Source organism: Aedes aegypti, chromosome 2, assembly GCF_002204515.2.
Source record: "Aedes aegypti strain LVP_AGWG chromosome 2, AaegL5.0 Primary Assembly, whole genome shotgun sequence".
In the NCBI taxonomy this organism is placed as follows: Eukaryota; Metazoa; Arthropoda; class Insecta; order Diptera; family Culicidae; genus Aedes; species Aedes aegypti.
In genome coordinates, this window is record NC_035108.1 from 241814602 (window position 1) to 242068559 (window position 253958).

A 253958-nucleotide genomic window follows, 5' to 3' on the forward strand; every position below is an offset into this window, starting at 1 on the left:
ACTTTTTTTAATTAAAAAATCTGCTGATTTCGCCGAACGCCACATTAGACGGTACCTCATGGACAAAATAATCGTCAGACATAAAATGTAGTGTTCTTCCAAAATTAGCCCTTAGGCTCGTTGAATTCAGTTCTGTTGAACTCAAATGAAAAGTACGCATGCCTATTATCAGAAACCACACGAGTATTCCGGATTTGGTCACTGTGGTCACCGGGAACGTGCTACATCTGGAAAAAGTACCTCCAGAGACATACTTTTAGGACGTCAAATTTAAGACGACCTGTAATTTCGCAATCCATCAAGTAATGTGAACTATGCACTCCATGGCTCAATATTTCTGAATTGTCAAGCATGTGACTCATCTAATAAAATAATGAGTATAGAATCACTCAAATCTTTACTGGTCACCGAAATAACCCTGGGATGACCACCGGAATGATTTGTTTTTGGAAAAAAAATGAAAAGAAAACAAAGGGTTTTGAAGAACAGTTTACGGCGTATCAAAACAAATCACGCGACGGTATGATCTTCCTGGTATGTCGATTCATTGGTACTTCCAAAGTGATTCTAAAAAATATTAGATGGACGCTTCCCAGGACTCTATTAAATTATGAAAAGCCATAAACCTAGGATTACGAAGCAATTTCTTAAACGATGTTTGGATTTTTTTTTGCAATAATTCCTCTAAAGGTTTATTCTTCTTCTACTTCTTCTTGGAATTACTGGAACAGACCATACTTATCAGCTTAGTGTCCTTATGAACACTTCCACAATCATTAACTGAGAGCTTTCTTTGCCAAAGGTGCCATTTTCGTATTCGTATGTCGTGTAATAGATACGATTATACTTTATGCCCAGGGAAGGCAAGGAAATTTCCATTACGAAAAGACGACCGACCGGGAATCGAACCCAGACACCTTCAGCATGGCTTTGCTTTGTAGCCGCGGACTCTAACCACTTGGCTAAGGAAGATTTCTCTTAAGGGTTAGAAATACTCCTAAATTTTCCCCTAGAATTACATTGAGGATTTTCTCCAGAAAAGATTGGTTTCCTTTATACCCCCTGAAATTCTTCTATCATTTTTATTACAAACTTCTTTAGAAATAGATTTTAGATTTTTCAGGATGATTCAAAGGAAATTGCTCTGATTGTTTCTCCATAAATTTCCCAGTTATTTCTACAGAATGTTATTACCGATTATCTCTGTTATTTCAGAGTTATTTTTTTTTTTTTCAAAAATCTTGTGATATTTCTGTAGAGATGTCTCAGAAAAGAAACTCATTTCAATAAATTTTAGTTCTAAATTTCGTATACGTATATTAGTTTTGTTTTTAAATTTCGTATACATGGTAAAATGAATAATTGTACATATTTTAAACTTACAAAAACAAGAATATTTCCCATGGCTGAAAACGAACAGCCTTGTTATTTAACGGAAACGAACAGCCTTGCCTTAAAGGAAATGCTGTGCTGTACAAGAGTCAAAAAGTCACATACGGCAGTCGAAGACATTGAAAATTAAAAAGGTTCATTCGTCAGCAGAAAGCTTGAAAAATAAATGTAACCTTTTATCATCATTACCATTACGATTCGATCAAATTCCTACTAATATTTTATGGCATAATTCAGATTATGTCGAATTTTCGATAGATTGTTTATTTTTGCAGAATTGTTGAAGAAATTCTAGCAAAATATTTGATGGAGTTTCTACGCGATGAAACATTTTTCAAGCATCTTCAATTTGTCCTGAAAACTTTCGCGACTAGCCGGAGAGTGCTTTGCGATGGCCCAAGCTGTCCGATTCATTCGCAGGCTCGGAGTGATTTTTTTTTTCAGTTAGCTCTGCATTCGCGTGCCATCGGAGTTATTTTATATTCCTGCTTATATGTGTTGACGCTGAGATTGTAACTGTTCAGTCGAGGATGGATTACCAACTGGTAAGCACGTTTAATGCTTGTAATAACACATTTGTATCATAACATGTGTTTTTTATGAATTTGTTGAACATACTATGAATGGTCACTTTAAATCAGGCCTGCCCAACCTTTTTGAAGCGCGGGCCAAATCGCAGAAAAAATATTGTGTGGCGGACCAGGTTTCCAAATGCACAAATATTCGCATGAAATCTGAGAAAAATCAGTAAATGAAGCAAATTTCTTCTATGGAATCATGCAAAACACTTGTACATGATATTTTGAAGAGTTTACCCAAGAAATTTTGAACGCTTGGAAACTAATGTCCAGGACTTTAAAGGAATTTACTCAGAATCCTGCCAGAATTTCACCAAGTAGAGTGCAGAATCACTTGGGCACTTCCATGGTTCACTTTGGCATGCGAAGTTTTTCTCGGTCGAATTGTCTGAAACTTAGCAATAAGAAGCTGAAGCGCCAAATAAGAGCTGTAGCTTCCAAAAAACCGCATTGCTGAAGTGAATCTAAAGTGACAAGAATAGGATCCGGATCCCTATGATTCGGAATCCTGCATAAGATTTTGTGAGGCTCATGACCCGGAATGAGGAATTTTTGCGAAAATCTTGGTCAGAATCCTGTCCAGGATTTCACAAGAATCGTGCCTAAGATTTCTTGAGAATCTTGCCTGATATTCTTTTAGAAATCCTACCGTAAAATCTTCGAGAATGCTGTCGAAGAATTCATACTAACCTTAGCCAGGAATTTAAAAACTTACATATTAAATACGATGTAAATCTTGGCCGTGGAATCTTGTTGAAGATTCTGTGAGAAGCCTATGTTATTCGTAAAAATCGTGTCCAGAATTTATGACAAATCTTGTCTTACGTTTTCTAAAAGCTTGCCTTTTTTTTATAATCCTGCCAAGAATTCTCACTCCCATGAGTTGGTTAAACTTATTTTCAGAGTTCTGGAAGAATTTTTAGATTCAGAAAAGTTATGTTTGAAAATTAATCTTTTTGACAATAATTTTTGTGCTGGCTTAATTTCGATTATAGAAGAAAGTCACGATTAAAAAATGTTGTTGTATTTTTAACAAGATGAATCTAATAAACTTGATTTTTTATAAAGAATCTTAATTCGAACTTCTCAAGTTAGATTCATTTGCAGATTAAATTTTACCAGTTTTTTTTAAACTCCGACAATACCTAAAATTAAGCTGCAAAAGATTATAGTCACATATTTGGAATGGTTCCAAGGGATTCTGATGATAAGCAAATTTTAAAACAAAGTAAATAATTACTCAGCTAAATATTTGTTCCAAGCTAAATTAAAATCTAAAACGGTTAGCTTTAGTATGTCTAACTTCAAGTAGGTAAGGGCCGAAAATGAGAAGAATCTATAAAACTTCCGCGGGCCGCACAAAATGGATTCGCGGGCCGGATGCGGCCCGCGGGCCGTACGTTGGACAGGCCTGCTTTAAATGTTGACATAAGCGCTTATTCATGTTCTATAAAATTTCGAGATTCAAACCATTGAATAGTTCGATGTTTAAGATGTCGACGCATTGATAGATAACTTTTTAAACAGAGGTTACATGAATCGCATCACTTACCAAGGTAAAACATTTAGCTTTGAAGCCCTCCCGCTAACAAAACTCCTTCCCGTGGGAACCATGAAGATGCAGAGGTATACTCGGTCTTTAGTAACAATGGATGCCACACTAACATTTCTTCCCTTTCCCGATGACCGTAAGGACGTGGCCGGCGCCGTTATTGACATTAATTTCAGAGTCCTCGAAAACGTGCATTGAAGATGGTATGCTACTCCCAAGCTACATCTGTTAATTCCCTGTACAATTTCGATGATTCTTGTCAATCACGGAGTAGCAACTACGAATTATACGGTCATCAATGCTCACGCTCATGCTCAAAACTTTTGCGACTAGCCGGATCACTTCGGTGCAAAGAAAAAAAATCACAAATTCTCAAATTTATTGCTGTTCATCTATTTGTTGTCTAGAAATAGATGAGGAAATTAGAACAAGCTCACCGATTGTAAAGGCATGAAGTGTGGTTCATTTTTTCTCATTTTTTTTTTAATGAAACTGGACGCACCTCTGATTGATGTTGAATCAAATAAATAATAATCCATCAACCGAATAGCACAGAAGTGAACTACATACACAAAACTACCATTGAAAATAACTTTCCGGAATCGGGTTTGAATTTGAAGTATATCTATTCATATTCCACGTAAATATCTATTCAATCTTTTATGTATGGTTCATAATACTTGATTGGTTCCAAAATTACAGGTCGTCAAACTATGAGTCTCCAAAACGACCTTTTTCAAATGTATCAGGTGGCCGGTGGTCTAATTGACTTATTTCGGAATTCTCAGAGGGTTTCTGAAAATGGAAATGTGTGCCTTTCATTTAAGCTCAACAGAACTGAATTTGCGAGCTGCTTGAATTTTCGAACCTGAGTCCTAGTTCATGTCCAAATTTGTCACTTTTTATGGGATTTTGCAATATTTTTGCTTCCGCAAGTTTTCAACAACAAAAAATACAATGATTTGAATTTTAAAATGAATCGTAAAAGATCCAAAGTCCTTACTACGGTTAAAAGAAATGACTTGTCCTAATCCTGATAAGCATATTATTGTTTGTCTTCGTGCCTTCCTTTGCAAGTGGCATATTTTGGCAAAAACCTCTAGTAAGGTTAGTGTGAATGATTGTTTCGCGTTTATTGTAATTTAAAGCCTTGTCCAGCAGATCTACATCTAACGGAGCGTTCGAACCCGAATCTACCAAAACAAACGAACATAAATAAAAAAATGGTCATGTTTATTCGACTAAACTTATAAACTCATGCAATATCATACCATGATATTAGTAAGGAATTCCTATCGATCCACACACAGAACAAAAAATTTCGCTCCAAATCTACTGGGGTATACTTTATACGGTCTTGATTTGTGCTTTTTCATCATGAAATCTATCAAAAATTCCACTCTCTCATACACAAGACACTATCCTAAATTCGTACAATTGCCCATGCGCTCTCTGCTCTCGCGTACAATATCTTGCCCTATACTCTATTCACCTTTTGCCTGCCACTATCACTATTGTTAAACTTACACGTTAAGTTCATTGTATCTCAAATAGCGTTTCCTCCTTATAGGTTAAAACCTTATAAAATTCTCTAGCCGGTTTCTAGTACTGCACTTTCGATTCACTTTCGTTTGCAAAGTTCTAAAAGCTTGATTCGCATAGAAATGAACCAATCTCTTAGAGAAATAATACCTTCTTCTTTCAGAAAGAAAGCTTCCTACCGCTAAACCGCGTAGGATTTCCGTCCTCCGTTTTATTGATTGTTCCGAAACGAAATAATCGTCAAACTTAAAGCAACGTAACGAAAGCTTGTAACCTTGTCATCTCATCGGTGCGATAGTCGTCCTCACCGTCCCCTTGCAGGTCGTCTCACTGAAGCTCGCGCCGAAAGCTGTCTTCGTCCATCGGATCGATCATGGCACCAGTGTCGGAAAGCATCTGAAAGCTCTGAAAGTCCATCTGGCCCAGGCCCAGATCGGCTTCAAAGTCATCTGCGGGATGAAAAGAGTTGGAGAAGACGTTGTAAGTAGAATGTAAAATGGAAATTTGAAAAGTAAAATTTTAATGCAGAGATTCAATGTTATATTGTTACAATCGGATGATGATTAATAAATGATCATGACAGTTCTCAAAACTGATGTCTGCCGAATGAAGGTATGCCGTGCTGTCAGTAAGACTGGCAGCCTAATGAAATATTTAAAATTATAGTAAATTTTATAGCTCTTTCAAATTGAATTATTTCACACAACGTAGGGTTAAAAGACGATGTAGTAGAATAAAATTTAGTCAGTTAGAATCGAATCTTCGAGAAATAAAAGTTCGTTTGAGTTCAAAGCCAAATAAAGTGATTAAAAAGTCGATAAAGTGGTGATTCTTGTGGTGCCAAGTTCCTCCGATAGTGACCATCTCCGGTAGTGTCCAACCCTGTCCGTGTGTGAGCCCAATCCCAGCCGGAAACCACGATCCTGCCCCAACATCTTGGTGCCGTGACCAGGATCAGGTTTCTTCCCGCCATCATACTACGGACGCCGACGCTATCTACCGCCATCGTTCCGCACCATTGTGTGCCCCAGCGGCATTCATAAGATCGCCATCTTCCCCGGATCCTATTGTGCCCACCCGCCATCGAGAAGCTTCTCCTGAGTTCCCGATTGAATTCTTTAATACAAGGCCTAATTCAATTAGGCACTCGGTACGTATAATTCCGAAGTGCGCAGAAGTTTACCGCGGGTGCCTTGAGATTTTTTCCTGTTTTTCTCCTATTCGTTCCGGAGTTTTCGCCGAATCTTCTGGAACCGTTCAGCTGTCGCTGCTAGCAAGTAAGCTACGCCATTGCCATCCGTATACCGATTTTCATCCGAGGACCTACTACGCCGGATTTGCAAGCAGATTCGAATAAAATACAAGGCTTAAATCTAGCCTTGAGAAGGTTAGTACCGTTCCTACATCCCTACTCCGCTTGTCCGGCTCTACCGGGTCTTCCTCTGTATCTCCTATCCAGTGCAACCCGACTCCGCAATGGCGGAAGAACGTTCGAGACAACAGCTCATCAACCGCCGTACCACTCTCATCGCTGCGCTGGGACGAGCAGAACAGTTTGTCGAGAAATACGTGGCGGAACGGGACCGAGGCCAGGTGAAACTACGTCTCGAGAACCTCGATACCGTGTGGATGGGACTAGAAGAAGTTCAAACCCAACTCGAGGACATGGAATTAACCAATCAAGGTATGGCACAAAACCTCACTTTCCGTTCCCATAACGAAACCCGCTATTTCCAAATCAAAGCTGCTTTGCAATCATTTCTCCCCAATGTACCTCCTACAACGAACGCAATCCCCCAATCGTCTACTTCCGGGCTGTCCGGTATCAAATTGCCAACCATATCCCTACCGGAGTTTGACGGCGACTATAATCAGTGGCTACCATTCCATGATACATTCGTCGCCCTGATTCATTCCAATCCCGAAGTTCACGACATACAAAAATTCCACTATCTCCGCGCTGCTCTAAAAGGAGAAGCGGCCCAACTCATAGAATCGATCGGTATTAGCTCCGTCAACTACGCCATTGCATGGCAAACCCTCGTCTCTCGCTACGCTAACGACTACCTTCTTAAGAAACGCCACTTGCAAGCCCTCCTCGATTGCCCGCGAATGAAGAAAGAGTCCGCCGCTGCACTTCATTCAGTCGTCGACGAATATGAGCGTCACACTAAAACCCTCCGCCAACTTGGCGAACCAATCGATTCGTGGAGCACTATGTTGGAGCATCTCCTATGCCTCCGACTCGACGACAACACTCAAAAGGCTTGGGAAGATTTCGCTACGACAGCCACAAACCCCGACTACAGTTGCCTCATTGATTTTCTTCAGCGACGCATTCGCGTACTTGAATCCATGTCGGTGAATCACCAAGCGCAGCCAACATCCAATCAACAACCAACTATGTTTCGCCGCCCACCGTTTCATAAAACAGTTTCCCATGCTGTAACCGAAACCACTTCTCGAAAATGTTACTCTTGCGACCAACACCATCCACTCTTTCAATGTCCACGATTCGAGAAAATGTCCATCGCTGATCGTCTCAAAGTTATCAATGAACATCACCTTTGCCTCAATTGCTTTCGTCAAGACCACCTCGCTCGCAATTGCCAATCGAAATTCTCCTGTCGTCATTGCAAAAAACGACACCATTCAATGCTACACCCCGGTTACCACCCACTAAATGCCGATCAACCATCCACCACCTCGCACACAGCAGCATACACACCTAAGCCCATCGTCAAGCAAGATGCTATAATAAATAGCACCAAACGATCACCCACATCCACGAATGCTGTCACTGCCCAGACAACCCATTCCTCACAAACATCAAACGCGAATGTTTTGCTTTCGACCGTTGTGTTGATGGTGCTCGATTGCAATGGGCAAAAACACCCCGCACGAGCGTTATTGGATAATGGATCGCAATCCAATATCATCAGCGATCGTCTATGCCAACTTCTACGACTAAAGCGGAGAAAAATCAACATCCCTGTGTTCGGTGTCGGTGAGTCCTCCTCGAGCGTGAATCACTCCGTCAGTGCCACTATCCAATCGAGAAATTCAGACTTCGAACTCGGACTCGACTTCCTCGTTATGCCCCGCATTACGATTGACTTGCCTGTTGTGTCATCTCCTGCCGAAGGCTGGCATGTCCCAAATGATCTCCCTTTGGCTGACCCTACCTTTAACAAGACCGGTGCTATCGATATGCTCCTCGGAGCAGAGCACTTTTTCACCTATGTCAACCCTGGTACCCGTATCGAAGAAGGTGAAAATCCCGCCCTCATTCAAAGCGTGTTTGGTTGGATTGTCACCGGTAGGAATCAGAAACGCCTCAGATCGCCCCCCGTAGCATGTCACGTCTCACTTTCCGATCCACTCCATGAAGCACTGGAGCGCTTTTGGCGCATCGAAGAAGTCGAAAATCAGCCAAATTACTCCGTAGAAGAACAGCAATGCGAATCCCATTACTCTTCCCATGTTTCCCGCACTCCAGAGGGTAGATATATCGTCCGTCTGCCTCGCCGGGAGAATTTCGATCATATGCTCGGCGAATCGAAATCCGCAGCCCTTCGACGTTTTCATTTACTCGAAAAACGACTGGGCAGAGAACCACATCTGAAGGATGAATATCACTCTTTCTTGTCGGAGTACCTGTTACTCGGTCACATGCGGCTTGTCGCACCAAGCGAAATCGAACCACATCTGGTGCACTATTTACCCCACCATGCCGTCCTAAAAGAGGCCAGCACTACGACAAAAGTCCGTGTAGTGTTTGATGGATCGGCCAAAACGTCCACCGGATATTCCCTCAACGATGCCCTCCAAGTAGGCCCAATTGTTCAGGATGAACTTTTGACCCTCATTATTAGATTCCGAAAATATCCGGTAGCACTGGTCGCGGACATAGCAAAAATGTACCGCCAGGTGTTACTCCATCCTGACGATGCCCCATTGCAACGAATTTTCTGGAGATTTCATCCGAACGACCCAATTGAAACATATGAGTTGGCAACAGTTACCTACGGCCTGGCTCCATCCTCATTCTTGGCCACTCGAACGCTGCAGCAGCTAGCGGCAGACGAAGGAGACGCCTACCCACTCGGTGGCCCAGCACTAAAAAAGGGATTTTACGTGGACGACTATATAGGGGGAGCGAACACGGAAGAAGAGGCAATCCAAACCCGAGAGGAGCTGGACGAGCTGCTGGCCAAAGGGGGCTTCCAGCTACGAAAGTGGACATCGAACAATCCCAACGTTTTAGAAGGACTCGACCCATCACAAATTGGTACCCAGCCAACCCTGAAATTGGACAACAACGAATCCACGAAGGCACTTGGAGTGAGTTGGGAGCCAGGAACAGATCAACTACGTTTCGATTCCGCTCCCGAGCTAGGTAACGGCCCGCCAACAAAGAGGTCAATTTTGTCAGCAGTATCGAAGCATTTCGATCCGCTGGGACTCACAGCTCCGATAGTCATAAAAGCCAAAATGCTACTGCAGGAGCTCTGGCTGCAACCCTGCGGATGGGACGAGGAGATTTCTGACACCATGAGAACAAAATGGGACAGCTATCGCACCGAATTACCGAAAATCGTATCCTACCGAACTGACCGTTTTGCCTTCTTACCAAATGCTTCCGTCCAACTGCACACATTCGCGGATGCATCCCAGCAAGCCTACGGCGCTTGCATCTATGCGCGATCCACCAACTCCCATGGCAAAACTAAGATTCAGCTGATTGCTGCCAAATCTAAGGTGGCTCCCCTAAAAAGAATTTCTCTCCCCCGATTGGAATTGTCCGCTGCCGTCATCGCTGCACGGCTGCACCAAAAAGTGGTCGTAGCACTCGATATGACAATCTCCGCATCCTTCTTTTGGTCCGATTCGACAGTCACCCTGGAATGGCTACGCTCACCTCCGTACACCTGGAACACCTTTGTTGCCAACAGGGTCTCCGAAATTCAGAACACCACACAGGGATCTAGTTGGCATCAAGTTGCTGGCAAACACAATCCTGCTGATCTTATCACCAGAGGAATGAAGGTGGACGATTTTCTTAACAGCGATCTGTGGCATTGTGGACCATCGTGGCTGAAATATCCTGAAACAGCATGGCCAGTTACAATGGGACAGTTGAGTGCACCGGAAGACTTTCTGGAACGGCGAAAGATGGTGGCGGCGATCCAAAACCAACCCGTAGCGAATCCAATTTTCAACACGTCATCCTCCTACAATCGCCTAATTAGAGTGACAGCATACTGTCTTCGCTTTGTCAATGCTTGCCGACGCAAAGTGTCAATGTCGTCTCAACCCGAATTGGATTCAATACCAAAATCGATCACTGTGGGAGAAATGTCGATAGCCCGAATGCTACTAATCAAGTTAGCCCAAACTGATGCGTTTTCAGAAGAGATAAGGTACTTGGGGAAGGGGAAGCCGGTATCCAAACATTCAAGCTTGCGCCTTTTGAGTCCGTTCGTCGATCCGGATGGAATCCTCAGAGTCGGAGGTAGATTGCGTCTATCTGAGCAGCCCTATCTTACCAAACACCCCATCCTCCTTCCTAGTTCCCATCCACTTACACGGTTAGTTGCCAAACATTACCACCTAAGATTATTCCACGGTGGCGGCCGTGTTACACTAGCAGCCATCCGCCAAGAATATTGGCCCATACAAGGACGACGTGTAGTTAATACCGTCATGAGAAACTGCTACCGCTGTGCTCGTGCCTCGCCCGTTCCCGCCAAGCAGCAGACTGGACAGCTTCCAATGCAGAGGGTCACCCCGAGTCGTCCGTTCTCCATCACTGGCATAGACTACGCCGGACCAGTCTACATAAGAGCGATCCACAAGCGAGCATCACCGACAAAAGCTTACATCAGCGTCTTTGTCTGCTTCGTCACCAAAGCAGTACACCTTGAGCTCGTCAGCGATTTATCCACTCCAGCATTCATCACCGCACTCCGAAGGTTCATCGCTCGTAGAGGTTGTCCTGCGCATATCCATTCCGACAACGGAAAAAACTTCGAAGGTGCTCGAAATGAACTGCGAGAGTTATATCAACTGCTACAGGAGGAAGAATCGTCCGGGAATGTCGCCACCTACTGTGCTAACCAGGGCATCCAATGGCACATGACTCCACCGAAAGCCCCGCACTTCGGTGGGTTATGGGAGGCGGCAGTGAAGGTTGCCAAGAGACATTTGCACCGGCAGTTTGGCGATTCAAGACTTTCCTTCGAAGAAATGTCAACAGCACTAGCAGAGATCGAGTCTGCGATGAATTCACGTCCTTTGACACCGCTCACCGAAGATCCGAATGATTTGGCCGTCCTCACCCCGGCACACTTCCTTATCGGGACAACGCCGTCTGCTATCCCCGAAGATGACTGCAGCCAAATTCCCATCAATCGCTTGGATCATTACCGAGGTCTTCGTCATCGTGTCCAACAATTCTGGCACCAATGGCAAGCGGAATATTTACAAGAACTGCAAAAAGAGAGCAAACGAATCATCCCGAACACAGAGATACAACCCGGAAGAATGGTCGTCGTCGTCGATGAGTTTCTCGCTCCTGTGAAGTGGCCGTTAGCGAGAATCGTCAATGTCATCCCTGGACCAGATGGACTCATCCGAGTTGTGGACCTGCGAACCAGCAGAGGGATTATCCGTCGCCCAATCACCAAGATCTGCATGCTGCCATTTGAAGATGTTTATGAATCCTGAAAATGTTTAGCTTTGATATGTCAACAAAATGTTTGCTCATTGATATGTAGATGAATTGGTTTGTTATGATAGGAGTCAGGTAGTGAAATTCAGGAATTTCAGGTGGCGGCGATGACAGTTCTCAAAACTGATGTCTGCCGAATGAAGGTATGCCGTGCTGTCAGTAAGACTGGCAGCCTAATGAAATATTTAAAATTATAGTAAATTTTATAGCTCTTTCAAATTGAATTATTTCACACAACGTAGGGTTAAAAGACGATGTAGTAGAATAAAATTTAGTCAGTTAGAATCGAATCTTCGAGAAATAAAGTTCGTTTGAGTTCAAAGCCAAATAAAGTGATTAAAAAGTCGATAAAGTGGTGATTCTTGTGGTGCCAAGTTCCTCCGATAGTGACCATCTCCGGTAGTGTCCAACCCTGTCCGTGTGTGAGCCCAATCCCAGCCGGAAACCACGATCCTGCCCCAACAGATCATGATAAGTACAAAATCTTAAGTAACATGAAGATTTATAAACTTCTCGGCGGCGATTGGTCTCATACTTAATTATTATGAATTTTATAATCAAAGATAGATATCTAGTGATCATGCCTGCGACAACTGATCCTCTGAGACCAAGGCTCTTTGGGCACGTCAGGAGTTAATCATCAATTAACTTCCTTTTCCCAATCAGCCTAGATAGCCGTGTAGTGTCGGTAGCGGTGGTTTCAATTGGCTAAGAATTAATACTACGGAATGCCTGTTCCGGTGGTAAAAGTCCACCTCACAGATGACCCCTAATTTATGCGGCTTTATGGTGAAGATGAATCCACAGTGTAATCTGTCGGGGCATCAGGGATGAATGTCCAGGGGCTTAACGGACCCCTCCCCAAGGACCTATGTGAGTTGGTGAGTTGCCCAGGATGTAATGGAGTTCACAGTGGGCTTTGATGAACCTACATAAAAGCACAAAAATGCGAATGTAACTCTGTCAAAGCGACCGGTGCCGCTTAAAGTACCAAAGCACCCTAGCCCAAACTAACAGGAGTGCCAACCGGCACATCAGGATTGATACCAGTGAGATCCTGATTATGACATACTGGTCGCGATACAAACGGCCAAGGCAAGAAACTACGAGTAGAAGTGCTTCGAGCACATTGGGACCAACGCCAGTACGGCCCCAATTATGTATAATGGCAGCGCACGACTAAGGACAAGTAACGGTATATGTACTGGATAATATGCTTTGAGGCTGACAGTGGCGACATTCTACTCCCTTAGTAGGGTCAGGTGACACTGGCCCGAAACGGCGAGTGGGATAATGGCGCAGGCTGCCACCGTCCCGTAAAACCGTGGCGGGCCTTAGAGTACGGTCCCAATCCGTCGCCTGGTTGTCCCAACTGGGCGGGAGTAGGCTCAGATGCCATTACCTGACTTGCGCCGATCCGACTCTGAACATAGTACCCCATAAAGGACTATGTCAACCCTAGCATGGCCTACCTGCTTACATAGATAACCAAGAGATCATAAAGGCGACTATTCCAGCGGAGTTGGATAGCGGCTCTTAGGGGGACCCATAAGAGATGATTAACCAAAACAAACAACTAGCGGAATGTGAAGGAGAGGCGTCTGGACCTATCAGTAACCGGCTAAGATTTCCGCCAAGGAAGGAGGCGGCCAACATCAACTTAGGTGAGAACAGTGTGGGCAAAAGCCTAGACACTGTGACGACGGTAGGCACTGGCCAGTGCAACATGTGAGGTGACCGATGGCCCAGGACTAATCGGCCATGGATAGGGAGTAGCTCCCTGAAATGCACCTAGCTGCTGAGCAACTTGATGTCATCATCGATTTTGTTAAGAGCAAAAGCAATATTAGCAAAGACTTGAAAACAAGTCTACTGAAATTGCGACAATCAGTCCTAGTTGCAAAGCAGGACTACGAGAATGCCAAGGAACAACTTGGCAAGGAAGAAGGCAAAAGAGACACGACGTCAGACCGAAGTGTTTTCCTTCACAGGCAAGGCGAATATATCTGATGATATTATTCGATACGCGATGCGAAAGAGGAGACCTTCCGGGGATGAATACGTGGCGAAAAGACGTATGGTTGCTAAGGGAAAAGTGATCTACGCGGCCGTCTTCCAGAGCGGAAAAGCTGGCACGAGCCAAGCCCTGCGATCAAAAGGACATGGCAACAAAGGAGAGACCAACACCAAGCCTAAGGCTAAGAAAGCCAAGAAAAAGGAGCCACGGGATAACCCGAACCAGGCAGTGCATTCACAGGAACCACGGGCCCAAGGCAACAGCAACCCGTGGATACGAGTTGGAAATAAGAAAAAAACAGAGGAAACCGAAAGCGGAGCCCAAGGATAATGCTAAACAGAAAACAGCGAAACGTAGGAATTTAGGCGAAGCCCTCGTTATCAAAACGGAGGAAGCAAAATACGCCGAGGTTTTGAAGATGTGCGGAGCATAAGGCGGACTAGGCTTGGTGAAATGATCCTAGTCTTAAAGAAGGACGTCAAGTAAAAGGGTGCAGCTTATAAGCAACTAACACAAGAAGAACTTGGCGACGAGGTTGATGTGAGATCCCTGACTGCAGAAGTGATTCTCTATCGTAAAAATCTGGATAAGATCACCGATGTAGCGGAGGTCTCGAATGACCTCAAAGAGCAGTGTGACATCGACCTAGCCAGTAAGGCAATTTTAGAAATAGACCTTCCCGTTGCAGATACCAACAAAGCGAAGAACTTGGGCATACTCAAGGTAGGCTGGTCGGTTTGCCGGCTAAACTTATAACAGCCTCCTAAAGCATGCTTCAAGTGCATCGGGAAGGGCTATAAGTCGTGGAAATGTGTGTGCAGAAAATGCGGCACCATGGACCAATGCACGAGTTCATTAATTTGACGTTTGAGCGGTGCCAAGTTCACTGAATCCATGGTCACAAAAATAACACGTCACCGCTCAAACGTCAACGAGTGAAATCGTGCACGATACCCAACCCAAGAAGTAGCGTCTATCTCAAATGACGGTTTTGCGATAGCAAAAATCAACGGCGTGTTCTATTGCAGTTGGTACGCACCCCTAAAGGTGGTCGATTGATGAATTTTCCCACATGGTCGACAGGATGTTCACTGAACTAGCTAATCGGCAGCCAGTAGTGATAGCTGGTGACTTTAATGCGTGGGCAGTGGAGTTAGGTAGCCGCTGCACCAACTCAAGAGTTGGAATCCCTGGCCGCATTAAATGTAGAGCTGGCAAATGTAGGTACAGTGAGAGGCTTCCGCAGAAATGGTGCAGCATCGATTATCGACGTGACATTTTGTAGTCCTAACCTTTTCGGTACCATGAATTGGCGCGTTTATGACGGTTATACTCAGGGACCATTCAAATATTACGTAACGCAACAGGGGGAGGGAGCTGTTACGTGGGGGTAGGAGGGGGTCTAAAATTGACCAATTTTGCGTTACGTAATATTTGAATGAACCCTTATAGTGATCATCAATCGTTTCGCAGTAGTAATACCAGGCCGTCGTAAGGCAGCGCAATGTAACTCGACCCAAGCACGAGGTTGGAAAGCAGCGCGCTTCGACGGCGAAGTATTCACTGAAGCCCTGAGGCGCGAATGAAACACTCTTTACCTAAACGGTGAAGAGATAGTTGCTGTGATATCACGAGCTTGTGATGCTTCCATGCCGAGAAAGGCTCCTCTTAGAGAAAACAGGCCGCCGGTGTACTGGTGGTGCGAATCAATCGCAAATCTTCGAGCAATCTGCCTTCGAGCTAGACGAGGAATGCAACGCCCACGCACAGAAGCACAAAGAGAAGAACGCGGTTCAGCATTCAGAGCGACAAAGTTAGCTCTCAAAAGGGAAATCAAGAGTCAAAGCGGGCATGATAGTCTATGCCAGAGTGCCAACTCGAGTCCGTGGGGTAACGCCTACAAAATGGTAATGGATAAGACCAAATGCGCCATAGCGCCCCAAGAGAAGTCGCCTGAGTTGCTGCAATCGATAATCGATGTTCCCTTCCCGCATCATCCCACACGGGTAGAAATCAGAATCCAAAAACAAGATTATGACTCATGATATCATGATTCCAGCGTGTTTTCGTCTTATGAAAATACACCATGATTTGGACTCATGATATCATGAGTCAGATTGCCGTAACGCAACACACGCGTTAGGTTTTTGTAGCTGATTGCTCGGAATCATGATTCAAATGCCAGAAATGCTGAGTCGCGCATCCGTTTATGATCGACAAAATAAAAAAAAATAAAAAATAGCATACATTGAGATTCGAGCCAAGAACCTTCCGATTGCGAGCCACGTTCTCTACCACTCAACTGCTTCGTCATCTTGAATTAAGAGTGATCGATACGAATGAGATGAAGCAAAGTGCGCCGCTTAGTGTTTTCACATTGGATGTTACGCTTATGTGGAATCATGATTATGACTCCAGGAACCATGATTTGTGATCCTGATATTATGACCTAACCAATTTATGAATTTCATGATTTGTAAATCATGGTGTGGGGATCAGATTTTTATCCGTGCACAAGCCCTGGCCCCCAGCGCCGTTTGCAGCAGATGTGTGACGAACAAAGAGCTTGCAGAGGTAGTGAAATCATTCACGTTAAACAAGGCACCGGGACCCGATGGTATTCCGAATGTTGCCTTAAAAGCGGCAGTTAATGCGGATCTGGACATAATCAGAGCCACGATGCAATGTTACATAGATCAAGGAATCTTCCCGGATGTATGGAAGCAACGGAAATTGGTGCTACTACCAAAGGCGGGGAAACCACCAGGCGTATAGACCTATCTGTCTACGAGATACGACGGGCAAGTTATTGGAGAGATTGCTCCTCAACAGGCTAGTACCATATACGGAAGTTGCGGACGGCCTGTCCAACAAACAGTTTGGATTCAGGAAGTCAGCTGAAGTGGCAATCGAACATAAAAGGAGCGGCATCCGTTACTGCCCGATGACAAGCTCAGCTACGCGAGCGGTTGGAAAGCACGTATAGGATCATGTGCTCAAAAGTAGCAAGCGGTATCTAAAGAGGCCGTGTGGATCATAGCCGGGATGACGCCCATCGGGATCATCATCAAGGAAGATGTTCAATGCTTCAACCAAAGAGGTACCAAAGGAGTCCGTAACGCGTGTAAACAGGCAACACTCAGAGGTTGGCAGCAGGAATGGGATAACTTTACTAAAGATAGATGGGCCCATCGGCTGATACCAAATGTGACAGATTGGTATAAAAGAAACCATGGGGAAGTGAACTTCCACCTGACGCAGTTTCTGTCAGGACATGGTTGCTGAAGGCAGTACCTGCATAGATTCGGGCACTCAGAATCTCCTGCGTAACCCAATTGTGCTGGTGCGGAGCATGTCGTGTTCGATTGCCCTCTTTTCATTATTGTGAGAGATCGCATGCTCGCTACATGCGTAGGGGACGCGTCCCCAGACAATATAATAGATAGAATATCTGGACAAACATTTGAAAAGGGCCCAAGCGGTCTTGAGACTTTTTTTAGAAACGTTGCTGTTGAGCCCTTTCTAGCCCGCCCACGCAAACTAACACCACTATCCGAAAGATTGATGCTAGCTCTTCCTGATAGTAGTATTGGTGAGCGCGATCGAGTTGAATTGGGCTCAACAGCGTCTTACAAAGCCAATTTTTACCAATGTCGATGTCCCCTTTTTAAATGTTTGTCCAGATATGTGCGGATGCCGAGTGCTGGAATGCAGTAACTACAGCTGTCACTCACAGTATGTTGAGATTGCTGCGCCTATGACGCGCCGACCAAGAGTTGGTTGCAGAGTATTAGCTCTGCCGAGGCTGGTCCCTTGTTACATTGTTTAAGTCGGCTAGGAGAAAAGCAGTTTGCCTAGGCTACTTCTGCTACATGTGTTGTGCTATATGCACTGACCCCTCCCCAAAGAAATACCGTAAGGTGGCTCCGGGGAGATAAGGGTCTGAGGCCAAGGGTAATTTCGATGCACAGTACATTGCCCATACTCGCTTAACAGTCCCATATTATATGGGATTTCTTATATAAATGGGACTGTTATGCGAGTATGGGCAGTACACCACTTGAGCAATTCAACAAGAATTGTTCAAGAACAGTGCATGGGCTGGTTTTAGTGGGTTGTCGTTGGTGCGGCATCCCCACACTGCCTGAGTTACCTTCTCAGACATCTGTTTGCAGATTTCCTCCTTGTAAAAAAAGAAGCTTTTTGGCCAATTGACCCTGTTACATTTATATATCGTGTAGAAAGCACGATGGTTTTACTGAATAGCTGGGTGTTTACCCCTACGGCTATTAGAATTCTTCTATCATGCATCCTATTTAGAATAAGTAATATCGATTATTTTAGATAACATGTTCTCGAAAAAAGTTATTCTTGTCGCGAGTAATATGATCTATACAAATGCAAGGGTAAGAAAAACAGTGATTTTGAAATGATACCTAATTTCACTTCTCTAAAACTACATGACCAACAACTTACCTCGAGTTGAGAAATCTGAAAAAAGATGGAAAAAGTATTAGTCACACTACTAGTCGTTCATGAAGCAATGAAGCAATCGATTCGATTAGAGACGTTCTAAGGCACAAAGCAAACGAGAGCCACCTACCGGTAAACACAATTTCTGGTATCGTTGTGGGTGTTGTCTGAATCTGGGGAGCGGTCTGCAAACTAAGCAGCGGTTCGTTACTTCCGTTGTGATTGTGACTGTTGTACGCGTGGTTGCCCATTGGGCTCTGATGGTTGACACTGTTCTGCAGGGGCCCACAGCTACCAGAGCTAAGATGTGGCGATTGCTGCGGGGGCGGTACGTGAGTATGCTGCTGCTGTTGTTGTTGTTGTTGCTGTTGTTGCTGCTGTTGATGTTGCTGCTGCGGGTGTTGTTGGGTTTGCTGTTGCTGCTGTTGTTGGGGCGATTGCTGCTGATGCGTTGGATCCGGCCTTAGGTTGAGATCGTTATTAAGTGCCAGGTATGATTCTTCAAACTGTTGTTGGGGAAAATCAAAAGATAGGAGAGTTTTTAATGATCTTGAACGAAAACATCACGCGTAGATCAAATACCGTTGAGAATACAAGCTGACTTGTAGCAAAGTCCGGTGGTAACGAATTGTCTCCCTGTTCGTGGGAAGATAGGAATAAGGAGAGAAAGGTTAAATAAAACTACATATAGAAAATATACAAATTTAGAACTTGAAAAAATGCCACGAAGCTGATATATCTACTCTGACTATAAGCAATAAGAAGAACTACATAAAGCTACTGTGACAAAAAAATGACAATGAATGGTATGGCTTCTACTAATCAAATGCAACAAAGCGGATATTGAAGTTCAATAAATTGACGAGAATCAGAAAAGGTATTACGATTACAGACTTTATGAACAATAGGGTCTACTTCGTTTGGCATAATATCGCTTCTTCGACAGTCACAGTCGTTTCACATAAAAGTTACTTGCCATAGTGTTATGGCTCTGTGTGCTTAAATATTATGGTCCTGTATGTATGACCCTAATACAGCTTCTCAGCTATAGAACGGAGGGTTATATTCCATGGAAAAAGCGAAGCCGAAAGCGATTACAAAGCACGCATATGTGCTTAAGGGTAGCAAGCGCATATCGAACGGTTTCCAAAAAGAGCGGTTTGCGCCATAGCCATGATGACGCTCATCGGGCTAATCATCAAGTAAGATGTTCAATGCTTCAACCAAAGAGGTATCAAAGAAACGCGTGTAAGGAGGTTGATAGAAGTAATGGAATTACTCAACTAAAATAAGATGGACCCATCGGATAATACCAAATGTGTCAGATAGGTATAGAAGAACCCATGGGGAAATGAACCTGACTGATCAACCTGACGCAGTTCAGTTCCATTCCACAAAAAATCATTAATTCTGTCAAAACTTATACCGTGAACCCCCGCTTATTTGAATGATACCTCAAGCAAACATGCTTTCTGGCAGAATTCTGGGGAATCTAGAAGTAAAGTAAGAAATTTTGCAAGATTTTGAGGATAATTCTGAAGAAGATTCGGGAACTTATGGAGATTTTTCTTTATTTATTAGGAAGGTTTTAATTATACTGTAATTCATTCACCTCTACATTTTTTTTTCTATCTTTATTAACGAGTTTTTAGCCCTGGGCTAGTCCATCTCGGGACCAATGGCTTTACTTCCCTTCTGAAGGAAGTCGTCACTATAACTTTTACGTCATATGTTACTATCTCGGGAATGGGATTCGATCCCAGTTTCTCGGAACAAGAGGCGCGTGTTCTAACCACTATACCAGGTCCGTTCCCATTCACTTCTAAAGAAAAGATTATAAATCTTTCGTTAATCCGTTGTCCATCTGTTGTTTCAAAAATCTTTCTGTTGTACATTTTTTTATTTCATATTCCAAAACACAACACTTTAATGAATCTGAAGAAAAAAGGTAAATTATATACACTATTTTTCTGAATTTTGCCTAGCTAAATTTTTTGCAAATTCTGCTGATCATCAATAGAGATGGTCGGGTCTCGGGTTTTCAAACGCGAAACCCGACCCGAACCCGACGGGTGCAAGGTTATCATCTCTATTCAGAGTCCTAATGGAACAATGGACAAAATCGGGAATCACGCTATCGATCGTGAGCTAGGTATGCGTTACTGCTTTCCCATGTTTTGTGGAAGCTTGAAATTGAAATTATGAGCAGACGATTATGTTAAGTATTCTTGGTTTGGTAAATCCGCAGAAACCCCAACGGATTTATATTGAACTACCACGAGCTAAATGCGGAGTAGTGTAAATGCATGTGATACCAATACGTATAAATACGAAGCCGAAATAAAACAAAATGTTCAGTTCTTTACAGAAAATTCTAATTCTGATAATAAGAAACGTATCCAAATAATTATTAAAGTTCTTGTTCACAAAACAGAACAGATTATAATAATTTTTGCTTCATGGTAGAAGTTTTATCAAATGTGATGTTTTTTTTATTATACTACACGGCTAATATGTGAAACGACTGATAAGCTAAACGGTATCTTGACATAGAGATCCATTAGTATGGTCAGAAGTCCGTCATCATCCATAAGTACGTCACACAAATATTGACCATTCTAGACCCCCTAATAGCGAGACCTTATGAACGGTCCAATAGACTGTTGTTCCATTTCCATGTATGCCAAACGGAGTAAGCCCAGAACAGTAGATATCAATCACAGTCGATAAGTAATAGAAGCAATAGATTTTTTATCATATCAATATCAAGCCAATTGGAAAGCATTCTATATGCCTTCAAAAAGTAACGGAATTAGGTATACATATTTGAAATAAGTTTAAATGATGGCTGCAAAGTTGTTGTAAAATTTAATGGCACTTATTTTACATTGCAAAAGAATCTACCTTGCAGTTTGCCTAGCAACATTGATCATAATTGGTGTTGGGCGTATGTGCAGAACATTTTGAATATTTTAAATTAACAGTGCTCATTATTGGGACATAGCCAGCTTCTCAGCATAGTTAACAAATGAGCTTTTTCAATAGTTACTATTGCTCAACCTGAGGCAGGAGCAATGATACTTTATGCCCCGAAATTTCTAAAGCGAAAAGATTCTATGTCTTGCCGGTAATTGAACCCAGGCATTTTCAGCATGACTGTTCTTAATAGACATAGAAAGTTATTTAGAAGGCCAAATAATTATACGCATTTGATTTGTATTAAGCATGTTACGGGAATCTATTGTATAGGCATTTTGAAAAATTCAGGCAGTGGAGTTCAAAGTTTTTTTTCGCCAAATACAGCAATTGCTTTGCTGTACCACGCAACGCAACGTAAATACAGCAATTGCTTCGCAGAAATTTTACCTTTCTTAGTAGAATTTTGCATAATTTATCAGCAAAATCTGCCGATTGTAAGCATAGAATTACTGAATTTCAGTATTTTTAACCGATTTTCAGCAATTTGGTTTGCTGAACATTTCAGCTCGACAAATTTCAGCAAAATATTGCTGAATGGGTTAGCGTGATGAGACAAATGTATGCAACGGTAGATATTAATAAAACAATAAGTAATTTGAATAACTATTGGCATGAATACGATAGTGTCAAGATAAATCTACTACTGCGAAGAATACAAACTGCATGCTGCATTGAGTACGCTGAAATCAAATAGTCTACGAAACAGATGCGATGGTATCGAGAGAGCAAAGCAGGCAAATTCAATGGATGACACTTTTTGCAAGACCGTTCCGAATAGAGGAGAAAAACACAACTCATTCAAATGTGAAATAGAATATCAAACATTACGCCTTCAAAGAACAGAAACGATGACATGAAACAAAACGGAAACGGCATGGGCATTAGTGTAAGAAAAATAGAAAAGAGAAAAAGAGTTTCAAAAAAGAGAAATAGTACTTTTAGAAAGATATTGGTATCAACCTGAACTTGGGCGGTTAATGTACATCCCGACTCGACAAGACTTTGAACCAAAGTAGTCCAGTCCTTTGAAACAGGCACACACGGAATCAGTTTTGGCCGGAAGTGCACACATTTTACGGTTGTGTGCGTGATTCGGTAAGTTTTGGAGTTTTGGCAAGTTTGTGTGTGTGGTCGGTTTTTTTTTTGTGTTTTGGGCAATTCAATTCACGGCATACACGACGGATGATTAGTGATGAGCGAACGAACCAAGACGGTGATGGTTTTTTTGGTTGGTGATGGTAATAGTTTTAGTGGGTGGTCGGTTGGAAGGTGAATTGAATCATCATTAGTAAAATAGAAATTACATTATTGCTGGGAACATTGTATCATTTGTTATATTCAGTTTAGAAAAAAAGGAAAAATTGTTAACAACTCATATATACTGAAGAAAAAACAGGAAAATTTTAAATAATTTAGATAGACAGAACATAACAGATGATAGTTTCTAATAGAGTTGAGGTTTCGATTTTGATGAGGGAAATGGTATATTTTATATACAGAATTTCAAACTAAAGAACATAGCCGTGGTTACAGGGACAATGTTAATTTATCGAATATTTGGGTGGAGTAGTTTCTAATTGGATGTTCAAAGGGAAGCAGAACAGAAAATGTGTGTAAACGGAGCCCTTTCTCTGTGGGTAATTGTACTTACCAAAGTTATATGTTCCAGGTGTTGTGGCAGGGTGTTTTGAACATACACATCATTCGATGGATACTTTTCATAAGATTGTCTAGAATGTAAAAAATAAAGAGGGATAAGAACATAGTATTGAGGCTTTTCTGTATCTATTCAACTAGACAGTTGAAGTTGTTTAGATTGAGAATTCACAAGATTTTAGTAGCAATAGTTCAGTCAATACTTTGTTGATAAAATCGAGCTATTTAGTTTCAAATCAAGAATCACATTGTGCACAATACTCACCCATTATTACTCCCTATACTATGGGACACAGGACTGCAGGGTGCACTAGAGTTCGAGTCGAGGTTATTCGCGAGCACCAAACCAGGACTGGAACCAGGACTTGGCCGATTTCGGTAGTCTAGCATCATATGCTGAAATTAGAATAATACGTTACAATCGACTTTCTTCACATTACTGTCTCCACCATTGCGTACCGGTGAAATGTTCCCGTGAGATCCATAAATAATGTTTTCGGGTGAGTTCTGATGATTCGGCGACGACATTCCGTCGTTTAATTGACTAAAATTATCGTAACTAATCTGGTCTAGGGTTGGTATTCGCTGCTGCTGGGCCTGTTGCTGCTGCGGTTGAGGCGATTGGCTCGCATCGTAACTGTTGTTGGTACCCTAAGGTTCAGTTCAAAATCACATTAATAATTCAAGCTTACAAATCGGTCTATCCTAGTGGGAGGGAGCGCAAATGCAATGAGCATAGAAAGTAATCGTTCTAAGGATCTCCTTTCGGTTGTCTTTTACAGAAGACTTTTCTTCAGTGCCAACTCGCTAGAACGAATTACTTTCCATTATCAGCTGCACAAAACACACGGCTGCATTATTTATTATACTACACATCGATTCAATTGTTACAATAGAAAAAACATCAAAGTAAAAGTGCTTACTAGCGGCATACAAGATGCTTTATTTACAAGAATGCAATTTGCTCGAGTTTAATGATAGAATCAATCAAATAAAACAGACGCGTGTTGCAATGGGTAAAGTGGAGCTAGTGAGATACATGATATTCCGAACCAACGGGAAGGTCGGTTCGATGCTTAGAGTAATTAAAATAAAATAAAATAAAAAATAAAATTATATACCTTTGACATAAACGTAAATCTATTGCTATCTGGTACAGATAAAAAAGGCTGCAAAAAATTAATGATGAAGAATGTAAATAATCTAGCACATCAAATGAAACAAGCCTGCAAGCAAGAACTGAAATTAAAAACAAACTTTGGTGATAAAATAGCTAGGTAAAAGTAGGAACATCAAACATTCTTAGTGGTATAAACAACTATGGTCAACGAAGCGGGTTGAAGACTTGCATGAATTTTGGTTTGTTAGTGATTTAAAGGATATGCAATTGGGAGCAACAATTTCAGGGTGACGTATCATTTTCCGGTACACTTTACGTCCGGTACGGACGAAAGGTATACGGCAATTTTCTTCTTCAAAAACGTTTTTATGGCTCACGAGAGTGCAAAGTAGGTTAGTTTATGGTTTCGGCACCATTCGTCTATTATCATCAATCTAAATCAAAACGCCAAATTTACAGTGTTTTTCTATTAAAGCACACCAATGAAAATATTCAGATGATGTCTTGTACAGTCATGTCTCCCTTACTCGATATCGAAGGGACCATCGAGTTAACGAGGTATCGAGTTACAGAACACAAATCCAGTGCAACTGCGATCCAAGGGACCATCGAGTTAGCCATGAAAATCAACTTTTACTATGGTTCTCTAACTCGATATCGAGATACGGAATATCGAGTAGGGGAGAGTTAACTGTAGTATCAGCTTCTCCTTGACGTGATTTCCGAGACTGTACAAACAATTTTGACAGTCTTAAGTCTTAAATTGAAATAAATACCGTAAAACGGGGTAACTTTGATAATGCGGGTAACTTTGATAATGCGAGACTTTCAACATACTTAACGAAATAACAAAGTTCCTATTAATCTGTTAAGCAAAATGAATGCAAAAGTAAAGAGTATTAGTATGACACTTCATGTTAATGCTATTTCCGTTGGAATCAAGTACATTTGAGGATTTATATGTAAATATGGAAAATTTATAGGATTTTAGCAATTTTGAAATACTCTCAAACAATCTGTTCTACGATCACTATTTGATGAAGTCATAATGAATTCGTCACTTATACTTGACAGCCTAGTTATAGTAGAACTCAAATTCGGTCTCAAAACTCTTAGCGAATACTATTTTTACAAACTGGGGCCATTTTTGTAATCGAAGTTAGAAATTTCCATATAGCGTTAAACGTCTAAAGATATGCAACGCCCTACAAATGTTCTGTAATTCATTCAATTTTGTTCGAGTGATGCTCCATTATCAAAGTTACCCCAAAACAGATAACCGACTTTCGATTATACAGTATTGGACAAAACATTTGCAACTTTTTTGATTTTCCATACAAAATGACCAACTTTGGTAAGCTAGATCTCAGTTATTTATGGACCGATTCGAATGAAACTTTCACAGAACATCAGATATAACTTGGATTTTAACATATATTTTTGAATATTTTTTCCAATCACGAGTTTATAAGTAATAACGATTTGACTAAAGTGTAATTTTCGACGAAAAATTCAAATCTTTTTATCTCAAAATCTGATAGCCCTAAACAAAAACTGTCTTCAGCAAACTTATTCATCTCGTCAAAATCTACAACTTTGCAGAAGATACCATGAAGCTATTCCTTCAATATGTTTAATTATGTCAATTATAAAAAATCGTCAAAATATTCACTTTAGTCAAACCGTTACTGCTTTTCAACTTGTGATTGGAAAAATCACTCAAAAATATATGTTAAAATTCAAGTTATGTCAGATATTCTGTGAAAATTTCATTCAAATCGGCCCATAAATGACTGAGCTATAGTTTATCAAAGTTAGTCATTTTGTATGGAAAATCGAAAAAGTTGCAAATGTTTTGTCCAATACTGTATGAAAAATTATATATCCATTAAGAATAAATCTTTTGGAAATCTATCAACTGGAATCGATAGTTAGGATACCAGTACTTGTTTTAAAAATATGAATTAAATTTCTTTGAAAAAGCATGCATAAATATTCAAGTTTTCTTCGAAAAAACTATCAAAGTTACCCCGTTTTACGGTACGCCTCAAAATACGGCAGATTTGGAGTTGCCGAACAGGTTTACCAGCAGTTCTTATGGGGAAGGCTGCTGAAGAGAACGAGGCTTCCGACAATATTCACACTGACATGAGATGTTCGAAGGCTTGTAAAAACGTTTCCAAAATGATAATAAATGATCTGTTGGTGCGAATCGATAGGATTGAGCAGCACATAAATATAAACAAACAGACACGTAATTTGTAAGCGTATGTCCGGGAAAATTATAAAATAATAACGTAGTCTGCTTAAACTACCGAGAATATCTCTGAATTCCTCTAGTTATTAACGTTATAATTGGGTTTTAAATCAATTAAAAATGGGATTTGATACAACACCGTTTAATTCCAACTAGTATTTGTATCCTTTGAAAGATACGCATATTTCACCCTTAAATGTAAGGCCATCTCTAATGTCGTATTGTATATTGACACATATATAGAACTGTTTGGTAATCCAATCCGCATGTTTTTTTAATTAATTAACTCACTACGCGTGGTAAAGATGGGTAAATGATGAGTGAAATCATGAAAAAATACACGCGTTCAGGTAGGATTCAAAACCACGAGTCTTGCTGAGCTACTGAGCTACTTATTGACCCAATAACTCAGAAGGTTACAAGTTTCAAATTTAAATCCCAACAGTTCACGCAGACCCTTCTCATAACCGATGTCCATCCATCTTATTTATACTACAAACGCGCGCAGAGCGAGTGCGATTTATTTAGTGTTGAAACTGTTTGCCTATCAAATTCACATCGCTTCCACAACAACTATATTCTTCATTACGCCAAATACATAACCTTACTAAGTTTGACTATACTCAGGTCATTTTGACAGATTGTACCTTGGCACGAAAGAGATAGCTTTACTTCTTGTCTTTGTCTTGCTTGTGTATGATCTATCAAAATTCGTGGTGTAATGAAGAATTGTAGAAGTTTATAGATAAGGGAAGGCTGTTTGTATGGATTGCCACGGTGACGTACTCAATTAGGCCACAGGGTTTCTTGGGGAGAGAGTGCTTGACCAAGGATCACGATCTATCCAAGTTAATAGTAATTAATGGAGTAGGTAAATAACATTTAGAGTTGTAGTCAATAAAATATTGTTGAATTGCAAAATTTCATTTGGCATACAAAGTCGATTTTTGTATTTTTGTTCTTTTTTGTATATGGGTTTATGAAAGAATAATGAAGTTGCACTGATTTTGATCCTAACATCAAATCTACCTGTTCCACGAATAGAAATTCTTGACTTTATGCAACCAATTTACATCGATCAAGTGAAGATTTGCTAGAAAAGATGATTCCAGTCATTTACTACTTGCTTTATGATCTCAATTTGTCGAAAAAGGAATTTTTGGGTGCGTAGAACAAGTAAAAACTGAGGTTACGAGTCGCCTCTGATTTTGATGAATATCAACGGCATAAACTGCCCATACTCGCATAACAGTCCCATATTATATGGGATTTCCTATATAAATGGGACTGTTTTGCGAGTATGGGCAGTAAACACTAAAAAAATAATATACTTAACTTAAATATTAATAATCATCAGGCGTTTCAAATTGAGCATAAATTCAACCTCCACATCAATTAAACGTCCAGCCCATGGGCCCGCGTCTGATCATTTACTAATGTTCATGGTATGTCAAACTAATCTTCAAACCATTGAAATTAATCAAAATTAGTGTAGCTTTATCACCTTTCTATGATCCCATAAATGGGCATAGGTTAATTTTTTTTTCAATTTTTTGCAGATGAAAGATTTTCTTGATATTCGCAATTTTTCATTGATTATCAAGGCTAACTATAATAAAAAAAAGATCGGATGTTCATGCAAGTTCGATAATATGTGTGTTTTAGCACATCGTGCGGGATGGATGGTTCAAAAATTCGAAAAATAGTACCATGGAGTACAACCCTTGTGTAGTGCATAGACAAGTAATTATTTTGAAAATGGAGGTATCCAGTAGAATGCATTGCCAAAACATGCATATTTGTCCCATATGCATTTTCATAAGCATTGGGTTAAGATTAGAATTCCAATCTCATCATGAATGTTTATGACAGCAGGATTTTTCAACTGAAGAAGGCGTGATTACATTTCAGGCGTTGCGAAATTGTAATTGTAATTGCTCAATCCACACCCTGGCAGACAATTATCCGCCCATCTAGACACGGGCTGGGTGAGGACCTACCAAGCCTCCCCCGTTAACATGTCCTATACCGTTTAGCACACCGGGATCTTCCACAAGCAGGCGCCGGAATTAAAGCGGTCCCACAAGCTTCAGATACATTAAATAGATATAGTCCCTCTGGCACTAAACCGAATGGCGCCCTCCGCTTCACCACTAGTACTGCTTCCCCACACGCCAAGCACAATATCGAAAGTAGTGCGTTGTATAGCAAATACAGTACACCACCTCCGACACTATGCCAAATGTACAGGAAAAACAGCACCAGTAAGAAAGCGGAAGGCGCACCACTCGGTTCAGTGCCAGAAGGACTATAAGTATAACGAAGAAGAAACGAAAAGATAGTAGAGTTGGATCGGTTATTTGATTGCTGAAACGAAAAAAACAGAAAAAACAGAAACAGAAACAAAGTGTTAACATTAAAACGGGGTTTTATAATTGATAAATGTATCGATAGTTTCTCATCTGTTACGTTTCCTTATCGTAGCGCTGTCGATTTTTTCCATCTCCAGGGTGTTCGTCTCCGCTCGAGCAATGAGGACCATGATGAAATGAGAATATAAAAATGTGAGCATTAGTGTTGATCTAGTAATAGATTAATTTAAACTGCTTTTCATGTGCTAAGTAACTTGTAAACTCCTACTCAATTATGTTTTGTTGGCCTACACGTTTTATTTAGATACAATTTTTATTTAGAAAACTATTTGGATCCGAGATTTTAGGTGCAGATTGAGCATGTTTGATAAAACAAGCATCCTGTTTTCAGTTGAAGAATGTTCAAGAAGTTGATGATTCTGTTATTTATACTGGCTACATACAAGAATTCACTATTGATGTAATATATGGATATTGAAAGTTCCAACGCGCGATTATAATACTTCAGTTTTCGTGCTGTTGTATTGGTGTAAGTAGTGGGAAACCAATCAGTTTGGTGATTCTAACGGTAACAAATAGCAAGACGAAAGGAAAGTTGATAATCTATCATCATTATGATTTCAGTCCTAATTTCATGATCAGTTTAATAAATTCCGCGTATGATTCGGCAATTTTAACAATTTATACATGTGTATTCGAATAAAACAGACTACGGGCATTTATTACCTGTTGCAAGGTTCCTAAGTGATCAGATATTTATCATTTTCTACAGCCTAATTTAATAATACCTACATTGGGTTGTAACAAAAATTTGATCTTGGGATGTTGATTTGCCTCCTAATCATAGTTTCGACAATAGTCACATGCTTACTATCCCTTATGGCAGTGTTGTTGATTCTATTGTCTATCGCTCATCAGTTTCGCGCCACCCGGCAGGGACTTGGTCCTATGTACCCAATACTCTGCTGTGTCTTAACTTCACGCAATACATTCTGTAGATGTGTGATACAGTTTGCGGAATATTATGATTTATCACTTCGTTCAGATGGAAAATTCTGTTATGGTACCATATTCACATATCAGATAACTCCCACCTGGAACGATGTAATACATCGGAGACATGTAGATTCAGATGTATGTAGACGATCTATGCCTAGTTCGGCTCTGATCGACAGGCAATCAGTGTATTCAGTTTTTCAACTAGCTTGAAGCGATGAACGTATCAAGACAAGCTCTCCACTATATCTGCTAGCAATCACCGGTCGTCGATAGACATTTCGGTTCTTTTCTGCTAAAGAAAGACCCGATTGTATGCCAAAGACTATGGCTCATGCTTTTCAATACAGCTGGAAAAACAAGAACTACACCCAGCACCAAATAGTACGTAACTATGAGGCGGACCGGAAGGTTTGATAAGCAATCCCCACCAAGAAGGCGTGATTACATTTCAGGCGTTGCGAAATCAACATAAAAATATGTGCAGACGCTAAATAGAGTAAAGTGGCTCAGAAATTTCTCTTTGAGACTCCAAGCTCAATTCAATACAAATGTTATAAATGTTACGCTGGTTCAAATGCTATTCAGGTACCGTCAAACGGGGTGACTTGCAACGGCGGGGTGACTTGCAACACATTGTAACTTACAACTGAATTTCGCTATAAAATACAAATTTCAAAAGAAAATTCGTTTCAAATCCGTGCTTCAATACGTTTGACTTACAATTCAAGTAAGAGTCACGATTAAAGCTGTTATCATAAATATTTTTATACATTAAACATGATTCATTAAACTTACTTGAAACTGATGCTTGATGAAGGTTCGAAATCGTGACTTAAAAACATGGGATAGATTTAATATACAAAAGTAATACTCTACCTGGTGTTTCTATAACTAATAACTAATAATATGACGAATTTTATTTTACGAAATTGTAGCAACAAGTTTTTAATAACAGTATTTTTAATAAAAATGTACCTATGCGGGGTGACTTGCAACACTTTATTTCCAAGCAATTTGGAGTTTTATAAAAGTGAAAAACTTTTGTGTTAGGTCTACTTTATAATCAAAAGAGTAATAATTCATCAATCAGCAACAAACACTCATTAAAAATATTATTCAGTTAAGGTATTCGACCTTGATGATTTAACACATATTTTTCCCATACAAAAGTAGCTCAATTATTTTCTTACAAAAAGTTATTCAAAATGCTGTTGTACTGTTTCCAATGCTTTAAATACATGAATAACAATACTTAACAAGTGTGACAAATAAAAAATACCAACATTTTGTTGGCAAAAAGTAAATTAGCATTGAGTGTTGCAAGTCACCCCGCATAAGGACATTTAAAAAAATTCACCTTTTTGATGACTTTTGATATGGCAAAATAATTCGATTCAATCTTCTGTCATCCCATTCTGTAGGTGGGCCGGCCATTAAAAGTTCTAAAAGGAATTCATATTTTTATATGATGTTTAGATCATGGTTTTGGTTGATTGAAGTTGAAAAGTGTTGCAAGTCACCCCGTTTGACGGTATATAGGAAGAGCGGGGTTCGAAAAAGTTTTTTTTGTGTATGCTGGTCAAAAAATTTGTTTTTCTTCTCAGGACCCCTTATGTTTCTAGAAATAATTTCTGGCTATGCCACTGCATTAAATAAATCAAGTAACGAAAAAAACTTCTTTTATCGCAGATTTTAATTTTTCTTTTAGTGATTCGATTATCTGGAGGATTCGATTATCCGGAGTGAAAAAAATCGATACTCCGGATAATCGAGTCCGACCTGTAGTACGAAGACATGTTTAGTATCGTTTTAAAATCACACGAATTCTACCAACACAACAAACTTCATGCATGCTTTCAACGCTCGAAAACGGCTAATAAAATGATCGCATCGATCCGTAGCGTATTAGTCCCGGACTCTGCGAATCACTTCGTCAAACTAACCAATATGCAATTCTTAAGCAGCTACAGTAACTCACTTGCAGCAATAAATCAAACTTATAAAAGGCAGTGCATCGCCAACCACTTACCTGACTAGATTTCGGCTTCTTGTTGCTGTTCTTAACACTGTTATGGTTAGTAGTACTACTGCTGTTATTGGTAGCGTTATTAAGGTTAGTCGTACTGGTGTTGTTGTTGTTGCTGCTGGGACTGACGTTGCCACTGTTGGGATGACTGCTGGTAGGAATTGGATAGCTTCCGCCTCCCCCTCCTCCGCCTCCACCACCGTTGAAGTTGTTCGGCCGGGGATGGGGATGATGGTTAGGCATAGCCGATGTGGGTGATAACGACGATGGAGACGTTCCAAGGGGACTCTGCACATCGAGAAGAAGATCAGAATTAGCAAACTTCGCGATCACGTCCGGTGCGTGACTTGACTCCACGAATACTCACTGGACAATAACTACCGCTGTGCACATTATGGTCATACTCCTGATCCAACGGTGACGGGTACATGGGGTATCCGACTGACGTCAAATCCGGCAGCGAACCCGTATTACTTGGGATGGGGATTTGAATGGCGTCTGTGTGGTTTTGTGAGGGATAAATGCTGAAATACAAGAAGGTGTGACATGGGAATGAGAATTCTCTGTTTGAATGGGGGTCTTTGGGCCATACTTAATTCCTGGTAACCTCGCGACACACGTCGATGATCGAGACCGAATGTCGTGCACGGAGTTCTCGAGATGGTTTGATGATATATGATGGTGAACTTTGTTGATACTTTGAGCATTTGAAATCTTTCTTTGAACTGTTGGACTTAACGTTAAAGGTGAGTGTGTATTCAGGTGATTAGACTCTAGCTGCAATTTAAAAGAGAGCAACATTATATTATGGTTAGGAGTCTGAATTAACCGCAGCATTCGGTAGATAATTACCTGATTCTGTTGGCATAAGCTCTGGTGGATAGCAGAATCCGAGATAGACCTATGCCAATTGTTTTCCATGGGAGGAATCAGGTGCACCGAATTGTTACCGTAAGGCGATGTGTCATGGTTCCGACTGGACTGTCGATTTCGCATTGGACCCCCGGGTGTTCGACCTGAATAAACATAAAGGTTTTGTTAAGAAAGATTACTTTCCTAGTTCTGTAATATCGATACATACCTCTTGATTCCCTGCTGTGGTTTGGTGTGTTTGATTTGGGAGCCTCCTTTTTGTGTTTTACACTTTCCAGCTGCGTGTACGATTTGAGCTCTGTGAGTGTGGTTGTTTCGTCACCCTATTGGATAAGATAGAGAATAACAACGTTAGCTTTGGACTGATCATTTTTGTAACAATAGTACACAGTACGTAGTGATCTAATATCAATTTACAGCTACACATGCATACACGTACATTGACTTAACACTAACACGATAGTATCTAAATTGTGCTCGGGCGCGGTTCAACAATAGTCTAACATTCCATTATTGTCAATGTGCAAATATCTACAATCGCTGCTGTCACTACTTTTATACAGATTGAGGAAATAGGTGACGTTCATATTCTTTACAAAAATATGAACAATGCATTCCTAGGCTCTCCAAGGCGGCATTCATCTATTGAAATATTGCCTTGTTATAGGTTTGCTCTGTGGTATTATTACAAACTATGAAACAACTTAAGGCACAAGTAAAAATGGTGCAAAAGTCAAAATTGAAAAAGCAGTTGTCTTTTTTTAAACCAACAAAAGAGAAATAAAGTTAAAACACACAGCGGTTTTATTTGGCGAATAAAAGAGCTGTGTGTTATTGTTGTATTCGATTTGTTGGTTTAAAAGGAAAAAACTGTTTTCTCAGTTTTGACTTTTGCACTATTTTTACTTAGGCATTTTCATCACAAATATCACTGAACAATGCCTTGTAACGGTCGCCATGTCATATAAGTAGAAAATGTTTAATAATTTTTATTGAATAAATGTTAAACATATTCAACTTATTTGACATGGCGACCGTTACAAGGCATTGATCAGTAATATTTGTGATGAAAAAGTTATGTTTAGTTAACACGATGTGTTTCGTAGGAGATCCTCATTTCAGTTGTTGTTAAAACTAAAATGATCAATCTTTAGTTGTTTTCCTACACATATTTTGGTGCTTATTCTTCGCGGTGTGTGATTCGAGACGAGTCGCTCTCACATCGAGTGACGTGAGACGACTAATGTTAATCAAATGGGAGTGAGTCCTCAATTTTCATCACACTCGACTCGTCTCATCTCACACGCCACGAAAAATATTTGAAATTTGTTCTATAAATTGCCATTATTTGAGACAAACTTATTTTTTTAATTTCAGTGAACTTTCCATAGCACGATATTGAAATGGTCCATTCAAGTTAGGGAGGTATCGAGTTACAGAACACAAAACCAGTGCAATTACGATCCAAGGGACCATCGAGTTAGCCATGAAAAAAAACAAATTTTACTATGGTTCTCTAACTCGATATCGAGATACCAAAATACCGAATATCGAGTAAGGGAAAGTTGACTGTAATTCTTCGTTTTATAGACACCGTATAAAATACCCTAATTCAAAGCATGAGACAGAGATTAAATTAGAGCAGCTGAGTAAGCTCGGTTCGTTTACCAACACCGTCTTCAGCCATTTAGCTGCACAGACTGTAACTTAACACTAGACAACGGACAAGCATGCTCCAATGGTACAGCCGAGAAACATTCCTGACGAAAAGTTTCAATGGCTGCAGCGGGAATCGAACCCACACCCCATGACACGATACGCTCATTGCCTGACGACACTAACCGCACGGCCACGAAGCCCAAGTTTTAATCTCGTAAACACATTACCGAACTCTAAATCTAAATTAAGTTTGTAAGAAATGTTTGACATTTGTCCATATTGCCATCTGTATATCTGTAATGCATCACAGAATACCGTTAACTAAAATTTTAAATCTCTTATTAATTTCATTTGACAGCTTTGTGGATACTTAGAACCAAGCTTAAGGTGAAAGTTCATTGAGCACGTAAACATAATGTTGCCACCCACTCAAGCCACCCGCTAAAGCACCCCCTCGAGCCACCCAACAAGGCGGATCACAATGTTACGTGCGTCGGCCAAAAATAAATCATCATGTTCCATGTATACCTCCACCCACAGAATTATGTAGGCAGTATTACTAGCACACGTTTCATACAAACGTATTATTGTCGATATGAAATCATCAACAACTTCATAAAAGCTCAAAATCACAATTTATTTCATTTAGTAGTAAAAACATGTTTTTGACCAAAATTATAAGCATTTTTCACACCATGCGTGTGTTGTTTACTTTTTTGGCCGTTTTCTCCTCTCTTCTCTCGCTACTCACGGACGAAGAAAGTTGCTATCAGTATGCATTTGAATTCTACAGCAATTGTACTGTATAATATCTTATTTTCATTTTCATTTTTTTTTTAAATTGCATCGTACATTCTTTTTCTTACGCATAAAAATGTTTTACAACACTTGTGACATTGTACAGCTTTTGAGTATTATGAAAATGTAAAATACGTGGTTGTAGCAAGTGTATGAATATCCAAACAATTTAAATTTCAAACATAAAAACTGACATCACTTCCAATCAGTGAGAGCGGCGCATCCGATTCATAAACAATATTGGCTCAGTGAATTCGCGTTCCGGTGCTGTTTTCGAGCACAAATTGACGAATATGAAAGTTTTCCACTAATTGGAACATAGTTTTCCTGAGAAAATTTGCTTTCATTTTCATAAAAAAAACTTTGTTTCTTCGATGCTTCTTTCTTGAGTTATGATTTGCACATTTTTTACAAAATTGGCCATAACTCAAAAACGAAAAAAATACCATTTCAAAAATTTCAGCAATTAAAGTTTATAAAAATATCTTCTCAAAAATATTTTTTTGAAAATTTTCCACGAGGAAACTATGCTCCAAATGGTTTTTCCGGCTTTTCTTTACGAATTTACTCAACGATGGAACATTTTGTGGAAAACTTTTTCCAGTTAATTTTTTTTTATTCCTGAGAAAATTTGCTTTCATTTTCATAAAAAAAAACTTTGTTTCTACGATGCTTCGTTCTTGAGTTATGATTTTTCAAAGTAAGTAGTGTCAGGGGAAAACAAAAAATTTCCAACTGAGTTTTCCGGGAAAATAGGCGACCCTATTGATGAGCCCTGCCTGTGGAAAAAGTTTCATGAAAATCTGAGACCCAAACCCGTACGGAAATAAAAAAAAATCCCCAACAACGAGGATGACGATTAAGTCAGTACAGAAAACCAACCAATTTCCACAAAGAAGGATGTTGAGGATGCCATACAACAGTTTAAGAACAACTAGATCGCTGTGTGGGATGAAATCAAAGGTGAGCCCATCAAAATTAGGAATAGGTTTCTACGCAACACCTGTTTATTCATATCAAGGTGGTAAACAACAGTATTTAACGTGTAAAACATACACTAAAACAGCTTTCCTGGGGAGCTCACAATATTTATTTCTATGGTGTGAATTTATTGACAGAATTTTTTTAGGAATTCATCCAAGATTTTGTTCCTGAATTTCATCTTGATTCTGACAGGTAATTCTTGAGTAATTCCTAAAGATTTATCCAGAATTTGTTTCTCCTGCCATTTATCGAGAAAATTTCGTGAATCCTCCAAAATTGTCATAACTTCCTCTAAAACTTTCGGGATTTCTACAGAGTTTTCACCATGGTTACAACAAGGACTGCTTCTAAAGTTCCTTTTAAGTATTACTTCAGAAACTTCCTAGGCAAGTTCGCAAAAGTTGATCAAAAACATTTTATTTTCTTGGATTCTGGAGAAGTCTTGGAGGATTCTTTGAATTCTTTGAAAAAATCACCAAACGAAACTTTGCAAAACATTTTGTAAGATCAATCGGAATTTCCTAAAAATCCCTTAAGCAACTTGTTCAGAAATAATCTCGAGAGAAATATATGGACGAAATTCCTGAATTTATTAGAAAAATTTCTGTAGGAACATCTAGGACATCTCTTAGAGAAATCAATGTAATAATTACAGAACAAACCAGTAAAAAAAATCCTGTCGAATTGGCTGAAGAAGTTCTTTTATAAATTTTGATGATCGAATTTCGGAGAAAATATTTTTAACTGATCTCTATTTAAATAGGTACAGAGGTACGCAGACCTGAAGCAAAGTTTTCTAGATATCCAAGAAAAAATCTTAACGATTTTTGTCATTGATGAACATTTAATTGGTTTACCTAAAATAATTTCTGCTAGAATCTTTAGATGCTTTCCTAGGGTGACAACTGAAGAAGAATCTCTAAAGGAAATTCTGGAAGAATTTTAGGAGTGTTGGCGTTGAACTTTTGAGGAATTTCATGAAGGAACTATATTTAATGTCCCTTGAATAATGCCTGGAGGAAATTCCGAATGAATTCCTGGGAAAGTCGCTGCAGTTCTTCCTCAAGGAATTTGTGAACCAATTTTTAGAGAACATGTGGGGAATCTCTGGAGGAAACTCTAGAATATGTGCGATTTACATCAGTATTATTTGTGTGGATTATTCCACGAAATACATCTTCATTGCCCTAGATTTTTTTTTTCAAAGAAAAATTCATACTTAGAATTATTTTTAAATTTCCCGCAGCAATGTCTTTAAAGTTAGTTTAAGAAGTTTCTCAAAAGATGAACAAAGAAACTTAATTATTACTCTGGTAATTCATTGATAATATCTGAGATTTATCTTTAGATATGATTAGGAGTTGATTCTTCAAAAAATCAACTAACTGTTGCTTCGTGATTTACTTTGTAAAGGATTACTTCAGAAATGTTAACAGAAATTCTTCCGAGAACATTTATTCAGTAGTTAATAGTAAAATTTCTTTCAAAAATTTCCTTGGGGTTCTGCAATGGTGTTTCAGTAACCTTTATCTAATCTAAAAAAGTCCAAACTGCAGGGCGTCCATTGAAAATCGGTTTTGAAATTCCCGGATTATTCCCGGATGGTAAAAAGATTTAAAAAATGGATGACAAAATGATCCTGCAGCTTGATATTTTGGTTTTTGTTTTCATACATAATGGGCAAAGTTTGAGGACTTAATCTAACTTATTTATGAACTATTTTTAATTAAATTCATAAAATAGGGAGCCGGATCCTATTCTTAGTATTTTTGATTCACTTCGGCAGTGCACAGTGGTTTAAAACCCAAAAAACACGATCATCAGCTTTTTCAGTAACAAAGAGTGAAAATATTGCCATACTATATTCGGCAAAGTTTCTGCATATGTTAAGCAGCAACTTTTGCCATGCACAAATTTTAGATTAATTTACTCATGAGTGACATACAATTTTTATTTTCTTTGTTTGTCATTAAAATCAACTGGTATCTTGAACAAAGTTGTTGGAATTGTTAAATGAAGAAAAGTTGTCGAAGACATTTTAACTCTATCTATTAAAATAAAGGATTTATAGCGATTTTCATATAACAACCACTTCAAAAGTACAAATACTCACTTAACTTTTTTCGGAGCGATTTTAATGGCTTACAATGTTCTAGGACTATGTATATATTTTCAAAATACAAAACTTTGCTGAATATACCGAGACAATATCTTCATTTTTTCTATGAGTTATGAGCATTTTATTGTGGAAAATTCACCTTTTTTACACTAAAATATCTCGAAAAGTTGCAAAAAGTTGCAAACAAAATTACATGTATTAGAAAGACCAACATCTCTACTATGTTTTCCTGGTGGACTCATCCGTGTCTTCGCGTGTCTTTGCTACTTTTCTGCCACATGAAAAATTGAATATTTTAACTTATAAGTATTGATTATGCGTATTTGAGAACTATTTATAACCATTTATAACTACGCATAATTGAGATGATGTCAATACTGAAATACCAGAAATTTGAAGAAAAAGTTATCTACTATCTATTAATATTTTGTTACGATGTGGAACCATTTCCACTGTTTAGTTTCTATGGAGTAGTTCCACTAACATTCTTTTTCAATAAACAAGTCCACTTATTTGTCCTCCTACTTTTTAAAAAGGTTATAATTTAAAGCAAGCATTGAAGCGACACAATTAATATCCTTTTATCAGGATTTTGATATTACAAAATGACGTATTTCAGGGCCACTGAACTTTCCTTTAATGCTCATATAAGACATCAATCAGACGGTCAAAATTTAAAAGATAGTAAAGTATAGTAAAATCATCCACCTAAACTTCTCTGACTGAAACTTCTCTGAAATGCAAGAGTTTATCTTCTTAATCGCATGCTTGAGTCGTCGGATCTAGTGGTGACGAGCTTATGGAAAGTTACATTGAAGTTTTCTCAACTATTAGTATCGAATAAAGCGTACATGCAGAAACTTGATTATTCAGGTAAGGAGGGAACTGAGTGAATCAAATATGGATGTTTCTATTTAGTACATGTTTCTATTTAGATAAGAATAATTAATTGAATAAAATGAATTTGTTTCGCCCATTGTATAATACACATTAACACGTAAAAAATTTGTGCGGTAATAACTACCATTTTAGGGAGATCACTTGAGCGCTCGCAACGGCAATTTTCATCGGACCAGAAATGCGCTTCATTTTACCATGTCTGTAGTCGAAATCAGATTGATGAAATTATTTATGTCAAATATATCAGTTCACTATTGACGTAGTAAATTGTTCTGAAATACCATGGTAGTTTAAGGAATGGGCATAGTCAGCTATAATTGTAATATTTACCAAAGATTTTTTCCAGTGTACAAATGTAACAAATAAACTATTAAGATGAACAAAATAATAACTTTACGTTAGAAAACTTTAAACTTAAAGCTTTCAAAGATAGTTATCTCAATTGTGCGTGGTTATGAATAGTTATAAGTAGTTATAAATAGTGCTCAGATATGCATAATCAATACTTAGTAATCAATACTTAGTAAAAATATTCAATTTTTCAAGTGGCAGAAAAGTGCCAAAGACACGCGAAGACATGGATGAGTCCACCAGGAAAATATAGTAGAGATGTTGGTCGTTCTAATGCATGTAATTTTGTTTGCAACTTTTCGAGATATTTTAGTGTAAAAAAGGTGAATTTTCCACAATAAAATTCTTATAACTCATAGAAAAAATGAAGATATTGTCTTGGTATATCCAGCAAAGTTTTGTATTTTGAAAATATATACATAGTCCTAGAACATTGTAAGCCATTAAAATCGCTCCGAAAAAAGTTAAGTGAGTATTTGTACTTTTGAAGTGGTTTTTATATGAAAAGCGCTATAAATCCTTTATTTTAATAGATAGAGTTAAAATGTCTTCGACAACTTTTTTTCATTTAACAATTCCAACAACTTTGTTCAAAATACCAGTTGATTTTAATGACAAACAGAGAAAAAAAAAAATTTATATCACTTATAAGTAAATTAATCTAAAATTTGTGAATGTCAAAAGTTGCTACTTAACATATGCAGTAACTTTGCCGAATATAGTATGGCAATATTTTCACTTTTTGTTACTGAAAGAGCTGATGATCGTGTTTTTTGGGTTTTAAACCACTGTGCAGTGGGGTGTTTTGAAAGCTACTGAGCTCATATTTGGCCATAATGATAATATGAGTCGCATTGAATTGCTTCATATTGCAAAGTTTCAGACAATTCGGTCGAGAAAAACCCCCCATGCCAAAGGGAATCATGGAAGTGCCCAAGTATTTTTGCATCCTACTGTGAGCTCATAACGGTTTGAATTTCGAAAGATTTTTGGACAAAAAGATATAAACTAGGGGAAATGCTCTAATTTTTGACCCAGCACTAATTTTTGATTTTGGCCTGTTTTGTATGGAAATCCGGAAATTGGTACAGAATTATTGTAGGTCGAAAATCAATGCTTTACAACTATTTGTTGAAATATTCAATATATTGTCCACTCTCTATAATTTATAGGAAGTTAAGTTTGGAAGAGATTTGGCTGTGTGTATCTGAATTTAGTTTAGACCAGTGCTGTTAAATGTCAAAATTTTAGAAAATTTAAAAAGCTTTTAGCACCCTCCTATACGAAATATCGTATCGGCAAATATTGCCAACTGATAGTAATTCAGGAAAAGTCACCGGGAGAAACATTTCCCGATGACTTTTTCCACGGAGAAGGATGATATTAGCTATATTCAATTGTCAAAGTCACGTGATATTCATGACATTTAACAGCTTTAGTTTAGACTATATTTCCACAAAAGGGCAAATGCCTAATAATGTTTTTGAAGGTATGTGATAGAGCCAACATCACGTTGGTTCCAAGAACTTTTTAACAGGAACGATACCTTCAAAAACATTGTATTGTTCACTTATGAAGCTGGTTAAAATGTTTAACATTAATTCAAAATTGTATCTTCCAAGCAACCTATCAAATTGCTAAGAATCTCATCGGTAATTTAACAAAAATCGGCCCAAAATACCTAAAGGACCTCGCTATTTATTTATTCATCAAAGATTTTGTCATAAATTCATAAATAATCTCACAAGAAAATTTTCTGGCTGATTGGAATAATCCGCTGTAAATCTGCAAAAAATCCATACTAAACCGCATCAGGGGCCCCATAAGAACATTGTCATAGATAAAGGGCTAGCCAAACTAGTCCAGATAAAGCTTCAACAAGAATCAGTACATACCAACAATAACCTAAGAAATCCGCGAACGGAATTATTAATAAATCCAGGACTTCATTAGATTTCCGAAAATCCAATTTTTTTTTGGCTCAGATTGTTGCTAACCTTTAAGAATCTACTAAAAACATCTAGCAAAATCAGGCAAACATTTTTTCGAGAATCCACTATAAACCTTGTTAGTTATCTATCTACGCATAGACTTTTCAGTGATCCCTGAGAAAAAAAAAAACTTTCAAGTAACTGGTCAATTATCGGATCGATTCCCGTTAAGATCCCAGCAAAAGATTCAGTTAGAAATTTGGATTCAATGGATATCAATGAGTTGACAGACAGTCATGCACCTCCTGCAAAAATTTCTAATGTTGCCCTTGGAATTAAAACAAACCGGCATTCTTATGTTTAGAATACATATTTTCCCGGTGTGTGTCATTTGTATTTCCCTGATTTTTCTCGCTTTTTCCGGATAACCCGGATGGATCAACACTGTAATTGATAATTTGTATCGGTCAACCAACCAACTGTTACACTGAATATTTACGGGTTAGAATAATGCCTAAAAATACCGTTTTAAGTCAACTTCAAAAAATATTTTCGAGTTTCTGCTATCAGAAGACAATAACATCGAAAAGGATAATGTTGTGTGTTGTGGCGGCGATTCGAGATTCGAGAATAATGTGTAAACCTACAAACGAAATGAACACTTGCGAATTTAAGTTGGGGTTCGAAGTGTGATGACTTGCAACATTTACAAAACAAAAAATAGCATACTATACATATACAATTTCAAAAATTCCTACACCCAACCAGTTACTGCAAGATTATAACATAATTTGCATGAAAACCTTACAAATATTGTATAATATCGTTGCAAAAACAGAAATTTTAAGTTTTTATACAGTATTTGTTTTGAAATCTTACATTTTCTGTAAGAAAACTTTGCATTTACTGTATTAGCAACGATATTATATAAATTTTGTAATAGGCCTTGTGTTGGGTGTATCATCACTTCTGAAAACACTTCTGTCTATATTTTATTCCCAACTTTATATTTACAGCGAAGCTGATTTAACCCCTCTACTGGCAGCTCAATTTTTTTACGACAAAATAAATCAAATCGCAATTTGCTTGTTTCTCGAAAATTTTGCACTATTTTTTCACAAGTTCTCAAAAAACTCTTCTAGTTTAAAAATCCGTGTCGATATTGATCATTGATGATCTGGTTTTGAAGATATTTCAATGTTCCTGGGGGGACCAACATTCTCAATACAAAATGTCTGATGATATTTATTCGGGTTATGGCTACGCGTCGGTACCCTAAGAAATTTTTAAAAATATCTTCGGATCCAGATATTCTAAAACTAGAAGAGTTTTTTGGAAGCTTGTGAAAAATGGTGCAAATCTCTGGAAAAACAAAAAGTTATTCCATTTTGAATATTTTTTGTTGTTGTACAAATTGAAGCTGCTGGTAGAGGGGTTCAAGATGCGTAGCTTTCATATGTACAAGTTCCTGCTTCAAGCACACCAATATACAATGACGGACAGAGTAATAAGACCACTGATCAATTTCTATAAAAACATCATTTTATTCGCTTGTAATGAGCAATTCTCGCTGAAACCAGGCCGCCATCGGCACCCATCGTTAGAATTCCAATTTTATGTCACTGATCGCTAGCTTTCGATAAAACTTAAGGGTGGTCCTTTTTGTTTTCTCAAATTGGTGGACCCCTCGTACGTCAGCTAGCTAAACAGTTTGCAAAAAAAGCCCATTTTTTTATAAATCTTGGGTATTTCTTCACGTGATATGTCTCATATTTCCCTTGGAACACATACCAAACTTAATGGCATCGTATAGAGAAAGGATATAGCTTTCATTTGAAGTTAAAAAAAATCCGGCGGCCATTGTGAATTTGGCCGCCATCTTGAGTTTTGTTAGAAAAATCGTTTTTTTTACCATTAGCGCACCGCTCGTTTTGGAATTCTGAGATCACCATCAGAAAGCTGAGGAAAAATTGCGTAAGATAGGCTACAGAAACTAGGTGTGCAATGGTATTTACCCTATGAAATGAACGATTTTCTAAAACATGTTCCACGATTTTGACGTATATGGCGAGTGCAATCAATGCAAACATCATTTTTTGTACAACAAAGATACAAGTTTTCAATAGTTGGTGTATTTTTCGAGTCAGATGAAGAATAGGAGTATTATTTAGAGTGATAAAATCTGGCGGCCATCTTGGATTTTGACGCCATCTTGATTTTGACTAGTAGAATGAATTTTTCACCTTGATAGCACTCAGCATGTCGAATTTAGAGGTTACCAATAAAAACAAGGTTACGTATACTCTTCTTCTTCTTATTATTCTTCATTTTCCTGACGTTACGTCCCTAGTGGAACCGAGCCTGATACTCAGCTTTATTAGTTATAAATACAGGTTATTAAATAGGAATTTTCTTTTATAATACGATTTTAATAACAGAATATTTCTTCGACATATCTTTGAATTCAGTTATTATGAATAAATAAATTTAATGAATAAAAACCGTCCAAAAACATTGATTGAAATAAACTTTTTTTTTTTACCATATGCTTTTTTTGTCATCGAATGAAGTTTATAAATTGTGCGTTGGGACATTAGTAAGTTTTGTGGTAATATCTGTAGTTTTAACGTAAAACATTTCCAAAAGTGCATTAATTTAGAATGGAAATCTTAAATTTTAAAGCAAAAAAAATCCTTGACTTTCTGAATCATAAGGTATTGTTTTACTAACACCCAACATGCATGTGAAAAATAGCGAAATTGAAAGGTGAGAAGCAGGCTTTGTTCTAATGTGGACGTAATGCCGAAACTCAGGTGAATCATTTTGAATTTGGAAAATCTGGTGGCCATCTTGGATTTCGACGCCATTTTATTTTTTAGCAGTAGAATGATTTTTTACCATCTCAGCGCTCTTCATGTTTAATTAATTAAAGATCTCCGTTAAAAAACAAACAGATTCTTTATTTCTTATCTAATTTTAGCAGTTCAACAGATTGTTCATTTCTATCAATGGTTTTAGACCAAATAAATGAAAGAATTAATGCTATTTTTCAACTCGCAGATATGCAGAACAATCATTCAGGTGGCAAATAAGCGTTAAAAAATTCTACTTGTTAATTTATTTTTGAAGCTTAGGGGCTGGCTCTATTCCAGTAGGGACGTAACGTCAGGAAAAAGAAGAACAAGAAGAATAGTAAGTGTAACGGTGGCATTAAAATTCAACATGTTGAGTGTTATCAAGGTGAAAACTCATTCTACTACTTAAAACCAAGATGGCGTCAAAATCCAAGATGGCCGCCAGATTTTTTCACTCAAAATAATACTCCTATTCTTCATCTGACTCGAAAAATACACCAACTATTGAAAACTTGTATCTTTGTTGTACCAAAAATGATGTTTGCATTGATTGCACTCGCCATATACGTCAAATCGTGGAACATGTTTTAGAAAATCGTTCATTTATAGGGTAAATACCATTGCACACCTAGTTTCTGTAGCCTATCTTACGCAATTTTTCCTCAGCTTTCTGATGGTGATCTCAGAATTCAAAACGAGCGGTGCGCTAATGGTGAAAAAACGATTTTTCTAACAAAATTCAAGATGGCGGCCAAATTCAAAATGGCCGCCGGATTTTTTTTAACTTCAAATGGAAGCTATATCCTTTCTCTATACGATGCCATTAAGTTTGGTATGTGTTCCAAGGGAAATATGAGACATATCACGTGAAGAAATACCCAAGATTTATCAAAAAATGGGCTTTTTTGCAAACTGTTTAGCTAGCTGACGTACGAGGGGTCCACCAATTTGAGAAAACAAAAAGGACCACCCTTAAGTTTTATCGAAAGCTAGCGATCAGAGACATAAAATTGGAATTCTAACGATGGGTGCCGATGGCGGCCTGGTTTCAGCGAGAATTGCTCAATGTACTTCCAAACATTTTCTATGTTCCATTCCATAAGAAAATATATGTTTTTAAAAAAATGTCGAAGATACCTATTTGGTACTATAAAACATATACAATCGTTACAAATTTCGCATAATTTAGGTAAACGCCCTTAAGGCCATCGGTAACCAAGTGTGTAGCTTGTTGCTACTGAGTATACGAATGAATTTACACGTTATTTTACAATGCTACGATGAAGAGAAGATCCTCCTCTATCTCCCAGTGGTGATAGTTTCCATATTGGTCCATTCACTTGCTTAAAAACGACGAGCTACACCCTCGGTTACCAATGGCTTTTAGGGCGAGATTAAAAAGTTATGCGAGAAATGTATGTATTTGAAGTAAACATTAAATTGAGAAAACTTTATGTTCAGTCTGCAATTTTAGATTGAAGAACATCCAAAGTTACAGACTAAACCAAAGATCATTATGAGAAATAAAATAATAACGAACAAAAGGACATTGTTTCAATTAGCATAAGTAATAATACTTTTTATCATCTTGAAATTAGGTAATAATTATGTCACTTTATTCGTTACTATGTTTATTACTTCATTACTATACTGGAATACTTAAATTCAATATCAAACAACAATCAATAACTATCAGTGATATTGATGATGCACGATCAGTGAATGGTCAATGTTGTGTCCGTTATTGTATTATATAGCAAACAACATCGATCGCAGAAAGTGTTCAATGTAAACTCTACTTAAAACTAAATTTATAGTACACAACAACAATAACAACAATTATCAACCAAATCGAAATTTCCTAGTGAGAATTTCAGCTATATAAGAACCAAAAAATAAACATCGAAACATCAAACGCCACACAGGGCGAACCTTTTCCTGAAAGTTATCGTTATCGTTGTTGACATTGGGCAGCGAACCGCCTCGAAAAGCGCCCAGAGCTCCGAGCGTTGGGGCAAGATTGACGCTCCTCGAAACCTGGAAGCACCACAATAATAGCAAAGAAAAAAAAGGATGGTTCAATGATTAACAGCGGAAGATCATAAAATCGCACCGTTCGGAACGGATATGACGGAATGATGAGTGTGATGGAATGTTCGAAACAGGATGAACCGACCGAGTCGGAATGGAAACAAATATTTTATCAACTGATTCGATGAGAAATTTGAATTTGAATGCCGACCAATTGATAATAGCGCATATATGAATGATAACGCAGCCACCTCTTTGTACACACGCCTATATTTGACTGCCTCTTCCGCCGAGAGGAGAAGATATCGGATTCGCATTAGCATGGATGGTTAGTAAGTAATAATTAATATTCAAGGCAGATATAATGAGCTATAAAGACTATTCAACCAGTTTAATTATCACCGACAAGGGAGTGACTAATCAATTCTGACAGTACAGTATGGCCCATAAAAAAATGCGAAAATTATTTGAACGTGACTATAGCATCCACAGGCGTTTATTTTCATTGTTTTTGATAGTGAATGAAATTTTTGATTATTATAGTATATTCTGACACAACTTCGCTGTCCAGGACAATTTTTATCATATTTTTCTTACTGTTCTAAATGATGTAATAAAGCAAATAAGTTCAAAGGGTTTTTCCGCCCAAAGCTAGAAACAGCGTCTGATTGTCGTATACTCTGGTGATAAACTTTCCACCTTCAAAAATCACACTTTATTGTTGAAAATTTTAGTTTGTTTGGTATCAGAGGATGGAGGAGTTCTTAGAGAACGTGTTCTTCATGATTACAATAAAATATTTTGCCAGGGTCATAGTTTTGAGGGCATTTGCGTCTTATAGGTTTGATTTGCCTTTATTCTTTGTTAAAGTTGAATAAAAAATAAATACGGAGGCCTATAACAGATTTTTGAGGATAAAATTTGTTCCTTCGGTTAGAGACAACTTATATCAATACTAGCTCAGAGGTTTTGAGCAAAACGGAGCCGCTTATCACACTTATATGAAGGTTCAATCAAAGCTCTCCAAAATGAGCCGTTTTTTTCGAAAATATGTTTAAGTCTCCAATTACCCAGGTATAAACCGATTCTATCATTTGATGTGGGCGTATGCTGGAGACGAGGCCTGTGAAGAATCTCACGCCATCGTTGATCTTTTAGAAGCATTCATCACACAGATATTGAACTCGACGTCCGCATGATAAAATTTGATGGTATGCTTCCAATTCCTCTCTGCAAGGTGAAAGTAACAGATAAAAATCATGTCCAAAGCCAAAAACTGAGTCTAAATAGATTAAACAATAAAAGTAATGAATAATATTTATGTTTCATTCATATTTTCTATGTAAAAAATTACCATAAAACATGATATGACGATTTTCGCATTTTTTATGGGCCATACTGTATATATAAATGGTACGATACTGCTGGTAGCCTCTTTATCGATGAGAGAAACGTCCATAACGTCTATGAATATCAATCCATATTATCCCATATTATCGGAAAGATCACCTTACGTGCTGAATATGCTTTCAATCATGCAAATCAAGTGCTTCTTGTCTTAATTGTAGTTAGCTTTTTGCTCCTTTTTAAATCTTAATAGCCTTAAATTTGCCGTATGACTACAAAAAAATACTCATAAGGTCGAAATAACTCCACAATTTTTAAATTGGCAAATTAAATTGTTAATTTGTTTATGTTTTGGTCAGCATTTCCCAAACTATCGATCGCGATCTAGCGGTGGGTCGGGTCGCGAGTTGGTTTTGAGGTTGCAAAATATACGAAGCAATTCATAGTCAGTGGTTCGACTAAGTCAACCAAAACAGTTTATGCAACATGAATAAATTAGTGGTGATGTAGATCGCAAAATTTTGGATGTAAAAAATGTGGCAAGGACAAAAAGGTTAATGTAACATGTATAAAATAAATACGGTCACATATAAATATGGGCAGATGATAAAAAAACTTATTGTTTAGTGAAGTGAATTCACGATATTTCGGTAAAGTGGTAAAGCAACTAAAATAACGCGAAATTGTAATTAAACAATTTTAATGCAAGCTCCTGAAAAAAGGGAACGCGATAATGAATCATCATTGGCCTACCAATCCGTCGCCATTCAACGGTCAAGCACTCACATTCAAAACATCCAGTAAAATAATTTATCAACAACGAGTTCAATCTGACGCCGATTAGTAGTTACACGTATTGTTTACTCGGCAAAAATAGCAACAAGTTTTTTCTGCCGTTCCCACTTGGATTTGCTCTTCTATACACGTTCTGTTTTTAGAGTCGTTTGGCGCGCTTTCTTACGGTCAACTTGCAACTGAGACGAGGCAAGACCGACATCTACATGCACACGGGCAAAACAAACCCCCCGAGTACCAATCACGTTTAGTCCTAGGACGGGAACTGAACTACTGACTGACTGAATGACGGTGGTGGAAATCGTTCATCGCGCGGCACACACCCATAATATTCGCATTCGCGCCGGCGACCGCGGCGCACAGTGGTCCAGATTAGAAGAATCATCGCAAGAATTCCACGTTTTCAATACGGCTAACACTCCCTAACTCGATATTGAAGGGACCATAGAGTTGAGAAGCTTTCAAGATACATAACATAGAAATTAAAAATAATAAAATTTAATATAATCTTGTTCTATCTATCTAGTAAATTAGTAACAGATTAACAACATATTTTTGACATTGCATTCGTATGCATTACGGTATGGATACTGTAGGCATGAAGACCTGTAGCTAAAAATTGTGACATGCTGGAACATTTCTGAGATTGGCATCAGATTCAACAACGCAAAATCTAATCGACACGCATAATGTCATTTTTGTTAAGCTGTGTAATTGTAGTTAATCAAATAGAGTTAATGACAAATAAAAAAAATCATCCGGGAATGCTGAAATTAAGTAAAAATCAGTTACCGACAAAAATAATGCTAAAAATTTAATTTACCCGAGTTTTGAAAAATTTCGAATTTTAAATTTTGTTTTTAAATTTAAAATTCATCACAACTCGTGTAAATTAAATTAAATTAAGGCAGCATTGAAACATAAAGTTTTTTTTTAATTTCGTGTGTATTTTCAACTACAGTGAAACCTCCATGAGTCGATATTGAAAGGACCATTGACTCATGGAAATATCGAGTCATGGAACAGCAATCCTTTGGGAAGCTGCTTCTAGGGACCATCATAGTAACCATGAAATTTTGAGTCGATATCGAGTCATGGAACATCGACTCATGGAGGTATCACTGTAACTGATATTATAGATGAACGTTTGACTTTATTTTTCAACTAAAAACTATGTTTACAAATTGGGGTTTTGTCAGTTTTTTGAAAAACTGAACCTCTGTGCTGCGGTGGTTATCAGAACAGACTTCGGCTTTATCGTCAACCAATAATGGGGTTCGAGACGAGAGTAGCGGGTGCGAAGGCGAACCGCCGATAATACAGTAGCCACTACACTGGTGGTCTAAGCATCATTTATTACTTTGTTGGGCACAGCCGACACAAATGACACGCCGCTTAACGTGGTTCGCCGAAAACATGCGAGATGAAGTGATCTTCGAAATTAGCAGCATTATTGATTATCGGATACAGTAATCCCTCTTTCTACACGTTGCCACAGGCCACCCACAAAGCCGTGATTATTCAACAACATTGAAAAATATACCATTATAACACGGTCTAACCTTAGGGTAAATATTGCATGTTGGCAACTGGTTTGTATTTTGGTCTTTCAAGATGGTCTATTCAAAGTAATCAATAAGGCATATGGGGCATAGAAGTATTTATCAATTGATTAGCCATGTACTAGTACTATATCGTCGATTTGTAGTCTTTACGACAAAATGCCCGCCAGGTATGAATCAAACAATAATCACATCTTGATCCCTTGTCTTGTTAGCCCCATGTAATGGAAACATTCAACGGAATTTCTCATTTATCCTCAAAAATACGATTAAGACACGTGCGATCTGATTGATCGTTTGTATTTCTAAAACCACCTAAAATATAGCCATTTTCCTTCTTGAACATATAATCAAAACCGACCACTTATTATTCATTCAACCAGTTTATTTACCTGCGTGTGGCCTTTTTGCTCAACAATATATCGATGTAACCTACAAGCTCGTGACAGTGGCCTGGTAATATGCTATTAGTAAAGGTACTTGTGTCACGAGTGGTCAAACTAGTTCTCATTTCAGAATTTTACATTACTTCAGCGAGCAGCGGTGTTGTCTTTTCTATATAGCTTCCCATCCGATCCGAAAATATGTTATGTTGATTAATCTGCGAAACATAATTGACATAGCGCTTCCGCCTGACCATCGCAGTAAGTTACCACAAGTACAAAAATGTACAAGTGCAGATTTGCAAATAATGCAAATAATGAGTCTTTTGAAGATACGTACTCGTACTTCTATGTTTTTCCCGTGGCAAATGAAATGCGCAATAATACAACTGAGCTGAACAAACATATTTTCAATGATAATAAATCTTCGAGCTGTTTAGTAGAATACCTATAAGTAGATGAAAAAACCGAATTTAGTACTATACCATTTAATTCCACTAGAGTTTGTATCCTTTGACAGATACGCGTATTTCGACCTCAACTGTAAGGCCGTCTTCAGTGTCGTGTACTAGTACACGACACTGAAGACGGCCTTACAGTTGAGGTCGAAATACGCGTATCTGTCAAAGGATACAAACTCTAGTGGAATTAAATGGTATAGTACTAAATTCGGTTTTTTCATCTACTTATATTTTCAATGCCTACATTGATGTGTCAAGTTTTGTACAAAAAAACTACTTATACCGATGGAACATAACATAACTAATCGTCCATATGGTTCAGTTAATGACATGTTCTCAAATATTAATTTGGAATCCTAAGGAACGCACAATCATCCTTGTAGATCGTTTATAGGAGAGACTGGGTAGACTTGATCTCTGGGAGTTCTTTTCCAAGTAACTTCATGCAAAACTACGTCTACACGAAAGACAATGTCAAAGCTGGAAATAATTTGAGTACTTTTAACACCATTCAGAACTATTTCGTAATGTGAAATCTTGCGAAACATGTTTACTTGAGAGCCTGTGCAGAAATCCCGTTAAATTATGATTTCCCAAAGAACTACATTCGCATTAAGGAAAAATGATCAAGTGTCCCCAATTTCCTCTACTATAACAATATACAGCACCGAAAGAACATCTTCACGAGCGATCCAGAAGCAGAGACCGGTCCGACCGCTTAGAGTACCCATATTCTGGTCCTCTTATTCTGAGAGCCACTCATAACACACTAACACGCATCGCAAATCGATGACCCTTCTGAAAGTCCTCAACCACCGGCACTTGGCCTGAAGAAGATGGCCTTCGGCCGGATGATCGGTATTTTGACATTAATACTGGATTTGAACCACTCGAATTTGTGGAATGACGCAAATCCGCACGAAAACAGGTTCTCAAGACACTTCCAGTTTTGGGCGTCCAGCGTGTTACCGAATTCAAAAATCGTCACGGATTCCTATATTTACTGGCGGAATTTCCGCAACCCACGGGTCACGCTTAATGAGCGGATTGTGCTGATATAATTCGGAATATGCGTCGTTCGCAATCTTTTTTTTTAAGAATTTACCGCATACCTGAAGGATTACAATAGACGAAATAGTCTCGAGCACTCCAGAGATATTCTTCTTCTTGGCATTACGTCCCAACTGAACCCGCTCGTCAGCTATGTACTCTAATTATATTTCAACAGGTATTACTAAGAGCTTTCCTAGCCAAATATGCTATTGTATTTCAACCTGAATGACAACTTGTTACAGCATGTCTACCAATAAGTAATTGAAAATTTCCTTCTCAAAAATGAACCATGCAATGCTAGGAAATTGCTATTAGTGGGGCTCATAAATCTTCTGTAATGTAACATTTATGAGCATTTAAGTATCTTCTAACATTAAAGATCGTCGAATACTGAGTGCGTTCAATATTAAATTGACATGATCATAGACTACCAACATTGCTTCCTTGAAGAACTGCGATACATCCAAGAGATATCTGTAGTTTTTTTTTTCATGTGAGGGAAGAGCCATGATTGTGCTTGATAAACTTCAACGACAACCGTTTAAAATGAACCTTGCGACCATCTCAGCATGACAGTTTTTGACTCATAGGAATCTACTCTAAAAAAATAGAACTTTTCAGCGTCACATTCGAGCTTACTACCTCCTGATTGTAAATCGAAGATAATTGACGATCTACCCCAAGGTAGTGATCATTTGCCGATCAATGTTACAATCTTAAACGGAACATATCACCCTTTATTTATTGACTTCAGCAACAACCTAGAGAAGCATATAGAATGGGTAAAACACTTGGAGGCGGTTATTGATAGGATTTAATCGTCAAAATCCTCGCTTTCCTTTCTCTACGCTGAAAGAGTATCACTTTATGTCCGGATTGATGTTGAACAACGCAGTAATTATCAGAGATAATTACTGTCACCATTACTGTTTCTGTAGGTGAAAATACGTCACATGATGAACTATTCGCTACGAATATTTTCAAGAGAGTTTTCGTACATTGCGTATCAGAAGGCCTTCCGCTAATTATGGGCAGGGATGCTAATGCTCATCAAATCATCTGGGGCTGCTCAGGTATTACTCCAGTCTGATCAAACGCTAAAAAAGTATAGATCTTGATTCATTGATAGTATCGGCTAGAATAGAAGTGTTAAACATAATGCTTTGCCCGAACTTCATTAACATTGTACACTTGAATGTAACTTCGAAAACTTTGCGTTTTAGGAATCCGCGGTCAACAAACTGATTCTATTTTGAACTGATAACAACCAAATTTCATGGATATTCCCGTGTATCAACACTCAAAGTGTCGTGGATGATGCCGTTGATACTACAACGTCCGGCATTATGCAAGCTTTTGAAGCAGTTTAACTGCCGTGAATCGCAAGTCAGTCCCATCTGCATTTTCGTCAAAATTGAGTTGAGCTCAGTTTTCAACATATCTTCCAATGCTCTTTCAGCTGCACTAATGAGATAATATGATTTGTTCGGAAAAATTGAGAAAAAACTGCAGGTCAAATTGTCCCATATTGAAAAGTAACCGCATATCAATCCCACTATAGATTTTCGCACCCTGTAACATAAAAATGAACCGTGTTTTGATCATCTTTGTATTTTTCTCGGAAAGATATTGTAGAAAATTTCATTATGATTTGAACATGTTCCAATCCTCTGGAATTTTTTAAATATTCGTATGGAAAACGAATTTGGAAACTTTGCAGCCCATTTTCTCAATGCCTGCTTTTTACAGAAGGGACTTGCAATTCACGTAAGTTAACCTCTGTGAAGACTACAAGCGGGACCCCATGGCGGATTTCCGATCTGGTTACCCAGGAATCAATGTAGGAGTTGGACTGTGCAACTGAATTAAAGTTGTTTAAGTCGGCTCGCAAGTCTTTCTAGGAGGCTCTTCGATCAGCTGAACCTTAGTACAAATGTTTCCAGTTTGCGTAAAGTAATCCTGGGAATATCCTTGCATGATATTGCTGTACAAATGAGCTCAAAATGAGGAAGTGTGTCATATGCAGAAGCGAAGAGTCTTAACTTTCAGACTGACCTTTTCCTCTGAAATGTCTGGAATGTATTATCGATCATCACATCCGTAATATCTGTTTGAAAACATGCCTCTTTATGTGAATCAACATGCTTACCAATCTGGAAAGTCCACTGTGACTATTTTACACAAAATTGCATGCGATATCGAGAAAGCACACGCTCAGAAGCAATCTTGCTTGAATATTTTCTTGCAACGCTTGAACTTGAACGCTGCCTGAAATTATGGATGTACGTACAACAATTACCGATAGGATTTCTTTTTTTTTTTTCTTGATACTTTATGCCCAGGGAAGTCAAAAAATGTCCATTATGAAAAGATCCTGGACTGACCGGGAATCGAGCCCAGCCATTCCTTCCAGAAGAGAAGTGCTGACTATCAAAACATGATATTGATTTGATTGCCATAATAGATCTAAAAATAGAGTGAGGTGGGGCAAAAGTTCGACCTTAGTGGAATAATCGATACATCCAGGAAAACTATAACAGTTGTAAAGAAACAAGTATCACATAGTGAACCTTCAATATATTGGCACAATTTTGCTGAACAAACTTGTATCAAAATATTTACACATTTTTGATTATAATAGTTTTAAAATTTATTGTCTTACACCAGCTTTTGCGCTCTACAGTTGGAGCAAGAGTTCGAATAAAGTTCGCTTGCCGAAACACAAAATGTCGACACTTTTATGAAAGGCATACTTAATAAGAGGTATAAACTTATGTTTGCAGAAAAATACACACTAAATTTCATAAACAAAAGTTCCAAAACAGAGTTAATTGAAATATACTCAAAAATAAGCATTTTTCTCACAAAACTAAGTGAAAAAACACGAAATTTTGTTTTTTTTTCCGCACGATCAAGTATATTTCGCTAAAATTAGAGGTAACATGGGGACTTCATAGACAATTCGCACATTTTTCCGCGAGATTCGAACTTTTGCCCCACTATGGACCAAAAATGGTTTTCAAAACATACACCTCAAAGTATCCTTACGATAGATCTAGTACGCCCGTACATAATAAATTATATAAGATTTATTTACATTTTGTTCCATGCAATGAAAACACAGCGTAACAAAAATGACATTTCTGCGTGTCTCAAGGATCAAATTATGTGTCTCTAGTAGATTTGGAACTGCTGAATCTGATGCCATCCTCAGAAATGTTCCAGCACGTCACAATTTTTAGCTACAGGTCGCCAAAGTTGTATAAAACACTGGTTTTATTGATGTTGACATGAAGTTTAAAGTACAATTTATCTGACTTTTTTGTAATCTAATCCACCAAACATGCAAAATAGAACCTAAACTTTCATTTCAGATATATTGAAATTGATTGAAATTGCACGATTAAATTTTCATTAAACCGATTTTTTCAACATGCTTGCAGTCTCCATAGAAAATCCCTCGTTTCTCTTATATGGCATAATACAATAATATTCTAAACAATCAAAAAGAATTTTTTCCGCGTCGTGTTATACACATAAATTTTGAATTCTATGGCAATTTAAGCAAATAAACTTGTACGGCAAGCTGGCAAACTTGCATGCAAGCTGTCTGAAATAGTCAATTTTCACATTTTCAACAGCCAATATCTCAAAAACTAGACGTGCTATGATGTTTCTGAAAACGGCAATGGATTCAGCAAGCCTTAGTTAAGTGAATAGCGTAGTATTTTGGTGCTGGAGACAAAAACGTGTTCCGCAGTGAAATTCAACCAAAAATTACAATTTTCACGTCAAAAAACAATAAATAGCCATAACTTTTTCAAATCTTGATCGATTTCTATGAACCACCATAGCATGTATAACATTATTTTTTGATTGAGCTAGAAATCTTAAAAAGAAACTCTGGCAGCATCCATTTATTACGTAACGCTAAAATTGGAAATTTTTGACCCCCCTCGCCCCCCTTCGTAACGCTTTTTGTATGAAATTTTTTAAATTTTTGTATGAGTCGAAACGCTTGAGCCTACTCCTCCCCTCCCTCTAGAGCGTTACCTAATTTGTGGATGCCGCCTCTTGCCCCATTCGAACTTTTGCGCCACTATACTCTTATATCAAAATTTTATTCCTGGAACTTCTGAGCCATAGCAAAATTTGATGTTTGCAGATCTTGGGTAGATCTTACAAAAGCTAAATATGATATGCTAATGATATTACAGGAGTAAATTTTAGATACCTTTCATCTCTTATATCTATAAAGTCAATATCACTTTTAGATATCCATATCAAAATTTGCTATTAGTAAGCTTTTTTCGCATGCCCGGGTATGCAGCTAGAGAAGGTTCTACAGTAGTCTTAAGTGATAGGGTGGTGGACTAGACTAGACAGAACAATAAGCAATTGGTAATACTTGATAATACTTGGCCGTTCTGGATTAAACAGAAAGATGCCGAAGAAGGTGATACTCGAATGAGTTGCCAATCAAACAAATAAGGGTGATTATCAGATGGCCGGTTCGTTCACAATCCAGAAAAGTATGAAGCCATGACAATTAAGAGTTACGAATTTATAAGTTCGGGTAAATAGTCTATTTGGGGAACTGGCATTTGGAGAAGTGGCGTTCGGCTAAACAACATTAGGAGAAAAGTAACGCAATCCTTCTTGAAATTGCGTAAAGCTGTGATTTGGTTGTTCGAGTAAAACATTTATTATTCTTTTACGGAAATACGAAACTGCGACTTTTGCGTCTTTATGACTCTGAGATTAGTATAAAGTTCAACTCCAACGTACTTCAGTTGGAGTTAAACTGTGATTCCGCAATCTATGAAAATCAAAACGGAAAGTTTTATCCGACGTTTCGGAACTTTGCATTAGGCCTTTAAGTTTAAAAACGAAAAATGATAGACACTTTGTATTAGGTTTTAGGTTGGGCAAAACAAAACTTTCCGATTTCATTTGCCTAGACTGCGAAAGCCACAAAATCACAGTTAAAATCTTTCCAGTCGAGAATCTTAAATCAGTACGTTGGAATCATTCTAGATTTCAAACATTCCTGGAAACCTCATATTGAATTCAAAGTAATGAAAGCTTACATGGCCTTCAGTCAAATCCAGTAAATCTTTGGCAAAACTTTGTGTAGGTCCAAGTATATCAAATGGATTTACTAGCCTATAATTCATAACAAAGAGACGAAGTGTCAACATTCCAATCAAGATTGGATCATCTCCAAAGGATCAGATTTGAGCGTTCTTGTAACGCCTCCCATAGCTGCGCTTGAGGTTATGCCTGACGTTGCCCCACTACGCATAATTGCATTGCTCTTACCGTTTATGTGTACTGGGTTTACTGAAGAAAAATCCCGTGAATCGTAGATGTACACACACTTCATTGTTGCCATTTTGGTGAATTGGGACAAAATTCTCACAATAGGGTCCTAAAGTCCTGTCCCAATTTTAGTACCAAACGACAAAGTTTAGGCCCGAAACACATGTTAACTCATTTTTTTTAATGTTTTGCCAAATTTTACCAGTATTTCAGATTTTGTCACACCTCTTGGTTCGAACTAAAATTTTGAGTGTATTTTGTTTTCCGTGCCCCTTCCGAAAGCAGCATCACTTTTCGACGAATTCATCATAAAGCAAATAAATTCAATATTGTAAAATGTTATTTATGTTAAGGGCTCATTATAACAATCAGTCTACTTGTTGGTTCAATTGTGTGACAGTTGATAAACAATAAAATCACTATTGTTTTACAGCCAAAAACATTATTCATGATTTCAGTATATTTAGGCAAAATCTAACAACTTTTGCTCCAACACTTCCTATTTAAAGCATTTTTTATCATTCAAAACATTGATGATAGCCGTGGGCGGGAAGGGGTTAAATTTGGGCATTAGCCCTCTTTTTCCATGGTAGATCCAGAGCTCCATTTTCGACAAACTTGAGATAAACCGAATCAAATGAATGCTATGTATAGTTACGATAATATAATGTCATACTTATCAGATTCATTTAATACTCAACTAACTGGTTTAATGGTAAAACTACTGATTAAAAAATCAATTTACTATTAAAAAACTACTTTTTTAACCTGATTTCGAAAAATTTAAACAGTATTTTCTTACAACATTGTTTGTAGGGCTGTGCAAATATCGATATTATCGATAATATCCGATATCTCTCCACACGATATTTTCCGATATCGATAAAACTATTGTCTGTCCGATAATCAGGATAACATTAATTGTTTATGTTTAAACTAGTCAAACGGAATTTCAGATATCCGCTAAACATAACATACCATAACTTCAAAACTCAGATAATTGATTCCACAATGCAACAGTTGGTGTCAAATGAACCCGAAATTTTATTTTATCTTGTTCTCCTTCATAAATTTACTCCGATATTTGTTAGTGTACACTAATTTTGTATTGTAAAAATGGAAAGTATTGTTACCTCATTCACTTCTGTTGCTTCCTATCTCTATATTAGCTTTCATAAACCGCAAATTCTGTAACATGAATCAAGCTAGTGCAAATGTTGCACATTATTGTTGTTTCAACGGAGACTACATAAATAAAATTAAATTATTTTCTCAAGTGTTATAATTATCATAACTTATGCCGTTCTCAGATAGCACAATTATAGGTATCCTTTCTTGAACGGCTTCTCCTCTCTCATTAATCATCTCCATCACTCATCCGCAATTGCTAAGCTGCGCCATTTCGAGGCGCCAAAAAAACGGCACGCGAAACGCGAAATGCAATTAAATCCTTACGACAACTCACACACTCACCCGAGGGAAAACGATGGGAGACACCTCTCGCATTGTTCGCTCAAACTCTAGCTGCTGCATTTTCATCTTCTCCTCCTGAATTTTAATTTTATCACGATACTTCCGTGGGTTCGTCATCTTGTCGGAATCGAACACAAAGTTTTTGTTCAACGCAATTCACTTAATTATAATCTTCCGTCGCACAAAACGTGGCCTTCCCGCTTGTTGTTCAAACAGTATGTATGCACTGTATTCGTAAACAAATAAAAACGACTAATTTCGATTCGTCTATAAAAAATTAAACGCACTTTAGTTCACTGAAAACCTTTGACCTTTGCCAGCGGCGGCGACCGATTGACGATTTCAAGACTCCGCGAATAGAACCTCCGCCTGAAACACGAGAAAACGAAGCGTACAGTTAGCGAGCACAAATTCGACTGGCTAAGCAACGCACAGCAAAAAGAGTTGGAACGTTGAATGTCCAGCGAGAAGAACATAGCAAAAAAAATCTTCCAACAAATTGCTACAGGTTTACCACCTTTTTTTTGCCCATCTTCGACACCTGTAGATTCGTCTTAACAAACAACCTTAACACACATACCCAAAAATTATTCGCGATGCGATGGGATGGGATGATGCTACATCCAGTTCTTATGAGAACGTTCCATTCAACACACGCTCCATGTGCGCCTGCTAACTGGCCCCGCGGTCAATGTATTGATCATCTCCGTCTTGGATCGATGGGGAAGGCGAACCACTATGGGTCGGAAAACAAAATTTCGCGGCAAAAGCCCTTTATATAAAACGAATTATATAGTATTGGCCTGTATTGCACATAAAAATGCGAAAACCTTCATATTATGTTTTATGTGTTTTTTTTTACAAAATCAAAAATAATCATGATTTGTATTTAATAGTTTATTAGTTTAATTTGTCTAGATTCTTTTTATTTTGCTTTGGACATGATTTTAACTGTCCCCTTACAAGAGAATAGGGGACGGACCTGGTGTAGTGGTTAGAACACACGCCTCTCACGCCGAGGACCTGGGATCGAATCCCATCCCCGAGATAGTCACTAAAAAAATTCAGTGACGACTTCCTTCGGAAGGGAAGTAAAGCCGTTGGTCCCGAGATGAACTAGCCCAGGGTTAAAAATCTCGTTAATAAAGATAGAAATAAAAAAACCTTACAAGAGAATACTTGGAAATATTGTCATCATAATGTCATTGAGTTCAATATCTTTGTGATTCTTAGATTCTTAACATGCTTCGTCTTAAACATGTCAAATGATATAAGGGATTTGTATCAGGAGCAGGCATTGCAGAATTTGTACTTAATTGATTTTGAAGCACGATCAAAGAAAGCGAAGAAAAACATCCCATGTGTAGCGGTTCATGATCGGCAATGTATCGCAAGTTGTAACAAGCCTGATAAATATAAGCAACGAAAGCCCCAAAGAGAGAGCGATGATAAAATCCTGTCGCTTGTTTACCAATGTGGTTAGGTGTTTTATTTTACTGACACAATAAACAATCCCCGAACATCCGATAGCAACAGTTTTTGAAGCTTGTTTAGAGGAGGTTTATCATGCACTGCTATCTCCTCGATTTAATCAGATCTGTAGCAGTATACGATAAAAAGGCCCTCACGATGTTTTGCAAATTATGATTGTTACAGAGAGCGATAAGTCAGAGATTCTTTCAATTTTCTCAGGATTCAATCCCTGATCAGGAGCGCTGCAGACTTAAGGTGATTATAGAACGAAGCCATACCTTCAATTTTCAAGAGCACAAGACTTAAGAACCTAACAGCGCTCTGCGTTGAAAGTCTATCCCATTGATCACCACCAGCAAGCAAACATTTTGATTGGTTTTCAACGCGAACTGTTGTCAGACTCTCTCGTCTTGTGCACTTGAAAATTCAAAGTTTGGCTTCGTTTTATAATCACCTTAAATAAATTTTAAATTCATCTGATTATTCTGAAGAATCGTGATTGGGGTTTCATGAAAGTGTGATATGTGGCTCTGTCTGGCTGAGCCGGTGTTTATTTAAATTGTATCTAACCAAAAGAACAAATTTCCTCTTCATATACAGCCGTGAATCGCAAGTCAGTACCATTTGTAAAAAGTAGGCATTGAGAAAATGGGCAGTGAAGTTTTCAAACTCGATTTCCATACGAATATTCAAAAAATTCCAGAGGATTGTAACATGTTCCAATCTTAATGAAACTTTCACAACTTGCTTTTCACTACGATATCTCTCCGAGAAAAATATAAAGATGATCAAAACAAGTTACATTTTCGTGTTTCACGGTGCAAAAGTCTGTAGTACGACTGATATGCGATTACTTTTCATTATGGGTTAATTTGACTTGCTTTTTTTTTCTAATTTTGCCGAATAAATCATATTATTCCATGTGTGCAGTTGAAAGAGCATTGGAAGAGATGATGAAACCTGAACTCAACTCGATTTTGACGAAAATGCAGATGGCACTGACTTGCGATTCACGGCAGTATACTTCGTATAGATCGCTGTATTTACTGTCTATTAAACTTTGCCGAATAACGAAAGGCATACCAGACGCGTAAGGCGCAAATGTTCTCAAAATCATGACTCTGGCAAATCTGTAACCATGGTCGGTCACGGTCAACTGTTTTCTCTGATTCTTGAAGAAAAAAAACTTTCGAACCTTTGCTTTAGTTAGCAATTTTCGATAAAACTAAGCATTTTTTTTCTGTCGCTGTTTGCTAGAATATGTCAGATCCAGAGGTTGTGCAAATTTAAATTATGATTGATGAAGTTTGGTTAACTGGGCTGAGAAATGAAGATACGTTCTATGTCCATATGAACAATTTGCATATTGGGTGAATCCAGAATGTAGAGATCTGCAGTAATTTGGAAGATTTCTTTACAGCTTATGGATAAGACTTGATTGTCATAAATAGTCAAAAAGATTACGCACTGAAGATTTCACTTCTCATTTTTTGCCAGACGAATATTAGCTTGATATAGGATACTACTTTTTTATTTCTGATTCCAGTCAAAAAAAAACTCGTAGTTTATCAAACACATGAACTCCGGCAAACAAACTCGAAATAGAATTTTTAACGTAGTTCCTGTTCATGAGGAACTTTCCGGCAAAAATGCATAGAAGATTTTTAAGTAGAGATACAAAAAGAAAATGTAAAGTTCCTAAATAAAGGGCACTTATACGATTATTGATTTTACAAGGCCTGTTCATACAAATAGTGTACATAAAGCTTTTAAAAAAATCACCGAAGACGTTGAGGCGTAAAAAATGTGTATAATGTTTGCTACAATTACCATTACGGGGTATATGATGTAATAGCATTCTTATAATGTTATCGAAACCAATAATTAAAAATTAAATTTTAAATGTGGGTTCCGATTTTTGCACGGTCCCGTTTTTGGTAACTGAAAATTTCGAATTTGTTGCCAAAAACGGAATCCCACTGTATCAGCTTAATTATGACTATTAGATACATTTGAAGTCGCTGTTAGCCTAAAGTGTTCGGAATATGAGTCAAAACGGAAGCTAGTTTCTTCACTCACCAAATTACGCATATTTAAAGCTCTGAAAATGTTTCTTTGTTGAGATATTTGAACATAAAACGCTAGAGCTAGAAAATTAGTTTTGGTTGGACCACCCTATGTCACCATAGGAAAAAAGCTCTAAATCGGTCAATTTGAGAGATACAAGAAAACTTTGTTTTGCAAAGTTACTTGAAATTGAATGGCCTACAACTTTGCTGAAGCATGTATACTATAATTTCTACAAATAAGAAAGTTAGTTACATAATTTCTATGGAAATGTGGACCACCTTAATTTTCAATAACATTAAACAACGGGCCTAATTAATACAAACAACTTTGTAGACCGTTTTCGTCTAATGTTTCATTCTAAAACTCAAAATGCATCTTTCCGCGTAAAATTGCAAATTGCTTTCTGGACCATAGTTCAATGAAAGCAGTCATCATCAATAGAAGAAATATTTTGGGGTTGTAGATATATCAGGGTGTCCATCCAAAACCAATTTTCCAATTCCCGGATTTTTCCCGGTTGCACAAAATATTAACAAACTGATGGCACAATTATCTTTGGACTTGATATTTTAGTTTTTTTCTCATACAAATTTAGGAGGACTTTAAACTAACTTTTTATTTTTAATTATATTTGTAAAACGCTATAAGCTTCAAACTTTTCAAATTTCGAAAACGTACTGGACAGAAAGATATTAACTATTTGTTGAAATATCTAAAGACCGTCCATCAACAAGAACTCACAGACAGTTCAGAAAGAATTCGGAATTATATGGACAAATTTGTGTAATGTGTATCTAAATTAAGACTTTATTTCCACAAAAGGGCAAAGCTCAATAGTCGATAATCTGTCTATTGAGAATGTCTTCGGAGCTATGCGCAAGACATGGCCCTTCGTTGTGAAATTCTTGATCTGATGGAACTCATGTTGAATCCAAGGAAAGATAAACAGAAACGATATCTCCTAATACATTTTTTATCTCCTATGAAGTTGGCTAACACTTTTGACCTAAACCCAAAATTGCATCTTTCAAGAATCGCGTGTATAAAAAATCTGGCTAAGAATACCTAAAGACCTTGCTATTTATTTATCCATTAAAGAGTTTGTAATGAATTCATAAAAGCATAATTCAAGAATTTTTTTGGGGATTATAAGAAGAAGTCGCAGTAAATATGAAGAAATCCATACAAAATCTGATCAAGGATAATTCCAATTAGTGATCGAGATAAGGCTTCACCAAGCAGTGCTGTTAAATGTCAATTTTTTTTTTAAATTGCTTATAGCACCCTACCAAGCGAAATATCACATCAGCAAATATTGCCAACCGATAGTAGTTGGGAAAAAGTCACCGGGAAAAATATTTTCCGATTACTTTTTCCACGGGGAAGGATGATATTAGCAATATTCAATTGTCAAAGTCACGTGATATTCATGACATTTAACAGCTCTGTCAACAAGAATCAGTATCATCAATAATTTGGCAAGAAATTTGCCATTTTATTGTTTTTTGGTTCATATCAGTCTATTCTGATACTCACTAAAAACCATAAAAGCAATCTACTGATAACCTTTTCAGTGATCTCTCAGAAAGAACTTTCAAGAAATTGATCGATTATCGGTTCGATATCCGTAGGGATTCTAGCAAAGATCTCATTTAAAATTGGCTGTGAATCTAAATGGAAATCTAACAAAAATCTCGCCACAACCTTGCCAAGAATCCATTCTTGTAGTATTTAGAAGAGCTCACCACCACTCACCAAAAGTTAAACCTCGCGGAACATTACTAAAGGACCTATCTAACATTGAGAGGCTCTCTTTGTTTACTTTCTCTTTCATTAATAACTGAGTCACATTACCCTCTTCTGTTGCGTTTTTTGTATGAAACGCTAGTCAAGGAAATTGACTTTCGATCTATAGTGAAAAACTTCCCAAAATCTTCAGTATTCCACTGTTATAATCGAAAGAGAACGAGAGAGGAGAGAATCTCTCATTTGTACATAGGTCCTTTGGTAATGTTCCGCGAGAAACATGGTGCGAAGTTCGAGTGACAAGCAGTCGTACACTTTGTGGAAAAAGTTCTAGTTTCGCCCATAGTGCTTGAAATTGTAACGAACCGGTTTTTCCGGAATCTTACTGAAAATTCCTCTGAAGTGCTTCCAAAAATGTTTCTAAGATTTTTTTTTTGTTCGTGTACTTCCTTCTGAAATTCTTCCGAAAATATTCATGGGGCTTTTATGGAATTACTTCAGAGATTCTTCTGGATATCTTTCTAGGGCTTTTTCTCTGGAGCTCTTCCGAAAATACTGCTGTAAATCTTCAAGACGTCTTTCGAGGATTCTTCCAAAAATTCTGGAATTCTTCATGGAATCCTCCTAGGCAGGATCTGTAAAATCTTCCAAGATTTTTTCGGAAACGCATCTGTAATTCTTACGTAAATCTACTCGAATTCTCCCGCAAATCATGTTGAAATTCATCGGAATATCTTTCGAGGATTCTGGAATTAGTCCGGTAATCTCTTTAGGATTCTCCCTGAAATCTTGCTGGAATTCTTCAGGTTATTTTTCGATGATTCTTCCGGAAATCCTCCTGAGATTGTTCTACTACAAGGATTCTTCTGGAAATCTTTCTGAGATGCTTCCGGACAGCCCTCTTTAAATCTTTCATCTACTTTTCTTAAATTGTCCCAGAAACCCCTTCGAGATATGTCCATAAGTTTCGTTAAGATTCTCCCGGAAATTCATAAGGAATCGTATCGGAAATCCTCCTGAAATTCTTCCAGAAATCCCAATCCTCGAGGGTTTCCCGGTGTGTTCTCCTAATTCCCGGATATTTCCCGTATTTTTCCCGGTCATTTGTAATTCCCGGGTTTTTCCCGCTTTTCCCGGATTTCCCGGATGGATGGACACCCTGATTCTAGATGTGATTATAAATGTCTCAGCAGAAAACGCGTAGCTTCAATTTCCAGAAGGTATTTACAGTAAAATCTTCCTTACTCGATATTTTATACGTCGATATCGAGTTAGGGAACTATAGTAAAAACAGGTGTTCATAGCTACTTCGATAATCCCTTCGTTCGCATTCGCTCTGGTTTTGTTTTCTATAACTCGATGGTGCCTTCGAAGTTAAAGTAGTAGTTGAAATTTTCGGAAAGAAGTCCAGCCCTGCTAAAAAAAATAAGATTTGTTGAAGTTGAAACATCTGAATAATTTACCCACTAAGGAAATACGAAAAATTTGCAACTTTCATACAAAATCATCAATTTTGGCAGCCTACATTTTAGTTATTTATAGGCCGATTTGAAAGAAATTTCCATAGCACGTCAGACATTAATTGAAATTTAACATATATTCTTGAACGATTTTTCCAATCACGAGTTCAAAAGCAATAACGGTTTAAAATGTTGACGAAAATAAATAAACAAATTATCTGAAAATAGGAAAGTCCTATACGAAAACTATTTTTAATCAACTTATTCATCATGTCTGAATCTACAACTTTGCTGAAGATAGCATAAGGCTGTTCCTTCAACTTTTTAAGTTAAGAAAATTATCAAAATTTGTCGAAAAAATCACTTTAATCAAACCGTTATTGCTTTTGAACTCGTGATTGGACAAATGTCTCAAAATATATCAAGTTATGAATGACGTGTTGTGACAATTTTATTCAAATCGGTTCCTACATAACTGAGACCTAATGGGTGGCTTAGGCCTTTTGAACATTTTGTGTGGAAAATCGATAAAAATACATATCTATTGTCCAATACTGTAAATATAAATCTGCCTATTTTTATTTGTATGGTCCAGGTAGGGTATATTGATATTTTCTAATAGATTGTATACGAATCTCAAGTGATTGGATTTTTTCGCAAAATTCAGATTTCTGGCCCAGAGTGCGCAGGCGAGGAGAGCACACGACAGCTTATAACTGATTCTCGCAGTGTATTGGTCAAAGTTCTGATCGTTGAGCACATTCTTACGCTAACAATATTGATATTTTTTTCTAACGAAACAAACATCAATTCACCAACAACGAATTCGCCGTGTCTCGCTTTTGATGAATAACGAGGCGGCTTGGCAAATATGGTAACGGGTTCTGAAATGAATAAACATCATTCATATTGAAAAATACATGTTTTTTTAACTGAAATTTTGTTATCTACTGGCGCACCCGCGGTAACCAAACGAAAGTTTGAAACCCGTTTTGCTCCATTCTTCAAACTGAAGGCGTCGTCGCGCGGATAATTTTATCACGTACTGATGAGGCCAACACTTATTATTATAAGCCACGTTTAATCACGCGCCAATGAGAGTCGTCATTCTTGTTCTTAATCGGTTCGTGCAAACTTTGTTTAGTTCTTTTCTTTTTATTCAAAGCAATGTTAGAGTCACTGATGAGAATATGATATATTTTTAAAGGTAATTTGCGCGAAACACTTTCAATGTTTTGTTTGACTGTTCGATACTAAAGATTAGGGACTCAACATTCAAATGGTAACTAAATATGTTACAAACAAACTTTTGTATAAGTTGCCCAACTCTTAGAAATGACTTTTAGAGGATGCTCCGCTTTGATGAAATCCAATTTGCTACATATGTCTGTAATATCAATGATAATATAGAACTTGTAGGGATTATGGAGGGGAGCCATTTGAGATTTCTTACGTGGTTCAATTTTCATAAACACAGTTTAAAGAATATTTCGAGTATATTGTGTACTTAAATTTGCAAAATGGAAACACCGCGGAACACCGAGACCAAAATGAATCTAAAAAATATTAATCCAAATAAAAAAATGTTCGAAAATAAGAATCAGTTTGTCTTAAAAGCACCGATGGCTTTTTAGAATTTCTTTCATGGTCCATAGAATTCAGCACAAAATTGTTTTTTTTTTTCTTTTCGCATTTTTAAATCTGAGCTGGCTACATGATCAGTAAAATACCTTATTCGTAGCCGTAGCACGTTTTCGCGAGATATTACGTGAGCAAATTCTTAAAATTTTAAACATATTATTATCAAGCAAAACTTCAATTTCACCGCCACTTTGTCTACCTTTATTTCTATCTGCAACCATGTACTTCGTTTTGAGAGATATTTGGCACTTGTAGAAAATCTGATTCTAGCGTAATCTTGTATCGCAAATAAAATGTATACAACTCAGTTATAATCTGTGGAGAACATGCTGTGAAATAAATGAGTTAAATCAGCAAATCTCATGAATATCGTTTGTGTTAAACATTTGATTTGATTTACCGTAAACATTAAGTAAATCATCCAGCATTCAAAGCATTTTCATTCAAAAACTATTACTATTAGTTAATGGAATCTCTTTGGTAGTATGGTAACAACACCAATGCATTGTGCTGCTTATCAAATCAAATATTGTTAATAGCAAAACATCCGCTTCAATGCCACGAGGCCTACCTCTATCTCTACCTGCCACCATGTCCTTCGTTTTGAGATTTTTGGCACTTCTAAAAACTCTAAGTTTGGCGTAATTGTGTGTCACAAAAAAAATGTATGCAACTCAGTTATAACCTATGCATGACATGCTTTCAAATAAATGTGTTAAGTTTGCCAACTTCTGTGTTAAATATGTGATTCAAATTACCGTAAACAATAAGTCCATCATCCAAAGCATTCAAAACATTTTCACTCGAAAACTACTAGTCAATGAAATTTCTATGGTGGTATGGAGATAACAGCAATGCAACGTGCTGCTTATCAAATCAAATAGTGTTAATAGCACCATCTGCTGAGCAGTTTTCATAAGCAGTAAAATAAATAGAAACATAGGCAACTACATTCCAGTCGGTAATAAAGCATAGGAGGATTACCCAATTGTATCTGGTAAGTGCATTGTAACAGCTAGATCGATCCAGCAAAAACTACCAAAATGTAGTATCCAACTGTGATGCAACGCCACTAATGAATGCGACGTAGAATAATAAACTGATGAGTGGAAATCGAGAAAAAAAAAATAGTTCAAGGGATTATTCTTAGTTTCGTTTGTCCGTTTCGCTGTTCTGGCGTTTCGTTACTTCTTTGCCGAACATCGAAACAAAGTTGCTGTGGTAGAAGGCTCACCACGCGCTCAAAACAAGCCTCGGCTAGTTTTAGTTAGGTATACCGTTTTTATTGACCATTGGCTAGTCGTCGTACATTCGCAACAACCGCAAACCGCTTCGCCACCATCATAGTCTCGTTTTGAAGCTTCTTAGCAGCGGCTATGAAACGGGTTAAGGCGACGAAATAGACCCGACTAGCTGACTGACTGACTGACTGACTAACTGAGAAGCTAACCCAAATACAATCAAACACTTTCAAGTAACGCGTATTTAGCGTTACTTGCGAGGCCAAACACAGCTCGAATGTGTATGGGAAGAAATAGGACGCTGACCAAACCTCCACCGCCGTCACTCAACTAAGCATACACACACGGCCATTCAAAACAAACCCCAACAGCCAGCGGTTCCTCTCGGGCAGTTAAGTGAGTGTTAGTGGAGCACTGGCGTTGCTGGTTGCTGCCGGAAAGGGGGGCTGGCGTCAAAATTTGCAAAATTCAGAAGATCTTCAACATTATTCTTCTGTCACTTTATCATTCACAAAACGAGCATTCCAGTTAAAAATAAATAAATTTTATATAAATTTATTTACGAAACAAAATCAAATTACAATTTTATAAATAAAGCTAACGCCAGTCATAGTTACGGTTTTGAACATTGCATCACTCATTTCTCGCCTAATTTATGATCTCGTCCTAAAAGCCATTGATAGCCAAGTGTGTAGCTTGTTGTTACTAAGCGAATAAATAGAACGAATAAATTTACACGTTGTTTAACAATGCTACGACGAAGCGAAGATCCTACGAGATCATAAGTTATGCGAGATTTTTTGCAATTGTTAAGATGAGAACGCAAAATCAGAGGCAGACATATTACCAGAAATTTTCCGTGGGTAAATAGGCGGAATTGAAATTATGTGTACCCGCAGCAACATTGGCACATGAATTTTGTCAATTCGAACGGTTTTTAATTAACTTATTGATTAGCATAATTAACAATTTGTGTGCTCACAGCACGAGAGTACTGTTTGTTTTGTGTTTATTGTTTTTCAACAAGACGAAGACACATCATATCTCGCTTAGAGCAAACTCAACCAAAGTATTTGATTAAGTTATCAAGATTACTAGTGTAATATAATGTCAATAATTTATAGTAGCAAAAATAACTAGCCTATGTACATTACAGGCTAACTGGCCCAGATTTCACGGCACTTTATAAGTTTGGCTCACTACATGTATTTCGAAATTTATTAATTTTATTAGTTGAAAGTTATTTTCTGTTCTATTTGTTTCTAATAGCTAAAATAAGTTTATATTTTGAGTGACAAATGTTTCACAATTTTGGAATGCCAAAACATATAAACACCATTGGAAAATAAAAAAATTAAATGATTTTTATCTTTTTCACTGCAACGTAACGTAAATATGTTATTGTTTTTTAATTTTAAAAAATCCAGATTTTTAGCTTTGGACGTTTCAATACAATACGATTCCTTCAAATCTATTTTAGTTGCCTGATTTACGTTTTCGATAATATTGGCATTTGATTTTTGTCGGTCAAATTGGTTCTTCAAATAGTTTGTACTATTAGTAATGATTAAAATAATCGTAACAAGATATCAAACAAGCTTTGTTGAAAACTTTGCATGTGATGACCCGGATATCAATAATCGTAACATTAGCTATCAAATTCTAAAATTTCCGTGAAACAAAACATCAATTTTATTTCTTTTAGATTTTCGAAACCATTTCTAAAAGTATCTAATAGTTTTCACAAATGTATCTTTTTAATAACACTATAATGTGCTATGTGATTGCAAATATATAACGTAAATCTGAATATAATATCTTTTGAGAAAATTTCAGTTACAAATACATAATTCAAGTGAACACAAACGCATTCAAAACTATATGCATATCAAATATAGTTCGTCATTGACATTGTTTGTCCAATATATGTCTTTTGTGATTATAAAATGGAAGATGTACAATAAATAGAGGGAAACGTGTAATCAACTAGTCTTCAGTTCTATTAAATTAAGTGTCTTCTTCACTTTCGGAATCACTGTTTTAAAGCCAGACTATATTAAAAGTAACAGATTTCGAATACAGGTCGTTCCAATAAATCTGAAGACTATTCTACTGATTTTACTTTTCTAGATATAGAAAAAGTATTGGACAATGTTTGGATTCAAGGCTTGACTGTAAAATTAAAAAAAAAATTATTTTCCCAACATACATTGTAAGAATAATCCAAAGTTATCTGCGAATCGTACACTTCAGGTTAATTATCAGAACTCCAAGTGTGAAAGACTTCCTGTAAGAGCTGGTGTTCCTCAGGGCAGCATTTCGGGACCAATGCTATACAATAATTTCACGTCTGGTTTACCTCAGGGATGTCAAAAATCTTTGTTTCAGGGTGGTCACTAAATTTCCCTTTTTGAAATTCCCGTTTTTTCCGATATAATTTACTAAATTTTCCCGGTTTTCACCCTTTCTTTCACACGACTTCAATTGACTATTTCTATATCAGAAAATCGTTTCTATGAAAAGTGCTCGAACAAAGAATGTTTCAAAATCGGTTTCATACATTTTAGTTGTTTATTTTTCAATAGTATTTTGATTGTTTACTATTAAAACAATAAGTTGACTATTAGATTGATCTAATTTATATAGACTATTATTCTGAAAACTATCTTTGAAAATCAACGGAGTCCTAAAGCTACCTTTTAACTATACTAGTCATTCAGGATGGAAAAGAGAGGGTGAGTTGTGCTAATAAGACGAATCCTTTTTATGGCACGATTGATTCACTTCGACAGGGAATAAATTTATATGCTACTGAAACCATATTCACCAACAATATGTGCCTTAAGTGCATCTTATTGCTGAGTTTCAGACAGTTTGTCCTACAAAAGCTCCAGGGGCGTAAGGACGGTGTTGGTGGTCTAATGGCTACCGCTTCTGCTCCATAAGCAGAAGGTCATGGGTTCAATCCCAAGCCCGTCCCTTTCCTCGTACTTTGTAGTTATTGTTCACGCACAACGCGAACAGTGTGCAACATTTCAACCCTGATCAGTTCAGTCATCGTTTTCACCATCTTGTTGTTGATCCTGTCTATGTAATCCATTTCCCTCTATTCCCATTCATGTAAAACAACCACATAACTAACCTCGAGTCGCCGCGAGTATTTCGGCTACCACCACTAACAAACACCCTTTTCTACCTGAACCACACACACACACTACTTCACGCAACCCGACCGACTAGCTTGAGCTCTCCATCATCACACCACCCGGACTACCGATTGCAGCATCCAGTATGTAGTACATAAGACAGTGGAAATTTCCATCGCAACCCCACCGCTGCGCATGCAATGTTCTTGGCTACCTGCAACCTATATAAGGAGATTGCATGTGCAAGAAATTCATTCAGTTTTTAGCCGTTGTATGGCACGCGCAATAAACCGTCGTAGTTCGAAAACCGATACCAAAAGCGTTTCCCTCACCGAAAGCAGCCCAACCTAGTAGTCCTTTTCAGGACTGTTGTTGCGAAATCATATTCACAGTCTGAGCTATCGACACCCCAGGCATTCCTTCAGGAGAAGGAATTGGCCGATCATCCCTGGCATTCCGAAGAGGAATTGGCCACCGAAGCAGGGATCCTTCAACCGAAAGGATTGCCCTCGTCAACTACTGTCCGTGATCGGACATTTTGGTCCTTCGAGCCGGATCTGAGTGATCCGCATCCAGCGTGTTGCACCCGCAACCGTGGCTTGGCAATCAACCGATTGCCCATCGTTCCCGTTGTTCCCGTCGATGCTCAGCAGAGTTGTTAAGAAAAATATTCCTCGCTGCTTCGATGAGGGAAATTGCCTTCCGTAAGTGCGAAAGTAAGTCGCGAGTGAAAAACGTAAGTGCAAAAGTAAGTCGCGAGTGAGAAACATTTCGTGAAACGTGAGTGCAAAGACAGAGTGAAAAACTGTTCCGAGTGTGCGTGGAATCGTCGCCGCGGAAGTGAAAATCGATCCACCAGTGCGAAAAGTTGCCACTTGTGGAATTTGTTGAACGTGTTGGAACACGTTCGTACCTGTCGTCGTCGCGCGGAAGCGAAACGCACCATCGCCGTGTTCGATGCCGATCGAGCACACACCAACGAAAACCGACCAGAAGGAGAGGATGGCGGAGCTGAAATCGCTTGTTCACCTACGCGGACAGGTGAAAGCGAAAGTGACGCGCATCCGCAAAACCGTCGAAGAATCCGGAGCAGGAGCAGTACAGTTGGATTTGATCCAGCTGAAGCTGTACCAACGAAATTTGGAAACCCACTACAGGGAATATTGTGAGTTACATCGCCAAATTGTGACTCTGACGCCCGCTGAGAAGCTGATCGAGCAGGATGAAGCCTACATCGTGTTCGAAGCCCAGCACAACGAAACCTGCATGCTGGTCGAAACGCTAATCCAGTCCATGACCGACACCACCGATATGAGACTGCAACGAAGAAGTCAGCAAGAAGAAGCACCCCGCATCATCGTCCAGCAGCAACCGCTGAAAGCACCCATCCTCACGTTTGATGGGAAACCAGAGAACTGGCCACGCTTTAAGGCCATGTTTCTCGACGTGATGAGGACCTCCACCGATTCCGATGCCATCAAGCTCTACCATCTTGATCGAGCTTTGATCGGTAGTGCAGCGGGAATCATCGATGATTGCACCATGCAATCCAACAACTACGCCCACGCATGGAAGCTGCTGGAAGAACGATTCGAAGACAAGCGCCTCATCGTAGATACTCACATCTTGGGTATGCTACATCTGAAGAAAATGTCCCGACCCAGTGCCAAGGAGCTCCGTGAACTGATCGACGATGTAACCCGGCACATCGACGGTCTGACCCTGATGGAAGAACAAATGCTTGGAATGTCCGAGCGTTTCGTCGTGAACCTGGTTGCGACAGCGTTGGACAACAGAACCCGGATGGAGTGGGAATCCACGGTGCCCCACAAGCAAATACCCACCTACAACGAGACCATGAACTTCCTGAAAAAGCGTTGTTCAATCCTCGAGCGATGTGAAAAGGCAATCGAGAAGCCCACCGTGAAGCCAATTCCAGCGAAGAATTCCAGCCAACTGAAGACTTTTGCTGTCACTGAGAAAGCAGAACCGACCTGCCAAGTGTGTGGCAGCGGAAGCCACCCAATCTTCAAGTGCGACGCCCTCCGCAAGATGTCCGTTCCAGAACGAGAAGCCAAGGTAAGAGAGCTCAAGTCTTGCTTTAACTGTTTGCGAACGGGTCATAGGAGTAGTGCGTGTAAATCCCTCTTTAACTGTTGGAAATGTGAAGGTCGACACCACACCATTCTCCACCCTAACGAATCTGATGTGTCTCCGCCCAAATCCAGATCCGATGATTCGGATTCCGAAATCAAATCCCATTTAATACAGTCCACTTCTGCCGTCTATCCCGCCAAGAAAGTCCACCATATGTGCAACAGTCTCTTGATGACCGCAATGGTTAAAGTGTTCGATGCTAATGGTAAACTTCAGCCTTGTCGAGTCTTCCTCGATAGTGGTTCCCAAGCAAACATTGTTTCACGTAAACTTGTCCAATCCCTGAAACTCCCTCGGCTCGCAACAAAGGTTGATATTGTTGGAGCCAACAATCAAAAGTCATCCCTGTCAGAAGTAGCGAAGCTCAGAATCCAATCTCGTTATTCCGACTACAGTGCACAGTTAGAGTGTCTTGTTACTGATCAAGTCACTGGCCCAATACCGTCAGCTCCCATCGATATCAAATCATGGGACATTCCGCCCGGATTTGCCCTTGCCGATCCAAATTTCCACATTCCCGGTGAAATCGATCTCCTCATTGGCATTCAGCACTTCTTCAAGCTGATGATGCCAGGACAAATCAAACTCTCCGACGATCTTCCTATCCTCCAAGAAACCCGTCTTGGATGGGTGGTCGCTGGAGCTGTGAATTCTGCTCGTCCTAAGCCAGAAAAGTACACAGTTGGTGTACAGTCGTTAACCGGTCAAGCAAATCCCTCCTGTCAAAACTATCCGCCCCGTTGTACAGTGTATAGTCCCACAGATGATCTCTCCCTCGATCCACCTGATATTCCATCTTTCCCAAAACGATCAATCTCACGAAAAAGAAGCCCTGTATATCCGTTTGTTTCTCAAAACCTCGAAGATATCCAATTCATGAAACAGATTCGTCAATCAACAAACCCACAGAGTTGTCAGTTGCCAGTCCAAGTAAATGAGCCCCTGAAATCCAAACAGTCACAAAATCGTCCAACCACAACCGCTGAAAACCCGCTTTACGATCTTCTGCTAGAATCCCGACAGTCTTTAGTGAATTCTCGTTCTTGCCCCACTAACTCAAACCGCATGTCTAATTCATCCACACTACTCATTAACCAGAATCAAACCATTACAAACAAACCCACCGTAATCAATTCAAGTAAACTAAGTCCGCTTTCCGTTAACACCGTTAATGTAAGTGATTCCGCTAATCTGTCAGATACCCAGCCCGTAATGAATCCAAAAATCACTGTAGCACCACTGCCCTCAAATCCACCGGTTTCACACTTTTCGCTGGCGGGAGAATGTTCACGCACAACGCGAACAGTGTGCAACATTTCAACCCTGATCAGTTCAGTCATCGTTTTCACCATCTTGTTGTTGATCCTGTCTATGTAATCCATTTCCCTCTATTCCCATTCATGTAAAACAACCACATAACTAACCTCGAGTCGCCGCGAGTATTTCGGCTACCACCACTAACAAACACCCTTTTCTACCTGAACCACACACACACACTACTTCACGCAACCCGACCGACTAGCTTGAGCTCTCCATCATCACACCACCCGGACTACCGATTGCAGCATCCAGTATGTAGTACATAAGACAGTGGAAATTTCCATCGCAACCCCACCGCTGCGCATGCAATGTTCTTGGCTACCTGCAACCTATATAAGGAGATTGCATGTGCAAGAAATTCATTCAGTTTTTAGCCGTTGTATGGCACGCGCAATAAACCGTCGTAGTTCGAAAACCGATACCAAAAGCGTTTCCCTCACCGAAAGCAGCCCAACCTAGTAGTCCTTTTCAGGACTGTTGTTGCGAAATCATATTCACAGTCTGAGCTATCGACACCCCAGGCATTCCTTCAGGAGAAGGAATTGGCCGATCATCCCTGGCATTCCGAAGAGGAATTGGCCACCGAAGCAGGGATCCTTCAACCGAAAGGATTGCCCTCGTCAACTACTGTCCGTGATCGGACAGTTATATATCTCTTACTTGCTTCTATCTTCCATTCTTAATCTATCACACTCAAAACTATTAGTTCATAACAAACGCTAGAACCAGAAACGGACAAGAAACCGTTTCCCTAACGCTTCCTTTCTTCCACGCGCACGCCTTTCCTTACACCTGATACATAGGCAGTCTGCTAACCACAAAAGCAAACCTCTTTGTCATGCTTTTCCCCTCCCCTGCAGTCGGACTCCATGGTCTACAGTGGGCCAGTATAAGTGCAACATCATTTCCTCCTTCTTCCTCATTGGTCTGCATTCTGACGTGGCAGGCGCCATTGTTGCCTAGAGATAGGAGATCACTTTGTCGATGAGTTAACTAGTGACATATTAAAAGCTTTTATGAATAAAGGGTTGTGTTCAGGATTGGTTTGATATCAATATTCTGCAACTAAAGTAGAGTTCTAAAACAATCTGAAATAGGTAATTAAACTTTGATTCAAAACATTCAGTAAAAAAAGTCATAGAAAGGTTCGGAAAATAATAGCCCTGACAGTGCGAGTACGAAAATTAAAAAAAATATTTCGAAACATTGCTAAGAAAAGAGTGCATCATTTTAAGCAATAATGTATAGCACAGTAGAAATTTAATCATTGTAAAAAATTATGGATGCTCTATGACAATATCATTGAACATAACAGCTTTCTACAACTTATTTTGTAGGTTGGTTTGTAAATTACAGCTTGATGATGTTCATTCAAAATGATTTTCCCGGTGATCCTCTCAATTTCCCATCTTTTTCCCGGTGGATTCGAATTCCCGTCTTTTTCCCGTTTTTCCCGGTTCGGTGCCGGTTGTTTGCAGAAAACACCAGCCTCTCCACCAAGCCACGAAGCCTGCTTGTCATGCTTGTAGTAGATTGCACATATACATTTTCTCAAGGATGACACCAACTGAGGCTTCTGGTAAAAATACAATTGGTACAAGTAGGGTCACAATTTTTGATTTTATTTCTAGGGGGTTGTTCTGTAACATCCGAAAAAATGAAGACGGAGTCATTCTATTAAACATTACCTCTTCCTTCTTCTTGCGGAAAAATGTGTGAACTTTAAACTTTATTTTTTTGATTACAGTAACTATTTCATGGTGAAATTTTTAATAGTAATTTAACTTTACCTTTGTTTGCCTTTGTTGCCTTTGCCTTTGTTCACCACCATTTTCATTTTGACTTATTTTCACTTTGTTTCTAGTCGAAATATTGGCTTCCAGTACCAAATAATCAATCGAAAAGATTTTTCAATGAGTCACCAAAATCGGGAAAAAATGTTGCCAAAAAACGGGTGTTGGTAAAATCGGAGATAGACAAAATCGGGGTTTTCCTAAATCGGGAAGGCACTGTATCGCAAAATAAGTTTCTATTAACATATATATTTGTGAGATTATGAAATTATTAACCATTCATTTCAAAATCATATACAATCAAATGGATATATGTATTATCAGCAGTGTTGTGAAAAACTCAAAATCTCACAACTCACACTTGAGATTTTTCATGCGTGAGTTGTAAATCACGCAATTCAGCAGTTTTTCAGTTTTTGGCGGTTTTTATAACTGAATCATTTTTGACGACTTGAGTATGATTGAGTGATTTTGCATCAAAATCTCAAGCATAAGATTTACGAAGTTTGCTCTCATGGGAGAGCTCATTGATTGAGATTTGAGTGTGAGTCTACCAACACTGATTATCAGATAATCTAAGTAAGAAAGATACATTCCCACAGAAAACATTGGCGTCTGCTGATTAAATTACTTGTTATTTTTCCGCATTTGAAAGCTCAAGTTTTACAATTTAGGATATTTGTATGATAAATAATTTTCATTGCACCATTTTCAAAAGCCAATCGTAACCTTTTCTTCTTTAATTTTAACTAGTGGTCCCGGCAAACTTCGTCTTGCCATCAAGTAGGCTGATGGAAAACGTCGAGAAATCCCCTATACAAAATGTTACCTTAGTCTTCTCTCGGTTTTCCCATTGTTCCGGAGACTTTCCTGATTTTTTTTCCTCGCACGAACACGTCACAGTGAAAAACTTGCGTCAATCCGATGACCCGTTCTCGAGCCATTTCGTGACATACAAACACCATTCCGTTTTTATTTATATAGATTGACACTCATTTTGTTACAACGGTTTTGGATTTATCTATATCAAAAATATGTAATTTGAAACAAGATATTTTACAAGAAAGCACCAATGATTTCATAAGCCTAAACAAGAAAGCATTTCAATGGAAACATTTGTATGTATACTGAACTCTTACAATTCATAAATATAGTTTTTAGAAGAACTTTGGAAGTTGTTTTTGGAAATCTAAACCCAAACAACACTTCATTATGCTGACAAATTTTCATCTTGTCATCTTTATTCACAGAAGAGAGGATCGATGAAGAGAAATCGATCATGCGACCTACGCCCTTATACTAGCACACGCTTGAACTGTAAACTCAAATTAGTTGATTGACTATAGTGGCCACCTCGTGGACCACGGATATCCCCGAGCGATCCTGTTATTGGGGACTCCTGTATTCTAACACCAACACATACCGTGCGACGGCTTATTTTTTTAATGATTTCTCATGAATCGCGTAACTATGAACTCAAAGTAGATATTTTACTATGGTGGCAACTATTGAAACCACCGGATGTCCCAGAGGCAGAACCTGTCATTAGGGGCAATTGTATTTCAACGTTAAAACTTATCGAGCGACAGTTCATTCTTCATGTTTTGTCATCAATAGGATAACTATAGATGCATAGTGGATATTCGACTATAATGGCCACTTTGTGAAACACCCGAGATTCCCGAAGGAGCCAGTCATAATCAAAAGGAGGTTTGATTCTAAGCCTTTAATATTTAATCTACCAACAATCTAAAATTCACAAAATATGATGAAAACGAACAAAAACTCAAAATTAGACAATTTTACATAGGAAACAAATGGTTGCAATTGAGTAAAAATAAAAATATGCTCGGCTATATTAAGGTGAAGATGAATCGAAGCCAAACCTCAAAGTTTCAAGAGCACAAATCTGGAGAACCAAACATCGGTTTCAGCTGAAAACTTAATCGATTGATCCACTAGCTGGGGGTGACCAATCGATTACGTGTTTAGCTCAAACTGGTGTTTGGTTCTCCAGATTTGTGCTCATGAAAAATTTAAGTTTGGCTTCGTTTCATCTTTATCTCAAAAATGCATTCTAAGCAGTCGTCTACTGAAATTTACAGTAACATTCATAATATATATTACTTCGCAACTAACAAGAGATCAGACCCCCATCAGTTGAACATGCCAATGTCACAAGATCCACAAAAACGCGCCCTCGGTACGTCCTCGTGGCCATAAAAACATGTGATAGAAAGACACGAGTACCAACAACAACTTCATGATTTAACTCAAAAACCCAGGAACTAGCCTGAAAGTTGCTAGTCATTCTTGGAGAGATCCACAAAAAAGGGTGTTGATGACTGGGCACGACACATTCTGAGGAAAGTTAAAGTACAATACATTCGTTCATTTGCTCAAAATTGAATTCGCATTAATACGTACGTACATCGATATAGTGTAAAAACAACATCCCTTTCGATAAGGCCGGATATTTGAAATGGTGTGAAAAGCAAACAACAAACGCTCATGTTTACCCAAAAGGAACTACTCTCGCCTCGAACGACAGACGACACAGTCAACGTTTGTGTGTTGGATCAACTCATCTGCTAGCTAATACGAATGAATGTTGTTCCCGTCAATTCGAATTCGATCGAATCGCGCAAACACTCGAAACCGGGTGATAATATGATTAAACGGAGAAAAAAAATCCAGAAAATGAACCAGTACAGAAAAATATGCGCTATTATCAATTTTTATCAGCGGACCAGTACAACATTTAAATATAATACTATGCCCTGCCTCATATGTCAATAAATATTAAGTCACACACAGTTCCCGAGCAGTACTTCTACGCTAGATGAACGGCACACTCACACGCACACATACAAACACACGTACAGTTGCGCCGAAGCGATTGAAAAACACAAAACATGTTATATTTATAAATACACAACAGAAGCAAAACGACCGACCGACCAGACCAGAGCAAGCAGCAGGGAAAGAGAGACTCATACACCGGAGAACACAATATCTGGCCGTATTGCGACTATATTCCGCATCTTTACACGCTTTTCCCCGTAGTCTCTTATCGCGCAGATTCAAGGCAGATATGCACCAGGATCTAAGCCCGCCAGATTTGCTAATCAATCGCGAACGTTTCTTGATTCGGAAAGATAGATTAGGCTACCTGGAAACACGTAAATGTTAATCCTCGCACTGTTGTGAACCACATTGGTGGGAAAAGCTCGCTTACCATACACAGCATCAACGTGCTGGCTCCAAAAGCTGATGAAAAACTATGCCTTTGTTTTAATAATTTATTTGTAAAAAACTATCAAATATTGAAAATACATTCTACCAATTCACAATTGTTCATAAAACTGCCAACACTGCTTACAAAGAATACAGAAGTTAAAAATCAAAATTTTCAGCAAAGTAGGAATGATTTCCATGTAAAAATGCCATTTCTTCCGTGTAAAATTCCAATTTATAAGCCTAATATTCCAAATTTGCTGTAAGTTACTCAAATTGAATCATCAGAAAACTTCAATTTGTTTTACCGATTGCGTTCGGTAAATCGAAACATATGATAATCATTGCTATTTATTTTTATTTAAGTGGCTTTACGCCCCTGGTGAGTTTGCCACTAGGAAAGTGAAACATAACACTGAGGAACACGATTTTGTCTCAAGCACCAAAATACCGCTATTTACTTAATTAAGGGTTGCTGAATTCATTGCCATTTACAGATATATGATAGCACGTCTAGTTTTTGAGATATTGGCTGTTGAAAATGCTAAATTTGACTATTTCAGCCAACTTGCATGCAAGTTTTCCAGCTTGTATGGCAATTTATTTGCTTAATTTGCCTCAGAACTCAAACTTCATGTGTATAACAATACTTATCATCAATGTTCAAAATACTTCCGATGCTCAAAACTTATTTTTTGTTGGTTTAGAAAAGTATTGTATTTTGCCATACAAGAGAAACGAAGAATTTCGTATGGCAACTGCAAGTATGTTGAAACAATCGATTTAACCTCAATTTAATCGTAAAATTTCGATCAAATTATATCTGAAATGAAAGTTAAAGTCCTATTTTGCATGCTTGGTGGATTAGATCATATTATTTTTTGATAAATCATTATTTAAATTTTATGTAAACATCAATGAAACCAATGTTTTGTACAACTTTGGCGACCTGTAGCTAAAAATTGTGACGTGCTGGAACATTTCTGAGAACGGCATTAGATTCAGCAACCCCAAATCTACTAGAGACACATAATTTGATTCTTGAGACACGCAAAAATGTCATTTTTGTTACGCTGTGTAATTGTTAAAACTCACTGGTCGAACGGAATGAGTAAAGCTAATTATATACCTCTAATTATCAACATGATAGCAAAACGACAATTTTTCAGTGAATGTTGGTCAAAATCGTTATAACAAGGCTGGTAGCGGTCAGACAGTAAAATAGTGACAGTAGTGACCAAAATTATCAAAAAATGACTTCAAAACTACAGGTATTAGTCATAAAGATATGTAGATATATGTAATGTAGATAATTGCAGTAATTTGATATATTTCTTTACAGTCATCTGTATGGGATTAGACTTGATTGCCATAAATGGTCAACAAAATGGAGCCGGCCTTCTGATACCTGATACCAAGCTAATAGGTTACTATTTTAAATTTCTGATTTCAATAAACCTCTTAGTTTATCAAGTACATGATCTCCAAAAACAAACTCGTGATAGAATATTTAGTAAATTTCCTTTTAAAGATGAATTTACTAACAAAAATTTATCGAAGATTTTTAAGTAAAACGCTTTTTCTTAAAAATAAAACGAATTACTTGAGGCATTTTTTTTTTTGTTTTTGCAAATCTGTGGAATAATTCGAGGGAAAATTTTCGGCTGTAGACAACATCGTACGAATTAAAAAAAAATCATGGAAGAATTTCAGAACATTCCGAAAAAAGTCCTATCAGAATCCAAAATTCAAAACTAAGTAAAAAATAGACACGATTGGAAAGTTCAGCGCCCACCGGCTGACGAACGAGAACGGCCTACGACTGATAGATTTTGCCGCCTCCAAGCACATGGCCATTTGCAGCACCTACTTCCAGCACAGCAATACACCTGGAGATCACCACTACAGACGGAATCACAAATCGACCACGTTTTGATCGATTGACGGCACTTCTCCGATATTACCGACGTCAGAACCTATCGTGGCGCTAACATTGACTCTGATCACTATCTAGTAATGGTGAAACTGCGCCAAAACTATCCGTCATCAACAATGTACGGTATCGACGCCCGCCTCGGTACAACCTAGCGCGACTGGCCCAACCGAACGACTGGCCGTATACGCGCAGCATCTCAAGGTAGCGTTGCCGGAAGAGGGTGAGCTTGACGAAGCCCCTCTTGAGGACTGCTGGAGCAACATAAAAGCAGTCATCAACAACGCAACCGAGAGCATCGTCGGGTACGTGGAAAGGAGGACATGTAACGATTGGTTCGACGAAGAATGCAGGCAGGTTTTGAAGGAGAAGGATGCAGCGCGGGCTGCAATGCTGCAGCAGGGAACGCGACAAAACGTGGAGCGATATAAAAGAAAACGAAAGCAGCTAACCCGTCTATTCCGGGACAAAAAGCGCCGCCTGAAAGAAGCGGAATGTGAAGAAATGGAACAGCTGCATCGTTCACAAGAAACGCGAAAGTTCTACGACAAGCTTAACGCATCCCGAAAAGGCTTCGTGCCGCGAGCCGAAATGTGTAGGGATAAGGACGAAAGCATCTTGACGGACGGACGTGAGGTGATTGAAAAGAGGAAGCAGCACTACGATGAACACCTGAATGGCACGGATAACACAGGTGCCGAGGGTCACGACAGCGGAGGAAGTGACTGTCAGCATGGCGGATGAAGGAAACCAACCTGCCCCTACATTGAGGGAAGTTAAGGATGCCATCAACCAGCTCAAGAATAACAAGGCCGCTGGTAAGGATGGTATTGGAGCTGAACTCATCAAAATAGGCCCGAAGAGGTTGGCCGCCTGTCTGCACCGGCTGATTGTCAGAATCTGGGAAACGGAACAGCTGCCGGAGGAGTGGAAGCAAGGGGTCATATGCCTCATCTACAAGAAGGGCGACAAACTGAAATGTGGAAACTATCGTGCGATCACTATCCTGAATGCCGCCTACAAAGTGCTATCCCAGATTATCTTCCGTCGTCTATCACCAATAACAAATGAGTTTGTGGGAAGTTATCAAGCTGGTTTCATCAACGGCCGCTCGACAACGGACCAAATCTTCACTGTACGGAAAATCCTCCAGAAATGCCGTGAATACCAAGTCCCAACGCATCACCTGTTCATCGATTTCAAGCGGCTTATAATAGCATCGACCGCGAAGAGCTATGGAAAATCATGGAGAGCTGAAATTTTCAGGAAGTCTTCCTCTAATCCAAAGGAATAATCCTGAGGGATGCCACATGGAATAAAACAACTTTAGTTTTCTCCCATACTGAGCTGGGAATTGGAATTGGAATTGGAATGTTTCCAACTATGTTCCTTATGATCATGAACGACACCCAACTGGGACTGTACTTGCCTTTACCAACATGGCAATATTAAGTTCTGCATCTCTGTCCAAACATGTTTTATGCCGAATAAATATACATCGTTAAAGGACTGAACATGTCAACTAACGTTTTGATAGCGGCACAGCAGAAAAAAAATAATTGAAAAGATTTCGCGTAACAAAAACGACATATTTTACCATGTACTACTGCTTCAAAAAAATCCTGAGTGTCGCCGAAACTCCCTGAGAATTCCAGGTTTTTTCCAGATTGAAAAAAAAAATATCTAATAATTCCAGATTTTCCAGGTTTTTTTTCAGGTAGTAGACACCCTCAGGGTATTCCTGTGGCCCCTATTGGAGCTAGTAGCGTGGAATGCTCAAGGATTTCCTGGAGCATGTTTTGGAGGAATTGCTTTGAAACTCGCTAGAGAAATTTTTGGACCAATTTATGAAAAAAAGAGGAGAAAGAATTCATAAAGATATTTCTGGAGGAATCTCTGTAGGAGTCCTTGAAAGTTTTCCAAAAGAAAGCTGTGGAGAAATCACTACAAGAATTCCTGATGTTTTTTTTTCGAGGAATCTAAAAAGAAATTCCAGAAGAACCTATGGAATAGTCGTGTAAGAGTCTCAGAAGGTTTCTTTGGAGCGTCTAGAATTTTACATTTTTTATTTTTTTAGAGACCTTTATTTATAAACAGAAACTTTTTAGAGAGCTGCATTAACCGGCAGCTTCATTTTTAGAGCTAAAAATATATTCATATCGCGATAACTTTTTTGTTTCTAAATATTTTTGCACCATCTTTTACAAGATCTCAAAAATCTCTTCTAGTTTGAGAATTAGTTTCGGTATTAATCATTGGTGATCTAGTTGTAAAGATATTCCGATGTTCCTTGGGGGACCGACATTCTCTATATGAAATGTCTTTGGCGGTCATTTCCCAGCCAACAAATATATTCACATAACTGAGGCTTCAAGCGAATAAAGCGAACAATTATTCGGTAAAAACAGATTGTATAAAATGCACACATTCCCTCTATTCGCACAAATCTGGAGGCTATATACGTACATTCCAGAGAATTTATCATGGTCAATACAATTCCAGACAATTTGATGTGGCGTTCACTATAATTTCATGTATGATTGTGTATTGCAGTTTATATGACTTAATTTTTACAAACAAATAAAATAAAAACAAATAAAATATACAATACGAGCCTTGAATCACTAACCCGTAGAATACTAGCCTGATACTCTACCACTATACCGCGCAGTCGTTGTTACATAATTTGGTCTTTAAGCAAATATAAATGAAACACTGTAGAGCATCGTATGTGAGTGTTACCAATCTTAATTGTCATTTGGCAAATGACCAAACCAGTGCAACACTGAAGGTTTCATGTTAACGTTTGCAGTTGGAACGAAGTGTAGCAATTTGTTATAGACATCGTACGAAAATACTGATGCAAAGTGATTTTATCGTTTTTCTGTTGAACGGTGATGTTCATTTAATCGGTAATTTAAAAACTATGTAAATGAATTCCACCTTTTCTGTTTATGTTGGGTTCTTGCCTTGTATAACTTTATTTCTACATCAGATGAACTCATATGTAATCTCACATTGATGATTATAATAAAGTCATACCAAGTAAAATATAAATCATAATGGAATGGCAGTATGAAGTTATATATTTGGTCAGATTAAATTGGAATTCTATAAGATGCAAATTCAAGTCAGATGAAAATGATGGCTCCATTAACGATTTCAATCAATTAAATTTTGCATCATATCCAATTCCAACGAAAATTGTACATTTATACAATTTGAAATGAACATCTTTATATGATCTCTGGTTTGCTGGGTTTGTTTTTGGCCAGGTACCGAAGAAGGTAAAAATTCTGTAGCCTGAGATATTTACGTGGGTTATGGCTACGCGTCGGTCCCCCAAGGAATTTTGGAATATCTTCGGATCCATGTGACCAATGATCAATATCGACACATATTCTAAAACTAGAAGAGTTTTCTGAAAGCTTGTGAGAAAATGGTGCAAAAATATCGAGAAACAAAAAAGTTGTCGCGATTTGAATATTTTTTTAGTGATAAAAAATTAAGCTGCCGGTAGAGGGGTTAAAATAGTGACCAAGACCCTAAAAAAGATCTGCTACCAGCCCTGTATCAAATACCTTCAACCCAATTTCGAAGTAAGTTTATTTGAAACCATCCGGCTGCAATTGAAATCTTATGGATACTTGATATGAAGCTAACGATTACGGATCGACCAAGGTAAGCCCGGCCTTGCCTTTTTGTTAATGTTATCAATTCCTTAAAAGGATGATGTGTTTAAGGTTGTTGATACATTATCTTTTAAGAAAAACGATTGTGATGTGCGAAAACGATGTTTTTTTTTTTCAAGAGAACAAGCGTATGACGTTGCATACCATAATACCCCTCATGAGCTAACAAGCCACCAGCTGAAATACACCTCGTGCTTTGAGAACCGCTGACCCTCATTAGCAGATGAACATGTGGCCAGGTTCGAGCCGTGAACGGCAAAACTGGTGCATACCTCCCTCGAGTAACGTGGATTAGCTTAACGCTGCCAGCGCCGCGAGATTGAAATTTTGTTGCTCATTTTTCCTCCCATTCTACACACGCATATTTTTAGAGGACGGGACCCCGAACCGAATAATCCATCAAAAGGCGAAGCAACAAGAACAACTTTTTAATGATAATACTCTCACCCCCTCGCGCTACCTAACCCTCCCCCCGTTAGCTACCTCCCCTCACCCCTTCTCACGGTGTACGGTCGTTGTTCTACGAATTTGATTCGGTCGTTTGCTTCTTCTGGGTCTTTCGGAATCTTCCTCCTCCTCGGCAACTGAACTGGCCGTCCCGAGGTTGCCGAGCAGAGCAGAAAGAAAACTTCGAAAACGATTTAGAGCCACTTCCTTCGGCACGGTGCTCCCCAGTCTGTTTTTATCAGAAAAATTTCTCCGTCAAAACTGTGCTCTCCAGTCAATTTCTATAGCTTAAATACATGTTTGGACAAAATTTCTAAAAAAAATTTAGGTTTCTTTCCAAACTTACGTCTCTTACGTCTTTTTGATGGTATAAGTCCACAAATTTTAAGAGAAGAGATGGGTATTTACGAGGTTTTTCATTTGCCGTTATTATCAGAAGAAACGTACCATCAAACATTGGTTCAAAGTTTGTTTTTATAAGTATTCTTTACTTCTGGGAAGAATTTCTAGTTGATAGACCAACAATATTCTGCGTTACACCAGTTTCAAGCCGTAACTGACTAAACATCTATTTCAAATTTAAAAAGGCGCCAATAATAAGAAGAAAATTATGATGAAAAGAATTCTTCATCACAGCCGGTGTCAACTAAAAAATTAGTTGCGGTAGAATTTTTGGACTACCTAGATTTCTGCTGGATTTGTTGACAGCATGGTTATGTTATGCATATTCTGAATCTAAATAAATAAATAAAAATTGAACCAGAACACAAAATTTAAAAAAAATCGTGCCCTGCAACTATTTTTAGAACGCGTTTGAAGTTAGTATGGAAATCACTTTTCAATCACCCCTCGGCAAATTTTACTTCGGGACGAGCTTTAATTATGTAAATTGAAGTGTCATTGAGTCTACTAATAGATTTTTTAAGCGTAATAAAATTATGTTATACCTAGAAAATTGTTCTCTTTGTACATTTATTTATTTATTTATTTTATTAGAGAGGCTTTAAACCCTATGGTTCATTCACCTCTGATTCTTTGTACATTGGTCATCACTAAACAATCCAATTCACATTTTACATAATACATTTCGAAAAACTCATATTTTTACTTCTGTTTTCCAATTTAAACTTTGGATGGTTTGAAACTGAAAGTGTCGGCGTTCTTTTCATAGACTGATTATTTTGAATAATGTTCCATGAATCAAATCACTTATCAAATTGAATCTATATGATGTGAATCTCAAATCCTTTTTAGGGGTCATGCACAAATTATTTCACGTTCCAATAGGGGGTCAGGCATAACGTGACAAGCCTTACGAAAATTTTGAAGGATTCATAAAAAAAACGTGACCAAGAGAAAGGGGGTTAGGCAGATTAAATCCCAATTTAATGTGACATAATTTGTGGACTAACCCCTGCTAATAGAAGCGTTTCCTGTGATAACCAATGAGATGCAGATCTCTAATAATAATGAATATCACACAAACATTCCCTAATTGCTCAAGGACCGTAACATAAAAATAAAACAGACGTGCTCTATTGTGTATTTAAAAAAATCTTTTAATGGTTTGTCACCAGAGGTGTCGACATGCTTTATATCCAGTCTTCATAAATTTTGTTACATAAACCGCATCACTTACCAAGTTGAATCCAGATCGTGTAGCTTCTGAATCCTTCCCACTAACAAAAACTTCCTCTCGTAGCAAAAAATGCCACACCAACATTCCTTCCCTTCCCCGTTGAACGAAATAACGTGACGGGCGTCGTTGTTGACTTCATAATATTTGAAATTCTCAAAATTGTACACTGAAGGTAATTATATTTATTTATTATTTATTTTCCTAATTCATCTGACATAAGTCTCAATGAATGTTACTGTACTAATTTAAACAAATCTAGCTCTCATCGAATCTAAAATTTTTCGTCTGAACACTGTTGACGACATTCCAAAATCAAATAGGTACGCTACATCGTTGAATGCTCTCATTACGGAAGACAATGGTTCGTTGTACCCGAAAAGCGAACGGTGGAACTGTGGAGCAAGCATCCTTTCCAGACTCCTGCGTTGAATCCTGTTTGGAGCGTTCAGAGCTAGCTTTGCTAGGAGATTCGGACAGTCTATCTCTCCGTTCAATACCTTGGCGGCTGTAACAGCTTGTTGGGTGATTCGACGTTGTTCAAGGGTTTCCAACCCAAGCAAGCAACACCGGTCAGCGTATGGTGGAAGATTTGAACGGTCCCTCCACGGAAGCAACCGTAGAGCATAGCGCACGAACCGTTTTTGAATACGTTCAATCCTGTCAATCCAGTTCGCCTGATACGGACACCATACAATGGAAGAGGATTCCAAAATTGAACGAACAAGCGAGGTGTAGAGTGCTTTCAAACAATGGACATTAGTAAAATTTTTGGTCGTCCGCATAACAAACCCCAGCTGTCGATTTGCTCGATCAATGATTTCCGAACGATGATCGTTGAAGGTGAGTCTAGAGTCGAGTAATACACCCAAATCTCTTATGTGGCTAACACGCTGAATTGTTGTATCGCCAATTGTGTAGTCCATACGAAGTGGTACTGCGGAGCGGTGGAAGGTGATCACGGAACACTTATTGATGCTGAGCGTCATGCGATTTAGTTCACACCAACGGACGAAAGTGTTCAATAACGACTGCAGCCGTTCGCAGTCTGCTAGGCTTTCAACGACGACATATATTTTCAGGTCATCGGCATATATCAACTTACACCCGACACCCAGTAGAGCCGCAACATCGTTGAAGTAGAGTGCGAAGAGAAGCGGTCCAAGATTACTCCCTTGCGGTACGCCAGATAAGTTTTTAAACCAAGCGGAAGTATACGATCCAATCTTGACGCAGAGCTTCCTGTCGCAGAGGTACGATTCCAACCACTCTACCATAGCGGTCGACGCACCCATCCTAGCTAATTTGTGCAATAGGATACGATGATCGATTTTGTCAAAGGCGGCCTTCAAATCGGTGTAAACGGCATCTACTTGTTTCCCATCCTCTAGCTGGTTGATGCAACTTGAGGTAAAACGAAGAAGATTTGTTGTTACTGACCTGCCAGGGTAAAAACCATGCTGGTCGCTGGAGATGAACGCTTTTGTTTTGGCAAAAAGGTAATCATTGATGACTGTCTCAAACAGTTTGGAGCCAGCGCATAATGAAGTTATTCCTCGGTAGTTCCGAACATCGCTTTTGTCACCGGTTTTGTAGACTGGGAACATGAAGGATTTTTTCCACTTAGCAGGAAATTGCTTTTGCTGTAGCGAGAGGTTGAAGATGTAACACAACGGAACGGTTAGGACGTCGATGCATTTCTTGAAGACGATAACAGGAATCCCATCGGGCCCAGGAGTGATAGACGATTTCATTTTCTTCGCAGCTTTTCGTAGGACTTGATCAGTAACGAGTGGCAAACCAATGTCGCATACGCATAAGCTATTTTAAAGCTCCATTTATTCGTTCCTTATGCAATTTAGATTACTCTGGTCAATCACGGAGTAGCTACTACGAATTGTACGGTCATCAATACTCATGCTCAATTGGCTCAATTATGCCTCATAGTCAGAGCATGTAAGCCTTAAAAAAATCAGTTAATTAATATCAATCTTCAAAGCTTGTAATCACAGTTTGTCATTGAACACGTTCAATGGCGATTGACAGCATTCAAATGCTACTCAAAGTTAATATTTTTGGCGATTACGACGCCTTGAATAGGGCAAAAATCCCATTTGCAGGGGAACGTGCCACTTGAGCTGGCAAACTGATCCGTATTTTTAGTGTAGTGCAAGTCGTATTGTTCAATTACTATTGAGGGACAATACTTTTGACACAGCTTTTGCATGGTCTTTTCAGAATAATCTGAAGAAATCAATTTAATTACTAAGGTCGCACTATTTAGACATTTTTCGCCAACCATCAGATCGTTGATTCAGAGAGAATTCGATGCGAATATTGTTCACTACATTTTCCATTGTTATTTCTCTGTATTCAAATCATTCAATGTGATTTCTTACTCGTCGAGTGGCTTACTAAACTACACGTTCATAATCGATTTTATTCTATTGAAACTGTCAAAAAAATGAAAAAAAATATGAGCATTTAGGCTTATTTTCGATTTTCAAGCAGGCATTGGCCTTTTTATAGGTTAACTTAAATTTTGTTAGCGTGCCTTGGCCCAAGGCAAGGCCCTTTTGCTTTTCAGCGAATGAGCTAGAGACAATTATTGGCCTCTCACTATGACAGTTTGCGAAATTTTCTGATTGTGGGTTCTCTTGGTGGAAAGAGATCTGATCATTGGTCGTTTTAAGCAGGGAGCAATGAATGATTTAAAAAAAAATTGTTATTGGCCGTTATGAAAATCTGGTTTATAACAGTAAGTTTTATGATTGTGTTGCCAATGTTAAATGCATAAATTGTGGGTGTTGGGAGATGCTATCGAATGGTATCAAAACCCAATTAGTGTACAATTTGATTTTTGGCCCTTTTACAGCAAGATTTCACACAGAATTACCTCGAAGAAGACACACCCCTTATAATTGATTAATTTTCTGAGAGAAGCAAAACAACAATACTGATATTGGATCATGCATCGGAATCCAAGCGTCTACCTCGCACTGATGTTAAACTATCTCCAGTAAACTACGAATATTCTGAGGCTTATGTTTAACCACAAGAGCATTTGAATGAAGGAGTGTGTAGATCCCTAATCCATTTTAATTTATTGTATCAAGTTTAGCCTCGACTGGACTCCAAGTCTTTCAACGATCAACAAGATAATGTTAAGGTGATTATAGAACGAAGCCACATCTCAAATTTTCAAGAGCACAAGACTTGAGAACCAAACAGCGCTCTACGTTGAAAATCTATCCCATTGGTCACCACCAGCTAGCAAGCAATTTGATTGGTTTTCAACGCGAACTGTTGTCAGATACTTTCGTCTTGTGTCCAATATCTACACAGATTTAAAAACTAGAAGAGTTTTTTGAGAAATTTTTAAAAAATGGTGCACAGTTCGAACGAAACGTTTAAATTTCTGAGACTTATAATGCACATAATTGGAGCGTGGAATGTCATGGATATTTACATGATATGTCATGTAAACTTCAATTATATGTCATGTAATCCAGCAGGATTCTGTGTGATTACATGACATATAACACATTTTTACATGATTTCAGACATAAATTTACATGACGTCATGTTTACATCGCGTAAATGAAGTTTACATGACGTTTAATATTCATTATTTTTAACTGTGTGCAACAATATCGAAAACAACGAATTAATTTTATTTTGTGGTAAAAATATTATAATACAACGCATTGATGAGGCAACAGAATATTGCAACGATTTTTGTCTAAAACGGAGAACACTTTTATTCCAACATTGGATATTATATTTAACCTATCAGTACTATACCAGAGAGGAAGCTTCAGAATCACTTTCAAAATTTTAGTTTTAATATTATGCAGAGCTTTCTTCCTGGTATTACAACAGCTAGACCATATTGGTATAGCATACAACATTACCGGCCTGAACATTTGTTTGAAGATCGAAAGCTTGTCCTTAAGACAAAGTTTTGATTTTTTGTTAATAAGTAAGTGGATAAAGACATTTTATATATTTGTTACATTTCTCTTGAATGCCCTCAATGTGATTTCTGGAAGTTAATTTTTTAAAGCCCGAATGCGAAAATGACTTTGGCAAGGAAAGCTCTTTGTTAATAACTGTGGAAGTGCTCATAAGAACACTAAGCTGAAAAGCAGGCTCTGTCCTAGTAAGGACGTAATGCCAAGAAGAAGAAGAAGAAAGAGAAAAAGGGAATATTATAAGTTGAGATTTTGAAGCATTAGGAGAAATCTTCCATTTTGACAAGTATGGAGAAAAAATATCGATACTTTTTTGCAATTCACTACAGATGACATGCAGGCGGAGAGACCTGTGCCATTCGCAAACAAAGATTTTTACTTTCCAGAGGTAACTCAGGTAAGTCAGTTTTAAAAATATTGTATATAGGTCTCAAAATGCTCTTACGGGAAGTCTTATCCCGGACTTTGTGCAAATCTTGCGCAAGACTTTAGATTTTTTCTAGGATTTGGTCTCGAGAACAGGATTTTGTTCTCATAATCTTCTAATGGAAAATTCAAAAAAAATCCTATTCAGTATTCTGTCAGAAATTGGGTGTGGGAAACCCCTTAGGTTCATGTAAGATTTATGTCTCAAATTTAATGATATATTGGATAGGATTCTACGAGAATCCTTAACGTTTTGTAAAAATCCTTCCCAAGTTTTGTTTTTTGTAAACATTATGTTCAGAACTCTGTTGCATGTTTTACGCGATTCCTTCTCAGGACTCTACAAAAAAAATCCCAAAATTGTTTAAAATGTATGTCCATGATCCCATAACAATCAGAGGCGACTCGTAACCTCACTTTTTACCTGTTCTACGCATCTAAAAATGCTTTTTTCGACCAATTGAGATCATAAAGCAAATAGTAAATGACTGAAATCTTGCTTTCTAGCAAATCTTCACTTGAAAGATGCAAACTGGTTGCATAAAGCCAAGAATTTCTATTCGTGGAACAGGTAGATTTGAGGTTAGGGAATCGCCACTGATAACAATATAACCTATATTTCAGTGAGATTGATTTTAACCCAATTATGCTTCTGGTTGCAGCATATGTTCAAGCTTAAAAGAAATTCGTTTTTTAACAAATAGTCAAGTGTCTTGTCTTGGAGACGAACCAGCCACAGGCTGAAAGTCTCGATAATAAAGATAATAATAAATAAGTGTCTTGTCAATGTCGGATTCCGAACTGTTTTTGATTTTTTTTACAATAGTCCTCACTTTTTCGAACCAATTCACCAATAATCAGTGGGTATCGTACTTTCGTGCTGTGCGTACATACATTCTCTCCGCTCTTGGTAGTTTTTAAAACTACCTAAAGTAATAAAACAGTACTTCAGTATTGTTTTTCTACTATTGATCCCTTTACGATCCTTCTTGGACTAGTGCCTTAGATTTTTAGTTAGACCCGTTAGCGGAACTATAATTTTGTATGGGACGTTTCATGGCATTTTCAATAGCCTACTTGACGGCGAGACGAAGTTTGCCGGGCCCGTTACCACTAGTATGAAATAAATACAGAAAAGTGCTAAATATTTTAGCGATTACACCTCAACAAAGCATAACTACACATTCGGTTGATCTATTCTTTTCAAAATCAATGTAGTTGTAAAGAACACCTCACCTCACCTTGCAGTATCGGACATATAAAATGCACCAAAGCCGTTTTTCCATACAAAATGGTCAACTTATAATTATATCTCCGCCGTTTCTCAACCGATTCATTTCATTTTTTTCTGTGACGAAATACAAATTTCCTCAATTATCGAAATCTATTGTAAAAGTCGTGTGAAAACTAATGATTCAAATTGTTTAGTGTTCGCTAAATTGCTTTAAGATGATACGGAAACATTCCCAAAATTTGCTAAATCGTTCGCGCGTGATAAAACTTCATCAAAATTTATGTTGTCTCGATAAAAGTCAAGGTGTTCATTTTAGCACGACTTCCCGTAGGTGGCGAATTCAAGAACCGAAATTAAAAACGTGGCGAATGCTGGTGCAAGTGGTCCAGTATTCGCCACCCCCATTTTTAATACAAAAACAAAGTTTCTGGTTGGTTTTCATATTTTTCTTGCTGAGTATAAATTAAAAGCTTTCGTTTAATGTATTGACAGTAACCAAAGGTCTTTTGATATATGTATAAACAAAATTTTCTCTTAGGGTGGCCAAAACTGGTACCCCTCCCCTATCACTTTTCGTCTTGGTGCATTTTTTATGTCAAAATTCAACCTATTTGTAACTTTTGAACCAATAGTTTTCAAATCAAAATTTGAGGTAATTTGTAGTTCATCACAGAAAAAATGAGAAGAATCGGTTGAGTAACGGCGGAGATATAGCTCTTTGAAATTGATAATTTTGTATGGGAAAATGACTTTATATGTCCGATACTGTATATTTTTTTCTGATAGGTAATAACGGCAGATAAAAATCACTGGAAATATAAATCATTTTCATAGAATTTGTTGACTTATAATCATTAAAAGATCGTAAATTCAAAACGGACTTAAGGTGAAACATTTCGGAATCCAAAGATGGCCGTCACAATGGCCGACTTGTGCCCCTACTCACGTTTTCTAAGGCACAAAACTGGAGAAATACCCGGTCAACCAGTCAGTGATTTTCGATAACGATCGATATAGATTCGTTTTGAACCGTTAGCGATCACCATCGTTGGTTAAAGATCTATAAAGAATTATGAAGATTGGTTGGTCGGGTAGTGGGCAAACGTTTCTGATCTTCTTATTTTAAGCTTTTTGCTAGTGCACAAAGCCAAAATAAAAAGTGCACTGTTGTTGGATGCTTTCTTCGCGAGATTTGTCCCCTTGAAGTTTCAGTGCAATCTTAGTAGTTGATTCCAAACTGTGTCACCTTAACGTTTTTTATAAAATGTTTCCAGAAATGCAGTTAAATCACAAAAAAATCGACTGAAAAGCTCAAATTCGATGCGAAATTTGTATTCTTCTGATAATAACGGTCTGGGGAGGACCGTGAACTCTGGGTTCTTCAAGAAGCCACTGGCCAGACCGTAGACCAGCCGGTACAAGCAGGCAGGCGAACCAGAAGCAAACCCCGCGAAACTCGTGGAACAATTATTATTAATTTTCAAACCCTTGCACTCGGTTGGTACCACGGAGTACCGTTCGTTCGTTCGGTTCTCTGTCTCTCGCGCGCACACACAAATACACACACACGCGCTTACGACCCCGAGAGTCCCGGGAATGACCCCTGTTTCTGTATTAGATTTTCCTCTACGGTATTACGGTTGGGACATACCTTGGACGTGACATCCGAAACTTCCCGCATAATCCGCTCGAATTCGGCCGTCTCCTCCGCCTGCTTCTGGTTGTGAAGGGCGATCTTCTCGCTGAACTTCCTCGGATTGGCCATCGTGGATTCCTTGAATGGATGACTTTTCTTCTTTCAGACAGGAACTTCTTTCACTTGATGATCCCTAAGCGCTGTTCTCACTTATGCTTGGGGAAACTCTTAATCACTTTCCCAATTAGCAATGCGATTAATTCTTTTAATCACTTTCTAGCATACAAGAATCATTCCGCACTGAATCCGATGAATGACCCTTCCTTCTTTATTTTGATCCGGAATCGATGTCGAAACTTGTGTCCCCTTCTCCCGCCGCCCCTTCAATTCCACCACCGCCCGTGTGTTAGGTTTCTGTTTTTCCTTGGATTTTCCCCTTCTACGCAAAATCTTCACTGCCTAATAGAAAAAAGCCACTTTTCCTTCACCACAAAAAAAGACAAGACACATCTTTTCTTCCCATCAGCAAACCGAAAAATTATTGCTCCTCTCCTCATTTGAGGCCAGAAGATAAGTCGCTGCAAAAATCTGCACCACCGTCGTCGTCGTTTTTCCTCTTTTCTATTTTCCCCCAAAAAAGAAAAATCCTCCCACCGAACGAACGAATTGACCAGCGAATGGACAGGAGGAAAAAATAACTCCACAGAAAATTTTCTACACTGCCACCATCCGTCAGTTTTTCCGTCCGTCTTTCCTTGAGATTTGGGGTCCGTCTTTTCCGCTTCTTCTACTCCTTCAAGGAACGTTTCTAGGGCACTGTTACCGCAATCCGGAATATTCCTTCCGAAACGGAAAAATCGCGTGGAAATTTTCGCCAGAAAACTACTTTTTTTCTTTTCTTTTCTTCAATCGCCACTTTTTCCCTTCACGACGTTATTTACGTATCACTCGCTGATGTATGATTTTTTCTCCTTTGCTCGCTGCTGCTGACTGCTTCTACTTCTACTTGTGTGACCGAAAACTGAATCTCCGAGCTGAATCGCAGCAGGCGCCGTTGTTTCACCACTACCAACACGTGGTGGCACAGATAATGCGTGAAGACTTTTGACTGATGGATACACAATTGAGTTTTTCTGTTGGCTAGTTGGATGTCAAAGGTTGAGAAAACGACGATTTTCAAATTGATCAAATGCGAATGTTATGTAACGTACACTTTAAGTATCTCTCACATTACATTCAGATTTGCTTTATTTTAACGATTCGAAAAACCCATTAAGCAACATTATTTTATCAAAATTCCTATCTGTTCAGATCTGTGGTGTTTCGTTCGGTCACGAACACAAGCGTTCTGTCAAACACACGCAATGTAGCTTCCGCATGTGTACCGTAAGAGGAAAGAGTAACGAATGCATCAATAATGAAGATCGGCTCGTTATCTCTTTCTCTGTTACTCTAACGGTTCTCCACAAGGTGCAGTGGTGTTTGTGAGCAAAGCCGAAGAGTTTCGCGATGCGACAGCTGTCATAAATGTTGCGTACAAGCGAAATCATCGAGCATGCAACACTTGCACAAAAGCGAAAACCCGGACCCTACCGTGGTGAGCCGAATGCTGGACGACACATTTGAGTTCAATTCTCGAAAACTCAGGGGGTGGGAAACTCGGCTCACTGTGCCCGGCACAATTTTCTGCACCGTTCGGCAAATCTGGGCACCCTTCTCATCAGCATTTTTTTTTTCTTTTTTTTCTGATTGGATTTGACAATAATTGAAAGAACTGAAACTTCCCAAGTAACCACAAGGCACAAGCATTATAACATTGCACGTATTCTACTGCATATCAACACCATTGATGCAACATTGCTTTTATTCAACAAATTTCAACAGCTATCAAGCAATAAAGCATTAACCCTACATTACAAATGTATCAATGCACTAACATCAATTTATAAATTGTACTGCTGCATTAATATTACTTTATAAGTTGCTTCATTGCTTTATCGTCCTTTTTGCATTAATTTAACTGTAAAAGTGCCCTTTTCCACTTTTAAACTACTTTAATAGTAGGCTTACGGCAATGCAGCTGCATTATATATGCAATTGGGTTGTTTAGTGATGAAAAATTCACAGTTCTTTGTAGCTTGATCGAAAGAGCACATTTTTCTAAGTGTAACACGATTTTATTGCGCTTCAATATCTTAATTTTGATATAGTAAATTATTGAAAAAGATTTCATTACGTCGACTCAATGACATTTCAATTTACATAATGACAGCTCGTCCCGAAGTAAAATTTGCCGAGGGGTGATTCAAACGCGATTTCCATACTAAATTCAAACGTGTTTTAAAAATAGTTCCAGGGCACGGAAAATTATGAAACTTTGGATTCTGGCTCAGTTTGTAACGTAGAATCAGAATATGTCAAAAACAGGATACCCCTAAACAAGCCAATTATATAATGCTCCATGGTTACTTGGGTTTGTTGTTGTTATTCAGCAAATAAAAAAAAATAATGGTCGTGCGGCTCAACCAGCTTGTTTTATCCAGAATTTGATTTTGTTTGGTAAGTAATAAATGGAAAATGTATACGTTTTCGTTTGCGCACAGCTATTTATTAATTACTTTCCTTCCGGTACCAGCCCAGACAACCAGAAATCGCATGAAAGTTCACGTTACAACTCGTTTATTCATACTAATTAGGGCCTATTCACAAATTTCATAAGGGCCCATTCACAAATTTCATAACGCTGAAGGGGGTGGGTGGGTGTCCTAAAAATGTTACAGCTCATACAAAAATTTAAAAATATTCATACACAATGTGTCACAAGGGAATGGGTGGGTATCGAAAATTGCCATTTTTGGCGTTATGAAATTTGTGAACAAACCCATAGAATAATACGATCCGTGATGAAGATAGTAATTTTGATCACATAGTAGTAAAATTAACTGTTAGTTGTACTATTTTCTAGTTCATTTAACCATAGTAAATTGTGAACATGACTAGCCAGTAATTGTAATATTCAAGTAATTGTATACAATTTATACCCTGGGTATTTTCAACGACAACCATGCGATGTAAATTTAACTACTCAAACAACATTCGGCTTACAATGCAATTCATTTCAGTGCAGCTTTGCCTTGTGATTCCTCGGATAGGTATCAGATGTAGATTAAGGTTACGTTCTGGTGGGGATTCAAATTTCTGCTTTTTTCAGCCACTGGACTGAAAAATTGTATGAATGTGAATCGATGAATATATGATCGTTGAAAATGACTTACATACATATATGAATGCTATTGGTTGGAATGACCTGGTGAGGGTACTGGATATCACCAGCCAGGGAGTGATCGAGTCAGACGAAATGGTAGAGACCGTGACGTGTGGCTACTGATGCTTCTCAGCGGAGGTGATTTCTGGAGCTAAGCGTGGATTATTGTGGACACGATTATCAATTTGCATGCCAACTACTTGCTACAGCTGGCATGGTAATGGAGAAGTGGCTTGCTTTAAACATTCTATATTTGTATCCTTAAATTTACCATTGTGATTTTTGATTGTTTTAGGTACCTAAAAATAAATCTGTTGTTATACATACAATATGACTTTTACTAAGGATTTATTAACGAACTTTATTACGCTGAATATGGCCAATTTGGACAGCCACCCACCCACCTCCTCGTAACGTATAAATATTTAAAAAAAAAATGAACTGTAACATCAAGGACACCGACCAGCTCCCTTTAGGGTTATAAAGTTTGGGTATGGGCCCTAAAAACTTGAAAGCAAGATATATGTATTTAAGTCATTTTCAACGATCATAAATTCATCGATTCACATTCATACAATTTTTCAGTCCAGTGGCTGAAAAAAGCAGAAATTTGAATCCCCATCAGAATGTAACCTTAATCTACATCTGATATGTACCTATCCGAGGAATCACAAGGCAAAGCTGCACTTAAATGAATTGCATTGTAAGCCGAACGTTGTTTGAGTAGTTAAATTTACATCGCATGGTTGTCGTTGAAAATACCATAAAATCCAGGGGGTGGGAAACTCGGCTCATTGTGCCCGGCACATGGAGAAATCAGACTACCCAAAAAATAAGTTATTTTTACTCAAATTTGGGTAAACTGCATTTAGTTTTTACCCACGGTTGGGTTGTCTTGCCTCTCTCGCAACAGCAATGTTGTCAAAAACAGAGAGAGACGCACCGACCCAGCGTCGAAGTTCAATGGAATAAGCCAAATTTGGGTTCTTTAGAGTTAACCTAATGTTAAGTTATTTTAACCCATCACGGAGACTTCGAAAGCTAACGCTGGGTAGATTTTTTTGCACTGAGTTGTTTGTTTTGCCGCTGTTAAATGGAAACAAATTTATGATAGGTACAGTCAACTTTCGTTCGTTGCACTAAACCTGTAGCCCACTTAGTGAAAGACTTTCACTAATCGGGCTGAGTTTTGAGCTGTCAAATAACATAGAACAAAAGAAAAACAGAGCTACCAACATTGATAAATTGCATCTTATGTCAGAAATTGACGTTTGCCTTCGTTTTAGGTGGGTCCTAAAGCCCTGTCTCAATTTTATTACCAAACGCTTAAGTTTAGGGCAGAAACACATGTTTACTCAATTTTTAAATGATTTTCATTGGTTTAAGTACAAAAAACATTTGTTTTATGATTTTTGAGATTTTGTCACACCCAAGGTCACACCCCTTGGTTTAAACTCGAATTTTTGGTATATTTTGTTTTCCGTGTCCCTTCCGAAATGTCAGATAGGAACAACCCCAGTGATAAAACTATATGCCCTGTGGCATTTTTGTCGAAAAAGTGAATGTCAAACAAGATCACAAGTGTCAAGGTTGATATTTGGAACCATTTTTAAAATTGAAGTTAAAAAATGATATAGCCGTTATTTGAGCGGGAAAACTTGCTAAAGTAGTTGCAAGAACATGCTCTTTCGTATTATTGAATAAGAACGAGAATTCATTAAACATTTTAGGACCCAATTAAAACGTAGCTCACTTAAAGATAGTGCAACGTACGAAATTCGGTCTATGCATTTGTTTACATCGGGGGAGGACCAGTGCATAGGCCAGGGGAAGTGGTTCACCTAGAGTGAATTTCTGTCAGAGAAAAAGTAGATTTTGTATGAGATTTGACAGAAAAATGAATGACAAGTTCATCCACTTCTCCTGGCCTATGGACCGATGCACGAGTTCACTATTTGACGTTTGAGCGGTGCCGTGTTATTTACGTGACCATAGCAACGAGTGAATTCGGCACCGCTCAAACGTCAAATTAGTGAACTCGTGCATCGGTCCATGGATCTATGCACGAGTTCACTAATTTGACGTTTGAGCGGTGCCGAATTCACTCGTTGCCATGGTCACGTAAATAACACAGCACCGCTCAAACGTCAGATAGTGAACTCGTGCATCGGTCCATACACGAGGCTGTCATTTTCATAGAAGAACTGTCAAAGAGCTTCCCGATCAGCTGTTTTGGAACGTCATGTGAATGGACCGATGCACGAGTTCACTATTTGACGTTTTAGCGGTGTGTAGTATAGCGGTATCTTCGGATTGTTCACGGAATCTCGTAACTATTTACTCGCTTTGATAACGGCCCCGGTTTATTCGCGTGTCACTCCTCTTTTCTTCCATCTCACAACAACCCCTCTCTTCTCTTCCTTCCCATCCACCTCATCTCTTTCCTTAACCCTCCATGGCCCATTTTCTCCTCTAGCTAGATCCGTGCTCCCAGACCCTACAACCCCACCTTTACTTTCAGAACTTTAATATGGAACATAATCTTTGAATTTCGTTGGTTGTTGTCGCTCACGTTTGCGACCTGCAGGCTCTTCTTGCAGTTGGATGGTTTCCTGAGTTTCCTGCTCTTCGTCAGCCACGTTGTTTGATGTAGTTTGACCGGTTTCATTACTCTTTGCGCTTTCTCTTTCCTCGGGAACTTTCTTCAGGTGTGTTACATTTCGACGTAGCTCTTTCCCGGAAAGCCGGGAACGTACGAGTACATCCGCTCCAGTTTTGTTCACAACAAAGTACTCCTCTGGGGAATAATCTGCTTCCAACTTATGGTTTTTCTTCATCCGTTTAAGCAAAACTTTGTCACCTTCCCGTATTTCGCTATAAGCGGCCCGACGCTTCTTGTCGGAATAATTGGGTCCTAAAATTTGTAATGAAATCTTGTTTTTATTTAATAACACGAAAAAGCATGTTACTGTAATTATTTTAGCAATTTTTCCCGCTCAAATAATGGCTATATCATGTTTAAACTTTAATTTAAAAATTTGGTCCATAAATGAACCTTGACACTTTTGATCATGTTTGACGTTCGCTTAGTCGACAAAAACACCACAGGGGTTTTAGTTCGACCACTGGGGTTGTTCCTATCTGACATTTCGTAAGGGACACGGAAAACAAAATACACCCAAAATTTGAGTTTAAGCCAAAGGATGTGACAAAATCTAATAAAAATGTTTTTGGGCTTAAACCAACGGAAAAAAATAGAAAATTGAGTAAACATGTGTTTTTGGCCTAAACTTAAGTGTTTGGCACTAAAATTGGGACAGGGCTTTAGGACCCAATTCTTCCCCTTCTCTTTCTGGAGGCTATCGAAATCGCGTACTGCCTCGTCATCATATTGAGCCGGAACATAGGGAAGTCTTCCCCTAATTCGGCGTCCAAACATCAGTTTCGAAGGGGCTTCCCCGGTAGTTGCGTGATTCGTAGCGTGATATACGAGAAGGAACTCGTGCAACTCTTTACGCCAATCTTTACCGAGTTCTTGCGCAATACGAAGTCGCTTTAAAATTGAACGATTCTGCCGCTCAACTTGGCCGTTCATCTGTGGCCAATACGGGATTGTATTGACCAGCTGTATTCCGTATTCACTACAAAACATTCTGAACTCTGCACTGGCGAATTGAGGACCATTGTCTGCTTTAATCAGCGATGGTATACCGAACCTTCCAAACACTTGTCGTAAGCGGCTGATTGTCTCCGTTGAATCGATACAGCTCATTTCGCACACTTCAAGATACCTGCTGTAACAATCGACGATCACCAACAAGTTCTGACCCTCGGGAAGTGGTCCGAGATAATCAATAGCGATGTCTTCCCATGGTCCGGAAGGAAGTGTTCTACGAAGCATTGGCTCAGGGGCATCAGGTGCAGCAACCAAGATACATCCACGACAGCTTTTCACAAAGTTTTCTGTGTCAGCATCCAGTTTGGGCCACCAAACGACAGATCGAAGATACGATTTCATCATTCGCACCCCAGGGTGCCCGTCATGCGCTATGTTCAAAACTCGTTTCCTTAGTCCTGCGGGAACAACTATGCGGTCTCCACGCAGAAGGACTCCCCCTACATCACAGAGCTCTGAAGAAATAATACGATACACAGTTGGTAATTGTTCAATAGTATCCTCCTCAATACATTTCAAAATGTTCATGATTTCTGCGTCGTCTCGAGATTCATGAATTAATTCTTGCCAAGAGACTGCGACGGACTCTGCACTAACTGACGCTATATGCTGGACAACAAGCTCCTCAGCTGAGTCAAAAGGTTCAACGCTGGCACACGAAAGACGCGAAAGAGCGTCTGCAGCATTTTGGTCCCCTCGAATATGAACAATCGAGTAATTAAAGCATTGCAGTCTCAACACCCACCGTTCAATCCTCGAACATGGCCTTGATCGCGGAGTAAATAAGTATATAAGTGCCTTACAATCCGTAATCAAGTCAAATTTTCGACCCAAGAGATAAAATTGGAACTTTTCGACGGCCCATACTAGCCCCAACGCTTCTTTCTCTGTCTGACAGTATCTCTTTTCGGTCACTGTGAGTGATTTCGACGCAAAGCTAACCACTCTATCGACTCCTTGATTGTTCGTCTGTATCAGCATCGCCCCTAGTCCTGTAGGACTAGCATCAGAAATCACTGCTGTTCTGTCATGAGCATCGTAGAACCCGAGGATACGAACATCTGACATGGCCTGTTTGATAGCTTGAAAAGATGTTTCATGTTCTGGACCCCAAGAGAACTTAACTCCTTTCCTAGTCAACTCTCTCAAAGGTTCGTCCAGAGTGGCCAAATGGGGAATGTACCTATTAAGGTAGTTTGCCAAGCCCAAAAAACTACGGACTTCACTTTCATTTGTCGGTTGTCGAAAATCCATAATTGCCTTTACCTTTGTATCGGATGGAGCTATTCCAGACTCAGAAATCTTGTAGCCAAGAAATTCAAGTTCAGTCACTCTGAATCGGCATTTGTCCAAATTTAATTGTACTCCTCGCTCCTTGAGTTTAGCCATTACCTTCTCCAATCTAGCATCATGTTCCTCAAGCGTCTCTCCCTCTACAAAAATGTCATCGAGATACCAATGGGTACCTTCGCATCCGCAAAGTATTTCGTCGATAACCCTTTGAAAAATTTCCTGCGCCGTGATTAGGCCAAAGGGGAGTCTTTTGAACCTAAACAACCCCTTTTCTGTGATGAACGTTAGAATATCTCGAGACTCCACAGCAACCATGATTTGAAGAAAAGAATCCCTTATATCCAACTTACTCCAGACAACACCGTTCCCGATTCGTGCCAGTATGTGGTCTATGACCGGCATCGGGTGATGCTCCCGCAAGACGGATTGATTCACTCTACGAAGATCAACACACAACCGCAATCCTCCGTTTGCCTTAGCAACGACGACTAACGGGGAAACCCACGTAGTTGGGCCCGTTTTTAACTCGATAATATCCCTACTAAGCATTTCATCCAGCTTTCGATTAACTTCAGCTTCGAGAGGAATTGGCAACCTCCTTACAGGTTGAACGATGGGCTTAGCTTCTGGATCCATGTGAATGTGAATTTCTACATCCTTGATACAAGAGAACGGTTCGGACTTCTCTACACGGTTCAGGTTGGCACCAACTTGCAACACTTTCAACTGCTTTGCAGTAACATCTCCTAACAAGCATGTCTGTCCCTTTTCCACGACGTAGAATTGAGCGAGTGCTACCCGATCTTGGATTTTGATCTCTGCTGTGAACATTCCACGGACTGCAAGTGGACTAGTACTACCATACGAAAGAAAGGATCGATCAGATTCTTTAGTGGAATTAGTAACGCGTACACCAGCCAGTTTTAACGTCTCCCATGCTTCCAGTGTCACAAGGTTCGCATCCGCTCCTGAATCCACAAGCATCTCTAAAGACACGCCTCCTACATCGAATGTCAACATGTTGGTCAGATTACCGTTGAAGAAAGCATAGTAAACTTTTCCATCATCGGCATCATGTGTTTCATTTTGTTCCACCGCTCGAATCTTCTTACTCGGTGGTGAAGACGAAGTTCGTGTCTCAGAAGAGCGAGGCGATTTACAAGTAAAATCAAAGTGTCCCATTCGTCTACAGTTTCGACACTGTTTCCCCTTTGCTGGACAGATTTCAGACGACGCAATGTGACCCGATTTACCGCAATTGAAGCAAACAATGTTTACTGCTTGTCGTGTAGGCTGACGTCCTCGATAACGCCCCCTATCCGATCTGAAATTAGGCACCGGTGGACGTCTAAATCCCTGTGTTGAAAAATGCTTCACTTTATACACCTTGTCAGAAGCATAACCCTCAGTGGACTTCACTGCGAGATCTTGGATTTGAGAATCAACACCTTCCAAGCCAGAAGCAATCTCCTCGATCTCGTCTAATGTGCGATCTTTCAATAGCATTCGTCGCCGAAGTTCGATCGATTGGCAACCTTCTACAATAACATCGGTGATCATCATGTCAGTCAAAACCTGTCTCGTCACTTTAGGAAATTTGTCAAAACCGCAGAGGGCAGCTTGCTGTCTTAACCGAACCTAAGAGTTATAAATTGAATTTAATCATAATAACCAAACATGTTTGTTAAACTTCTGAGCTACCATATAGTGTGCAAACTTTTCTCCAGATTGTTGCTTCATTTGACGCAAACGATGTCTTTCCAGAATGTCCTGCTTCACAGGTTGGAAGTAATTGTCCAATGCCGCAACTGCCACGTCGTAATATCTCTTCTCAATAGCAACTAACGGGAATTTATTGCCATCGGGAAGGTTGGTGAATACTTTGTCCAATTGTGGTCCGCCCAGATATAGCAACTTAGCCCGCTTTTTGTACTGATCTGTGATATCGTGAGCATCAAAGTATCTTTCCAAACCACTTTTCCAATCATTCCATTCATGATGAAGCCTTGCCTTAGCGATATCCTCGCACCTAAACTGTGGCATGGGCCTTGTATCTTCCATCTGCAATTATCAATATAACAATACCAAACACCCATTGTTTAGATTTAACTGCCGAGCTCGAATTACATAGGAATTTGTTGTTAAAGTAGTTTTTATTTATATGTTTATAAATATGTATTTTTTTTTTCGGATAAAAATAAATAAATTTGAATATCAGTATATTGATCATCCCTCGTGATTCATATCGACCCACACGATACTTCCTAGTCATTTATCGTCCCTCACGATGTGACATTAGTTATCAATGTATTCACCCATCATTGGTAAGCAATCCTCATCGTCCCTCACGATGAAATATCGCCCCTCACGATATTATGTTATTGGTCGTCCCTCACGACATATTGTGTACTATCGACCCACACGATATTATTTTGACATCGCCCCTCACGATGGAATATTTATTTTCTATGTACACAATACCTCTAGAAATTCATCGCCCCTCACGATGAATCTCTGTAACCCGGTTAATCATCCTGAAAACAGAAACATATTGTCCCTCACAATATTTATAGTAATTCAATGTCCATCAACCATCGTAAACTACTTTCTTCTCCACTCCAGCCAGTCATTCACACAATGTAGCCACATTCGTCCCTCGCGAATGTTGATCAACCCTTTCGATCGCTACTTTTTATAATTTCAAATGTTTTTTTTTTTTAGTTTTCTCATTGTACATCTCGGTTGTTTTCCAGTTCAAACCCATCACTCCTTACACATTCTACAAAATATACATAAAAATTACATGATCCCGACCCTTGTTTATTTTTGTTTTATTCTTCTAGAAATCATCGACATCAATAGGTAACTTCACCCTATTAAGCAGATTTATAAACATGTCACTAACACTCGTACACATACAGACGTACGGCCGATAGCATACCAAGCAAATACAGAAACCACATGCTGTCTATGATTTTCGGACGACGCCATGTTTCCCACTTTGAAGCCAACCTCTGCACACTCTAAACATTTTTATTTTTCACTTTCCTAGGTCGATTTTCGATTAAAATACATACCCTGTGTTTTCCTTCGTCGCCAATTTGTAGTATAGCGGTATCTTCGGATTGTTCACGGAATCTCGTAACTATTTACTCGCTTTGATAACGGCCCCGGTTTATTCGCGTGTCACTCCTCTTTTCTTCCATCTCACAACAACCCCTCTCTTCTCTTCCTTCCCATCCACCTCATCTCTTTCCTTAACCCTCCATGGCCCATTTTCTCCTCTAGCTAGATCCGTGCTCCCAGACCCTACACGGTGCCGTGTTATTTATGTGACCATGGCAACAAGTGAATACGGCACCGCTCAAACGTCAAATTAGTGAACTCGCGCATCGGTCCATGGACCAATGCATGCGCTCACGATTTGACGTTTGAGCGGTGCCGTGTTATTTACGTGCCCATGGAAACAAGTGAATTCGGCACCGCTCAAAAGTCAAATAGTGAACTCGTGCATCGGTCCATAGGCCAGGGGAAGTGGTTCACCTAGAGTGAATTTATGTCAAAGAAAAAGTAGATTTTGTATGAGATTTGACAGAAAAATGAATGACAAGTTCTCCTGGCCTATTCGATCGCTCACTCTCGCACAGTCGGCATATGAACTAATTTACAATGACGTCACGCAGCTTCTTCCATCGGGAAGAACACCTTTTACTGCGGGCCGTGTTTACAAAATATGAACGATTTCGTTGTGCATTCATCCACTTCATGTTCATCCGGTGAACATTCGTCGTCCGGATGTTGGTCCGGATGTCATTTTATGTAAACACTGCCCGCATTTAGAGCAGAAAAGAGAAAGAAAGTCGAGGATAAAAGAAGACCGTGGATAAGTCCATTTCGGCACAATTTCAAGTGAGCCGAGTTCCCACCCCCTGCCGTGAGTGAATATTCCGCTTTGGCCAGACAACTTAGTGCACATCCTCATACCATGATCCCCTTCGGATTCACTCTGAAAATAATTTACACTAACTAGTTTAAAAGTCACACTAAATGACGTTTCGCCTGGTTGACCCCAAGTCTCGTTTAAGGGTCGGGTAATCGAGTCTAGTATAAGTTGAATATATAGGGAACCATGTCTAACTTAAATATATTTGTGTTTAGTTTAACAGATTTAGGGCTTCTGGATTTTTGACAACCTATCTAAAGTTGAAATAGGTAAGTAGCTTCCTATGAAAGACCAGTAAACGGACGGAACGGACACATTTATTTATTATGAAGAATCTACGTATCACAATGTTGAAAGAGTACATTCGCATATTTTAATCAATATCACTAAAATGTTCCGGTCAAGGTGCTTCAGGATCTCTTTCTGCCTTCCACTTCGCTCTTCTGCCGCTCAACATTTTGCACAATTGTCTCGGATTGTTGCCCGGAATATCTGCAACAATGATTCCTTGCCGTTCATCACTTCGGAAGTGTCTAGAACAAAAAACCAATCCATTGAAATCAAACAGATATGCTGGAATTTGTTCGGCCAAAACGCCTCTTACAAGTCGATGGCTTTAGAGCAACAAATATTGAGAATGACTTACCTTTTATTTTCCCATATCGTCTAGGAACAAATGATGTTTCAAATCCAACTTCTTGCGCGAGACACACACGTATTTTAGCCGCAAATAATTACAATTTCACCTCGACAAAATTGACACCAACAACGTGAAAAAAAAAACAATGATGGTGGTTAGCGGTGGGAGTTATACACTGGTCAAATTTCGCGGGTGCAAAACTTGCATAGTTTAACTTATTGGGTGATATGAATAAAAAACTTTGAACTTTACTACATGTAGCATCTACTCAACAACAAAATCCACAAAGTTTACTACACTTTTGGTATGAATAAAAAACTTTTCGAACATGTAGTGCTTACTACTTTCGAACATGAGCAGTGACTGAAGCTGCATGTTAAGAAATTTCCATTCAGAGTGCAGAGTGATTCTGCACGTAAAGAACAATCTATTCAGAGTGACGCCTAAGATTAATACAATCATGCATATGAAGAAAATGCATGGAATCTAATCGATTACGCGACAATTTGCACAAATCATGAAGGTGCTGTTATTTGACAAAATTTGTAGTGTAATTCTGGTATTCTCTTTATGTCTATGATTTTATGATGATGGTACATCAAAGCATTTTCTGGGTGGTTTTCGACCTTCGCCAACGCCAGTGATTGATGATTTTTTAAATACTAGCTTAACATCTATGAAGAGATCTTGAGATTACAGCTATCAAATTTGGAATTACATATTTTCTAGCACCAGTACTGAGATTCTGGTGAAATTGCGGTAGAATTTTGATGCTCCCCGTGTGTTTTCTTAACAGCATGTTGAATTCCGGAAGTTCTAAGTGTTTCTGCGATATTCTCGTTATTTTGGTGGGGTTTCTGATAGTGTCCTTGGAATGTCTAGAACTTAGAATGTCGAGATTTTTATGGGAATTGTAGTGATTCCATTGGTAGTCGTTAGAATTCAATGAAGATCTCCCCTAAAACACCAGGGTTTGAAATTATCAAAATTCTTGTCGATTTCACAAAAAATCCCATTGAAATCTATAAAATATTTACCGACATTCAAATCGTTTATATTAAAGCTTTGCTTTGAAATTCCAACGGAACTGGAGATCAACGGAATCTTATTAAAGGTTTTTACAATTATTACAAAGATTGATTTCCAGAATTACAAATATTCACACAATAATCCGCAGGAATCCAACCGCAATCTTATAGATTCTTACAGCAATACCGTCTCAAAGATACCCACAGAATTCCAAGAGATTAATATTCGGAATCCCATTCCCACCCCAATTCTAGAGTTTTTACCAGATACCTAATATTCCGCAATATTCCTAGAATGGTATTTAAACTTTCAGAATTACCATAAAAAATCCGACATCCCAATCGGAATCCCAAAGTTCCTACAGGAATTTCGGAATTCCAAAGGAAATCTGAGATGTCAGAATTTACACGAAAAATTCAGAATTACATTATAAATATGTGAATTCCTACCGACATCCTAAAATTCATAGAAAATAACATAATTATCGTAATGCCAGAATTCACACGGATATTACAAATTTCTACTGCCGGTAATCTTTTCGGAATCTCAGCATTGGCGGGGCGAATGTTTTCGTAACCTCAGAATTCCTAAACAAAACTCAAAATACCTTCCGAAATATCAAAACTCATATCGTTTTCTCATGATTTTTACTCAAAAGTAAATTATTCTATTCAATTCTGCAATTTCAAAGCATGTGTAGCAACCTCTGAAGCTAACTACCAGTAGCTTTGTAGTAAATGCTACCTTTATTCATAGCAATGCGTTGTTAGTAGTATGTTCGAAAGGTGTAGAAAGGAAAATGACACAAACATGTTCCACTCGTGTTCCACATATAGCGTTTACTACCGAGAATGTAGTAAACTCAACTTTACTACATTTTATTCATACGGCCCATTATGTGGGGAATGTATAACTTCAAAACTAGACTACGTGTGAACTTGAAGAATGGCAAAAAAGATTATCATTTAAACTATCGACGATTTGATCGGATTCTGAGTGTTCATTCGGTAGTTGGCCTGCCGGAAAATCATGCAGTGCAGCTCCCGCGTGTGATGATCATCATTGACTGATGATGACGAAATTCGAAACGTCAAAAAAGAAAAGCAACAAAAAAACGAGCAGCGCCTCTTCATCAGCCAGCAGTCGGAATTTCATGCTGATTCGTTTTTCTGGTTTTTCTCGCGAAAATTCAATCATTTTCCCATAATTCGTGCGTGAATGTCGTCGACAGACATCAGAAGTAGTGTGCCAAGTGTAAATTCAAGCTGAGCGGTGCATTTGTTGCAATTTTCACTTGATTGAAATGTAGTTCCTTCCTTTTGCCTACAACATTGTGGTGAAGATTGCGTGTGATTTTTGAACACTTTTTTTTATTGATCAGTACACTTTTGTCGAAATTTTCGTACTCATTTTACCGGAACATGGCCATGCGTAGGCCTCGCGTCAAGGTGGCCGCGAATCTTGCGATTCGGCGGCCAACGAAAGCGTCCGCAGCTGGTCCAAGTAAGGAATCGAAACCGGTGATCGCTCCGATCCAGCCCAAAGAAGACATCGAGGAACCGCAAGTGGCAAACGCAGAGGAAGATCTTCCACCATCGGAAATAGCGGAGATGAAACGACCTGCTTGTAAAGCAGAGCAAAAACCGGTCCCTGCTTCTTCCCCAGTAGCAGAGCAGTCAGCATTTAAATTTCCAAGTATGTTTATTACAGAGCTGGTAGCGAGAAGAGGCGCAAATATAGTACCATATAGTATTTAGGCATTACATTTAAAGTTCCCACCGAGATTTACATAGAAATTCGTTAAAGCATATCTAAGAATTTCTCCCGGATTCCTTCTACGACTCCTATCGAGAATTTCTTCAGCGATTTGTTCAATCTTCTTTTCTTCCCATGACCTTATGTAAAGTAAAACTAATAAATCCACGTATGATAAATGAATTACAATTTCAAAAATTTCTCCAAAGATTCGTTCATGAACACATCCAGGTTTCTAGCCGGTTGTCTTCTTCTTTTTGGCGCTACGTTCCAACTGGAACAGAATCTGCTTCTCAGGTTTGTGTTTTTATGTCTTAGGTTCTTATGAGCACATCCACAGTTATTAACTGAGAGCTTTCTTTGCCAATTGACCATTTTGCATGTGTATAACGTGTGGCAGGTACGAAGATACTCTATGCCCTGGTAGTTTGAGAAAAGTTCCTGGACTAAAAGATCCACGACCAGTAGAATTCGAACCCACCCCTCAGCTTAGTCTTGCTGTATAGCTGCGCGTTGTCCCGTAACGCGGGTAGAATACCTTTTCGAGGTGTGTTCGGGGTAAGATCTAACAAATTGTACTCTTGCTGTATCTGTTCTTGTGAATACTTATAAGTTACGGTCGGAAGAGTATAAGAGAGTAACAAGCCACTAAGACCCACCTATTTGTCCTAGATGATGAGGTGATGAGATGACGAAGTGGAAAAATGGCTCAATCAGCATCTGAGGTTGGTTCCAACGCATGAGACAATTGCTTACCAAGTTCAAGAGTTTATCTTTCGATATCTAGGAGGGAAACGATTCCGAATCAGTGGAGTAGCAGACCTCTTAACTTCTAAAATAAGCTTTTTGTTTCAAGGAATCTAAATGTCTCATGTGATGAAACATGTTCACAGTTTCAAAAAACGACTTTGAACCTTATAAGTAGAAGCAATAATTTGATACGCTAGAATACCGATGCATGGTCAAAATCAATATCATTCAACCAGCTTAGTGGCAGAACCTGATTAAGAGGCGCGCTATTGAGAGTTTAATGGTGACAAACTGTTTTCTCCAAAAGGTATAAATAGCGGTATCTTTTTCTAAAGAGGCTCTATGCAAAATGGTAAAGAATGATATTTGTATAAAAAACGACTACTTCATTATTTCTCAATAGTAATGGAGTAGAACGACATGCACTAAACAAAGGACACGGGTATACCACAAAAGATCAAAGAAAACTGGTCGCAGTGGTTCATCCCGAACAGAAACAGACATAGCTGCGCGTTTACTGCTACGGCTAGGCCCCAGCAGGCTTTAGATATTCTATAAATTCTATGATCGGCGAGAATTTCCAGGATTCAATCAAAATTTGTCCTGAGATTCTTTAGTCACTGTTTCTAGGAATTTCTCCAGAGATTCTTCCAAGATTTCACACAAATATTCCTCTACTAATACATGTGCAGAAGGGATTCCTTGAGAGTTCCTGGGAGAAATTGCTCGAATATTCGATCAGGAGAATCTTAAAAAATCCACCAAGAAGTTCAAGAATTTCTCTACAGTTTTCAATGTTTATTTTTCATGAACTTCTTCAAAAATATAACAAATACTTTTACTGAGTTAGTTAAAGACATTTCTCCGAGATGTTGAAAGGATTACACTATAAATTATTTTAGAAATTCCTCCTTAGATTTCTTCATCCAAGATTACTTCAGACGTTTTTCTTGATTCTTCCAGACATTTTTTCATGATTCTTCCAGCAGTCCCTTGCAATAAATCCATAATTTTATTACTTAAGAGATTCTTCCAGAGATTTTGCTAAAACTTTCTCGAAGAACTTTTCATGGAACAAGAATTCCGTCATGGGTTACCTACACTAAACGTTGCTCTGGAGAACACAAATTACCCTAAGAAATCGTTTAAGTATTCATCCTGGGATTCCTTTGGAAATCCTTGTAGTGATTATGCCAAGATACAGGCATTTCCATTGGAATTGGATATTCATACGAGAATTTCAGATTTTACTATTATTTTCTTCAATCATTCTATGTCTTCTATGTTGATTGGGAGATTCACAGATATTCTCTAGGAATTTTTACAACAGAAAATAGTTTATTGACTCTTCAAGGAATTTTCAGGGATGTTGAATGAAAGTTCTTCAGGGCTTCCTTCAAGAAATTGTTCAAGTATTCGCACAAAGATTTTTTTCTAGAAATACCGTCAGTTATTATTACAAAGGAAACCGCTTCAGGCATTTTCCATGATTTTTCACGGATTCACGCTCTTTGGGATTTTCTCTGAGTATTTCTTAGGGATTTTTTTTTAGAATTCCTACAGCAAATTTCTCAAAGATTGCATCAAGAATTTTGCTATTGTTATTATTATAGTGTTGTGGCAATATTTTTTATGGTGGTGATTCTGGAACCGTCTCACTGTACTACAGGTTCCAAGAATGTTTGGCCTTTTTTCGTTGGGAAACATCTTCTGGTCTTGGGACATCTGAAAATCCGTAGAAATCTTTGTCCTCATCGATTGACTCCCTCTTACGTTTTTTCATTGTGGTTGTTGGCAGTTGTACCACTGTCCGAATTCGTTTGGGTTCGTAAGCAGCCTTCAACTGTCGCCTGTGCGCATTCGTATTGTGCTTACCGACCAGAATCTGGAAAACTTTATCAGACATTCTTTTTATAAACACAGCTTCCAACCATCCTGGAAATTTGTTAACATTTTCGTAAATATCTTATCCCCTGTCACCAGCTTATTTAAATCATTCTGAGGACCATTAAAAACTGCTGAAGAAGAACCCGATACGTTCTTTAACACAGAACTTTCTGATTTTCGCTCGCCATCACTTAAAAAAACATTTGTAGGTTTTATGCGGATTGATCAAATCCAGCAACATTTTTGGTTTGTATGAGAGCATTTTTTCAGAAGGAAATATCCCTTCAAAATCAGAAATAAATTTAACTTGAAATCCATGTCTAAAGCTTTCGTTTTATTGTCAAGCAAAAACTTTTTCAATGCCTCTTTTGTATGCAATAACTTTAAAATTCCTTCTCTCAATGAGTAAGGAACTACTACAGTATGGCCCATAAAAAATGCGAAAATTGTTGGAACGTGAATATAGCATCTACAAGCGTTATTTTCATTGTTTTTGATAGTGAATGTTTTTTTTATTATTGTAGTATATTCTGACACCACTTCGCTATACAGGACAATTTTTGTAATATTTTTCTTACTGTCCTATATAATGTAATAAAGCAAATAAGTTCAAAGGTTTTGCCCGCCCAAAGCTAGAAACAGCGTTTGATTGTCGTATACTCTGGTGATAAACTTTCCACCTTCAAAAATCACACTTTATTGTTGAAAATTTTGGTTTGTTTGGTATCAGAGGATGGAGGAGTTCTTAGAGAACGTGTTTTTCATGATCACAATAAAATATATTGCTAGGGTCATAGTTTTGAGGGCATTTGCGTTTTATAGGTTTGATATGCCTTTATTTTTTTGTTAAAGTTGAATAAAAAATAAATACGGAGGCCTATAACAGATTTTTGAGGATAAAATTTGTTCCTTCGGTTAGAGACAACTTATATCAATACTAGAGCTAATAGGTTTCGAGCAAAACCGAGCCGCTTATCACACTTATATGAAGGTTCAATCAATGCTCTCCAAAATGAGTAGTTTTTTCGAAAATATGTTTAAGTTTTCAATTACCCAGGTATGAACCAATTCTATCGTTTGATATGGGCGTATGCTGGAGAAAAGGCCTGTGAAGAATCTCACGCCGTCGTTGATGTTTTAGAAGCTTTCATCACACAGATATTGAACTCGACGTCCGCATGATAAAATTTAAATGTATGCTTCCAATTTCTCTCTGGTAAAGCGAAAGTAACATATAAAAATCATGTCCAAAGCGAAAAATTGAGTCTAAATAGATTAAACAATACAAGTAATGAATAATATTAATGTTTCATTCACATTTTCTATGTAAAAACTATTATAAAACATGATATGAAGATTTTCGCATTTTTTATGGGCCATACTGTACCTTATCTTCAAGCTTCAACACGTTGTCAACCAATTCAAGTTTAAACATTTGGGCATGAAAATCTCTATATTGAGTAGGAACAACTTTAGGCCATCTAAAAGTAATGAAATTTATTATTTCAAACAAACACTTGTCTACTTGTGTTTCTTTTGAAAAATCATTTTAAAAAAATAGGCTTTTTATGTACCGTAACCTGCTCTAATTCCGTGTGTTGTCTAATACCGTGTATTTGGGAATTATGTGGATTTCTAGCATATTATATTATTTATTTTTCTAAATGGTTGTCACAAACGTTAGCACATTAAGTAGTATTTAGAAAGCCATGACAAACTTGAACTAAAGTTGCACACACAAACAAGCAAAAATAATGTTAGAATGTAATCACCTGGTGTCAATACACGGTATTAGGGCACGGTTGCTTATGTGTTCCAAATACCGTGTTTCAGTTATAATTCCAAAATGGCGAAGTGAAATATACATTTTATTTCCCGAATCAATCATGCAAACCTCAATACGTTCTTCGATACAAAAGTTTTATTTTTGATGCGCTTCGTTCGTTCAATTGAGAGATGTTTCAAAATGTGACTCAGCAGTCGGGATCAGATGCACGGTATTTGGAACACTGGTATGTTTAACAACATCAACTGTAACTATGGTTAAAATTTTCAAAATGGTTCAAATCATATTTTTTATGCAAAGTATATAAAACGGTCTACTATATAAAACATAAAAGACTTGAAAATAATCATACGTTATTTTTATCTGATCGATTGAAACTTGATTTTTTTTAACCTCACGGTAATAGAGCATGTCACGGTATTCCTGATCCAAACCTCCTGGTATTCTCTGATCCAGTGGAAATCTACTGCAAAAATCAGCATTCCCTAATTTACTTCCAGGGCGGTACTCAATTACAAAATCGTAAATAAAGAGTTCCATCACGTAACGTTGTAATCTAGTTACAAATATAGAATTTCGTCCATCCTTTCCAAAAATACCAATTAAAGATTTATGATCAGTAAATACTTTAAATTGCTGGCCAAACAGAAACTTATGGATTTTTTTATAACAAATACCAAAGCTAAAGCCTCTAAATATAATATTGGATACTTTTTTTTAGCGCCGTGGAAAGGAAAATGAGGTAAAACATATAGGACGTTCAACTCCATTTTCCGTTTGTGCTAATACTCCCTGTTGGCGAGCAGCCAACTCAGAATAAATACGATTTCCAAGTTTTTTAATAACGGCAAAGGTATATTAAAAACTTCCTATAAGTTATGAAATTCATTAGAGAAGTAGCATTATTATCTTGAATTTAACTTACGTTTAGTACTTTAATTCAGAACGAAAATTGTTGTTTCTACACTCTAGGCGAAACGAATGAAGGGATATCCTCTAAAGAGCCTTTAGGTTTTCTTAGCTATTCTTTTCAATGTGAATTCATTTGTCCTTACCGCTCTTTACAAGGTTCAAAGGCTAGAATGAGTTCTCCGGTAGCACATCAGCAAACGACGTACCCTGCATAACACACTGTATCGTATTGTTCAGGTATCAGAAGGCCGGCTCCAAAGGCACGTTCCCCACCAGTTGGGAGATTTGTGCCATCGTATTGTTACTTAATTGACAAAATTCTAACTAGTTAGTTTGTCTTACCGCAAATTGTAGATAAAACAATATAAATGAAGATTATAGCTTTCTAGATGCGACTTGTGATCTCATCTGAATATTTTTCTGTATTACAGGTTATCCTAAAAGAAATATGATTAGGACTCAAATTCGTGGCTGTTTATGACAAATTCACACAACCTTATTAAGTAAGCTGCTCCTAGTTTTGATACTAATAGCAAATAGCTAATATAAAAATAAGGATACACCGAGACTTTAAATTCTAAAGGACAGCAGCGAGGCATCAAATCACTCGATCTTTCTTCTATGGACCTATGCACAGGTTCACTATTTGACGTTTTAGCGGTGCCGTGTTATTCATGTGACCATGGTAACGAGTGAATTTGGTACCGCTCTAAAGTCAAATTAGTGAACTCGTGCATTGGTCCATGGTATGGGTGCCCTAGTGTAGATGTTGTTGTGAACCTTTTTTTTTCCTTCTAAGCAATGGGGGGATAATCTGCTCAACAGACTCCGGACCGAGGTCCGGGAGTGTGGGGTTGGGGACCATTTACTACGTACAAGCAGTAAACAGGACTACACCCCCGACCCACTAAACCATATCCATTGCCGCCAAACCCTTCGTCTCTCCGGGACCACCAAGAAGGCATTGCTTCGGAGAGGGGCTATTGCACATCGCATCCTCCAGGTTAGCTGCGTAGCCATGCAGCAACGAACATCGATGACACGCTTATGGGGGTCCACCAAGGTAGCATGCTGGCGCATTGCCAGCTTCCCGGGTGGTCCTCACCTCCCGTTGTCCGCTGAAGGCGGGCAGGGTCGACCACTAAGCCCGCGCCCAGCTGCACCGCAGGTATCAAGAACTGATACTGCGGGCTTCGCAATTTGACCTACTGAAGGCTCAGGCCCTATCAGCTAGCACCAGCTGGGATTGCTGACGAAGGGGCCTCCACCTGCCCCGAACAACCAGAGGCTCGTATCCACCCAGTAGGCCGGCGCCACGACAGCAGCGCTACCAGGATGTTCTCCCCGCGGCCACTTAATCGCTGTAAGGGTCGATTTCGACCGTAGGGCACCGGTATGACCTACGTAGCCGACTGCGAACCCTTGGACCACCTGTTGATTAGCGTCTGCACTAGTCACTCCTCGAGTCCACACGCCACCTCCTTTGGAGTTCCGAGACGATGTGGGTGATAGCCGATGAAACGGCATTCCAGCCAAACTCGTCTGCACACATCCTCTGGACCAAATTGTCCGGAGTCGTGTCCCGACCGCATGTGGCAAACATGCGGTCACGCATTGTGCGGAAACGCGGGCACACGAACAAAACGTGTTCCGCCGTTTCCTCTAAACCTGCACAAACTGGACGTTCGGGAGAACCCGCATGACCGAAACGGTGTAGATACTGTCTAAAGCATCCATGACCCGAAAGGACCTGTGTTAGGTGGAATGTTAGTTCCCCATGGCGCCTATTGACCCAGATATCTAACCTCGGAATCAACCTGTGAGTCCACACTCCCTTGGTGGAACTGTCCCACGCACGCTGCCATTTGACCATGGAGGCCAGTCTGGCAGTCCTGCGTATGCCTCTTGTGCCGCGCATTTCGAAGCACTCTATGTCTTCCATGATAAGGATACCAATAGGCATCATACCGGTGATGACACAAAGTGCATCGTGTGACACGGTACGGTACGCGCTCGCAACCCTCAGGCACATTAGCCTATAAGTACTCTCTAGCTTGCTACGGTAGCTATCGGTACTCAAAGCCGTGCCCCAAGCCGGGCCACCATACCTCAGTATGGACGAGGCGACACTGGCCAGAAGCTTACGCTTGCTGGCGTACACCGCAGAGCTATTGGACATCATCCGGGACAGTGCCACAATAGCTGTGGAGGCTCTCTTGCAGGCATAATCGACATGGCTACCGAAGGTAAGCTTGTCGTCGATCATCACCCCCAAGTGTTTGACGGAGCGCTTCGAAGTGATTGTGCAGTCGCCCACACTGATCACCGCTTGCTGCACCGACTTTCGGTTGTTGACAACAACAGCCTCAGTTTTGTGGTGAGCCAATTCCAGTTTCCTGGAGCTCATCCACTCCTCCACAATTGCGATCGAGTGGGCTGCAGTCAATTCCACTTCTTCGATCGATTCACCGTAGACCTCCAGCGTAATATCGTCGGCAAAGCCAACGATGACCACACCCGCCGGGAATTTTAATCTCAACACCTCGTCGTACATGACATTCCATAACACCGGACCCATGATGGAACCTTGCGGGAGTCCTGAGGTTATGTGAAAGCACTTCCGGCCCACCTCTGTGTCATAGACTAATACCCGATTCTGGAAGTAACTTCCGAGAATCTTGTACAGGTACTCGGGTATCCCCAGACGCAGGAGCGCATCAGCAATAGCCGCCCAACTGACACTATTAAATGCGTTCCTTACATCCAGGGTCACTACTGCGCAGTAGCGAATACCCCTCCTCTTACGCTGGAGTGCTATCTCAGCGGTTTTCTTAACCGTCAGAATAGCGTCTACGGTGGACCTCCCTTTCCGGAAGCCGAACTGGTTGCCTGAGAGACCAATTACACCCTCGGTGTACCTTGACAGTCTGTTGAGGATGATCTTCTCGAGCACTTTCCCCACCGTGTCAATCAAGCATATTGGTCTATACGCCGACGGGTCACCGGGTGGTTTCCCCGCCTTTGGCAATAGTACCAGACTCTGCCTCTTCCACGCATCTGGAAATACTCTCTCGTCCAGGCATATCTGCGTAGCAGATCTGAACATACCGAGAGCCTCCAAGATTGCGACTTTGAGGGCCAGGTTTGGAACTCCGTCCGGACCTGGTGCCTTCCCCGTGCTTAGGGATTTTGCAATCCCTACAAGTTCCTCATCGGTTACTCTATCCTCATCGCCAGACCCAATCCCCGGCTGTCCTACAAAAGGAGGCCATGGGCTAGGGTTGTGGCGCGGGAAGAGCCCTTCGATGATCCCCTCCAGCATCTGTGAAGATTGCTCCGTAGGAGCAATTGCACCTCTTGTCTTCGCTATAACGATCCTGTAGGCATCACCCCACGGGTTCGCGTTAGCACTCTGACAGAGTCCCTCGAAGCAGGCCTTTTTGCTTGCCCTTATCTCGGACTTCAGCGCGACTTTGGCAGCGGTGAACACCGCCCGTCGTTCTTCACGCTCCTGCTCGGTACGTGCTCGCTGCATCCGTCTCCTGGCCCGTAGGCAGGCACGGCGCAGGTTCGCAATAGCTTGAGTCCACCAGTACGTCGGTGGTATCCCATTCCTAGGGTGGACTTTTCTAGGCATGGTCGCATCGCATGCACGCGTAAGCACCGCTACCAGTTCGTCCCCGCTTAGGCCGAGTAGGTTACGCTCACGGCGGAGCCCTCCCTAAGTACTTCATCATTGAAGTACGATGTCTTCCACCTACCAGGGCTTTGCCTTTACCTAGCCGCTTCCTCAACCCGCTGTCTGCTGTTGTTGTAGTCGATACTGTAGCGAACCGCCAGGTGGTCGCTGTGAGTGTAGGCATCGTCTACCCTCCAGTTCGAACTACTCGTTAGGCCAGGACTACAAAAAGTAACGTCGATAATCGACTCCGCTCCATTACGGCTTAAGGTACTTTTGGTACCGACATTAGCCAGATCGACATCTAGCACGGCCAGTGCCTCTAGCAGGATTTGACCTCGCTGGTTCGTGTTACGGCTTCCCCATTCCACGGCCCAGGCATTGAAGTCACCCGCTATTACAACTGGCCTTCGCCCTGTCAGCGCGGTCGTCATACAGTCCAGCATCTGCGTGAACCGCTCGGTCGACCAACTCGGAGGCGCATAGCAGCTACAGAAGAGGACCCCGTTTACCTTGGCGATCACGAAGCCCTCGTAGGTAGTAGACACCAACTCCTGGACGGGGTATTTACCCGTCGTTCATATCGCCGCCATTTTTCCGGATCCATCCACGACCCAGTTGCCGTTGCCGACGGGTACTCGGTATGGGTCCGATATGATGGCGATATCCGTCCCCCACTTAGCAACTGCCTGATACAACAGTTGCTGAGTTGCGTCACAGTGGTTTAGGTTCAGCTGCGTTACCGGCACTGTGACTTTTCATTTATGGCTCTTCCCGGACTTCCCGGACTTCCCGGAACAAATCAAGCACTTGGGAGGGTTCTTGCAGCCTAGTGCCTTATGACCTTCCTCACCACAACGCCTACACAACTTGGTCCTATCAGGGCCTTTACAGCCCCAGGACTTGTGTCCTGGTTCCTTACACCTAAAGCAGATCATCGGTTGCTCATGTATGTTCAGTGAGCATACTGACCAACCAACCTTGATCTTACCTACCTTAGCGAACTTATTTGCGTCCGCCACAGGTAGGTGTACTAAGGCCACCTGAGTTCCTGCTGGACCTTTCCGTAGCTGAACGGCTCGAGGATCATTTCACCTGTACGAGTGCGTCTGACACTGCGTACGTCGGCTCCTAGATCTGCGAGCTTTGTGTCACTGCGCATCGCCTTCAGGACTTCCGAGTACTTGGACTCTTCCGTCTTAATGATGATCGCATCACCCTTTTCGCGCTTGGCACCTAACCTCCTACCTTTCTCTGGCCTGGTATCCCTGCGCTCCTGCACTTCCTACTTCTTTTTCTTCTTCTTTCGATCTACGGTTGTCCAGGTCTTTGAGTGGGCTACGTTTTAATTGGGCTCCCGTTAGTTGGGCTATAGCCCACCTAAAACGAAGGCAAGCGTCATTTTCTGACATAAGACGCAATTTATCAATGTTGGTAGCTCTGTTTTTCTTTTGTTCTATGTTATTTGACAGTTCGACACTCAGCCCGATTAGTGTAATGTCGTTTTTCTTTATTTGCACCGCCTGCACCGTTTTCCCACCGGTGTAGCAAAAGTTGCACCCAAACCGTTCTTTTATTCCGCAGGTAGCACACCGTTTCTACACCCGATTGCCACCGGTGCAGAAAATCCTACACCCTGATCGAGCTGGGTGTAGCAGGTAATGCACTCTTTTTACCAATACATATATGGTTCTTAACTGTCAGTGGCGTTCTTGTTTTGGTCCTTTTGGCAGATTTTGTTGATTTGTTTCGGAATTGTTTTTTTTTTATTCAGTAAAAGAAGAAATATTCTAAGCATTTATTAATGCTACAATAAATACAGGCTTATAAGAATAATAAAGGATACTGAGTATGTTTCATCAGCTTATATTAAAAAAGGAATTCTCTCAGATGTTTGGATTGCATGTATACCAGTAAGTACTATATTAAAAACACTTGAGTTCAGTCAAATTTTCCGAAATTTGCTCATGGATGCATATTTTTAAAAATATTGACGAGTGATCGATATTGCTTTTCCATTAGAATTCTATTCTAATGCAATGATTGATTTCCGTTGCCCTCTTCGCCTTATTACAAAAAAAAAAGATTCACCTTTTACATCGTGAGCTAGAAATATTGCGGAAGTATGAGTTTTGGCGAAATTATTAGCCCGAAAGATTGGATGAAATTAAACAAATTCTTAGTATTGAAATATGCAAATTCTGAATTTTAAACATATATTATTCAATTACGAAACATGATACCATGATATCAATTCTCAGGAAAAATAAATTAATGTACATATACCAAACATTTATTTAAACATTTTATATTCAGCCAGTGCTGTAAACACCATTAACAAACTATACAAAACACGAACGAATCTTCTAATGGTTCCGAATCCCTTACAGCAAATTAAGAATAACAGAAACAGCTGTTCTATCTGTTTGAAGAATGACATTTTGTTTTGATTGACGCCTTCACTAATACTATCATACGCTGTCAAAATATTGCACCGAAACCGTTCTATTTTCCGGTGTCAATTGTTACACTCGCGCGGTGCACCGTCGGGAATAATCGAAAACGACATAAGTCTTTCACTAAGTGGGCTACAGGCTTAGTGCAACGAACGAAAGTTGACTGTACTCGAAGTTTCAGTGTCGTGAGATGCGCCGACCGAGGGGTCGTAACTAGAGTTACATATTTCTCAGGAGCACATAAATGTACTGACGAGCCTCCAACCAAACCGTCTCTCAGCTCATCGGAATCGTAGTGTGCTGCGCTAGACGAAGGCTCACGAAAATTCTTAAAGCGCGCGCTAGGTGATGTGCTCTCGGGGAGACTCGTCTCATGCGCTGCTCGGCGCTACTGCTCACCATCGTAGAAAACTTTTGTAATGACTTCAATTATTGCGCTGAGTTTTAAACAGCACATATGACGGAGCGCATGAGACCGCAGTGAGACACATCTCAAGAAAAATGAGGCGCACCGAAAAAGGTCTCACAATGTGCAGAGCGCCCGTGCGCTTGCAAGCAATGAGGCTCCTGCACGTGCACAGTAACTCTAGTCGTAACACTCCCCCTAAACCATAGGTGCAAGCGTCTGTGACAACTATCAATGGTTTTTTTTATCATAGAAAGCGAGTAGATTAGCGTTCAATAAATTTTGTTTTGAAATGCCTTCAAAAGAGTCTTTTTAGTAATTGGCTTTGAAAAACTGACCAGATCACTGATGAATTAATTTGTAAATTTGCTTTTTCTAGAACCTGTCGAAGAACCACCTCGAATCACCACACCCGCTCCTCTGCCACACACTCCGCTGGAGATAAACACCGAAGAGCCACACTCACCAAAGAAATTGGATTCCAAATTTGCCTACATCAACGCACTGAACAGCCCCCGGAAGAGGATCCGTACGGAATCGATGACTTCCAACAAGTCCTATTCGGATGTCAGCTTGAAATCTCGCAAAACGATCAAACAGGAGGAATCGCAAAAGGCATCGGACGCCAAACGGGACCTTCGGAAGCGATTGAACAACATTCAGAACATCGACAAGCAATCGCTGACCATGTTCGACATGATCTACTACAATCCGGTCAAGAATCCGATGAAGAGTCCAGCGCTCAGTAAGAAGGGCTCGATGGAGAATATTCCCCGGTCGGTTGATCGGGAGCGACGGAGCGTAAGCAAGTCACGCTCTCCAACGCCAGCTCCAATAATGGCTCCGCCGGAACCTCCGAGTGCTCCTCCGCCATTGCAACTGACGCCGCAAATCAAGCTGGGACCCAACGGGGAGATGATCCTGGACGAGGCAAGTCTGGTGGTTGAAAACGAGCGGGAGAAGGCCATAAGGGATAGCCTGGCCAAGGCGGAGATTGTCTACATGGACGAATTCAGCGGAAGTACGTCAAAGAAATTGATGGATCGATTCTTGGGATATTCACTGAACTATGATTGCTTTTTTGTTCTAGATTCCGGCTACTACAGTCGCTACAAGAGGACGAGGGATTGGCCCCCGGAGGAGACAATCCGTTTCTACAGGTGCTTGCATACAATTGGGACTGACTTTTCCATGATGATCCAGCTGTTTCCGAATCGAACCCGGAGGGATTTGAAATTGAAGGTAAGTCGAACAATCTATTGATAAAGATAACTTCATTTTGTATTAGTTGTAGTAATATTTGCGTTGATCTAGTTCTAGTGCAATTCGTAGATATACATTTCTCAAGGTGAAGATAAAACGATGCCAAACACAACATCGATTTTTTAAGGGCACGAATCTAGAGAAGCATAAAGTGTTTAGCACTTCACCTTTAGCCACCAACTAGTGACCAATCGATTAAGTTTTCAGTGTGACTGAATGTCCGGTTCTCAAGATTTGTACTCCGTCTTCTTGTATCAACTGGGTCTGTGCTGAAGCTAACACCATTTTTGCGTGATTGCTGTCTGGCATTCTTGCTACGTGTCCTGCCCATCGTATTTTTCCAAATTATGACGTCACTGAGTTGATCGAGCTCATGAATCATCCTTCGAAGCCACCACCAAATACAATCCTATCCTGAGCAAACGACGTTCGTTAGTGGGTGTATTATAGTACGATGTCTACGGTCCGATGACGGAGACCCCGGGCGGCTGTAAGTACTATATGACCATGATCGACGACCATAGTAGGTACACTATGGTGTACTTTATCAAGGAAAAAATCGAAGGTAGAAAACAGGATCCGCAACTACGTCCGATTCACGCATATTCAACGTGTCTAGCAAAGTTGAGCTTGTCATCGATCATTACCCCAAGATGCCTAAGAGATCGCTTGGACTCTATGGTGCAATCACCTACCGAGATAAGCGCCCGTTGTTCGGACTTGCGGTTGTTGACCACCTCAGTCTTGTGACGGGCCAGTCCTAGTTTCCTAGATCTCATCCATTCTTCAATTATGGAAATAGAGTGCGCTGCTGTCAACTCTTCTTCCTCCATCGATTCGCCATAGACCACAAGGGTGATATCGTCGGCGAAGCCAACAATCTTAACACCCGGAAGGAGCAGCCTCAGTGCGTCATCGTACATCGCATTCTATAACAGCGGGCCCAGGAATGAACCTTGAGGTACTCCCGCGGTAGTTCGAACGCTTTTCTGCCCCTCCTCTGTGTCATACAGTAGAATCCTACCATCAAAACAGCTTTCTAGAAGCTTACACAACTGCACCGGTACCTTGAGGCGGTGAAGTGCGTGTGCTATTGCTTCCCAGCTTGCGCTGTTGAACGCATTCTTCACATCTAGAGTGACAACCGCACAGTAATGAGTGCCGCTCCTTTTATGCTCGATTGCCACCTCAGCTATCTGAACGACCTATTGGATGGCGTCCAGAAAAGATTTACCTTTCCAGAATCCAAACTGATTGTTGGATAGGCCGTCCGCACTCTCCGTATACGGTACTAGCCTGTTGAGAATCAACCTCTCCAATAACTTGCCTGTCGTACCTAGTAGACAGATAGGTCTATACGCCGACGGGTCACCTGGAGGTTTCCCCGCTTTTGGTAGTAGCACTAATTTCTGTCGCTTCCATACATCCGGGAAGATTCCTTGATCTATGCAGTGTTGCATTGTGGTTCTGAACACGTCCAAATCTCACTGCCGTTTTTAAGGCAACATTCGGGATACCATCGGGCCCCGGTGCCTTGTTTGGCGCGAATGATTTCACGACTTCTGCCAGCTCTTCGTTCGTCACTCTCGCCACTTCTTCTCTTTCATCTGAGTACATCGATTATCGATCGCAGCAACTCGAGCGACTTCTCTTGGGGCGCTATGGCACCTTTGGTCTTAGCCATTACCACTCTGTTGGCATCACCCCATGGACTAGAATTGGCACTCTCGCATAGACTATCAAAGCATGCCCGTTTTCGACTCTTGTTTTTTTTTCTTTTTGAGAGCCAACTTAGCCTCTCTGAATGCTGCACCGCACCGCTTTGTGCTTCTGTGAGTGCGCGTTACATTCTTCGTCTAGCGGCTAGACTCTAGCCCGAAGGCAGATTGCTCGAAGATTTGCGATTAATTCGCACCACCAGTACACCGGCGGCCTGTTCTCTCTACGAGGGGCTCTCGGCATGGAAGCATCGCACGCTCGTGATATCATAGCAACTAGTCCTTCACCGTTTAAGTCCAGAGTGTTCCGTTCGCGCCTCAGGGCTTCAGTGAATATTGTCGCACCGCCACCAAACCGGATCGCGCCAGTGAGACTCGCGACGCGCCTCAACTCGCCGCATTTTGAAATCAGTTTTTTAGTGTGGCGCTGCATTCTTACGATTTTTATGAACATAGCGCACTATTCACATATTAGCTGCGACGCACGGGGCCCGAGAAAACAAAAATTTTATATAAATGTTGGTCTTGATTTCTACCGGATACATAATACTTCGCCGTCGAAGCGCGCTGTTTTCCAACCTCGGGCTTGGGTCGAGTTACATCGCGCTGCCTTCCGCCCGCCTGGTATTATACTATAGCGAATCGATTGATGAGTGCTATGAGTGTAACCGTCATCTCACGCCAGGACTACAAAACGTCAGGTCGATAATCGATTCTGCACCATTTCTGCGGAAGGTACTGACTGTACCCGCATTTGCCAGCACTACATTTAATGCGGCCAGGGATTCCAACAATAGCTGCCCAAGTAACAATTTTAGTTTTACGAATTACTGCCAGGGTGATATAAATAAACGCCCCCTCCATCACAACCCCCAAAACCTCTTGTAGATTCTTCTTCTTCTTCTTCTGGGTTTGCTGATGGGACCGGTGACTGTAGACCATATGCCCAGTGGGTTTTTCGTTGCTTTATGTTTTTGATGCCAGCGCAGTCGGGCACCACGTACTTGGGCACAAACTCAAGCACTCGAGGAGTAGTTTATTTACAAGCAGGGATGCCAAGTCAATTTTTCCAAAATCTGGAAGATTTTGTAAATTTGTCTGGAAAAGTCTGGATCGATCCTGTCTTTTATGGAGAACCTTACAAATTATTTATAAAACTTTACAAATTCACTTCAAATTTTATCTGGATCTTCCAGATTTTTGTAAAATTGGGCCTCAAAAATCTGGAATATTCCAGAAAAATCTGGAAGGTTGGCAACGCTGTTTACAAGTCCAATTTCACTTTTCTCAGAAAGTGCACCACGTCTCGAAAAGTATTCACGTTGTTTGATTTGAAAAGATCCACAAGTGTTCAATATTTGCCATCGAAGTCGTACTCCGAACGGGTTATAGCGTACTTGTTACAGTGTAGAATTACATGGTCTGCCGTGTCTTCTGTTCTGATTTTCATCTTCGCTAACCAGGTGTTTGCGAAGCTATGCCCGGCCATCAGACGATTCAGGCTTCGCACCTCTTTATGGCTCATCGCTGTAATTCGGCTGTATAGAGAAAAAATGCTTTCCCTTCTCTTCTGCGTAGGTGGTGTACCAGTCGTTTGTACTACTTATTCGTTTTTGGTTGAAGATTTGGAATGCATCGCTAACTAATATTCCGTTTTCTAGGATTTGATCCGATTGTATACCGGCCTTTGCCAACTCGTCTGCTACTTCGTTGCCTTTAATTGCTATGTGGCTTGGAATCCACTTGATGGTAACATTCATTGCTGTTGCTCGTTCGATTATCTCTTGGATCACAGTGTTCGTCCTTGCTTCCGTCAGCTGATATTCAACTAACTGACATGATGATAAGGAATCTGTGAACAATACTGCTCCCATGATGCCACTATCGTGAAGGTGCCTCAACGCCACTAGGATGGCATATAATTCGGCAGTCATTATGCAGGTCTCCTTATTTAGCTTCAGGCTGATTCTTCTATTTGTGGATTCACAGAAGACTCCTATACCACAGGAGTTACCAACCTTCGATGCATCTGTGTAGATGTAGGGCCGGTGTTTGTATTTGGGGTTTTGCAGGAACAGGAAAGTTTGTTTGAGGACTCGGGGATTGCAGTTCTTTTTTGCTGGTGCTCCTTCCATTAACACAGTTTGAATGTCAAGCGGTTTATGTTGGTACACCGTGACATTCTGGATAATTGCATCGAAAATATGCAGGTGTTTCAGGTATGTTCGCTCCATTAGTGTAAGCATGTCTTCTGGGATATCTTGCCCTCTGAGTTGTAGCAGCTGTTCCGCGACTACGCTGCCGTTTTGAAAGTATTTCGATATTTCTTTGCAGGTTACTTGTTCCAATCGTAGATCTAACGGACTTTCTCCTGCCAAAGCTGAAGGAGTATTCCTTGGGATCTTTGAACATCCGGTGATTTTTCGCCAACATTGATTGATGATCACCTGCAGCTTTTCTTTATTAGTTTTACTAGCACTGCCATACGCTGTGCATTAGGGTTTTGGTACCGGGAGTACCGGTACCGAAAGTACCGGTAAAACCGACCATTTTTTGGTACCGAAATACCGGTACTGGAAAGCATTGAGTACCGGTATTTTCGGTACTGATGAAAATTTAATAATCGTTTGAATCAATACATTTCGTCACAGTAAATGGTACGTATATTTGGTAAACTTCGTTGATGGCGAATTTCTATGCACGATTACATAAAGGCTTATTCTAATTATCATCTCTTCATCACTAAGTATGGTTTATCTCTAAACATAAAAACGTTAGAAGCACGCTCATCGTTTACCATTCGTTACCGTTAACATTAAAAACACTGGCGTTGGGACATTAAAAAAACTGAGGGAGAAGTGATTGAACGGAAATGAGTTACTAACAGGATAAACGAATTATCGAATACAAATGAAGCTGCTAATGTTGAATTTCAAGCTTTCTAGAGAACAAGGCAAAATATAAAGAAAGGTTTTAGGATATTGAAGCAATTAAAGGTGCTTCAATTATGACATTGTTAACATTTCACGATACATGAGCAACAGTTCGAGCAATACCAGGGTGACCCCAGAATGAGCTTTTCCGGGTCTGAAAGTTTTGTTATAAAAATTTGCACACGTATGGCAGTTAAACATCGAACTTTGAATATGCCTTAAATCCTACTTTATGAATGAAAAGCAAGTTGAATGCGTGAAAAAAGTTAAAAAAAATATTTTGAACGATTTTGCTCCCCACATTTGAATATTGTCCATCACGTTAGCCAAAACATGAATTTCAACACATATTTTAATGTATTTCATGAGTTATAAAGTTAGAAAATAAGTAAACATTTTTATTTAAAAACCATATTTTGTTAGTGCTATTATTCACAAAAATTAAGAAAAAGCTTCAGTAAACTTTTGTTTACTGACGAGTTCGAAAAAGATGCCAATTTTGTGTGCAATACTGTATGATTCATATTTATTGCAAAAAAAATCTTCCAGTACCGGTATTTTACCGGTACTACCGGTACTGAGAGTGACAGTACCGTAGAACCGGTACTCGCCAAAAGGGGTCGGTACTAGGAACCCTACTGTGCATCCGTATTCGAGGACACTTCGTATGAGAGCCTTGTATAACTTACGCATGGTTTCTGGGTGTCCACCATGTTTTATCTTAGAGATGACCTTCAGCATGTTTATACGATCCTGTATTTTATGACAGAGTTCTCGTATGTGTGTTCCGAAGTTGGTTGACCGGTCTAGGTATATTCCCAAGTGTTTATAGCTGATTACTGTTTCGATAGGTTTCCCTCCGATCTTCAATCCTAGGTCCACCTTACATGCTTTGAAAAGCATAGACTTGGTTTTCTCAGGGTTTATTACCAGATTTAAATCCCGCGTTTTTTCCTCAAATTTGTCGACCGCTTCTTGAGCAGTTTTTTTGACATTCTCGAGATTGCTTCCATAGACGATCAGGGTGAAGTCATCTGCATACTGCACCAGTATTACCTTTTCGTTTGTTGTGTCGTGCAATTCCGCAGTATACAGATTGAACAGGGTGGGTGAGAGCACATCACCCTGTGGCAATCCATTACTGATGATTCTCGTGATTTCTTCTTCACCGCTCCTGATGGTGACTGTTCGATTTCGTAGAAACGTCGTTATCCAACAAATGTACTCCTGAGGTATCCTCAAACCTCCCATGATTTGCTCTAGTTTATCTGTGCGGACTGCATTAAAAGCGTTGCTCAGATCGAGAAAGACTCCAATAGTGGTTAATCCGTTTCGCCTGTTTGACTGGATGAGGTTCAGAAGATACGAAGTACATGTTGTGGTCGACTGTCCTTTACGAAAGCCGAAGGACAATTTGAGCAACAATCCTTGGCAATCGATATACTGGTTCAATTCTTCTAGTACAGCTGAGTTAACAGTTTTGGTCAAAGTAGGCAATAATGATATTGGTCTATGGACCAATGCACGAGTTCACTATTTGACGTTTGAGCGGCGCCGTGTTATTTATGTGAATATGGAACCGCTCAAACGTCAAATTAGTGAACTCGTGCATTGGTCCATTGCCAGTAGGAGTTGTGTTATCTTTACCAGGTTTTGGTACTGCTATTATGCGGATCTCTTTTAGGTGTTGTGGTAGACTACTTTGTCTCCAATAGTTGATCAGATCAATCAGGATAAGCTGTGATACCTGAGGTTTCAGGGATTTGAGCATATCATATGTGATTCGATCGCTTCCCGGAGCCGATGACCTTTTTCGGCGGAGTATGTTGTCCCATTTATTTTGGTCGATTATGTCGTAGTCGGCTACTTGCGAATAACTAGTTTCTGCATTCTGGTGGATATCGTTTGGCCCTAAATGGAGGTCCATGAATTCCTTCGCTAGTTCGGGGCTGTCTTGAATTATGTTGTTGCGTAAACCTGTATTCCTTCCAGTTAGGCGTCGTATTTTTGTCCATAGTTCACTTAAACTCGTCTGTGGATCTACTTCCTCTGCAAATTTGTTCAAGCTTTCTTTGATGTGCTGTTTCTTCTTTCTCTTAAAGATGGCCGAACATCGTTTCAGTTCAATTAGATTCTCCATTGTACTGTCTTTATTGAATGTGGCCAAGGCGTTTTGTTTGCCGTTCCAGGCCAACTCCACGTCGTCACTCCACCAATATTTGGGTTCGAATCGATTGAATATTTTATTCTTTTTCATCATTACTGCATACCGTATTCGTAGTGATCTTAGCTAGGTCAGTTTCGATCCTTTTCTGGTTGTAGACGTATTTATTCTTGACTGTTTGTCCGGATTTGTACCTTATCTCGATTAACAAATGGTGGCTTCCTTTAGCTTCCTCCAAAACGGTCCAGGAGCAATCCAGCACAAGGTTGCTAGAAGCTAGAGTAAGATCAATGGCGGTAGCTTTTTTGTTCAGCTGTTGTGGTCGAAATGTAGGACTTCCATCATTTAGTAGAATCAAATCGGATGAGTTGATCTCTTGTAGTAACGCCGCTCCTTTAGGCGACGATTTATCATTTCCCCATAGTGTATGGTGGGTATTGAGGTCCCCATCAAATATAACGTTAGGATATTTCGCTAACTCTACTAGAATCCGGTTGATGTCTTGTTGAAAATCCTGCGTAAATGTCGAGGGAGCAGAATATACCGCTACCAATACTAATTTTAGTTTGGGTATATAGATGGCCACGCACTGACTTCCATCGCTGGTTGCCGGCATGGAGACTGTCTGGAATCCATAGTCTTTATGCAGGTATATGGGTACTCCGCCATAGCCGTCATGCCTGGATTTAATTATTTTGTTGTATCCACTGATATTGTATTTTTTGGAGTTTTCGAAATCTTCTTTCGTCCATGTCTCCGACATTAGGGCCGCTGTATATGACCCTTTCACAAGTGTTCTTTGTAATTCTTCTTTATGTTTCGAAACACTTTGGATATTGCATTGTAATATTTTTATTTCTTTTTTATTATCCATTTTTGATTTTATTATGGTAGTTGCGGGTGGGTTGTAAAATGGTGAGTCGACAACCAGGAAGAAGCGTCCAACATAGCTCTGGTCCTCGCAAGTCCCTACCTCACGCTTCCTCGGGTCTAACGATGACAAAGACCGCCAGCTAAGGGTTGCGTACTTAGCTGGTAGTGCAACCTGGGCATTGTTGTCCTTCTGACATCAGCTAGAGTGAGGGGGTGCGTTCCCGTCTGTTCACCAGGAGGTGCGGCTCAAACAGCGTCTGTTCTGGTATCCAGCGGCTGAGTATGAAATGTTGTATCACGTCAACTAACCTAAGGTGGCAGCAGTGTTGACCAGACTCATTTCCCCGAAATTCGGATTGTGAAGCCATGAACTGTTATAACTGTGCGTTGTATTCCTGAGATGGAGGGGGAGGTGGTTGGGCTTGAGTATTGCACATCCGACAGTTTCGATCTCGGTGGGCCGCAATTCAAGTTTCGGTGAAATGATTCGCACTCACTCACTCACTCATTTCATTTCACCGAAACTTGAATTGTGGCTCTCTGGGATCAAAATTGATCGATTTTGTGTGCAGTACTCAAGCTTAACCATCTGCTTTTCTATCTTAGGAGGATAGAACATGGTTGTAGTAGTTCGTGGCTTCGTAGTTCGGAAAATGTTATTTTCAGGGAAATGAGTCTGAACAACACTGGGTGGCAGCCTCATCAACGTGATGTAGGTAGCGCAACCCCGGTAAGGTAGCATACCGAATTTCTCACCTACCACGAAAAATGGAGAAAGAAGAAATAACGAACGATATTTTCGGCAACCGACCTGGCAACGAAATAAGGACTATGAATGGAAACTTGGTACCTGGAATGTCAGGACGTTAAATGAACCCGAACGAGCGAGCCTTTTGGCTCGTGAACTGCAGAAGGTTGGAGTGGGCGTGGCTGCCATTCAAGAAGTGCGGTGGCCTAGATCTGGAGAACGTGAATTCCGGGCGGTTGATCCCATCGCCAACACTACGTTCAAATATAACATCTACCACAGCGGCGGCGATAAGGCAGAACATGGAGTCGGTTTCATAGTGATCGGGAAGCAGATGAAACGCGTTATGAAGTGGAAACCGATTAGCGAACGAATCTGTGTACTGAGGATACGGGGCAAATTCTTCAACTACAGCCTGATCAACATCTATGCACCGACGAACGACAAACCTGATGACGTGAAGGACGCGTTCTATGAAGGCCTTGATAAGGCCTATGGAGAGTGCCCAAAACACGACGTGAAAATCGTTATCGGAGATGCGAACGCGCAGGTCGGAAGAGAGGACTTTTTCCGTCAGATCATCGGTAAGGAGAGTCTTCACTCCGTTACCAATGACAACGGCCTACGACTAGTGACTTTCGCTGCTGCCAGGGGGATGGCCATCTGCAGCACCTACTTTGCACGCAAGGATATTCGGAAGCACACCTGGCGGCATCCAAATACTGATATTTGCATCCAGATAGACCATATTCTGGTGGATGGCCGACATTTCTCAGATGTCATCGATGTTAGGAGTTTCAGGGGTCCTAACATTGACTCGGATCACTACCTCGTTGTCAGTAAAATACGAGCGCGGTTATCAACTGTAGCGAATTCAAGACCACAGCGAACAATGCGATTCAATATCCAGCGCTTCTCAGCAGACGGTGTTACAGCTGAATACCACCAAAAGCTGGACGAGCGGATAAGTGAGGTCAATGTGAGCGAAAACCTCAACAATCTATGGGATGCAATCCATGGAGTGGTGAGTGAAACAGCGCGAGAAGTGATAGGTACTGCTCGAAGACGCCCCAGAAGCGGATGGTTCGACGAGGAGTGCCAGAGGGTGACGGATGAGAAGAACGTGGCCAGACGTCGGATGTTAGTGTCTGGTACCAGGCTGAACAGAGAGCAGTACAGGGAAGCAAGATCAGCCGAAAAGCGAATCCATCGCAGGAAGAAAAAAGAGTTTGATGAGAACGTGATAGCCGAGGCGCAAAACTGTATGGAACAGAACGATATGCGACGATTCTATGAAACTGTCAATGGCGTGCGGAGAAAGTCAGCGCCGTCTCCCGTCATGTACAACGACCGTGAAGGTAATTTGCTGACAGATAAAACGATGGTGGCTGCCAGGTGGAAAGAGCACTTCGAAACGTTACTGAATGGAGGTCAAGCTGTGGAGCCTCCATCTCTAGATGAGGTTAAGAAGGCGATTAAAGAGCTAAAGAACAACAAGGCTGCTGGGAAGGATGAGCTCCCGGCCGAACTTCTCAAGCACGGTAGTGAGCAGCTGCATAGAATAATTCACCATATACTACTAAAGATATGGGAGGAAGAAGAACTGCCTGCTAGCTGGATGGATGGCCTCATTTGCCCTCTCTTCAAAAAAGGGCATAGATTGGAGTGCGCCAATTACCGAGGAATAACACTCCTCAATTCGGCGTACAAAATAATGTCACGTATTCTGTTCAACAGATTGAGACCGCTTGAAGAGTCCTTCATCGGCGAATACCAAGCTGGTTTTCGTGAGGGCCGATCGACGTCGGATCAAATGTTTACCCTGCGACAGATCCTCGATAAATTCCGGGAGTACAACTTGCAGACTCATCATCTGTTCATTGATTTCAAGGCGGCGTAAGATTCAGTTAAAAGAAACGAGTTGTGGGAAATAATGATGGAACATGGCTTTCCGACGAAGCTGATTAGACTGATTCGTGCAACGTTGGAAGGATCGAAATCAAGTATACGTGTTGCGGATGAGATTTCCACATCCTTCGTAACCTTAGACGGATTGAAGCAGGGCGATGCACTTTCAAACCTATTGTTCAACATAGCGTTAGAAGGAGCAATAAGGAGAGCTTGCTTGCATAGGATTGGCACTATTATCACACGTTCGTATATGCTCCTTGGTTTTGCGGACGATATCGACATAATCGGGATTGATCACCGAGCCGTGGAAGAGGCATACGTGCCTTTTAAAAGGGAGACAACGCGAATTGGGCTCATTATCAATACCACGAAGACAAAGTACATGGTCGCTGGTAGACATCGTGGGCCCATAGGTGATGTTGGTAGTGAGGTGGTGATAGGTGGTGATATATTTGAAGAAGTTGAAGAATTTGTGTACCTTGGAACTCTAGTGTCTTGCGATAATGATGTTACCCGCGAGGTTAAAAGGCGTATTGCAGCTGCGAGTCGGGCTTTTTACGGACTTCGTAACCAGCTAAAGTCCCGCAGCTTACAGACGAAGACCAAACTCGCGTTGTACAAGACTCTAATTCTTCCGGTAGCTCTGTACGGCCACGAATCTTGAACGTTGAAAGAGGTCGACCGGAGAGCTTTTGGGGTCTTTGAACGTAAAGTGCTGCGAACAATACTCGGCGGTAAATTGGACAATGGCATCTGGCGGCGTCGCATGAATCACGAGTTATACCAAGTCTATAATGAAATGGATATTGTTAAGCGTATAAAACACGGCAGGTTGCGGTGGGCTGGGCATGTAGCTCGCATGTCGGAGGAACGTCAAGCTAAACAAATATTCAGCAGGGAACCAGGGAGAGGCCGTCGCCTCCGTGGAAGGCCGCGCACCAGATGGCTTTTTGCAGTTGAGGAGGATTTAAGGTCGCTTAACGTTCAGGGCGACTGGAAGCGATTGGCCCAGGACCGGGTCCAATGGAGAAGGCTTCTTCATTCGGCGTAGATTCAACGCAATAGCAAGGAATTGTTGCCCATCAAGTAAGTAAGTATGGTAGTTGCGTTCAATTTTTATGTATTATGTCAAAACTTAGATATCTTTTACTCGTTTCGATGAGATTCTCTCTTGCTTGTCCTGCAATAATTGCGCTGTAGTAGTGCTGTAGTGCTTCTTGAATAGCAAAGTTGATCGTCGTTTGCGACATTGTAGCTTGTTAGCTTCGTGCATCTTGGATTTTCCTTTGCCATTGTTCCTGCTCATTCACTTTGTAGGGGTTATTTAAGGCTGCTCCGGCGATCACATTCGAAGGCGTTTTCCTGATTCGCTTCCTCTCTTCTTCCTCGGAATCCGATTTAGTTGCTTCGGGTTTCTTCTTACGAACATCTCGAACAGGTCTTATGGGGAACTAGAAGGCTTCTTTTTTCAGCTGTGATGCATAGTCTTGACCTCTGAACTCATCAAGCTTCGGTTCATCAACGCGTTAAAGCTGTTTGAGGTGACAATTGGGAAAAGTTCTTTGGCCTCGAAGAAAGTGAGTGCTTTTCTCGCCATTACCGCCTTAATGTTGTTCTGGCGTTGACACTTTGTTCAGTTATCATCTGCAGTGATGTGATTTTTCTTGCAATACACACATCGATGTGCACACTCAATCACGATTTGCTTGTTCGGTATTTTTTTTATACTGGGTACGAATTGTAAATCATAAAAAATACCGAACTTTCAGCTTTTTGATTGAAAACTTCTGAGGTTCAGTAATAATTTTTACTTTTTACTGAACTACGGTTGCTGTCAGACCCAATTTTTTATTTTTTTTTTTTTTTGTCGGTAGCGATAGGGGTAGTACTGGCACTCTTAATCTGCCCTAAGCTCCTTCCCAGCATTTGCTTTTATAAGCCTCTATTGCGTTCATCACACAGACGTTCCTAAGCAATGTTGCTCAAATGGTCACTGTGTACGCTAGCAGCAATCAGCCCTTGCCGTAGTTTTGCAGTCTAGTAGTTCAGACTACTATCAAACTATGATAAGGCCTGAAATGCTACTAGAGTGGTTAAAGTGAAGAACGAAATAGTTTTATTAAAAGGTCCTCATTCCCCATTTCATTTCATCACTCACTATCGTCACTTTTATTTTCGACACTATCACGTATATCACCGATTATCACTCATCAACTTTCGTAATACACTTCAGATATACTTTCTATTATATCACTTTTCACATCACACCATTTTCATTCAAATCTGTTAGCATTACTAAGTAATTAAAAGATATTCAATTTAAATGTATCATTATTTTTGTTGCTGTAGACTCCTTACTATTCAAACTACGATTTAGCACTATGATCAAGAAAGTTACATTAAAAAAAATCACTTCGATCCATTCTTCTGCACTCGCTGTCATTACATATTAACACTTTTATCAAGCACGTTTGAAGAACTAGGCAATTATGTTTATATGCAGAAAAATGATTGCACAATGTATTATGGCCATTATTAAATTAGTAGAGTTCACATCATTATTATTATATTTTTAACAAAACTATCAGAATCACTTCCACCTTAATTTTCAAATTTTCATCACTATAGATTTAAAATAAAACCACTATTAGCACCTTCACAATCACTAAATTTAATAACGACGAGTGTAAAGCACAGTTCCACCAAACATCCATTCTTATGTTGCATTATAAAACGATTGATCACACGTTGGCTTCGAAACTTAACCACCATTGCTGATTAGTACAAAGGATGCTACAGCTCGTGTAAACGAATTGAAACATCAAACAACCAGCACTGATTTATAAGTAACTAATGAGCCCTGGCGGTCCCTCCGTTCGAAGAGGACCTGATAATATGCCGAAACATATTAACAGATCCTCCGCCTGAATGCAGCCGTTTCATGATAAATCATGAACCGTTGGAGGTGTGCCAAAGTATTGGGAAGGTGATATGTTTCACAGACGGGTATTATTATGGTGCATCTTCTACTTTGGCACCGTCAAACCCTGTGATCGTGGCCAGGGAATTTTTACTTTTTACTGAACTACGGTTGCTGTCAGACCAAATTTTCCAGCATTACCGAACAGGCCGAAAAGTCAGTAAAAACAATTACCGACTATTCAGTAGTTGATGTTTTTACTGACTTGTCGTCAAAATAAAATCAAAACAAACTTATGCGCATGCGGGGAAGTGTCAAATGAGAATCACCTGCTGTAAAATCGTCCGGCGCCGGGAGACAGGCTATGGCAACCAATCTTTTCCTGCACTTATTTTGCGCTTTCTTGTGGTAAGTAGTCGAAATTTAGTGAGAAACTCAACCATTTTAAGCAACCAAAAAGGCTCAGAACTGCTTACGTTGGTAAATTCGGTTGGTTTACATACAAGAGGTAAATTCATCTGTATCATTGAGTTTGCCTCTTGTATGCAAACCATCCAAATAATGATTTTGTCACACATTTTTCGGTTACTTCCACTACCGTAAATGTTTATTCGTACGAAAAATGCATGTCGATGTCCATGTTCATGTCGATTGGGTTTTAATTTGTATTGATTTCTGAAAAAAAAAAACAGTATCCGGAAAAGCAAAGCATGGAGCATGGGAAACTGGAAAGTCAGTAAAAACGCTCTACAATTTTACTGACTAAGTCAGTAATTTCCATCAATCAAAACATATTGTAATTTACTGGGTTTTTTCGGTAATCGTAAAAATTACCGAAAAAACCGTAGTTCCAAAACCCAGTAAAATTTTACTGGGGTCGGTAATCTGAATTGGCTGTGTGGTTTCGAGCAATCCTTGTACTCCTCGTCCGAATCGTGCCGCTCTCCACAGCCGTGACACCGCCGAGAACTGCGGCAGTTTACAGTCTTGTGGTTGTAGCGCAAAGAGTTGAGGCAGAGATGTGCTTTACTGTAGAATGGTTCAACTTTGATGGAGCAACTGTAAAGCTTAACCAGTTCGGGCAGCTTGTTTGCCCTGAAGGTGACGCTTACTCGAGTTGAGGGGATTTTGGCGTTGTTGACAAAGCGATGAAAACGATAGACGTTCATAGAGCTTAGTGACATTTGAACACACGTAGACTAGCATACGCTCGTCATACACAGTTTGTTTTTGTTTTCCTCAAAGAAACTTGCACACGCTTTCCAGACTCATCAAAATGCATATGGAAATATTACCCAATTTGAAAAATGTATACCCGGATTCTGGGTGTTTTTCGAGACAGAGTGCATATTGTTTTCCTCTAAGGTTCACAACTACATCTACACTAGGGCACCCATACCATTGGGCGTGATAACCACTATACCATTGTTCGTGATAACCACTATAGGCCTATTCACATGACGTTCCAAAACATCTGATCGGGAAGCTCTTTGACAGTTCTTCTATGAAAATGACAGCCTCGTGTATGCACCGGTCCTCCACCGATGTAAACAAATGCATAGACGGACCTGTCACATGAAAAGGCCTATTACCGGAACTAGGCAGTGCAAGTCTTGCATGATTTCCTCGTTGGATAGGTCAGTAGGTATTCCGGCTACTACGCCTGTTACCGATACCAGATGTTTTGCTATGTAGGCTTTGCATCCGTAGCTGTCTACCACGCTATTTTGGACCAGTCTGTTGGCCGCTGAAAAGGAGCTGACATATACTAATACCTTCTTCTTTCCTGCATTTTTGATTTCTGTAACGTTGTTCGTAACTCCGAAGATTTTACGATGCATTCTTCCGACTGAGATTTTGTTGATGGTCTTCTGATGGTCCGAGTCCTTTAATTCCACGTAAACGCGAAACGGTCCGTCATCTTTGTCGTTGTTGAGATAATCCTGTTTTGCTTTATCGTTTCGTTGTCCGTTTGGGGGTGGCCTGTTGTTCGTTGCATTTAGAGTTGATGTTTTCGGGATGGTACCGGTTTTTGTTGGTGTCTGTAACGGTGGCGGTATTGGTGGGGTTTTGTGTATGTCATCCGTCTCCATGATGACTCCTCTTTTCCTTCATTCCAAGATGGCAGACGGCGCGAGAAATTCCACTTAAAACCACTTTTACAAGTAGTTACACTTTTGTCTGTATCTCGTGATGATAGATAACAACTGTTTTCAACAATTAGGCAACTTGAACGCTATAAACTGTGAATTTTCACTGCGAAACACTGAATTTAACCAGGAGCGATAACCAAAAATTACTTATCTGTCCAATATGGTGCACTTGAATGCTCTTGTAGATTAGAACGTGACTAGTTGGCCCACTCTGAAAGAAGCTTTGAAGTGTATATTTATGTCAAACAAATAAAGCAAAATAGCATTAATAGTAGCTATTTTGAGGCCACCTGTTCTAGATGAATTCCGCTTCATCTCGAAAATGATTTTATCATAACATCGATCTTGCCGGATTTATTCTAACGTAAACAAAACAAAATACAAAACAAAATAAGATTGAAAACTCGTCTGAGATAATTTTTTGTTTCATGGTGCTTGTTAAATATTTGAAGTGGTTTTTTTTTATATAGTGCCTAAATGTTTTGTGCCAAGTGAGATGTATTGTGAAATGAAACGAAAAAGAAGTAAAATTGCGTGTGCCCCCTCTGAAAGTGGCATATTTCAAGTTATCTAGCATATTCTAAAATAAATCGTCAGATGAAGAATAAAACATAATCAACATTTCTTGGTTTGTTTGGGTAGTAATTGTGTTTCAAATTATATTTAGTCAGTTTAATCATCATACCATAGCGTCTTTTGAGCGAATTCGTGACCATAATATGATTTGGAAAAAGTGAAATTGTGTCAATCGGAGTGAAATTAACATGGCGGGACCATAATTGATAGATTGTCATCGACAAATGCTGTTTTGTCACCATAAATACACAAATAAGGGCATACTGTTATGATTCGGCATTTGTGGATGTGGATGTCAAAATCATCATAGGAGATCTAAACGCTCAGGATGGCCAAGAGGAGGATTTCAGACCGACTATTGGAAAGTTCAGCTCCCACCGGCTGACGAACGAAAACGGCCTACGACTAATTGATTTCGCCGCCTCCAAGAATATGACCATTCGTAGCACCTACTTCCAGCACAGCCTTCCATACCGATACACCTGGAGATCACCACAGCAGACAGAATCGCAAATCGACCACGTTCTGATTGATGGTCGGCACTAGTAATCCTTTATAAGATCTATAAGATCCTCTATAAAGGATCACTAGTGAGCTGTAGCCCAACTAACGGGAGCCCAATTAAAACGAAGCCCACCTAAAGATAGTGCAACGAACGAAATTCGACTGTATTGTATTATGGATCCGGCAGAAATAAGGACAAACATTTTTTTTTTAATTTATTTTTTCTCAATATCCAAACGTCGCGACTAATATTTGAATAGTGCGCTGTGTTCATAAACATCGTAAGAATGCAGCGCCTCACTTAAAAACTGATTTCAAAATGCGGCGAGTTGAGGCGCGTCGCGAGTCACACTGGCGCGCTCCGGTTTGGTGACAGCGCGACAATATAAGGGTTGATTATTTTCCAGCGCGATTCGTCATTCTCTCGGGTCAAATATTTCGATACCAGCTCTGACCTTAAATATTGACTTCGCAGCACCAATCTGGAGTTCGCCGGTTGGACTTCCGAAGCGAAGTTTTGAACGAACTAACTGTCATTGCTCTGCCGGCTCTGCTTTTATCTCGACTGTTTTAGAAAACTATCCAACATCACGTCGACGGAAGAAGTTTCACCACAACGGAGGATTTGTCAGTTCGAGCGCGCCAAAATCCTTCCGATTGAAAATGTTTTGGCGGTGCTTAAGGTGCAACTAGAAATCCTTTATAAGAGAGATTCGCGGAAGCTGACATTTCTGTCAAAGTGTGAGCCAATCGAGCAGCGAGAGCTGTCAAAGTGTGAGCCAAACGAACATGCGTTATGTTTGTTTTGAACTTTTCTTGAGGAGTAATGTAATCCGCTTGAAATTATTTCGGTAAAAGTAATTTTGCATGAAGCAAAAAAAATGAAATGTTTTACTTTTTTGAATTTTTGTTAATGCGATTTTTAGTTTTGGATTTTTTCGGCTGTTTATTAGTTTTGATATGTAGCTCAAAGATCTATAACGGAACAAAATACACTTTATAGCAATGAGGAAGTCATGTCCGTGTTACAATATTATTCTCGACGCCGAGCAAAATCAGCACTGCTGGTCTGTTGCCATATCATTCCATTTTACTTCCGCTTATCTCTCTATAAAGGATCACTAGGTGCAACTGTTTGCTATCCATAAATGATGATCAATTTTGTAGTTTTGGGGATGTGATATCGGTTCTACCGGACATAGATGAACTGAAAGTGTATCAACATGCCTGTTGTTAGCAAGCATATGATCCGGATAGATCACCGAATGATCGATATGATATAAAACAGAAATATTTTCTTTTCAACGATAGTTTGAACATAGATTGTTCATGGATGCCACGATAAGTCTATCGTGTGTTACCTTAAGTTCGTTGATAAAGAAGAGGAAATTGAGCGAAGTTCTTTTTCTGAATTTTATCGGGATGCACAATAGTGGCTACACAAAGCTGTCTAAAATACCTACAAAACTCAAAAACAAAAACACAAACTCATATAGCCTTGTCTTTAACCCTCATTTCAGTTCAAAAAAGAGGAGCGTCTCAATCTTAAATTGGTCAACAAAGCGTTACTCTATCCGAAAGAGTTCAACATAGAAGAGCTGAGACAGCAGTTCGAGGAAGAGGATGAGGAAATCGAACGACAACGAGAGCAGGAACGGCAAGTGAAAGCAGAACTGGAGGAGAAGTTAAGGCAACAAAAGATGTCGAAAAAGTAAGTCGTTCTGCAGTTTGTAAAAGTATGTTTTGAGACTAATTTATCTTATTTTTGAACAGGCTTCAGCTGAACCAAAGCAAAAACCGAAACCCCAAGAAACGAGTGAGTAAGGCCGCTCGTGTCATGCTGGACATGGACAAAATTGCCAACGCCGCATCGTTGGTGAAAGATACCAAGCCCAGGCGAAAGAGGCGAAAGGTGACTCGGAATGAATCGGCTGCGGATCCAGTAGTCGAACGTAAGAGAAGCTCAACCGCAGCCGTTTCTAAACCACTTTCCGAAGCGGAGGAAGTTGAAGATGACGTTTTCGACGGCAACAACGTTTCAGACAGCGAGCCAACTGGCGACACATCAAACAGGGAAGATCGGGTACCGCAGGTCGAGAGCATTCCATACATTCCGAACGGAGAGCTTGACGAGACGGGTGTGACTTCGGTTACGGAATCCTCACAGTCCATAACAAGTCAAGCGAACGCGGAAGTTGAATCCAGCGATTCACGACTGAACATCGAGGCCATGGATATTGAGGTGGTGGATGAAAACTCGAGGAGTCTTTTTGCAATAAAAGCTGAACCTGCGGTTTATCCCGTTCAGTTGTATGAAAGTGCCAGCAACACAAGTCTGGACGCAGGAAGTGTCGTTACCTTGCAGAACTTAGACGACAGTGAATCTACGGTAACGTACCGAAGGTCAAAAACGTCAGGCAGCGATCAATACCGAGGGCAGGAACTGAGCATTGACTCGGTCGAGTCCAAGTACTACGGAGGATGCGAAGTCGTTTACCTTCCGGAACAGTCCAGCACACATCCAGTGAAGACAGAATCAATGTATAGCAGCGGGTCGCAACTTCCCACTCCGGCGCAATCGCCTCCTCTCCAGTACGAATTACGAACCGTTCATGATCCGGATTTCGAGCCGGCTAAATTGGCGCGAGTGAAACCAGATGCACAGGAAAGCGAAACGTCACAGGAGTCGTCGTACCGCGAAGAGAACAATCCGTCCCCGGTTATGGTGCTTCCGGACGAGACAACTCCATCTTCCGATTCGCTTCAAATGAAGCCGGAGATGGAATCGACTGAATCGCCCACGGAGGATTCCACCGATTGGCAGGAGTCGGAATATTCTGGAGATCAAACGGAACAACCGGTGTACGATCAGGAAGCGGACGAGGAAGAACCACGCGGGCTGGGACCGCTTGAGGACATTGACATCAACTCGCTGGTGTTGGTAGAAAGCCAAGACACAAATGATCCCACGAAAACCATCTATGAAATCTACGTGACGGATCCGGAGACGGGCAAACTGAGTGAGAAGCCTTTGGACGTGCCGTATGATGTGATCGAGAACATCCGATCGATTCTCGAGGGTGGCGAGGAGTGAATCTTCTCTCTTTTTTTAATATTTTGGTAAGTTGTTATATTTTCGTTAAACTTTTCGGATTCGTCGCATGTCGTCACACAGCCGGGAACAGGGAAAGGGATGATTGAAGGGTTTCTCATTTTCTCGCAAATAAACACGTATTGCACGTTGTATAGTAGTACAGTAAGAATAAAAATCTATTTATCGTCAGATGTGACAAAACGAAATGAAAAATTTCAATTTGGAAGTGTTAATTCACAGTGTCCCTATCAGAAGTCTATTTTTGGGGGTGCAATTTTCCGGTTTGAGGCGTTTATGGGTCACGGAATAACCCAACTCTTCGGCCTGTAGCAAGCGGTCCTTATCGATTATGTCCATGCAGTAGAATCCTTGGTGTGATTTTTCGACGTTGGTCCGGCTGTTGTCCAAATCGTGTGTCTGATCGGCGCAATGTGCCAGACACAGATACTCCTTCAGCAAAAGCTCCGACTCCTGGAAGACGCGACTTCGCGGATAGCGAATCCGATCGAACTCGTACAATTTGCCGTAGCAACAGGGACAGCAAACAAACTTGGCCCGATGGGCGAAGCACTTTTCCAGTACGATGTCCGTGGCAACGCCACACGCATGCAACGAAACGCCAATGTCGAAAGGTGCCTTAAAGTAGTCCAGGTTGCACCGGAAGTAGACGACATTCTTCAGCCCAAGTCGCCTGACGCGATCCATTGCGAGTTGTTGGGATTCTTCCTTGTTCTCCAGCAGATAGATGGTGCACTTGGGAAGCAGGAACGCCAGCAGTATGCCGAGGTGGCCGGTTCCAGAACAAAAGTCGACTATGATGTGGCCGGGTTTGGCCAGGGCGATTACCTCGTTGGCCAGACATTCGAGCTGGTGCGTCTTGCGGTCGATGCGCTTCGTCGGGAGCTTACCACCTGTTGGAGAAAAATACAAATCAGTAGTTAATCTTGAATCTCTAGGTAACTAAACAACAAACTAAAAAGCTAAAAAGGTGAAATACTGAAGATATTTCTAATGAATTTCCATTAACAGCACTACGATGGTAATTGGAATGATTCTTAGAGCAAGGCAGCGGAATAAGTAACTACGTCGGAGTATTGGACAACAGCAACCAACCGGCTGATAAAATTTGAAAGACAACAGCTACACAGGACAGGAGTGGAAGTAAAGGGTAACGAATACATCCTATCAACAGAAAAGGGATGACAAGCTGGAATGTGAAAATTATCTAAATACCACATCAGATCATTTGTTTGTAACCAGTAGTAAATGAGTTCGTTGGAAATTATCAAGCCAATGCGCTCGACAACGGAGCAGATTTTACAGTACGACAAATTCTTCAATGACCTCAGGAGTATTAGTTCCCTATGTATTGTAACCGTTTGGTTACAAAATTGTTGATTTTTGTTTTTATTAATGTTGAATATCGGACCCTTCACGTTTCTTGTGCAAGAACAGTTGAATTACCACAGTAGCGATAGGATCATGTACCGCTATGAATGTTTCTCTTCACTACCAATGACAAGAGATGGCTGGAGAAATGAGCTAATAAGAGATATGGAGAGTTTACGTGAAACAAATTTGATCCGTTCCAACAAATCTGAAGGCTATTCTACTGGTCTGGCTCTTCTAGACATAGAAAAAGCATTCGACAGTGTTTGGCATGAAGGTTTGATCGTAAAATTAAAAAACTTTAATTTTCCAACATACATTGTTAGAATAATTCAAAGTTATCTGTCAAATCGTACACTTCAGGTTAATTATCAGAACTCCAGATTTGAAAGACTTCCTGTAAGAGCTGGTGTTCCTCAAGGCAGCATTTTGGGACCAATAGTATACAATATTTCCACATCTGACTCACCTGAGTTACCTCAGGGATGTCAAAAATCTTAACCTTCAAGTAGACATGTTGTCACGATGAGAGGGGTTTCAATAAATTGGTCAGATGAAGTAAAATATCTAGGGATCATGCTAGATAAGAATTTAACTTTCAAAAATCACATTGAGGGCATTCAAGCCAAATGTAATAAATATGTAAAATGTCTCTATCCCCTTATTAATAGAAAATCAAAACTTTGTCTTAAGAACAAGCTTTTGATATTCAAACAAATTTTCAGGCCAGCCATGTTGTATGCTGTTCCAATATGGACTAGCTGTTGTAATACCAGGAAAAAAGCTCTGCAGAGAATTCAAAATAAAATTTTGAAAATGATTCTGAGGCTCCCTCCCTGGTATAGTACCAATGAGTTACATAGAATATCCAATGTTGAAACATTGGAACAAATGTCAAATAAAACAATTCATAATTTAAGGCAAAAATCGTTGCAATCTTCTATTGCCACGATTAATGCGTTATATGTTCAGATTAAGTTAGGTTAAGTAAATTAAAAATGTTATTTTTTTTTCTCTTATAAGCAGGTGAAATCAACTCACCTGTAAAAATCTGAACTGCTACGGCAAATGAAATGTAATATGTTGTTAACAAAATGTTAATAAAATCTTGAATTTGTTTTACCAAATTAGGATGGTAGTGTTTTCTAATAACACAGAACACCTAGATATAAGAAATGAATGTAATGTTTGGAATGATACTAATAAACAAATTAAAAAAAAAAGAGATATGGAGAGAATGACGGAATGTGGGACAATTGGGAAAGAACGGCCATTGCGAATAATCGGCCTCTTTCAATATCAGACGTCCGTGTGCTACAGACGTAGGTTTTAACTAAGTGCAGTGGTTAAGTTATAGTGAGAATAAATCAAACACCCCCACCCATAGGAGCAGGAGCAGGAGCTAAGTGGGCGTAAGGGAAGAAACCTAGCTCAGAACCTCTAGTTCTTGCCATTGTTTTCACAGTCCAGCACACGGCTCGGCACGTGAAGCCGTCAGGCTTCCGCGCCTAATTGTCAAAGACCGCAATTCCTCTGAAAGGGTCAATATCTCATGCCGGAGGCCCTAAACGTAAAGAAGATTCCCCTCTCGGCTTTCCAAGGTGGCTATGCCACGGCCGGCCGATTATCGTCCATGAGGGAGGACGCCTGCAACCCCACCGTCCAGCAACGCCCGCTGGCCCGTCAACGGAGTTGTACAAGAAACGTTTAAGTTCCCTGGAGTTAGTTTTTGTATCGCGAAAGCCCTTGATTCCCCAATAGCTAGCCGACCCTGGGATTGCCGAAGAGTCTCTTGTATCCTGAGTTGGCCTGGCACTGTAGCATTTTACCGCTTAGTTTCAGTATCACTTGTTCATTGATTTTAAAGTGGAATATGACAGTATCGACCGTAAATATCTGATGAATAATGGACGAGAACAGCTTCGGCGTAAAGCTCACAAGACTAATTAATGCGACGACGAGTGACCACTTCAGTTCGTTACAGACGGGAGCTAAGACAAGGTTGTTCAACATTACGCTAGATGGTATAATGCGGAGAGCCTGATTGAGCAGCCTAGATGCGATTTTCTCAAGATCCACTCAATTTGTTTGCTTCATTGACGACATGTACATAATCGGAAGACAGGGTAACCACCAAATTTTCATTTTCAAATTCCCGCTTTTTTCCCGATATATGTTTCAAAATTTTTCCGATTTTTAGTTGTGCTAATAGGGAGATGGATCAAATTCTTGGAACTTTGACAGTGTTTTTTAGGTTACTGATCCCATACTTTGCAACATGTTTCTTACTTAACTGCATCTTACTCTTATTAATGTTCGAATCCTCTGAGCAGAATCTCAATAGACAAACTTAAAAGTAGATGGAGTACCGTGTACCTTTCAATTCCGCTCCTAAATGCTTATCTTTGACAGATACGCGTATTTCGACTACCACTTGCAGTCTTCTTCAGTGTCAGTTACTCGTATCCACCATCGTATCCATCCAGAGTGTAAAAAGTTTTTGAAGAAGTAGGCCTTGCTGAGCAAGCCATGAAATACTGACAAGCGCTAGTGGAGTTCATTACGAATCAAGCCTTCAAACTGTATAGACCATTCTCTCCTAATAAACGTTCTTTAGTTGTTTGAGATTGAGTCTTTCTCTTGGCCCATCCGCCCAGTCCTTAATTTTACAATAGGTTATGGGCCCAGCAAAGGAAGGAATCCCGCAGCTGACCGGACCGAATTACGAGAATTGGCGCTTCCGGGTCAAGCTTCACATGGATGCAGTGGAAGTATCGTCCGTGTTGTCGGAACCAGCTCCGGCTGTAGGCGATGCAGGTCGTGCAAAATGGGAGCAAACGGACAGGAAGGCTAAATCGGTGCTGGTGGGATTCGTGGCGGATGAAATTCTTGAAGTTGTCCGGGAAAAGGAAACGGCGTCTGAAATGTGGAAGGCTCTGGAAGAAACCTTTGCGAAGCGGTCAGTTTCAAGCCAAACGTTGCTGAGGAAACAATTGGCCCGTTTACGTAAGAAGGAGGGAACTTCAATGCGAGCTCATTTCAATGTATTCGATGACCTTGTCCGGCAACTCAAGTCCGCAGGAGCCAAACTGGAGGAAGGTGATTTGGTATGTCAATTATTCTTAACCCTGCCCGATAGTTATGACCCCTTGGTGACGGCACTCGAGAATCTGGCGGAGAAGGACCTGAAGCTAGAGACAGTCAAGCAGCGGCTGCTGGCTGAAGAAAGCAAGCGTGAAGACCGTCTGGATGACTCGAGTGAAGACAACGGGGCAGCGTTCATTGGTGGCAAGAAGAAGAACCAGAAGAAGTTTACTGGCAAGTGCCATCGGTGTGGAAAACTTGGTCACATGAAGAAGGACTGTCGGTCAAAGAAGCTGGAAGGTAACGCAAATGCAGCAGTCGGCAGTAAGGCGGTCGCATTCATGGCAAACGGTGACCAGACGAAGTCTGAAGCAGGGAAGATCCACTTTTGCGTAGACTCGGGATGCAGTGATCATCTCGTGAATGATGCAAAACATCTGCGATCCATGCGGAAATTGAAGGATCCCTTCGTAATCGATGTAGCCAAGAATGATGTGACACTCGTCGGGAAGTTCGCAGGAGATATAAAAGGTATGTCCAACAAAGGAATTGAATTTCAGATAAAAAATGTTGTGCTCCTGCCGGATCTCCGAGAAAACCTGCTCTCGGTGAAGAAGCTCTCGCAGGCTGGAATCGATGTTCTATTCACTGGTCGTGGAGGTCAAGATCGTGCGGAGTTCAAGAAAAATGGAGAGCTTATTGGCGTGGCATACCTTCGCGGAAACTTATACCAACTGGAATTGGATGTCGGATCTGTAGCTAATATCAGCGTGGCTGGGATGAGCAAGTTGTGGCATCGTCGTATGGGACATGCAAGTCAGCAAGCATTGAACACTCTCGTTAAGCATGAAATGGCCACTGGGTTTACGAAGAAGCTTGAAACAATTGGTTTTTGCGATACATGCGTGATGGCCAAGCAGTGCCGGGAATCATTCGATGGAGTTCGAGAACGTGCCACACGTCCACTGGAACGAGTTCATTCAGACGTGTGTGGCCCTATTGATCCACCGGCCTGGGACGGATCGCGGTACTTCGTATCGTTCATAGACGACTGGACGCATTTTGCTGTAATCTATCCAATCAAGCGCAAGTCTGAGGTATACCGATGTTTTAAGGAGTATGAAGCGATGGCTACAACTCAATGGCAGACAAGAATATGCAAGTTTACTGTGGACCAAGGCCGGGAATTCTTTTCCAACGAACAAAGAAGCTACTACAAGAAGCGAGGCATTCAGGTACAACCCACAGTAGCTTATTCCCCTCAACAAAATGGAGTAGCTGAACGGTTCAACCGAACTTTGGTGGAGAAGGTAAGATCAATGCTCATTGATTCAAAAGCTCCGAAGAACCTGTGGTCAGAGGCGGCACTGACTGCGACGTACCTCCTGAACCGTTGTCCGACGGTGGCAGTGCCTGAAAACGTTACTCCTGCAGAAAGATGGACGAATGCAAAACCGAACCTTGACAAGATAAGGATTTTCGGATGCAAGGCCATGGCATGGATCCCGAGCCAACAAAGGAAGAAATTGGACCCGAAAAGCCGTGAGACGGTGATGATTGGATACGCTCCAAACGGATACCGGCTTTGGGACAGAGCATCAAGAAAAATAATAATAGCGAGAGACGTGAAGTTCAACGAAGAATGTTTTCCATACGCAGAGCAAACTGATGAATCAAGTCAAGTTCCGTTGGTAGTCCCCACGCTATACGAGCCAGAGGGGGAGCTGTTGAATAATCCTGGTGAAGAGGAACCACATACTGATGTTGTCGATCATGAATCTGATGAAGAAACCATATTTGAAGAAGTTGAAGAGGAAGCAAATCCTGGGGCGCTCCCTTCGCAACATAGAGGTGACGGTTGTTCAGAGTCAAACACCAGGCGCAGCGAACGGGAGCGCAGGCTCCCAGGTAAGTTTTTCGATTTTTTAACTGGATTCAGAGCAATCTCTGCTGCTGACAATTCCGATTCTTCAGATCCGCCGTCCTCCTATGAGGAGATCGATGGACGCAATGATCGAGACTGTTGGTTGGCGGCTGTCCGGGACGAGCTGCGTTCGATGGATACCAACCAGGTGTGGCGACTAGTGAAGCGACCCTCCGGAGTGAAACCATTGCAGCCAAAATGGGTATTCTGCGTTAAAGAAGATGCTGATGGAAATGTCGTTAGGCATAAGGCAAGATTGGTCGTAAAGGGCTTTCTTCAAAAATCTGGCATCGATTATCAAGAAACCTATGCGCCGGTAGCCAAACTGACGACGATTCGAGTGGCATTAGTTGTGGCGCTGCAAAGGGGCATGGTTATACACCAAATGGATGTGCAGACGGCCTTCCTGCATGGTGAACTGCAAGAGACAATTTATATGGCAATACCCGAAGGTGTCGAAGCGGATGCTGAAACAGTCTGCCTGTTGAAAAAATCGTTATATGGTCTGAAACAAGCTCCGAAGTGCTGGAACGAGAAATTGAATCAGGTACTATTGAAGCTTGGGTTCAAGAGATCGAAGCATGACTATTGTGTATATACCCGCATCGACGAGAGGGGGAACGATGATGTCTACATTGTCATATACGTCGATGATTTGCTAATCATGGGAGTATGCGCCAAAACGGTGGACGATATCAAAAAGAAGTTATCCCAGTTCTTCAAGATGACTGATTGTGGTGAGTTACAACACTTCCTTGGGATGAAGATCGCCTATGACCGAGTATTGGGAACAATGTGCCTTTCGCAAGAAGCTAGTATTGAAAAAGTTTTGAAGAAATTCGGTATGGATGATTGTAATCCAACAAAAACTCCCATGGAGAAGGGGCTACAGCTGACACGAAGCAATACCGGAATGATTGGCGAACCGTATCGTGAACTTCTCGGAAGCTTAATGTATATAATGATGTCAACTCGACCGGATGTTTGTTTCCCAGTAGGATTTCTTGGACGTTTTCAGCAACAACCAGAACAGCAACACTGGACGGCCTTGAAACGAGTAGTACGATACATGAAAGGGACCAAGAACATATGTTTGGAATACTCTCGAAATAATGAAGCGGAACCTTTGGTCGGATTTGCTGATGCGGACTGGGCAACGGATACAGTGGACAGAAAATCGGTGAGTGGATTCTTGTTCCAGGTTTATGGCAATACGATCTCCTGGTCAAGCAAGAAACAAACGACTGTGGCCACCTCGTCCAGTGAAGCCGAGTATATAGCGTTGAGCGCAGGTGTGGCAGAATCGATTTGGATATCTGGACTCTTAACTGATCTTGGAGTAAAGATGACGAAGCCTGTGACCATCTATGAGGACAACCGTGGTTGCATAGGGATGGCCCAAAACCTGGAGTGCAAACGGGCAAAGCATATTGATATTAAACATCATTTTATTCGCGACCACATTGCAGCCGGACGCATTCGGGTGGAACCGGTTTGCACAGACAGGCAGTTAGCAGATATTTTTACAAAAGCGTTGGACATTGCAAGATTTGAAAACCTACGACGAACCATTGGACTCCACAATCGAGAGGGGGTGAAGAAGTAGGCCTTGCTGAGCAAGCCATGAAATACTGACAAGCGCTAGTGGAGTTCATTACGAATCAAGCCTTCAAACTGTATAGACCATTCTCTCCTAATAAACGTTCTTTAGTTGTTTGAGATTGAGTCTTTCTCTTGGCCCATCCGCCCAGTCCTTAATTTTACAATAGTTTTTACTAACCAGAACCAATTCCAAAATCATAAAAAAAATACCGAAACCAAAAAATAAATCCAAAATTAACCAATGGGGGAAATGCTTATTCACTAAAAGAACCCAAAAACCAATTCTAAATCTAACCAAAAACTAATAACTAATTACAGAGTAAACGAATGTATCTTACATTATCAACGTAGCTTTAATCCCCAAGTGCACATGGGCAAACACTGTGACCGATTGAATGATTTGCTTGTCTTTCCCATAGTAATTCCCATATAAACTTTGAAAATCTTGTGCAGTCTCAATTTTCATCCGAATGAGCTTAAATTTTGGGAGGACACTTGACACAATTTGATCTCGAATCGAATGAGCGGTGTGGAGCAAAAAACAATTTTTGAACCACTCTGATAGGATACGTATTGTCTGTCGAGTCCCTGTCTCATATCTAAACGGCTTTGTGGATTCGACAACGGATCACGTTGCTTATATTCAAGTATTTTAGGTTTGACTCTCTCCATATTAAAAGAAATATCATGTCAAATTCACTCCATTTTAAAGTGACTTAGGACAGATTTACTACATATTCAAGTGCTTCATGTTTCGTTCGCTCCAGATCCGCAAGTGATTCATGTCAGATTCACTTTATTTTCAAATGATTCAGGATTGATTCACTTCATATAGAAGTGATTAATTGCCAAGTGTTTCATATCTGCTTCACTCATATTCAACTGTTTCAGGTTTGATTCACTTAATGTTCAAGTAATTCAGCTATGATTGACTTTATATTCAAATGATTCAAGACTGATTTACTTTTATTTTCCAGCGATTTATGTTTGATTCGCTCCATATCCAAGTGTTTCATGTCGTATTCACAGCATATTCAAGTAATTCAGGTCTGATTTGTTTTATAATTATTTGTCTTTATTTGAGTGGCTTTTCGTCCTTGGCGAGTTCGACACTAAGATGATTTGTTTTATATAAAAGTGATGCAGGTCTGAATAACTTCATATTTACCTATTTCTAGTGCTAATTACTTGATATTCAAATGGTTCGGGTTTCATTCATCTAGAGTTTAGGTCATGCAGTTTTGTTTCACTGCATTTTCCAAATATGCAGGTATGATTCATTCATATTCAAGCAGTTTAGGGCTGATTCAAATGATTTAGGTTGGAATCTCTTCGTAATTGAGACTGATTAACAACTACCGAAAAGCTAAACATTACATATAATTTGCAATTGAATTAGATGGACAAATTGATGTGAAGATTTGCGAAAAAGTTACACGTCTTCTCAGTGAGAATCGAACTCACGACTCCCTGATCTCTAGTTAGGGCGCGTTACCCCTACGCCATGAGAGGACTCATGAACGCAGAAGTTAACCTGATTTCGATTTATGCTCAATAATCACGTGGTCCTTTTTCGCAAAGTGCACCTCTTTCGGAAGAATTAGATGCCCATCCAAACTCAACGCTTTCTATTTATATCCAATGATTAGCCCGAGAGCGCATTATTTTTTAGGTAATGAAATAGCACACAACACTAGCCCGCAACTGTACTTGCGTAAGAAAGCGCCTTAACAAATATTAAAAGTAACAGAAATGGGGAATATAACTGTTAGTTTTTGAATTTATTGTTCAAAACGATAAACTTTTCACTTACCCCACTTGTGGGGCAAGTTAAAAGTAAGGAGACATTTTTCAAAAACTTTTTCTGTATTTTTATCTTTAATTTTACATAAAAATCAATTTCAGCATACTGCTTATATTTGGTGGGAGTCAAGCTAAAAAATATACACGACCTCATTTGTTTCAATTTGAAGTCTCTATAATTCGAAGAATCTCAACTATACGAATTCCATTACCAACTTGCCCCACGGTACCTTAAAAGGAAAATTGAATGTATCATCACTTGAATGAAAAAATTGAATTTGAACTTCTTCGTGTAAAACATGATGCTTGCAATTTCGTTTGTTTTTTTATTATTCGGTCACTATTCGGCCGAATAGCGGAATTAATTATTCGGCTGACCGAATATTCGCCTGACCGCATATTCGGCAAAATCAAAATAATCCAGATATTCGGCCCGAATATTCGGTACATCTCTAGTCTGCTTAGATTTTCAAATTTTCCATGTTATTTAGATCAAAAGATATAACTTGCTTGAAATTTTTAATTTCAGTTGCTCACTAGCGCCACCTAACGGCAAAATTTCGAAACAAACTGTCTGTCTTACGAATGTCCTTGACTTTCTGAACAACTTTGCCGAAGACTCGATATTTCTATCTCAATGCTCAATTTTATATGCTCACTAGCGCCACCTAGCGGCAAAATTATAAACCAAACAGTTTGCCTTCCGGATGTTCTTGATCCGCTGAATAACTTTGCTGATCAATTATCTAGAACGAATCGTTGTTACTGGGAAATTTTTGTGTATGAGAGTTATAGTAAAGTTCTACAAAAAAAAATCCAAAAATAAACAATGGTGTGGCAAGTAAACTTAAGTTTGAATACATTTTTCGCGAACTTTTAAATGTTTCATATTCAAATTTGTGAGTCATTAGATAAATTTGTCTCCGAGACGTCGGGAATAGATCTGAACTGCTGGTAAGTAGACGACAGTGAAGCAGTTGTATTCAAATGTGACAGCAAAACTGTGAACATTTAAATCCCTTTACGCAACATTTTTTTTTTCAATGTTATATTGACACCAATTTTCTGAAGTTTTTAGATTGAAAAGATAATAAAACCATGTTACTATTTGTTTCTGTAGAACAAACATAAAACTTTGTTCATACTGAAGATTATTCTTAGACACGCTTTTAATTCTGCTATAAGTGTTTATAATATGACGTTTTATTATTTATTTTTATTTATTTTTCCTACACTGAACGAAAGAACCTTCTTTATATTGAATGATTCGTAATTCACATGGCCGCAAAACTTCATTTTCCTTATTTTGAATGACTACGAAAAAAGATGATGCTTCCACCGACTACAGAACGAAAATCATCCAATTTAGTAATGATTTGCTGTACATAGCCGTATGGCAATAAGTAGATAATTGAATGAAGTCAACACAAATGGATAACCTACAGGTTCTGAAGGATTTTATTTCCTTCCATGTCCTAATTCGAAAATCATTCAATTACCATCTAAAATATCATACAGCAAATTAATGATCCCAACTGTCAAATCATGCTTGAAAACATTGTAAAAATATGGTGGCAGCAGCATGGTGTGTTAACTTTTCCATCATGGATTTTGTAGGTAATTGTTATTTTAAAATGAATTCTCCTAAATAATCTTTATTGGCATCAACCAAGGTTGCAACAAGTACCGTCTGTTTTACTTTCAGGGATATATCGAGACCGCTTATACGCAGTTTGAGCAATCATGTATTTTTGTGAAATTAAGGTTTTTGGACAAGGATTTGGTGGAGTCACAACGGGCAGTCAGCTACTCCTGTGGACATGAGATAAACTCATATTTGTGAATTATGGAAATAAATAATGAAGTGCATTAAACTATCAACGTCTGATTATTTTTAATCCCATTGGAATTATTGTGATGTTTTATTACCAAGCATGCAATGTGGTTTGTTTACATCCATGAATGATTATCATTCAAATCCGAACATCTTTTTGAAAGGAGAAAATAGTTCCAAAATCGGATGATTTTCATTCGGCGTGATTTGTAAACAGATGATTCCAACAGAGATGAAAATCATCCTGAATGTGTCTGAAAATAGGCATGGGGCTCGGATGAGTCGAAAATCATTCAGTTCAAGGCGGGGGATTCCGTTCAGTGTACGCAACATTTTTTGGCGTCTTACGTAGGTTATATGGACATTACATTAATTTTTTTTTTTTTTGTTGACGAGATTTTTAGCCCTGGGCTAGTTTATCTCGAGACCAACAGATTTGCTACCAAGTCCAATGAAACAGTCGTTTGTTAGGTGACCTTTACTTACATCTTTGTCAATCTACTGTATAAAAACTAATTGTTTTCAAGCATGAGCTCATCTATTTTTCAGTAAATATGTATTTCTCAGTCGTACATTTATGTTTTAAGGCCGATCGGATTTATTTTTCGATTTTTAGTAGCTCAAAATTGAACATTACTAAAGAGAGTGGAGCAAAAGTTTGAGTGGACCAGATTTTATTTCTAAGATTTCTAGCTCAATTTAAATCAATGCTTATAAATACCACAGTGGTCAAGTAAGAGACTTTCACTACAAATATCATAAGAATCGATTGAGATTTGGAAAAAAATATATTTTTTGGTCAAACTTTCATTGCATAGGAATTAATAATGATCAAATCTACTTTGATTTTTTATTTAAGGGCGTTTTTAGGCATTATAAGGATACTGTGAGGTGTATTAGTTGTTACATAATTGCTTGGAATCATTTATTGGCCCATAGTGTGGCAAAAGTTCTAATCAGCGGGGCAAAAGTTCGACCCATGTAAGCTCGCAGAGAAATTTACAAATTACCCCAAATTCATATATTATCTTCAAAATTATCGAAATTGGTCCGATCGTGCGATAAAAGCCACCAACATTTCACATTTTCACTTAGTTTTCTAAAAAACTCCTATTTTTGAGCTTTGGGCAATTTTATGATGAAACATTAGTAAGTTATATGTAAACATAAGTTTATGGCTGGTATAAAGTATGTCTGTCGTAAAAGTGTCGGTATTTTGTGTTTCGGCCAGTGAACTTTTGCCCCACAGGTGAAGCAAAAGCTCATTCAAGACAATCAGCGAAATTATAGCAAATATTTCGAAGGCTTACTGTATAGTAATTTCTTTTCAACTGCTATTGTTTTTATGAAAATTTTGATTATACCACTAATGTCGAACTATTGCCCTACCTTAGTCTGATTGAATATTAATAAATTCATGAGCAAAATACCTTCCATCCTGCTTTCTTCAAACAACTGTTATGGTACGAATTTGCAAAAATATGGTAGGATAGATTTTTTTGAATACAAAAAATAAAACCTTCAATTCTTCAATATGATACGGTAGCCAAGCAGTTTTAGGTTTTAAATTTTTAACTCTAACAAAAAAGGTATTATTCTATCCTATGTTCAAATTTTGGTTTCGAGAGGTTTATGAAGCAATGAATCGTTCGCTACAGAAATACTGAGCAACAATGATCCATATTTTCAAACTAGCAAGCGTTTTTTTTTTCAAAGGCTTGGGTTTTTTTACTTGTCGGCTTCAAGAGGTTAGAATTTCACATTGATCTTGAACCTTAATTGAACTGATACATTTAAATCTTTATCTTGTTTTATAAATTTCCAAAAATTCTAGTGTAAATCGAATTGGAAAGGAAAATCCTGATTAGAGTCTGCTATTAAATCCTTGTATTCTGTTCGAGATCTATTAGATTGGGTTGAATACGTCATCTTGGCAATATAAAACAAAAAAAAAAGATTTTTAAATACGTTTACTATTTTTCCATAAAAGTGACATTTGGTAACTAAGAAAGTTGATCAATCGGTTTTGGACGATTTTCAGGTTTTGATCTACCTCTGTATGAAATTGCGCCACTATAATCGGTTCACAAATATTATCGAAACAAGCATTATTAAGTTATATAAATCCTTTAAGACTTTTGTCTCTCATGAGAAGGGGCCGTGGCCCCCCTCAAGTCTGATGGCTATTTACGCCTATGCTAATGAGGAGAATGACTACGGATCCATCGAGTAGAATGTGACACAAATGTTAATTTGTTATGCTTCTCTCATTAGAATCATAATAAAAAACCACATTTATTATGTTGGTATCATAAAACTACAACAACTTCATTCTCGCAAAATTATAATAAATAGATAGGGCTTAGGCGCGATGAAGCTCTATTTTGTCACCGAAAAGTGGATTCGGACAATTAAAAATGACTTTCTATTTCATTATTATTTCTAGTATAGTATTCAATACATAGAAATGTATTTACGACGATTCTAAATGAAAACAGACGAGACCAGATTTGAATTCGAATAGATGCATAAAACAAACTGATCAAAATCATTATTGACCAACATGACAAAAGTAGTAAACTTAAAATGTTCAACATGTCCAAGTACTAATAAACATGTTAAAAAGGGGTCCACCCCGTTTGGCATAAAGTCGTTTGGCATACTAGTCGTTTGGCATAACAGTCGTTTGGCATAATAGTCGCTTGGCATAATGGTCGTTTGGCATAATTTGATAAAGGAAGATACAGCATATGCCCGTGATACAGTGATATGCCGCAGGGGGGGTATACGCAACGAGGTTCGCCTACCGTTCATGTTTTGTGGGTGTATTCGTTTGGCTCACAACGCTGCTAGGCATCTCGCTGTTTGAGTGTTGAAATGCGTTAGCATTTGTTGTCTGGCATGGCCCGCGTTTCGACCTGTGCTGTTTGGGTCGGCCCGCGTGAGAGATTATGCTGTTTGGGACGGCCCGCCCGAGAGATGATTGTTAGGCGAGCTTTGTTTGTAGTTGACAGCCGTACACCCACCCTGATATGCCGTACCATAAGAAGCGTCATCAAATTCCATGTTCCTTTATTTTTTCAAATGACATCGAATAACTTAGGCGTTGGATATATTTTTGTTAAAGATGCGCCATAATATCCTGGACTTAATGACCCCGGAAGTCATGTATGATGCAATACCAAAAGAGCTGTATTGGATATTGGTTTCCTTGAAAAATGATGATTAGAAGTATGTCCTATCACTAACTGACAACGGAATGTACGATCGTGAGCAGTTTATACACACCCCTTTGCTTAATGGAAAGAATTTGATCAAATTCAATGTTTTTCACAATTATGCCAAACGGCTATTATGCCAAATGGCGATTATGCCAAACGACCGTTATACCAAAAGGAATTATGCCAAACAGCTATTATGCCAAACGACTGTATGCCAAACAGCATTATGCCATACGGCATTATTTTTTTTTTTTTTTTTTATTTTTTATTTCTTTATTAACGAGAATTTTAACTTATAAGCTAGTTCTTCTCGTATACGGCATTATGCCAAACGGGGTAGACCCGTTAAAAAGGACCTTTAGCAATACTGACCAACGGGACTGAGGAAAAACTAGATCAACAGTCAACACATAAAGTTTCCGATGTCGTTGACTATAATCAGCGATGTAGTCAAATGTAATTCAATGAAAACTCACTAAATCCTGTTTATTCCTAATACTAAAAGCTCTCTTTCTTTTTATCTTTTCATGCATAACAACTAACAACAACACCATCACGAGGGAGCAAGTGGTCTGTCGTATGTATCAAACGTCGTGTTAGGAGCCGAACCACATAGATCAGCACGGACACGGATCGAATTGACATCAAACTGAGGTAAAAACGATCCATATGCGTTGGTGGGTATACTAAGAAAGGGGTAAGTACCATTTTAAATGTTTAGCGAACGCATATTGTATACCATTTCAGCCCCCCTATATATTCATAATACCGTACCATTAACTTTGTCTATCCAAACTGTAAACTAACTTGAAACATTATTCAATTGAATTCTCATTTTGAGAAGACCTCAGAACAATAACCATTTGGTTTATTCTACGACGGGCGTGAGGTTAGAATAGTCGGTGTCGAATAGCGATGTGACAATTCTCGACTCGAGTGAAGTGACTCGCCGTCTAAATCAAATGGAGAGTCACTTCACTCGAGTCGAAAATTGTCACATCGCTATACGACACCGACAATTCTCACCTCACGTCACTCGTAGAATAAACCCTAATAAGACGAACATAAAACACATCGATGACCAAACCAAACACGTTTACAGTACATTTAGATTTGATGCTTATCCTCATATTAATTATCTACAACTTGAATTCGGTAGTACAAGATGGCAAAATAGACAGTCTCTCTCCTAGAAAAGTATTGTATTGATTAGCTTTCCAGTACGACCTTCGGAAGATAAAGACTATTTAAAACCAAACACTTGATTCATATTTTAAATTTCTTAATATAGTATAACACATCACGTTACAGACTAGTAGCATAAACGACTAAAATACTAGAGAATACATGACGTACAATGACGAGGCACTTCAGATAGTTCTTGTTCGCGTATAGATGGAAGTACATTTCATGTTTTTCACTTCAATGGCCTTCATTCCATTCGGGAAAAAAGGATCTCCCTATCGCTATCGTTTGATATACGACCGCATTCTGTATAATTAACATTTTCTGTCTATCATTCTTAAAAGATGCCTGGAGATGACATCTGTGCTACAATTTGTCAACATAGACTACTGCAACATAGCGCTGTATGTTATTTCCAAGAAATGCATTAATTAATAATATATATATTCATGTCGCTTCTCCATGCGTAAACAAGAATCCGATTGCTCAGAACTAAAGGATGACTATACAAACATGACTACGGGAGGGAAACTGAAGCAAAAACTATTGAATAAAACTACTTCTGCACAATATTCAAACAAAATAGTGTTAAAGCGGGCAACATAGCCTATTCCGTCTAAATATTGGCAAAAGTAAAGGTAAACATTTGCACTACGGGATCCAGAACAGACAACGAAGCTGTCATGCAGCTCCAGCTGAGTACACCATAAAAAAGATATATAGCAATGGAAGTCTACCCGTTCTGAGGTGATGCTAAACTTATTTTAGTGAATCCGTATTTATGACGTAGTGTAGGTAAGTTTGCTAACCAAAAGCAGGCCTCTCTGCCATAAAATTGTCTTATTACCAACCCATACACCCCGCATGAACTGCAGTTGGATTGCACAATCTACAGTTAAAAATACAACATCAATTCTTTGCCCTTTCCCACATTGGTCTGCATTCTGAAGTGACAGGCGCCATTGTTGTCTAAACACCAGCATTTGTACACTGAGGGTATCTGTTAGTCCCAAGCAGTCATCTGGTTGCTTCCTTGTGTAAGTGCAGCTAATCTGGCGATACTGGAGTAGCATCCACGGGCGGCCAATCGAGCTCAAACTTTATCCGTGTGCAAGGAACTTCTTTGATGGTGTAAGGACTGTTCATTTTATAAAGTGGACACTTTGTTTGTGCTATATCTTTTTTATTTATTGATAAAATCATAATCGGTTTTCTGTGCATCATTTAACTATTATTCTACAATGCTATGAAAATATAAGATCTTTGAAAATGCTTTTGGTTAAAGAGCTACATAGTTTTTCCAAAAACTCCTAAGAAAAGCTGATCGTCAATGTTTAACATTATTTTTCGCAAAACAAAAATCCTTATTTTTATGAACAAATTGTATGTTTGTATCCTTTACTATTCTACTAAAGGTATAGCTTTAAAAAATCAATTATATTCCACCATTCTCTGACATTAGGTAACTTTAGTGATTTACCTATACACCATCCTTTAGCTCCCAGCAAAAGAGAAGAGTAAAACGCGTGTTCAAAACTAGTTTGGATTACTACAGAAATTATATTTGTATAAACGAGAGCTAAATCGTGAGTTTAAACCACAATCTTAAGTGTAAATTTTACTGTTTATGATAGTTTTACTGAAAAGTCTCATACTTTTAAAATCATGTACGCATATTTATCGATCTACAGCAAATTGTAAACGGTTTTCTCCGAATATTCCAATTGGTAATATCAGAATAATATACTGTGGAAATAATATGTGGAAAATAAAATCGATTTTATTACAGCAGTGTTGCCAATTTTGATGATTGTCAATGTACTTTGAAAGGTCTTCTGAGAATAAAGCAATTGTTTTTCTATTGTGCTTTAAATGTGACGTGGGGACTATATAAGTAACTCTATTAAGACGTAAGTTATTTATCATAATAGTACTATATTAGCACTTCCGTTAGGACGTACTTTAAACCAAAAAAAACGCTCATATCAGTTCTTTTCAAATTTAAAATATTTTTCTCTAAAAAAATATAAGGGGAAAATGATTTAATTATATCTGTAAAATTGTTGCTCCAAAAATAACTTGATTTTTATCATCAGCCTTCTGATTGATGATGCTTTCGGAGAACAAGCCTTTTTTGAAAATAAAAAATATAATTTGTCGAGTTTTCCAGCCTTATCTCTAACAATCATTGATTTTGATAACCTCCAAAAATCGACCGTTTTAATCCTTGTTCCATATTCGTGTGAAATTTAATTATTTTGAAGATATTTTATTATCACAACATTGTACAATACTAGTCAAACGATGTACTGAAAACCTGAATAAATTTCATTGATAAATTAAAAAGATACAGCATGCACAAAGTGTCCACTTTATAAAATGAACAGTCCTTATATGAAAACGGCGTAAGGAGAAGAAGAATGCACTACGAGCTGGTACAACTCTTTGGCGTCCTCAGAACCCAGGAAATCGGTAAGGTTGGAATGGGCGGGGCATGTTTTTATAATTCCAGACAACAAATGGTGTTTGTTTCGAATCCGGTGGATACAATGTGCAGAGCAGTGTTGATAGACTCACACTCAAATCTCAATCAATACGCTCTCCCGTGAGAGAAAACTCATTCGCAAATCTCACGCTTGAGATTTTGATGCAAAATCACTCAATCAACCCAAACCCAAAATGATCCCGAATGTAGTTGTTTAGGTTAGAAAGGATTACTATAATTTTACCAGACTAACAAGAATTTATTGCTGTGTGTAAGTAAACTGTGGAAATACGAGACAATGAATCAAAAAAGTGAACCAACTCATCCATGATTTTTTGACTGCTGAGTTGTGTGATTGATAACTCACACATGAAAAATCTCAAGCGTGAGTTATGAGAAATTGAGTTTTTCACAATACTGCTGCAGAGGAGGGTAGTCAACTAGACGGATCGACCAAGTGGAGCAAGGCTAGGAAACGTGAGGCATTCGAGAAACCGGAGTCAAATAGTCCTAAATCGAGTGAACTGGAATTATATTGTGGCGCAGGTGGTATTCTGAGGGATATTGCACCAGTAAAAGTAAATTAAGTAGGTATGTCTATACTCACCCTCGGGTTTGGCATCCAACGGGACTGCATCCCAGTCAAACAGATTTTCGTCTCGATCGTTCGGCATACTCTCCACGGACAATTCCAAGCGTTTAACTTTCTCGAGAATGCCCAGCACTTCCGGTTGATTAGTGGTGAGTACTTTGTCGCCCAGTAGGTTCAGCTTCTTGGTGTCCGCCTTGTAGAGGCTGAAGCTCGTTGGAACGTCCACTTTCAACTGGTCTGCTTCCATGGGCTTCAGCAGAGCTTGATCGAACAAGATCAGCTCTTCGCAGACTTGCATCAGTTCACATTCATCGTCGGCCACAACTCGATCGTACCAGTTTGTTATTCTAGGTAGGTGTTCCTGAAGCCTCTCTATCGGGAGTCGTTTGTTAATCAAATGGATACATATGAAAAGCATCACATCGGCAAGGGTTTTAGTGAAGCCTTCGGCAAACTTGTGATTTTCGTGAAAATCAAATTGAACGGCCTCGCCACTTAACTCGTATTCTTTGCTCGACGAAACTTTAACGTTCTGCATATCGTTCACCAGTTTGTAAATGTTGTGGACTTTCAACGGTTGAGCAAGATGACTCTCCAGTTTGCCAATGTCCTCTGGAAGGGTTACAGTCGAGGTATTGCGAAGCCGAAGCACCTCCCGAACGCATTCTACGATATCAACTTCGCAGAACTTGGTCCACATGGATACTTCAGCCGGTGCTAGAAGGGTGTTACCTTTGAATCCAAGAATAGGCTTCGGACTTGGCGCAGAAGACCTATGGTATTTCGTTATGTGTCTGCAGATGCCACAGAGACCGGAAACGATCCATACATTGTGTTTAAGGGAAGGCAATTGACAAAAGGTGGCAGGTTTCGGCCATCTATCTGCCGGAAAGAAACTAACATCGTACCCCGTCAAATCCAACCAGACGCTGTCGCATTGCTCCTCAACTTCTGTTTTGCGTTGAACAAAACTGACCAGAAGATTATCGCCGATTGCCGGGTGACGCAGGTATCTGCTCAGACCTAGGACTACGTAGCTTTCGATAGGAACTTCAACGGCAATTGTCCCTTCGTCACAGCGTTTCAAGTAATACTCCAAATAGAGGAAAATCATCCTAAACGAAACTTATTTTAACTTGTCTATTGGTTTAGTTAGTTATTCTCAGCAGGTTCCAAGCTGGTTCTGGATTTTGAGCATAGCCCTTCGGTTGAGCGATTTCTGTCGTAAGAACGATACAGCCGTCGACAGGCAGCCCACTATGGTTAGCGATATCTGGAAGGACCAATAGTGCTTTTCGTCCAGCCAAGCCACTCGATCACAACTGAAATTACGCAATTCGTATTAGATTTCGTCCAATCTCATCCTACGACATACAGTGGCTCAAATTCATATTCGTACAGGGCGCTATTTTCACATCAAATTGGTATATACCTAAAAAAACTATCACTTTAAAATTATTTATCAGTAACGAAGGTCATTCACTCAGAGAAATAACTTCTACGTTTGAAACAGCATCCATAACATTAAAAACGACATGATTCAATTTCATAAAACAACGAACGTTACCTTCTCTGCCCATAACTGCATATTTATCACATTCGACATTTTTGAGAATTTCGAGGTAATACCGTGGAAAGTCATCAAATCTCGAAGACTTATTCAAACAGACTCAAGTCAGAAAAGTTAACAAACTTACTTTATCAATCCTACGTGTTTCGAAGACGAAACTCCGCTCTAAACCCACACGATTTTTCACTTTTAGAACGTTCAATTTCCGGATTTACAAAACGACGAAAGTATGATTCTCCACTTTCGCAACCTAACCGCTACTTTCGCCGCTTTTTGTGGGAAATGGGAAATGTTTTAACGCGAGCTGATTGCATGCAAAATTTAAGCGATATACACGGTAAAAAATGTTAAAAAGAGGATTCATTTTAAAACAGTTTTAGAAGAAAGGTTGGGATTCTTCTTAATTAACTTTTTCAAAACCGTATGAAAGTTAGTTACGTCGATTTGAAAAAGTAACCGAGAAATCTCGAAAATAGTCTCAAGTCAGAAAAGTGAACAAAACTTACTTGATCGATCCTACGTGTTACGCAGACGAAATTCTACACGTTCCGCTTTTACTAAATCGATTTTCCACTTTTAGAACGTTTAATTCCGGAATTACAAAACGGCGTAAGTAAGAATTTCAACTTTCGCAACCCAATCGCTACTTTCACCGCTCCGTTGAATGGAGAGACAAAGTGACTTAACCACGAATAAAAAAAACACTACTTGAGCCGATTTTACACTGGTAGAAAAACGTCGCAAGTAACTGAATAAAACGGCTTATCATTTTGTCATATTTTTTTTGTTGGAAATTATATAAACTACCCAGTTTTGGAACGCGAGCTGATTGTATGTAAAATTTAAGCGATGTAGGGTGAATTATGTATTTTGGACAGGCTAAGAATATGTCTGGAAAGTTAATCAACTGCCTTAGATACTATTATTTTATTACTTTATGATACTTATATGCTTAATGCATCAATGTACTTTGAGTTTTTGGAGAGAAAAAGCTTACAAACTGTAGCATTAGTTGCCAAAATAGCGTTTGAGCGGCCTGTCCGTTATACATTTCGGACATCAAATATGCATTTTGGATACCCTCATGTGAATTTAATTTGGACAGGGGCGTTATCTCAATATCTATTCAATGCTTTCTTAAAAAGACAGTCATATCATAATGTTCTAAGAGTTTACATGTGACTCATGCATTTTTTCGCTTGTTGAATGTGTATATCAGTGATAATCAATAATTTCATTAAATGCAAGCAAATATCATCAGATCCAAGAAATACGCCTGCAAGTATGCATGCATGCGTCATTCCAGTGTGTTTCATCAGATGGCCAAATTATATTAACTGAACAAAAACCGTAATCTATTTTGGACACCATCTGATTCATGCCTTATATACTCATGTTAAGATTTTAGATGAACTTAGCATCAATTTTAGACATATTTGATCATATTGCTGCCTTTAAACCTTTTATGAATGCCAATTCTGAGCGCTATTATTGCGTCCAATGTATGTTCTTGAAATGTACATTCTCTTGCATTCGTAGGTTTCACAGAAGTTCTGTTGATACAATTTACAATTCTGATAGTTTTGAAGCCAATTTGTAAATGCTATGAAAATGTCCATCTTTAATAAGTAGCATTGTGTATTAATAACGCAATACATGATTTTCCGTACATAAATTCCTTATCTCATTGTAAATGAGCATAGAACGACCAGCCTGTCCAAATTATATGCATGTCCAAATTATAGGGGGAGATCCCCCAGTGCCGGACAGCACCCAATACCGGACAAAGTCGAAACATTGAGAAATCATGGTCCAATCAAGATGGTGTATTAGTAGAAAAGAAAGCTATTATGTAGAATAATGTTTACGTGGAATAACACATCCTTGAAATATGCATGCCTTTTTAAAAAAGTAGAAAAGTTTGAAAATCTTTTAAAAATTGACGTATCTACTTAATTTTGAGCCTATTTAGTAAATGTTTTGAATATGAAAAAATACTTTGGATCCCGCAAGCATGATCGAACATAATCCTTAATTGACAGTATGAATGTATTTTGTATCATAATTGAACTAAGTATGGACAAATTACAATTTTGGTTAAGTACCTCCTGTTCCTCAGTTTCGGACAGCTTGATTTGTTATATGATATCTTTGTAATTATTGCATCAGTGTCTCAGAATACTCTCATTTTTCATGGGTTCCGTCGATCATGGTATCGAACATGCAATAAAATCAAGAAGAATGAACATTCAGAACAACATCGTAAAATGTACTATTTTTCATCATATATGAACGAGGTTTTTGATAGGCATCTTGCGAACTAAGAACAACTCAAATTATTCTAGTAAATGTTGCAAATGCATTGAATTGGTAATTATAAACTATTCCTAAAGTGTACACATTCAATGATGTTCAAATTTACAGAATTCGAGGCATTTCCAGATCGTGTCCGGTATTGGGTGCCACCTTCCGAGATCGATCAATTTGGTACTAAAATTCATCATTAAAATGCAGTGTCAAAATTCATATTTATATTTTCAAATTTATTTTTGTACACTACCGTAAAGTGCCGTAATTCAGCGCAGTTAAGGAATAAAACGATTCAAATTGTTAATTAAAAATAAGTATTGCATCAACAAAAAAGCTTTATGGGTGGATCGCTAGCAAATCTATTCAAGATTATGGGAAAAATATAAAGTAGACTGTATTCATAATTTACAATTGTGATTTTTTTTAAATAGTTCACTCGTTGAAATTGCCTAATTCCGCGCATTTTTTAAACGCTTTTCCATATTCCGCGCAGAAGAATGCCTAATTCCGCGCACTCATGAAACAATCAAATTAACATTAATTTTGATAAGGGGCTGCATCCATTAGTTACGTAACACTTAAAATTGAAAATTTTCAACCCCCTCCCCTTCCGTATCACTTTTTGTATGAGAAAACGTAAAGTTTTGTATGAACCGTAACTTTTTAGTCAACGATCAGTTTTTTTATCACATGAAATAAAGATAACCAAAACCGTGGCATTGGTACGTGTGAATTTCGTCTAGGGGAAAGTGGGGCAATTTGGCCATCTTCAGAAAAGTCGTAATAATTGAAATTTTTAGATCAATACACTAGATACGCACGATTTCCGTCGTCTTAAAAAAAACACGAATGAATTTTTCGTCGATGGGGTGATATGAGCACCCTATTTTATGTTGTGAAATTATCCCACAGAATCTAACAATTTAATCATTTTATTCACTGAACTGGAAAGTTTAGAAATGAAATACTCTTTCGAAATCTACTGAGCTTATATTTGGTAAATATGCTTCTTATTGCATAGTTTTAGACAATTCGGTCGAGAAAAAACCCCCATCTTCTTCTTCTTGGCATTAACGTCCTCACTGGGACAGAGCCTACTTCTCATCTTAGTGTTCTTATGAGCACTTCCACAGTTATTAACTGAAGCTTTTTTTGTCAAAGTTGCCATTTTTGCATTCGTATATATCGTGTGGCAGGCACGATGATACTCTATGCCCAGGGAAGTCAAGGAAATTTCCACTACGAAAAGATCCTGGACCGACCGGGAATCGAACCCAGACACCTTCAGCATGGCTTTGCTTTGTAGCAAACTGCACTGTTCATACAATACAAGGACCAGTTCGCATTATTGCTTGGAATCAAAGGGTTTTAAGCAAATTAATTAATGGTATTCACAAATGCCACGGGTAACTGAAACTTATTTTTTTAAGCAAAAAGAAACCTAAGGGTCATCCATAAATTACGTCACAAAAAATATGGCCATTTTCAATCCCTCTCCCCCGTATTATCATACTTTTTGTATGGAGGTTTCGTAAATTATGTAGAGATCGTAAAGTTTCCGTGAATCATTTACGAGAGTGTGTCGTAAATTGTGGGGTCTTCTACAAATTACGACCTGTTGAACATGTGAACGATATGTTGTTTTTACAATAATTCTATATGGATTGTATAATATAAATAAGAATCATAAACAAGTATACATTGCCAATGTTATGTGTGGTTAATAAGCCATTTTACGAAACGTTCGAATGACGTTTTCTGGCGGGCCGCTCATTGTTGTTGTTCAAAAAACTAGCATGATATGTGAATGGCGCTGGTCACATTTTTGTTGGCGATGACGTCCCCGTCTCTTTCAGCGCATGTTTCTACCAGGTTTACATGAATTACAGGTAACGTACATGAAAAATATCTTCCCTGCCTACTGATTTAAATTTTACATAAAATGGCTTATTAGGCTAAGTAAATTTTGTGCGCACAGATGTACACTCTTAATTCAGAATGCCGAATCTCGGCTAATTTCAACCGAGATCCGCACAGCCGAGCTCGTGAAAAAAATCTAAGTGTGTATAAACTATTTTGCATAAACCACGTGGTATTGTTCCCTGCAAGGGACCGTCCATAAATGACGTAGCATTTTAAGGGGGAGGGGGGAGTCTACGATTTTGCTACGAACCATGTATTAAGTATGGGAAAATAAGCTACGAAGGGGGAAGGGGTGTCAAAAATTGGTCAAAAGATGCTACGTCATTTATGGACGCTGCCTAAGTGGGCTTTCCCGATATTCCGCTTGTACATGAAACGTATGTATGCATAAAGTTACTTTTTAGAGAAATAGACAGATGTGAAGACGGATATAGCATGTTTTACTTGTCTGTTGTTATGCGAAGAACAGTGCGCGGAATTAGGGCATTATGAAAAAAGACGTGGCCTAATTCCGCGCAATACTTTTTTGAATAAAACTCAATAATTATGCTAATATTTGATAAGATTTCATAGAAGCACCATGAAACATATCTGTAGCAAGTAGTTCCATGGAATATTGCATAAAAAATAAAACATTTTTAATAAAGAAATCGTGTTTGTTGTTGTCCTACAGTCTTAGCGCGGACGCTAAGAAAATTAGAAAAATAACGTCAACTCCGACGGGCCTTCACTGTTTATTTTTTTATGCCGCGAAAAAATGCCTTATTTGCTTTTATTTGTGATTCAAACTTATTCTTAATCAAAGTAGCCTCGAATAGCATTAAAAGTTGCTGAAATATTAATGTTCCATATATAAATAATTTTAATTTTGTATGAAATGCGCGGAATTAGGCACTGCGCTGAATTAGGGCACTTTACGGTATAAAAATGATAATATTTATCATAAATGGGTAACACGAGCCCATAAAATCAATATTTTTCGAATTAAGAATTTAATGGCTTAAGTGTCCGGTACTGGGGGATCTCCCCCTATACGTTCCCTACACGGCGAAATAATGTTAAAAGGGTGATTCATTTTAAAACTGTTTTAGAAGACAGGTTGCGATTCTTCTTAATTAATTTTCTCAAAACCGTCGATTTGAAAAAGTAATCGAGAAATGATGAATAGGGTAACCAATCTATTTTGGACCCCTATATATTTTGGAGCCCCTGGGCCATTTCCCTACAAATTTCCCAGTTTAAATCGAAAGATTAACTCAATTTGCATGCCATTTGGAATGATAGGACAATTCCGCACTTGCATCAACCGTTTGTGCATAGAAAATGTGATTATTTCATCTGAAATTAATTTAATTGAATCGGTTCATCCATGCAACCGGTACAACACGTTACACACAGAAATTGAAACTGCCAGAAAATTTTCAAATGTAAACAATTTTTTTTTCAAATTTCTGAACTAAAAGCGTAGAATTTCTTCGGTTTTCCATTGTCAATCGATTGATTACACTATGGGCATATCATACAACCAGTGTCGTGGACTTTGTCGCCAAACGATAAAAAATAGCGGGTGTCCAAAATATAAACTTTGAGGCTCCAAAATGTATTGGTGTGTCAAAAATAATAAAAAACAGTGCTTCACAGTTCAATTATTTTCGACGTTTGGGCATATTTATCTTGCAGGGGAAGTTTTTGTCTACATTTTGGCATGTTCTTTGACTTGGTTACGCTGTGGAATTAATTAATTGGAACAGAAAACTAAAATCACTTCCACAGGGGGTTCAAAATACGACCGTTACCCTACTTTCGATCAACTTACTAAAATCTGAGAGATTGTTCTAGGAAATTCGAAAAAATACCAAGTTGTTTTGTCACATTGGTCATTGTAACCGCATAACAGTCACATTGAGATTATACATGAGCCTACACTGAACGAAGAAATATCATAGATAGTATTAAAAACGTCACATACTTTTACGATCATCGAATTCACATTCATCTTATGTGTATCCATTAAATGTTATGTACAAAACACGTAAAAATCAATTTGATACTTAATAATATTTATCTGTTGTACTGGTAAATTATACATGACCAAGTGTTATGGATGTTATCCGATAATGTCTATGTGATGTGCACATGTGAAAATTTATGGCAGAATTTCAAGATGGCGCATCTGTTTGATCCACTTTCCGAAGATTTGGGATTCCCGTAGTTTTCGTGGTAAGCTTTTTAGCGTAAATTTCGTAAAATACCAAATAACTAAGCACATTTATCTTTTTAGAATGCGTTTCAGAATTCCATTGAAAATTTTGGGTTCATCTTGTCAGAGCGTGGATTGAAATTCTTCATAACTAAATGTAAGTTGAATGCTTAAAAACAATACTAATTGGCGTCAAATTAATATTTAATATTTAAAATTACAGAAAGTAGCAGTTCTAAGAACTTTATCGCTTGAGTTACTGGTGCTGCAAATCAACAATCAGGAAACACCGGTGATTTATTTGGTAGTCCACCAAATACGTTGCTATGGTAGAACATTATTTTCTAGTTCAACCCTAATTTCAATGAAAACAATGTAAATAAAGTTTGAGAGCAAAAGCCGATAAATTGTAAATACATCATTTTGAAATTCAAATATTTTGTATGTTAGATTCAGTGAAACAAAAAAAAAAGTTTATTCAAAATTTATTATAATATCACATGGAAATCATTAACCAAATCAATAATTGTCATCTGAATTTCACATGAAATTCATCGACAAAATCCCATAATTCATATATGTTTCATCAGATCATAGGTTCCCAAACTTTTTAGGTGCGCGACCCACCTAGCCATCAGGCGTCTTTTTCGCGACCCACCAGGTATAAATTATTGAAAAAATGAATTCTTTATTGTAACTTGCATGGTATTTCGATACTTTGTCTATGATCAATGACAAGGCGTGAAAATCATACTCAAAATCAATTGAAACTTTCAGTGTTTGAGGAAAATTAAATATTTGAAAGTCATTAGTTTTCATTCTTCTCTTACGGAAACTCAAACTACAGCAACATTGTTCATCAGGAATTTGTTACTACCTAACGACTTTGACAGTTAAGATTAAGATAAATGTTCAAATCAAATTGTGATCATTATTTAGTATTCTCTGACCTGCATAGTTCATCACCACAAGATTTATTTTTTTAATTAATGAAGATAATGTCTGTTATGAAGTGGCTAAAGATCGAGGAAACATTCAAAACTTAGAAAATAGATAAAGAAAGATTTTTTTTTTCGCGACCCACCAAACACTAGCTCACGACCCCCCTGGGGGTCGCGACCCACAGTTTGGGAAACTATGCATCAGATAAATCCAATCAAAACCATCTTGATACTGTTTATGTGATATATTGATGAACGTCATGTGAAAAACTACATGGAAAAAAACTATATGTGTTTTCAGATAAATCGGATAAGATCCCTTGATTCAGTGTAGTGATGTAGTAGGGGAAGTGGTGGTAAAATGAACACCGTATCTCTTACCGAGAAAAAACAAATTTCGATGTTTTTTTATTACGCACGGACGATTTAGAGCATAAATCTGAGTATTCGAGTTGATACGTAGGTCAATTGAAGTGAAAATATCAACGAAACAACGGATTTTAGAAAACCACGTTTGAAAATTGGAACTGACGTAACTTTTAGCTCGGAAGACTTGAGGTTTTTCAGTGAGGTGATAATCGTTATGATATGATGTCAAATCTGATACATTTAGAATTCTTTTTGAATGGGTTACAATCATTAATGGATGTATTTTCGATGGGGCAATAAATTTTTTCAAATATATTTGTTTTGCTCACGTTTTTTGCATGGTGTTCGTTTTACCACCAACCACTGTTCATTTTACCCACATAGTGCAGGTAAAATGAACATTTGCATTGCTTTTTGATAGCGATGAAAATATGTGAAAAATTAGTTATTTTAGTCTGAATCCATGTCACTGCTATAGATTACATCCCTATTTTTGATGTTGTGCGAAGGAACTATACAAATTTCTCGTTTTTTCTATCAGAAACAAGATGATTTACTTAAGGTGTTCATTTTACCACCCCTTCCCCTAGCAATAAAATTTCTATCAGAATTATTTTTTGACTATACACCCAGTTGTACGAAATATTAGCCTTAAATAAGCACTTTTGGGTTCTTGGTAATTTTAAGAGGAAAATAACCATTGTCGTTTTACAAATTTTCAAAACCAGTTTTTTTGCTCAAATCTGAAGCACTGCCGTTATACGCATAATTGTCCCATGTTCTAAAACATGAAGCCGAGAAAAACGCGATTAAATATTTTGGCACATTTATACTCCGAATGGATAGAGGTTAAGGTAAATTTTAAAAATTTCTTCACAATAATATGAGGAAATGGGTGCTTTTAGATATATGAGTTTGTTTTAGCGAAACAATATGAATTTTGCTATGAAATTAAAAGTGGGACGGTTATGCCTAGAAATACGGAGTTTTGGGGGAATTTCGACGCATAAGAGTCCCACCAACTGTAGCAGACCAATTTTGACTAAGCACACTACTCTTGATGGTAGGTTTGACGTAAACTTTATACCGAAAGTGGAAGATGTGTATTGTAAAGCCTATGTTGAGGGTCCGTACGAAGGCTCATGTGGCATTTGGCAACGCGGAGCCGTATGAGGGTATGTACAGGGGATAGGCAAAATGATTGAGATAGGCAAAATTTTCCCAAATTCAAATGCTGATAACGATATGAAAAATTGATGTAATTCGGAAGCAGTCGACGGAACATTTGGTCTAGTTTCAGGAACTTGCTTGGCCATACAAATTGTCCACTGGACACCGGGACACCGGAGTTTCCGAGATCATTTCCAAATGGCATTTTTTTGCAGTCGCTTGTATTTTGTGCAGTGTGTGAATTGAGATTCGTTGGAAACCTTCAGAAATTTGACCTAAAACTGGTTCCGGAAAAAATGTTTAACCATGCAAATATTGTCCGGAGCTACACTTCGAGCATATTTTGAGCATTAAATTTCAAAATGAAAGCTGTTCTCGTCTATGAGGAACCGTATCAGTATGGGTATCAAACTTCAAGATTTTTGGAAGTGATACTCTCGGGAGCATTTCCAGAACCACCGGCTGCCATACCACTGTATAGCAGGTTCCAAGTGCTCGAGTGGTTTTTACATCTTGTGGTTCTGAGAACGCTCCACATCATCCAAGGAATATGAAATCAGGTCCGTCCCAATCGTGCTCAGATTGGGTACCACTTCTAGTACTGCATTTGGTCCCTCGGTAGTGCAAAAGGTACCCAAGTTTGACAGATCGCAGTACACTTTTCACGGCATTCTAGATTACCTTATGAGCCATAAAATTTTGGGCAACTGCAAGAGACATGAAGGTCTTTAATGTGTCTTTGATCAGGGTGTCTACTCATTTACAGAAATAGAATTCCCTGATATTTCCAGGTTTTTCCAGGTTCTGGAAAATAATTCCAGGTTCAAGAAACTCTTCAAAATCCATAAGTGTTTGGTGAATTTTTAATATTAGATGATTAAACATTTATTTTCAAAGATAGGAGTTTGGCTTTGAAACACTTAAAAAAAAAGTCTAACGAAAAGTATTTTCAAAAAAATATATGTTTGTTAACAACTCAAGAAAAAAAATGGTTATTTTGTAATAATTCCACGAAAACCAAGAATTATTATCAAATGATCTGAAAGTGCCTGTCATTCTCAAAGTCAGATATTAACAACGATTGAACCTAAGAAAAAAAAAAAGACTTCCCTAAAATGGTATTCAGTTTTATGAACATCAAAAACGTACTCGTTCCATTACGATTGCTCCTTGTGCTGTAAAATTTATTCACATATTACACCGATAATATTTCCAGGAGTATGATTTGTGATGTTTAGCGAATTCTGTGAGTAATTCTGCCAAGAATTTCGTTTTAGATACCTCCATGAACTCGATCTGGAATTTTTCTAAGGATCAGGAATCCGTCCAATAATTGTTTTATGATTCAACGAATCTACAAGTTTTCCAAAAAGTTGATTTAGATCATCTTCAAGAATTCTAACCTCGTTCAGAAATTCCTCCAGGTTTTTGATAAAGTATTTAAAGATCAAGGGATGTCTCCAGGAAAGGATCAAAGAAATTTGTCAGATTTATTGTAGAAAATTTTGAGAAATTCACAAGGAATGTCGAAATTTTGGATTCTTGATGAAGCGCTTTCTAAGATTCTCCTCATAAATTGTCAATATAACTGAAAAAAAAAAACATTTCAACCTCTGAATAAAGTATTACAGTCTTGTTTTTGAAGAAATGGTGATGAAGTTGAGAAGAATTCATTGAGATTTGAAAATTTTTTCAAGAAATGGAACCACAGGAATCATATTTTGATGAAATGATGGAGAAATGCCGAGAGAATTTTTGGAGAAATTTTATAAGGAATCCCAAGTTGAATTTATCAAGAAATTCTTGGAAAAGTTTATTAGTTTATAACTCCGATTTCATCGAACAATGCCTGAAGGATTTTTGGAGCAATTCCTGAGTGTAATCGTGAGTAAATTTAAAAAGGGTCCTTATGAAAATGCTTAGAATAAATGAAAAAAAAAATGGCGTAGAAATTATTATGGGGTTTCTTGGAAAAATGTCGAAAAAAAATATTTTTTTCAAAAACTCTGAAATAAATCTTAGTGGAAGAGCTCCTTTAGGATCTGTGCGAAATTTTCTAGAAGTTACAAAAAATCAGTGGAAAAATCATGTGATAAACGCTAGGTTTTTTTTTTTTTCAGGATAACCTCTGTGAAAATTACTGCAAGTTTTTTTTGTTAAGCTCTGGAATGAACCTTTGTGGAAGCGGTGGAAAGCTCTAGCAACTTTGGGCCAAATTCTTAAGAAATTCTTCTAAGCATCCATTGAAAAATTGTTGGTAGCATTCCTGGAAGTATTCCAGAAGAAATCACTGGAAAAATTACCAGAATTCCTGAAGCATTCCTCGGGATCTGAGAAAACTATCATTAAGAACTTGTGGAATAATCGTATAATAGTCTTTGTAGGTTTCTCTTGAGTCTCTAGAATTTTGCATCAGGATTTACTGCAAGCAGATCAAATGTGAGTTTAGTGACCATTTTGATTAAAATAGAGACTTTAGAGACCTTAACCAAAAATAGAAACTTGCATTAAAATAGTAAGACTAAAATAGACAAGACTATAAAAAAATCTGCTAACCTTCAAAATATAGTATTTTTGTCCTTTTTTCTCTTTACCTACAAAGTTTATTATTTTTGTATAAAAAAAGAAAAACAAAATTTTGAAAAAAAAATTGGAATGTTTTCAACTAGGTTTCATATGCTCATGAATGGAACCCAACTAGAACTGTACTAGCCTTTATCAACTTGGCAATCTTAAATTTTGCTTCATTGCCTAAACATTAGGGTGCGGTTTATTTTTCAAAAGCTCTCAAAACCAAAAATTCGTGAGCTCTACTAATTTTAAATTACATTAATAGAGAAACCTCAAAATTTGAGCCAAAAATATTAACATTCAAAGGTCGCCACCAAGCGTTTTGAAGGTGAATTTTCAGGTTATAAAAAATAACCTTCAGTAAAGCAGGCTTGATAGAAACTCCTCTGCGAGGCAAAGAGGAGGCGATTTTACCGTTTCTCTGAGGATAAAAAATTAACTCAAAATTTTCAACACAGATCCTCAAGCAATTCGAGTGAGAGTGCAAAAAAATGCGAGGATTTTTTCAGGCACTCTCTCTCTCTCTCGTTGCGATGCTCACCATAACTCTCATTTCAAAACAACTCTTGAGTCTGCCGCCCGAACAGACAGTCCTCGGGGAGTTGTGAGAGCACCCTTTTTGATGGAATTTTACTCTGTTGTGTTTTGTGCTGCATTTTCCTCGCTCATTTTTCGTTGCCTCTCTGCTTAGCATTTTTTCGCTCCCTCGCAAAGATGCAAAGGCAGCACGCTGCTCTAGAGTATTTGTTATTTATTAACCGACTTCAAAACTTTTAGCATCAACACCTTCAAAATTAAATTTATGAAAACTTTGTAGAACACCAAATTGTCTTAAATCAAAACAAGTTTTAGTTAAAAATAATTTATCCAAAATTTTTCCTCATTTTACTAAAAATTTCAATTTTGTTTGACCATAACTTCATGATTACTCAACCGATTCCAAATCTTTTTACATGCTTTTAAAGTTAATTCAATTGTTTTCAAACCTTTCATACATAACATTTCATTAAAAATGTCTTGACCCAGTCATGCAGCGAAAACATGATTTTTTAACAAAAAATGCCAGTTTTTTTTTTCAAATTTGTGCCAGTTAAATATTATCTCTAAAGCTGAAACTAGTTTTTCTCATTTGTTAAACCTTTAAAAATTGTTGCAAAGTCTATTTTTAAATAATTTTGAAACAAACATATGTCTGCATATGTTAAAAAATATATGCACTTTTCATCAGGCAAGATGCTTTATATATTTAAGTTTTATAGAAAAAAAATCAATTTCCGGCGAAAAAATTTAAGTAATCCAAAGATATTTGATTTTTTCATTAAAAATCATGTTGTTGGGTAGTTTTTGTTGAAAAGCTGAGTCAAAACCATTTTTTAGAAAAATGTGTTGTATGAACAGTTTGAAAACAACTAAATTTGCTTTGAAAACATGTAAAAATATTCGGAATCGATTTATAATTTTGAGTAAAATGAGGAAAAATTTGGATAAAAATATTTTTAACTTAGATTTTAGACAAATTTGGTGTTCTACAAAGTTTTTATAAATTTAATTCGGAAGATAATGGTGCTAAAAGTTTCAAAATTGGTTAAAAAATAACAAAGTTATGTTTACTTCACTGAAGGTCATTTTTTATAACTTGAAAATTCACCTTCCAAACGCTTGCGCCACCTTTAAATGTTAATATTTTTGGCTCAGATTTTGAGGTTTCTCCTATAATGTGATTTGAATTCAGTGAAGCACACGAATTTTTGGTTTTGAGAGCTTTTGAAGAATAAGCCGCGCCCTACTAAAAATGTTTATGTTGAATATTTAAATAAAAATCGTTAAAAGGTCAACTAGCGTTTTGATAGCGAAAATTTTTTGATTGAAAAGATTTTGTTTCACAAAAACGACATATTCTACTATGCATTATTGCTTTAAAATAATTTCCCTGAGTGTAGCCAAAATTCCCTGAGAATTCCAGGTTTTTTCCAGGTTGAATAAAATTCCCTGATATTTTCAGGTTTTCCAGGTTTTTCCAGGTAGTAGACACCCTGTTTGATGGAATCTACTGTTCATGGTAGACGGTGATTCTACAAAACTGCTTCCGGAAGCATGATAATCTATATAAATAAAAATGGAGTGGTGTTTGTATGTCACAAAATGACTTGAGAACGCGCTATCGGATTTCAAAATTTATCATGTAGATATGATCCTGAAGTGTTCCGACGTGTTTGTGTGTATAAAAACTCAAGATGTTCACAGGAAAGTTAGAAAAAAACGGGAGCAAACGGAACTGCCTGTTTTGTATGGGACGTCCATGACGTTTTTCAGCAGCCTACTTGACGGCAATACGAAGTTTGCCGGGACCACTAGTCAAAAATATTGAAGTATGTTACCCATATTGATATGATTCTTCCATGTGTGAAATAAGGCACTTCCATCGGGGTGGCTGGAATCTACTATACAGTGGTCATGGCAGCCAGTGATTCTGGAAGTGCTTTCAAAAGCATCTCTTTTTAAAATCTTGATATTTGATACCCATATTGATGTGATTCCGATAAAGTGACCAGACGTCCCGCTTTTCGCGGGACAGTCCCGTATTTTAAACATATGTCCCGCGCTGAAAAGTGTCCCGCGAAACGTCCCGCATTTCACTCAAATCTTGAAAATGTCCTTGATTTAGAGAAGTTATTAATAAAAGGAGATTTTTCAGCTGTTATTTTAAACATGTGTTTTTTGAATTCATCTTTAATTTAAAATAGTACTCACACATTACAAACTTAAAACCTTTGTGCACTCGATAGCTTCCAAAGAGTTGATTTGTATGCACTACTAAAGGCAATTCACTGTTATACAATTCTCTGGGAGTCGTACTTAGACTCGGGGTGATGAAAGAACCGCTCCCAAGATTATGTGATAATCTTGCATGGATGTCTGTAGGATCCCCCCTTAAGAAATTTTAGTTTCCTCCCATGGACCAATGCACGAGTTCACTATTTCTCGAAGACTTATTCAAACAGACTCAAGTCAGAAAACTTAACAAACTTACTTTATCATTCCTACGTGTTTCGCAGACGAAATTCTACACGTTCCGCTCTAAACCAACTCGATTTTTCACTTTTAGAACGTTTAATTTCCGGATTTACAAAACGACGAAAGTAAGATTCTCCACTTTCGCAACCTAACCGCTACTTTCGTCGCTCCGTTGTATAGAAGACAAAGTGACTTAACCACGAATCAAAACAAAACACTACTTGAGTCGATTTTACACTGGTACAAAAACGTCGTAAGTAACTGATTGAAACGGCTTATCATTTTGTCATACATTTTTTTTTGTGGGAAATGATAGGAACTATTTAGTGTTTGAACGCGAGCTGATTGCATGCAAAATTCAAGCGATATACACGGTAAAAAAATGTTAAAAAGGGGATTCATTTTAAAACAGTTTTAGAAGAAAGGTTGTGGTTCTTCTCATTTAACTTTCTCAATCCCGTATGAAACTTACTTACGTCAATTTGAAAAAGTAATCGAGATTTGACGTTTAAGCGGTGCCGTGTTATAAGCCATTTTACGAGACGTTTCGGAACAGCTGATCGCCGAAACGGCGTCAATTCTCGAAAACTTATTCATACAGACTCAAGTCAAAAAAGTATACAAACTTACTTTATCGATCCTACGTGTTAAGCAGGCGGAATTCTACACGTACCGCTCTGTACCAACTCAACTTTTCACTTTTAAAACGTTTAATTTTCGGATATACAAAATGACGAAAGTAAGATTTTCAACTTTCGCAACCTAACCACTACTTTCGCCGCCCCGCTGTATGGAGAGAAAAAGTGACTTAACCACGAATCAAAACAAAACACTACTTGAGTCGATTTTACACTGGTAGAAAAACGTCGCAAGTAACTGAATAAAACGGCTTATCATTTTGTCATAAAATTCTTGTGTGAAATAATAGGAACTCCATAGTTTTTGAACGCGAGCTCATTGTATGCAAAATTTAAGAAATGTACACGTCGAAAAAATGCTAAAAAGGTGATTCATTTTAAAACAGTTTTAGAAGACAGGTTGTGATTCTTCTGAATTAATTTTCTCAAAACCGTATGAAAGTTACTTACGTCGATTTGAAAAAGTAATCGAGAATTGACAGGAGACCTGGGATTAAATCCAGCGTGATTTTTAACAACGCCTCATCTTACCAAACGAGGACATGAAGAAAATGACAAAAAAGAGATCCAAAAATGTTTGTTACTGCAACTTTACACCTAGTTATTGTATCAGCTACCTCTTTTTCACCTATATTTCACATAAAAAGGCATTTTTGTGATCAGAAATATTTTAATATTTTTTCTCCATTTAAGTTTTCGCCTGTATGAAAAGCTACGCTTGAAATGCGCACAGTCATCAACCATCATCATCGCCATAACTGACGACGATGATTGAAAAATCGGTTGCCTCTTATCTAACGCGAGCAGCGCTCACCAATACTATTACACTATAAGCAATGCAGCTGAGGTGAATGTGGCAAAACGAACCTAGGCACACAAAATCTACGCATATTGGTCGTTATTATTTCCATAGCGTAGCTCGCGGTTTAAAATAAAAGTAAGTTTCATATCTATTATCATGAAAATCACAATGTAGTGTTGTTTCCTTCTTTAGGTTGCGATTCAAAAAATCATAAGAACAATTATCACGATGATAACATTTCGCATCACAAGTTTCCAAATAATATCGATGCGCGGGATAGATGGGTAAATGCCATTGCGAACGTGGATGAAACCACTGATAAGTAAACCGAAGACTTTCATTGCACATTCTCACATACCAGCTTTGCGCAGTTTTTGTCTTGTTTGGCGCATTTTGTCCCATTTTCACTCATACGGAATGTAAACATTCAACAAATATATGAGTGTGCGTGAGAATTTCAACTGGAGTATAAATTTATGCTCCCGATAAGAAGGTACAACAAGACCTGTCAAATACCATAGTGAAAAACTATGATGCCATCCCTCTGGAAAAATCCCAGGTCTCCTGTCATTTGACCTGCTTCGTAAAATGGCTCATTTACGTGACCATGGCAACAAGTGAATTCGGCACCGCTCAAACGTCAAATTCGTGAACTCGTGCACAGGTCCATACTGCCATAAAATGCACACTGGGTATCCAATTTACTCAGTGCCTACTTTTGTCGAATGTTACAAATATACAGTTATGGGCAGTTCTGCCATAATTCAATTTAGCAGCATAAAATTTCCAAGTGTTAATGACCGTGTGTGTTAGTTTCATCGTTCATCAATCGATTCCAGTCTGCATTATTTACAATGTTTTTGTACTTTTCATGATTATACCTCAAGGAAATTAGTTACCATTATTATGATCACATTTCAAAGCATATCCTTAAGACATTCATATGTATTCGTCATAACATGGTCCCAAAATGCTGCCTTGAGGAATACCAGTTCTTACGTTCTTACCAGTGTACGATTTGACAGATAACTTTGGATTATTCTAACAATGTATGTTGGAAAATAAGATTTTTTTTAATTTTACAAACAAGCCATCATGTCAAACATTGTCGAAAGTTTTTTCTATGTCTAGAAGAGAAAGACCAGTAGATTAACCTTCTTCTTGGCATTTACGTCTTCACTGGGACAGAGCCTACTTCTCAGCTTAATGTTCTTATGAGCACTTCCACAGTTATTAACTGAGAGCTTTCTTTGTCTAAGTTGCCATTTTCGCATTCGTATATCGTGTGGCAGGTACGATGATACTCTATGCCCAGGGGAGTCGAGGAAATTCCCAAAACAAAAAGATCCTGGACCGACCGGGAATCGAACCCAGACACCTTCAGCATGGTTCTGCTTTGTAGCCGAGGACTCTAACCACTCGGATAAGGAAAGCCCCTGTACAAACATGAATTTGAGTCACTGTAGGTGTCCGGAATGCTTACCTTCGGGTGACTATCTCTCCGCTCATGCACTTGAGCACTTCCTTGTTGTGGGTCAGCACGCACACCCCCTGGGATCTGCTGGCAATTTCGAACGCCGTGCAGGGATGGCAATCCTTAATGACTTCGTACGTTTCCCGTTTCCAGCAAGTGGAATTGTTCTCAATGATGAACTCCTGTCGTCGCGTTCCGGCTTTCATCCATTTGGACTCGATGATGAGGACCACGATAGTCAATCTGAAAAATCGGACGGTTCCTGCCATTAGTTACGGATGGGATTCCCGACAAATTTACCAACGCTACTCACAGTATCAAACAACTAATCCCGAACACCATTCGCTTCTTGGACAGATTCTCTATCATGTTGAGCAGAGCAGAGCGAGGTTTTGGATCAGGACCAGTTTTAGTCAGTGAGCACACACAGAAAGAAAGCTGAGGGCATGCGGAAGTAGTTGGTGAAGTTTGGCACGTACAGGAACAAGTTTATGGCGAAAAATGGCTTACCTTTTTCACATTAATTTCGCACTTTATTCTATTGAATCAGAAGGGCATTGTTTCACTTCAATCGTAAACGTAGAAAAGCAAGAAAGTGCTTCAGCTCTTGTCGACGTCGTCCTGATGGTCTGGCCTCCGCGTCGTCGTGGGATGATGATGACAGAAAAGTCAAAAAACCATCATCGTCATCATTTGAGTTCATCTCAAATGAACATCTACACACAAAAAAAATGTGCGGTGAAAACCTGAGACGAGACTCGCGAAGACGGTCTTCTTTTTCTGTGATTGGTGAGATTTTTCTTATTCCACTTTGGGTATTGTCGCACCGCCACCAAACCGGATCGCGCCAGTGAGACTCGCGACGCACCTCAACTCGCGCGATTATGAAATCAGTTTTTTAGTGTGGCGCTGCATTCTTACGATTTTTATGAACACAGCGCACTATTCACATATTAGCTGCGACGCACGAGGCCCGAGAAAACAATAATTATAAATAAATGTTGGTCTTGATTTCTACCGGATACATAATATATTCACAAATTTCATAACGCTGAAGGGGGTGGGTGGGTGTCCTCACGATGTTACGGCTCATATAAAATTTGTAGAATGTTCATACAAAAAGCGTTACGAAGGGGTGGGTGGGTGTCAAAAATGGTCATTTTCAGCGTTGTGAAATTAATGAATGAGCCCTTAGTGGAATGGACCGATGCACGAGTTCACTAATTTGACTTTTGAGCGGTGCCGAATTCATTGGTTTCCATGGTCACATAAATAACACGGCACCGCTAAAACGTCAAAAAGTGAACCCTTGCATAGGTCCATAGGCCAGGGGAAGTGGTTCACCTAGAGTGAATTTATGTCAAAGAAAAAGTAGATTTTGTATGAGAATTGACAGAAAAATGAATGACAAGTTCATCCACTTCTCCTGGCCTATAGACCAATGCACGAGTTCACTAATTTGACGTTTGAGCGGTGCCGAATACACTGGTTTCCATGGTAACATAAATAACACGGCACCGCTAAAACGTCAAATAGTTAACTCATGCATAGGTCCATAGGCATTGCAGAATTCGCTCTCATTTGAGTATGAAGCACGATAAAAGCAAGCAAAGAAAAACACCCCACCTGTTGCGGTCCACGATCGTCAATGTATCGAAAATTGTAACAAGTCTGATGAATGGAAGCAGCGGACGGGAGCCCCAAAGAGAGAGCGATGATAAAATCCATTTTTCTCGCTTGTTTATCGTTGGGGGTACGTGTTTTTCTTTACTGGCACCATAAGCAATCCACGAACTTCCAATAGCAATAGTGTCCAAACCTGAGGGAGCTTGTTTAGAGGGGTTTTATCAGGAACATTAGCGTCTTTGAAGAACAAAAAAATCCAAGCCTACTTAAATCTTGACGTTGCGTTTGAACTGCACGCATATTATTATTCGAACAGTTGAAAACCGGAATTTTCGACACCCGAAAAATGTATTTCCTCCAAACCCATGCGTCAGAGCTACGTCGGGCAAGGTGCGCTGTGTAGCACAACTGATGCGCTGTCCAGCGCACTATGCCCGAAGTTAGGTTCACCTCATAGATTTAGAGAAAAATCTCGCATAACTTATGATCTCGCCCTAAAAGCCATTGGTAACCACGTGTGTAGCTCATTGTTTTTGAGCATTTGAATGGATTTACACGTTATTTAACAACGCTATAGTGAAGAAAGGGTCATGCTTGACCTGCCAGTGGTGTTGGTTTGGATGCATATTCATGCATTTGCTCAGAAACAACAAGCTACACACGTAGTTACCAATGGCTTTTAGGGCGTTATCCCAGATTATGCGAGAAATCGGTTTTCGCTTGTCGATGATTCCGGCTTTCAACTGGAGACGCGATATCTGCGCGTTAACACCGTCGCTGGACGTGAATTTGAAGGGTTTATTCACAAATTTCATAACGCCTAAAATGGTCATTTTTGACACCCATCCACCCCGTCGTAACGGTTTTTGTATGGGGTTTAACTCAATTTTTAACGTAGAATTCTCGCATACTCTGATATAACACCCTAAAAGCCATTGGTAACCACTTGCGTAGCTGGATGTTTCTGAGCAAATGAAAGAATAAGCATCCAAACCAACATCACTAGCAGGTAGATATTGATCCTTTCTTCCCCATAACGTTGTTAAATAACATGAAAACCCATGCAAATGCTCAGAAACAACGAACTACACACATGGTTACCAATGGCTTTTAGGGCGAGATCAGAAGTTATGCGAGAATTAGAATGTGTAAAAAAAAACTGGATACCCATTAAGGCGACACGGGAGACCGTGTTATTTTCCCTATCTTTTGTCTCACTCTAACAATCATCATCAAAACTTTGTGGAAGCAAATCTCGAGTTTTAGTGAACCGATGACGCTGAAATTTTATCGGGTTGTGCACTACTTATATAGCATCATAGTGATACATTTTTCGCATCGATATATGGAGTGGTTCTTGAGATTTGCTTCTTGAAATGGATAGGGTGATTATGATGACGTCCCGTGCGGCCTTAACAAGCCAATTTTTGAACGCGTGCTGCTGACATGTACGACCACTGTGCGATGTCAAAATAAAATTCATTTCAGTCATCATCAATGATCATTCATATCCCAAAACTGCGAGTCGCAGCCGAACCGAAGGCGAAGCGAATCAGTGGCCAGTGCAGTTTTAGAGCTCGCATCAATCACATCGTGTTTCAGTGGGTGAGATTGTTTTGCTTGAATTTGAGTTTGTTCCAAAGTCCATTCGTCATCTGCCTTGTTTTTGTGTTGTTTTGGTGCTCAATTATTTGTGTTAAATTTCTTCAATAGTACAATATTCTCAATAAATCCGTACTAGTGTTTCGAAAGTTCACGGTAAGTTACGCAAATCTTTGAAAATAAACCATTATTCCTACATAATTTCGGAGTGAAAAATGGTCGGCGACGAAAGGTCAAACTTGTTGCATACTAATTCGAGACTGCAAATGAGGTTTAGGTGTAAAATTATGTACCTCGGCCTCTTGTAGACTTCTCTAATGACATGACTAGGCGGTATTCAAAGTGAGTTTGTGCTGATTGTGGCCTATCATATTTTCTCTGCTGTTGGCCTGCAATATAAGAGATAAGATTGTTCTGGAACAAATGTAAGCTAATTTTAACTTTCTCAACTCCATTCCATAGGTCAAGTGGAATTAAAAGCTACAGGAATAAAAGCTGTGAATAATGGTATCTGCCAAACGGGACCAACTACGTTACGATGGCCGTGTTGTAGTCGTGACCGGAGCCGGCGCCGGATTAGGCCGAGAGTATGCCCTTCTATTCGGATCCCGTGGCGCCAAAGTGGTTGTTAACGATTTGGGAGGAAACTTCCACGGCCAGGGAAAGTCCAATGCGGCTGATAAGGTTGTGGAGGAAATTCGGTCTGCTGGTGGAACCGCTGTGGCCGATTACAATTCTGTTGTTGATGGCGAAAAGATCATCCAAACGGCAATGGAAGCGTTCGGTCGGGTGGACGTGCTGATCAATAATGCAGGAATTCTGCGGGACAGAAGTCTGGCACGGATTTCCGACGAAGATTGGAATCTGATCCACGATGTACACATGAAGGGCAGTTTTATGACCACCCGGGCAGCTTGGCCCATTATGAAGAAGCAAAACTTCGGTCGTATCATTATGACGTCGAGTAATTCCGGCGTGTACGGGAACTTTGGCCAGGCCAACTACAGCGCGGCCAAGCTGGGCCTGGTGGGGCTGGCCAATACGGTGGCCATTGAAGGCCAGAAGAATAACATCCACTGTAACGTTATTGTGCCGACGGCGGCCTCCAGGATGACGGAGGGAATCTTGCCGGAGATTTTATTCAACGAATTAAGTAAGTCAGCCTTACCTTCTACATATCAACTTATTAATCCTTGGTATTTGTTCTGGGGTCAGCACTTTGAAGGGTTTTATCACGCATACCTAAAATCACAATGTTATCAGACTTGATTTAAACTAAAGTTTTCCTTGAAAAGCAATTGTTCTTAATTTCCTCTGAGTATTTTTCGAAGAGTTTCACTAATAATACATTCAATTTGCCAACAGATTCCTTCGAATATTTCCTCTTGAATTCCTTCAGGAAGTACACTCAGGATTCCACTAGGGTTAATTTAAAATTATTTCAAGAATTTTCTTCTAAATTTAATCTCCCTCCCCTTGGTTATGCGACCTTGCCGCGATGGGAGGGCATAATCCATTAGTCCATATGATGGAAACCAAAGGCGTAACCTGTAGTGGTGGTATCACATTTTGACATTTTTTCGCTTAAAGCCGCGTCATAATTCATATGGCATAGGGTAACCAATATATTTTGGACCCCCTGGGCCATTTTCCTGCATAATTCCCAGTTTTAAAAGAAAGACTAACTCAATTCGCATGCCATTTGGAAAGATAGGACTATTCCGCACTTGCATCAACCGTTTGTACATAGAAACTGTGTTTATTTTATCTGAAATTATTCTAATTCAATTGGTTCATCCTTGCAAGCGTTACAACACGTTACACACATAAATTGAAGCCGTCAGAAATTTTTCAAATGTACAACAAAAACTTTTTTTCAAATTTCTTAACTAAAACCGTAGAATGTCTTCAGTTTTCCATTGTCAATCGATTGATTAGACTATGGGCGAGCATATTATTCAACCAGTGTCGTGGGCCTTGTCGCCAAACGATAAAAAATACTTTGAGGATCCAAAATGTATTGGTGTGTCCAAAATAATGAAAAACAGTGCTTCACAATTCAATTATTTTCGAAGTTTCATGGATGGGCATTTTTATCTCGTAGAGGAAATTTTTCTCTACATGTTGGCATGTTCTTTGACTTGGTCACGCTGTGCATTTAATTAATTGGGACAAAAAAACTAAAATCACTTCCTTATGGGGTCCAAAATACGACCGTTACCCTAGACGCACTAATATCTCGGATGTGATCCAACGGACGATCAGTTTGCCTTTTGCTAACCAGAATGATCCGTAGCCACTCTTACTATTAGCTAGCTAGACACATCGTTATCATGTACGAATATTACTCTTAGGAAAATGGCTAGTAGATTCACCGAGTAGAAATAAGTGGCGACAATCTTATTTTAATATGGTTTTTACATTGCCATAATAAGAAATACCTCTTTTGTAACATCGGTATAAATAATCTATTTCCAGCTTCATTTTCGCAAAATTTACAAGTAGAAAGTAGGCGTTGTGAAGCATTACATTTGCCACCGAAAAGTGAATCTTGTAGGAAACTGTAATATAAGCCTAAGGTAACTTTACTCTTCAACATTCACTATAAAAATGACTATGGAAAGTAGGACGCTGAGATCTATCATTAGGGTTCACTTACAAGATTCGAGAAATTGTTGAACAGACAAGGAAAGTGACTTTTTTTCTTAAAGGACATATGAACGTATTGACCAATAAATACTTTTAACAATAAAAAATGAAATTAACTAGAACTACTACTAAACAGCCTAATTTTTTTAAGACTTCATGACAATTGACATTGAGGCTTCTAATCTTACGTAAAAGACAGGAGTAATCAGAATAGCACTTAACCCTCTAATACCCAAATTTTTATTTTCGATCTAAATATAATTTTCAGTTATCTAAAATCGTTCTAAACACGTTTTGGGCAATGGTTTATTTTTATTCGCGAACCTACACACTTAAATTATTTTACGGATTCCTGTAAAATCTCAACAGCTGAACAGTTCGGTGAAATAAATTAACGGAGTACGGTAAATTTTTACAGTAATCGGTGAAAAATCACCGTAATCCGTAAAATTTCGACGGAATTACGGTGTTTTATTTTACCGAACTGTTCAGCTGTTGAGATTACGGTGAAATTCACCGTAAGAGCTTAGTGTGTATGAATTTTGGCTTATGATTTTTATAATTTTTATTTTTGAACATCCCTACACACTCAAACAGAGTGTGAGAGTTCGGTAAATAAAATCACCGAATCTGATCTGTAATTTTCTAAACTACAGATGTTTCGGTAATCAAGCAGTTTTTGACAGCAACATTACAGAATTTCGGTGAATCGACGTGAATCTGTCATCATTTTTACTGAGGCGTCTGTAATTTGCCAGCATTACCGACAACGGTGAAATATTTAACCGATGTTTCGGTAATTAATCTGTTAGTTTGCCGAAATCGGTAAATCTGAAAATTGATGCCATCGACGCTTGCTGTCATGTTTTTTTTTCCTGGTGAGTCTTCAGAAGCTGTAAATATTTTGTGTAAAAACTATTACAATGAAGGTAAGCATACAAGTTTTTGAACGTTTTATATAGTAAAAATCAAAATTATTTGCAGTACGGCTTCTAGGAACCACCGTGCACAAGCAGCTACTCGTTTTGTTCTTCCATATTGGGAGCAACGCAGCCAGCTTTCCTCAACAACGACGGCCCCATCTTCCGACTTGCTTGATTCCTTACTTATCCGTGGCGTAATGAAGCTTAAACGCGAATGAACATATACAATTGTACAATCATGACGATGGAATAAAAATATGAAGATAATTATGTGGTATTTTGTCTATTTTTGACGTAGAAGTACGTCTTTCTTCTCTATACAGGAGTGAAATTGGAATTTCAAAACCAAGAGCGTTACGCTGGCATGAAATATTTTAAACGTTTATAACTTCTCGCTGGCTTAACGAAATTTCTTGATTAGCACCTCAATCGAAAGATAAGATATCAAAGCTTCATGTCGTTTACTTACTGAATCCCATATACCTGTCCAAATAGTTTAATAACTGTTTTAAAAGAGAACGTTGATTTCAAGCAAATCTATAAATAGGGGTGGCTAGAGAAAATTTGACGTCATTTGCTTTTCACTCTCCGATTGGCTCGCATCTCAGCAGGCAACAGATCGGCTTTCTCTGACCGGGCGAGCTTCTCAGGCACAGACATCAATAGCGAAGGAAGCCCCCATTTGTCTTCCTTCGCTCAAATCAAACTGTCGAGCGAGCGAGAGAAGATGCCGTCCGAATCCAAAGCCATCACCGCTGCCGCCGTCTAGAAGAAGAAGAGGAAGCAGTCCACAGATGAAATTGCGGTCGAACTGTGAACATGGTCGGGCGAGTCATTCTCGCTTTGTGGTTCACCGCTTGTTTGCGTTCACCCAGCCATCGTCATCGCCGCCGCCAATTTCATCGGCCGAGGAGCTGTTGACCCGCGCTTCAAAATATCGACTCGTGATGAAATCATCATTGGTGGTCAAGAAGCAATCCCGTTAGGAGCAAATACCAGAAGCCCCCTGAGTTTTGCTGGTCCGAGCAGTGTTATTTATCCGTAACAACATCGAAGCTAAAAAAGCCATCGGTTCTTTTCAGAGCCATCAAGTTTGTGGAAAAGAGTTAAAAGAGAAATATTTCCGACTTTATTTATTACTTCTAATATTCCTAAATCAATTTCACGGCTTCATACAAAATTTCATTTGTCATGAATAATTTATGACTCAACCATTTGAGATTGGACTCGCGGACGCTGCTGCAGTGCCGTCGGGGTGAGTGCTCAACATTTCACAACGATTGTAAAATAGAGTGGCTTTTCCAACAGCGCCTTTTATGTTCCATATTTTATGGGAACACTTTGATTAGGAAAATTATCCCATGTAACAAAATTGCGACATATTTAGAATGCTTTTGAAAAGACATTCTCATTGAACAATTGTAATAATTTTGGCACCCATGGATCAGAAATTAACCGTCATAATAAAGAAAACTATTAATTATCAATAGCTCGTATTGAATATTTAGGGAATGCCAATCATTCCAACAATTCATGTTCGACCAATTTCTCACGTATAAGTATTCCCGCAATTTTCAAGTAATTCCCTGCCCAACACATTATTGGCACATACCCATTTCCCAGAACCCATTTCCATCAGAAAGCGAAGAGCACAAAAGGGAGGAGCATCATCTGCTATTCTGAGGTTATAAAACATGCTGCCTTCGTTGGATTCAGTTTCATTCCATTTCCGCTTTCGAGCTGGTAAGAGCTCCTCCGAACTTGCTTAGCGAGAAGTACCTCGCTGCTAGAAGCCTGCTGAGCTGTTAATCCAGAATCTGGTTTGTGAAATCGCTCAAGATTTCAAGATTGAGCTACGTTTCCAGATTTCAACTAAATCCCTGTGATCCGCTGCCCTGTTACTGTTGTGCACCCATGAAATATTCAGCTGGTTTGTCGAATAAACAGAGAACTTATTCACAACTTCTTCTTCTTCTTGGCATTAACGTCCTCACTGGGACAGAGCCTGCTTCTCAGCTGAGCACTTCCACAGTTATTAACTGAGAGCTTTCTTTACCAAAGTTTCCATTCTTGCATTCATATATCGTGTGGCAGGTACGATTTATACTCTATGCCCAGGGAAGTCAAAAAAATTTCCATTACGAAAAGATCCTGGACCGACCGCGAATCGAACCCAGACACCTTCAGCATGGCTTTGCTTTGTAGCCGCGGACACTAACCACTCGGCTAAGGAAGGCCCCAACTTATTCACATGCCTTTGAAACTTTTTCGATTTTCCATACAAAATGACCAACTTTGGTAAGTTAGATCTCATTTTTTTATGGAAATATTTTCGAATGAAACTTTCACAGAACATCAGATGTTACTTGAATTTTAACATACATTTTTGAATAATTTTTCCAATCACAAGTTTATAAGTGATAACCGTATAACTAAACTGTAATTTTCGACGAAAAATTCAAAACTTTTTATCTTAAAATCTGATAGCCTTACACAAAAACTGTCTTCAGCAAACTTATTCATCTCGTCAAAATCTACAACTTTGCTGAAGATACCATGAAGCTATTCCTTCAATATGTTTAGTTATGTCAACAATAAAAAATCGTCAAAAAATTCACTTTAGTCAAACCGTTACTGCTTTTCAACGTGTGATTGGAAAAATCACTCAAAATACATGTTAAAATTTAAGTTATGTCTGATATTCTGTGAAAATTTCATTCAAATCGGTCCATAAATAATTGAGATATAGTTTATCAAAGTTGGTCATTTTGCATGAAAAATCAAAAGAGTTGCAGTTTTTTTTCTCAGCGAAGAATCACACCATCTACGAAAATAGCGCGAAAGCAATAACCAATCGCGTGCGAGTAGCGAACGGAGTGACGAAACAACCAAGCGAGAACCCCACCACTCGCCATCGGTGAACGGAGCTCGAGCAAATAAAACCACTGGTTGTTCTGCTCCCAGCTCATTCACAAATCGAACGGCATAACGAACGGATCAAGCAGCGGAGCAGCAAAGAAGAGCGCGTGAAAGCCACAGCAGTGTGCGAGTAGCGAACGGAACCAGAGAGCAACGAAGCGAAAGCAACAACTGAAAATCATTCAGTGGACGGATTAGTAGTCAGCGCCAACCGGCGACCTGTTGGAAAGTAATGCAAGCGAAATATACACCATCTGCCTCTCCTTACCATTCATATTCTTGTACTTGATGAATTCAATGAAATGGTTTGGTTTGGCGATGGAGCAAAGAGTTATTAAGGATGATTTTACTTAACAAAGAGTTGTTGATAAATATTCCAATCAATAAGAGTTGTTTTGGAAAGTTCACTTTTATCAGAATTTTCCTCGGAAAATTTCTGCTTTACCAAAGAGTTGTTAATGAAATTCCTGCAGCAAACGCACTCGAGTTTCTCCGAATATTTCCTGAATCAAATTCCTGCAGCAATCGCACTCGAGTTTCTCCGAATATTTCCAGCCAGGACCAGTCATGGAGGACAATCCATCCCGAGCATCACGCCAAGCTCTGTAATGCTTCCAAAATTCTCGAGTACGGAAATTGGAAAATGTATTAAAATTGCGACAGATTTTAAATACTGTTCAATAAACTGTTTCTTGACCAATTGTAATGAGCAACTATTGATCTGAATTGATTTTGACGTTGGATAACGTCTTACGGCAACATACTGGAGTACAATTTCGAAAAACGAAAAATCGCTCGCGTCACGAAAAGTGGTTAGATTTTGACTGTTAATAACTTACTAACGCCCGGATAGATTTTCAAGATTCTTGCACCAATCGATTGGAAATCTTCCTACGAATCTACTCCAACAATGAAAACTATTGATTTTCATGACTAAACTATCGAAAAATTGAGAAATATCGAAGCATGTCTTATTTTTCATAGAAAAGCACATTTTTCTTGTGTATTCCTGACACAGACATCATTGCGCGATATCTTAGCCACTTTCGTCATTCAAAGGGAAACGCCCCTTTCAGTCTTCTTCTTACTTCTCTCCATTATCTCGTGTTCAGTCGAAGCCAATCAAATTCCACTTCACGCGCACGCGCACGACCGCATTTTAATTAAATCGTCTTCGGTAATCTTTTGGTGTGTTTCTATCTAAGAATGGAATGAAAACCCAGTTCGATCGATTGTGACTACCACCAACCGTCCTTTTCAGGACGACAATTTCATTTTGAAAGAGAGTTATGAGAATTTTACACCGTGAAGAGCGACATTACTGGTGAATGGATGTGATGGATTCATATTTCGGTCAGTCATTTGCATGCAATCTTTCATTAGCGTCAACATTAGTGCTTTTCGAAAATCACAGGGCTAAGAAATCAATTTCCCATCGCGCTCTTGCAGGGCAATCTTCGACATTGTGTGCATGAGAGATAAATTGGGGACGGCACTAGAATGAGGATCCCGGTTTGCCTCGCATTTAGCGATGATTGAATAATGCCGTTGTCGTCGTCGTCGCTAACCACATACATGACAAATCGATCAGTATAAACTTGTCGATTTGAAAGCTAAAACTTATCAGCAACAGCTTCGTTGATGATTTGATTTGGTAAGAAATTGTCGATCGAAACCAAATAATCGCACAGAGAAGACTGCAAAAATGCTACCGCCGCCCGACGCGAACCTATATAAAACTTTGTTTGCCATTTCACTCCGTTGGAAAACTAATCATCCGAAATTTCAATTGGCAATTAAATAAATAAATTAATTAATAATAATAGGTGAAATATCTCTAGCCGTAACTCTTTTACGTGGAATGCATTGTTGTGGCTCTGAAAAGGGCCGTTTTGCTTGTGTCCCAATTCAATTTAAACTCGTTCGTCACGGATACGACGAGCCAGTTAGAAGGCTTTCGGCATGATGGTCACACGCTTGGCGTGGATCGCGCACATGTTGGTAGCCTCAAAGATAGGCCTAGCTCGCTTCCTGCAGGGCCATGTCGGCCAAGCTCTGTAATCGCAGATCGGTCTTGAAGTCCTGAGCAATTTCACGGACCAGGCGCTGGAAAAACAATTTGTGGATCAGCAGCTCCGTCGAATTCTGGTAGCGACGGATCTCACGCAGAGAGACCGTTCCTGGCTGATAGCGATACGGCTTCTTGACTCCTCCGGTGGCTGAGGCGCTCTAGCGAGCGACTTTCGTGGGGCCGCTTCCACCAGTGGACTTACGGGCAGTCTGCTTGGTAGAGCCATCGTCGTAGTGTTCTCTGGACGGTTTGAAACAAATGAATGATTGAATGTGCGCGGCTGCCGGTCCCTTTTATGACCTTCTCTTGCGAGCGAGCGAGACGAACAGTGAACAGCGAGCGAGCAAGAAGAATTCATCCATTGCGTACCGCATAAAAGGAGCTGAGCCGGCGGCCAAGCATCAGTTTTGTTACAATCGTTGCCGAAGATAAACCGGACTCGGAAAAGGAAGCGCCAAGCGTCATCGCAAGGTTTTGCGTGACAACATCAATTGCATCATCACCAAACCACCGCCGTCTGGCTCGCCGTGGTGACGTCAAGCGTACCTTCGGTCTCATCTACGAGAAAACCCGCGGTGTGCTGAAGTCATCCAGAATTCTGTCGGCTACGCTCTGAAGTGGCAGGGCCATACGCTGTACAGATTTTGAGGTTAAATCACCTCCATCACCGAGACCAGAATATAAAACTAGCACTGAATCCATCAAACCTGAGCATGGAATGGCGATCGACGATATCCAAACCCAACCGTCCTTTTCAGGACGACAATTCAATTTTGAAAGAGTTTTGAAAATATTTCTACCATGAAGCGCAACAGTATTGGCAATTCTCACAGAAACAGAACTGTCGGTAAACTAAATAATAGTTACTCGATTCTCACAGTTCAATCGGCCCTTTTCAGGGCTAACAAATGTGTACTAAAGAGTTATTTGTGTTATATTTGCTAATGTGTTTACCACATTCTTGCTATAATTCATCTCTGATTGGTTATGAATAATTGACAAAACGACAATTTGAGAATGTTTCCGAAGACGCTGCTGCAGTGCTGTCGTAATGCAATATATTTTCTATTGTTAAGGAATGATTCAAATATTTTGAATCAATTGCTCCAAATTAACAATGATCAAGTATACACTTAAAAATCAATTCTTCAATATAACGGACTAAGCTTCTGAATACATGTAAAGTGATTATTTTGTATTAACACAAAATAATAACACAAATGTCTATAATAAATCAGAATTGACATGCAACAAATAGTGTGAAAACTAATTGGATTTTTAGCAGTAGAAATCTTTCATAAGTTCGTGACGGTCCCAAGCCAGTAAATAGAAGAGGCTAACGTTATCCAACGTCAACTTGGCGGTCGTATCTTGGAAACAACCTCTTACTTTTTTAAGTTCCATCACGCCAAAGGCAGCAATTCTCCCAAGAGGGTTGACTTGAGGAATGAGCTGCAGCGCTTAGGCAATCATCGATTAGTGACGCTTTGAGACGAACTGCGTGAAATACTGGATTATAGCGGCCAAGCCTGCATATTGATGAGTATCAAGGTACAGAGCCTAAATGCTCATGCAATGGATATTGCTACAGACCAAAGCACTGGACCGATTTTATCGATTTTCTCGATCGAAACACCCGAGCTATCAAACATCTAATCTACTGGAGGAATTTGGCGAACTACAGCTGGAGCCAGAAACCGATCACCCAACCAAGCAACACAAGGAAGCAACGACCAAACAAACAAATTCAATCATCTGGCATTATTCCTGGAACACCAAACACTGGTTCTCGGAACCACAGAACGACAAATGGTTCTTTTCAGGAGTACCAAAATGAGTCCAAAAAGAGTTAAATTCTGAAAAATTCATCCGATCAATAACAACACAAAACTAGTACACTTACAAATTCATACACATGACAAATCAAATTATTAATCATCGTAGTTCTACGTCAACCCCGCGGTAATGTAATAGACATTACCCACCCCAATTTTTTATGTTGCTGATAAGCTTCCAGGGGTAAAAAACAACCGGCGGTCATGGATTACAATTTGTCGGTAAAAAATCACCGAACGATCGGTAGTTTTGACATCTGCGCTGAAAAATTCAAATTACCGATCGTTCGGTAATCGGTTGGTTTACCGAACTGATTACCGACCGTTCAGCTGTTGAGATTTCAGTAAACGAATTACCGACTTCGGTGATTTGAGCTAAGTGTGTATCTTTTTTTATTTTTTCTTGAAGCTTCTTCTAGTTACTGATTTTTAGCAATAATAACAATTCAAGTTTTTACGTTACTTTTAAAAATATTAAATTTTTATTTTTTTTTCTGGAATTTTTTCTATTTTCCGTGTAATTAACGGAAAAACATGTTTGAAATTATTTTAATGCCACCAAGCTCTTCTTCTGTGATAGGTTGATCGTAGAAAATATAAAGGTACGATTTTTTGTATTACACGTTAAATGAACCCCAGGCATTTGTAAGTTATAAAAGAATACAATTTTTCAAACAATTTTCAAAAATACAAAAAAGTTTTAAAAGTCATAAAAAACTTTTCTAATATGCGTGTTATGAGTTAAGGTTTAAGCCAAAAATAGAATCATTTTGATTTCCGAGCTACGAAAAATTACACAAAATTCCAAAGTGTACCCCGTCTAAAGGCGGGGTTGGGTATTAGAGGGTTAAATGACAAATTATTCAAAACCATTTTGACATGACAGTACAGTAATACCTCGATATAACGTAACCTCTTTATAACGTAACTCGATATAACGTAACTTTTACCTCGATATAACGTAACTTTTTTGGCTCCCTTTCATTTTTCTATTTTTTTTTTAAATATGAATTATAGAGCACAATAAACATTCTTCAAGATTCAAACACCAACCAATACTAAATCAGAGCAATGCAAGTACTGAATACAGTCATAAATTGATAACGAGTGAGATATAAGCTCAATGTGAAAACTCACATTTTGTCATTGATGTACATTTTATACGAATGGACAGCAATGACAAAATCATTCTTCTTTATTTTTGTTGCATTTACGCTCCCACTGGAATCAAGCCTGCTACTCAAGTCAATTTTCTATGTAAACTTTGATAATTATTGATTTTGAGTTTGCATTCAAAAAAACTAGATCAAACTCGGATTAGACTTGTGTATTGACGGGCCACGCTGCCATCGCCAATCCATTTACCGTATATTGGATAATATATTTTTTTTTTAATACCTAAGGAAATATTTAGCTAGTGCTTAAGAAGTTCCTACAGATATTCTTTAAATGATTTCTCAAAAAAATAAGATGTTTCTCCTGTAATTTCGTCACGGATTTTAACTAGAATCATTCCGAGGATTCCTCCAATAATTTCGCCATGGACTCATCTTAAACCCTTCTGTTAGTCATGTATCAAACTTGATTTTTTTTCCTAATAATTCCGATAGGGATCCCCAAGATTTCCACTACACACTTAGATTGAATTACTGGGGTCGGTAAAATTTTACTGGGTTTTGGAACTACCGAAAAAGTCAGTAAAATGAAAACTGTCGCCACGCGTAATTGAAAAGCAAGTTTCAGAATGTTTCATTTTTTATCGATATATAATATAAAAAGAAAGCTCTCTGTAAAATTTCAGTAAAAAAGCTCTGTTTTTCAATTTTTGATATTTTTTTAGTTTACTGACTATTTCGGTAGTTCCAAAACCAAGTTATTTTTACCGAACAGATTGAGTGTGTAGTGATCCCTCCTGATATTCATGTATAAATACTTCTGAGATTTTCTTCAGAAATTATTCCAGGGATTCTACCAGATGTTTTTTTAAAGTGATTTCATGGATTCCTTCAAGAGTTTTTAGGGATATTTTATCAGTACTGACTCCCGCCTTAAGGATTCCTGGAAGAATTTCATCAGAAGAATCTCATTAAATTCCACTAGTAAATGGTTTAAATATTTCTCCAGGAATTTATCAAGAATATGTCCCAAGAATTGTGGATTCTACGAATTTTTAATTCAAGCATTATACATTTCTCCAATAGTGTTTTTTTAAATATATCTATAAAATCTACTGTGTCTTTGATCAAGAATTTCACCAAATAATGTGTCCAATATATAAAGTGGATTCAACTATGAATTCTTTAAAACATTTCGCCTACGATGCTTTTTTTCTCCTGAGTCTAGAGATTCATAAATTATTCCAGCTATTTTTCATCTATTTTTCCAGCGGCCCCTTTAAGGGACAATCCAATAATATTCTTGGAATGCTTTAGAAGTTACTCCAAAAAGTCGTATAGGTTATCGTCTAAAAACCTGAAAAACAATCTTCTCGAAATATCTCCAGCAATTTCATTATGAGTTTCTGCAGATTTTTTTCAAATATTTATGCAAGAACCATTCTATGTACCACTTAAGATTTTTCAAGGATTCTATGTGGAACGAAATCCTTCATTGATTCTATCAGGAATTTCCTAAGAAAGATCTCTGTTTTTTAGTGGGTTCTTTAAGTAATTCTCAAAGTATTCGTCTAGGAAACTTTCTATGGATTTTTTATTTCAAAAATATATATTGTGGAATTCGTTCAAAAACTGATCAAGTTCACCAGATCCCCAACAAAGTTCTCCTAGTATACTGCCGATAGTCTCATCACATATTGGTTCAGAAACTTTCCATGGAAAATCCCTCAAGAAATGTTCTTGTTTTTAATGGAGTTTTCTAATGATTTCTTCATAAAATCTCTTATAAGTTCATAGAAGAATTATTGGAAAATTTATTCTTAAATTCTGTCAAGAAATTATGAAAGGGTTTGTTTTAAAAAAAATTTCCGGATTACATTTTTTGAAGGATTAGGGTAGATGTACCAATAGTGGAGGTACTGATTTGATTGTGATTGAACTTCATTTAACCGCTTTAATTTAGGAAGCGCAATTAATGCACATGTTGATTTTGTATCGGGAAGTAACGACTATTGACCTAATGAGAAAATTGATTTCATCGCAGTAATCCACGGCATATCAGTGAAAAATAATACCTCCACTATTGGTACACTGTTCCTTTGATTGCGGTATATTTTTAATTTGTGTTCTTATAGTTGCGCTATCCATTGTTTTCTTATGGGATTCTCCATTATAGGAACACTTTACCGCAACTATTGGTACAAGCAAGACAGTTTTAGCTATTTTAGTGATATTTCATCAGTTTTAAAGTAATTTGAACGCTCTTTTCAACTATTCCGTGTATCAATAAGCCAATACGTCGAATGGCAGTGTCGGTTATGTGGCTAAAGCAATAAAATCAGTGAAAACGGCACTACCGCAACTATAGGAACACCCACAACTAAGGGAACACTTACCCTACTGCAATAATGACCTAAAAATAAAAAAGAAATAAACGCGGTAAAATATCGAAAACTGACTGAATATGCCTGCTAGGTCAATAACACCAATTTTAGATCAATTTTCTCATCAAACAATACATGTTGAACAAAATTTAGAAAATAAAATATTTTGCTTCGATATAACGTAACGAAAACAAAAATCGAGTTACGTTATATCGAGGTATTACTGTATAAGTAATGACACTACTATTTCAAACAAATTCTGATGGAGCTGCTGATTTTCACTATGCTTCCTTTTCTCAGAAGCAAGTGAATATGGGTATTTTTCAAAAACTATCACGTCACAATAATAATAAAAAAACTGTTCGTGTTGGCACCATAGCCTAGTGCCTAGTTCGTCTGAGTATTGGTACTGGTAGAGTCAGGCAGCTCTAACTGAATACCACACAAAAAAAGAATTTTCTTCTAAATTGTCGAGATATTTCTTTCAGAGACTTTGCCATACATATTCAAGAACTCTATCAAGAATTATTCCATAGACCTTTTTGGAGGAATTTCTTTAGATATCTTTAATGACATAAGGATTTATTCAAAAAATACTTGAAACAAAAAAATCCTAGGATTTTTTTAGAGTTAAAACCTACAAAGGAATCAAAAAGTTCTCTGAGATCAGAAAAAAATCTCACAGAGGTTCATATAAGAGCTTATCCGTAGATTTTTTTAGAAAATCCCAACAGTATTTTCATTTTCAGTTCATTTTATTTATTCGATTTCATCAATTTCAGTATTGATTAATGCTAACGGTTACAAATGCAGATATTTGGATAACCTTTCCTTTTTTAAATTCTAATATCACAGTGGCTAAGCTGAAAGTTCTTCTTTTAAAGAATTTGCTGATAGTTGACAAGAGTTAGAAAAGCTGCTGATAGCTTGACTAATAAACTCTTCGATAGTATCCATTTTTGTGACTCGATGTAGCTGTTCTGTTGAGTACCGAGGGTCGAGGCTGTGAATCATTTTTAGCAGTTTATTTTGTTTCACCTGCGGATGGCACTCCATTGGTTGTGGTGGTGAATAATATTTCTAATGTCATCCAGATCAGGGGACTTTTTGGATTTCATTGCGCTGATGATAAATTTTACTTCTAACCTCGGGACCCCCCGATCCTCCACTGCTTTTGTCGTAGCGTCGTCACCGACGAGTGGATTGTTGTGTGCGGCTGCAAATGTTTCAGCTTTCTGTGTGGATGTCACAACTAGTCTATTATTTACCTTCAAAGGTGGGCTATGCTTCACGTGATTGCGAAGACTTTTATTCAACTACCAAAATTTGTTGTTTCCGTTATCAATCATGGTTTCGAAGTTTTTAAAACGGTGTTCAGAGCATTGTTCTCGAATAGTGTCATTAAGTTGTGACACTATTGTGCCCAGTATTGGGTTACGAGTACGCAGCTACTGACACCTCCGTACGTTTTTAGGCGAATTGGCAGCTTTATGGATTCGGGCAAAGGGGCTTTGTGATGGTTGATCGTAACCATGGATGGTCCTGGCGAATGTGCAGTTGTTGCTGCTGAGATAGACGCCGTTGTGACAACTTAGCAGTTAGCACACTTCAACTTCGCTTTGGTTGTAGGATTATTTTCAGCCTTCGTTGGTAGTTGGCAGTCTACTGTTTGATGGAGTTCACCACATTTGCTTGGAGATTGCAATTTCGCCCATACTGTTGGCATCTGAAGCATTGAACTACATCGTTTTTCTTCCGTGTATAAAAACACCAATAGACGACAACATTGAACAGAGTTTTGGTTTTCTGGAGCATTTGCAGTTTCACCATGCCTTTCGGAAATTGTAGCAAGTACGCTGCAATATCGCCTGATCTTGACGATGATAGCAGCTTGGCATCTGCTGGCGCTATATCGTTGTTTCTCAACTCATTTTCCAGATCTTGAATGTCGTACTTAGGAAGACCAGACAAGACAAATTTATCACAGTTGCGGCAAAGCGAGGTTTTGTTTTGATGTTGATCTGTATGATGTTTCTGTCAACACGAAGCACATAATCTTGTTGACTCAAGTTTGCCGCTGGCAGGAGTTGGTTCAATTCAGTCACCGATGTTCCGTACACATGAATCGGAGGACAGCGAATCTTGTGAGCAACGGTATTTTGACTATTCTCGCTGTTACCTGGGACAGTCATATCGCCGGGGGGATTCGAGTCATCCATTATGTCAGTTAGAGACTCGAACGAGTAACTGGTAGGGCTGTTGAACGCCAGTGGTTGGGTTGATGTATAAGCATTATTGGCTCTACCCCATTTGGCATAAAGCCATTTGGCATAATGCCGTTTGGCATAATAGCCATTTGGCATAATTTTATCATTTCAAAACGCTCATTTTAGTGCTTGTAATGTTTGTATAAGACAAATAAAGTTTACCGGAAGAAGAGGCAAATATTGACCATGATTTGAAGTACAAAAAAAGTTAATGTGAAGTACAATAAAACACTTCAAGAGAGACTCGTTGATCATTTGAAAGTATATTACGGACAAATTCCAAATAGACCTGTTCTCGCTCAGAAAAAAAAACAGCAGTAGTTTTTGCTGGTTTCATCTTGGGTTGAGCATAGCGCTGAAGAGGTATCGCGTAGATGGAGATCAACAGCAACACAAGCACCGATCGGATCGTAGCGTACAATTTGACCAAAAGAAAGAATGGACTGCTGAGCAGGTGGAAAAGCTGAACAAGATCATGATTTGTTGTTCTAAAGTAATATCTGACGATTATAATTAGCTATTGGCAAGTTTGTTGATTGACTAACAAATCAATATCAAAATATAATCTGACAGATGCCGAAGAATAAAATAAAGGTCGACAATCAGTATCGAACCCTCGACCTTTAGATATGCTAACCATTGACCCATGCCATACACATGTACAGTGACTCAATCTCATTTTCGTACGGGGCACTGTTTTCATATCAAGTTGGTATAAATCTATTAAATGGTGCATGGACTTCGATATACTTTATCAATAATGAAGGTTATAGGTGTCATCAAACGGGGTTAGTGGTCTGATGGCTACCGCTTCTGCTTCATATGCAGAAGGTCATGGGTTCAATCCCAGGCCCGTCCCTTTCCTCGTACTTTGTAGTTGTATATCTCTCACTTGCTTCTATCTTCCATTCTAAATATATCCCACTCATACTATTCGTTCATAGCAAACGCTAGAACCAGAGACGGACAAGAAACCGTTTCCCTAACGCTTCCTACTTCCACGCGCACGCCTTTCTTACGCCTGATACATAGGCAGTCTGCTAACCACAAAAGCAAACCTCTCTGCCATGCCTTTCCCCCAATCCATACACTCCCGCATGAACTGACGTGGATGCAGTGGAATATACGGTCTACGTGGGAGTCAGTTCAATGCATCATCAATTCCTCCCCCTTCCCCTCATTGGTCAGCATTCTGACGTGGCAGGTGCCATTGTTGCCTAAAAATAGAAGATCACCAGCACTTATACACTGAGGATGCCTGTTAGTCCCAAGCAGTCATTCGGTTGGTTCCTTGTGTAAGTGCAGCTGATCTGGCGATACTGGAGTGCATCCACGGGCGGCCAATCAAGCTCAAGCTCAAGCTCAGCTGAAGGTTATAGGTGTCATCTATTGTTTAGCAATGACCCAGTAAACACAAACTCGTATACGATAGCGCATAAGAGTACAAATGTGGAGGCGATATACGTACATGCGCCATAAGGCTGTGTGCAAGATGTACGTATATCGCCTCCACATTTGTACTCTTATATCCCATCATATACGATGGTGTGTTTACTGGGGACAAACTGTATTCATTTGCTTAAATTTTTGGAATAATGGAAAAGTATTGAGATTGTGTCTATAATTGACCCAATTCCATATTCGTACACCTAACAAAAAAAAATACAGCATTCAAAACTAATTTTTAATGGACTAGATGATTACTTAAGCTCTTCGTTGTGTTGTTCAGATGCAGTAGAATACATTTGGAAAATTTAAAAGCGGACATATTTGAAACTTAAGTAAAATTAAGGAAAATACCAGTTTTCCCATGTTTTTTGCTAAAATATTCGGTAAGTCGAACAATAAATTGCATTTTTTTCAACATCACTTCCTTAAGAATGATAACTGCGAATATTGCACAAGTTTCAAAAAATTATAATCAGTTTTAGAGTAGCTAGGAAGGGATATCGACAACTTATACTTTTGAATCTTAGGTAGTATACCATTTATAACAAATCCAAAACCAAAAATTTTAGTCAATTTCTTTATGTTTGGCTCCTTAATGTATATACATAATTCATAGTTAATGTTCCTTTCAAAACATTGCGTAATTATCATTTTTAATTTACATTTTACTACCAAACCTGATTATAGAGATTTAAAGAATAAATATTATTGCCATAACCGCAACACAAACGTTTTTTAAAATGATGAAAACAACAGGATATATTCTATTAAATAGTATATCAATGCTCTCTGCTCATTCAAGTTATTTTGTATTTTTCTTATAAAATCAATAAATTGCAAAATAGGGTGCTATTTTGAATATAATTTGAATATTATTTCAAAGATAATTGAATATTACGATGACATCAATTATGTGGAGGTATGTACAGCGTAGTTTAGGGTACTTTATTGTAAAACGAAGTTCGTAGTTCAAATTATTTTTACAGACAAATTCTTAATTAACATTTACCTGTTGTTTAGAATGAAAATTTGGTTTACATTAATTAAAAATATCATTTTAGAAGAGTTTTGAACTTATGGCACAACAATTTTCTGAACTCAAAAGGGATAAAAACTGTTTATGATTTCTGTAAACTATATATATTTCAACTAAATTTCTACCAGAGCTTACGAGTATAATCTATAGATTGGATCCAATGACAAAAATAAACGTTATTGTTCGAATTATAGGATTTAATAGCAAAAATCATTGGAAAACTGGCATTTCTCATAACTTTACCTAAATTTCATATATGTCCACTAATAAATTGCCCAAATGTATTTCACTACATCTGAACATCATAATAAAGCATTTCAGTAATCAAATAGAGCTTCTAAATTTAGTTTTGAACGTTGTGCGTATGAATTTTGGTAGGTGTACGAATATGGAATTGGGTGAATTTTAGACATCAATTCAATACTTTTCTATTAATCCAAAGATGAATGTAAATGGAAACATTTTGTGATTGGCAAACAATAGATAACACCTGTTACCTTCAATGTGGATAAAATATTTGTAGCTCAATACTTCATTTAATAGTTTTTCACTAACTTGATGTGGAAACAGTATCCTGTACGAATATGAAATTGGGCCACTGTAAGACCATCATGTTTTACGCTGCCTGAGACTGCTTGTTACTCTAACGAGGTTGTCCCGACGTCACACTGTTCAGTCCGGCCATTTTTCTGATGAATGTGTTTCGTTTCATGTCAAAAAAAACTAATTTTGGACTTGTGTTCATATTTTCAGATGCCGAGTTGAGTTTTACCAAGTTTTCGAACACCTTTTCAATATCAAATTGAGAAATGAGATTAAAATTTGTTCGTTTCGAGATTTGATTTTGAAATTCCCGTCTATCCGGACTTGAATCTCATAAGCTACAAATTTCCATGTGTGGAATCTTTTGAATTTATCGTATACTTTACATATCTATAACAGAAGATAAAGTGCAACTTGCAAAGTTGTGCAGCCAAATGGTTACAATTTCCCAGATATTAAAAATATGCATTGGTGTACGGTTATGATTTTAGATTAGTAAATTTCATCTTATTTCTAACATGAGCTGTTCTCTTGTGTTTGCAGTTTAGCGAATATTTTTATACCAATGCAATCCTATGTAAATGAACACCTCTCTTGACGTGTCTATGATTTGCTACGCAGCGAACTCATAAGAACAGTAGGGTGCGGCTTATTTTTCATAAGTTCTCAGAACCAAAAATTCGTGTGCTCTACTGAATTCAAATCATATTAAAATAGAATCCTCAAAATCTGAGCCAAAAATATTAACATTTAGAGGTGGCGCAAGCGTCTTGAAGGTGAAATTTCTCGTTATGAAAAATGACCATTAGTGAAGTAATTATAACTTTGTTATTTTTCAACCGATTTTAAAACTTTTAGTATAAACACCTTCAAAATTAAATGTTTAAAAATTTTTGTAGAACATCAAACTTGTCTAAAATCAAAACAAGTTTAAGTTAAAAGTAATTTATTCCAAAGTTTTCCTCATTTTACTAAAAAAATCAACTTTGTGTGACCAAAACTGCATGATTACTCAACCGATTCCAAATCTTTTTACATGCTTTTGAAGCTTCAATTGTTTTCAAACCTCTCATGCATCACATTTCACAAAAAAAAAACGTTTTGACCAAGTTATTAAGCAAAAACTGCACAACAAAATGTTTTTTAACGAAAAATGCCAGTTTTTTAATTTGGCCAGTTGAATATTATTTCTAAAGCTAAAACTGGTTTTTCTCATGTGTTTAACCTTTGAGAAGGACTTTGCAACAATTTTTAAATTATTTGGAATATGTTTGCATATGTTTAAAAATATATGCACTATTTAACTCGCAATTAAGTCAAGACTCGTAATTATGTTTTATGGAAAAAATGCAATTTCCGGCGAAAAGAATCAAATAATCAAAAGAAATTTGATTTTTTCATTTAAAAATCATGTTTTTGGGTATTTTTGTTGAATAACTTAGTCAAAACCATTTTTTAGATAAATGTGTTTTATGAACAGTATGAAAACAACTAAATTTGCTTCAAAATCATGTAAAAAGAATTGGAATCGATTGAGTATTTAAGAAGTTATGGTCAAACACAATTTAAATTTTTAGTAAAATGAGGAAAAATTGGGATAAAAGTATTTTAAACTAAGACTAGTTTTGATTTTAGAGAATTTTTATGTTCCACAAACATTTCATAAATTTAATTTTAAAGATAATGGTGCTAAAAGTTTTGAAATTGGTTGAAAAATAACAAAGTTATAAGTACTTCGCTGAAAGTCGTTTTTTCTAACATGAAAATTCACATTCAAGACGCTTGCGCCACCTCTAAAAGTTAATATTTTTGGCTCAGATTTTGAGGTTTCTTTTTTAATGTGATTTAAATTTAGTAGAGCACACGAATTTTTGGTTTTGAGAACTTTTGAAAAATAAGCCGCACCCTAAAGAACAGCTTATGTTTGAAAGAAGGCAAAATCTCTATTGGGGTAATTCGCCAATTGTTGAACAGCATAAATGCTGGCTAATTAAAGAACTCATCATAAGGAATACACGGAATGTTCAGCAATAGGGGAGATTGCCCGTTCAACAATATGCGAATTACTCTACTGAATTATTAATCGAGTCTCATGGTGATTTTCGAAGTATTTAAGGCAAAGCATCTCTCTTGAGCTTTTCCTTCTTTACAACATTGGCTGTTCTTCATACTTATTTTCTGGGCCCTTATAAATAAAAAAGGAATTTTTAATTTAATGTTGAGGCTAGGCTGGACGGTTTCATATTACTGCGTTTGCAGCTATGACATAATCGTGGCACCCAAGCCACATTCAAAAACCAAGTTAATGCTTCATCATAAATAAGTGAAGACAGGCATTCAGAGAGCATTATAAAATTGATTGAAGCGAGCTAAGTACTAACAGCTACAAGCGTAACATGGAACGCGCCGGTCGGAATTTGTAAGTGATCCAATTCTATTTTCTAGAGTAGAAGATGACACCCATTTGTTTTAAGCAGATCGTTAGTGAGTCCAACATTACGAAAAATAATATTTGGAAATGTATTCTTCAAATTATGCCAAATGGCCGTTATGCTATATGGCCATTATGCCAAATGGCGTTATGTTAAATGGGGTAGAGCCGCATTATTGGTGGACGGAATTATCGGTTGCGAGGGGCCTTCCTTAGCCGAGTGGTTATAGTCCGCGGCTACAAAGCAACGCCATGCTGAAGGTGTCTGGGTTCAATTCCCGGTCGGTCCAGGATCTTTTCGTAAAGAAAATTTCCTTGACTTCCCTGGGCATAGAGTATCATCGTGCCTGCCACACGATATACGAATGCGAAAATGGCAACTTTGGCAAAGAAAGCTCTCAGTTAATAACTGTGGAAGTGATCATAAGAACACTAAGCTGAGAAGCCGGCTCTGTCCCAGTAGGGACGTTAATGCCAAGAAGAAGAAGAAGAAGAAGCGAGCCGGATAGCTAACTGGAGCTGCCGGAATTGGTTCGGGTCCGCTATATGGATACTCTGGGATTACTAGCGAACTTCCAAGCATAGCATCGATTTGTTGTGGTGAGGTTAGGCGCACTTTGTTTTTATCTTAGGTATTACGGATCAGTATATTCACTTTCCTGGACGGCCCAGCCCCGCGACTGAGCCGGCTTCTGAGCTTTTTGAGGATTTTTTCCCCTGGGTGAAATTATTGCTTATGTGTAAAAAAATATGTAGAAAAATGCCTGAAAAATTCCAAATTTTCATTCTAGATAATATAATAAAACTACTAATACTATCATACTATTGGGAAATACTTCGAGTAATTTCTTGAGGAAGCGTACAGCGAATATTTGGTCCGTCGTCGGGGGGCCGTTGATGAAACCAGCTTGATAACTTCCCACAAGCTCATTTGCTATTGGTGATAGACGACGGAAGATAATCTGGGATAGCACTTTGGAGGCGGCATTCAGGATAGTGATCGCACGATAGTTTTCATATTCCAGTGTGTCACTCTTCTTCTAGATGGGGCATAAGACCCTTTGCTTCCACTCCTCCGGCAGTTGTTCCGTTTCCCAGATTCTGACAAGCAGCCGGTGCAGATAGGTGACCAACCTCTCCTAGCCCATTTTAATGAGCTCAGGTCCAATACCATCCTTACCAGCTGCCTTGTTGTTCTTGAGCTGGTTGATAGCATCGTTAAGTTCCCTCCATGTGGGAGCAGGTTGGTTTCCTTCATCCTCCGAGCTGACGTAGTCACTTCCTCCGCCGTCGTGACCCTCTGCGCCTGTGTTTTCCGTGTTATTCTGGTGTTCATCGGGGTGCTGCTTCCACCTTTCAATCACCTCACGTCCGTCCGTCAAGATGCTACCATCCTTATCCCTACACATTTTGGCTCGCGGCACGAAGCTTTTTTGGGATGCGTTAAACTTCTCGTAGAACCTTCGCGTTTCTTGTGAACGTTGCAGCTGCTCCATTTCTTCACATTTTGTCCCGGAATAGGCGGGTTTGCTGCTTTCTTTTCCTTTTATATCGCTCCACGTTCTGTCGCGTTCCTTGCTGCAGCATTGCAGCCCTTCTCCTCTAAAACCTGCCTGCTTTCTTCGTCGAACCAATCGTTACATGTCCTCCTTTGCACGTACCCCCGACGATGCTCTCGGCTTCGTTGTGTTGATGGCTGCTTTTGTGGTCCTCAAGAGGGGCTTCGCCAAGCTCGCCTCTTCTGGCAATTCTACCTCGAGATGCTGCGCGTTTTCGACGGCAATGCTCGGTTGGGCCAGTCGCGATAGGTTATACCGAGGCGGGCGTCGATACCGTACATTGTTGACGACGGATAGTAGAATCGGCCTTTGAGCCTCAACTTGCACATTCTTTCGTTGATCGGCCACCACCCGATCACGCGCTATTTCATATCACCCATCACTATAAAAACTCCCAGCTCACGTGTGTTGCCGCAGCTCTGGTAGATGGTATGATTACCTCTAAACGTTCACCCCATCGATCCTGTCCAGCACACTTCCTGCAGCGCTACGATGCCGAAACCGCCGATCTTCAGTACATCGGAGAGTACGCGTGTGCTTCCGATGAAGTTGAGACATTTGCAGTTCCACGTACCGAGTTTCCAATCGCTAGTCCATTTCCGTCGCTGTGGTGTTTGCCGATTGTTCTGGTTCGTATTCTATCATTGACGTTCCTGTGATAGTGTATTTTTACGGTTGGTTGGCAGGGCCTTAAATCCTTGTAATGCAATATACAATACTTTTCTCAACTATCAAAAACAAACTTTTGGACTTGTTCAGTGCAAACCTTGAAACATGTTTTTTCACCCAAGGATTTTATGAAAGGCTATACCATAAACCTTGCGAAGGAAAGTCTTAGGCAAGTTCAATAATACCGTAGTTCCAGGTACGCGTGAATCAATCAATCAATATACTGTCCACATTCGCTTAACAGTCCCATGTCAACTTTTTATAGAACGTTCAACTAAGACTAGATCATTTTAAAACACTATCACTAGATGTTGATTTGATCTTACAAATCTTAACTTTTTCATCATGCCTCGCTGAGATGTTCACTTTGAAAATCATACAAGAAGTGTACGATAAAAAATACATTAATACATTAAAACATTAAAACATGTCTTTGTTAAAACTGCATACTAAACATTTATTTGTAACAATATGCTTAATATGCTCACTAAGCCTCGTCCACATCTTTACCTTCTAGAACCAAAATTGATCGCTCCGGTTGTTGCATATCTGTGCCACGAATCCTGCGAGGACAACGGAGCCATCATCGAGAGCGCAGCCGGTTGGGCAACGAAGGTACATTTCGTGCGGGGAAAAGGCAGTGTTTTGCGCACTTCCATCGATGAGGACGTAACTCCAGAGTATGTGCGTAACGTTTGGGATAAAGTGACTGACATGTCCGAAGCGAAGCACCTGAATGCCATCGGTGAAGCCAGCCTATCTTTGGTCGAAGTGCTGGAGAAGTTACGCGAAGGAAAGTCGGCTGAAAATTCCGTTACTGAAACGTACAAGTTCAACTACAAAGATGTCATTCTCTATGCGCTGGGAGTCGGTGCGACTGTCACCGATGAAAGCGACCTTCGTTTCCTGTATGAGAATCACCCGGAGTTCTCAGTGCTACCCACGTTCTTCATCCTTCCCGGACTGCTGTCGGTGATGGGATCAGATCTTACAGCCAAAGCCATTCCACATGCCCAATTTGACCTAACAAACGTGAGTACCTATGCGTTATCTTTAAATTTCTTTATTTCATAGTATCATTTCAAGCATGACATTCATCTCTTATAGGTATAGAGGTGTTTTGTGCCACAGGAAGTCTTTCAGACTAGAGTTCTGCTAATTAACCTGAAGTCACATACTGAAGTGTACGATTTGACAGATTTTATTATTACAGTGAAACCTCCATGAGTCGATATTGAAGGGACCATCGACGCATGGAAATATCGAGTCATGGAACAGCAATTCTTTGGAAAGCTGCTTCTAGGGACCATCATAGTAACCATGAAATTATGTTTTTAGTATGGTTCCATGAGTCGATATCGAGTCATGGAACATCGACTCATGGAGGTATCACTGTATTATCTTGCAGTTTAACTTGTAAAAGGGAAAACTCCTTTGAGTGTTTTCTTTTTGAAATCTTTCTCAAAACGGCACAAAACCTCTGTAGCATTTCAAAAATCATTTCAAAAATAATTCTTAAATACTAAAGGCTCATCTGGAATTGATCTTAATAACTTTGGATTATTCTACAATGTGTGCAGCAAAAATAATGTTTTTTTTTTTTTTAATTTTACAATCAAGCCTTCATGTCAAACACTATCGAATGCTTTTCATATGTCTATAAAAGCAAAATCAGTTCACTTCAATTTCAGATTTGTCATCATCCGTTCAACATAACTTTTCCAAATAGTTATTGATAGATATGCGGTATTTCGAAGAATTATTAAATACCAACCAAACTCATTTACATTTACAGATTCTGCATGGAGAACAGTACATCGAGTTGTTCGATTCGGTTCCAACGGATGGCGTGTTGACCACCACAAGCACCGTAATCGATGTACTAGATAAGAAATCCGGCGCCCTGGTCGTAACGCAGTCTGAATCGTTTGACGAGAACGGCACCTTGGTTGCACGGGGTCAAAGCAGCACCTTCGTTGTCGGAGTGGGCAACTTCAATGGCAAATCGAAGGCAAGCTCCGAAGTGAAAGCCCTGATGCCAAATCCGAAACGATCTCCGGACGCATCAGTGCAAATTAAGACTAGCCGCGACCAAGCCGCTTTGTACAGGTTGTCCGGTGATTTGAACCCGATGCACATCGATCCGAGCTTCTCGGCCATTGCCGGGTACAAAACTCCGATCCTACACGGCCTGTGCACTATGGGAATTTCCGTGAAGGCCGTTCTCAAACGATATGGTAACGATGACTCAAGCCTGTTCAAGGCAGCTAAGGTCCGGTTCTCGAAGCCGGTGTTGCCAGGACAGACGCTGCGGATTGACATGTGGAAGGAGGCCAACAATCGAGTGTGTTTCCGCACGGTTGTTGTTGAGACCAACACAGAGGTTCTTTCCGGTAAGTAAAAACTACATTCATTCATTTATTTAGTTAAAATCTAACTGAGTCAACGATTTCACGCCACAATACTCGGTTTGTGGCCGCATCTCTCCATCCTCGCTTCTGTCCCGCTTTGGCCACCTTCTAGATACTACTTCGAGGACAACCGGCCTTATGAGCGTTTTGTACATGGTACATTAGGTGCGGATGTGAATCTTTTTTGACCGCAGCTTCTTGTGGAGGCCATAGAAGGTCCGACTTCCAGTGATGATGCGCCTCCGTATTTTACGGCTAACGTTATTGTCAGCCGTCAGCAAGGATGCAAGGTAGACGAACTCGTCGACCAGCTCGAACGTATCCCCGTCTATCGTAACACTGCTACCTAGGCGAGCACTATCGCGCTTGGCTCCACCAACTAGCATGTGTATTGTCTTGGTCGCATTCACCACCAGTCCACCTTCGCTGCCTCGCGTTTCAGGTGGGTGTACAGGTCTGCCAAACAAATTGACTAGATCTCGTGAAAATCGTACCCCGGGTGTTAAGCCTGCCTCTCCGCATAATACCTTCTAGCGCAATATTGAACAACAGGCACGAAAGTCCATCACCTTGTCGTAGTCCCCGGCGGGATCCAAACGAAACCTTCACACAATTTTGCACTCCTTCCAGCGTCGCTCTTATCAGTCTCGTGAGCTTCCCGGGAAAGTTGTTCTCGTCCATGATTTTCCATAGCTCTAAGCGGTCGATAATATTGTATGCCGCCTTGAAATCGATGAAAAGGTGATGCGTTGGGACCTGGTATTCACGACAGTTTTGGAGAATTTGTCGTACAGTAAAAATCTGATCTTCTTACGAACTCGTTTACTACAGGTGACAGACGACGGAAGATGCTCTGGGATAATACTTTGTAGGCCGCATTTAGAATGGTGATGGCTTGGAAGTCCTCATAATCTAACTTGTCGCCTATCTTGTAGTTGGGGCATACTACCACTTCCTTCACTCCTCCGTTAGCTGTTCTGCTTCCCAGATTGTGCCTGTCATCCGGTGCAGGCAAATGACCAGCCTCTCCGGTTCTATCTTATGAGTTCAGCTCCTATACCATCCTTACCAGTAGCTTTATTGTTCTTGAGCTGGTGAATGGCATCCTTAACCTCCCACAAAGTGGGGGCTGGTTGGTTTCCATCGCCCGCAGTACTGACTAAGGCATTTCCTCCGTTGTCCCGTCCTTCATTACTTGTGCTGTTGGCGTCATTCAGGTGTTCGTCGAAGTGCTGCTTCCACCTTTCGATTACCTCGCGTCCATCCGTCAAGATGCTCCCATCCTTATCCCTGCACGTCTCGGTTCGCGGCGCGAAACCGTTGCGGGATGCGTTGAGCTTCTGATAGAACTTACGTGTTTCTTGAAACCGGCTCAGCTGTTCCATCTCCTCGCACTCCATCTCCTTCAGGCTGCGTTTTTTCTCCCGAAAGAGGCGAGTCTGCTGTTCCCGTTTCCGTCTATAACGTTCCACGTTCTGCCGGGTCCCTTACTGCAGCATGACCGCCCGCGCTGCATTCTTCTCCTCCAGAATCTGCCTACATTCCTCGTCGAACCAATCGTTCCGTCGACTCCGTCCCAAGTACCCGACGTTGCTGTCAGTTGCATTGTTGATGGCTGCTTTTACTGTTCTCCACCAGTCCTCAAGAGGGGCTTCATGCAGCTCACCCTCTTCCGGTAATGCAGTCTCGAGGTGCTGCGCGTAGCAGTTGCGACATCCGGTTGCTTAAGCCGCTCTAGGTCATACCGGGGCGGCCGTCGGTACCGTACGTTGTTGACGATGGAGAGTTTTGGCTGCAGTTTAACCATCACCAGATAGTGGTCAGAGTCGATGTTAGCGCCACGATAGGTCCTGACGTCGATAATGTTAGAGAAGTGCCGTCCATCAATCAGAACGTGGTCGATTTGTGATTATGTCTGGTGTGGTGATCTCCAGGTGTATCGGTATGGAAGGCTGTGCAGGAAGTAAGTGCCACGAATGGCCATATTCTTGGAGGCGGCGAAATCTATTAGTCGTAAGCCGTTTTCGTTCGTCAGCCGGTGGGCGCTGAATTTTTCTATAGTCTGTCTGAACTCCTCCTCCTGTTCAACCTGAGCGTTGAGCTCCTATGATGATTTTGACGTTGTGGCTTGGGCAGCTGTCGTACTCGCATTCGAGCTGCGCGTAAAAAGCGTCTTTATCATCAACAGTGCATCCGGAGTGAGGACTGTGCACGTTTATTATACTGAAGTTGAAAAACCGGCCTTTGATTCTCAACGGCCACCACCCGATCACGCGCCCCTGCATATCACCCATCATCCCATAAAAGCTGTTCCCAGCTCGTGTGTGTTGCCACAGCTCTGTTAGATGGTATGGTAACCTCTAAACGTTCGCACCATTGATCCCTTCCAACACACTTCTTGCAACGCTACGACGCCGAATCCGCCGTTCTTCAGCACGTCGGCGAGTATGCGTGTGCTCCCGATGAAGTTGAGAGGTTTACAGTTCCAAATACCGAGCTTCCAATCGCTAGGCCCTTTACGTCGCTGTGATCTTCGCCGATTGTCCCGGTTCGTATTCTCTCGTTGATTATTTGTTGCTTGATTCTTACGGCTGGCTTGCCTGACACCAACCCCCTAGATTTCCAGAGGACCATTCCCCCTGAATGTTATAAGGGCTATAGTGCACAGTTTAGCTTTAAGTGCTTCTCTAGCACTCCGGCGATGATCAGCCGCCCCAGACATGGGGAACAGACGCTGTTGTGAGCCGCTCCTAACATGGAGTACAGACGCTCCAGGTAGAAGCAAACCCCTCCTTCCATGTCAGCATATGACTTAAGTTCCCACCGGGGTTGGTTACACGATCTTCCCTAAGGTTGCTTGTACCCCGGCCAGTATTGCGAGGAGGTAGAGATAGGAGTTGCTGGGCAGGAGGCTGAGGACCGCACAGAGGGGTTTATTTTATTCCTACACGTCGTTGGCGAGTAGTGTGTGGTCTTTCAATACCGTGAACGTACCATATTTGACGCGGGTCCAAACTTGACGCATTTTCTAATTAATTTTATTATAAATTAATTCTAGTTCATTTGTAGCATTCGAAAATTTATTCCTCAATCTTCATTTACATATTATTGTAAGATTTCAATCAAAAAAAGTTTATATTTGATTAATAATTAGCAAAAAATAAAAATTATTTGAAAATTTATCCGACAAGTGCGTCAATTTTTTCATTCCTTAGTGAATGTGCTAAATACTGTTAATCAATTTTCATGAAAATATTGTGCTGTTTTACAGCAACATCGTCAACAACAGTCATTAATATTCTTTTATTCATAAATAGACGCCTAAATTTTTCTATTTTTAATGTTTAAGACATATTTTTGTATGAAAATCTTGTGCGTCAAATTAGGCACACAATGTTCCTAATTATTTGCTATTTTGTTCAGCATGTTTTGTTGAATCGAAAATATGAAAAGAAGTATTTATGGTGCTTGCATTCAAAAAATCCGTCCGCAGAACAACCCAATGCTTTATGTAATCACATGTAAAGGGTCATCCATTGATTACGTCACGTTTTAGGAAGAGGAGGAGGTTCAGGGAAGCGCTACGATTCATACAAAATATTCGCACTTTTCATAAAATAAATGTGGCCAAGGTTGAGAGGGGTTGAAAATTGTACAATTTATCACAGTTTATGGACGCCCCCTAATGTTTCAAGGAAGCTTCAATAAATGCGCCAGGAGGTGAGGTGTAGGTTCAATGGTTTGTTTCGTATAATTTATACAATAGGGGGGTGTCCATGAGATACGTGTCACAAAATCATACCATTTTCTACAAAAGCCCCGCCCATCCTCCCTACGTCACACTTTTTATATGGAGCCTTCCAAAACTTGTATCATTCGTCACATCTTACAGAACATCTCCTTCCCCCTAATAACATGACGTACTTAATGTAAGACCCCATATATGGTTCTCGATCTATTTCGAGGCCCATACTGTCGTTGGTTCTACGCATATTTGTCCCGCGGTCCATAAGGGTGACATAGAACTTGGAACAAGTAGGCGTAGTTCACGTGTTATAAGTTACGAAGATTCTCAAACGGTTATTTTTGGAACCGATTGTTTTCGTTCTAGTTTTTGACCAATTTGGCCTCATTTTAGCAACTACCTTACCCGTTCCAGCGCAACGTAGTTTTCAAACCTTTCCCTTGTCTGATATCGCGACGAAAATACATTAAACTAAACAATAATGCTTAACTATGGATTGAACTCAATCGCCGGTTTTATTTTCTACACTAACTAAGCGCATAGCAAAAGTACTACCGGATTACGTCATTCAAAACTTTTTCCAAAGGTTCTAACTTTTATGTCCATTCTAAAGCGCTTTTTTCAATTAATTGAACTATTGAATACTGAGGAGACTCTTGTATATTTCAAACTTTAGCAATTATTTGTAAGTGCGTCAAATAAGGAACATAGTGCGTCAAATTAGGCACATTGAAGAATTGATGCGTCAATTAAGGAACATAATGTGTTCCACAAAAAGTCAATTAAACATGAAGAAAAAAAGGTTTGACATTTTTTTACTGATTTTTCCTTAATTCTATAATAGTTGAGCTAGCATATGTTCAAATTTCAACAAAATCGGGAAGAGTTCGACGATTTGACAAGTGTTTGAATTTAGAATTTTCTTAGCCGCGTCAAATATGGTACGTTCACGGTACCTAATAAATAATGCGCTCTCGGGCTCTGCATTGCATATACAATAGAAAGCGTTGCGTTTGGATAGGCATCTAATACTTCCGAAAGAGGTGCGCTTTGCGAAAGAGGACCACGTGATTATTGAGTCTCTAATTGAATTTAGGTTATCTTCCGCGTCCATGACGTAACTTTTTTGCAAATATCACATCTATTTGTCCATTTAATCCAACTGCAAATTATACAGTATTGGACAAAACATTTGACACTTTTTCGATTTTCCATACAAAATGATCAACTTTAGTGGGTTTTATCTGAGTCATTTATGGACCGATTTCAACGAAATTTTCACAATTCCTCAGAAATAACTTGAATTTTAACATATATTTTTGAGTTATTTTTCCAATCACGAGTTTAAAAGCAGTGACTAAAGTGAATTTATTGGAATTTTTTTATAATTGACGAAACTAAACATATTGAAGGAATACCTTCATGGTATCTTCAGCAAAGTTGTAGATTTTAAAAAAAAGATGAACAAGTTTGCTGAAAACAATTTTTGTGTAGGGCTCTTAGATTTTAAAATAGATAATTTTCAATTTGTCGGCGAAAATTTCACTTTAGTTAAATTGTTATTACTTTTAAACCCGATTTGGAAAAATTATTCAAAAATATATGTTGAAATTCAAGTTACTTCCGTGATTCACTTTGGCATGGAGGGTTTTTATCAGTCGAACCATCTGAAATTTTGCAATAAGAAGCGCTACAGTACGACGCATAATGTGGCCAAATATGAGCTCGGTAGCTTTCAAAAAAATCCACTGCCGAAGTGAATCAAAAGTGCCAAGAATAGGATCCGGCTCCCTATGTTGTGAAAAAACTGAAGCAATTTGGGGCAGCCGTTTTGAGTAATGAGCAATTATGTTTATGGTACCACGCTGGACAAATAAAGATCTCGAAAAGACTAAAAAAACTTATATTGTAGATTTCAGATTTCTCCAAGAATACTGAACCGATTTATTTGATTTTTTTTCATAAGAGCTCCTTATTACCTGACATTGTATAGCACACATATTTTTGTTGTTGTTGATACATTGACCAAAAACAAAATGACCGACAAAGACATTTTATATGGAGAATGTCGGTCCACCAAAGAACATCGGAATATCTTCAAAACTTGATCTTCAATGATTAATATCGACACGGATTCTTAAACTAGAAGAGGTTTTTTGAGATCTTGTGAAAAAATGGTGCAAAAATATCGAAAAACAAAAAATATCGTGATTTGAATTTTATTTTAGCGGTAAAAAATGAAGCTGCCGGTAGAGGGGTTAACCCTCCAATACCCAACACCGCCTTTAGACGGGGTACACTTTGGAATTTTGTGTATTTTTCGTAGCTCGGAAATCAAAATGATTTTATTTTTGGCTCAAACCTTGACTCATAACACGCATATGAGAAAAGATTTTTATGACTTTTGAAACTTGTCTTTATTTTTGAAAATTGTTTGAAAAATTGTATTCTTATGTAACCTACAAATGCCTTGGGTTTATTTGACGTGTAATATAAAAACCGTTCCTTTTATATTTTTCTACTATCAACCTATCGCAGAAGAAGAGCTTGGTGGTACTAAAATAATTTCAAAACTGTTTTTCCGTTAATTACACAGAAAATAAAAATATTTTCAGAAAAATATTAAAAATTTATTATTTTTAGAAGTACCGATAAAACTTGATTTTTTTTTTTGAAAAAGGATATAAATGTTCAAAAATAAAAATTATAAAAATCAAAAACCAAAATTCATAGATTTGCGAATAAAAATAAATCATTGCCCAAAACGTATTTAGAACGATTTTAGATAACTAAAATGATATTTCAATCGAAAATATTTTCAAATTTAAAATTAAATATTTTTGTTCAAGAATTTTGAACCTGTTTAATAACAACGTTTAAAAATGATTTCTTAGTTATTCAAAATTAATTGTCCGCTTATAATTTATTATTTTTGAACCTGGAATTGATTTGTGGAACAAGGAAGCAACCTGAAAATTTATTTCTGTCAATTAATAAACACCCTGCCAGAGTAAATTTTGCCAGAGTAAAGTTTTTTATCGGTTACGGGAGCGCCTTGCGTTGATTTTCGATCTGTTCTTCACGGAAGACGTTGTTGAACTCACGGCGCACAACTTACTAATAACGCAAACAACCAGTTCCAGTGGTCTTCCTCCCCTTGGCCATGATATAGGAGCGGAACTGGACCACCGGACACGTCCTTGCAAGGTGGACTTCTGGATGTGGTTAAATGTCCGATTGCTTTCCCTGCTCAACATCAGGGCCTTATTAAGAAGTTCCACAGCTGGAAATACTTACCTTTAGTCGTTTTGTAGCTTTAAATTTCATACCGTAACAGAATCTAGCATAAACGCTTTTCTCCAAAAACGAAAAGTGTAAATAAACAAACGTCAAAATGTGCTTCTCTTGAATAAAACGAACGAATCTTATCACGTTCTTCAAGAAGATCAGTTTGTCTTCATCAAGATCGCCTTAAGCCTAATCAGTCCTAGCTGCAAAGCAGGACTACGAGAAAGCCAAGGAACAACTGGGCAAGGTAGAAGGCCAAAAAGACACTAGGTCGTGTCAGACCGAAGTGTTTTCCTTCACAGGCAACGCGAATATATCTGATGATATTATTCGATACGCGATGCGGAAGAGGGAAGCTTCCGGGGATGAATACGTGGCGAAAAGACGTATGGTTGCTAAGGGAAAAGTGACCTACGCGGCCGTCCTCCAAAGCGGAAAAGCTGGCACGAGCCAAGCCCCGCGATCAAGAGGACATGGCAACAAAGGAGAGGCCAACACCAATCCTTAGGCCAAGAAAGCCAAGAAAAAGGAGCCACGGGTTAACCGGAACCAGGCAGTGCATCCACAGGAACCACGGGCGCAAGGCAACAGCAACCCGTGGATACGAGTTGGAAATAAGAAAAAACAGAGGAAACCGAAAACGGAGCCCAAGGAGATCGCTAAACCGAAAACAGCGAAACGTAGGAATTTAGGCGAAGCCCTCGTTATCAAAACGGAGGAAGCAATATACGCCGAGGTTCTGAAGGCGATGCCAAGCACAGAGAAGCTATCGCCATTGGGCGCAGACGTGCGAAGCATAAGGCGAACTAGGATTGGTGAAATGATCCTAGTCTTAAAGAAGGACGCCAAGGAAAAGGGTGCAGTCTATAAGCAACTGGCACAAGAAGTACTTGGTGACGAGGTTGATGTAAGATCCCTTACTGCTGAAGCGACTCTCCAGTGTAAAAATCTGGATGAGGTCACCGATGCAGCGGAGGTCTCGGCTGCCCTCAAAGAGCAGTGTGACATCGACGTAGCCAGTAAGGCCATCCACCTTAGAAAGGGCCCGCAGGGCACCCAGGTGGCGGCGATCAGGCTGCCGGTCGCAGAGGCCAACAAAGCGAAGAACTTGGGCATACTCAAGGTAGGCTGGTCGGTTTGCCGGCTGAGCATACAACAGCCTCCTGAAGTTTGCTTCAAATGTTTCGGGAAGGGCCATAAGTCGTGGAATTGCAATGGTCCCGACAGAAGTAAGATGTGCAGAAAATGCGGCGCTGAAGGCCATAGGGCAAGCGATTGTAAGCAAATCGCTAAGTGCCTAATATGTGTCGACAGAGCAGACAACGGACACTTAACGGGCGGACCCAAATGTCCGGGCCCAAGCGGAGTATCAAAGCAGCCAAAACGGAAGTAACACAGTTAAATTTAAACCACTGTGATGCAGCCCAGCTGCTGCTTTGGCAGTCAGTCTCGGAAACCAAGACTGACGTGGTGTTATTATCGGACCCATACCGCATACCAGCCAACAACGGGAACTGGGTGGCGGATAGGTCTCAACAGCTAGCAGCTATAGGGACGACAGGACGATACCCAATCCAAGAAGTAGTCTCTAGCTCAAATGACGGTTTTGCGATAGCAAAAATCAACGGCGTGTTCTATTGCAGTTGTTACGCGCCCCCAAGGTGGTCGATTGAGGAATTTTCCCACATGGTTGACAGGATGATGGCCGAACTAGCTAATCGGCAGCCAGTAGTGATAGCTGGAGACTTTAATGCATGGGCAGTGGAGTGGGGTAGCCGCTGCACCAATCAAAGAGGCCAGCTATTGTTGGAATCCCTGGCCGCATTAAATGTAGAGCTGGCAAATGTGGGTACAGTGAGTACCTTCCGCAGAAATGGTGCAGAATCGATCATCGACGTGACGTTTTGTAGTCCTAACCTTTTAGGTACCATGAACTGGCGCGTTGATGACGGTTATACTCATAGCGATCATCAATCGATTCGCTATAGTATAATACCAGGCGGGCAGAAGGCAGCGCGATGTAACTCGACCCAAGCCCGAGGATGGAAAACAGCGCGCTTCGACGGCGAAGTATTCACTGAAGCCCTGAGGCGCGAACGAAACACTCTGGACCTAAACGGTGAAGAGCTAGTTGCTATGATATCACGAGCGTGTGATGCTTCCATGCCGAGAAAAGCCCCTCCTAGAGAGAACAGGCCGCCAGTGTATTGGTGGTGTGAATCAATTGCAAATCTTCGAGCAATCTGCCTTCGGGCTAGACGAAGAATGCAACGCGCACGCACAGAAGCACAAAGAGAGGAACGCGGTGCAGCATTCAGAGAGGCAAAGTTGGCTCTCAAAAAGGAAATCAAGAGTCGAAAACGGGCATGCTTTGAAAGTCTATGCGAGAGTGCCAATTCTAGTCCATGGGGTGACGCCTACAGAGTGGTAATGGCTAAGACCAAAGGAGCCATAGCGCCCCAAGAGAAATCGCCCGAGTTGCTGCAATCGATAATCGATGTACTCTTCCCGCACCATCCCATAAGCCCATGGCCCCCAGCGCCGTATGCGGCAGATGAAGGAGAAGAAGTGGCGAGAGTGACGAACGAAGAGCTGGCAGAAGTCGTGAAATCATTCGCGTCAAACAAGGCACCAGGACCCGATGGTATCCCGAATGTTGCCTTAAAAGCGGCAGTGAACACGGATCCGGACATGTTCAAAACCACGATGCAACGCTGCATTGATCAAGCAATCTTCCCGGATGTATGGAAGCGACAGAAATTGGTGCTACTACCAAAGGCGGGGAAACCACCAGGTGACCCGTCGGCGTATAGACCTATCTGTCTACTAGATACGACGGGCAAGTTATTGGAGAGGTTGATTCTCAACAGACTAGTACCGTATACGGAGAGTGCGGACGGCCTGTCCAACAACCAGTTTGGATTCATAAAAGGTAAATCTACTCTGGACGCCATCCAGTCGGTCGTTCAAACAGCTGAGGTGGCAATCGAGCATAAAAGGAGCGGCATCCGTTACTGCGCGGTTGTCACTCTGGATGTGAAGAATGCGTTCAACAGCGCAAGCTGGGAAGCAATAGCACACGCGCTTCACCGCCTCAAGGTACCGGTGCAGTTGTGTAAGCTTCTAGAAAGCTATTTTGATGGTAGGATTCTACTGTATGACACAGAGGAGGGGCAGAAAAGCGTTCGAATTACCGCGGGAGTACCTCAAGGTTCAATCCTGGGCCCGCTGTTATGGAATGCGATGTACGATGACGTACTTAGGCTGCCCCTTCCGACGGGTGTTAAGATTGTTGGCTTCGCCGACGATATCACCCTAGTGGTCTATGGTGAATCGATGGAGGAAGTAGAGTTGACAGCAGCGCACTCTATTTCCCTGGTTGAGGAATGGATGAAGTCTAGGAAACTAGGACTGGCCCGTCACAAGACTGAGGTGGTGGTGGTCAACAACCGCAAGTCCGAGCAACGGGCGCTTATCTCGGTAGGTGATTGCACCATAGAGTCCAAGCGATCCCTTAGGCATCTTGGGGTAATGATCGATGACAAGCTGAGCTTCGCTAGCCACGTTGAATATGCCTGTAAGAGGGCATCTACGGCTATAGCGGCGCTTTCGAGGATGATGTCTAACAGCTCTGCTGTAATTGCCAGCAAACGCAAGCTGCTGGCAAGCGTGGCGCTATCCATACTAAGGTATGGAGGACCAATCTGGTCAAAAGCGCTTAGAACGAACAGAAACCTAAAGCGGTTGGAAAGCACGTACAGGATAATGTGCTTAAGAGTAGCAAGTGCATACCGGACGGTATCTAAAGAGGCCGTGTGCATCATAGCCGGGATGACGCCCATCGGGCTCATCATCAAGGAAGATGTTCAATGCTTCAACCAAAGGGGTACCAGAGGAGTCCGCGACACGTGTAAAGAGGAAACGCTCAGAAGCTGGCAGCAGGAATGGGATAACTCCACTAAGGGTAGATGGACCCATCGACTAATACCAAATGTGTCAGATTGGTATGGTAGAAGCCATGGGGAAGTGAACTTCCACCTGACGCAGTTTCTGTCAGGACATGGTTGCTATAGACAGTATCTGCATAGGTTCGGGCACTCAGAATCTCCTGCGTGCCCCAATTGTGCTGGTGTAGAGGAAACAGCGGAGCATGTCGTGTTCGATTGCCCCCGTTTCATTGTTGTGAGAGGTCGCATGCTCACTACATGCGGAGGGGACACGTCCCCCGACAATATTATAGAGAGAATGTGTGCGGATGCCGAGTGCTGGAATGCAGTAACTACGGCTGTCACTCACATTATGTTAGAATTGCAGCATCTATGGCGCGCCGACCAAGAGTTGGCTGCAGATGATTAGCCCTGCCGAGGCTGGTCCCTTGTAACATTGTTTAAGTCGGCTAGGAGAAGCAGTTTGCCTAGGCTACTTCTGCTACACGTGTTGTGCTATATGCACTGGTCCCTTCCCGAAGAAATACCGTAAGGTGGTTCCGGGGAGATGAGGGTCTGAGTCCAAGGGTCATGTCGATGCACTGTTCACCACTTGAGCAATTCTAACTGAATTGCTCATGCACAGTGCATAGGCTGGTTTTAGCGGGTCGTCGTTGGTGCGTCATCCCCGCATTCCCTGAGTTATCTTCTCAGGGGATCTGTTTGCAGATTTCCCCCTTGTAAAAAACAAAAAAAAAAGCCTAAGAACTCTCAAGCGATATTTGTTACGCTTGCCCGAGTTCAGTAAAATTTATCATGGTTCTATGATGGTGTTGAGTAAAACTACCGCCATGATTGTTATTATAGATGCTTTGGCAAGGGAGCCATGATGGGAGAATCCATGTATGCTGGATTGTTTAACATTTTCGGGCACCAAATTGATGAAATTGTTTTTCCGAAAATGCAATATTGTGCGTTTCAGGTGTTTCATGGATGATATTCACAATGTAATAAGCGTGACAACCGAAAACACGAGTAGGTATCGAAAAAAACCAAAAGTTATCATCACAGATGTTTTAATATGCATTTTGTTTTATTATTGATTGACAATTTTATGAAAAAGTATTTATAAATTCGTTAGCCAAACCAACATGATAAACATACTGTGAGTTTAACTTGTCTTGAGAACTACTTATGGAAGGTTTACTGAAGTGTTGTGGATTGTCATAAGTGATGATTACAAGTTTTAAGAGATACTTGACAGTGCTTGACAGTTGCTCTCCAACGCCGTCTCTAGTTGGGCCACTTTAGTCTTATGAGAGGTTTATCATTGGGTTAGTGTAGGATTGTAAAATTACTGGTTTTATTTCTAGTTTTATAGAATTGGTGTAAGAGAATGCTTCAAGAATACCATAAAATTAACTTTGCTACTTGGGATGTGAATATTCCCAGATATTTCCAACGGATATATGTTAAAAATTTCTGGGCAAAGTTTTCGAGAAGACTCTTAATCGCAGCCCCGCGCGTGAATGATTGAGCTTTAAACATACTAGGGAAGGTGTACCAGTTATGGATATCACTTTTTGTTTCTGTTCCCCGCATCATATCAATTCGTAAATTGGCTGGTACAAGTAAATTAACAGTTATTTGAACAAAAATAGAGCGACTGCTTCAATCATTTTCAATAGAGCTTCAATCGTTTTCAATGAATCGACTTGTGGAAATGAAAAAGACGTGGCAATTTTATCCAGGATCGAAACTGTTTCTCTTTCGCGTGTTGTTGTTGTTGTTGTTTGAGAGGGACTTTAACCCGAAGGTCATTCGTCCCTTCTTTCGCGTGTTAATGTTATTCAGTGGAAATTAATGAAATAGGGATAGCGGAAGCGGGGTTTGTAGGCTTGGCTACAGTGCAGTATTTCGCCGGGAATAGTAGTATTAATGGTTTTGGTATTCCTGTTTAAGATTGGATAAAGGTTAACTTCCAAGCCTTGTTCCTGAAAGCAATTTGGATGCGATTATCAAAGAAAAAACAATCTACGAAGTATACCGTAACTACGATAGCGCTAACGCTAACGTTAAAGTTTTGGAGAAGATTATTGGCAGAACTTAGAAAGCGACTTTGGGGAGAATTGTTTGGCCGAAATATTTTAATAACCTTGAACCTGCCTTCTGAAAAAACATCTTCAAAACTTCTCCGGTAGATAAACCATAGACGGTTAGGAATATCAACAACAAAAAATATCAAAGAGTGTCAGAAACTCGTTCAGAACTTCAAAAGCGAGTACTAATTCTGCTAAACATGGTTTTTTAAGTTCTATAACAGAAATAAAGAATTATTTCTTTCGGGTTTTCGGTGATGTGCCTTCATTTCAATCATCTCGATGCAGCACTTAAACTTATCCACACAGTTATAAATGAATACCCCGAGCAGAATTAGTCACTGCTATGTGATGATTGAAATCTTAACTTTTTTCGATACAAATCGTTTATTGAACAGAATTCCATAAATCATTTATAATTACAAAACTACCTTGCGTTTCATCTTGTTTTCCAATTTATAATATCTACACTAAATTTCACTAAGTCTTCACCAAAAATAAAAACTTTAGCGAAGTTTGCAATGACAAACGTGGCCACCTAAGAATTTCACAGATTTTCGGTGTAAATTTAGGTATATGGTAAACGATTGATCTTCACCGAATTTTATGGTAATTTTTCATGGACTTAGTTTTCACCGAATTTTCCGTGAATTTTTAACGAATGTTGTGGACTATTTCACAGATTTATGTGTTTCGTTCTAAGTGTGTTGACACTGTTTTTTACATAACGTTGATCAACTATTTTTATACAAAAAAAAAACACGTTTCTATAATGAATGCTTGAACATTGGTGGACGATAATAATTAATCAAAAGTGATATCACTATAGTAACTATCTTCTTACGTCAAATCCACCTGTACACAAATTTCAGCAACGAATTTGCAACTCAAAATTTCCGTCACTCTAATGTACACATTAAATAAGATTCAGGTATTTGTAAACTACAAAATAATTCAATTTTTCAAAAAATACAAGATTGTTTCAAAAATCATAAAACTGCTATGTTTGTTGTGGTTCTACATATAAGCCAAAAATAAAATCATTTCGATTCCCGAGCTACAGAAAATATAAAACATACCAAAGCGTACTCGGTCTAAAGAGGGTTAATATATACTACTTTATTGAACTTCGCCATCATATTCGACTCCACATAAAAGTGTTCATAGAACAGCATATGTCTCTCAAGTCGAATCGCAAACTACAAATGAAACAACGCGCATGCTTTCCAATCCATACCCAGCAGGTATGGTATATGCATTTCGTTGATACGCCTTATACATTTAAGGGAGAGACACATTCGCCCATCGATGTTTGTGTGTTCGAGCAGCACTCGGTTCATATTTGTGAAGCCGGTCGGTCATATCTTCTGCCACACATGTCTCATTTTTCGATTCCGATTGACAGTAGTGAGTAGTTAGCTAGCGGTCATTGAAGAGCCATAGTCGATTTTAGCACATTTGCGTGAGTTTAATCGCATCTGAACATCTTGTGTTTCCAGTGACCTATCAGTAATTGTTCTGAGTAAGTGTATTCATTCGAACTGCAATCTTATCGTCTCACTTGGCATAATTTTACAACCCATCGGTCGCGAGATATATTCTGCACCACCCAAAGGCTAATCCTATCGATTTTTGATAAGACTGTGGAAAGCAATTGTTAATCGCACCTTCGAGTGGGTAGCGTGATTAGGCATTTATTCGAACGAAAATTGGCATAATTCCCTCAAGAGTTCGACTTTTGGACTCCACTTCCTATCGTTGTTAGCTGACCTGCCCGTGTCAGCGCTTGTGTTGAATTGAAAATTTACAACCAGGGTCGAGTCTCAGACAGTTTTTGCAGCTCGTCGTGTCAAACGCACCAGCAGTCTCCGTCCATCCCAATATAGTAATTACATTTAACAATCGATTGAGTGATTTTTTTACTGAATGTTCATTTTTTTACTGTAACTCATTGCTCTACCCCAGGTGCTTACGTTGATTTGAAGAAGATCGTCCTGAAACCAAACATGACCGCTGGAAAGAGTCTACAGAGTGATGCCGTGTTCGCCGGTATCAAGGACCGTGTGTCGGAGAACGAGGCAAAGGCCAAGGCTATCAATGCGGTGTTCCTGTACAAAATCACCGACGGTGGCAAGGTGTCCAAGGAGTGGGGTAAGTACCGGAGAGACGAAGTCGTTTGTGCAAATAATGGCCAGTCGACGATACGCGAATTATCATATCTGTTCTACGCACTAGGGTAGGTTAAACTTTTGGGATGACGTCGTCAGCAGTTGCTGGGTTGGTTCAGATGAACAACATTTAAATGTTTCCATGTTCAGTGATGAGAGGGAACGCTAAGCATAGGAAAGTTTATTAAGGTACCGTGGGGCAAGTGGGTAATGGATTTCGCATGGTTGGGACTCTTCAAAGCCTAGAGACTTTAAAATAAAACAAATGAGGTCGTGAATATTTTTTAGCTTGACTCCCACCAAATATAAGCAGTATGCTGAAATTTATTTTTATGTAAAATTGAAGAAAAAAGTACAGAAAAAGTTTTTGAAAAACGTCTTTTTACTTTTCACTTGCCCCACAAGTGGGGTAAGTGAAAAGTTTATCGTTTTGAACAATAAATTCAAAAACTAACAGTTATATTCACGATTTTCATTACCTTTAACATTTGTTAAGGCGTCTCAATGAACAATAACATTAGTAACATGTAAATAAAGAAAATTTTATTCATGTTACTTGAATTTTCTTCTGTTTAGTTATGTTTGTTGAAATGATTCGACAACATTATTACTGCAACATTTCCAATGTTAGTTCTTACATCATGGGACAACAATTGCATTAAGAAAAGAATTGCATTGTTAAGAAAATCGGATAGTAACTCTTCGGTAGAAATCAAACGGAATCCTTCAATAAAGTATTTAGAAACTTTTTTATGTGGATACACCTATAACCCATTTTTTTATGTTTTGAACTAGCTTTATATCGGAACTTTTCAATCAACGTCTTCCTTTTAATCGTCTGTCCGAAGTAAACATATTAATATCGTAATATTTGGCAACTCTTTTTTTTTAAAGAAGTTCCATGATTTGGCCATGATAATAGCTTTTAACGCTTTGAGTATAGTGTTTCTTAAATTATCAGCACGTTCTGTTGTTCTATGATAATTGCGAACCTTGTATACTTATAGCTACCTAAAGAGAAAACACAAAATCAATCTCTAATGAGAAACTTTTCACTTGCCCCACGTGATTAGAAAATTGAAGGTGTTTTTGTTTAGTTATTTTTAGGTATACGTCGAATTATTTCTAAAACTTTTTTCATTGCAGTGTAAAACTGTCAGAGGGGACAGCTTAGAAGTGGTACAGAAAATTATTTTTCCACTTAAAATGTTAAAATAAGATTGCACGCGCCAACTTGTTACGGAGTTATAGTTGACAGGTTAACAATATTTCGCTCTATTATGCAAGAATGGCTGAAAAATCTCAGAAACCTCTTACCTATAGTAATGTTCTCAATGGCCTCAAAGGTTTACGCATGGGTTTAAAACGTTAATTCACATATTCAGTAAAATATACCAATTATTTTCACTTACCCCACTTACCCACTTGCCCCGCGGTACCTTATTTGGAAATTAAAATATCCGGAAAATGGTAACATTATTCAAATTTGTCTCCGTAAATGTTGCTTAGAATAAATCATATGTATAAAACAATTGAAAAGTCGTACATAATAGATAATGAGATTGAATCAGAATACTGAATCTCAATCAAGTCCAAAATTAAAAATATTCCCGTTGAAATCAAGACTGTATAATTCATCGAGAGTTGAATAACAACAGCAAAGATTATTTTAACATTTTTTTTTCAATTTTGCTGCAGATATTTAATAAACTTGAACAACAGTCGTAATTGGAGCAATCAGCAAATCAATGACCTATTTTATTTTCTTGTGTAATTTCCTGCCTCTTTTGCTAGAAAAAAATATCATATCGCAACTGGATTAAACATGAATACTCAATATGATTTGATTTGAATAGCCCTAGCAGAATAGCGGAAATCTTGCGAAAACAATAGCTAAATTACCTTGGCAATCTATCTACCTGGACTAGTAATTTGGGGATCAGGGAAATATAATTGTACATATTTAAATTCTGTAGATTTGGGCTTAACTTAGAGAAAATTCTTAACTCTTAGTAAAAACTGCATTTTATTATGAATTCTGTAAATTTGGGTCAACATTATTGCAAATTTTTAGCCCTTAGTAAAAATTGCTATATTTAAACAAATCATGAAAAAATTGATACAAAATTATAAAAATCTGGGAAAAATAGAAAAGAGTACAGTAGTTTCGCTGTTTCGCTACGTACCAGTTACCATTTACAGAAAAGGGAAGCGAGTTACAACTTATGCCTTTCTCGACGACCGATCGATCGTCGGCAACGTTGATGGAGCACAGTCTGCTGAGAGAACTGGAATCAAAGGAGATTCTTATCCACCGTGTCTTGACTGGACAGGCGGTCAGCGAAGGGACCGCGGTTGTGCTAGCCCTGAAGATTTCCGGTACGACTGAAGGCAGTGAAGTTTTCGTGTTGCATACAGTCCGCGATCTTTCATTTTCAAAGCAGTCGTTATCAGTCTCGCTGATGGCAACCAAATACAGCTACCTGGTGGGATTGCCAAATGCAGTCTTACGACAGTGTTTCTCCGCGAGATAGGATGAACAACTGTCGTCTGGGACGCGCCTTAAGAAGATGAGATGGCAGCTGTAGCCTATTTCAGATTCAAAGAAGGAGAGAAGGTGGAATGCGCTCTTATCGGATCAAAAACGCGGGTAGCCCCTCTCAAGTTCCTTTTAATCCCTCGACTTGAAATTCAGGCCGCCGATTGCATCGTTAAGGTTCCGTGGACCAGACTTCCTTTGGCAGTCCGAAAATGAATGGCCTGGCAACAAAAAATATCAAGGTGAAACTATGGAAGAAATCCGCCCCAGCATTCTACATCATACAGTTGTAGAATCGTCGGTGAGTTTCGAGCGGTTTGGGAAATGGAGGCGTCTGCTGAGATCGGTAGGATATGTTCATCGATTTATCGCTAATCTTTGGAAGCGTGTCAGTAAGGAAACAGTAGTTCGGGGCCCTCCCACGCAATAGGAGCTAAAGCTGGCGGTGATTACTATTCAGCAAACAGCGATGAGTCAGCTGAGATTTGAAGTACAAAATTCTTCGTCTTCGCTCAGAGTTCGACCGCGTCCGTAGAAATTGTCAGCGCTGCAAAATCCGCCAAGCAAATCCGCAGCCTCCAGCCATGGTAAGTCTTCCGCCAGCCCGATTAGCGGCGTATCAGCGACCGTTCTCCTATACCGGAATCGATTACTTCGGACCGATGTCAGTGCTAGTTGGCATACTTATCGAAAAAAGATGGGGAGTGCTGCTGACCTGCATGACAACCAGAAGTGTTCATATCGAGATAGCGCATTCACTGACGACAGACTCTTGCATTCTTGCACTGCGTAACTTCATTGCAAGAAGAGGCAGCCCGGTGCAGCTCATAAGTGACCGAGGAACTAATTTCATCGGAGCCTCAAGAGAGTTGCGCGAAGCTCTGCAGCACGTAGATGAGGAGAAACTTATGGTTGAATTTGTCAGTCCTAATACGGAGTGGACGTTCAAACCTCCAGCCGATCCGCATTCTGGAGGGTACTGGGAGCGTCTGATACGGTCCGTCAAAATGACTTTAAACTATTTCGACCCTCCTCGTTTGCCATCTGATGAAATTTTGCGTTCCATGTTAATGAAAATCGAAATGATTTTAAATTCAAGACCGCTCACCGACATACCGCTAGATAATGACAGCGCCAACTCACTTGCTGTTAGGGTCTGCTAATGGGAGTAATCCCCCGATCGTTTTCAATGACAGACCAGTTGTACTGAAGAGATCGTGGACGATGGCCCAGATGTACGCCGACATCTTTTGGAAGAGATGGTTGTCGGAATATCTGTCTACTCTGACGCGTAGAACCAAATGGTTCCAACCCGTTGAACCTATCCAAGAGGGTGACTTGGTGTTGATAGTGGACAGCAACCTCCCACGGAACTGCTGGCCACGAGGACCTGTGATCGAGGCAGTCAGAGCAAAAAAAGGACTGGTACGACGCGTTACAGTACAGACAGCTAGCGGACTTCCCGAAAGGTGGGCGACAAAGGTTGCAGTGTTGGACGTCGGTGCAAAAGAGGTAAGCCTCTTGAACAGCAGTGACGTACCGAGGGGGAATGTCGCAACCCTACGAGATGCGACGTACCTTGCATCTACATAAACCTTGCATTCGGACAACAACTAGTTCCGACTCTGGCATATGAGTTGTCAGCTACCTATCAGTCAGCGGGTGAAAAAAAAATGATCACGTGGTTTATGGATAACCCCTTATAAGAGTCCATTCTCGCGTTCAGTATTATAAGGGCGTAGCTGCAGTGATCGATTTCTTTTCTTCGATTTTCTATTTAGATAATTACTTGGCCGCACTAGGTATGTGTGTGTTCCAAGAACCGCTCATGCAAAAAAAAACACATTTTTTTTTTTAAAGTCGATTTCAATTTACAGCTTTCTTTATTGCTGTAGTAGGTATGGTTTGACCGTTTGACCATAGAAAATATCAGGATGAATAACGAAATTCCAAATAATGCTTATTTAGTATGTTCCAGAGCATGGGTTCTGCCTCAGTTTTAACGTAGATTCAGAATATGTGAAAAATTAGGGTAAGTTACCGTGGGGCAAGTGGGTAAATGGGGTAAGTGAAAATAATTGGTATATTTTACTGAATATGTGAATTAACGTTTCAAATTCATGCGTAAACCTTTGAGGCCACTCAGAACATTACGATAGGTAAGAGATTCCTGAGATTTTTCAGCCATTATTGCATAATAGAGCGAAATATTGTTAACCTGTCAACTATTATTCCGTAACATGTTGGCGGGTGCAATCTTGTTTTAATATTTTCAGTGGAAAAAAGTTGCGGAAAACAATTTTCTGTACCACTTCTAAGTTGGCCCCTCTGACAGTTTCTAACTGCAATAAAAAAAGTTTTAGAATTAATTCGACGTAGACCTAAAAAATAACTAAATTGAAATACCACAAATTTTCTTATCGCGTGGGGAAAGTGAAAAGTTTCTCATTAGAGATTGAATTTGTGTTTTATCGTTAGGTAGCTATATGTAAACATGGTTCGCAATTATCATAGAAGAACAGAACGTGCTGATAATCCAAGAAACACTATACTCAAAGTGTTAAAAGCTATTAGAAATCATGGAATTTCTCTAAAAGAGGTTTCGAAACATTACGATATTAATATGTCTACTTCGGACAGCCGATTAAAAGGAAGACGTTGATTGAAAAGTTCAAATTTAAGAGAACGCACGGAAATCTCGAGGAATGTCTGTGTAGAGCTAGTTTAAAATATAAAAATGGGGTATAGGTCTTTCCACATAACAAAAGATTCTAAATACTTTATTAAAGGATTCCATTTGATTTCTCTCGAAAAGTTATCCAACTTTCTTAAAAACAAATAACTAGCGGTGGAAATTCTACAGAGCAGACATGTAATTGCTGTACCATAATGTAAGAATTAACATTGGAAATGTTGCAGCTATAATGTTGTCGAATCATTTCAGCAAACATAACTGAACAGAAGAAAATTCAAGTGACAAGAATAAAATGTTCTTTGTTAGCATGTCATTGTTCATTGAGACGCCTTAATAAATGTTGAAGTTAATATAAATTGTAAATATAACTGTTAGATTTTGAATTTATAGTTCAAAACGATAAACTTTCCACATGCCCCACTTGTGGGGCAAGTGAAAAGCAAGGATACATTTTTCAAAAACTTTTTCTGTATTTTTTCTTCAATTTTACAGAAAAATCAATTTCAGCTTACTGCTTGTATTTGGTGAGAGTCAAGCAAAAAAGTATACACGATCTCATTTGTTTCAATTTAAAGTCTCTAGAATTTGAAGAATCTCAACTATGCGAATTCCATTACCCACTTGCCCCACGGTACCTCATCCAATTTTTCACATATTCTGAATCTACGTTAAAACTGACCAAACAAACAAACAAACAAACCAATTTTATAATAAACATTGATTTACCAAGGGAAAATACAATCATTTTTACTGTTCAAGCACAAATTCGATGTGGAAATTTCAAATAATATCAATATTTCTAGACGTGTGATGTACCTGTGAATAGTGATATTTTAAAGGTTGCAATTTCTTGAATTTGTTTTTGTATTTCATTAAGGTGAAACTCCAAAATCCAAATATGACTGACTTCTGCCGTCATAAGATTGATGATGATAGATGATACATTCCAATTTTTTTTTGGGTGGAATAAAATAACCTCATCAATAATTTAAAATTGAGCTGCATTTTTCATTTAATAAAAACGAATCCTTATACCTATTTGATATCCAAATGCAGCTGAATGCAAAACATCAAACAAATTCCTTTAGGCATCTGCTTATTACCATTTCTAAAAATCGATTGACTGGGTCATTAGCAAAGGGGCCGTCCATTAATTACGTAAGGGTTTATGGGTGGAGGGGGTATTTGAGATTTCTTATGCGCCATACCATTTATTTTTTATTTTCATACAAAAAGTCTTACCATGGGGGGAGGGGGGGTTGAAAAATCCCAAACATTGTCTTACGTAATAAATGGACCGCCCCAAACATCAAAGTCTGCGTATTTGTCTTATACCACATAATCACCTTATCATTTTTTTCAGTGCTGGACTTGAAGAACGCCAAAGTATATGAAGGCCCGGTGCAGGGCAAGGCCGACACCACGATGACCATCTCCGACAGCGACATGGTGGATCTGGCGCTGGGCAAACTGCAACCCCAGGCAGCTTTCATGAAGGGCAAACTGAAGATCACCGGAAACATTATGCTGGCTCAGAAGTTGGCACCGCTGCTGAAGACGGAAGCCAAGCTGTAACAAGCGTTGTCCATCGGTGTTGTGCTGGGTAACACTAGCAACATTCTTTATGTTATCTAAATGGTGATATGACTGGTTTATTTCACACTTTCTACAAAGTCTAGCATTAAGCTATAAAATAGTATTTTAGACTTCAACAAAAACACAATTATGGATGAAGATTATTTTTCTGTAAAACTGAATGGAAAAGGGGCAATAGTAAAACAACTTAAAAAATGAGGTGAATATTCGCTTTTTGGAATTATTCTGAAAGAAATTATCAAATTTTATCACATATTTTAAGACGTATCCGATATCATTTCTGATACCCTTAAAAGGTTTTCTACGAAATTGCAAAAAATGTTGTACGTAACTCGTTGTATAACTCGATTTTTACAGCACTCGTCGTAATTATCCTACTCGGTAAGCCTCGTAGGCTAAATTTACGACTCGTGCTGCATTCTGCAACTTGTTCCGTATACTACTATTTACCAACTTTCAACCATAGCCGGCGTTGTAGTAGGGTATGGCTTGCTCATTCCCCAATCAATAGAAAAATGACAATAAACAGTTTGAAATTTAAAAGAAAAGTTGCCCATTTTGTTGGAAATAAACGACTACTAAACAATGCTATTCCTCCATACCGCAGGGAAAGGTCCGGCAGGTACTCAGGTGGCCTTAGTACACCTACCTGTGGCGGACGCAAATAAGTCCGCTAAGGTAGGCAAGCTCAAGGTTGGTTGATCAGTATGCTCACTGAACATACATGAGCAACCGGTGATCTGCTTTAGGTGTAGGGAACCAGGACACAAGTCCTGGGGCTGTAAAGGCCCTGATAGGACCAAGTTGTGTAGGCGTTGTGGTGAGGAAGGCTGCAAGAACCCTGCAGGCAGCGCGTAGAGGAAGCGGCTAGGTCACGGCCAAGCCCTCGTAAATGGAAGACATCGTACTTCAATGACGAAGTACTTAGGGAGGCGCTCCGTCGTGAGCGTAACCTACTCGGCCTAAGCGGGGACGAACTGGTAGCGGTGCTTACGCGTGCATGCGATGCGACCATGCCTAGAAAAGTCCACCCTAGGAATTGGAGACCATCGACGTACTGGTGGACTCAAGCTATTGCGAACCTGCGCCGTGCCTGCCTACGGGTCAGGATACGGATGCAGCGAGCACGTACCGAGCAGGAGCGTGAAGAACGACGGGCGGTGTTCACCGCTGCCAAAGTCGCGCTGAAGTCCGAGATAAGGGCAAGCGAAAAGGCCTGCTTTGAGGGACTCTGTCAGAGTGCCAACGCGAACCCGTGGGGTGATGCCTACAGGATCGTTATGGCGAAGACAAGAGGTGCAATTGCTCCTACGGAGCAATCTTCACAGATACTGGAGGGGATCATCGAGGGGCTCTTCCCGCGCCACAACCCTAGCCCATGGCCTCCTTTTGTAGGACAGCCGGGGATTGGGGCGATGAGGATAGAGTAACCGATGAGGAACTTGTAGGGATTGCAAAATCCCTAAGCATGGGGAAGGCACCAGGTCCGGACGGAGTTCCAAACCTGGCCCTCAAAGTCGCAATCTTGGAGGCTCCCGGTATGTTCAGATCTGCTATGCAGATATGCCTGGACGAGGGAGTATTTCCAGATGCGTGGAAGAGGCAGAGCCTGGTACTATTGCCAAAGGCGGGGAAACCACCTGGTGACACGTCGGCGTATATGCTTGATTGACACGGCGGGGAAGGTGCTCGAGAAGATCATCCTCAACAGACTGTTGAGGTACACTGAGAGTGTAAATGGTCTCTCAAGCAACCAGTTCGGCTTCCGGAAAGGGAAGTCCACCGTAGACGCTATTCTGACGGTTAAGAAAACCGCTGAGATAGCACTCCAGCGTAAGAGGAGGGGGATTCGCTACTGCGCAGTAGTGACTCTGGATGTAAGGAGCTCAAATCATCGACCAATACCGGGCCAGACGGAATTCCGTCTGTTTTTGTTAAAAAGTATATCGAAAATCTTTTAGTCCCTCTCCGTCACGTATTTAAACTGTCCATGTCAAGCGGAGACTTCCCATCCGTATGGAAAACCGCCGTCATGTTTCCTGTTTATAAGAAGGGTGAGCGGAGGGATGTGAACAACTACCGTGGAGTCACGTCTCTGGGCGCAATTTCCAAGTTGTTCGAACTCGTCGTTATGGACCCATTGCTCTCGCATTGCAAACAGTACCTTAGCGACGCCCAGCATGGGTTCATCTCCGGAAGATCGACCGCTTCGAATCTTCTTTGTCTGACGTCACATATCACCGAAAGTCTAGCGGAAAGAACCCAAACCGACGTCATATATACTGACTTGTCTGCGGCATTCGATAGAGTAAACCACGCAATAACGATTGCCAAACTAGAAAAGCTCGGAATCTGTGGCAGTGTATTAAGATGGCTTCATTCATATCTCACCGGCCGCAAGCTAATCGTAACTGTTGAAGACATTATCTCGGATGAGTTTTTAGCCACTTCCGGCATACCGCAGGGTAGTCATCTAGGCCCGTTGATTTTTCTGCTGTATTTTAACGACGTCAATTACGTACTCAAAGGCCCTCGTTTAATCTACGCAGACGACCTGAAGATCTATCGTAGGATTCGCTCCGAGTCCGATGCAAGAATCCTTCAGCAGGAGATCGACACCTTCACGAACTGGTGTACCTTGAATTGCATGACAGTGAATCCAAGCAAGTGCTCCACAATTACGTTTGCTCGGATTCGACAGCCAATTGTTTTCAACTATAACCTTCGAGGCAACGAAATTGAACGTGTAGACCATGTTAAAGATCTTGGCGTGATCCTTGACCCCCAGCTAACTTTCAAGCGACATGTGGCTTATACAGTGGAAAAGGCCTCCAGAACCTTGGGATTTATTTTTCGTATCGCCAAGGACTTCACCAATATGAATTGCCTCAAGTCGCTGTACTGTTCGCTCGTTCGTTCGACGCTAGAGTACTGCTCTGTCGTTTGGAATCCGTATTACCAAAATGGTACGGAAAGGATCGAATCCGTTCAGCGGCGTTTTATACGTTTTGCTCTTCGTCGACTTCCATGGCGAGACCCGTTCCGGTTACCGAGTTATGAAAGTAGGTGCCAGTTGATTCACATGGAAACTCTCCAGGTGCGCCGTAACATCGCCAGAGCAATGTTTGTAACCGACACGCTACAAGGAAGGATCGACTGTTCGACTATTTTGAGGACGATTGATCTAAACGTTCGTCCCAGAGCGCTACGTAACAACTCACTGCTGAGATTGCAATTTCGACGCACAAACTATGGCCAGCATAGCGCCCTAAATGGAGCGCTACGAGTCTTCAATAGATCAGCTTCTTGTTTCGATTTTAATTTGTCCCGTGCTACAATCCGTCGTAACCTTTCTGTATTCTTTTCAAGAAGAATGGACGAATAACGATTTAATTTTATTTTTGTGTTGCGCACCATGACTTGTTAAATTTAAGATAGTTTAATCACCATTGGGACACAAATCGTCTGTTGGTGTAAGATAATAATAATAAATAATAATAAAGGAACGCATTTAATAGTGCCAGTTGGGCGGCTATTGCCGATGCGCTCCTGCGTCTGGGGATACCCGAGTACCTGTACAAGATTCTCGGAAGTTACTTCCAGAATCGGGTATTAGTCTTTGACACAGAGGTGGGTCGGAAGTGCTTTCATATAACCTCAGGAGTTCCGCAAGGTTCCATCCTGGGTCCGGTGTTATGGAATGTCATGTACGACGAGGTGTTGAGATTAAAATTCCCGGCGGGTGTGGTCATCGTTGGCTTTGCCGACGATATTACGCTGGAGGTCTACGGTGAATCGATCGAAGAAGTGGAATTGACTGCAGCCCACTCGATCGCAATTGTGGAGGAGTGGATGAGCTCCAGGAAACTGGAATTGGCTCACCACAAAACTGAGGCGGTTGTTGTCAACAACCGAAAGTCGGTGCAGCAAGCGGTGATCAGTGTAGGCGACTGCACGATCACTTCGAAGCGCTCCGTCAAACACTTGGGGGTGATGATCGACGATAAGCTTACCTTCGGTAGCCACGTCGATTATGCCTGCAAGAGAGCCTCCACAGCTATTGTGGCACTGTCCCGGATGATGTCCAATAGCTCTGCGGTGTATGCCAGCAAGCGAAAGCTTCTGGCCAGTGTCGCCTCGTCCATACTGAGGTATGGTGGCCCGGCTTGGGGCACGGCTTTAAGTACCAAGAGCTACCGTAGCAAGCTAGAGAGTACTTATAGGCTAATGTGCCTGAGGGTTGCGAGCGCGTACCGTACCGTGTCACACGATGCACTCTGCGTCATCACCGGTATGGTGCCTATTGGTATCCTTATCATGGAAGACATAGAGTGCTTCGAAATGCACGGCACAAGAGGCATACGCAGGACTGCCAGACTGGCCTCCATGGTCAAATGGCAGCGTGCGTGGGACAGTTCCACCAAGGGAGTGTGGACTCACAGGTTGATTCCGAGGTTAGATATCTGGGTCAATAGGCGCCATGGGGAACTAATATTCCACCTGACACAGGTCCTTTCGGGCCATGGTTGCTTTAGACAGTATCTACACCGTTTCGGTCATGCGGGTTCTCCCGAATGTCCAGTTTGTGCAGGTTTAGAGGAAACGGCGGAACACGTTTTGTTCGTGTGCCCGCGTTTCCGCACAATGCGTGACCGCATGTTAGCCACATGCGGTCGGGACACGACTCTGGACAATTTGGTCCAGAGGATGTGTGAAGACGAGTTTGGCTGGAATGCCGTTTCATCGGCTATCACCCACATCGTCTCGGAACTGCAAAGAAGGTGGCGAGTGGACTCGAGGAGTGGCTAGTGCAGACGCTGAACAACAGATGGTCCAAGGGTTCGCAGTCGGCTACGTAGGTCATACCGGTGCCCTACGGTCGAAATCGACCCTTACAGCGATTAAGTGGCCGCTGGGAGAACATCCTGGTAGCGCTGCTGTCGTGGCGCCGGCCTACTGGGTTGGTACGAGCCTCTGGTTGTTCGGGGCAGGTGGAGGCCCCTTCGTCAGCAATCCCAGCTGGTGCTAGCTGATAGGGCCTGAGCCTTCAGTAGGTCAAATTGCGAAGCCCGCAGTATCAGTTCTTGATACCTGCGGTGCAGCTGGGCGCGGGCGTAGTGGTCGACCCTGCCCGCTTTCAGCGGACAACGGGAGGTGAGGACCACCTGGGAAGCTGGCAAAGCGCCAGCATGCTACCTTGGTGTACCCCCCTAAGCGTGTCATCGATGTTCGTTGCTGCATGGCTACGCAGCTAACCTGGAGGATGCGATGTGCAATAGCCCCTCTCCGAAGCAATGCCTTCTTGGTGGTCCCGGAGAGACGAAGGGTTTGGCGGCAATGGAAATGGTTTAATGGGTCGGGGGTGTAGTCCTGTTTACTGCTTGCATGTAGTAAATGGTCCCCAACCCCACACGGTGACCAATTTTTGCGCGTTCCAAACTTTATTGGTGGTGAAAAAATGATGCTTGTAGTAGAGTTAATAATGCCGTCCCAAGTAACCACGAAGCTATATATTAATACTTTATGTTTGCTCTATAGTGTACTATCAGATTTTGTTTTAAAGTGACATAATCTTTAAGAGCTTTATAAAGCATAATTAAAGTAAGAAAGGGCCCCACAACTAGAGTTACTGTGCACGTGCTGTAGCCTTAGGTGCAGGAGCCTCATTGCTTGCAAGCGCACGGGAGCGCTGTACATTGTGAGACCTTTTTTGGTGCGCCTCATTTTTCTTGAGGTGTGTCTCACTGCGGTCTCATGCGCTCCGTCACATGTGCTGTTTAAAATTCAGCGCAATAATTGAAGTGATTACAAAAGTTTTCAACCAGGATCGAAATTATAACTCTTGAATCCCGAGTCTTCGGCCATATAATGTAGGCCATCTAGACTCCTGCATAATAAGGCGAAAATAGTTGTAGAGGCTTTTCGTTACTAAGCAGTTGTTTCACAACTTGGATACCGATGGCGAGCCGTAGCGCCGAGCAGCGCATGAGACGAGTCTCCTCGAGAGCACACCGCCTAGCGCGCGCTTTTAGAATTTTCGTGAGCCTCCGTCTAGCGCAGCACACTAGGATTCCGATGAGCTGAGAGACGGTTTGGTTGGAGGCTCGTCAGTACATTTATGTGCTCCTGAGAAATATGTAACTCTACCCACAACAACCAAATTAATGCAATACTTGGAAAAGCAGTATTAATGCACAAGCCCTACTAAAGCATTTATGGTTGTATTTTTAGGATTCCTGATGTATATTAGCTTAAAATAATGTATATTTAGGGCATGCGTTAAAAGTAAACAATCTCTCGCTCTATATGAATAAAAGAGTCTCATAGATAAAATACAACATAATTCTGAATGAATACATATATCCTTAGATCATGAAAAGGGGGGATCGAGATGGAAGAAAGTCATTTCATTATAAAAATTGTTCTTCTTTCATATCCCACAAAACATTATGAGCGAGTGTGAAAGTGCTCGATCGTCTTACTTATTTATTACAGATTCGAGTGCGTCCAACGAGGCTACGTAATCTTGTATGACAGCATAACTGTATATTCACTCTAAACGCTTAACATAATGCTGAATTAAAATAATGCTACAAAGCATTTATAATGTTATTCAAATGGATCATCGCTTGACAGAGTTATTGAATAAATGCATGATAACATTTTCAATGCAAAAAATGTTGACTTTCGATCAAATTAATGTAATGGTGTAATGCTTGTGGTTACTTGGGATGCCACTTACTCAAATTTGAGGTAACACACAAAGGTTTTTGGCTTGTTTTGCTCTTCGCTTTCTGACAACAATAGAAGGAGCAAATGAAATAGGGAGAGCAAAATTACTCAAAAATAAGTTATAAAATACTCAAATATGGGTTTTCCGTTTTCTCCGTCACTTCACTCGAGTCGAGAATAAGTCCAAATGTACATGGAAATAAAAGAAGTATTTATAAATTGAAAAAAAACTTTCATCTTTTTATTGAAGCTCACAATCATACAACATTGTCATCATGCTTTTCTATACTCTACCTATGAACTATCGTCATAAAATCAATATATTAAAACTTATTTTATGTGTATGCTTGATGTTCGTTAAAAAAATAAATAATATGCTTGTATAAACAGTATGATTTGAATATCATTTGTACACAGCTGATGTGATGCAAGTACATTCTACTTTTATCTGCTTTTGCAACTGGTTCAACCGCTTACTTTCACATGCGCAAGTTGTTCTCTAAGGTTCCCTACATTTGCTTCTAACTTCTTCTATAACAGTGTTTCTCAACCGGGACAGTAAACAATTTTCCCCACGTACGAAACAATGTTCTGCTTGCTTGATACTGATGTAATACTTTTTCTCCTGAGAAACATTATCCTACTACAAAACGAGTTAGAATATAAACCACCAAGTTGGTGTTAGGTTTCACCGGTACACGTTTTGCACGGCAAAGCAACTCAACGACATTATGCTGATTGCTATTCTTTCCATGCAGTGATCTGCGTTTCCGGTATCATTTCCTGTGCTTTGTAGTAGAAGCGTTTATGAGCGTGGTAAGCTTTTGCACGATTACTAAACAATCTCACTGGTCTAGTCCTAATATCACAATACGTCCTCGGTTACTACCTTTTGCAAACATACATCACATGTTTTGAACTATTGCCACTTACAATCCTATGGATTTGTGTGTAAATTCGTAAAAAAACGTAATACCGTTTTTAAAATACCTGTAAGTTCCTTAAATCCTAGTTCGATTTTAAATCGGTGGTAACGTGAATGTGGTTAGGATTTGACTCTTCCATTGACGCCGTTTGAAGATGCCAAAAAAGGCTCTTTATTGGAAACAATGTTGGTGTCATGATTTTTGTAGATCAGTTCTCTTCCCATCAGTCTTGATCTATCGAAGTTGTGGCAACTGGAATAGCACTGCAAAATGGAACAAGCTTGATCAAAATTCGCCGTTCAATAGCAATTATTTAACTTACCGTCCAACCGGCAGCTACTACACCAATGATAGCTCCGACAAGAACGTCCCACCAGTGGTGACGGTTATCAATTATGCGTGATAACGGACAAAATATTCCCCACGTGGCCATCACAATCTGACACAACGGAAGAGTTATAACGGAGGTCAGCTTCGGGATACGTTTTTGCCAATACCAAATAAGGAAAATCGATTCGTAGACACTTGTCGAGGAATGTCCGGAAGGAAAAGATTTACTAGCATCTCGAATCGAGCTGGGATGAGCATCGATGTTTGTACACGTGTATGTAGGAACAAATCTAGAACGGAAGAAATGTATTTGCTACTTGATTCTTCACTACAGGCATTGTTAAAACATACTCGCTCCCTTTACATACGCTATCCGGTAAACAAGTTTCTATAAAGTGTGGTCTATGTGCACAAAAGACGGTCTATGACAAAGAAAAAAATGGTAAAAATAGCTCTAATATGGTTTTATATATTGTTTTGCCAAACTTTACCTTCAAAACACTCATAATCAAAAGCTTTAGTATGAGCCCTTTGCTGTACTTTTTGATCCAATACCAACTTTGAATCCATGAGCTGGGGCACCGAGGAGTTTGGCCATAGGAGCTGCTGCATAATGACGACGATGATGTTGAATACAATATTATCTCTGTTAACCATATCTGGAAGGTAAAAATAGAATAAAACTGAGGTAAATTTCAAAAACTTGTACCTTCAAGTCACCGTTTGATATTTTTCAAATTCTTTATAAGTATCATTTAAAAGATTACATTCATTTCTTATATCTAGGTGTTCTGTGGTAAAACTAAATTAAGCACCTATTAACATTTTTTACAGGTGAGTTGATTTCACCTGCTAATAACAGAAAAACACGCTTTCAATTTGCATAACCTAACTTTTCCTAAAATATTACGCATTAATAGTGGCAATAGAAGATTGCAACCATTTTTGTCTAAAATTATTAATTATTTTAAGGTGATTATAGAACGAAGCCACACCTCAAATTTTCAAGAGCACAAGACTTAAGAACCAAACAGCGCCCCGCGTTGAAAATCTATTCCATTGGTCACCACCAGCAAGCAAGCAATTTGATTGGTTTTCAACGCGAACTGTTGTCAGATTCTATCGCCTTGTGCACTTGAAAAATCAAAGTTTGGCTTCGTTTTATAATCACCTTAACATTTGTTCCAATGTTTCAACATTGGACATTCTATGTGACTCATTGGTATTATACCAAGGAGGAAGCTTTAGAATCATTGTCAAAGGAAAGAGGATTCGACTCTTCAGAGCTTTCTTCCTGGTATTACAAACAGCTAGTCCATATTGGTACAGCATACAACATGGCTGGCCTTAAAATTTGTTTGAAGATCAAAAGCTTGTTCTTAAGACAAAGTTTTGATTTTCTGTCAATACTTGGATACAGACAGGCGTAGCTAGGATTTTTTTCTGGAGAGGGCCTAGCAAATTCTTGTTTTACAGAAGTAATGCTGGTCGAAATAATCACGATTATCACAAATTTCGTAGTTTGCATAAATTTGTAATTATTTCCAAATTTCCCTTGTGATTCTTCTTTGAACTTTTCAGATGTTAACTATTCAACCATGTGTTTTTGAGATTCTCTCCTACGGTATTTCTTCATCAATTATTTCCATATGTTTTCAGTGCTTTCTCCAATAAATCTTTTACAAGTTTTCACTGAGTTCCTTTTGGGATTCCCATCATTCACGGGATTAGTAGTCATTATTCAACAAAATTTCCTGCAGATTCTTAGGCTTTTTGATCTCAGGATCTCGGATCAAAACATTTTTCCATAAAACTGTATCAAATGGCTTGAAAAATATCCTGAAGAATTCCACCAGAGAATACTTTAGAAATTATTGTAAGCATTTCTTCAGGAAGTTCAAAATATCAACCATCAAATAACAATTATTGAGAATTTGTGCAAGAAATTCTAGGAGTCACACCAAAATTGTCTTAAAGATCACCAAGCATGGATTTTTTCCACGAATTCTGCAGAGAGTCAACCTACAGTTTTTCCAACTTTGCCGATAAGGTTTTCACTAAAGCTTCTGTTCAGATTCTTTGAACATTTTTCTACAAAATCTTTCGGTACTTCTTCGAGGACTGCATGAAAAATTCGCAGCAAAAATTATGCAGGGCTTCCTTCAAAAACATTGAAATATTCTTCCATATGTTACTATACAGATTACTCCTAATATTCTCCTCACGTTTTTCAAAAGTAATTAAACAGGAACCATTTGGGAAAATGTTCTTAGCGATTTCTCAGAGAAGCTCTCTCCAGATCTATCTGCTTTTTTCACACACAATTAATTCTTTATATTTCTCTAACAATGCTCCCCGCATTCCTTTAAAACGCTCTCAAAAATAATATTTTGATATTTCTTCAAAGATGCTGCCTCAGAGAATTTTAAAAAATTCAAACATTCCCAAGTTACTGTCAGACTACGTTGAAGTGTACATTAAAAAATTCTTTCACGAAAATACTAAATTATATTGTTGCTTCCTCTGGAATGTCGTCCTTGGATTCTTCCGAAAAATTGATCAAGGATTCATCCAAGTATAGTCCAGAATTATTTATCTTTAAACATCACAAGCGAACCTTTTGCAGATTTTTTAAATAATCTTTTATAAATGATTTGCTGAGAGATCTTCTCAAAAAATTCTCCATAAATTGCATCAGGTATCTATGAATGTTTCTTCAGGAATATCTCAATATTTTTTCAAGAGTTCCCTTACAAATCACTACATATCCATATCCTATTTCTATCAGATTTCTAGTGTAACACATACAAAAATATGGAAGAACTTCTTAAAAAATTTGTATTACAAATTCAGCTTTAATTGAATTCAGGAAAAATACTAAATCCTGTCAACAATTTCAAGAATACGTAGAATACGTGAAATTTCTGAAAAGTTTTGGCGATATACCTGATAGAAAAACTTAAGCGGTTTGTGTAAGATTTACTACAAAAATGTTTGTTCCTGTTGGCATTAATAAATGATGAAATTGTCGCTAAGGTATTTGTATCTAACATCTTGGAAAATGTTTTGCATGAACTATGGAAGAAATGTTTTGCTAGTATCATGCATTTTTTTCCTACTTGTAGAAATTACAAACAATTACAGGAACTGCAGTTAAATAACGCGGAAATATTGGTGGTATTTTTAAAGAACATTGTCAACATTCGTAATGTAAGGTTTTACTGAACTTAAATCTCGGAGGATTTTTTTGCATTACTTTGAAAATTTGTTGAGAAATTTCTGATGAAAATTCAGGAATCAGGAGTTACACGTATAAGAATTCTGCAATATTTCAAAATTTCTAGAATTTTCATCTTTTCTTTAGATTCTTCAAAGTGTTTCTTTTTAGAGTGTAAAATATTTGTGTATTCTTCAATTCTTCAATAAAGTATCGAAACAACGAAAGATAAGTAAAACCTCTGAAAAATAAAAAAAAGAAGAGATTCCTTATGAATCTTTTTCAAAATTCCTTTTTTGACTTCTGGAAAGCCCAAAACTCTGCCAAAAGCCATCCCTTGAGGCCTAGAATTGAGCAAGAGTTCAATCCTGGAATACGGATTCTGCCAATAATTGATAAAACTATTTTTAAAGAAAAGTTTTAAGGAAGATCCTTACAAACTTCTTTAAAAAATATTTTAATAAATATCACTGGGCAGGGGGGGCAGCTGTTTTGCGAAATGTTTCTCCGCAGTTTCCTTTACCACTATGCAAGTTTCGGAAGCAAAAGTATTCCTGGGGATTAAACAAAAATGTCTTGTGAAGATTCGGAGGCATGATACATTTCAAAAACACTTTTCAAAGAAAAAAATCTTGTATACCTTATCCAGTAATTTGAAGCAGGAATTCCAGAAAAAAACACATGGAAGAATTTCTGACGCAATTTGTGACGTATTTTGGAAATATTTCTTAAGGACGAAAAGATTGTAGAAAACTTCGCGGAAGAATTTGTAATTATTTTTTTTTGGGAAAATTGAATTATGAGTAGACATAGAAGGAATGGTTGTCCTGCAGGAGGAATTCACGTTGAAAGTATAAACAAATATCACAAAATTATACTAATTTCCAAGAGGTTTATAGCAAACGTTCTGATGCGACCCTTTTTCCTATTCCTTGAGGGATTCGATTATATCAAAATACTTCATGAAATATGAAGAGTGGCTTCAAAAAATTTGCTTCAAATTTCTTGAAAATTGTTCAAATATATTTTTAAGTATTTTTTAGGAATTTGAAACATAATAAAATTTCTTGGAAACATGTAGTTTACAGTTGAAGCAATGAGATTGTTCATGCGAAAATACTATGGATACAGACATTTTATATGTTGCATTTGGATTGAATGCCCTCAATGTGATTTTTGAAAGGTTAATTTTTATCTAGAAGGAGCCCTAGATACTTAACTTCATCTGATCAATTTGTTGGAACCCCTCTCATCGTGACAACATGCTTACTTGAAGGTTTCAAATAAAGAGCTTTTGGTTTATGTGAGAATATTATTAGTTGAGTTTTGGAAACATTCGGAGAAATCTTCCATTTCGCATTTTTTATGAAGAAAAAATTATCCAAAATTTTCTGCAATCTACTACGCAAACTAAAATTTTTGACGTCCCTGAGGTAACTTAGGTAAGTCAGATGTGAAAATATTGTATAATATTGGTCCCAAAATGCTGCCTTGGGGAACACCAGCTCTTACAGGAAGTCTTTCAGACCTGGAGTTCTGATAATTAACCTGAAGTGTACGATTTGACAGATAACTTGCATTATTCTAACAATGTATGTCGGAATATTAAATTTTTTTTAATTTTACGATCAAGCTTTCATACCAAACACTGACGAATGCTTTTTCTATGTCTAGAAGAACAAGCCCAGTAGAATAGCCTTCAGATTTGTTGGAATTCAGGGGAAAAAATTCTGTGGTAAAAATAACTTTTTTAGCTGACTACGCCCATTCTTAAAATTACCATGGAAATCCAGACCAATTTTCTATGTTTACGGTACACACCACCGCATTATTGGTACATTTAACAGACATAATTTACAACAATCTGATTCCAACTACAGACATGGTAAAATCAAGCGCATTTCTGGTCTGCTGAAAATTGCCGGTGCGAGCGCTTAAGTTAACCCCCTGAAATGGTAGTTTTTACCGCACAATTATTTTGCGTGAACGGATCAAATTTGTTACACGTAAAAGTTGATGAGTGGTCGAATGTCCATGGCGGAATCCGAACTGTTCATTGGCAAAAATTGAATTTTCGTTGATGTGGGCCATCATTCTGTTCAAAATGTTTACTGATGGAGGAAAGCAAACTGATTGGACGATAGCTAGAAGCTTCTGCAAGATTTTTGTCTGGTTTTAAAATTGGAACAACCTTAGCATTTTTCCATTTGTCAGAAAATTACATCATCGCCAGGAGCTTTCATATTTTTGAATTTTTTAATAATAGTTCTCACTTCTTCCAAATCAGTCTCCCAGGCATTTTCGAAAACGTTCTCTTGATTGAGAATATTTTCGAAGTCCTGAGTAACTTGATTTTCAATTGGAGCTTTTTCGCAATTAGTTAGTAATAGGGGGACACGGGGCAGTATGGACACCCCAAGGAATTTGCCTATTTTGACTGTAAAAACATGAATATTATACTGTTTTTTATGTGCAGTCTGCTTTTTAAAGTTCTTGAGCATTTGTTAAACATGGTTACATAATCAGGAAAAAAATATTTTGTTTTCAAAAAAAGGTTTAAAAAAAGCTTATATTTGGTAGTCGCCAGCAGTATGGACACCTCAATGTTTATAGGAAAATTGTCCTGCGATCGTTCTCAAAACCTCGGAAAATGAAGTACATATTCAGGAAACCATAGTGACAGGTCACTGTACCACTGAAAATATGACTAAAATCAATTTACGACATTTTTCGTAGAGATGCTTTCAATATTGCCTCCAGGTTAGTTTTAATCAAGAATTGACAATTTTTAATCGATTTGTGGTTCCACTTCATAATTATTGCATTGAATGCTAAATATTTTTGGATAATTTTGTGTTTGAAGTTATATTTCTTCCTCTTTGAAGTGCCAGCTGTACTTTGCCACCCGGTGTCCATATTGCCCCAACAGTATAAGCAATTTCCATATAAGTTTTTCAATGTCTTAAAGTACCAGAAAAAATCTACTATATTTTTGAATATAGCATAAATTATTGAAGATTCAATCAAGAGCTACATTATCGGTCAACTTGCAGTCATTTGCTTCTGAAACCTTATTTAGTGAGGTGTGAATGTTATAATTTTCGAACCAAATAAAAACATGCTCAATTTTTCGATTTAAAATCAATGTTTTGAACATTTTTTCTGAAATTTTAGTGGATAGTTTACTCTTCCGATAGGCAACTGAAATATTGTTTGCATTGAAAGTGTAAAAGTATTCGCCTATGCAAAGAGACAGGGGGTGTCCATTCTGCCCCCGGTACCCCTAATTTGTTTTCCTCTTTCAATGCCGGTATTGGCTTCTGAGATTTTTTTTTTGAATTTTAGATAATTCCCAAAAGGGCTTAGAGCCAATTAAAAAATCTTTCAAAATTTTTGTTTCTTAATTGTGCAAAACGTTTCTTGATTTCTTTCTGCAAATCCTGCCGTATAATTTTCATAGCAGGATCGCGAGTGCGTTGAAATTGCCTCACGTTTTTAAGACGGATCAAGAGTTTAAGATCATCGTCTATAATCACGGATTCAAATTTTACTTCACATTTTGGAATTGCAATGCTCCTGGCTTCAACAATGGAATTTGTTAAAGTTTCAAGAGCATTGTCAATATCAAGTTTTGTTTGTAAAGAAATGTTAACATTGAAATTAGAGTCAATATACGTTTCATACATATTCCAGTCGGCTCGAAATTAATTGAAAGTCGAGCTGATAGGTTTAACATCAAGATTAGAGTCAATGTTTCATATATATTCCAGTCGGCTCGAAAATAATTAAAAGTTGAGCTGATTGGATTGAGAATCGCTTCATGGGATATTTGAAATGTAACAGGTACATGATCAGAATCAAAATCAGCATTGACTACAAAGATGACTAGAGTCGGTTAAGACCAAACCAATCGTAGATGGATTTCTAGAAGAGGAAAAACACATAGGGCTATCAGGATATTGAATTGAGAAATATCTAAAAAGCATTCATCAAATAAAATTCTGCCGTTGGAATTACTTTGAGAATTATTCCATGACCGTTGTTTGGCATTAAAGTCACCAATGACAATTTTTTTTTGACTTATTGCGAGTCTATTTTCGCAAGTCAGTTTGGATCAGATTAACATGCTGTCCAGAGCATTGAGAAGGTAAATAGGCAGCTAAGTTTTCCCACTGTGTGATATAAATAGCTAACACACCCACTGAATTCATTTAAATTATTCTAACGGAAATACTTACCAGAAACAGAGGTACAAATCCACTCAGCACAATCACATTAGTGCTTACGGTATCCCCAGTGAACGAACGTTGAATTGACATATCGTCACAGTAGTAGCCTCGTTTGACAAATTGCGGGAAAACCCCACATTCGTTCAACGTAACAAACATGATGACTAAAATCGGAACAAAAAAAGAAAGAAAGCGTGAATTTTCTTGAAAACTTATTTGTGTACATTGGTAATAATTAAACTACAGTCAACTCTCCATAACTCGACATTGAAGCGACCATCGAATTGGGGAGGTAACTTATCTAGTTACAGAACACAAAACCAGTGCAATTGCGATCCAAAGGAATGAAAATCAACTTTTACTATGGTTCTCTAGCTCGATATCGAGATACGGAATATCCAGTAAGAGAGAGTTGACTGTAGTCAGTTTTTAAGCAAAACTTGAATCCATTCCCATTTTCAAAAATAGCATAGCATGCCTAGCTTGTGAAATATATGATGCTGAGATGCATTATTTACACGATTTTAGTTAACTTGGGGGCCTTCCTTAGCCGAGTGGTTAGACTCCTCGGCTACAAAACAAAAACATGCTGAAGGTGTCTCAGTTCGATTCCCGAGCGGTCCAGCAACTTTTCGTAATGTTTCCCTGACTTCCCAGGGCCACACGATATACTAATGCGAAAATGGCAACTCTGGCAAAGAAAGCTCTCAGTTAAGAACTACAGAAGTGGAAGTGGAAGAAGTAGAATGCCTACACTACGTACTTATAATACAAGATTTGATGAAACAATTCTCTACTAATTAATTTACATTTTTGACCCGAACCATATATCAGAGTTTCCTTATTATTGCTATTTTTCTGTGTTTGGAAAAAAAATCAGAACAACCGACCGTGATAAGAATTCTAAGCTTTTCGTAAGGTGTTGCAATATTCAATGGTTGTTGCATTACTCGGTGAAGTGATACCATGCTTTAGGTAGGTAACCTATAACACTGTGTGTAGTATCGAGACACAACAAAATGTAAACTTCCACTTTAATTTGCCTTGATCACTGTTAGAGATATGTATCTAAAGAAATTAAAACGAACATATTTGCTACTCACGTATCAGCAAATCTCGGCGAATCGTACCGGAAAGGCGGACCAATCGAATCACACCATCCCATATCCATCCCATTATTCTGTACATCATGTTGCACGACACTAGGAACTGATCGGGTTAATGTGTGATGTTTGTTCTTCTTAATTGATCCAGAAAGGTTTCACAATGCACTATCGTTGATTGTTGGGTAATATTGAATGATTGTTGAAACAGTGATAGCGGTGATTCTAACTGAAATATTTTTCATTCGAAAGAAGATCATTAGAAATTACACTGTTTCTCCAATCAGCGTCTTCGCTACACGACAGGTCCTTTCCAACTGTGAGCCATCGATGAATGAATTCAATGACAGCTGATTGGTCGTAGCCGTACGGTTGTTTGTGTGATTACGGCACTTCTGTCGAATCGCGTGATATGAATGAATCGATTCCATCATCCAACTTGGTGTGCGCAAGAATTGCTCTCTCTCTCTCGAGAGAGAGAGAGAGCGAAGAGAGAAAGTTAGCAGGCGACATAAGCACTATGGGCGGTTTCCATACAGACTGGCGGCCAACAATATTTTTTCCATCTCATGTCATATTTATGAGTTTTGTGATTCAAATTATATGTTTTATTTTGAAAAACAAGTTTTTGAGACTAACTTTTGAATAGGGCCTATAGCGAAATAATAAGCTTTGTTACTAATGATGAGTATAAGCCATTTATGCGATTAACGTTAAACCATTAGAAATGTTAGAACTTACATAGAAATGATGTTATGAATAATTTTGCAATATTCAGTTATTCTCTGAATTATTTTTCAGCTGTTTTTGATAGAAAATAGTTAAAAATATTGGAGAAATTAAAAAAGCCCTAAATTAAAAAAGTGCAAATTTGTGCAGCTAAATTCTTCACGATCCTTTAGTTTACATCTCAAAGTACCCTTGGAGATAAATTTTAGCCTGGGACAACTTGGGACAAAAAAGTATGGGATGCGTAAAGTTTCGATATAAAATCAAATATATCTTTTTCAGTGCGCTCTCCGCATTTTTCCAAGTACAAATTTTAATTTCATTTTAATTTTCTAAGATAGATTTTTGAATAAGCTTTCGGACAGTGCATAAAGATCTGTATACAATATTGGGATTATGCAGTATATTGTATTCAATGTGTAGTGTACCTTGTGTTTGCACTGAAATCTTCATTTTTCTTAATAACTTTTACTTTGACATACTGTATCATTTAAAATATAAAAGATCTTGCCCTGATATTCCAGCAATATCTTAATAGAAGTGTTTACTATGGAATGATGTACAAGAAAAACCTATCAGAACAAGTCATTTTTTCGTTTATTCGCCACCTGATCGTCCACAGTGATAAGGTGCCTTCGTTTGTTTTGTTTACAATTTTCTTATCGTAGAAAATTTGAATTGGAGAAACATCAATCAATTTGGGCAAAATTTGTGACTTGCATTAGTTTAGCAGAAAACATAGTGTTTCTAATAGTGGTAAGCTCCATCGAAGTTAATACGCCAATCGCGTATTATCCTCGATTTTACTATAGTAAAATCGAGGATAATACGCGATTGGCGTCGTAACTTCGATGGAGCTTACCACCATAAATATCATAAAGCATTTGTGGACAGCATATACACCTCGTTTCAGTTTCGTGATTCTACATTAAAAAGTTCCATTTTGAGATCCCAACTGTTTCCGGCCAATCGTGGCACCACTCGTTAGGGGTCGTCTATAAATGACGTAGCTTATTAGGGGGGAGGGGGGTCTTCATGAATTTGTGACGATGTGTGACGAGGGGGATGGAGGGGTCCAAGCTAGTGGACGTAGCATTTTGAATCAAGTCGATAAAAAAGAGGCGCTGAAAAAAAATGGCATGCAATTATTATTTATCAAACTTTTTTTGTTTTTTGACATTAAACTTGGGTTATAAAATGAGTTCAAAAACATTCATATCGCAAGAATTAAAAAAAATCTATGAAATTTAAGATTTTCTGTAATCAAACAAGATGTTTTGAAGCTTTAAATAATTATGTGAATATTATATTATATTCGTGTCTAAAATCATAAATTTATAAATAAACAAAATAAAAGTTTAATAATTCAATTGAAAATCAAGGCTTTAACTACTTGAAGTACATTGTTTTGCCATTTGTTAACAGTACATAACGTCAGCTGATTTAGTTTTATTCATATTTTCTGTTGGGACTTTATTTCTTCAAGCGAATAAAACATGCTCTTTTTGGCAAACATTGCATTAAAACTCATCGATTTGTGTTGATATATAAATGCTCTTGATGAAATAGCCTGAATATTAATGAGGACAACAGATTCTTTCATTCAATTTTCTAATAACTTGCGTAAGATTATTTTAGTATGGAAACGATAATGAAGTTCAAATATTAATGGATATGAATAATTTGTATAATAATCGCTAAGATTTCCTAAACACTCCAAATACTTCAAGTGTAATCTTTTATGTATCTGGCCACTGATTGCTAAATGGATTTGAATTTGGATAATAATGACAATGATTTATTTCAAAATTATATATTTTGTTGAACAGTTTCATTGAAATCTATTTCCTAAAAACGAATAATTGAAAAACAATCCTGAAATATAACGAAATTTCTGTTCAATATATTATAAAATAAATTGCACCCCAACTCGACAGTAACGAGTTTCATCAATTTCAATCAATTTTTTAAAATAAACTTGTTTTCCATGGTAACATCAGCAAAAGTAATATAAAATAGCCTATATGAAACAGGAAACCAAAATTATGTTACTCAAACAGGAAAATGTTTATTTAAAACTGTTTTCCAAATTACTTTTGAGCGCTACTGTACATCAAACTGTTAGATTAGATTATCCTTACATTTCAGTCAGTAGTTAATATCAAACTTTGTATTGAACTTCTGAATTCTTTTTTTTTTTTTGTTTCAACCCAGTCAGAAAAAAATATAAAGAGGGGGGGGGTTCTGCTTGATATGCTACGTATTTTCCATGGGGGAGTACCCGCATTTGTGACAAAATGCTACGAGGGGGGAGGGGGTGTGAAAAAATCAGTGAAAAAATACTACGTGATTTGTGGACGGCCCCTTGAGAGTGCAACTACTGTGCGCCACTCTATGATGTTACTCTTTATTATGTTCTTTAATATTGGCAACAGCGCGCAGAGCGAAAGCGTTTCCAGGTCCAGGATCTTTTCTTAATGGAAATTTCCTTGACTTCCCTGGGCTTAGAGTATAGTCGTACCTGCCGCACGATATATGAATGTGAAAATGCAAATTTGGCAAAGAACCCAGATAACCAGAAGTCGCATGAAAGTTCACGTAATAACTCGTTTATTCATACAAACTACATCAAAACCACAAAACACGGTGGATGAAATCGTCAGATTGATGAGCTTCCTCGCATAAAACGCTTCTTTTCTGAGTTTATTTGTACATTCTGTTTCGTCCCGTACACTCGTACAAAGTAAATCAAATCAATCCGTAGAGGTTGTCAAATCAACATTTGTTATCATAAGTTAAGTCGCATAAGATTACAGGTTAGTTCGGTAGAAAATTCACACTCTCGCAGTGTATGCTATTATTAATCACATAATACAGTACTGGACAGAATAAAGTACGCATTGGCCGTTTTTCCATACAAAATAGTCATGTTTGGAGATCTGAATCTCAGCTTTTAGTGGTCCGATTGATCTGAAATTTTCACCACAGCCTAGATATAACATAGATTTTACTCAATTAAAATATCACTGCATTTGAAACACAATCTTTTAAATTATTGAAAATCTCTCAATTTGCAAAAAAGTGCAAAATTTAATTTTGAAAATATTTTGAAAACAATCAGTTTTACCGAAAAATGATGTTCTGCAAACTTGTGTGTCTTATCAAATTGTATATTTTTGCGGAAGGTTATATTGCTCTAAATATTTTCATTTAAAAATTATTTTTACTTTAAAATTTTGTAATTTTTCTCGAAATTTGAGATTTGCGATAACTTAAAATTTCGGTAATGAAAAACTATGAATTTCTAGCCTAGCAAATTTGAGGTTACTTTCAAGCTGTGGTGAAAATTTCAGGTCAATCGGACTACTAGAAACCGAAATATAAGACTCCAAACTTGATCATTTTGTATGGAAAAACGGCCAATGCGTACTTTATTCTGTCCAGTACTGTATATGCACGCATATCGCCTCCACTTTCGTACGTAGAAGGCTTTTTCGCGACATCTTATAAGTGAAATTTTGCACATACAAAGCCTCGTTATACGTACATTTTGGTTGTCTGGGAAAGCTCTCAGGTAATAACTATGGAAGTGCTTATTGAATATTGTCGGCGCGGTAAAAAGTTAGAAATGGTTCCACGCCGAAGTTGGATTTTTCTCAGAACCTATTCGAGATACCTAGCTTCGGAAGTGGTGCATCCGATTCGTATCTGGATGCGCTCGAATGCGCCCTACTTCCGAAGTAGGGTATCTTGCATGAATTCCAAGAAAAATCCAACTTCGGCGAAATGCATTTTCTAACAATTGTCCGAACATACAATACTAAGCTGAGAAGCAGGCTCTGTCCCCAACTTTGAC

The 253958-nt window shown here is 39.2% G+C and overlaps 5 protein-coding genes and 1 long non-coding RNA gene across 20 annotated transcripts; 2 read left to right on the forward strand and 4 right to left on the reverse strand.

Moving 5' to 3' along the window:
• Nucleotides 1–4611: 4611 nt before the first annotated feature.
• On the reverse strand, nt 4612–106323 carry LOC5571158 (myb-like protein AA). 8 transcript variants are annotated; one of them, XM_021844611.1, is made up of 17 exons: nt 95679–95869; nt 94871–95314; nt 46099–46203; nt 32778–32892; nt 32549–32712; nt 32289–32473; nt 32064–32220; nt 31700–31984; nt 24044–24091; nt 23382–23573; nt 23188–23318; nt 22918–22996; nt 22227–22289; nt 18870–18923; nt 18418–18793; nt 18291–18305; nt 4612–5513 (listed from the first exon to the last, which is right to left on the reverse strand). In XM_021844611.1, exons 2-17 carry the CDS (start codon nt 94982–94984, stop codon nt 5392–5394), a joined length of 2205 nt encoding a protein of 734 aa, XP_021700303.1. In that variant the 5' UTR covers nt 94985–95314; nt 95679–95869; the 3' UTR covers nt 4612–5391. The 8 variants fall into 8 exon arrangements, with proteins under 8 accessions (XP_021700303.1, XP_021700304.1, XP_021700301.1 ...); XM_021844612.1 differs by having other exon boundaries at nt 95797–95851; XM_021844609.1 differs by having other exon boundaries at nt 94871–95869.
• Nucleotides 106324–107310: 987 nt separating this feature from the next.
• Nucleotides 107311–107924, reverse strand: LOC110675595. Its single transcript, XR_002499639.1, has 2 exons — nt 107679–107924; nt 107311–107565 (listed from the first exon to the last, which is right to left on the reverse strand). It is a non-coding gene; the product is annotated as an uncharacterized LOC110675595 (long non-coding RNA).
• Nucleotides 107925–109565: 1641 nt separating this feature from the next.
• LOC5568634 (transcription factor TFIIIB component B'' homolog) lies at nt 109566–143385 on the forward strand. Of its 2 annotated transcripts, none has more exons than XM_021844618.1 (5): nt 109566–110396; nt 122712–123353; nt 123423–123574; nt 141616–141806; nt 141869–143385. In XM_021844618.1, the coding sequence occupies exons 1-5, from the start codon at nt 110123–110125 to the stop codon at nt 143187–143189; spliced, it is 2580 nt and encodes an 859-aa protein (XP_021700310.1). In that variant the 5' UTR covers nt 109566–110122; the 3' UTR covers nt 143190–143385. The 2 variants fall into 2 exon arrangements, with proteins under 2 accessions (XP_021700310.1, XP_021700311.1); XM_021844619.1 differs by lacking the exon at nt 109566–110396 and adding an exon at nt 120944–121128.
• On the reverse strand, nt 143337–181953 carry LOC5568632 (glutathione S-transferase C-terminal domain-containing protein homolog). Of its 3 annotated transcripts, XM_021844621.1 has the most exons (5): nt 181802–181953; nt 181605–181729; nt 181301–181534; nt 162324–163630; nt 143337–144100 (listed from the first exon to the last, which is right to left on the reverse strand). In XM_021844621.1, the coding sequence occupies exons 4-5, from the start codon at nt 163420–163422 to the stop codon at nt 143424–143426; spliced, it is 1776 nt and encodes a 591-aa protein (XP_021700313.1). In that variant the 5' UTR covers nt 163423–163630; nt 181301–181534; nt 181605–181729; nt 181802–181953; the 3' UTR covers nt 143337–143423. The 3 variants fall into 3 exon arrangements, with proteins under 3 accessions (XP_021700313.1, XP_021700314.1, XP_001652465.1); XM_021844622.1 differs by lacking the exon at nt 181605–181729 and having other exon boundaries at nt 181802–181950; XM_001652415.2 differs by lacking the exon at nt 143337–144100 and having other exon boundaries at nt 163389–163630.
• A 2488-nt stretch (nt 181954–184441) lies between these two features.
• Nucleotides 184442–233040, forward strand: LOC5568633 (peroxisomal multifunctional enzyme type 2). 4 transcript variants are annotated; one of them, XM_021844623.1, is made up of 6 exons: nt 184442–184522; nt 184982–185672; nt 208887–209401; nt 210165–210762; nt 225804–225989; nt 232604–233040. In XM_021844623.1, exons 2-6 carry the CDS (start codon nt 185024–185026, stop codon nt 232813–232815), a joined length of 2160 nt encoding a protein of 719 aa, XP_021700315.1. In that variant the 5' UTR covers nt 184442–184522; nt 184982–185023; the 3' UTR covers nt 232816–233040. The 4 variants fall into 4 exon arrangements, with proteins under 4 accessions (XP_021700315.1, XP_001652466.1, XP_021700317.1 ...); XM_001652416.2 differs by having other exon boundaries at nt 184463–184675; XM_021844625.1 differs by lacking the exons at nt 184442–184522; nt 184982–185672; nt 208887–209401; nt 210165–210762 and adding an exon at nt 225172–225723.
• Nucleotides 233041–239930: 6890 nt separating this feature from the next.
• On the reverse strand, nt 239931–249710 carry LOC5568635 (putative phosphatidate phosphatase). 2 transcript variants are annotated; one of them, XM_021844627.1, is made up of 6 exons: nt 249374–249710; nt 248280–248434; nt 241316–241483; nt 241176–241246; nt 240817–241114; nt 239931–240757 (listed from the first exon to the last, which is right to left on the reverse strand). In XM_021844627.1, the coding sequence occupies exons 1-6, from the start codon at nt 249459–249461 to the stop codon at nt 240614–240616; spliced, it is 924 nt and encodes a 307-aa protein (XP_021700319.1). In that variant the 5' UTR covers nt 249462–249710; the 3' UTR covers nt 239931–240613. The 2 variants fall into 2 exon arrangements, with proteins under 2 accessions (XP_021700319.1, XP_021700318.1); XM_021844626.1 differs by having other exon boundaries at nt 241316–241507.
• Nucleotides 249711–253958: the final 4248 nt, after the last annotated feature.

What these genes read in the sequence shown, in the direction of transcription:
- LOC5568635 (XM_021844626.1), bottom strand. Translation starts at nt 249,461, where the DNA reads ATGATGTACAGAATAATGGGATGGATATGGGATGGTGTGATTCGATTG. An exon ending in TGATTATGAGTGTTTTGAAG is followed by an intron (nt 241,247 to 241,315) that starts GTAAAGTTTGGC and finishes TCTTTGTCATAG; the next exon opens with ACCGTCTTTTGTGCACATAG. An exon ending in TAGTAGCTGCCGGTTGGACG is followed by an intron (nt 240,758 to 240,816) that starts GTAAGTTAAATA and finishes TCCATTTTGCAG; the next exon opens with TGCTATTCCAGTTGCCACAA.
- LOC5568632 (XM_021844621.1), bottom strand. Translation starts at nt 163,422, where the DNA reads ATGATTTTCCTCTATTTGGAGTATTACTTGAAACGCTGTGACGAAGGG. An exon ending in GTTGGATGCCAAACCCGAGG is followed by an intron (nt 144,101 to 162,323) that starts GTGAGTATAGAC and finishes TTTCTCCAACAG; the next exon opens with GTGGTAAGCTCCCGACGAAG.
- LOC5568633 (XM_021844623.1), top strand. Translation starts at nt 185,024, where the DNA reads ATGGTATCTGCCAAACGGGACCAACTACGTTACGATGGCCGTGTTGTA. An exon ending in GATTTTATTCAACGAATTAA is followed by an intron (nt 185,673 to 208,886) that starts GTAAGTCAGCCT and finishes TTTACCTTCTAG; the next exon opens with AACCAAAATTGATCGCTCCG. An exon ending in CCCAATTTGACCTAACAAAC is followed by an intron (nt 209,402 to 210,164) that starts GTGAGTACCTAT and finishes TTACATTTACAG; the next exon opens with ATTCTGCATGGAGAACAGTA.
- LOC5571158 (XM_021844611.1), bottom strand. Translation starts at nt 94,984, where the DNA reads ATGGCCAATCCGAGGAAGTTCAGCGAGAAGATCGCCCTTCACAACCAG. An exon ending in ACAGCGGTAGTTATTGTCCA is followed by an intron (nt 31,985 to 32,063) that starts GTGAGTATTCGT and finishes CTCGATGTGCAG; the next exon opens with AGTCCCCTTGGAACGTCTCC. An exon ending in AGAAGCCGAAATCTAGTCAG is followed by an intron (nt 24,092 to 31,699) that starts GTAAGTGGTTGG and finishes AATTTTTTGCAG; the next exon opens with CCTTTTTTATCTGTACCAGA.
- LOC5568634 (XM_021844618.1), top strand. Translation starts at nt 110,123, where the DNA reads ATGGCCATGCGTAGGCCTCGCGTCAAGGTGGCCGCGAATCTTGCGATT. An exon ending in GGAGGGATTTGAAATTGAAG is followed by an intron (nt 123,575 to 141,615) that starts GTAAGTCGAACA and finishes CCCTCATTTCAG; the next exon opens with TTCAAAAAAGAGGAGCGTCT. An exon ending in CAACAAAAGATGTCGAAAAA is followed by an intron (nt 141,807 to 141,868) that starts GTAAGTCGTTCT and finishes ATTTTTGAACAG; the next exon opens with GCTTCAGCTGAACCAAAGCA.